This window comes from Marmota flaviventris, chromosome 2 (genome assembly GCF_047511675.1).
Source record: "Marmota flaviventris isolate mMarFla1 chromosome 2, mMarFla1.hap1, whole genome shotgun sequence".
NCBI lineage: Eukaryota > Metazoa > Chordata > Mammalia > Rodentia > Sciuridae > Marmota > Marmota flaviventris.
The window spans coordinates 119,414,650-119,648,714 of NC_092499.1; the positions used below are offsets into that span (position 1 = coordinate 119,414,650).

General features: G+C 42.6%; 4 protein-coding genes and 2 pseudogenes across 18 annotated transcripts; 1 reads left to right on the forward strand and 5 right to left on the reverse strand.

Moving 5' to 3' along the window:
- Positions 1 to 3,279: 3,279 nt before the first annotated feature.
- Ubl7 (ubiquitin like 7) lies at positions 3,280 to 17,240 on the reverse strand. Of its 5 annotated transcripts, none has more exons than XM_027925949.2 (11): positions 17,185 to 17,240; positions 15,637 to 15,849; positions 14,520 to 14,639; positions 10,455 to 10,537; positions 9,595 to 9,679; positions 8,975 to 9,032; positions 8,153 to 8,286; positions 7,849 to 7,898; positions 7,421 to 7,588; positions 6,734 to 6,814; positions 3,280 to 3,531 (listed from the first exon to the last, which is right to left on the reverse strand). In XM_027925949.2, exons 1-11 carry the CDS (start codon positions 17,222 to 17,224, stop codon positions 3,394 to 3,396), a joined length of 1,170 nt encoding a protein of 389 aa, XP_027781750.2. In that variant the 5' UTR covers positions 17,225 to 17,240; the 3' UTR covers positions 3,280 to 3,393. The 5 variants fall into 5 exon arrangements, with proteins under 5 accessions (XP_027781750.2, XP_027781749.2, XP_027781751.1 ...); XM_027925948.2 differs by having other exon boundaries at positions 6,734 to 6,856; positions 17,185 to 17,235; XM_027925950.2 differs by having other exon boundaries at positions 6,734 to 6,856; positions 17,135 to 17,218.
- A 12,256-nt stretch (positions 17,241 to 29,496) lies between these two features.
- LOC114081978 (schwannomin-interacting protein 1-like) lies at positions 29,497 to 30,643 on the reverse strand (annotated as a pseudogene).
- Positions 30,644 to 78,153: 47,510 nt separating this feature from the next.
- Clk3 (CDC like kinase 3) lies at positions 78,154 to 156,238 on the forward strand. 5 transcript variants are annotated; one of them, XM_027923640.2, is made up of 21 exons: positions 78,154 to 78,244; positions 81,017 to 81,644; positions 103,982 to 104,053; positions 104,247 to 104,319; positions 119,068 to 119,251; positions 120,850 to 121,139; positions 121,267 to 121,521; positions 123,070 to 123,168; positions 137,542 to 137,627; positions 145,342 to 145,493; positions 146,171 to 146,387; positions 148,490 to 148,586; positions 148,864 to 148,930; positions 151,320 to 151,436; positions 152,165 to 152,331; positions 153,489 to 153,583; positions 153,673 to 153,802; positions 154,037 to 154,119; positions 154,642 to 154,721; positions 155,026 to 155,116; positions 155,744 to 156,238. In XM_027923640.2, exons 2-21 carry the CDS (start codon positions 81,093 to 81,095, stop codon positions 155,918 to 155,920), a joined length of 3,084 nt encoding a protein of 1,027 aa, XP_027779441.2. In that variant the 5' UTR covers positions 78,154 to 78,244; positions 81,017 to 81,092; the 3' UTR covers positions 155,921 to 156,238. The 5 variants fall into 5 exon arrangements, with proteins under 5 accessions (XP_027779441.2, XP_071464564.1, XP_027779447.2 ...); XM_071608463.1 differs by having other exon boundaries at positions 123,073 to 123,168; XM_027923666.2 differs by lacking the exons at positions 78,154 to 78,244; positions 81,017 to 81,644; positions 103,982 to 104,053; ... (4 more) ...; positions 123,070 to 123,168; positions 137,542 to 137,627 and adding an exon at positions 141,720 to 141,817.
- Positions 156,239 to 156,518: 280 nt separating this feature from the next.
- Edc3 (enhancer of mRNA decapping 3) lies at positions 156,519 to 206,702 on the reverse strand. Of its 5 annotated transcripts, none has more exons than XM_071608469.1 (8): positions 206,467 to 206,702; positions 196,369 to 196,446; positions 195,227 to 195,408; positions 194,129 to 194,448; positions 178,639 to 178,974; positions 163,083 to 163,236; positions 161,060 to 161,277; positions 156,519 to 158,777 (listed from the first exon to the last, which is right to left on the reverse strand). In XM_071608469.1, the coding sequence occupies exons 3-8, from the start codon at positions 195,388 to 195,390 to the stop codon at positions 158,443 to 158,445; spliced, it is 1,527 nt and encodes a 508-aa protein (XP_071464570.1). In that variant the 5' UTR covers positions 195,391 to 195,408; positions 196,369 to 196,446; positions 206,467 to 206,702; the 3' UTR covers positions 156,519 to 158,442. The 5 variants fall into 5 exon arrangements, with proteins under 5 accessions (XP_071464570.1, XP_071464572.1, XP_071464571.1 ...); XM_071608471.1 differs by lacking the exon at positions 206,467 to 206,702 and adding an exon at positions 206,359 to 206,375; XM_071608470.1 differs by lacking the exon at positions 196,369 to 196,446 and having other exon boundaries at positions 206,474 to 206,702.
- A 7,114-nt stretch (positions 206,703 to 213,816) lies between these two features.
- Positions 213,817 to 214,899, reverse strand: LOC114081946 (ADP-ribosylation factor-like protein 3 pseudogene; annotated as a pseudogene).
- Positions 214,900 to 216,602: 1,703 nt separating this feature from the next.
- Positions 216,603 to 222,556, reverse strand: Cyp1a1 (cytochrome P450 family 1 subfamily A member 1). Of its 3 annotated transcripts, none has more exons than XM_071608467.1 (7): positions 222,471 to 222,556; positions 219,011 to 219,870; positions 218,389 to 218,515; positions 218,215 to 218,304; positions 217,998 to 218,121; positions 217,771 to 217,857; positions 216,603 to 217,622 (listed from the first exon to the last, which is right to left on the reverse strand). In XM_071608467.1, the coding sequence occupies exons 2-7, from the start codon at positions 219,842 to 219,844 to the stop codon at positions 217,313 to 217,315; spliced, it is 1,572 nt and encodes a 523-aa protein (XP_071464568.1). In that variant the 5' UTR covers positions 219,845 to 219,870; positions 222,471 to 222,556; the 3' UTR covers positions 216,603 to 217,312. The 3 variants fall into 3 exon arrangements, with proteins under 3 accessions (XP_071464568.1, XP_071464567.1, XP_071464569.1); XM_071608466.1 differs by having other exon boundaries at positions 219,011 to 219,873; XM_071608468.1 differs by lacking the exon at positions 217,771 to 217,857 and having other exon boundaries at positions 219,011 to 219,873.
- Positions 222,557 to 234,065: the final 11,509 nt, after the last annotated feature.

Sequence of the window (234,065 nt, forward strand, 5' to 3'; positions counted from 1 at the left end):
CTTTGTCCAGTTCCTTCAACTTCCTCTGCTTTGGTGAGTCCTGCTCTAGCCTTCCCAGAAGTAGCAGATCCCAACTCCCTTCCAGGTTTCTTACCAACCACTTATCATTTCCTATAAAGTCAAGCTTCTTAGCAGCTATTCTTTGTCCTCCACCTTTCCCTAAAAAGTTGAATTACCTTCTCACATGATGAAAATCCAGTCTTGAACTTAAAACCTCCTGATCACTCTTTAAGGCCAGGTACATCCAACTGTCTACTGGATATCTCTGCCTGGTTGGTACTTTAAGCTCAACATGTCCAAAACTGGTCCTGCATTCTAAATCCTAACCCCCAATTTCTTATTCCTGCTGTACCACCACCTACTCACTCGCATTCTGCCTCCTCCCTCTTTCTCACCCTCAAATCTAGTCTGTCCTTCACACTTCATATCCCTCCACCCAGCTCCCCTGCTGTAAGCTTAAGTGAAGGCCTCCACCATGTCCCATCTGGAGACAGCAAACATCCTAGCTGGACACCCACCCCCATTCTCACTTCCCACAAATGCACCCTCCATGCAGCTGTCAGACTATCTTACATACAAATCTGATCCCCAATTGTCCTACCCAAAGCCATTCCAGGGGTGCTCTTTACTCTTCTCTGGATAAAGCCAGAGCTCCCCAGGCTGATCTAAGCCCTTATCATGTAGTCCTCCCTACTTTGGTCAATAGTTAGCCATAATTGCACACTTTCTAACCATGAGATCATGGACAGATGATCTTCCCATCTGATTTTGGTATCCCCATCTGTTCTATGGAGATGACAATAGGTTATATTCACCTCTTCCAAAGACTGATATCAATTCTAACCCCTCAGGCCTGTTTCACCCTTCTCCTTCATTGCACGCTGCTAGGCCAGCCCTCAGTTCTAAGCAGATCACTGCCTCATCTTCCTTGCTGGGCTCCCTCTCTCCAACCTGTCTCCATCCCCCCCCCCCCCCTTTTACCTCCCGCAGCCAGACTGACCTTTCTAAAAACCAAATCTGACTCTCATGATTAAAATTCTAACTCTACACTGTCCTCAGGGTAAGCCAAAACTCCTTACATGACCCATCTTCATATCCACCCTGACAGGGATTGAAGAGCCATATTCTCTCCCAACTACCAGGCTGTTAAGCACATACACTTCCCTGCCCAATTCCTCCACACCCTTCAGATCTCATCTTGGATTATACTTTTCTAACCAGCTTCACTCATTCTCACACACAAATAAGTGAGCTCCCTTTCCCAGAAACTTCCACAGGCCTTGGACTTGCCTGGTCCAGTTCTTATCAGGCTGTAGTGTAAACGTGTTGTCTGTCTTACCAATGACACAGCTCTATGAGAGCAAGGACACCATGTTTACCTGGCACAGAAGCTTAATGTTTGTTGAAAGGTTGAAAGAGACAATGGTGAGGAAGGAGTCTTTGGCTCTGGAAAGCCCCAGGCTCAGTGGGGGCACTTATCAGACCCAACATATATTACTTAAAACTTGGCCACAGGAAGTGAACCCAACCTGCCAAGGCCCTGGAGGAAAGAGCTGACAAAGAAGGGAAAGGGAAACAGTGGGTTCAGTTCAATTCTGGGAAGCTGTGTAACTGGTACTGGGTGGTTCCGGCAATTGGGCAGGCTTACCCAAATACTCCACAGCATAAGGGGGTTGGGAAGCTAAGGAGCCCCAATATCTTTGAAGGGCATTAGAGTCAGGGTGAGAGTTGCCACAAAATGGAAACCAGATCTAGAGCAAGCTGTATCATGGGAACAGGAAGGGCTATGTCAGCCCCATTCGACTACCACAAGAGAATAGAACCAGACTGTTTCCACCACAAATAAGCAAGAGACCTTGGGTTCAAAGACAAAGCTTCCTGGTCTTTGCTCTCAACCATGAGACAGTTGGGTTTCAGGCAGACCACTGAGGCCCAGAGAGGCCTGGCAGTAGAGGCCCAGAAATCGAGTCTTTATGCCAATGCAAACACTTTTCAACATTAATCCTAGGGTTGTGAAGGAATGCGGAAAGACTTTTCAAAATGTCTGTAGGAGACAAAGAACAATGGGCTGTTTGGGACATATATGGAATAGTGGGTTCTTCTGAGTGCTTCCTGTAAGAATAACTGATGAACTGGAGGACACCCAGAGAAAAGATCAGGGGACCAAAACAAGGACAGGTCAAAGGGATAAGTGTTACACTCTTTAAGTAACTAAAATTCTGCTAATGCAAAGAGGGAACAGTTCTACATGGTTCCTTAGGGCAGAAAGGGGCCTTGGGGTAAATTCTCTGGGGAACATTAAAGAATGAATAGGCTATCCTTAAAAATTTAAGACTTTTGTCCCAGGAAGAAACAAGAAGAGGCCAAACAGCCATGACTGGGGATGGTGAAGATTGTACACCTGCCAAGGTCTGGGGCAGGAACAGAGCTCTGAGCATTTTTCCACCCAGATGAGCTCTCAAATGAACTCAAATGCCAATGAAGGCAAAGGATTTTTTTGCTAACAAAGTACCTGAAGCATATAAAACCCACTTTCTCAACCTGAACACCTCTGACGCTATAGGAAGCAGGGAATGCAGTGCCAAGGGAACCAGAGGACCTGCAGATGGAGCAGCAGCTGGGGGGGTTGGTGCCCTCTCTTTAATATTAAAATTTAGCCCTGTTAGTGTTGGTCTTGTTATTTAGTATCCTTATTCAACTGCTCTTGTACTTATACCTTTAGGACAGAGGAGAGAACCCTGAATTCTGGCTCAGCTTTGAGGCCTGGATTCTGGCATCATTAAAAGAAAAAAAAAAAGAAAATGCATCAGAAAATGTTTGGTAAGGCAAGACCAAGGCAGAGACAAGGAATTTTTTGAAAGGCTTTGGGAGAAGCAGTAATGTGGAAGGCAAGCCACCCACTTGCTCCCTCTGAAAACCCACTGGCTACTCCCTAGACTGTGGATATCTCAGAAGCATGAGCCTCTTCTGGCTATAACTGTCACATAACAATCACCTGAATACTGGCATAGCCCTGCTCCAGCCTTGGGTACAACCTAAGGCTGTCATACCCCAAAGCACCAAAGAGTCTGGGGGCTACTGCTACCAATCCCAAAGGTGAACAAAGGTATTACACAGCATTCCATGATGTGGATCTAAAATCCTCTATTTGGGGCCCAGAACCAGGGGCCAACCCTGCTCCCTGATGCCACAGCACCAAGACCGCACACTCTGCTTGCCCCCCTGCCTCTACCAGCTCAGATCAGCCAGAAAGGCCAAACACTGGACAAAGCAGGAGAGTTGATGACCATCAGGTATATTGGGGAGAAGAGAAATGGAGACATCTTCACAAGTGTCTCCCATCATCATCAGCAGCCTCTGTAACTTGCTGGGGGTTCAGAAGGAGCAGGGAGTTCATGGGGCTCCTCCAGCAAAGATGAGTTCCAGGGCTGCTTGGATGTCCCCACCAGTAGCCTGAAGGGCCCGCAGGCTCAGCTCGTCATCCTGGATGCCCATGTCACGCAGCTGCTGCAACTGGGGCTGCCACTGACTCTGTGGAAAGGCAGGGTAGACAGAAGCTGTTAACTGGGACCCTAATGAAGATGCAATTAGGTCTATACTTTCAGGGAAAAGAAAAAAAGATGGGACTCCTAGGGCAAAGGTGGTATACTAAGTTCCATGGAATGGGGACTTCAGGAACATTAAAAGGCTTGAGGGTTAAGAACACAAATTCAAAGTTTTACAGTAAGAAAGGGTCAAAAGAGAAAATGCAAATTACTGTCTCAATTCTTTCTCTTGTGTGCATGTGTGCATACACACACACAAATAAATGGGAGAGGAATAAAACTAGTTTTGTTTTTTAGCATAATAGTGTAGTGAAAAGTCTTACTCTTATCTAGTCCAACTCTTACCCCAAGTAACCTATTTTATTTCTTTCAAGGAATATAAATGTATATTCCTAGGCAAGCACTCTACCATTGAGCTACATCCCCAGCCCTTTTAAAAAAAAATAATCTTTGAAACAGGATCTCACTAAATAACCTGAGCTGGCTTTTAATGTAATTAATCTGTCCTGGAGATGTTTCCATATTGGTACATAAAAGAACTTTTTAATACTCACACAATATTCTAACACATGTGTGTCCTTAAAACACAAAAAATGGACTGTTTCCAATCTTTTGCTATCACAAAAGCTGCAGTGACTGACTCTACAACTGTCATTTTCTACAGGCACATAAACCTCCAGAACAAATTCTGAGAAAAGGGGTTGCTGGAATTATTATATGGGTTTAATAGCTATCTGTACTTCCTTTCCAGTGAATAGTCTGTTCATATTCTTTGCCACCACTTTGTGAAGCTGGGGATCAAACCCAGGACCTGTGCATGCTAGGCAAATACTCTACCACTGAGTTACATCAGTCCCTTTGCCTATTTTTCTATGGAGTTATTTGTCTTAATTTCTAGAACCTCTATACATCAGGAAGATTTCATCCTCTGTGTGATACGTTAGACTTTCCCCCTCAGTTTAGTTAGCCTTTGTTTAGTTTTTATTGTTATTTGGGTTTGATTTGCAGGCAGAACTCAAATTTTGAGTTATAAACTCAAAATTTATAACTCTTTTTTTTTGGGGGGGGGCGGTACTGGGGATTGAACCCAAGGGCACTTAACCACTGAACAACATACCAAGGCCTTTTTATTTTTTATTTTGAGATAGAATTTCACTAAGTTGCTTAGGGCCTTGCTAAATTGCTGAGGCTGGCCTCAAACTTGGAATCTTCCTGCCTCAGCCTTCCAAGCTGTTAGGATTACAGGCATGCACCACCATGCCTGGCTTATAACTCTTATTTAATGGCTCCTGGATTCTTAGTTTCAGCCATGAAAGGACCTTATCTACTATAAGGATTTAAAGAAATACACTCACATTTTATTCTAGTATTTTCATAGTGTCATCAATATCCCTACTTCATGATAGGAAGAAGTATGCAATGTAGGGAAAACTGTGTGTACACATGCAGGAAGAAGGCAGTGGGGAAGAAAGGCAAATGCAAAGAGCCAGGCAGGGGTGAGACTGTGAAGCACACATCAACTCAGGGGACTGATGCAGGAGGAGTCTAAGTTCAAGGTCAGCCTTAGCAACTCAGCAAGGACCTAAGCAACTTAGTGAGACCCTATATCAAAAAATAAAAAGGGCAGGGAGATGTGGCTCAGTGGTTAAGTGCCCCTAGGTTCAATACTCAGTACCAAAAAAAAAAAAAAAAGCCCACATCAACATGGAGGCATTTGATAGGTCAGATGGAACCAAGGCAAGTGCAGAGCTGCAGAGCCAAGTGAACAGGCATCTAACAGGGGAAGATGAAAGCATGGAGAAGTTGTCCTCATGTCCTGTGCCTATTACCCTCATTGTCCCTAAGGGCCAGTGGGGTAGTGAAAACCACATGGGTCTGAACTCTGTCTTTACCATTTCATGGCTTTGGGATCTAGACAAGTTCTAGGAATGATACTCCCTGAAGAGGCTTACTGTAAGGAATAAAGGAAGCAGACGTAAAGCTAACAGCTCACGTGTGGAGGCATGTGATAAAATGCTGAGGCCTTGGGTTTTCCACTTAGCTGCCAGGGTGACCCTTCCTCTTCTTCAAACCTGCCAAGTCTCCCTCCTTAAGTTGGCATTTAAGGGCCCTCACACCCAGCATACCCAGGCTCCCTTTCTCAGCTCCATCTCAGAACTTTTTACACTGGGATGCTGCACTGTACCTTGAAGTTTTGTTTGTGGGTTTTTGGGTTTTTTTTAATATTTTTTAGTTGTAGTTGACACAATAACTTTTATTTATTTTTATGTGGTGCTGAGGATCGAACTCAGGGCCTCGTATATGCTAGGTGAGCACTCTACCACTGAGCCACAACCCTAGCCCCTGGAGCCTTGTAGTTTTAAGTATATAATATATGCCTCCACACATTTGCTCAAACAGGGAGTTGCCTCCACCTGGAAACTATTCCTTTCCTACCACAAACATCTCTTTTCCCTATTTGGTTAACTGCTAATTCTTGCTGGCTGTGGTGGTGCATGTCTATAATCCCAGCAGCTTGGGAGACAGGAGAATCTCAAGTTCAAAGGTAGGCTCAGCAATTTATTGGAGCCCTAAGCAACTCAGTGAGACCCTGTCTCCATAGAAAATATGAAAAAAGGCTGGGGATGTGGCTCAGTTGTTAAGTGCCCCTGGGTTTAATCCCCAGTACCCTCCCCCCGCAAAAAACAAAACAAAAAATAAAACCTGTTAATTCTTTGACAATCAGCTTAAATACCCCTTCCTAAGAAAAACTTTGCCTAACTAAGCCCTCACTTCAAGAAGCTGGGTTTCTCACCTTATTGCTCCCTAGTTCCAAACCTGCCTGGTGCCCCATTATGGCAGGGATGAGAACCAGTTTTCCCAATGCCCCTGCATCTGGAGCCAGACCTCATATTACATATGCTCAATGATCAGCTCATGCTCACTGAATGAATGAATGACTTCCTGACTAAAACTGACATGATTATACAAGCCAGGCAGTCAGGGGAGTCAGGTCATGGTCACTGGGAGCAGGAGTAGAAGCCACAGGGACAACTGTTCTTGGTAAGAACACTCCTCACCTGTCACACGCCATGCCCATACCTAGAACGAAGCATGCCAAATGAGAAGGACTCCACAGCACAGAAAAAGGATTGGCTTCTAAAGCAACAAGAGGGTCACATGGAAGTCAGGAAATGGGGAAGACTGACCTGAAGGCTGGGCTGCCCAGAGGCCTGCAGGGCATGCTGGAGGGCTTGACTGAAGAGATCATTGGTGATGGGCGTTCCTGACTGGACACCAGAAGACATTGGTGAGGTCCCTGATGAATGGCCCTAGAGACAAATCAATCAGAGTCACCTCAAGAACTATCTCAACTCGCTACAGATATCTACAATTATCATATCACCCCATATGCTTCTTGGGTACCCAACTACTACCTTCCAACAGGGATCTGCTACGAGATAACCACATGAAGCTATTTATGTGGGCAAAAAAAGTTCCATTTTCTTCCACTCCATGAAAACGGACTTTAAGCCCACAAGCCAGTCTAAGACTCCAGTTCTGAGAGAAGGCCTTGGAAGCTGGAGTAACTCATCACCAGGAATGCTTAAGTTGGTGATACCTAGTCCCAGTCAGGGATGAGGAAGGGCATATTACATGAGGGGAGATTCTTCTGAATACTAGGAGGAATCAGCCAGGCCTATGTCAAACCTCTTAGCCCTAAGGCAAATGAGGGGAAAGTCACCTGAACTGTACCAAGAAATCCCACCAGGGGCTTCAGGGTATAGCTCAAACCAGATCTAGCACCAGGGTCAGCAAAGGCAAATCCTATTCTATCACTGGGGAGCTTCTCCCTTGGGGGCACGGCCTTGATATTCCAAGTCCTCTCTCCATACCTGGGTGCCAGGAGTTGGTGTGTGAGAGCTGCTTTCTGGCGTGCTGGCCAGGGCCAGGGCAGTGGCCAGTTCACTCTGGGTGATGGGACGGGGTCCAGCAGCTCCACTGTATCCCAGGGAGGCTGGTCGAGAGCTGGATGTGCTGCTAGAGGGTGTAGATCGGGTGCTCTGGAGAAGGGAGGATCCAGAATCAGGAAAGACACTGAAATCCCCAAAGGAACCTCTCTCCACTCCAGAAACAGTTCCTGGGAAGACTGCCTAAGCTCCCAGATCCCAAAAAGAATACAGAAAAGGAACAGTATGACAAAGTCTTGGCCCCACAAAGGGCCTACCTATGACCACTTCTCAGCCTTGGGAGTGCCAAGTCCCAAGGAGGGGCTTATTCCTAGCACCATCTCCCCTAAGCAGCAGGCAGTCGGGCCACTTACTGGGTGAAAGTCATCCTCATCATCTGAGAGCCCTTCAAACAGGAAGCCACCTGGAAGAGAGTGAACAGATTTCAGGAGGAAGAACAGAAAGGCACAGGCGTATCTCCAGATCTCAGCTCAAGTTACTCCAAATTCATATTTCATCTCCCCTTGGAAAATTACAGGACAGATGCACTTCCTGACTCAAACTGAGAGTTCCCAAGGAACGCCCTCTGCCAACACTATACATAGCTGCTGAGGAAAGCAAATCCTTGGGCCATTACCGGCTCCTGAAGGGCCTACAGTACTCTCTTCTGGAGCTTACCTGGCATATCTCTGTACGAGCTGGAGGGCATGCTTCGGGAAGAGGAGTCAGCTCCTGGCATTGGGGTACTACCTGCTACTGAGTGCAGAACCAGGATGATGGCATTGACCAGGGCTGGGTGAGCAGGTACCAATCTAAGACGGGACAAGAAAAACCCAAGGGTGACCAAGAAGGAAAAAGACATCCTCAACCATGACAGTTCTGGGTACCCCCTCACTATGACAGAGATGCCTTTCCTGCCCTGCCTTCAGCATCTTATGCTAAGAAGCTGATCCGCCCTCAGCAATGAAGCAAGGCCTTCAGTTTCTGGAATCTATTGCAAATCCATCACTTTCATCTCAGACAAAGCATGATGGGAAATACATAGGCTGGTGGGCTCAGGTTCTGGTCCTAGACAACATTCTTACTATACTGGGCACCTTTGACAGCTTCCTTCTCGGTCTCTGGGTAGGGTTGTTTCCACTGGCAAAACAAGGGGATGTGGCCTTTTCTGTCCCTTCTAGCTCTAATATTTTAGAGAGAGCTTAAATCCTTCAGGGACTCTCTAACATCTACCAAACAAAATCTAAACTGACCCAGGCACACAAAGCCCTGTCCCACATAATTTTGCTTCATCCTGACACTCCTCACATGTCCCTGACTTTAAGCTTTACCATTCCCAAACAGCCTTTGCTCCTTCTCACCTCCTAACATATTCAGAAGGTGGATCCAGTGACAGGCTGAGGATGGGCTCCAAGAGCACAATCCAGGGCAACAATTAGGTTTCTGGCCTAACCACATGAGAACAGACATGATTCCCTCTAATACAATGATTACACTTACGTATCCAGCATGTTAGGATCAGCAAAAACAGAAAAGAGGTCCTTGTCCTGGAGAACTCCTAAAAGAGAACACAACCCCCTTCAGAGAATGGAAATCTGGTCAGATCCAGGATGGTGAAGAGGCACTAGTCTCAGAACAATTAGTTCAACAGGAACATAGGACCTGCCCTAATGAGAAGAGGAGGAAACACCCCAAGCAACACAATCCAAGTACACTCCTTCCTCTTCCAGTGGGGATGTTCCCCTGCCCTGAACCTCCCCACTGTGCTTCAAACACTGAGCATTAACACACCAGTCTTCCTCCTCTGTATCTTTGGGTTCCCTCATCCATCAAGTTGTATAGGAAGTCTTCCCTTCAGTGATTGAAGTGATTCAGGCTAAATGTAGCCCTCATTTGGCATGCTCACACCCTCATTTATTATGCTATTTAGACCATTATCACTCTGGAGGACTGAGAACTCTTAGGGGATAAGTACGTAAAACACATCTTGATCACTTTCCTCTTCCCGCAAGACCAGTGATTCTTTAGAAAATGGTGAGAATCACTTTAGGGTTATGGCCTTCTCCTGGTTTTTCCTTTTCCAACAACTCTTATTTCCTCAAATCCTTTCCTGAACTTACCCAAAGCAATGGGGTCACTGCTGAGGCCTGGGGTGGCCACAATGATTTGATCCAAAGACTCTTTGTTGCTGAGCATCTTAAAGACCTGCAGGAGAAACAGGGAGGACTAAGCATTTCAACTAGTTTCAAACATTCATCAAATGCCCACACTCTGCTCAAAGACTTCCTCCCTCTACATGTTTGCACATACACCATCACAACGAAACAATACCCCCGGAAATAAATGAGCCTCGTTTTGCTCTGAGATTGTGGCTTACTGGAAAAGAAACAAAGAATTGAAAAAAAAAAAAAAAAGGCAAGTATACCTCAATCTCTGTGGTTCTTTTCCCCACCATAGTTCTAACACTTGCAAAATGAAAGGTCTCATTACAAGCCCAATAACAAAGGTTTCTCTAGATCCCAAAAGCCTTTTAAAATCTCCATACAATTACTATTTCATATTCATATATACTGGGAAGTTCACAGCTGTATTAATTTTCCTGTCAACTTTCCTACAGAAAAGCATCAGCCCATTCCCCAGTGAGGAAACCAATGTTAAGGGGTGGTAGGCACGCAGTTCAGCCAAAGACAAAGAATGAGGCCCAGCAAAAACTGTGTAGATACTTTGGCTACTGCCATACTCATTCCATGAGGCCAGTATGAGAGAGGTTATATCATTATCATTAGATGGAATCAACACCAACTAACACCTAGCTAAGACAGGCTCTCTGGGAAAAGATAGGGCTCTACTGAGGCCCACAGACAAGGCAAAACTCCCAGAGGAACTCTTGGTTGCTGTGGCAACGGGACTCCCAGCTCCCACTCTCCACCATCAACACCAGCATTCACACCCTCTTCCTGCAGCCCCAGCTCACACTCACCGCCTCCCTGTAGGAGGAGCTGCTGTGCAAAGCAGTGTGCAGAACCCGGAACTCCCTCAAGGCAGCCACTTTGTCCACAGGTTCTGGGGAACAAGACACAGTTAACCTTGTTATGTCCTTGCCACAGACATAATAACATCATTTCAGCAAATGGCCATTTGCAACCTGGTCCACACATTCCCTCCCCTCATCACTCTGTAAGAATGTGACAATCCACTCAGACCCATTTGTGCCACAGATGTGAAAACTGCACTCTCCTTTAAGTAGTTTTAGTAGATAAAACAAACAAATTCAAGTTCAGGCCAAGGGAATCTTACCACATGAAAGGGTGTTCTGATCAACAACTAACTATAGGAATTCTAGACTTCTTACATTTGACAAGGAGGAAGGTAAAATCAACTCAGTAGACTTTTATGCAAGGATTTAAATAAGTGCTCTGCAAACCATCTTAACAATACAGTGCTATTCTAACACAGTATATTAACAGAAAGAAATAGAACACAGAGTTGTATATGTACTTTCTAGTAAAACTATGTAAAAAGTGTCAGTGTGTCTGTGGTCCAAAGCTGGAGGGGACAAGAGGATAAGAGCACTTAGATAAGTAACAGGTCCAAGGGGTAACTATTTTCTCCTTAGTATTCTTTCATGTTTCTGTAATATTATTTTCAATCTAAAAAAAAAAAATCTAAATCTAAATCTAAAAAAAAAAAAAAAGAAGAAGGACCAAGAAAACACACTGTGCTCCCAAGGCTCTTAAAAACTTTCCATAACATGCCCAACAGCAAGGCCCCAAACTCCTCTTTGATCTTTAGACACTAATTCATACATAAGGGAAAGTTTAGTAATAACCTCAGCTACTTGTGGTTACTTTACCATAAAAGACCTCAGTCCATTTCAAAGAAATATGGGTAACAGCAAGGAGACCAGGTAGGTAGGAAGTTCATCCTGGGTCACACTTTTTAAAGTGTGGTAATCCTCACCAAGGGACTGCTACTTGTGTTTATATGTTTGTATAGATTGTATCATCTGACTTCAGGGGCATACTACCAAGGAAAATGAACTGTACTCCTGGATACAGTGTAGCAGTCATGTCCTATAGCCCTAATAACAAGGGCTAACTCTCAAAAAATACTCAACTTTACCTAACTTACTCATTTAACAAACACATACTGAGCATGTACCCTGTGCCTGGCTTTGGGCAAGTCACAGGAAGCAAAAAATAAGAATCTTTACAAACAAAGGAATTCTTGGGGCAGTAGGAGAAATGAGATTAGATCAAACACACAATTATAAAATACCACACTGATGGCCTCAGCAGATATGTGAATGCAAGCAAGGGCACTGGCCATCTCTGAGAGACAGGACCAGGATCCACAGCCACCTCCCAGGGAAGATCTGAGAGGGGCACTTAAGGTAGAGCAGATGTTTACTTAGGGAAGAAGCTCTTCCAAGCCTAAGTGAGAACATGTGCAAAGATATGGAAGAAAAAGAATGTGGTGTTCGGAAGGAACAGCAAGTCATTTTTTATGTCTGGAGCTCAGGGTACACATCCCTGCTCAAATAGCAGGCTAAAGTAAAATCTTGAGAATTTATAACACACCATAGAGAAACACCAAAGGGATCCAGGTGGGAAGGGAGAGACGGGCCAGTTTTCATCCTATAAGCTCTCATCTAGTGGGAGAAGAATGTACTTCCTTTGGAAGAAGAGTGCCAGAGGAGAAACTATATTTAAAGTATTGCCACAAAGCCATTTCTTTTCAGATTGAAAAGCTTCTTTTCGCCTCCCAATAAAACGTCCATTTGCTTAAAAAATAAATCTCCAGGCAGAAGTTAGGAGGAAATGGATTCTAAGTATTCTAAGCTAGCAATGAGCTAATAATAATGGGCATCTCTGTACCCTTTGAAGGGTGGGAGGTAGCTAGCCTATTGGAAAGCACTTTGTCTCTTGAACCTCTAAAACCTAGGTCCCTATCAGCTCTTGCATTATGCTTTTTGTTTTATTTTTTGGTACTGGGGATTGAGCCCAGAGGTGCTTTACCACTGAGCTACATCCCCAGTCCTTTTTATTTTTTGAAATAAATGGTCTTACTAAGTTGTTGAGACTAGCCTCAAGTGTGCAATCCTTCTACCTTAGCTTCTCAAATAGCTGGGATACAGGCATGTGTCACTGCATCTGACTCTTGCATTCATTTCTAAGTAAGTAACCTTTCCAACCCCTTTCCTTCATCTATAAAATGCTAATTAATGTTACCTACCCTGCAGGGCCACTGTCATGATTAAGTGAGATATCAAAGGGGAAAAAAACCTAGCTCACAGAAGCTATAAATATTCCTTTCTTTTGTTAATGCCCTCTAGCAAAAGAACAGCACCCAAACACAGGAGAACACCTGCATTTGAACAAGATGGGTTTATTGCTCACTACACAAAGGAGAATGCAAACCAAAGGGAACTATAAGGTGTCTCAACAAGATGATATTAGAAAGGACATAGAGGATTTAAGCTTTGAAGCCAGGTGCAATGGCACACACTTGTAACCCCAGCTACTTGGGAGGCTGAGACAAGACTACAGGTTGAGGCCAGCCTTGGCAGCTTAGTAAGACCCTGTCTTACAATAAAAAATCAAAAGGGCTGGGATGAAGCTCAGTGACAAAGCACCTCTAGGTTCAACCCCAGTACAGGAGGAGGAAAAACGATTTAAGCTTTGGCTGGGTAAGTTTGGGAAAAGTAGGATTTTGCTCTGAATTTGAAGCCATCGGGAAGTGGGGACAATTTCATGATTGGGTTTATTTTTTGTTGTTGTTTTTAGGTTTTTTTAATACCAGGACTGAACCCCGAAGTGTTTAACCACTGAGCCATATCTCTAGCCCTTTTCATATCTTATTTAGAGACAAGGTCTCACTGAGTTGCTTAGAGCCTTGCTAAATTGCTAAGGCTGGCTTTAAACTTGTGATCCTCCTACCTCAGCCTCCTGAGGCGCTGGTATTACAGGCGTGCGCCACCATACCTGGCATGATTGGATGTTTTAATAATCCTTCTTAAGAAGGAAGGAAAAAATACAGCAGTTACTGGTAAAGAAGCAACAGTCATTCTCATTAGCCAGAATAGAAGGATATGTGATCACTTTTGCAGTTTGGACAATGTACAGATTTTGGTCTCTGCTCAGAAATGATAAAGATCTTATTTTTGTCTTGATCCACGATGACCTCAGAATGTCCTTGTCTAAAGTTGGTGACTTGTGCATTTGTTCATGTTCCATGAAAGGACTCCAAGGTCTACTTTTGAGTACCAGGTCAACCCTTGGATGTCAAGGGATTCTTTTTTCTTTCTCACTTCCCATTAGAATACAAAAGAAGATGTTTTTTGACCTTTATGTTTAGAACTGAAAAGAGGGTAAATTTTCAAGCTGACAACAATCATGAACATTATAAAAATATGTCAAATTGACAATTTTTATATAGCTTGCCTTTATCTAGATGAAACTTTTAAAACACAAATATAAAACTTAAATTATGAATTCCAAGTAGCACCTTCTATTAATAAATCAGAAAGGCTTTAAAGGCTTTGTATATTTTCTCCAAGAGTGACTTTAATGTTGTTGGAACATTTTCTGGAAAATAAACTACCAGTACATCAGGAGTTGTAAGCTGATTGAACAAATCATTGCCTGATGCAGTTGGCAGGATGATTTGCTCACAAGAAAACAAACTACAGCATTAGAGAAGTGCAAGAAGTTTCCAGCTTTTTCCTAATGACAACAGCAACAATAATAAAAGGAAACAAAGTTCATTCAGAAATAAGCTATTAATCTAAAGACTTTAAATGGAAACACATTCTCTGTCCATTAGAAAACATCAGGTAAAGAACTTAGAAAGTAGAGAAATAAATCTCCTACCATTAGTGGCAACTTACTGTTTATCAATGTGATACAATCAAGTAATAAAGTCATTTCCTATTGACATTGTCTCTTTGTTCCACCCAGGCCCATGCCTGAAGAAAACACAATCCCTTCCCTTGAAGAAATTATAGAAACTCTGCTGGTCTGACTAAGGGCCAACGCTCACTCACCTGGTTTCTGATCAGGCTCAGGCCAGGATTTGCGCAGAACATGAACCGTGGACCCGGGCTGAATGCCATAGAAATCAAGGGTCTGATCATCTTTTAGCTTCCGGCCACAGTAGATAAGATCTAAAAAAAAAACAACAAAAAAACCTGTCCATTTATTTTGTTCCTCAAAACAATTTAGATGATTTTTGTCCCCTGAGAACCTTATTTTGGTTGGGCAGAAAGCTGGAGAATGATACATACTTTAAAACATACTCTTATTTAAGAAATACATTTTAGCCAAGTGTGGTGGCCCACACCTGTAATTCCAGAGACTCCAAAGGCTAAGGTAGGAGGATTGCCAAGTTTGAGGCCAGCCTTATCAAATTAGTAAGATCCTGTCTCAAAACTTGAAAATAAGTAAAAAGTATCTCAGTGGTAGAACACCCCTGGTTCAATCTCTAGTCCAAAAACAAAAGAAAGAAATTTAAACAACAATTGTTAGCAAGTACAAACCCACAAGATGGAGCTATACAGAATCCAACCATAAAAGAACTCTAGAATTTAACATTGTAGAAATTGCTCCATTTAAAAGTGGGAAAATGTAAAAACAAAAAAGGATGAATCCAATCTGGTGAGGCAGAAAATACCTACTCACCAGTTAAAACCCTTAGCTATTATACATTTACAGCATAATTTAATTATATTATACTTAAACTCCTCCTTCCTCCACTTGAAATGCCCTTGTCTTCATTTCCTTATTTTTCCATCTTCCCTCTAATCAACCAGCCAAACAACAATTTTTCTAATCATTTCTTAAGATTTAAGGGATACACTGAGGAGCCTCCCCAGATCAACAACTCATTCCTTGACCTGCCCCAAATTTTTATCCTTTTAGAGAAAAAACTCAATAATATAATAGTTTAGGAATTGTGATGAAGCAGTTCCATGTAATACATGACTGAAATGGCAAGCAAGAGTTCTATTATGATTTGTGACTCGCCTAACACTCACTTCTCTGAAGTGTTAACATTATGAGGCAACAAATCCCAAGCCTTTAATTCACTCTGGTAATTCTGTAAGTATCCTCCCCACATAAGAGATCAGAGCAGCAGTTCAAGCCCAGTCCACAGAGACTCACCAATCAGCTCAGGGTCTGGAACAGACTCCTGGAGTTTGCCAGCAATAAGCTGCTTCAGAAATGAAATACTATAGCCCCCTAGTGAGTATTCTCCAAGTTCTGTCTCTGGCAACCGAAGAATAGACTTTGGGGCAAGTGGCTGGTCAGCCAGCTTCACTGCCAGATGCCAGTCTGAGAGAGACATCCTCTCTCTTTCGCGCTCTCTCTTTCTCCCTGTAAAAGAATAAAGCCTCAGTAGTTGAAGGACAGATCACCATCCTAATCCACTCCCACCCACCAAAGGGTTAAATAACAGACAATTCAGTGTGACACTGTTAGAGAAGCATTAGATGCAACATCAGGAGGCCAGAACTAGAATATGTGGCCCTCCCTTTATTCAGCTCTTTAGGCCTCAGTTTCTTCATCTTTAAAGTGGGCATAAATACCATCCAATTTAATAGGAATGTTGTGAGGTTCAAGTGAGATTATCCAATCCTCTCCCTCCTATGCATTCCTTGTTTCTGATTTATTTTCTTCACTTCTTGGTGGTTTAGTTACAACAGCTTATATCAAGTACCCTGTTTTGTTTTTTTTTTTCCCCTTGGTCTTTCTCTGTGAAAGATTTATGCTGCCACCCAACTCATGATTTTGAAATATAGAACTGATCAAGTCATTCCCCTGCTTAGAGCACCTCAATTGGCTTCAAACCACCTCTATGAATAAACTGAAACGTCACAAAATCATTCCTTTTGCCTCCTGCCATCTTTCCTTTCTAACAGAGCCTTGCCCTGTGCCACTCCCCCAACAGGTTAAGTACACCTCACTATGTCTCCATTCAAAATAAAGCTCTCACCTTTGCTAATTTCCTGACTTTTCAAGTCTTCCTTTTTTGGTCTCTTAGCAGACTCCTACCAGGCCAACACAAACACAATCTCCTCTAAACTCTTCTTTTTCCTGTTGTTCTCACTGGGCAAAACAGCTATTTACTTTCCACCAGCACACACACACCAACTCTTGAATACAAACATTAGAATTTTTTGTATTCCTTGAATACAAACATTAGAATTTTTTGCCTATGTTGTCCACATGCCTGGCACATATGGATGCCTAGAAGTCAAAAGTTCTGAGGATGGAAAAGTCTCTCAAAGCAAAGCAAGTCCTTGTTTTAGTCATCATTATTGCTTCCAAAGAGGTCTCTGAAAGGGTATTGGAAAAGAAAAGGCTGCCCATCCCATCTTAAAACATCCATACTCAAGGTACCATCCGCCTCCAGGTTTAAAACAAGATTTGTACACCAATCTCACTTAATCCTCACTGTTCCCCGGGGCAGGCATTATTGTCCACATTTTACAGGTGATGGACTCAAGATTCAGAAAGGTGAAGTCACCTGGGCCAAGGTCACAGATAGCTAGCAGTGAGGTAGGAACACTGTCTGGTGGCTAGCCCACCTCTCCGGTGGGACCAGTTATCTAGCCGACCCACGTCGAGCCCGCGAGACCAGGGGCCCCTGCGCCCTCACCCGTCCCGCGGAAGGAACCCGGCCGCAGAGCCGCCGGTGTAAACACTCACTCTGGCCCTCTCGCCGGAAACCGGAAGCTCCGCGCTGCATTCCGGGAGTTGCAGTTTCCGCTGCAGCCCCGCCCCTTATAAATAGTCGACCAGCAAGGGGCGCTAGTTGTCATGCTTCCGGTTCCGGGGAGGCGTGGCTCTGGATCCGTTTGAAATCCCCGGCGGGAGGGCTTTCGCGGGAGGTGATACTGTTTCCTGTCAGATTAACCGGCGATGTATTGAATTAGGGAGGGCTGGTGTGGCTTTTTCCAAAGAGGCAAACAGACCCTGGATTCCCGCGCTCTCCTGAGAAGCCTATGAAGACCAGCGGTTCTGCCGGGCTGAGGAAACGCCCATTGCTGGGCCGTCGGTGGGATGGCTGACCCCTGGTCCCCTCCCGCCAGGTTCCTGCCCTCCCGAAGGGCCTTTTCCCAGGCGGCCTCTTCAACACGCCCCACCGATTCCCCGCAGACCTCACGGCGAAGATGGCTGTACTCGGGTGAAGTCAGCCTCTTGTGCTCCTCGCCGCTGAATTTTTACAGGGGTCTTACCAATGGGATGTACAGGGACCCTTCAAAAATTGGGTCCTTGAGAGGAGTTACAAAGTCGGGTTCCTGGCACACCCTGAACATTCAGCGTTGAGGTTCATATAACATTCGTAGAGTCAGTGTGGGGAGGGGACTTTCCACTGAACTCTCAGAGAAACTGCATATTTTAGTTGATTGAAAAAGTTTCACATGGTTAAAATTAGATTGTGCTTGCACAACAGTTAGAATTATCTAAAATCAAAAAGGGGCTATGATTGGAGTCAAGGAATTAGTTAAAGAACTAAGAAAAGCAATAACAACAAAAGGAGGCTATAAGAAATGGGCTGAGTTTGTGGCTCAGAGGTAGAGCGCTCGCCTAGCATGCGTGGGGCACTGGGTTTGAAAGATATTGTGTCCACCTATAACTAAAAATTAATATTTAAGAAAAGAAGAAAATGAGAGCCCTGTGTGGTGTTGCATGACTCTAATCACAGTGGCTTCGGAGGCTGAGGCTGGTGGATCCCAGGTTCGAAGCCAGCCTCAGCAACTTAGAGAATCTATAGGCAACCTACACGCCTTTGGTTTCAATCCCTGGTACCAAAAAAGAAACAGAAAATGAAGTTGATCATAATAGATAGAGATTGATCCTGCATGCACAGATGTAAAAGCTGAATTCTTGAACATTCCTCTATAGAGCCTGGGACTAGGGCAGTATTTGAGCAGGATAATTTCAGGAGTGCAGACAAACTGCATGTTTGGGAGGAGGCTAATTATGGAGTTCTGTCCTCAGTACCACAGGAAAATAAATAAAATAAAGGTATTGTGTACAACTAAAAAATATATATATTTTAAAATCACATATCTGTGATTACAGGAAAGACAGGAAATCCTCAGGTACTAGACATGAAGAAGGAACTGAAAACATGACAGAGTTTGAGAGGAGGCTAATCATGGAGGTCCCCAAAGTCCTTTCCCCGTCCTTCCCATCTTTAGATATACCCCCTCTTTCATGAAAAATTTTTTTTAAAAAAACTGGGGATTGAACCCAGGGCACTTTACCACTGAGCTACATTCCTAGTCCTTTTTATTTTATTTGGAAACACATCTCCCTAAGTTGCTGAGGCTGGCCTCTTGCTGTCCTCCTTTGTCAGGTTCTGGAGTCACTGGCATTACAGGTCCAGCTCAGAAACTCTTCCTCAGTGTACAAATCTCTTGAGCTCTGTCCTATCTACTGTGGTACTTGCATCTAAACCCCATATTTTATTGTTTAATTACTTTTTTTTTTAAGAGAGAATTTTAAAATATTTTTTAGTTCTCGGGGGACACAACATCTTTGTATGTGGTGCTGAGGATTGAACCCGGGCCGCAGACACACCAGGCAAGCGCGCTACCCCTTGAGCCACATCCCCAGCCTCTGTTTTATTAAACTTTAATATTGTGTCTTCACTGCCTCCAGGAGAAACCAGGAACCCTGTCTTTTTTTTTTTTTTTTCCAAAGTGGAGCTGAATATACTAGCTGCTCATAAATTTCTGTTTTGGTTGATTTCATCATAATCTGCATGAAGGAATGGACTATGACTATCTTGTCCCCTTTACCTTCAGCAGTTGACCAGGGCATGGCACATAGTAGGTTAGCAATAAATATGTATTGAATGAATAATTCAGGCCAAAGCTATTTACCAAATGTCATTCTCGTGGTATAGCCTTATGTTCCCAAGAGAAGGAGGAAGCTTCTCTGAGTTCTTCATCATACAGTATTCAGAAACACTGTAATGATAAATTATAAATGAGCAAATGAATAAAGGGATAACAAGTTAGCGAGTAGGTGCTGTGCTCCAAAATAAGAATCAGATCTTAGAGAAAATTAGAACCTGGACACAAGACAAAGGTGGAGCAGATATTTGTTGAGAAGAAAAGTGTCCAGGCCCAGTCCTTCAGCCAATTCACATTTAGAGGCTTGTTACCTCATTAGCTCTTTCTAGAAAGTGCTGGGCAGTTATTAAACATTCAAGGGATTATTTGACCTAGTCGGTCACTGTTGGAAAACATAACAATGGACATTTGTATATTTAAGATAAAATTTTTCAAGATTATAAAATTAATACCAGGTTTCTAAGTCTGGCAAGATAACAAACTAAAAGTATTTCTATTCCTACTACAAACACAAATGTGGTATAAAATAATGCACATTAAAAATCAGATGGAGGCTGGGGTTGTGGCTCAGCGGTAGAGCACTCACCTAGCACGTGTGAGGCTCTGGGTTCGATCCTCAGCACCACAGGAAAATAAATAAAATAAAGGTATTGTGTCCAACTACAACTAAAAATATATATTTTTAATCACATAGCTGTGATTACGGAAAGACAGGAAATCCTCAGGTACTAGACATGAAGGAGGAACTGAAAACATGACAGTGAATTTGAGAGCGAATGAGTACTTCTCCAGAAAGATCTGTGGTCCTAAAATCTTGCTTGGGGGTTTCTATTTTCACACTTAAGATTGGGCCCCTCAAAGGTTGAAACTACATAAAGTTGAAATCCTTAAAATATTTGCCCCTTAAGTGAAAAGGCAGGCAAGAAAGGAAGAGAGGGAAAAAATGGGGGGGGGGGAGTGTATTAGCACTGTAAGAAGACAAGAAAGTTCTCTCCGGCTCTAAGGGCAATAAAAGGGGAGAAGGTTGAAACTACATAAAGTTGAAATCCTTAAAATATTTGCACCCTAAGTGAAAAGGCAGGCAAGAAAGGAAGAGAGAAAAAAAAGGGAGGAAAATTGTATTAGCACTGTAAGAAGACAAAGTTCTTTCTGGCTCTAAGGGCAATGAAAGGGGAGTCTATGTGAAAAAAAAAATTGTTTTCCCTAAGAATATGAAACCTCAAGCATGTGCTTTATATATGTTTGAGGTCAAATCTTCCAAGGCTATCCAGGAACATCCAAAACTGGTCCTGGTGCATTTTCCATAGCCAATATAAATCCTCTTTGGAGTAACACTTATTTTCTGAATTCTTAATCAAACAATGTTCAAAAGCATTATAATGATAAATTATAAATGAGCAAGTGAATAAAAGGATAACCCAGAACCAACCAAACAGGGTCTTTGGAAACCAAGTTAGCAAATATGTGCTGTGCTCCAAAACAAGGGTCAGGCTTGGAGAAAAACTTATTTTTATGCTTAGACTTTGTATCAAACCCATACCATCTAACAGGTAAGAAGAAAAGCAAACTGAAAATGATTTCACACCAAGAATTAGCAAATATTCATGGAAGCAATTCATTGTTAAGAGAGTCAACAACACCAAAAATGTCAGATACTAGGAAGTCAGTAAGATAGGAAATAAAATTTACTAAAGACATAAAGATAACAAGTCTGTTAGACACAACACCAGCCAACCCACAAACAAGATTCCTCTCCACACTTGACTTCACAGAGAGCTGCAGATAAGGTCATTTCTGAAGAAGCACCTGATCATGTGGCAAGACCTGCTGGCACTCAAGAATGACACCACTGCTATGCAGCTTCACTTTGACTCTGGCAACAATGTCTTGGCCCAATGGTCCTTCCCCTTCTCTTGAAGGAGGCCCTTCATCAGAGATCCCCCAGAAGATGTAGCTGGAAGCCTCACAGCTGGAAGGGATTGCCTAAATGTGATGGTAGAGACAAATTACTATCTGCTGCTAGCTCTGCCCTGTGATCATGACCAAGAGGATGTGGTGAGCCAGACTTTCTCTTTAGGCTACCTTTATCACTTACCCGCAGGCCAAGCAGGTATAAGAGATCATCAGTGTCTCCAACCTTGGCTCTAATCAGCTTCTTTAGTGTGCTACAGATCTTCCCACTCTGTGAGTTCTCTGAGAGTCACCTGTCCAGCCTGGCCCCTGACTTCCTTGCCAGCATCTCCAAAATCTCTCCCCACCTTAGGATTTTCATTGTCTTTGTGTGACCTGCTGACTGGTCATCACCTGAGTGTATTTTCCTGACACTGCTGCAAAAAAAAAAAAAAAAAAAATGAACTCTGTACAACCCAGCCAGATGACTGAGAAGTTGCAAAGGGGACAAACTCTTACCACCAAACACTATCTTCCTGTACCATGCACCTGCCTAACTCCATGGAACAGACCTCAGGTGGTGGTGCTGCTCCTATCTTGTCTGTTTATAGGACCCTTTTGCCCAAGACAAACCACCAACTGATGGACTTGCAGATACCTTGGAGCTGTGGCTTCTCTTTTTGGAGAAAAGTAACAGGTCAGTGCAATTCTTTTTTCTTTTTTTTTTTTTAAGAAACAAACAACAATAACAAAAACAGAACCCCCTTTGCACTAAATTATCATCCTGGACTTTGGCACAATAAAGACAGACCATGACACCCTGGACATCTTGGTGTATGTGAACATACATCACAAACTCTCAAAAGGAACTTGGAACTTCTGCTGAAACCTTGGAGTCAAGAACATTTCATTTGGGCTGGAGATGTGGCTCAAGCGGTAGCGTGCTCGCCTGGCATGCGTGTGGCCCGGGTTCGATCCTCAGCACCACATACAAACAAAGATGTTGTGTCCGCCGAGAACTAAAAAATAAATATTAAAAATTCTCTCTCTCTCTCCTTAAAAAAAAAAAAAAAAGAACATTTCATTGGGTTTTTGTTTCTGTTTTGCCACATCCCCTCCCTTCCTCTGTTCATATAACTTGTCACCTTTCTAATTTTCTAGTTCCACCACTTTTAACTCACCAGGATGTACAGTTCACAATTGAACAAGAACAAACAGAAGGATTTTATTTCTTGGTGGGATGTGAAGAACTCAAATATGTGAATATATAAATATATAACATATTTTTATATAATAACTTTAAAAAGTCAAATTTCCCTGACACACACTTTTTAAATCTGCGCCACAAATTTGCTTTTAGAAAAAAATCTTATTTTCAAACTTAGACTTTGTACTGTCACTCATTAATAAATGTACATCCTTACAGCATGGGCCATGCTTCCTCAATATAAAAGTGCCACACAGCACCTGTATAAAAAGATGGTTTGTCCACTCCTCCTGTGACCTAGGCCTCTCTCCCAACTTCCTAACACTTATTAACTTAAGAAACTGTTTTATTAGCATGGTTTTGGGTGTTCAATGGATTATAAATTTTATTTAAAAATAAGACAATTATAAAACACATTTGAGAACAAAAAACTCTTAGGAATAAAAATTATTGTCACTAAAATTATTATTATTATTTTTTAATATTTACTTTTTTACTTTTTTTAGTTTTCAGCGGACTCAACATCTTTGTTTGTATGTGGTGCTGAGAATCGAACCCAGGCTGCACGCATGCCAGGCTACCGCTTGAGCCACATCCCCAGCCCCTTGTCACTAAAATTAAAAATCCAACATAAGTGCATCCTTATAAAAAAATGTATATTGCAAATATCTTCTCCCCATTTGTGGCTTGCTTTTTTCCTCTTAGTGATATTTCTAAAGAATTTTTTAATTTTAGTAAAGTTCAGTTCATGAAATTTTGTTTTGATGGTTAGTGTTCTTTGTGTCTTATTCTATAAATCTTTGCCTGCCCTAATCTAATTCTGAAGATAATTTCCTATTTTTTTTAAGTTGGTGGTTATTGTTTTCCAGTTTTGGGGATCAAACCCAGGGCCTCACTCCTGCTAGGCAAATGCTTTACCATTGAGCTACCCTACCCTGCCCACCACCCTTTCCACAGTTTTAATATTTTTCACATTAGATATATGATGGACTCCAAATTAATTTTTGTGTATGAGGTAGGCAGCAAGATTCTTATTTTCCATATGGTATTCAGTTGACTCAGCACTATTTTTAAAAAATCCTATTTCCACCAAATTTCAGTGGCAGCTTTGTCATTAATCAGATGACTGTGTATGAATGGGTCAGTTTTTGACTATTCTGTTTCATTGATTTAGTTTTCTATCATTGTAACAGAAACCTCACATCTTAATTTATTTTTTTAAAAGATAGAATATCACTGTGTTGCCCAGGCTGATTCATATTAATTAATTTCTGTACCTTCAGAGTAGGTCTTGATATCTAGTAGCATAAGCCTCCAAATTAATTTTACTTAAGATGGGCATAGCTGTAGATGACAATTGTTAACTTTTTATATGCTTCTAAAATTAAAATTTTGTTGAATTAAATAAATATGTATATATTCAACAAAATTTAAATCACACTGCACATTTGTTTAGTAATCTACATATTTCACTTAACTTGAATATTTCCCCATATGCTCAAATTGTCCTTGAGAGTGATATTTTTACTTTTCATTTTGAAATAATTTCAAGTTTACAGTAAAGTTGCAAAAATAGTACAAAGTAACTCCCTCCTGCCCTTCATCCAAAGTCCCAATTGTTAACATTTTATAACATAATGCCCATGATTCTTTCTGTGTATTTATGTGCTATTCTTTTTTTGCCCCCTTCCAGGCCATTTGAGAACAAGTTGCATACATGAAGTCCCATTAACCCTAAATATTTCAGTCTATATTTTCTGAAAATAAGGACATGCCCTACTATACAGCCATGGTATAATCCATCAGAATCTAGAAATTAAACAGTACTACCAGCTAATCCACAGATCTCATTCAAATTACATCAACTATCACCAGACATGGTAGTGCACACTAACCCCAGCTACTTGGGGGGCTGAGACAGCCTGAGCAATGTGGCAAGACCCTATTTTAAAAAAAAAAGAAAATTACATCAAGTATCCCAGTAGGGTTTAAGTTAATCAACTCACTACTCTTTTAATACTGAGTTCATTATACATATATAGAATACGTATATGAATTCATATCAATACCCCAAATTCCAATCCAACACCACAGTTTTTTTCTGGCCTTTCCTTTCTCTGTAATTTTCACCCATTTCCAACAGTAAGAAACTCAGCTTCAATTTTCCCATGTATTTACTTGTATTTGCTCATGTTCAAATCAATGGTACCATAGCAATGGAGACTCTTCAATTTGATTCCTGAATCCTTTTGACATAACTTTCAGTTTTTGATAGTGTTCTTGCTGTCTGCATGACAAGAGTTACAAGTTCACCTTGTTTATTTCCTTCCCCAGACACAAGAATTAGTCATTTCTTTAAGACATTCACACAGTTTTTAGTGGGAAATTGTATTTCAAGACCACAATCTGGGCAGTAGGAATGTTTTTGCTACTGAATTGGTCATTTCCAAACTGCTTTAGTGGGTGGGTCTAGAGAAAGATCTCTATCTATCTATCTATAAAATTAGAAATAGAGATCATTTATATTGCTACAAGGTTTTAATTTAACATTTTCTAAATTATGTCTTTATTTCCTTTCTTTGACATTGAGAATCCCAGTTCTCGAGAACATATAGGATTACATAATTTTAATATCCCATAATTACTGATTTATTTTATCCCACAATACATATTAAATCAACTCAAAATAACTAATACTATCATAACCAATATAACTATTGAGAAAAGTTTAAAATTTTTCTGCTTCTAAATATATGAATATATAACAAAGTCCATTAATATGTAAGATTATAATGCACCAATAATAAAAAAAATTCTTAAATTTCCATGAGATAAATATTTCTGCACATGTTCTTATTTTCCTTTTTTTCCATTTTAACAGATGTACTGTATCATCTGAATTTATACCTATCAAATATTTTACCTTCTTTTAACCTCTTAATTCTACAAAGAATTATATGTTTGATGCTCACTCCTGGTTTTTATGATTGAAACTCATTCTCTACTGGATTTCTCATAAAGGGCTGCAAAATTCCCTAATAATAATTATTTCCCAGGCTTTTGCATAATAGCAATTTGAAAATTAGTTTTCTAAATGCAAAATTCTTGGTTCACATTTTTTTTCCTGGAGACATTCTATTTTCTTCTGATACTGAAAATCTAATTTTATTTCCCTTAGAAGTTACTTTCTCTATTAACATAGTTGCCCAAATAATTTTTAAAAAAATTTTTCCTTTACGGTCAAGTAATTTTACCAATGTCTTTAATTTAAGGTCAATAGTCTCAGTCATGTGATATGCTCTTTCAAAATGTAGTTTCAAATGCTTTTTAAAATTTCAGTGAATTTTTTTGTGTTGCAAGTTTTAGAATAGTTCTGTTCTTTTATTTTGGTTTGCTTTGTAAGAGGACTCCTTTTTTCCATATCTTGGATCTTTGTCATTGCTCTTCAACGTTTATCATTTTTCTCAAATATTTTATATCTCTTCCATTGTTTCTTTTTTTGTTTTTAATATGTTCCTCCTTTCTACCTTTTATTTGTCCCAAACATATTATCTATTTTTTAGTTGTAGGTGGACATAATATATTTTTATTTATTCCTTCTCTGTTCCTTTTAGTGTTTTTGTTTGGGGTTTTGGTTTCGTTGTCCTGGGTGTCTTTTCATCTTCATATTGCATTGATTTCTTCATTTATTTATACATTTCTTTCCAGAGTTCTGTCACCTCATTTCTGAGTTTTCCTAGTTATAATAGATGTTGTAATTTTATTTATCATTTGCTTAATATTCTTGTTTATTTTGGAATAAGTGATTATGGTTTTTATCTATTTCCTGGTCAAGTCTTATTGTTATATTTTTATATGCATAGGAATGAAACTTGGCTCTTTTAATTTAGTATGAAATTTAGCTTTGCTTCTTTACTTTTGTTCATTTTTGTGTGAAATTATTTTTCCTGAGTTTTAAAAAGGAGATATGGCTCAAGGTAGCATTTCAAACTTGGAAGAGGTCCCTCCTCTACTGTTTTCATGTAGTTTTAAAATATATGGCAGCTTGCTTTATGAGATTTTTGCAATTCAACTACCCTTCCCAATTTTTATCCAGATATTCTCTTTCCTCCATTTTTATCTCTGTCCTGCTCAGTTTTGGTTCCATTACTCGCAGTTTCTCCTCAGTGTGAGGCCATATCCTGGAAAGTCAGCTTTAGCCTAGACTGCTCCTGTCCCTTCCAATCTTAAACAGGCCCCAAATTCCCAGTTTCAGCTACTGTTTCAAATTAGTTGAGTTTTCCAACAAATATCTGCTGGCTGTTTGAAGGAATTCCTAATCTCAGATCCATCAGATGTATTGTTTTCTTCCTCTGTTTCTTTCTGCACAGGGGCTGAGACCAGATGAGACTTCTGGCTGCCAGTAGTTTGTCCTCACCAACTTGTTTTTATGAGTTACTGGAGATACCTTGTTTTTTTGTTTGTTTGTTTTGTTTTTTGGTGGTGCTGGGAATTGAACCCAGGGCCTTCGTGCATGTCAGGCAAGCACTCTACTGACTGAGCTATATCCCCAGCCCCCCTGGGGATACCTTGTATCTACTGTATTAGTCTGTTCAGGCTACCATACAACATACCACTTAAAGGATGTCTTAAACAATGGTCACTTATTTTCTCACAGATCTGGAGGCTGGATCAAATTCCATCAGGGTTCAGTTTCTGATGAGGATTTTCTTCCCCTTGCAGATAGCCACCTTCTCGCTGTATTCTAACACAACCTTTCCCCAGTGTGTGCAATTGGAAAGGGAGAGACAGAGAAAGAAAAACCTCCTTCTCTCTTTATAAGGCTACCAATTCTATTGGATAAGGATCCTCCTCATGACCTCATTTAATCTTTTTTTAAGTTAGTGCTTTACAGTTATATATAATATTGGGCTTTGTTTTGACATAATTCTTTTAATTTCTAATACCTTTATTTTTATTACTTTATTTTTAAATTTTTTTTTTAGTTGTTGATAAACCTTTTTTGTGTTGTTGTTTATTTATATGCTGTGCTGAGAATCGAAGCCACTGCCTCACACATGCCAGGCAAGTGCGCTACTACTGAACCACAACCCCAGCTGTTTATTAATTTATTTTTATGGGGCACTGAGGATTGAACCCAGTGCCTCATACATGCTAGGCAAGTGCTCTACCACTGAGCTACAACCACAACCTCTCATGTAATCTTTCTTTTTTAAATATATTTTTTTAGTTGTAGGTGGACATGTTATATTTTTATTTATTTATTTTTATGTGCTGCTGAGGTTCAAACCCATCCCCTCACACTTGTGAGGCAAGCACTCTACCACTGAACTACTACCCTAGCCCTCATGTAATCCCAATTACCTCCTAAAAAATCCTATCTCCAGCTGGTCACTGGGGCACATGCCTATAATCCCAGTGGCTCAGGAGGCTGAAGCAAGAGTTCAGCCAGCCTCAGCAAAAGTGAGGTGCTAAGCAATTCAGTGATACCCTGTCTCTGAATAAAACACAAAATAGGGCCAGAGATGTGGCTCAGTGGCCGAGTGCCCCTTAGTTCATTCCCTGGTACCCCCTCAAAAAAATTCTATCTCCAAATCTCATTTAAAGTTACATTCAGGATTCAACAAATTAATTTTGGAGGGGGGCATACAATTCAGATCACAACACTTAGTTTTGTTACATTGTCCATTGTTGTTTTTTTTTTTAATGGAAAGGTATATGTGTGTGTGTGTGTGTGTGTGTGTGTGTCTCCAACTGAGCTATATCCCTAGCCCATGGGTTTTTGATTTTTGACAACTAGCTTCCCTTTTCCTAAAGGGAATGTAGGGAGATGAAAAATGTATGTCATTCAACATATTAGTGAAATAAATCAGTTACTAAAAGACAAATACTATATGTGTCCATTCATATGAGATAACTACAATAGTTAAAGTTATAAAGACAGAAAGTAAAATGGATGCTGCCCAGGCCTGGCAACAGAAGGTAATGGGAAGTTATTGTTTAATGGGACAGAGTTTTAGTTTGGGAAAATGAAAAAAACATTCTAGAGATGGATTATGGCAATAGTTGTACAACATTGTAAATGTGTTAATGCCACCAAATATTAGTTTTACATTATATATACCCATAATTTTGAAAAGAAACATATAAGAGACAATGAAAAAGTTTGAAGGATTCCATTCAACAATCACTACTCTGGAACTCCAACAATCCTTCACTTGATTGGGGTCTATTCTAAGAATGGAAATTATTGTAAAATACAAAGATATGTCTTGCTACATCCATGGGTCTCTTTCTTCTCCTGGAAGCAGAAATAAAAATGGATAAAGAAGAGATGACTACTTTTATGGATGAAATTTTATTTTACAAATGTTCAAATGCTTGTTCTATGCAAGGCCTTATGCTTAGAGCTGTGAGAAATGTGGAAATGAAGCAGATGCAAGAAATTCACAGTCCTGAAGGGGACAGGTCTATGCATGAGTTTTTCCATGCATAATTTTTAAAACAAAGTTTTAACTTTATTTTACATATTTATATGTAAAACTTTCAAGAAACTGTCTGAAGCCAACATAATGTTCGTAGCACATCTGAAAATGAACTTCAAGTGGTCAACATTCACAAAATGTTGAAAACTGATTCAGATACATATTAGGGAAAACTACGACTTCACAAGGAGGCAGGCATATATTTTGACTTGTGTAGCACTGTCATTTACAGATCTTTATAGTGAAGGATGAAGCAGTCAATGCAAAGTATTGCTCCAACTTAAAAACCTCTAAATAAGTAAAAATAAAGTTAAAACCACCCTCCAATCAACCATGGTTTATGATGGTATAAATACAGTACATTTTTATAACAACATTTTGTTAAAATACCTAATATTAAGTACACACATAAAAAAATAAATTAAAAAGCAAAGGCAGATCACTGAACATGAAGCTTCAGGCATCATCCATGACTGACACTGCAGTTTGTCTGCCTCTGAGCCACTTTCAACAACAGCACTTCAAAGCATAGAGGCAAAGTCAACTCCACTGGGCTCTGGCTGATGGTTCCTCACTTTGCAGACATCTTCTCTGCCATGAGCTTCTGCTGACTTTCAGCATGTCTGGTCAAGACTTTGATGTCCACCAGCATGGTATCTTACTCTGTATTCAGCTTGTCTTGGTTGAGGAGCAACTGCACCAACTCTTCATTCGAGCTTTTGATCTGGGAGTGGAGATCATTGACTTATCACCTGCAGCTGGCCAGGGTCATGCCACGAAGGTCCGGTGATCTTCAGGTTCCTCTTTATCAAGCACTCCCTGCTATGAGGCAGGTGAGGCAGGAGATTAGCCATGGGAAACTTCTTCCTGTTCTGTTTCTCCACCTCCACTTGCATTTTGTCCATGGGCAACTTCTTCCTGTTCTGTTTCTCCACCTCCACTTGCATTTTGTCCATGGGCTTGGCCAAGATGAGGGCCATCTTGGCTTCAGCCTGCAGTTTTTTCTGCCTTGTTAGGAAGTCCACATCATCCCAAGTCTCGGACTCTAGGAGTGTCTCTATGGGAATAGAAAGAGCTCTGTTTGCTCATAGGGGATGAGGACGTGTCCCATCTTGCTGTTGTTATCACTGTCATTGACAAGCAAATATGCAGGTTTGTCCCACTCTGGAGTCCAGAGAAGAGTTTGGGCTTGCCGCTCCTGCTGCAGCTGGTATAAATTCCCGGGCCATCATTGAAGCAGCTTGTCTGATAGACCCTGGATTTTCTCTGCCTGGTATGGGCATCCTAGTACGCAGACCCACGGTTGCTTAGCACAGCCCACAGCAGGTGTGGGGCCTCCATGAATAATTTTTCATATAAGCAAAAATATGGAGCTTTCCCTCTTCTGTACCCCTAAAGCATCCAGTGCTTCTTTATCTCAGTTATTGTATGTGTTCATTATCTTGTCACTATTCACTTCTCTTTCTCTAACATTGTGGTAGATTATGTTGATGGCCCAATTCATCACCTTCCTGCAGCGGAGGCCTTTATCACATAACCTGGCAGTTTCCCTCCCATTAAGAGTGGAACTGCCTGCACTGTGCCTAGCTTCTACCATGTAACCAACTTTGACAAATGGAATATTAGTAGATATGACAGAAGCAGAGGCTTGAAATGGACTTGAACATTGGAACTCCCCTTTTGCTCTTCTGCTATTACCATGGGAACAGGTCAGACATGTTGCAGAGCTCCGTCTCTTGAATTGCCCCTGTTAAGCCAGACTAAGCTAGCTATCTGCCAGACCACCTATAGACATAAGAGCAAGCCCAGCCATGGGAAGTGTACAAATTCTAATAGCACTACTTGATGGAGTTTCAGAGTGAACACATGTATATAATCACTGCCCACATTAAAAATAAAAACCTTAACAACACCTCTGAAGCCCCTCTCCTGCTGCTCCCAATCATAACCACTCTTCCCCCAAAGGTAAACGTTACCCTGACTTCTAACACCATAAATTAGTTTTGTCTGTTTTTAAACTTCTTCTAAATACCCTATACATATAATCTTTTGTGTCTGGCTTCTTTCATTAGAAATTATGTTAACGAGGTTCATGCAGGTTGCTGTGAATAACAGCAATTCCTTCACTTTCATTGCATTTTAGAACACCACAATATGGATATAACACAGTGTATTTTTAATGCTAGTGTTCATGCATATTTGGGTTATTTTCCATTTAAAGCTTCTAAGAATAATGAATATTTTTGCACATGTCTTTTGGTGAGCATGTGTACACATTACTGTTGTTAAATTTAGTACTTAGGAATGGAATTGCTGGGATATAGTATCAATGTAGGTTCAGTATTAGATTGCCAAACAGACTTCCCAGTAGCTATACTACACTCCCACCAGAATTATAAAAGAGTCTCAGTTTCTCCACATCCTTGCCAACATTTGGTATTATTAGTCTGATAAAGTAATTCCAACGATTATTAAGTAGCATCTCAGTTTGGTTTTCAATGACATATTCCTTATGACAAATGAGCATGAGTAAATTTTCATATGAACATTTGGACATCCTCTTTTATGGTTGAAATGTCTGTTAAAGTAAGATTCAAGCTTGCCTCATGGCTCTTCTACTCTAAGACCAGAGGGCAGCAAGTCATGTCATGAAGCTCACAGCAAGAGATGCTAAGATGAAAAGGAATTTTGCACCAGCTGAAACCCAGCCTTACCAAAACCAGGAATGACACACACAATGGGATTCCAGCATAAAACGCTGATCTCTCTGAGGCCTCATACTAATACCCAAGAAATAGGTGATGGGTTGGGCATGTGGCAATGTGGGGGTCTCCAAGAGAAATTCATCATCTGTTTCCTCACAGACTCACAAGTTGTCAGATATCTTGAAAACACCAGGACTTCTATGGTCCTCAGCCACACAGGCTTGGAAAAGAGTTTTTGCATATGCAGTGAATCAGAAATCAACATCAACACCAGAATGCTGATGTATTGATTCATGCTATCTACCACAGCTGCCAGGCATCACAGTCTCTGCTTAGGACACTCTATCCCTTTAGGAAAACAGCAATGGAAACCAAATATAATCAGCAGAATTCAATAGAGAGCCAAGCACCAGCACAGAAGAAAAGACAAGAAAGATAAGGAGTGTGCTTCCAAGACCCTCATGGTAAAGATGAACCTGCCACTGCAACTGGATAGGAATATGACCTTGGACCAGGGCTCCCCCTTCCCCAGCATGCCCAGATGAACACTGCCAATGTCACCTCAGAGACTGTCCTATTTTCTGTGTTTCCAGCAGTAACTAATCTACAGTCTCATGGACTCTTTCTTTAGCCATCCTAGAGAACATTTGCTGGTTGTCTTCTTATCATCATTTTCTCCATCTCACTATCAGGAGGTCACTGGTCTCTTTTCAACAGACAATATTTTCCTTTTGGGGATCAAGCCATGTAGCTCCTGGAATGATTTCTTCCTAGCTCTAAATTTGAAACTCACTACATGGGTGAATCCAGTCAGCATAGTCCCTCCTCTAAGGCCAGTGACGGGTTCAGCTTGTTAGCCACAAATGCTGGGATCCTGATCCTCTGTATTGTTTATTGGGCATGAATCCCTGCAAGCTATTGGTGAACTATTCAGAGACCCAGTCTCAGACTATTCTGATATCATGGAGTAAGATAGGGTGGATGGCTAGAGAAACCAGGATTACTGGTGATTTCAGTAAGTCCTGGATCAAGCTGGCACAATCTCTGGACTTTTCAGTGATTTAAGTCAAGAAATTTCTTTTCTTGACTGGGCACAGCCATGCATGCTTATAACCCTGGTGACTCAGGAGGCTGAAACAAGAGGATCACAAATTTAAGGCCAGCCCCACAACTTAGTGAGACCCCTCAGCAACTTAGAGAAACTCTATCTTAAAAAAAAAAAAAGATGGGCCATGTAGCTCAGTGGCAAAATGCCCCTGGGTTCAATCTCCAGTACCAAAGAAAAAAATTTTTTTTCTGTGTACCAGTTTGTATTTTCTGACAAACCTAGTTGACTATTCAACATCTGTTCTTTTCTTACTTATAGAAACCCCATTCTATTCATAGTTCAAAAATATTCATCTCCCCACACTCCCCTGGAGTTAAGGATGACATTGTGGTCAACAAGATGGAAGTGAAAGTTACTAGCTAGTGCTTCTGAAATAGCTATTGACTACCCATTTAAAAAATGTTAAAAAGAGAATAGACTCACCAGGCGCAGTGGTGCATGCCTGTGATCCCAGCAGCTTGGAGGCTGAGGCAGGAGGATTATGAGTTCAAAGCCAGCCTCAGCAACTTAGCGAGAACCTGAGCAACGTAAAGAGACCCTGTCCCAAAATAAAAATAGAGTGGGGGGTTGGGCAGGGGTTTTGGCTCATGGGTTAGGGTTGTGGCTCAGTGGTGGAACACTCGCCTAGCATGTGCAGGCCCTGGATTCGATCTTCAGCACCACATAAAAATAAATACAGTAAAGGTATTGTGTCCATCTACAACTAAAAAATAAATATTTATTAAAAAAAAGAGGGGGGGCAGAATCAACTTTCACATGGATTCTGCTTTTCTTCATCCCTTCTTTCTGCCTGCAGAGCAGACACCATGCCTGAAACAATGAGAATTATTTGTCATCATGAAGCCAAAAGACACACACTGAGGATGGCAGTAGGTAAAAAGATCCTGATTCCTTCAACTGCTGCTCCAGCCCCGGACTGCCTGTCCCAGACTCCTTATAATATATATATATATATATATATTTAAATATATATATATATATATATATATATATATATATATATATATATATATATATATATATATATATATTTTAAATAGAGTAAAGCCAAGAAATTGGTTAAGCCACTTTGATGGATTTCTGTTAAATGCCGCCAAATGCAACCCCATCAAATAGAGAACTTAGCACACTGAAGTGGAGGGCTCTATGTCATATCGCCTGAAATGTGAGTGGTAGAGATGGGACTTTGGGCAGTGAGAGCAAAGAGACTACAGGACTGGAATACTGATAACCTTATATGCAGGTGAAATATTTGATCAATCTGCTATTTTTATGAGAAATCGTCACATGTCAACCAAGTCTGTAATATTAGGGGAAATGACCGAAATAATGCAGAATGTTGGTATGTGCTGATGACTTTGTTCCATTTTGAATTAATTCCTGAAAGAGACCAATTGAACCAGAATTATCCAGGCTGAAGGAGAAAGGGAATGAAATACCACTTCATTAAAGACAGCACTCTCTGCCATGCCCTGCAAATCTACTTTGAGCATTTCATTGTTTGGAGATCCATTGCTACTGTGCTCCAAACATGAATGGTGGTTGCACTGTCAAGCTATACCTTGAAAGAAGATAAGACTGGCGTCTCAGGCCTTCCTAATCACGTTCCTTTAAAAATTCACTTCTCAACAGAGGAAATGGGCTCTGCAAAGTGATCTTCAACTAGAGTTTGTTCTTTCAAATTATCTCAAGTCAGTAAACATAAAGTCAAAGGTTAGAGGGATAGACAGAGCACAGAGACCAATAGGAAATAGAGGAGGATGTTCAGGCTTAAAAGACTATAACTGTGTAGGCTTTTTGGCTATGATTATTCACACACAGAAGCAACCAGAGGCAAATATACTAGGAGTCTATAATACTTTTGAGGGAATCATATTACCAAAAGTAAAAATTTTAAAACCTAGCTAGCAAAAGCTGTTAATTTTTCACACATCAGAAGGGGTATCCTCTCCCAAGTTTACCTCAGATATGGCTAAAGAGAATGATGAACCAAACAAGATAAGACTCAGGACACTGAGTACAAGAGGAAACAGAGTTCCTCATACAGAGTAGGTTGGCTGAGTAAGGAAATTAATCCCTGTCTGCAAGGGAGCATAGGTCACTCATGTCTAGCAGAATCTGACACTTGCTGTAGACTTGATATTTGCTAGAGATTTGAAGTGCTTTAAACAAGGATTTCTCCCTTCCTTCCCTTTCCCATAGAAGTTCTTTCTCCACTCTTGTCTGAGACATGTTGAGGGAAGATAACTTGCCTTTTAGTTTATAGATTATAGACTATGAGGATTGACATCAGGATTCAATGAAGAAAATGATGCATCAACTAGAGATTCTAGTTTTTGAGATGGATATAGTGTCTGGAGACTCTGGGTTCTGAGATGGATATAGTGTCTAGATGAGACTTCTGAACTATCTTTCTCAGAGAGTTCCATGCATGTACAGATGGAAGGCCAAAAGAATAAACTAGGCTGTCACAGCTTTCTTTCTATCCAATGATTCCTTCTCTTCTCCTCATTCTCCTTCTTCTTCCTCTTCTCTGGGGTTGGAACCTAACAGTGCTTAACCACTAAGACACATCCTCAGCTTTTATTTTTTATTTTGAGACAAGGCCTCACTAAATTGCTGAGGCTAGCTTTGAACTTGTGATCCTCCTGCCCCAGCCCCCTGAGACACTTGGATTACAGGTATATGGAGCACCCAGCTATTCTTTTCTTCTCCATTGCTAGAATCCTGAATTCATCAGTGTAAGAAAAGTACCCAGATAAAAAGATTGCAATCTCCCAAATCCCTTGCAACTGGGGTGACCATCAGTTTTCCATTCAATGAGAAACAAATGAAGCCATGCCTGGAATATCTCAAAAACTTCAGTTTCTGGCATAAGGGTCACTTACTCTCTCCTTTCTACTTCCTTTCCCACAAGAACCAGATGAAAACATGTATCTTCAGGAAATAATGGAGGACATCTGAAATGGTGAATATGTGAATACATATTAAAAACTACAGTAGTCCTCTCTTATCCATCAGGATCCATTCCAAGACCTCCATTGGATGCCTGGTACCATGTAGCACCCAACAATATATGTACACTGTATTTTTTCCCTGTACATACACACCCACCTAAGATAAAGTCTAATTTATCAAGTAGGCATAGTAAGAGATTAACAACAACAATAAAAAATAAGACAATTACAATAATATATTGAAATAAAAATTATGTGAATGTTCTCTCTCAAAACTTTTTTATTGTACTGTATTCACCCTTTTTTTTTTTTGTGATGATGTGAGAGAAAATGAGGTGAGTGATATAGGCACTGTGATGTAGCATTGAGCTACTGTGTAAGGTTTGCTTGAACATAAGCACTGGGATGCCAGGCCAGTGTCTGATAATCAAGACAGCTACTCAGTGACTAATGAGCTGGCAGTGTATACAGCATGGATGCTGGACAAAGGGGCATTCATGTACACATGAGGACGGAATAGGACATTGACAGATTTCATCATGCTACTCTGAATGGTGCATAATTTTAAACTTAGTGATTCCTTTTTTTAATATTTATTTTTTAGGTGTAGATGGACACAACACAATGCCTTTATTTTTATGTGGTGCTGAGGATCAAACCCGGGTCCCGCCCGTGCTAGACGAGCACTCTATCGCTGAGTCACAATCCCAGCCCCAAACTTAGTGATTTCTTATTCCTGGAATTTCCTGCTTAATATTTTCACATCACAGTTGACTGAGTAACTAAAACTGTGGAAAGCAAAAGGGGGTATTATGGTGTTTCCCCCCGCCTCTTACTTTCTTTAAAATGCATGAGATTTTTGTTTGTTTTCAATGGAGGGGAATCAGTGTTTCTTCTTTTTGGTTTGTTTTTGTTTTTGTTTGAGCTGAGAATTGAACCCAGAACCTTGCTTATGCTAAACATGTGCTCTACTACTGAGCTTTACCCCAGCCCTCATGTGGCTGTTTAAAAATAATGTGGGAGTTTTCTTTTCTAGGTTCTGGAACACTTTAAGTAGCTTCAAAGATTTGGTAGATATTCCAGTGAATCCTTGGAACTTCTTGAGGGCTAATTCTTTGTTTCAATTTTCTGTTTTCTGGGGCCAATTTTGGTAAACTTTTTCTAGGAAATTATTTATTCAATGTAGGTTTTCAGATATGTTTGTCCAGACTTATGAAAAGTAATGACTGAAAATTTTAATTTTTTCTTCTGTTTCAATAGTTATGTCCCTTGTCATTTCTTGTATATTTATGTCTTTTGCTTTTTGTTCTTGGTTAGGTTAGCTAATGGGTTGTCTACTTGATTGACTTTTTCCTCAGGAAGAGCAGTTGAATCAATTTGTTCTTTTTAGATTTTTTTTTCTGTTTTCTTTTTCATTTGTAAAATCAAGCCATTTTTTTTATCCCAACAGAATCATGTGTAACATCAAGATCATATATATATGTGGAACAAGACAGGGATGCCCTCTCTCACCACTTCTGTTCAACATAGTTCTCGAAACACTGGCCAGAGCAATTAGACAGACGAAAGAAATTAAAGGCATAAAAATAGGAAAAGAAGAACTTAAATTATCACTATTTGCAGATGACATGATTCTATACCTAGCAGACCCAAAAGGGTCTACAAAGAAACTATTAGAGCTAATAAATGAATTCAGCAAAGTGGCAGGATATAAAATCAACACGCATAAATCAAAGGCATTCCTGTATATCAGCGACAAATCCTCTGAAATGGAAATGAGGACAACCACTCCATTCACAATATCTTCAAAAAAAATAAAATACTTGGGAATCAACCTAACAAAAGAGGTGAAAGACTTATACAATGAAAACTACAGAACCCTAAAGAGAGAAATAGAAGAAGATCTTAGAAGATGGAAAAATATACCCTGTTCATGGATAGGCAGAACTAACATCATCAAAATGGTGATATTACCAAAAGTTCTCTATAGGTTTAATGCAATGCCAATCAAAATCCCAACGGCATTTCTTGTAGAAATAGAGAAAGCAATCATGAAATTCATATGGAAAAATAAACGACTCAGAATAGCAAAAACAATGCTAAGCAGGAAGTGTGAATCAGGCGGTATAGCGATACCAGGCTTCAAACTATACTACAGAGCAATAGTAACAAAAACAGCATGGTACTGGTACCAAAACAGGCGGGTGGACCAATGGTACAGAATAGAGGACACAGAAACCAATCCACAAAACTACAACTATCTTATATTTGATAAAGGGGCTAAAAGCATGCAATGGAGGAAGGATAGCATCTTCAACAAATGGTGCTGGGAATACTGGAAATCCATATGCAACAAAATGAAACTGAATCCCTTTCTCTCGCCATGCACAAAAGTTAATTCAAAATGGATCAAGGAGCTTGATATCAAATCAGAGACACGCTGTCTGATAGAAGAAAAAGTTGGCTACGATCTACATACTGTGGGGTCGGGCTCCAAATTCCTCAATAGGACACCCATAGCACAAAAGTTAATAACTAGAATCAACAAATGGGACTTACTCAAACTAAAAAGTTTTTTCTCAGCAAAAGAAACAATAAGAGAGGTAAATAGAGAGCCTACATCCTGGGAACAAATCTTTACTCCTCACACTTCAGATAGAGCCCTAATATCCAGAGTATACAAAGAACTCAAAAAATTAGACAATAAGAGAACAAACAACCCAATCAACAAGTGGGCCAAGGACCTGAACAGACACTTCTCAGAGGAGGACATACAATCAATCAACAAGTACATGAAAAAATGCTCACCATCTCTAGCAGTCAGAGAAATGCAAATCAAAACCACCCTAAGATACCATCTCACTCCAGTAAGATTGGCAGCCATTATGAAGTCAAACAACAACAAGTGCTGGCGAGGATGTGGGGAAAAGGGTACACTTGTACATTGCTGGTGGGACTGCAAATTGGTGCAGCCAATTTGGAAAACAGTATGGAGATTTCTTGGAAAGCTGGGAATGGAGCCACCATTTGACCCAGCTATTCCCCTTCTCGGTCTATTCCCTAAAGACCTAAAAAGAGCATGCTACAGGGACACTGCTACATCGATGTTCATAGCAGCACAATTCACAATAGCAAGACTGTGGAACCAACCTAGATGCCCTTCAATAGACGAATGGATAAAAAAAATGTGGCATTTATACACAATGGAGTATTACTCTGCATTAAAAAATGACAAAATCATAGAATTTACAGGGAAATGGATGGCATTAGAGCAGATTATGCTAAGTGAAGCTAGCCAATCCCTAAAAAACAAATGCCAAATGTCTTCTTTGATATAAGGAGAGTAACTAAGAACAGAGTAGGGTCGAAGAGCATGAGAAGAAGATTAACATTAAACAGGGATGAGAGGTGGGATGGAAAGGGAGAGAGAAGGGAAATTGCATGGAAATGGAAGGAAACCCTCAGAGTTATACAAAAGTACATACAAGAGGAAGTGAGGGGAAAGGGAAAAATAATACAAGGGGGACAAATGAATGACAGTAGAGGGGGCAGAGAGAGAAGAGGGGAGGGGAGGGGAGGGGGGATAGTAGAGGATAGGAAAGGCAGCAGAACACAACAGACACTAGTATGGCAATATGTAAATCAATGGATGTGTAACTGATGTGATTCTGCAATCAGTATATGGGGTAAAAATGGGAGCTCATAACCCACTTGAATCAAAGTGTGAAATATGATATATCAAGAACTATGTAATGTTTTGAACAACCAACAATAAAAAATTTAAAAAAAGATCATATATATGGCTTAGAAATTTCTGAGATGAATTTTGGACTCAGATGAATAGTTTATTATCAGCAGCCATTAAATAATATTTCTGGTCCAAAACCAGATAAACAGAAGGGATACAAGAAATATGTTTTAGACTTATTTTTCTAGTATATAGTAAATTATATTAAATAATATGTCCTTTATGAAATTATTCTGTAAATTAAACAAATTGCATATAAGGACAGCTGCCACACAACCCACCTTTCACCCTCTTGAATATTCTTATGGCTTTTATGTCTTCAAGTGAAGTTAACCTCTAGACTCATCCACTGTTGAGTTCACCTGATGAACCCTCATACCATTCCTTGCCCATCTCATCCTGCAAATAGAGATCTCACTTCTAAGGAAATAAGTTCCTTTTTTGATATTTATTTTTTAGTTTTAGTTGAACACAATATCTTTATTCTATTTATTTATTTATTTATATGTGGTGCTGAGGATTGAACCCATGGCCTTGCATGCACTAGGCAAGCACTCTACTGTTGAACCACAACCACAGCCCCGGGAATAAATTCCTTTTTTCCCAGTATTGTGGTTCAAGAATTGATACTATGATTTTAGAAGGCTTTCCAAGATTTGTGGATTCTCATCACAGAATCCTATAAAAGAAGAAAGCAAACTAAACTAGTTCTTTTTACCATGCCATTTATTTTTTATTCTTTAAGAGACGGGGTCTCTTTAAGAGACTGTTACCCAGGCTGACCCCAGACACCTAGGCTCAAGCAATTTTCCTGCCTCAACAACAAGCTTCTCACATTTAACCCCCTCTGAGTCAATGTACTGGCCTTTTAAAAACAAGGATAAGAGGGTGAAATAAGGACAGCTTTGGAGAATGAGCGTGGTATGTAGTCAGCTTTTTGTAGCTATGACCAAAATATCTGACAAGAACAACTGACAGGAGGAAAAGTTATCTTGGCTTACAGTTTCAGAAGTTCAGTCCACAGATTGCCAACTCCTTTGCTCTGGGCCCAAGGCGAGATGGAACCTCATGGCAGAATGGTGTGGTTGGACAATACTACTCCTCTCAAAGCAGCCAGGAAGCAGAGAGAAAGGGGAAGCGGCTGCAGGAAAGATGAACCCTTCCGGGGCATGCCCCCAGTGACCTACCTCCTCCAGCCACACCTCAGTCTGTCTATAGTTATCATCCAGTTAGTCCATTTTAACTAGGATGAACTGATTAGGTCATAGCTCTCATAACCCAATCATTTACCTTTGAACATTCCTGCATTAATGTAGGAGGTTTGGGGAATATCTCATATCAAAACCATAACACCTGGCATCTGAGACCAAGCACACATCTACCTGCAACTTACCCTTCCAGTCTTCTCCCCACCATTTCTGCAACCATCATAAACTTAGGTCTACAAACCACCCTCCAAATTTGGCTCAAGTTTCCCTTCCCATGCTGACATCATTTCCTTTCCTTCCTTTCAGCCCATTAAGTCTTTACTTAATTACATCTTAATTTTCTTTGGAAACTCAACAGAGGAGCTAAAGGAGTCCTCGGGTGGCCTTTCCTAGGTTTGGTGCCTCTAGGAAGTAAAGAGAACTCAATTCCATAGCACGGATAGCAGCAACCCCATGGCACTGAGGGCAAACACAAGGACATAGGGCCAACTTCACTCTGTTTCCCCTCATAGAATTAAAGATCAGTCCAGGATAGACATGTAAAGTTTTAAAAGATTTTAGCTATCATTTATTGAAAATATTCATCTGCTTCTGAGTAATATAAACAATTTTAATGCAAACATTTCAGAGGGCATAATTCCCATTGCCTCCAAGTTCATCTCTTTCTGCTGCCATAGGCACAGATGGCTGTGGGAAGCCACTCTGAATGACCCATGCCTTCCATCCTGAAGTGAGGCTCTGATGGATGGCTACATTTTGTAGTGACTTGGGCATTGTCCCGGTTCAGGAAGTTGAGGGTGTGCCTTCAGTAGGCAAGTCACCCATGGGGTTGAGCTACACTCACCTATTCCTTTGTAATACTATCCCTTTACCCTGTTTGGGATAGAATGTTCCATGGAAAGGCCTTTTGTGTGTCCCCTTCTCTTGCTCTACCTTTGGGTGTGGCCTGCTGACAGCAGACATCACAAAGCTGGACTCAACCCCCTGAAACCTGACCCCTTGCCTCATTTGAATGGCTTCTTCTCAATAAAAGGGTTCAGCACGTTCTCTCTGTCTCTCTGTCTCTCTGTCTCTCTCTCTCTCTGTCTCTCTGTCTCTCTCTCTCTCTCTCTCTCTCTCTCTCTCTTCCCCCACCTTAAGGTCAGAAGAGCCATCACAGGACCCAAAGAAAACTGTACCTCTGTCTCTTGTGTGATTATTTTGCGCAGCTCAGTTCACCTGAAGTGACCCTGAATGTTTTAGTCATGAGGGACTCGACAGATGGCTTCCTCCATTCTGTCTTTTCTGGCCCGTGACAGAATTCCAGAATCTTGGGTAGTTTTTTAAACGTTGAGAAGACAGTGGAACACCTTTCCCTGTCATAGTTTTTCTCATCTGTACACTTGGTAGGAGTATTAGATTCTGGCAAGCAAGGACTTACGTCAGAATCCCTCAGCTTCCACTTCATCTCGGGCATCCTAAGTTTTCTTATGGAAGGGCTGATGAGAGCAAATGGGGGATGTGGAGGGATGAGGGTCTGAGGCCTCATTGCCTTCCAGTGCTGCTGGTCAGTGTCTAATTGTGGACAGTGAGCAGAGGTAGACACACCTTGCTTCAGCCTCTGTCCAAGAGGACAAAGGTGAGGGAAACCCAGGAAAGTGGGGGTGGGGACAGGCAATTGCACTTCAAAGGCTGGAGTGAAGGAGGACAGAGTAATTGCAGTGGGTGTCCAGACAGGGCAGGAGGCATCTGTCCCACCCATGGCCCAAATAGCTTGTCCAGTAGTTAGGCCATCTTCAGGTTCAAATACAATTTTGTTTTTTAACTCTTTATTTCTTCTTATTATTATTATTTGTTTGTTTGTTTGTTTGTTTGTTTTATTGAACCAAGTAGAGCTTAACCAGTGAACCACATCCACAGCCCTTTTTTGTATTTTATTTAGAGACACGGTCTCATTGAGTTGCTTTAGGACCTTGATAACTTGCTAAGGCTGGCTTTGAACTTGCTATCCTCCTGCTTCAAGCCTCACAAGCCTCTAGGATTACGGGTGGGCAACACTGTGCATGGCTAATTTATTTTTATACAGGTATTAGTCCCTTCTTTCTCCTTTTTTTTTTTTTTTTTTGGTTTAGTTTTGTATGTCTCCTAGCTTTTTGGTTGACAGTTATTTTATTGATACAGGGCTGGGCTGTAGCTCAGTGGAAGAGCCTTGCACGTGTGAAGCACTGGGTTTGATCCTCAGCACCATATAAAAATAGATAAATAAAGATATTGTGTCCATCTACAACTAAAAACAATTTTAAAAATTTATTGATACAGTATTCATTATAATACATTTTCTTCTAACAACTGCTTCTGTAATGTCTCATAAATGCAGATAAGCTGTTTTCATTATTGCTATTTTATGACTTTCTGTAATTTTGGTTTATATTGCGCTTTTGGCCCAAGTGTTGCTTAATAGAAAGTTTTTTAAAAATTCTGAGTGGGGGGCTGGGATTGTGGCTCAGTGGTAGAGCTCTCGCCAAGCACGTGCAAGGCCCCGGGTTTGATCCTCAGCACCACATAAAAATAAATAAAACATAGATATCATGTCCAACTACAACTAAAAAAAATATATATATTTTTTTTAAAATTCTGAGTGGGAGGGCTTTGTGTTCTTAATTGTTTTAATTTATAATCATAACCAGGCATGGTGGCCCACACCTGTGATCCCAGCAGCTCAGGGATTGAGGCTGGAGAATCTCAAGTTCAAGGCTAACCTGGACAACTTAGTGAAACCCTGTGTCAAAATAAAAAAAGTAGAAAGGGCTGGGGGATGTAGCTCAGTAGAGTACACCTGGGTTCAATCCCTCTTATCCCCACAAAATCTATAATTGTATGCATTATGATCAGAATGTTGTTTTATACTATAGATATTTTTTAAAGTGACTGAGGTTTTCTTTATGTCCTGATCTATTATCAGTTTTCACAAATGTTCCTTTTGATCACCCAGTAGCCAGTAGTCTGATCCACAGATCTCAACATGTCCTCTCCATTTCCTCTTTCTGGATAGGATTTGCTCCTTCTGGGCACAATCTCTGCTAGTGCTATCAATTTTTTAGCCACCTCTAGGATCCAGCTGCTCTCTGCTCTCTCCCACCACTCCCTTGACTATTCCTGTGAGCCTTAGCTCAGCTGGTTTCAGATATTTATCTCCCATTTACATATAAATTGAAGTTTGAGATATTCTTTGTCTCAGAGAGATGCTGCAGGTGAGGGCTGGGGTGATTTAACTTGCTTTCATTGTCTGTATGGTTTTTGAAGGATTGTGAAGGGATTTAGGTGTCTGCCCCAATTATTCTATAGGAATCTGGAAGCTTCATGCTTTCTTTTCACCTTTTTTTCTTTGCTTTGCTGCTTTCCCATCACTCCTGTCTTCCATTGGTTTAATAAAATTTTCTTTTTTGCCCTTTCCTGCCCACAGATGTTGAAGTCACAGTTCTATTTCTGTCCTTTCAGTGGTAACCCTTAAAAGCACATTGTGCACATCTGGCTTAGCAAAATCTCAAGATAATCAAAGTCACTACTCTCCTTCCAAACCACATCTGTCATCTCCCTTTCATAGTATTATTCATTCAACCGACAATTTTGAATGTTTACCACATGCCAGGATGATACAGCAATGAACAAAAGAATGGGAAGAAGAGGGAATTCCTATTGTAATAATTTACATTTTAGTGAGAGACAAACAAGATGTAAAATTTTTAAATGTAAAATGTTGCATAGTGAAAAGTACTAAGGAGAAAAAAATAAGGCAGGGTAGGGGAATATGAAGAGGGGGACATGAATGGCCTCACTAAAAAGGGCAAATTTAGCATTAAGACCCAAAGGGAAGTATGAGAGTTAGTTATACAGATATCTTGGAGAAGAACATTCTAGAAAAGATCATAGCCAGTGTAAAAGCCCTATGGGACTTTTGGCATGTTTAAGGAGACCTATGTAGCTATGGCGAAAGGACTGAGAAGCTTGGAAGGACATGAGATCACTAAGCTAACATGGAGATCAAAGTGAACCTTGCTGTCCATAATAAAACTTTGGTTTTTCTTTTTCTTTTTGTAGTGCTGGGAATCCAACCCAGGCACTCCTGCCTATTAGGGAAATGCTGTACCATTGAGCTACACCTCCAGCCTCAGGAGATTAGTTTTTCTTCCAAAATGGGAAACTTTTGAAGGGTGCTGAATGACATGACCTGGCATATGTTGAACCAGGATCACTCAGGTTGCTATATTAAGAACAGATTGCTGCTGAATGCAGTGGCACATGCCTGTAATCCCAGTGACCCAGGAGGCTGAAGCAGGATGATCACAAGTTCAAGACCAATCTCAGAAATTTAGCAAGACCCTACTTCAAAATAAAAATGGTTGGGGATGTAGCTCTATGGTAGAGCACACCTGGGCTCAGTCAATCCCAAATATGGGGGTGGGGGTCGATTGCTGCTGGGATTGGTGGTACATACCTGTAATCTCAGCTACTTGGGCTGCTGAGGCAGGCAGATCACAAGTTAGAGGCCAGCCTGGGCAAATTAGTCAAACCCTGTATAATAATAAAAAAATAGAATAAAAAACAAAATGGCTAGAGGTATAGCTGAGTGGGAGATCACCCTGGGTTCCATCTATAGTACTGCGAAAAAGAAAAAAAGAACAGATGGCTGAGGGTGTAGCTGTAAGGAGGTTACTACAATGATTCATCTGAGAAATGATGGTGGCCAGCCCAAGATAAAGCAATGGAAAGTGTTGAGGAGGCCTGAATTCCAAGTGTTTGGAAAGTATGGCTGACACAATCTGCTGACTGCCCAGTGAAGTGTGAAGAAAAGTGAGGTCAAGGATGGCACCTAATATTCTGACCCAAACAACTAGAAGAATAAAGTCACCATTAACTTCCTATTAACTAGAACTTAATCACATGGCACAGAAGGCAGAATTCTGAGAATTCCCTCCCTGATCCTCCCTCAGGTATAGTAATTCCTTCCTTCTCCCTTGAGGATGAATTTTGTTCCTGGTAATTATGTTCTAAGGTAAAAGAGAATATTCAGGTGGGCCCACTCTAATCACAAGCCCTGTAGAAGCACATTTTTTTCAAGCTGGTGGACAAAAGGGAAAGTCAGAGAGATTCTAAGCAGGAGAAAGATGTGCCACCACTGCTTCTTTGAAGAGGAGGGGCCCAGGAGAAGGCGTTCAAATTGCCCTAGAAACAGCAGCCTGCAGCCCAGAGCCAGCAGGCAACCAGGATCTCAGATCCACAGCCCCAAAGGATGAGATTCTGCCAACTCAAATAAACTTAGAAACAGGTTCTTCCTCAGAACCTCCAGACAAGTCCCAGCCCAGTGGACGCCTTGATTTCAGCCTTGTGGGATCCTGAGAAGAGAACCCAGACAAACCCACACTTTGACTCTGAACTCTGAAATAATAAGTGGGTGTTGTTTTAAACTACTAAGTTTGGGGTCGCCTGTGACATGGCAATAGAAAACCAAGATGTGGCAGCACCCAACTTTTAGAAGGATGGGAAACGCAAACCTGTACTGGCCAGTTCAGTGGGTACCAGCCACAATTGGGTACTGAGTGCTGGAAATGTGGCCAATCCAAATGGAGTTATGCTGTGAGTGTAAAATACCCACCAGATTATGAAGACTTAATTTAAAAAGCAAATGTAAACTATCTAACTAAATATATTTTAAATTGGTTATATCTTAATATTTTGATATATTGGATTAAATAAAATTATGATTTAAATTAATTTCACCCATTTCTTTTTATATTTAAAAATTGGGTATGTATGTAATTTTAAATTTAAAGTTACATATGTGGTTTGTGTTATGGTTTTATTGGACAGTGCTGCTGTAAACTTTTTCAGACATCTCACATTTCTTTACCCTTTGCATTAGTTGAATTCTTTTCAATTGTAAATAAACACAATACCTTTATTTTCTTATTTTTATGTGGTGCTGAGGATCAAATCCAGTGCCGCATACATGCTAGGCAAGCGCTCTACCACTGAGCCTCAGCCCCAGCCCACTTCAGTTGAATTTTTAAAACATTATTTTTATTCAGTGTTATAGGTTTAAAAGGCAATGTTTCCTTAAGAAATAATGGCAGAGAGCACCCAGTCACTCTCAGCAAACCAGTCTTCTCAGACTACATTAAAACACTAGTTGATGCATGTAAATGGTCAGGAGGAGAGGGTAATGGAGAGATTAAGGAAGTCTTAAAAATGAAGGAAGGCAATGTCATTAGATGACCACTGTCGCAGAGTTGAAGGTGGTGCTCTTACCAACATGATTTCTCCTTTGAGGTTGGGCACACCACTGTCTGGAAGAGAATCTAAGTTCTAATAGCAAAATGGGGAGGGGAAGTTGTTACGTAGGTGGGAATCATAGCCTATCCTTATGCAAGGATGAGTAAAGGACCTGTGGTCACAACTAAACCTAATCTGGACACTTATGCAGTGCCCTCTGGTGGACTATGGGTGCACCTGAGCTAGGCCAATCAGAATCCATCACTTCTCACTACTTCTACCACCACCCTCTTCCACCAAAATTATGTTTTATAAACCTTCATCAGATGGTATTATCCTCTGCTGAAAACTCAGAATAATGTCCCTTATCACTCAGAGCCAAAATCCTCACTGTGGTCTCCAAGGCTGTATTCCATATGCCCTCTTCTCTCCCTCCAGCTACCTTTCTCTGTCCACCTCCTGTCGCTCCACCCCTGTCTCTCCACTCTAGCCATGCTGGGCTGCTTGCTCTTCCTCTGCCAGGATAACACACGGAGCTTGCTCCTGCCTCTGCATCGAGGAGTAATGTATGGATTGTTCCTTTATTTCCTTCACAGCTGTGCTCAAATATGACCACATCACCTTATCGCCCTAGATTAAATAACAACCCCCCTCCCAGCACTCTATATATCCCTTCAACTGGATTCATTATTTACCATGGCATTTAACAACATCTGCTATATTATGTATTTATTTACTTGTTATATACAGTTTTCCCTCAGTATCCATGGGGACCCACCCGCCCCCATTCAGGATACCAAAATCTGCAGTTGCTCAAGACCCTTACATAAAATGGCATATAAGCATATAACCTATACACAACTTCCTGTATACTTTAAATACTCTCTAGATTAATTAAAATACCCAATACAATGTATATGCCATGTAAGTTGTTGTTAGACTGCATTGTTTAGGGAACAATGACTTTAAAATTTCAAGAGAATTGTAATTTTTTTTCAAGTATTTTTGTTCTGTGGTTAGTTGAATCTGCAGATATGGAATCTATATTCAGAGTATATTGCTCATCTCTTCCTACCACAATGTAAGCTTCAGCATTTATGTATAAAACATACATTTTATGTATTTGTTTATTATCTTTCTCCCTCACCAGTAGAATGTAAACTTTAAAAAAAAGCAGGAACTTTAACTGTTTTGTTCACTGTTGTGTTCCCAGCATCTACAACAGTGCCTGGCATGTAGCAGCTGCTCAAAAATTATGTTGGATAAATAAATGGAACAATAACTGAACAACTAATAGGCATATGGCCTCCACTGTTCATTCTTGGATATCAAGACTTAATATATGTCACAAAAAGGTCAATTCACCACAGATTTATATAAAATTAGCAAAATTCCAATTATAATCCCAACATATTTTTTTAATTATCTTAAAATTCATTTGAAAGGTTCAATGTATCTACAAATAGTACCAGTATGACGTTGGTATAGGAATAGACATTAGTATAACATTGGTATAGGAAAAGACAAATAAACCAGTGAGACAGAATAGAAAGTCCAGGAATAGATATACTTATAAAAATATAATGTATGAACAATGAAAATTTAATTCAGTGAGAAAAGGTTGATTATACAACAAATGGTGCTGGTATCCCATTTTATACCATATACAAAAATAAGCTCCAAGTGGATTTAATGCTGAAACACTACTGGTATTTTTAAAACCCCAACATAAGTGCAGAATATTGTTAGTCTGGTCCTCAGGCCTATGTGAAGATGTATGACTGATTTCATCATAGTTGCAGTTTATAGCATGCATCCTTAATCTCTTAGCTTTAACGAGTCCCATTTTACCACTGGGTTCAGAGTGTCAAAGTCCAGGCAGAATGAGGAGGGAGACCATGGTGGGGAGAGTGGGAGTGGACAAGAGCAGGGTGTCAGATCCCAAATATGAGGAGGTTTCCACAGGGAAGTGGGAGTGGTGGTGGCAGCCACTTAGCTGGGAATATCGGAGTCCAAGACAAGGAGAGGGTTCATGGAAGAGTGGAAGAAAAAAAAAAGATCACATAAGTAAATATGGGGGCTGGGGTTGTAGCTCAGCAGTAGAGTACCTGCCTAGCACATGTGAAGCTCTGGATTCAATCCTCAGCACCACATAAAAATAAATGAATAAACAAATAAATAAATAAGAGTCTTGATTTAAAGAAAATAAGTAAATATGTTAAAGCTAATGGAAGCCAAATTTCTTGCAATTAAAAATGAAAGGACAGAGGCAGTAATGGAGAAACTAGAATGAACTTTGTGGTGTTAGTTTGGAATGGGAGGCTTTGGAGCAAATTCATGGTTTCCATTTGATATAAATAGATAAAATACATGTATAAGTGCATGTATTATACAGCGTGTATTTACTAGGAAGGACTGGAACAGCAATATCCTAAAGCAAGGAGCCTACTTAGCATCCATCTTAGATTCTGATTTTTTAAAAATATATTTTAGTTATCAATGGATCTTTTTATTTTATTTATGTGTGGTACTAGGGATTGCACTCAGGGCCTCACACATACCAGGCAAATTCTCTACCACTGAGCCACTACTCCAGCCCTTAGATTCTGATTTTTAAGAAGGCTAGAAAACACCATCTTAAGCAAATCAAGTTAACATCAGCAGTAACATAATAAACTGAAATTGTGCACCACCTGAGAGGATGCAGTGGGGAGAACAGAATCATTTCTGTGATATTTCTGCCAAAGATGCATAACTTGATTCTAGACTTGAGGTTACATCAAACAAACACAGATCAAGAGACAATCTAAAAATAACTGGCTTGTTATCTTCAAAAGTGGTCATGAAGGTCAAGGAAAGACTGAGGAACTACTCCAGACTAAAGAAGACTAAAGAGGGATGAAAACCCAAAGCAGTGTGTGATCTTAGGTTGGATTCTTTTGCAAGGATATTATTCTGGGTTAAGTGGTGAAATTCAAATGGCATCCCTGGGTTAGATTGTAGTAAAGTATCATCATCAATTATCCTGGTTTGGATAGACACACTGTATTTATGTAAGAAACTATTGCTATTTGCAGGAAATATACATTAAAGAATTCTCACGGGTGACAGCATATTGTTGGCGACATTCTATTGAATGGCTTAAGACAAAAAGTTTTTTACTTTAGAACTGAGATCTTTCTGTATGTATTAAATTATTTCAAAATAAAAAGAAAAGGGGGAAATCTTATTTTAACCACCAGTCCTGTGGGGCAAAAAAAGAAATACAAAACAAAATTATACACATAGAATTAGAACTTACAGTTATATGAACCTGTACATAATTCAATACAAAATTATTGTCAATTCTCAAAAGGAATGATTTGATGTGTTTCTAAAATGAAAGGCATATTGGGGCTGGTTGTAGCTCAGTGGTAGAGTGCTTTCCTGGCATGTGTGAGCCACTGGGTTCTATTCTCAGCACCACACATAAATAAATAAAATAAAGGTCCATCAACAAATTTTTAAAAAGAAGGAGTACTGGACATGAATAGCCGGTCTACAATCACCCATATCAGTAATCCATATTACCTATTGTTGTATAATTCCAAATACTTGTGGCAGAAGGGTCTATTAGTAAGGGTTTGAGAATATAGGGATACGCCTGAGCATCATTCCCCATATACTGACCCAATGGATATTCTGTATCCTAGAAGATGGCATCCCTATCTTTGTATTGTCTCTGCTTCAGTTTTGCCTTTAGCAGATGCCTCCACACTCTTATCAGATAAGCATCTTCTGGATGACATAACACTGGACATGAACTATACTAAATACCATAGCCATAGGTTCCTGGTCTGGAACAGTTATGTAGAACCTCATGCCAGTGGATCAAACACCCCATAAGCCCTGAGATAGTGGGGCTGGCTGAGACCCTAAGGCAGGAAAGGCAAACCCATGCCTGAAATATAGTCTGTTTCTGTGAGCATGAACTCTGGTGCTTCCAAGATGAGAAGAGTTCAATGTGGTTAAGATGGTCTCCTCAAGGAATGGTATATCCCAGTTTGTCTTTATTAATTGGGATGCTAAACTTTTGGCAGAGGAAGTAGGAATTAGATCAGCCTTGGTAAGTGGAAGTTCATGCCATTGGCCCCATGAGTAGCCTCCATCTCTGTCACTGTGGCCACCTTTTTCATGTGCCTTTAATGCCTACACAGGGCAGCTGACTACAAAGGCTGGCTTGGGTCAACTGGCTGAGTCATTTTTATCTTCTTGGTTATTTAAAGCTTTCTTAGGGGATGTTCCCTGGTGGGAATTAACATGTGATACAAAGATCTTCAAACTTGAAGTCCACTCCCATATACCTATCCACACAGCCCTACTCCAGATCTCTTTGCTTTCAATCTTCTAAGATTTTTCTTCCAGGACCCAGACAGTCAACCAAGACATTTGCCACTGCCTGAGTCTATGCATAGAGTTGTCCCTCTGTATCCGTGGGAAATTGGTTCCAGGACCACTGCCTTCCCTGCAGTGAATTAGATACCAAAACTCACAAATGCTCAAGTGCCTTATGTAAAATGACATAGTAACTGGGCTCAGTGGCACATGCCTATAATATCAGTGACTCTGTGACTGTCCTGAGACAGGAGGCCAATTTATATTATTTAACTTTATTTTTATGTTTTGGTACTGGGGTTTGAACCCAGGGGCTCTCTACAACTGAGTTACATTTCCAGTCCTTTTTATTTTATTTATTTATTTAAATACTTTTTCATTGTCGATGGATCTTTGTTTTATTTATCTATATGTGGTGCTGAGAATCAAACCCAGTGCCTCAGACATGCTAGGCAAGCACTCTACCACTGAGCTACAACCCCAGCCCTATTTTTTTTTTTTTTGAGACAGAGTTTCACTAAGCTATTGAGGTTGGCCTCAAAATTGAGATCCTTCTGTCTCAGTTTCCCACGTAGCTAGGATTACAAGCATAAGCAATCGCGTCTGGTCCCACCTCTAGATCACTTATAATACCTAATACAATGTAAATACTACATAAATAATTGTTATACTATGTTGTTTGGGGAATAATGAACAAGAAAAAAAGTCTGTATATATTCAATATTGATGTAGTTTTTTCCAAAATAGTTTTGATTTGTGGTTGATTGAATCCATGGTTGCAGAACCAGCAGATATGGAGGGCTGACCATATTCTAAATTAGGGTTATTTCTCTTTCTACACAAAGATCACTCAGTGTACTGTCTGAAATTCTGCTCCTAGTATGACTCCCCTTCAGCATTGTCTTTAATGTCTAAGTGATGCTGCTCGTTGTCCATGTGTCACTTATACCTGAAGACTAAGCTGACCCATCTGTAAACCAAGCACAGAGATTGGTCTCCTTCAGCTGGTCATCTAGGATTCCCTGAATAGTCGTAAATGCAAGTAGAGAGTCCCTGGTTCCACAGTTGTGGGGACTATGGGAGTCTAGCTATCTGCTTGTGCGAGTTTCTCGTGTCTATGGTCCTAATTGTGAGTGATACTAGACATCTCACTTCAATACTGTGATGGATTGTTGCTGGGTGCTCCTGAACTTATGAACTGGTGGTTCTGAGAGAATTCAAATCATGACGGGAAATTCCAGCTGCACAGTCATTTGGTGTCTCTTGGTCAGCCATTCTTTTTCTACCAAGGCCCAGTGGTGCACCAGAGCTGTTTTTCAAAAGGTGTTTAATTCTCTACTGCAGCTGGAATGATCTTGCTCCAGAGTCCCCAAGACACTTCTAGGGCTTGGTACAAGTCACACATAGTGTCTTCTCCCATCTCTGATGATCTCCAGCCCTCTTTGCACTGTAACAGGTACTTCTGGCAAAGCTCTATCATGCTCTGAGCCTGCTCCAGGCCTCACTCAAAGCTGTCAGCCTTTCATGATGCCTGGCATGTAGACTTGAGCGGTGCTGTGCTCCGAAACCTGAAGAGATACAGGTTTCTGTGGTAGAAGGTGCAAGGTGCAGAAATATGTCTTTGCCTTGGGAGGGGATATCCCACCAACACCCCTGATGACTGGATTTCTAAAACCTTTATGGGTATAGAAAGCCCCTGAATCTTCACAGTGCTCCCTCTGGAGTACACCTATCCTCACAAGGTCTCCAGTGTACTATCACCTCTTTTTCACCTGGCTCATTAACATAAGTCGTCAAGGTAATGGATCAATGTTGTACTCTGAAGTATGTGGAGACAGTTCAAATCACTTCAGACTAAATTATGACGTAGTGTAGGAGACAAAAACCCTGGAAAACTTCAAGTGTTTATTGTTCACTCTATGTAAATGAAAACATCTTTCTGTATTTTTTTATCTAATTGGGAGAGAAAAGAACACATTTTCCAAATCCATGGGTGCATAGTGTGATCTTAAAGTCAAAATGATCTCTTGTAGCAAACATGCCACATGGGGAATTCTCCAGCTGCAATTGGAGCTGTCGTATCTGGTTGAATTCATGGTACATGTCTACAGTCACCTGCAGGATTCACTTAGTTTTTGCAGAGTCTATAATGGTGAATTAAATAGAGATGTGCTAGAAACCATTTTCCCTGTAGCCTTTGTATCCTTAAGGAAGAAACTAATTTCTATAATCCCTATTCCTAGCACTTTTCTATGTTCCCCAAGAATAACTAATCCCAGTACATACTCAGGGCCTGAAAAACAACAATTGAGAGGACCAAGGACACATGGTAAACCAGGCACGAGACAAAATTCCACTTACACTGTGGCCCCCATGTGCCTCCCCAACTCTAACAGGGAGGAGCCATAATGACACAAGGTCTCCCATATTAATGTCAACACAGACCTTGCTTCCAACAGATCATGATGTAGCTAGGCATCTCCCTGCCCCAGTGTAGTTACCCCAGTAAACAGCCATAAGTCTCTTTGAGATAGAACTGAGGAATCATTATCACATATTCTTTCTATATTGTTAAGGGTCTTTCTTCTCAGGCCCCAGCCACCTCTTTAGCCATGAGATTTTAAATCAGAAAACTGGCTCAAGTCTGGACATGAGGAAAGAGATTATGAGTTTTTCTTGGGGATGTTGTCTTCAACCTTTCAGTCTGCTCTTCTTAATTTCTTCTGCTAGTACAAGGTGAGTAGTATAGTTGTCTATGTTGTCTCTAGGAACACTCTATCAATCACCTCCATAATTGTGGGCCAGGTCCCTAAGGCTGCCACTCTAACCTCATCATTATGATCACTGTCATTGCCTAGCTTTTACAAGTTAAGCACTGTCACCTGGCCTTTATTGTTTTAGAGTCCAATGACTCCCATGGCTATCAGTGAACCAAATTCTGCAATAGTGTCTTCTATTATCAGTCCTATCCTCTGGAAGACAGCCCCTACTTAACTTTTTATAGAGATTCTGATGGGCAAATCACCAGCAAATTCTTCAAGATATTGATAAATAATGTACCTTCCCATGGAGCATAATTATCTATCTGCCAGCTCTGTAACCACTGTCCTTCTTCTATCACCATAGACTCATATGTTTTTTATTTTAAATTTCTAATTACAGTAAAATACACATAACATAAAATTTACCATCTAAACAATTGTTAAGCACAGTGTAGTTCAGTAGTGTTGAGTACAGTAACATATAGTGCAACTAATATTCTTAACTCATTTTTTTTTGTACTAGGGATTGAATCCCAGGGCTTACACATGTTAGGTAAGTGCTCTACCACTGACCAACATCCTTTTCATTTTTTATTTTGAGACAGAGACTAAGTTAGTTGCCCAGGCTGGCCTTGAACTTGCAATCCTTCTGCCTCAGCTTCCTGAGTAGCTGCAATTAGAACTCCTTTCATCTCCTAAAACTGAAACTGTGAACCCATTAAACAACAACTCCCCACACCCTTCTCATCAGCCCCTGACAACCACCATTCTATTTTCTGACTCTATGAATTTGAATATTCTATGAATTTGAATATCCACTTAATATAAGTGGAATCAGACAGTGTTTGTCTTTTTTGTGACTGGCTTATTTCACTTAGCATAACATCTCCAAGGTTCACCCATGTTGTAGCATCTATCAGAATTTTCTGTCTTTTTTGAGGCCAAATAATACTTCATCATATGTCTGTACTATTATCCATTTATGCATTAAGAACAATTGGGTTGCCTCCACCACTCAGCTATTGTAAGTAATGTTGCAATGAATGAGGGTATACTTTTTTTTTACCTAGTTTTGAACTTTATGTAAATGAAATGGAACATTATATATATAGAAAGACATTCTCTTTTTGCATCTGCTTTCTTTCCCTCAACATTATGTTTGTGAAATTGATCCATCTTGTTGCAGGTAGTCTGATTTATTCTTTCTCATTGAAATATTGTATTCCATTGTATGATCACACCCATGTGTTTGTCTATTCTACCATTAATGGCTATCTAGGTTGTTTCTAGGTTTTATCTATTACAAAGAATGCTGTTATGAATATTCTTGTTTGTCTTTTAATAAACACATGTATACATTCCTTAGCCTATATGCCTAGGAGTTAAATTGCCAAGACTGTGTTTAGTTTTAGTAGACATTGCCAAATAGTTTCCCAGAGTAATTGTACTAATTTACTCTTTCAGAAACACTGAATGAGCATTCCAATTGTTTCATATCTGCAACAACACTTGATGTCATCAGTTATTTTAATTTTAGTCATTCTCGTTGGTATAGAGTGGTATCTCATTGTGGTTTCAATTTGTGTTTCCCTAATGACTAATGAGGTTGAAAAAGTTTTCATGTTTATCAGTCAATTCATGTTTATCAGTCTTTTGTGAAGTGCTTATTCATGGTTTTTGGCCTTAATTTAGTTGTCTGATTTTTTTTTATTGTTGTTTTTTTCTTTTTCTTTTTCTTATTGACTTTCAGTACTGTAGAATGTGTTTTCCAAAGGGTGACTCTCCACTGCAGATGACATGGCTTAGCTCCAGAACCACAAGGAATCCTCTAGGGCTTGCCACAAATTTCATACAATGTCTCCTCCTGTCTCCCACGCAAATTGTGTGTGTGCGCACATGTCTGTTCTTGATAAGGCTCACTTTTTTTTTTTTTTTTTTGAGATGGGGTCTTGTTCTATTATGTTGTCTAAACTGAACTTGAACTTGTGATCATCTTGCCTCCACCTCCCAAGTAGCCCAGTATGGCTTGCCTTTTTGCTCCTTTAATGAACAGAAGTTCTTCATTTTAATAAATTCAACTTATGAGTCTTTTTTTCTTTACGATTAGTGGCTTTTTGTGCTCTGATTACTACCTATCTTTAAAATACACTTAAAAATAAACATATACCTAACCAGGTGCAGTGGTGCATGCCTCTGATCCTAGGGACTCAGGAAGGTAAGGAAGGAGGATTACAAGTTTGAGGCCAACCTCAGCAATTTAACAAGATCTTAAGCAACTTACTGAGACTGTGTCTCAAAATAAAAAATACAAAGGACTTCTAGGTTCAATGCCCAGTACCAAAAGAAAAAACAAAAAGTAAGCATGCATTTATTGAAATAAAAATATTCTTCTGTGAACCACCTAAGATTTATTGTGTAGCACTAGTGGTCTCATTGGCATACTGAATGAAGCCTGAATTGCCTTTGGAAGTGCAAGATCATGCCCCTGCCAAGCTCTGATCCTCATCTCTGCTTTTTGCTTTTTGCTTCATCCTTCAACAGGCTGAGCAGCTCTCATGGTACCAGAGACAGCAGTGGTATGTCATGACAGCATGGGGTATCAGCCCCCATGGCAGATACCCATTTTCTTTCTCATCAGAGCCCTGATTTTCTTCAGATATCCACCTCCTCCAAGTTGCCTGTGCTTCACAGGAAGATGGCCCCAACCTGAGCTACTATAGGGATATCCTGATAGCTTAATCCAGTATAGCTCCACATTCTCCCTGCCATGGGCATGGGACCCAATTCTGGCTAACAAGATGTGAGAAACTCTTGAAAAAGTCATCCATGCTCCTGCCAAAGACAACAAGAAGAGAAGGCCCATATCTCACATAGATGTTTTCAGGCCTAAAGGAAAATCCCGTGTATGTACTGAAGACAGTGATACACAGAGACTTGTCTGAAAGAACCTTGGTCTTTGATGACTTGGAGTGCCAGTGTTCATACGAAGGCTTCAAATGATATTCTGCTGGCCTATATCTCCTTATGAGTGAAGCCATTTGAATCAAGTGTCTGTCCTTTCAACTGAAAGTGCCTCAGTAGCAAGACCTTAACTGACTCCAGGACAGTAACTGAATGTAGACATATTTGGTAGGTTGTGACATTTGGGACCTGCTTCCTGGGTGTGTAACCTGTGCCATCACTCAAGGCCTATTCTTAGTAGGGCCCTGTGCTTGGGTTAATGTTCTGCTGTTATGATTTTGAAATTCTTAATAATTTATAAAGAAGAAACCTGCATTTTTATTTTTCTCTGCACTCCCTGCCCTCAGTTATGTAGTTGGTCCTGGGATGTGACACTTGCTATCTTCTTGTTTTTCTATTCTCCTAGTGTTTGAATCCTCACAGCTTCATCCTGAAGACCCTAGTCCAGACGCCTCATCTGTAAAACCCACCAGCTTACCTGTAAAAAAAAAAAAAAAAAAAAAAAAAAGGAGGTTGAAGCATTCTATGGATACTTCCAGCTTTGATAAAAATAGAATCCTTGCTCAGCATTATATCTAGTGCAAAAGTTCATAAACCTAAACTTAACACGTATAGTTAATTAGTTGTCCCTTTTGAAATAATTTCAGACTTGAAAATGCTTTCAGGAAAGGTAAAAAACCTCTTTTTATTCAAATTCAAAAAAATGTTAACTTTCTTTTTCTTTTTTGCAGTTCTAATGATGGAACTAAGGGCCTTTTACGTGTCATCATTGTCTCTCTCCAAATGCAGACACACACAGACACACACACATGTATTGATAGATAATTATTTTTATAGAGCCATTTAAGAATAAATTGCAGGGCTGGGGATGTGGCTCAAGTGGTAGCGCGCTCGCCTGGCATGCGTGCGGCCCTGGTTCTATCTTCAGCACCACATACAAACAAAGATGTTGTGTCTGCCAATAACTAAAAAATAAATATTAAAAAAAATTCTCTCTCTCCTCTCTCTCTCTCTCTCTCTCTCTCTCTCTCTCTCTCACTCTCTCTTTAAAAAAAGAATAAATTGCAGACATAATGAATTTTTACTCCTAAATACTTGAATATGGGTTTGTTTCCTAAAATGAGAATATAGTATTCTCTTACATAACAGTAGCACAATTACCATGCCAAAAATAACATTGATAAATCTTACCTAACTTTGAGACCTTACTTGGGTGTCATTAATTGTCTCAATAATGTTCTGTACAGAAAAAAGAAAAAAATTCCTGTTGCAGGATCCAAGCCTGGAAAAAAAGGATCACACATTGCATTTACTTTCTTTCAATCTGGAATAATGCTTCAGTCTGCCTTTGCCTTCTATAACTCATCACTTGAAGAATATAGGCCAGATATTTTGTATGAAGTTATTCAATTTAGTTTTATCTGTTTATTTTCCTCATAATTAGAATCAGCTTATTATCTTTTGCAGATAGAATAAAAATATGCTATGTTCTTTTCAGATCATTAAATCAGAAGGTATATGATGTCTATTTATTACTGGTGATATTTTAACTTTGATTCCTAAACTAAGGTGTTATCTGCCGAATTTTCTTTCTTTCTTTTTTGGTTCTTGGATTGAAACCAGAGGAGCTTAATCACTGAGCCACATCCCCAGCCCTTTTTGTTTTTTTATTTTGAGACAGACACTATGTTGCTTAGGGCCTCACCAAGTTGCTGAGGCTGGCTTTGAACTTGCGATCCTCCTGTCTCAGCCTCCTCAGCATCTGGGATTACAGTCATGTACCACTGTGCCCGGATTATCTGCTGGATTTTCTACTGGAAAATTATTCTTTGCCTATTTGTAATTAAAAAGACTCTTGTGGTGAAACCTTTTGAGACTATATCCTTTTCATCATGAAATTCATCCATTATTTTTAGCATCCATTGGTGCTAAAAGAAAAATTATTTAATTGAAAAACTAGACAAAAGACAATGGTTTAAAAATCCTAAATAACTTAGTAAATAGTACTAAACAATTTTAGCAAGAGAAGAAAATCTCCTTCTGATATTATATCCTCAGACTCCCTCCTCCTATTACTGCTGTGTGTGTGTATGTGTGTGTGTATGTGTGTGTGGTTCTTGTAGCAGACACAATGCCACTTAGTATTGAATTCCATTTCATTTTCATTTTTCTGAGCATGAAGTATGACAGTATTTGCTTCCCTGATTTACACTCAGGGAAGTGGCTCAGGGTTATGAATAGAAGTATTCTGTGCACTCTCGGACCAAAGCATTTAGTGCCAGCATATGACTCTCTGACTCTTTCTTCCTTTACTAGAGCAATTGTGGAAGCCATTCATTTACATGGTGGAGACATGAAACAGAAGCAATTGGATCCCTGAGTCACCACATGGAGAACAGCATCCCTGAAGTGTTGCCCATCTTACACAGGATGTGTGCATACACAAAAAATTTGTGCACATATACCAAAAATATACTTCTTCATTCTGCTTAGGAACTAAGATTTCAAGTTTAATATGTTAGTTAATACAACATAATTTAGCCTATCTTAATAAATCTTTCCAGAAGTGTTCTTCACATATTCATAAATGTGCATTAATGCGTAGTTTCATTGCATATAAATAGGCACATTGTGAAATATTACACCTCCTTTTTATTACCTAATAAAATATCTTTGAGACTTTTCTACATCAAAATATTCTTTTTAACATTTTTTTAGTTGTAGATGGACAGAATCACTTTATTTTATTTATTTATTTTTTAAAATTTTAAAGTTATTGATATTTATTTATTTATTTATGGTGCTGAGGATCAAACCCAGTGCCTCATACATGTAATGCAAGTGCACAACCACTGAGCCACAACCCCAGACCTATATAACTCATTCTTTTTAAGATTTACAAAATACTCTACTGCATGAATGTACTTCAATATATATAAGAGAGAAATTTCCTTATAGAAAACCAGTTTTCATGCTTTCCTCATCATCCACCTCCATCTTCCCTAGAAAAGGTGTTAGAGAGCTGGTCCTGGTGGCGTTTGCCTTTAATCCCAGGTATTTGGGAGATTGAGGCAAGAGGATTGTAAGTTTAAAGCCGGTTTCAGCAGTTTAGCAAAACCCTAAGCAACTTAACAAGACCCTGTGTCAAACAAAAAATAAAAAGGGCTGAGGGGTGTGCTTCAGTGGTTAAGCATCCCTGGGTTCAATTCCCAGTATAAACAACAAAAAAAGTGTCAGGAAAAATTGAAGAAAATATAGGAGACGCAGTTTTTAGAGAAAGTTATAGGTGTGCTAAGTCATTACCATCACCCCTAATCTTATTCTTACTGGTGTATATGCCTTGCCTCATATAAGAATTAATTAATATAAGGAATTTTACTGAGATCGCCTAGTAGAGCATAGTATGTGTACCTTCCAACTTGAGAAAGGTGGTAGGTGGATGTCTGAGTCACACCTGAGACATGTAAAAGGTGAAGGACTGATCAGGCATCCTGCGGGGTAGAGATGAGGCTATGGTTTAGAAAGTAGCAGTGTTCCTAGTAATGGGTCAAACTAATATGTTAGTCCAAATATGATACAAACATGCAAGGGTTCTGGAAAAGGGTTTCTTGGATTCAGTTCAAGAAAGCTGCTTAAAGAAGTGAGTGGACTTCAGCAGAACTGAGATGAAATCTTAAAAGTAGTTAGATTTGCCTCAAGAAAAAATTATAGGCCGGGTGCATTGGCACACACCTATAATCCCAGCAGCTCAAGAGGCTGAGGCACGAGAATCGCCAGTTCAAAGCCAGCCTCAGCAATTTATCGAGGCCCTAAGCAACTCAGTGAGACCCTGTTTCTAAATAAAATACAAAACAGGGCTGAGGATGTAGCTCAGCAGTCGAGTGCCCCTGACTTCAATCCCCAGTTATCCCCCACAAAACAAAAGAATTACAAACAATTGTAAAAGTAATACATTCATCTATGCAAAAGAAACTGCCAAGATGAGCTCCCCAATGATAGGAGGAGGGAGGTTTAAAGAGCTCAGGAATAATATAAAGAACTCAAAAAAACTTAACACCAAAAAAACAAAAATTCCGATGAATAAATGGGCTAAGGAGCTGAACAGACACTTCACAGAAGAAGAAACACAATCAATCAACAAATATATGAAAAATGTTCACCATCTCTAGTAATTAGAGAAATGCAAATCTAATTACTCGAAGATTTCATCTCACTCTAGTCAGAATGGCAGTTATCAAGAATATAGACAACAATAAATGTTGGTGAGGATATGGGGGAAAAGGCACACTCATACACTGCTGGTGGGACTGCAAATTGGAAGCAATCTAGATGCCCTTCAATGGATGAATGGATAAAGAAACTGTGGTACATATATACTATGGAATATTACTCAGCATTAAAAAAGAATAAAATTATGGCATATGCAGGTAAATAGATGGAGTTGGAGACTATCATGCTAAGCAAAGTAAGCCAATCCCAAAAAACCAAAGGTGGAATGTTCTCTGATAAGTGAATGCTGATCCATAATGGGGGAGAGCATGAGAAAAATGGAAGAATTGTGATTGGGCAAAGAGGACGGAGGTAGAGAAGGGTGCGTGGGTGCAGGAAAGATGGTGGAATGAGATGGACATCATTACCCTAGGTACATGTATGACTGCACATATGGTGTGATGCTACATCATGTACAACAAGAGAAATGAAAAGTTGTGCTGCAACTCTGTACATTGAATCAAAATGCATTCTGCTGTCATATATACCTAATTAAAATAAATAAATTTGAAAAAAAAAAGAACTCAGGAATATAGTCAACCTCCTCCCCAAAAAAGTAAATCTTAAGGGCTGGGGATGTGGCTCAAATGGTAGCGTGCTCGCCTGGCATGCGTGCCGCCCGGGTTCGATCCTCAGGACCACATACAAACAAAGATGTTGTGTCTGCCAAAAACTAAAAAATAAATAATAAAATTCTCTCTCTCTCTCTCTCTCTCTCTCTCTCTCTCTCTCTCTCTTAAAAAAAAGTATCTGAACTGTTGATTATCAAATACATTTAAAAAAAATAAGTAAGTCTTAAACATCTGCCAACCCCAGAGAGTACAAGTGCCATTCATACATTCATGACAATACTAGTTGTACAAACTTTACTGCCTCCTCTATTACTTTCCCCTTATGTTCCAATCTTAACAGGCTGTTGTGATTCATTCACTGCTAAAGGCTACCTATCTGAAGGTACAATGGGGACTGAAGTCTGGTGTGAATTCCATTCTCCCAACCATATGTTCTGTGTCTACTTGGAAGAAAAGTTGCCTTTTTCTAATTCATTCAGAGGTATGGTTCTCTCACCATAGGATTACATGCACCCAGGAAAGGAACACTTTTATTGTCTAAACAGAGTCACCATATGAATTAGCAGCCACTCAGCTTGGAGGCCCATGAACAGTGGCTAGCAGGGTGAAAAAAAAAAAAAAAGAGTAAAAGCATTGAATTAGGAAGGAATAAAGTCAGTCAAATATTTTTAGTTGTAGATAGCACAATAACTTTATTTATTTATTTATTTATTAAGTGGTGCTGAGGAACAAGCCCAGTGCCTCACACGTGCTAGGCAAATGCTCTACCACTGAGCCACAACCCTAGCCCTCATACACTCCTTTTACATAGCAAGTCTGTGAATCTGCTCTTCATTGCTGTTACAAAATACCTGAGAAAATCAATTTAAAGGAATAAATATTTATTTTGGCTCACCATTTAGGCATAGTTTCTTGCACAAGAAACTGTTTTGAAACAAATAGATTCAAAAAGTTTCTGAGGGAATTATATTGTCAAAAATATATAAATTTCATCTGAATCAATAAGTAAAGCCATGAAACAACACTTGGATATCCAAACTTGCATCATCAGAAAGCAGCCTGTCAAAACTATGTACATCTCAAGGAGGGGATGCTTCCTACTCCACAGAAGGCCAAGGAGGACAGTGGCCAGGAAGAATAAGTAGAGGACAGAATCAAGGTTTAAGGAGAACAGTGACAAGAGAATTTTCCCTAAAGAGCAAAATCTGGTCTAATCTAGGAACTTTCCCCACTGCCAGGAAAGGGCATCTATCTTCATGATACATATTTAGCAGGATTCCATAATTGCTTTGGACACTGTGGCTCTATGTTTCTCATTCTCCTTTTTCCAAATAGGGGTTTTTATTGCCGTTTACCTGTCGCGGTTCCATCACTGCATATTGGGTGGGAAGGTTTATTGGAATGGTAATGAAACAACAACTTGGCTCTTAGTTCATAAGTTGCTGAGCTATGAGGAAATTCATCCAGACCAATTAGAAATTAATGCATTCCAGATTTTGATATAAGTGCCATAATTGGATAGGATTTTTTTTTTTGGTCATCTTCCTTGGGGGAAGGGTAAATAGTATATGGGTGGTCAGAGAGGTTAACTGTAACAAGAGTCATTTGGTTATCTATCAAAGCCCTCTCTCTCTCTCTCTCTCTCTCTCTCATACTGAGGATTTAAAAGATACCGCTTTGGGCTGGGGATGTGGCTCGGCTCAAGCAGAAGCACGCTCACCTGGCATGCGCTGGGTGGTGGGGTCAATCCTCAGCACCACATAGAAATAAGATAAAGATGTTGTGTCCACCGAAAACTAAAAAAATAAATATTAAAAAAAAATAGCGCTTTACCTTTGAGCTACATCCCCCATCTTTTTTATTTTTTATTTTGAGGATCTCACTAAGTTTCTGAGGCTGGCTTGAACTTGCTATCCTCCTGTCTCAGCCTCTGAGCCACTGGAATTATAGGTGTGTGCTGTTGCGCTTGACTCCACTATTCTTTTTAGGCACACAAATACACTGTTTCCCATACTCTCTTTCAATTTGAGGGTAACCATGGGACAAAGTTTTCTCCAATGTAATGTGAGCTGAAGCAATGTAGCCTCTCTCTCTCTCTCTCTCTCTCTCTCTCTCTCTCTCTCTCTCTCTCTCTCGTGTGTATTTTAGAGACAGGGTCTCCTTGAGTTGCTTAGGGACTTGCTAAACTGCTGAGGCTGACTTTGAACTATGGATCTTCCTCCCTCAGCTTCCTGAGCCTCTGGGATTACAGGCGTGCGCCATCCCACCAGCAATGTAGCCACTTTCTGACGAAGGTCACAAGATGGAAGGAGCCTGAGGCTCCTAATGAAAACAGTGGAGGAGAGCCACCTCACTGACTTGAATATCTGCACAGGAATGTTGTGCAAGCAAGAAATTAAGTATTTTTCTGAGTCATATTTTAGATTATTTGTTGCCTACAGTAACTGATACACACCCCATGAGTCATGCTTGTTCAACATAATGATTATGTACATATGAGTCCCTTTTAAAAATAATTATTAATAATAACATAATAAACACTGTGTAATGAACCTGGTGATTTTAAATTGTTAATAATAATAATAATTATAATTATTTAAATTGGAGATTGAACCCACAGCCTCATATATGCTAAATATCTGTTCTATCACTAAGCTACACCCCAGACACTATTTTTGCTTTTTGAATAGCTTGAGTAACACTTTTATTTAACCAGTTCCCTGGTGATGAATGTTTAGGCTGTTAGGTTTGGGTTTGTTTTTTTGGTTTTTTTAGTTGTAGATGAGCACAATATCTTTATTTTATTTATTTATATAGTGCTGAGGATCAAACCCAGTGCCTCACACATGCGAAACAAGTGCTATACCACTGAGCCTCAACCCCAGCCTTGTTAGGTTTCCTGCATTTGTTTGTTTGTTTATTTTGCTATTGCCCTATGTTCAATTCTTTCATGTTCTTTCAACTGGTATTCTGCAAATACAAGAGGTAGGTCAGCTTCACATCCAACACTGTCTAGTTCTACTCACTAACTTAAGACTTCTTTAGTTTTTAACCAAATTGCAAAGCTAATACACACTCCTATTGATTCTCTGTGGTAAACTATGATAAAGTATATATTGAAAAATAAACTCAAGAGGTTACAAGTCAAATATTTACATTGGCAGGAGGACCATAGCAAAGTGGCCTAATAACATGAATTACAGTAAAACCTACCAGGTTCACCCCAGTTCTATTACCTGTAACATGTGATTGAACCTCAGGTAATTTACTGAACTCCTCTAAGCATTAGTTTTCTCACTTGTAAAGTAAAGTTTATTGGGGGAATTAAATGATAATGAAGTGTTCAGCACATGATAATATTTCATGAACAAGTACTATACTGTAGATTTTTCCTTTATAATTTTTTAAGTATCAAAGAAAGCAAAAATTAACCTTTAGTCTAAAGGTAGAACATGTACCATAACTGCCTTTACTGTTTTGATGAAAATTTGTTTTTCAGCCAGGTGCTGTGGCGCATGCTTCGGGAGGCTAAAGCAGGAAGATCATGAATTCAAAGCCAGCCTTAGCAATTTAATGAAGCCCTAAGCAACTTAGGGAGATCCTGTCTCTGAACAAAATATAAAAAAGAGCTGGGGATGTGGCTTAATGGTTAAGTGCCTCTGGGTTCCAACCCCGGTACCCCCCCCCCCAAAAAAAAAATTGTTTTTCAAAAGATTAAATCATATTAAATATCTCCCTTTTCAACATGATTTTATTTTACATACTTCCACCTTGCTGTTTGTTTTTTTTTTTTAATTATGCTAACATCTTGACATCTTCACATGCCAACAGAAGTATTGGCTTTTAACTACTTTTTTTGATAATCATTTTTAATAAGGAAAGATTTCTCAAGTTCTATGACTATTCATTTGAATTTTGTAATCAAACTACTAGGGTTAGACTGTTATCAGGGCTGATCCTGTAGAGTATGTTCAGGAAATTCAGTCATTACTGATGCCATAATTAATGTTAAAGGAAACAACACAGAGGCTTCACAGCTTTGGGGAATGAGAAGGGAAGGAGTTGTAGAAACATACACAAATGTAAATACCATTCTTCTAGCACTTGAATTCCAGAAGTGAAACTGGAGGGCTGAACTGCCCATATTAGGAAATGATTCGTTGCTTGAGGACTACAGTGCTAAGCTAAGTAATTTGCTCCTTTTTTCTGGGGGTAGGGTGGTACAGAAAGGAGTTGGTCAGGAGGATTTTAGATTAGTTAACTTTATAACTGCTCTATTCTCTTCCAATATAATCTCAGTGCTATTATAAGTATTATAAAATCAAACTTCTCCTTTAATTGGAGAAACTAAAGTTCAGTTTTCAAAGGTGATATTTCTGAATCAGGTTTCCCAGTGAGGTTATAAATTTTTCCCTGAAATTGCAGCAGGACTAAAAATCTATGTTGAGATTGATTTGTATCAATCTAGTTATTCAACATGTGCTCTTTCCATAAAGCCGTGAGTAAAGGCCTAGAGTGAAGACAACTTTTCAATCTCTCTGATGTTGAATGTATTTCACCTTAATAAAATGTCAGTATACTATACTATATTTAGCTTCCTTTAGCTAAGAATTCGGGATAAAATTGTATTCAACTTGCAACACAAACGTAAGCATGTGGTATGTGCTGTGTCTGATGATGAAGATATGATATAGCAGGAGTCCAAACATCTCAAACCTAACAAAAGCAAGTACTTCTCACCCTGGATTTAGCAAACTCCTTTTCTACCAAACTTTCTCCAGAATGCCTTGTATCTTCCGAGTTCATGTTTCTAAAATACCTGCCTAGTGTTGTCCCTAACTTTTCTGTAGTTTCTTAAGCTGAAATTGATTGTGTGTGTGTGGGTGTGCCAGAAAAAAGGAATCCCAATCAACGTTAACAATAAAAAATGTTTGTTACTGTCATTCAGTATCAAGAGTTTAGAAATAAAAGATTTTTGATGTATGTAAATTCCCCAGGCTTGGGTAGGGGTCTGTGGACACATTTGCAGCAACTGGTTGGCCGCACAATTCTCCCAGTCAGCCAACTACACTGCCAGGCTAACTTTGGCTTGGGCTCCCTGTCCTTCTCCAACACTTTACAGAGTCTGACTTATCACAGCTCTGTCAGATCAGGGGCCAGATGGCTCCCAAAGAGCCCCGACCAGAGGCACAGGTCTGTGACCAGATGTCTTGTTTAAGGACAGATGGCTTGAATTGCCTCTTGCTCCCTTTTGCTCTGGCAATCTGTGGGACTGCTGAGTGCTGGGGCCACCAAAGAAATCTGGATGGAGCTTTGCAAAGACAGCTTTCAATTAAGTATCACTGAGAGCAATACAATACAATGTTTTCAAAGATTAATCACTTTGGGATCAGCCCTTTTGCTTGTCCTCCAGGTCTAACCTCTTCTATTCCCAAGTGAGAAAAACAATAATAAAGTCAAGTCAGCTCATCAGAATGTTGGCAAGTCATGGATATGGGTTTGGAAAGGACCTTTGCTATGAGAGCAGGTTGAAAGGGAATGTGGTAAAAGAGCAGCTACCTCCAGGAGAATTTACTCCCAGGACTCATCACTTTAAAAAGTTCTTAAAGTTTATCTAGGGCCTCAGGAACTAGGTGCTGGCATTTCCTCAATGTTAAGTGGCTAGTGGAAGCTGCCTTATCAAACAACCAGGTCATCAGACCCAAATATCAATTGCTGACTTAAAGTACAAACAGTTCTATGAAGAGGAGACTCAGAAGGCCGACTGATGGGCATATGCCCTTCTCTACCCTTCCCATAGGACCACACTCAGAAGCCAATCAGGCTGCACGTGACTTACTGGTTCATCTACCCCCACAACTAGCTGGGTCCCCTCAGGAATGTGTCTATCCCATACACCTCCTTTCAGGGACCCCTCCTGTCACATTCTTTCAATATACACATTTACTATTTATACCATTTCCTCAGCAGAGGCTTCACACATGCTAATAGAGGTTCCTAAGGGTATCCCTTGATCTAAGGACAATAAGAACCTTTCCTCATCTGGTTACATTTTAATTTTCAGTGACAACAAAAGGTACAGTCACCTCAGGACAGTCCTTTCCTGCCTTACTAGGGCAATTAATCCCGAAAAACCTTTGTGGAGCGGATTCAAGTTGAAAATGCAATCATAAATTATTTTAGAGGCAAAACATTTTGTATCTTCTTTTGAGTCTAAGTTTCATTAAGACAGATACAATTACATCAGCAATTAACACTGGCTATCAGAAAAACAAACTAAAGGAATTTTTTCCTCATTAGTTATGACTAACTACATTAGTACTTGCTAATATAGTTATTTATCTCCTGCTTCTCAGTTTCTATGCGCTGTACATTTAAGACTAAAATTATAATGAAACATACATAAAAAAATAATGCCTGGGGCTGAGGGTGTAGTTCAGTGGTAGAGTGTTTGCTTACCATGGGCAAGGCCCTGGGCCAGGCCCCAGCACCAACAATACAAAACAAAAAAACAGAAAGAGAGAAAATGAAGAAAGGAAGGAAGGAAGGGAGAAAGGAAGGAGGGAGTGAGGAAGAAGGGAGAGAAAGAAGAAAGGGGAAAGGAGGGAAATTAATACACAATATTTATATAATTCAACTTGTTGAAAATATTTGTTGCTGGGCTTGGTGGTGCATGCCTGTAATCACAGCAGCTTGGGAGACTGAGGCAGGAGGATCACAAGTTCAAATTCAGCTGCAGCAACTTAGCAAGGCCCTAAGCAACTCAGTGAAACCCTGGAGGCGGGGGTGGGGGTGGGGTGGCTGGCAATGTGGCTCAGTGGTTAAGTGGTTAAATGCTCCTGATTTCAATCCCTGGTACTAAAAAAAAAAAAAAAAAATTGCTGAAATATATTAAAAATGCAGTGACACTCTCTCTCTCTCTCTCTCTCTCTCTCTCTCTATATATATATATATATATATATATATTGAACATTGTTTCAAAATCAACAAGGACATTGAAACACCACCACAATTTATAGCTAATTCGTGTAATTTTCTGTAAATAGATTTTGAGGTTCTTGGTTTCAGTTAGTGTCCTTAGAAAATGATGTGCTTGCTTTTTTCCTTCATCACTTTGTCTTTTTTTTTTTAAAGATTTTTTTTTTTAGTTGTAGATAAACACAATACCTTTATTTTACTTGTTTATTTTATGTGGTGCTGAGGATCAAACCCAGTGCCTCACACACACTAGGCAAGTGCTCTACCACTGAGCCAGAACCCAGGCCTCTCATAACTTTATCTTAAACAGAGAGCTATAGAGAAAGTAGTGGGTGAATCCTGGAAAACCGGGATATCCCCATTTTTCTCTATGCAAAGGTGTTAAGCCTTCCAAGTTTGCCTAGTGACTGCAGACTGCAGTTGAGAAAGGCCTGTCTTTTAGCCCCAGAATTTGCTACCCAAGGCATGTCAAGTGCTTGATTTTAATTTCTAACTGTGAATTGGTGCCTAGATTTGTCTTTAGAATGATATAAAGCAAGCCAAATAATTTGAAGATAGCCTGCCCATCTGTACTTTCTTTCTTTCACTCTTGGCAGAGGTTTTGAATACACAGGGCAAAAAAAAGTTTGGCATTTTTTTTTTTTGGAATGGTACAATAGTCCCCCTTATCCACAGGAGATACATTCCAAGACCCCCAATGGATGCCTGGAACCTTGGGTACTATAAAACCATGTGTGTGTGTGTGTGTGTGTGTGTGTGTGTGTATAAAATCGTTTGTCTATACAAACATATCTATGATAGGTTTAACTTATAAACAGTAAGAAATTAACCATAGCTAATAAAATCAAACAAATATAACAATGTATTATAATAAAAGTCATGTAAATGTGGTCTCACTTTCTGTCAAAATAACATTATACTTTTATTTTTCACTCAAGGAAGACCTATATGGATTCTTCTTGGGGTTTCCAAATTTCCAGCATCATTCTCTTATGCTATGGAACCATTATTAAGTAAAATTATGTTAATTTGAACATAAGGACAGTGATATTGCAACAACCAAACTAAGAACTGATTGGCTACTAAGCAACTAACAGGCAGGTAGCGTATACAGTGTGGATATGCTAGATAAAGGGATGATTCACATCCTGGGGGGCAGGAAGGAGAGGGATGGTGTGAGATTTTATCATGCTACTCAGGACAGCAATTTAAAACTCATGCATTGTTTATTTCTGGAATTTCCCTTTAATCATTTTGGACCAAGATTGACCATGGGTAACTAAAACCACAAAAATGGGAACTGCAGATGAGAGGGGACAACTATAATAAAATCAATTAAAACCATGCAAATGATATTATCTTTACTAAACAAGTTAAATTTAAAAATATATATATATATAAGATGTAAATTATCCCTTACATGTATTCCTTGCACATTTTTTTTTGCTATAAATGGGCAAAATGATAAGAAACTTGATGAGAGAACTTAATTTAAGTTAACATATAAAGATGAAGTATGGTGGGTCTCTTCTTCACATGCTCAGCAGTTCCAAGCAGTTCCAAACCAAATCCATCCTGGCTGATATAAAGAAACATCTTAAGTATCAGTTATAATTTGTTGCAAATAATCTCAGAATTTATTGATTTAACTTTTAAAACAATAAATATTTATTATTTTTCATTTGTCTATGGGTTGTTGGGGAGTTCTAATCTTGGTTAGTATAGAATGGCCTGGCTCACATGTTCGGTGGTTGGCAGGCAAGTTGGTCTAAAGTTTCACACTTATATGTCTGGCACTTGGTTAGATGTCAGATGGGGTAATAACCATGTATCTGCTATCATCCATCAGGTTAACCCAGTTATTCACATGATGGTGGAAGAATTCCCAGCAGAGAGATAACTAGGCCCAATTGTAATCACTTTTATAAGACTCTCTTGCATCATGTTTGCTAATGCCCATGGGCCACAGCATGACATATGACCAAGCCTACCTTCAGAAAATGGAATAATAGACTCTACCTCTTGATGGGAGGAGCTCAAACCATTGGCTATTCTGTTCAATCTACCACACCTTGAAAGCTAAAATAAAGATTCTATTACATTCTTTGTAAAATGAATGGGTATATATCTCAGGATTTAACCATATTTCTGTGATGGAGAGAGAAGCACTTTCTGGTTTCAGCTACTGGGTCCTGAGGCAAAGAGATAAAACCAAAGAGGTAGGTAAGAAGCTAGATCTTCCTAATGCCTGTAGGCCCTGTGAAGGAATTTAGGCCTTGCCCTCGAGAGCAATGGGAAGCCATAAAGCTGTCTAAGAAGAAAAAAGATTGGAGCACTTGGGCTGCAGTGAGAACAATATCGCTGGATACTGACTGGAAGGGGAATAGTGAATGGAACAGTCATGGAATGCTCTCTCTCTCTCTCTCTCTCTTTTGTAAAAGATACCCAGTTTGAATGCATCCCCCAAAGTTCATATGCTGGAATGCATAGTTATAGTTATAGTTTGAATCCATCCCCCAAAGTTCATATGCTGGAAACTTAATCCTCAATGCAACAGTGTTGGGTTGCGGGGGGGGGGGGGGGCCTAATATGAGGTGATAAGGTCATGGGGACTCTACCTTCATGAAAGAAATGATATTTTTTTCTTTTTTAAAAATTTGTTCTAATTAGCTATACATGGGAGCAGAATGCACTTATTTATATATCATACATAGATAGAGTATAATTTCTCATTCTTCTGGTTATACATGATGTAGAATCCAACCAGTTGAATAGTTATATATGTACATACGGTAATAATGTGTGATTCATTCTACTATCCTTCTTACTCCCATACCCCCCTCCCTTCACTCCCCTCTACCTAATCTAAAGTAACTCTATTCTTCCCTAGCCATTCCCCTGCCTTATTGTGAATTAGCATCCACATATCAGAGAAAACATTCTGCCTTTGGTTTTTTGGGATTGGCTTATTTCTCTTAGCATGATATTATCCAACTCCACCCATTTACCGGAAAATGCCATAATTTTATTTCTTTTTATGGCTGAGTAATATTCCATTGTGTATATATACCACATTTTCTTTATTAATTCATCTGTTGAAGGGCATCTAGGTTGGTTCTATAGTTTAGCTATCATGAGTTGAGCTGCAATAAACATTGATATGGCTGTGTCACTGTAATACACTGATTTTAAAGTCCTTTGGGTATAGACCGAGGAGTGGGATAACTGGGTCAAAAGGTAGATCCATTCCAGTTTTTCTGGATCTCCATACCACTTTCCAGATTGGTTGCATCAATTTGCAGTCTCACCATCAATGTATGAGTGTGCCTTTTTCCCCACATCCTCACCAACATTTATTGTTGCTTGTATTTTTGATAATTGCCATTCTGACTAGAGTGAGATGAAATCTTAAGAGTAGTTTTGATTTGCGTTTCTCTAATTGCTAGAGATGTTGAACACTTTTTCGTATATTTGCTGATTGATTGTGTTTCTTCTGTGAAGTGTCTGTTCAGTTCCTTAGCCTATTTATTGATTGGGTTAGTTGTTGTTGTTGTTGTGTTTTTGTTTGTTTGGTTGGTTGGTTTTTGGTGTTAAGTTTTTTTGAGTTCTTTATGTATCCTAGAAATTAATTCTGTACCTGAGGTGCAGGTGACAAAGATTCTCTCCCATTCTGTAGGCTCTCTCTTCACATTATTGTTTCCTTTGCTGAGAAGAAGCTTTTTAGTTTGAATCCATCCTATTTATTGAGTCTCGATTTTACTTCTCATGCTTTAGGAGTTTTGTTAAGGAAGTCAGATCCTAAACCAACATGGTGAAATTTGGGCCTTCTTTCTCTTCTATTAGGAACAGGGTCTCTGTTCTAGTGCCTAAGTGTTTGATCCACTTTGAGTTGAATTTCGCACAGGATGAGAGATAGGGGTTTAATTTCATTTTGTTATGTTTGGCTTTCCAATTTTCCCAGCACCAAAGAATTAATATTATTGCAGGAGTGGAAGTTATCTCAAGAGAGGCTTGTTATAAAAGTTAAGTTTGGTCCTCTCTTACCCTCCAGCTTTCCACTGAGATGACACAGCAATCAAGGTTCTCTTCAAATGGGACACCTCAATATTGGACTTCCTAGCCTCCAGAACTAATTTTTAAAAGAAATTATTCAGCCTCAGGCTTTGTTATAGCATTACAAAACAGATTAAAACAATGAGTGAAACAAGTTTGCTTGAAATTTATGGGAGGATCCAAATTGCAAGAGACTAAAGGGAGATCCCAGAGAATTGGAAAGGGAAATGATCATGTGTGAAAGGTTGGCTTTTAAGAAAAAACACTTCATACAATAAAATTAACTTTATTTTTCTTATATATAATCCTATGGATTTTAATACATGTATAGAGTCATGTAACTACCACCACAATCAGCATTCAGAAAAGTTCCATGATCGCCAAACCCTCCTTTTTACTATCCCTTTAAAAGCACCCCTCCATCCCCTTCTAGCTGCTGAGAATCACTTGACTTATGCCCCATTAATGCTTTCAAGAATAACTGGGCTGGGTGCTGCGGCCCAGTCCAGCATACTACAGTGATGCAGCCACATCAATGTTTATAGCAGCACAATTCACAATAGCTAAACTGTGGAACCAACCTAGATGCCTTCAATAGATGAATGCATAAAGAAACTGTGGTATATATACACAATGGAATATTACTTATCTAAGAGAGACCCTGTCACTAAATAAAATACAAAATGGGGCTGGGGATGTGGCTCAATGATTGAGTGCTCCTGGGTCCAATCCCCAGCACGGAAAAAGAAAATGTAGCTGAGTGTGGTGGTGCATGCCTATAAGCCCAGTGTCTTGGGAGGCTGAGGCAGGAAGATTGCAAGTTTCAGGTCAGCCTCAACAATTTAGCAAGGCACTTAGAGACTTATTATTATCTTGTCTCAAATTAAAAAGGGCTGGGAATACAGCTCAGTGGTAAAGTGCCCCCTGGGTTCAATTCCCAGTACCAAAAGAAAAAAAAATTTCAAGAATGTCATTTTTTAGACTGACTTATTTCATTCAGCAAAGTGTATGTTATGTATTTGTGTATTTATTTGCAGGGCTGGGGATTGAACCTTGTGCATGCTATGCAAGTGCTCTACCACTGATCTACATTTCCAGCCCTTTAGTTATTTAGAAACAGGGTCCAAATCACTGAGGCTGGTCTTGAATTTTCAATCCTCTTGTCTCAGCCTCCTAAGTCACTAGGATTGCAGGTATGTGCCACTGTGCCCAGCTCAAAATATCTTTACCATGATGCTTTAATCAATTCTGCATTCCTCTTTATTGCCAAGAAATAGTTAACTGATTGGTTTCTAATAGTATCCCCCTGGTCAGTGACACCAATATTCTACCAGTTACTTGGGCCAAAAACCTTGATATCTTCCTTGATTCTTTCTTCTAACCTATACAACCAGTCCATCAGCAACTCTTGGTAGCTCCACTTTCAAAGTGCACCTAGAATCTGACCACCTTTCACCACCTCCACTGCCATCATCTAGTTTAGGCCACCACCATCTTCTGTCAGGATTAATGCTTCTACTTTGACCCCTCTATCCTCATAGTCTGTTATACCCTGAGCTACAATGATCCTTTTAGACACTTAAATCTGATTAAATCATTCTTCTGCTTGAAAATCTCCAGTGGTTTCCGTGGTGACAGGCAAAGTTGTTGCCATGTCCTACAAAGCCCTGCATGATTGGCTCTGGCTATCTCTCTGATCTTATTTCCTACCACTCTACCCCTCACTCACTCAGCATCAAACATAGGGGTCTATTTCTATAGCATATTAAGCATGTTTCTGCCTCAGAGTATTTAAATTTGCTGTCTCCTATACTGGGATACTTTTTCTCTAGATATACACATAGTTCCCCTCTATCAAGTCAATTCCAGTTTCTGCTTAAGTCATCTTTATCAGTATGTTCTTTTCTACCATTTAAAATAGAGGCTACCTGACACTACTATCTAATACCTTCCCTGCTTTGTTCTTTTTTATAACATATTCTTGATAAAACTTATTTTTAATTAATTAATTTGTTTTAATTAGTTATATATGACAGCAGAATGCATTTTGATTCCTTATACACAAATGGAGCACAATTCTTCATTTCTCTGGTTGTACACAAAGTAGACTCACACCATTCAAGTCATCATACATGTACCTAGGGTAATAACATCCATCTTATTCCACCATCTTTCCTACCCCATGCCCCCTCCCTTCCCCTCCCTACCCTTTGCCCTATCCAAAGTTCCTCCATTCCTCCCTTGCTCACCTTCATTATGCATCCACTTATCAGAGAAAACATTTTTCCTTTGGTTCTTTGGGATTGGCTTACTTTGCTTAGCATGATAGTCTCCAACTCCATCCACTTATCCATAAATGCCATTTTATTCTTTTTTAGTGCTGAGTAATATTTCATTGTGTATATGTGCTATAGTTTCTTTATCCATTTGAAGGGCATCTAGGTTGCTTCCAACTTTAGCTATTGTGAATTGTGCTGCTACAAACATTGATATGGCTGCATCACTGCAGTATGCTGGTTTTAAGTCCTTTGGGTATAGACCCAGGAATGGGATAGCTGGATCAAATGATGGTTCCATTTCAAGTTTTCTAAGCAATCTCCATACTACTTTCCAGATTGGTTGCACCAATTTGCAGTCCTACTAGCAATGTAAAGAGTGTGCTTTTTCCTCCACATCCTTGCCAACACTTATTATAGCCTGTATTCTTGATAACTGACATTCTGACTGGAGTGAGATGAAATCTTAGTTTTGATTTGCATTTCTTTAATTACTAGAGAATTCGAACATTTTTTCATATATTTGTTGATTTTCTTCTTCTGTTAAGTGTTTGTTCAGTTCCTTAGCCCATTTATTGATTGGGTTATTTGTTTTTTTTTTTTTGTTTGTTTCTTATTTTTTTGCCGGGGGGGGGGGTGTACCAGGGATTGAACTCAGGGGCACTCCACCACTGAGCCACATCCCCACCCTATTTTGTATTTTATTTAGAGACAGGGTCTCACTGAGTTGCTTAACACCTCGCCATTGCTGAGGTTGGCTTTGAACTTGCAATGCTCCTGCCTCAAGTCTCCCGATCTGCTGGGATTACAGGCATGCATCACTGCACCCGGTGGGTTGTTTTTTTTTGTGTGTGTGTGTGTGTGTGTGTTAAGGTTTTTTTTAGTTCTTTTTTTTTTTTTTAAAGAGAGAGAGAGAATTTTTTAAATATTTACTTTTTAGTTTTCGGAGGACACAACATCTTTGTTTGTATGTGGTGCTGAGGATAGAACCCCCCGGCTGCACACATGCCAGGCGAGGGCGCTACCGCTTGAGCCACATCCCCAGCCTTTTTTTAGTTCTTTATATAACTTGGGATTAATGCTCTATCTGATGTGCAAGTGGTAAAATTTGCTCCCATTCTGTAGGCTCTCTCTTTACGTTATTGTTTCTTTTGCTGAGAATAAGCTTTTTAGTTTGAATCCATCCCACTTTATTGATTCTTGATTTTATTTCTTATACTTTAGAAGTCTTGTTAAGGAAGCTGGGGCTTAATCTGACATGATGAAGAATTGGACCTACTTTTTCTTCTATTAGGCACAGGGTCTCTGGTCTAATTCCTAGGTCCTTGATCCACTTTGAGATTTGTGCATGGTAAGGGTGGCTTAATTTCATTTTGCTGCATATGGATTTCCAGTTTTCCCAGCACCATTTGTTGAAGAGGCTGTCTTTTCTCTAGTATATATTTTTGGCACTTCTGTCTAGATAACTGTATTTATGTAAGTTTGCGAGACTATGTTTTTGTTTTTCTATATCTCTGACTTAGTAAAGATTCTGGAGGACAAGAAATTTGCTTTGTCCAGTGCTCAATAAGCACTGAGATGATTCCGAGGTGGCATATACTAAGAGTTCAATTAATATTGCTAATTGTATAGGAGGGAAAGACAGAATCATAACAAAATTTCAGGGCATTCTACATTTTATTACTTTATGGTAAAGTAATCAGGGGAAGTGGTAGGGAAGTGTAGCGTTAGAGATTTTCAGAGATAGTAGACAGCAAGTTGACTAGATGAATATAACGAAGTTTCCAGTCAGTTCAGAATGATGAAAGAGTATAATTAATTTAGTTATGTCAATCTATGAAACAGGACAATTTTCCACGACAAAGTACAAGCATGGAGAAGTACGTAGACCCATTCAGGATGGAGATCTTGGAATATTGGGAGTGTTAGACCAGGACTGAGAGTAAGAGCAGTATTGTAATTACTTATCATTGAATCTATGGTTAAGGAGGAAAGTGAAGACTGGAGGGAGTTAATGGCTAAGAGATAAAGTAGAGGCTTTCATCAGATTAGAGGTTCTGATAAGCTGAAAGAACAGTTATCTAAAATTCTTGAGCAGTTGAGAGGGTAACAGGCTGTGGTTGGGTAATGGTATGTTCAAATTACTAATTCATGACGACACCGTGTTTCTTGTGACAAGATTTAGGATTAGGAGCTGATGTGTTGCTAGAGATAAGGCTAGATGTTGAATGGGTTGTCCACCTAGACTCTGAAACGATCAAGGAAGATGATCATAGAAGAAAAAATAATATAGGGAGCTCCATGCGCAAAACGACAAATATTCACTACAGAGGTGGGTAAAGGAACAGCAATTCTTAAGAAGCAGCATCGGAGAAGCAAGGGTTTTGACACGGAGTGACGGTATTCGGCACACAGCCTCCACTTTTGAAATCTGGCGAGAATACTAATCCATGTGAGAGGGTTCCAGGGGATGTAGCATTTTCAGGAGACAGTCAGGTCTCAGACCAAGGAAATAAGTTCAGAGAAAAGTCGATCAAAGAGCGGAAATGACTAAGAACCACCAATTTGAGGATAGGAGATTAGGAGGGGACCTAAGCAAAAGAAAACTCCGAAGCCTCTTTGTTTTTACTAGACTTTCTCTCAACCTATCGCTCGCACCATACCAACCTCCGCAACCAGAAAACACCCAAAAAACACTAGGTGAAGCCCGGCACTTTTCAACTCCCCGCGGAAGTCTCCCACCGGAACTCTTCTATTCAGTGCTTTCCTATTGGCTGAAGCTTCCGCCCGCTTCAACTTGCTTCCCCTCACAACACAGGCGGGCCCAGCTGTCCCTAGAGTCACTTCCGCCTCGCCCCATACCCCCTCCTCGTTCCCTTTTTAGCCGCTTCCGGCCTCAAGCCCCGCCCCAGCCCGTGGGCCCCACCCTTCCCCGCCCCTCCCCCGCCCCCCGGCCGGCTGCCCCGGCCCCGCGGCGCCGCTTCCGGTGCGGGCCCCGCCCCGGCTGTGGCCCCCGGCTGCGGAGAGTAGGAGACGCAGCTGCCGCGCTGGGCTTTGAGCGGCTCCTTTGCCGCGGCGGACCGGGAGCGCCCCGCACAGGTACGCTGAGCGGGTCCTAGTTCTTTCAGCCGCCGCGGGCATGGGGGCTGTGGCAGGTGGAGGTGACCGAGGTGGGAGGGGAGGCAGGTGTGTAGGGGAGACACGAAGGCGCGGGCCGTCGGAGCGCGGGGACCACTGAGGAAAAGTGAGAGCCCTGGGGAGGAGCCCCGGGGCGTCCTGTGCCCATAGGCGTGATTTAAGATAAAGGGAAAGAAAAGGGTAAGGGGGCCCCTGGGAACCGAGAGGGCAAAGATAGGTGGGGTCGGAGCGATCCGAGAAGAACCAATGAATTGGCTGAGAGAGCTTAGTAGAGGTAAAAGTGATAGGGCTGGGTGGGGTGGGGGGACAAAGAATGGGAGGGGGGCCATTGGAGTGACCTGGGAGGGGAGATTGGAGGGGCCCGGGGCCAGTGGGTCTGGCAGCGAAGGTAAAGGAATGGTCAGCAAGGCCAGACTCAAAGGCGCAAGCTGTCGGTTTTGCCTGGCTTAGTGGTCCCTGAACTTTAGGGGAAATAGGGGAGGACCTGTGTGAGGGGATGGAGTGGTTTAGATTTCTGAGACTAAGTTCTCCAAATGTAGGCAGGTGGTATTGTTTGGATCACTGGCTACTTAGGGGCTGGGGGAAGATGGGCTCTTGGCGGGGAGAATGTGTATATTGAGTTGTAGAACTGAGTCATCTCAGACTTACTGAAGTAGCTGTGGGACATCTCCCCCTCTGCTGGGGACAGCATAGAGAACATGGTGCCACAAGACAAGAAGCAGTTGTTCAGTGACTGACAGGACTTGGTTGAAAAATTATTTCGATTGTGACTGATTGTAATGATTACAGGACATGTTTTAATGACTACCAAATCATTTACTTTATTCTTTAATTTTCTTTGACCCAAGTTTTTTTTTTTTTTTTTTTTTTTTTTTAACTTTAAATGAACATTTTTGGGCTAGGGATGTAGCTCAGTGTCTAGTGTGTGCAAGGTCCTAGGTTCAATGCCCAGTACAGGAAAAAATAAATAAATAAATAAACAAACATTTTGCCAATTGGATTTATTGTGGGTTTAAATTTTTTCATTCCTTTTGATACTCTAAGAAGAGCTAAAGCGGAATGAAAGTATTGCTTTGGACATATCTCAAACTCACACTTTCTAAAAGTGCCAGGAGAGGAAGTAGAGACAGTGAGGGGCAAATTGGAATTTGAATCTTACAGACTACAAAAAGTACAACCTGTGCTTCTAAGATGCAGAGAAAATGAGAATTTTTAATCTCTGTTTTTTTGCCTAGGTTTAAAGTTTGTACTTTTTTTACTCTAACCTATTTAAAAAACTTAATCCAAACCATTTTTATTGCTAGGGATGCAGTTACTTCCCTGTGAATCTTTAAATATGCTAAAGACATTTACTTTTCTTTCTTTTTTTTTTTTTGTCTTTCAAACCCAATCCCCAAACACTGAAACAATGCATGCATCAAGTCCCAACCTGTACAGTGCAACTTCTTTCATGTGATGACAAAATTGTACACCATGCTGCAAGTCCTGTTCACCCTAAAATTTGCTCCTGCATAGTAATTCAGTTATAGAGACTTGCTGAGAAAACAACTCAAGTGAGGAGTCTGGAGAGGAGGGTGGGGGTAGAGGTGGAAAGGGTGTGAAAGGGGTATGTGTTTGGAGACTGGTAAGAATGCAGATAAACCTGCCCCCACAATGCTTTTGTCCTGAGAGCCTTTTCTTTTTGTATTCGTTGTAGAATAAATATCATAATACAAATTAACCATAAAGAAAGGGGATGTGAGGAGATTTACTTGGCCATTTATAAAAAAGAAGCCGCATTACCTTGTTTAGATAATATTGATACCTGTTTCAAATTAATTAACTTTAAAATCTCCAGAGGAATTCTCCCTGTTTGTTTTTGAGCAAGGATTGCAATTTGAGACTCTTGCCTCCTTGCGTGTTTCTTTCTTTCATGTTGTTGAAATTGGATTCTTTCTGAGGCTATAATGTCCAGTTTGCCTGCCTCAGTACACTCGGCAAGCAGGCTGGCAATTTGATCTGGGAAATTTGCAAAGTTTAAAACCCAAGAGCAGTTTGCTTGGTTTTGCTTCTTCTGTTAAGAGGATGCATTCTGTCTGTCTGTGTCAACTTGAATGGTAATATCTTTCTTCAGTGGGCCTGGGAATATAAGCAATAGTCTCTCTTTTGCTAGCAGGCCTTCTTTTTTCCCCCCTCTATTATTGTGGTTTTCATATTCCTGTTTAGTACAAACCCATTTACCTTTTCAGTAATAAACAGATCAATGTTTGAGAATGTAGAGGGAGAGAGATCAGAACACAGATGCTAGCAGCTTAAATATCTGAATTGCTTCTTTTAAAACCCTCAGTAAGATCTGGGGCTATAGCTCAATGGTAGAGCATTTGCCTATCATGCATGAGGCACTAGGTTCTATCCTCAGCACCACATAAAAATAAACAATAGAAATAAAGGCATTTTGTCCATCTACAACTACAAAAACATTTTTTAAATAAAAATAAAACCCTCAGTAGTGTACCACTATTGAAATTCACCCCATTTCCCCTCTTAGATCCTGTTCCTCTTCACAACTTTCCCTACCCACCCCTCAAAACCCAAATACTCATTGAAAATCAGGTTTAGAAGCACTAAGTTTATGTTTAGTGTTGAGAACTTATGGCTCTTTATTGGAGAAAAGAAAGCCTTTTATATCTGTTTTACATAGGTTTTTTTTTTTTCCCCCCCTCCTCCTCTGTGGTTTTGGTTAATCACATAAAGTATAAACCCAGTGTGCCTGCTGGGCTATGCTTGGGTTTAGAGCCATGCCAATCTGTGGTCGAAGCTTGAAGCAGTAATGGAGCCACTGCAGCAGCAGCAGCAGCAGCAGCAGCAGCAGCAGAAGCAGCCACATCTAGCTCCTTTGCAAATGGATGCCAGAGAGAAACAGGGACAGCAGATGAGAGAAGCCCAGTTCCTGTATGCGCAAAAACTAGTTACACAGCCAACTCATCTTTCTGCCACACCTGGGAGACCTTCTGGCAGCCCTGCTCTGGGTCCCTTAGCCAGAGTTCCACCAGCCACACCAGTGGCCCGAGTTTTTGAACGGAGCAACGTGAACTCAGAGCCTGAGGAAGAAGAAGGTGGTTTAGAAGATGAGGATGAGGATGAGGATGTTGCAGAGGTGGCTGAAAAGGGGGCCCAGGCTGCTTCCAAATATTTTCATGTGCAGAAGGCAACTCGCCAAGACCCCAGAATAGCACCCATGTCCAGTCTGCTTCCAGCACCAGGGCTCCCACCACACGGACAACAAGCTAAAGAAGACCATACCAAAGATGCTTCCAAGGCCCCACCTTCTGTCTCCACAACTGGACAGCCAAGCTGGAATCTGGATGAGCAGCTTAAGCAGGTCAGTCTTTCCACTATAGGAGGCCATTTATTCTTCCTAAAGGCTAGCTAGAAAGAGTATTGGATGGTCTGGTGCTATGCCGATCTGGGTCTGCTCACCCCACTTCACTGATCCACACCATAAACAGACTTTGAACTATTTTTTTTCACTTAATATTTGTTTTCTTGGGCTTGGGGTATAGCTTAGTGGTAATGTATTTAGTATGCCTGAGGCGTCAGGTTTAATCACCAACACCACCACCACCCACCCTACACACAGAAATTAACATTTGCTTTCTTGATTAAACCAATAGAATGTATCAGTAACTCGATGTAGATTGTTCCAAGTTTGACCCGAAAGAATATCAGTATAATCTTTTCTTTTTTTTTTTTAAAGGAAGAATGAGATTGCAACTGTGTTGAGGTGTTGAGGATGCATCTAAAAATGTGAGATGCATGACACTGGAGTTTTTCCAATAATAACGTAAAAGAACAATCTTGCCCAAGAACTTCTTATTTCCAGGCTAACCAGGATCATAGGGAGATTTGTTGTCTTATAGCTGAACAGAGCCGACAAGAAGCTCTTGTACTGTGTATGTTTCCTAGTAAAGAGGCTTATAGATATGATTTCATTTCACCCTTATAACATCTGCTTAGAAAGAGAGAAGGGTGGACCTCAAAATTCCCTTTATAGCCAAGGAAAACTTCTAAACATGGCTGAAATGACTTCTAAATGTCAGAGTTGGTTGGGAAACTTTTTAAAAAGACAGACTGGAGTCCTAATAAATTATCTTGGAGAGTGGAGCCTACGGAATTTGTATTCTTATTCCAAGTCTTTTAATTTTAATTTTTTTTCTTTATGATGTACAATGTAGTATATTCTCACTCAAACAATGAGATGGTTTAGGTTGGGAGTTCATGATAAAGCCATTAGTACCTGGATACTCAGAATATAGAATGTGCACATGCTCTTCATGTGTTCCAAATGGTGCTGTTTAGAAATTATTTGTGAAGAGCCATGGGTTAACACAGGACAGCTGAGAAATGTAAGAAAGGTCCTTTGGAACCTGAAAAATCAAGCTTCTTTGGATCAAGGAGCCCTGTGCAGCTGACGTAAGTTTTACAACAACAGTGTGCAGTAGATTCTAGAATGAGAAATAGGCTCAAATCCTATTTTTTTTTTTTTTTTTCTGTATCTTCCTCTGTGGTCTTTTGGTAGCACATTTGAATTGCTCTAAGCCTGTGTCTTATCATCTGTGGAATAAAAGTAATGAAGGTGCCTCGCAAGGATACTTTGAGGATTAATGAGCTAGTCCATGTGAATATCTGTGCAGTGCCAAGCACATGGTGGCTAGTAATGCTCCAGAAGCTGTCTTATGCAAACAGTGCCATCTTCTTCCTGCATCTACACTGACAGGCCTCTGAACCAGAGAAAGTACTGAGATGTACAAAGGGTTTCCCTCACATGACCCAGGGAGATAGCAGTAGAACTAGGACTAGAATCAGAATCCCAACTTCTACGACAGCAGCAACCTGGCTGCCAGCCCAGACCCGCCTCCTGGCTGATTGCTTTGCTTTAGCAAAACATCTGTGAGTTGCCGGCAGCCCCGCACTGCTGTACGGTTGGCAGAGTTCCATGCTGGCCGCTGAGTCAGCTCATAGGATCCCGCCCTGACAGCGCTGGGAAAGTTCAGGCTCCAGGCGGCTGGGCTGCCCCCGCCTTGGCAGCTGGCCAGCCTCTGCGTGTGTGCGGTCGTTCCTAGAAAGTGCAGCCGCGTGCGAGGAACAAGTGGAGCTCCAGAGCCTGTCTGTCTTCAGGAAATGCAGCAGGTGTTGAGGTCAAGCCATTAGAGCTTTGAAAAAAGCGACTCTTCAGAACTGGCTTGTGTGAGTGCACACGTGTGTGCCATGGCAAGGCAGCCTGCCTCAAGTCCTGGACGGCAGCCACTGCGCAGCTATAGAACTCAGCACTCTTGGGGGCTGGCTGTTGGCATTTGAAACCCTTTGAGTTCATTTAGGTGTCTGAAGCACACTCACTAATTATAGACTGCCTGGCAGAGCACCTGCCAAAATGTTTTTATAAATGTTGGAGTAGCTGAGGCCTAATCCCTGCCCCCTGAACTTGAAAATCAGGAACTGGGTCAGGGGGGCATTGAGTGGACAGTGACTTAAAATCTTAGACGAGCATCTCCTATTCCTCTTATGGATTGTATTTTTTTCAAAATGGGTTTGGTTTGTATTCTTTGTCTAAAACTTGTTTTAATATATGTGTGTGTGTGTGTTTTATTTATTTACTTACTTTTTAGAAGTAGTTGGACACAATATTGGTTTATTTATTTTTATGTGGTGTTGAGGATCGAACCCAGGGCCTTGTACATACTAGATGAGCGCTCTACCACTGAGCCACAATCCCAGCCCTAAACTTGCTTTTAAAGAAGTAATATGCTTGGGGATTAAGATTTTTTTTTTGTTGTGTTTTATAAGGAAGACTAAAAATCTATCCTTGAGTAGGTCCTATAGAAACTGTGGAAACCATGAGACCAGCTGTTTATTGTTTAGTATTTTTTTTTTAATGTAATTAACTTCTAGAGAGCATAAATAGGGCTGCCCTTGCTCCAGCAACTGAAAGGCTTTATGTGTTACAGTGTCCATTTTGTTCTTTTAAACAACAAACTTGTACAGAAGGCTTCTTTGTGCCAGGGCTGTGCTCCTTGAGGTAAGTCATGTCTTTCCAGGGAGCTGGTGTGATGGTACTGGGAAACCTCAAGGTGGATTGGAGTAAATTACTTTGTCCAGGATCAGCTAAAGCTATGGTGTAGATATTTCTAATAGATAGATGTTTATTTGTTGCAGTACAGGGGATTGACCTCAGAGGCGCTTTACCTTTAAGCTACATTCTCCAGCCCTTTTTATTTTGAGACAGGGTCTTGCTTAGTTGCCTAGGCTGGACTCTTAACTTGAGGTTCTTTTGCCTCGGCCTTCAGAATCATAGGGATTTCAGGCATGCATGACCACGTCCGGCTATGATGTAGGTATTAGTTTTGTTTCACTCACTAAAGTAAAAAAGTTAAGTGTTGTTCCCCCCCCCCCCCCTTAAATTAACATCATAGCATAGCTTGGCAAATCAACAAGATTACTCTATTTTGGAAGCTTTGGTGAATGTGGGTGTGGGTGTGGGTGTGGGAAGGGGGTGTTGAGAGTAGGAGAGGTACCTGCCAAGCAAAGAGCAAAACTAGAAAACTTAAGGGTGCCATAGATTATCCATTGTTTCTGAAATCCCTTTCTAAGAATATGTAAAGTCAAAACTATTTTATGAATTCTCTTTGAATTGAATAAACTCTTAGAAAATGTTTGTTTCTAAAGATCTAGATCATTATGAATATAGTATTCTGGCAGAAGAGCGATGTGGAAAATGAATAATACCACCTAGCCCAGCATCCTAAAACCAGTCAGATTTCTATGGGCAGAGTAAATAATTGTAAAACAAGACAGCAAAGAACTGAGTGTTTCTTCTCTCAGAGGAAATCACATAGCCAATGGAGAGAGGGCTGTTGGCCTTTTAGGGGTGGTCTTCTGCTGTCCTGGATAGAAGTCGTTCAGGCAATACAGTCTTTGTCTGTCTTGAGCCTGTTAGTAGAGCTAGGTTTCCAGAAAAGCATAGACTCCTTTCCACAAAATAGGAAGATGAGCGATGACTTGATGGCCTGTGGGAGCCAGAGTATATATGTCTGGATTTCTGCATACTTTGGCAGTCACTTCGGTTATTGTGTGTGACTTTGCATAACTCAGTGCAAAACACTACAAGTCATCACTCAATAATGTAGGCCCTCTAATTGGATATTTTACAAGGTTTTGCCTCAGTTGCCTTCTAGGATCAAGAGTCTAATTTCAGAAAACTTGCAATTAAAGAATTCCTAACACTTCCTAAAGCTTGCTAATCACATGCATTAATGAGGAAAAGGTATTGCCAATTCTGAACACGTGGAAGTTGTTTGGCGCACTCTCCACTCATGACAGCTGTGTAGGCTTTCTTTGAATTCATTGGAGCAGCATCTCTGCAGGACTGAAGCAGAGGAAGCTTCATGGCAGACTCAAAGAACCATGTTAGATGGGAACTGGGAGACAGGGAAAATGACAAGGAAATTTTGTCTGTTTTTCCCCAAAATAATTGATTTTCCCTAAAAATAAAAATTTTATTAACTACTTCAAAATCAGTCTTGTTTTACTGTGAGAAATGACTTCCTGCTGAGCAGTTAGTGGACAAAGATGTGTCTGCCTTTTTCTCCTAAATGTTGTGACTGTCTGGTTTTCCAGAATCTATTCCTGTAAGTAAAATGTGGGTCTTTGGGCCAGGCCTCCTTTTCTTGGTACATACTGCATGACTAGAACATTTGGGACTTTTTGTAAAAATTGTGTAAAATATTGCCTTTAAAAAAAAATTGTAGACATTCCTCACTCTTTGTAAGGCTGTCTTACATGCCCTTGGCTTCTATAATCACAGTAGAGTCTGTCTAGATCAGTAGTTCTCATTTGGAGGTGGCCCTCCCTTTCTTCCCCCAGGATACATTTGGCAATGTCAGGAGACATTTTTGGTTTCTGTGACAGGGGTGTTGGCAGATGTGCTACTAGCATCTAGTGGATAGAGGCCAGAGATACAGCACACAGGACAGTTCCCCACAACAAAGAAAAGAATTACCCAGTACAAAACATCTAGGTTGAGAAATTCTTGTCTGTATTGTGTCACTGGAAAGAAAATCATATGCTATGCTTTTCATAGACAATGCTCTAGACTTAGCTCCTTTGTGCTTCAGTCTTAGTAACTGAGGGCTTTAGCATCCTTGATTTTTTTTTTTTTTTTTCTATTTTTCAATGTATGTGTTGAGTTAGGTGTCTCCTGAAGTCATCTGAGTGAACAGACTGCCACCTGGGAGAGGCCTAGGACCTAGAACTTGAGATATCTTACTTGACTCTAAGCAGGGTTCTTCCAGCCCAGCATTCCATGACTGTGGTGATTTGTGAGAGAGCTTGGTTGCCCTTCTAGTCATTAACCCCAAAAAGATTAAGGCACAGTTACTTGGCAAACTTGTTACTTAGTAACAGATTTAATAATTGACTCAAAATTGGTTTGAGAGACACAGAAGGTAGATTTAGATATTAGCTTTACCACTTGATTGCTGGACAAGTACTTTGGACAAAGATCCTAACCTTCTAACCTTCCTCTTTCAATCTGTGCATCCATTTATTCCAGAGGATGATAATTCTCTCCTACCATCCTCAGGAATCTATTTTAAGATATTACAAACATGGAAGAAAAATGGTTTGAAATATTTTTGTAAAATGTATACACTATACAATAAAGATCAGGTTGAATTGTCATTAATGTGTAAATACTTTTTAAAGCTATGTTTTTTTAGTCTTTATAACCTTTGTAGATAAGATGCTCCACAAATCCTAGACAGTGCTCTAAAACAACTCCTTCTTTTAAGTTTTCTGGAGTTGTGGCCAAACTCAAGTGTTCTAGAGTTCTATGAAACCTTTCAGGATTGCACTTTTGAAGATGCTGCTTTCCATATTAGAATAGGGATACGTGGGCTGGGGTTTGTGGCTCAGCGGTAGAGCGCGCCCCTCGCACGTTCAAAACCCTGGGTTCAATCCTTAGCACCACATACAAAAAAAAAAATAAACAAGTGAAATAAAGGGGTTGTCCAACTACAAACTAAAAAGTAAATTTTAAAAAAAGTTAAAAAATAGGGATACGTGCATATTTTTTCTTTAGGTAGAAGTAAGCTTTATAGATATTAAATCCTTATAAGTACATGATCACTGACTAAAACTCAGTTCTTCTCCCTCTTTCCAGAGACTAATCCCTCCGTGCATGTCCTAGAGCTCATCCTCTCGTAGATTTTCAGGGACTTGTTCATCAGTGAACCTCTCCATTTCCTGACCTTTGGACTCATGCTCTTCTGACGCCTTCTCCACATTAACAATTATCTAGCTCCCAAACTAAAAAAAAAAAAATTCTTCTTTAGTCTTAAAATCTCCCTCATTCAGTTACTATAAAGGAAATGAGAGATCAAGTTTAAAGAATTTTTCTTCTACTACACCTCTCCCTCAGGTTTTTCTATATTGCTACCTCCCCCTTCCCCACATCAAAGCTTCTCCAAAGAATTGTTTGTATTCCACAGTTCTATTTTGTCACCTCCTGCTCACTCCTCGGCCTACTCAATCTGGACCCTGTCCCTTAAATTGTTCGGGTTTCTAATGACCATCATGTTGCTTAGCCAAGACTGCCCATATTCTTTTGATTTCTCAGCATGTTGAGTACAGTAGACCACTTCCTCTTTGAAACATTGGCTTCTTTCTGCTTATTGTACTTATCTCTTATGCTTTCTCTTCTATCTGGCCTCTAAAACTTAAGTTCCCCAGAGTTCAAGACTAAGTACTCTTCTCTGTATGCCCTGAATCTTTTACTTATGTGGCTTTAAATACTGTCTACAAGTCAGTGACTCCAATATATAATTTTTGCTCACATTTCTAGTCTCAGCTCAGTGCATATATTCCCAGCTACCTGCTTGGCATTTCCATTTAGATATTTTACTTACATCTTAAGTTTAATGCTTGTAAAACTAAACTCTTGATTTCTAACCTCCTCCACATTATTTCCTTCTTTATTTTCCTTCTCAGTAAATGGCATTTTTATTCATTTAGTCAAGTATACCAAAAACCTTGGAGTTGACTCTTTCTTATCTCCTACTTTGTCACTCCTTGTGTTTGGTCATCACCATCAATTATCTGGATATCTAGAATCTTGCTACTTCTTTTCTTCTCCAGAATAACCTACCCAATCCAAGCCACTTTCCTACTGTTGCAGCTCTCAGCAGGTTTCTGTGTCCCCTGATTCTAATCCATTCTGTACACAATAGCTAGAGTGATCTAAAAAACAAATCAAAAAATGTCTCTCCTTTAATGCCCTCCAAGTATGATGTCCCACACTGTAATTTTAAAATCCCAAATCTTTATGATCTGGCCCTCCCTACTTCTTTAGCCTTACCTTTGACAATCTTCTGACCTATCACTGTGTTTCAACCACCCTCACTTTTGCATGTGCTAGAATATCTTTATTGGTCACTTCCTCAGAGGCATTGTCATCACTCTCAGTGTAGATCAGGTTCTCCCTTTATATGCTATCATTGAATGTTATTGTTTTACATTGGTGTGGTTGGTTGGTTAGTTCCTAAACTACATGGTAAGCTGCAAGAGAACAATGACACCATTTGATTTGCTTATTATTGTATAGTAATGTTACATTGTAAGCATTCAATAAATATTTATTTCTTCCATTTTCATTTACTGTCCTTTTTCATGTGAATTGCTTCATTCATATTTTTAAAAAAACAAGACTTTATTTTTTTAGGTTCATAGCAAAATTGAGCAGAAGGTACAGTGGTTTCCCATATACCGCCCTCCTCCACACATGCACACCTTCAAATGCCGTGCCAGAGGGTACATTTGTTACAATTGATAAGCCTATATTGATCCATTATTATCATTCAGAGTCCATAGTTTACAGTAAGGTGCACTCTTATTGTACAATCTGTGGATTTTGACAAGTGTGTGAAGATTTGTATCCACCATTATGGTGTCATACCGAGTAGCCTTACTTCTCTAAAAATCTTTTGTGCTCTACCTATTTATCCCTCTCTTCCCACTAATCCCTGACAACCACTGATCCTTCTACTGTCTTCATGGTTTTGTTCTTTCCAGAATGTCGTATGGTTGGAATCAATTAATATGTAGCCTTTTCAGATTTGTTTTTTTCATTTAGTAATATGCATTTAACATTCTTCCATGTCTTTTTATGGCTTGATAGCTGATTTCAGCATTGAATAATATTCCATTGTCTGGATGTACCATAGTTTATTTATCCACTCACCTATTGAAGGATGTCTTGCTTGCTTCCAAATTTTGGCAATTTATAAATAAAGCTGATATTAATGTTCATATGCATATTTCTCTGTGGTCATAGGTTTCAGTTTGAGTAAATTCTAAAAAATGCAATTGCTGGATAGTACAGTAAGGATATTTTCAGCTTTGTAAGAAACAGCCACACTCTCAAAGTGGCTGTATAATTTTGCATTCCCACCAGCAGTAAATATACCAGTACCCACTTTTCCCATTTCCTCACCAGCCTTAAATGGTGTTATTTTTTTGGATTTTGACCACATTCTTTTTTTCTTTAGTTGAAATTTTATTGAAGCCGGGCACGGTGGTACATGCCTGTAATCCCAGCAACTTGGGAGGCTGAGACAAGAGAATCAAGAGTTCAAAGCTAGCCTCAGCAATGGTGAGGTGCTGAGCAACTCAGTGAGACCCTGCCTCTAAATAAAATACAAAATAGGACTGGGGATGTGGCTCAGTGGTTGAGTGCCCCTGAGTTCAATCCCTGGTATCAAAAAAATAAATAAATAAATGAAATTTTATTGAAATAATTGTAGAGTCACATGGAGTTGTAAGAAATAATACAAAAATGATCATTTTTATACATTTTGTCTTTTTTTTCCCCCATGGTAACATTGTATAAAACTGTATAGTGTGCCAGTATAACCTGGATGTTGATTTTGATATGATCCATTGATATTGAGATTTCTTTCTATTTTTAAGCCATCTGAGTTGGATGTTTAGTACATTTTCTGAAATTCTTGTAAATGGGTTTTACAAGGCTCTGGGTTTTTCCTCTGGATCTCGCTTGGTATCTCACAAGTTTTCATGTGTAATGCTTTCATTGTTGCTTATTATTAAATGCTTTATAATTTCAATTGTGATTGCTTCTTTAAGCCTTGGGTTGGTTGTTTAGAAGTGGTTTTGGTTTCCAATACTTTTTTTTTTCTTTTTTCTAATATTAACTTATAGCACACTTACATTGTTAAAGAACTGGCATGCTTCTGATTCTCTGGAATTTAAGATAATCTTTTGTGTTGGCCTTGTGTATGATTAGTTCAATAAATGATCCGTATGTACTTGGAAAGAATGCATATTTGCTATTTGTTAGAGGCAGTGTTTTGTATGTCTAATGGATCAAGTGTATTGATTTCTGTTTGAAATCTTCTTTACTCTTCTTTGTGTGATCATTTTCAAAAAAAGCTGAATTAAAATATTCCAATGTAAGACTTGCTTTCTTTTGACTAGTATTTATTAGGTTAATTTAATTTATTTGGTTATTAGGATTGATGGTACATTTGGATGATCTATTTCTGTCCTCTTATTTTGGATTTCGATTTATTCATACTTTTTCTTTTCTTCTTTTCTGCCTTATATTGATTTGACTAAGAGGTTTACTTAATATCTCTTCTACTGTTTTGGATGTTATACTTTCTGATTTTGTTCTTTAACTGGAGGAGGGGGTTATTTTGTTTTTGTTTGGGGACCGGGGATTAAACACTAGAGGTGCTTAACGACTGAGCCAAATCCCCAACCCTTTTTATTTTTTATTTTGAGACAAGAGTCTCACTAAGTTGCTTAGGGCTTCCTAGTTGCTGAGATTGGCCTGGAACTTGCAATCCTCCTGCTTCATATTCCCGAATTGCTGGGATTACAGGTATGCACCACCACACCTCTGTGTTTTGTTTTGTGATAGGGTCTTACTATGTTGCCTAACTGGTCTCCCACTCCTGGTCTTAAGCAATAACAGTCTTCCTGCCTCAGCCTCCCAATTAGCTCAGGCTACATGTGTTGATTACTCTTTTTTGCCCAGGGAAGTGGGGTGCTGGATATTAAACCCAGAGACATTTTGCCATTGAGCTTCATCTGCAGCTTTATTTACTTACGTTTTTGAGATGGGGTCTCACTAAATTGCTTAGGGCCCCACTAAGTTGCTGATGCTGGCCTCAAACATGCCATCTTCCTTCCTCGCCCTCTGAGTCTCTAGGATTACAGTCATGTCACCATGCCCTGCTTGACTGCTGTTTTGTACCTTCCTGAATGTATTCTAGATTTGGACTTTATTTATTCCACTTGGGGCTTTTTTTTTTTTTTCTTTTTTCTACCAACATTTTCTTTTACTTGTGTCTTTGTGTGCTCTTTCAACCTTATTTGTGTGTTGTCATAGTGTTCCCTCTCTATCCCCCACTTGGCCATTATTTTTTTAATTTTTTGGACCAATGTTCTAATAGGAGTAGTGGAAACTTCTCATGAAGTCTTCTAGACATCTTTTTTTTTTTTACTAACTTTGTCTTTTATGGCATTCTGCATTTACATTCAGTTTTCCAATTTCTAATTCCCTCTTCAGTTCTATCTGCTCTATTTTACTAGTCTTTAAATTTTTATCTCAATTATTGTGTTTATTTATAAACATTTTTTGGTATTTAAAATTTTGTCTGTTCTTACCTTGTGATTTCTATTCTTTGGCTCTTCGGGCATTTTTAACTTTTTAAACTTTATGTTGTGAAATTTGCTAAAATTTTTTATTGTGAAAATTTTAAATACACAAAAGGCAACAAAGTATGTGTCCTTGACCCTGCCTTCTTTCATCAAGGATCAGTGTTTGACCATTCTTGTAAACATGACTGTTTGAAAGATGCTTTTAGATTAGTCTATTATTTTTTCTTAATTCTTGGGGTGCAGATTCTCCCTTTATCATATTAGTCTCCTGTATAATGGTTTATTTTATCTTGTGGTAGTTTATTTTTCTCATTTTGAGTGGGGATTTGTTTCTGTGGAAGTACTTGTAAGGGGAATTTTTCCTTTCTTCTGGGGCTCAGATATAGCTTAGCTAGTTGCATTGGTTTGGCTGATGTGAATTTGAAGTCCACATCTATGCCTAATGAAAGCATAAGTTTCTATGGACACTTTTTTCCCATAAATCCCCTAGTAGATGGCAAAGTTCCTTAATGCTTCTCTGGGCTAGTGGGCAGTTTTTCTGAGGTGATAATGGAGTTAAGTCTTTCAAGTCCTCTGACTTTAATATAGTTATTTCAGTTCTGGTTCCTGACATGCAGGAACCTGGACTCCTCTTCTGAGATGGGAGTGTTTATGTGATACCAACTCCGGCTGAGGAGTGCAATTCTTCCTTGAGCCCTTCAGCTTTGGTGCTTGCTCACTGATTTCTTCCTTTTTGTTTCTGACACTATGGACCTTGTTTTCATGTTTAGGAATAAGTGTAAGAGGTGGAGACTCTTAAATTTTATCTAGTGTTTTTTTTTTTTTTGAAACACAGGGATTGAACCCAGGGCCTCAAACATGCTAAAAAGAACTGTACCACTGAACTACATTTCCAGCCCTTATTTGAATTTTTATAATTATCTCAAAATTACAGTAGTAATATGAGTAGGCATTCATGAAAAGCCAAAACAATATAGAAAAATTCAGAGTACAAATATATAGTTTAAAAAAATTTTTCAGCATTACATTGCCTATATGTGTCTTCCTATCCCATCTTCTCCAGAGGTGCGCAAAATTAGGAGCGAGTCACTTATAGGGCTGTTTCTGTGTGTTTACCTAAGTGTGTAGTCACAGAATGTGTGAGCATGAGTGTACTTGTGCTTTGTGTGTATTTAGCATGAATACAGATTTTTTGTATATACTGTGTAATTCTACGCATTGGTATATGCATTTCTACAGTGGGATAGGTTATTTTGGGGGTTGAATTAGGAGTGTTAGGTATGTATACATATTAACTTTTTAGTATATACAATATTTACTGCTAGATCACCCTCAAAATATATTGATTTGTTTTGCTACAATTAGTAATATGTTTCCCCAAACCCTTGACAATGGTAGTTGCTATCAATTTTTTTGTTTTGTTTTGTTTTTTTCCTTTTTCTTTAGGCGATACTGGGGATTGAACCCAGGGCCTCACTAAGTCACACAGGCTGGCTTGGAACTTTGAATCTTCCTCCTTTAACTAATAGCTAGGATTACAGGCCTGTGCCACCATATCCAGCCAGTTCTTCTGTTTTTACTGTCTTTTCATATGTTTATATGTCTTTTTTTAATATCTGTTTTATAAATTGCATGCTTTCAGCTTTTGACCATTTCTTATTCTTGCAAAGGCTGTTGTCTTTGTGTTTTTGAATATTTTCTTTGTCTTTTAATTTGATCTGTAGTTATATAGGGATTAGATTTTTAAAAAAACAAACAATGCTATTTTGGGGGTCTGGAGTTGTAGCTCAGTGGTAGAGCGCTTGCCTAGCGTGTGTGAGGCACTGGGTTCGATTCTCAGCACTGCATATAAATAAATAAATAAATAAATATTCACTGACAACTTCAAAATAAATGCTATTTTTAATGGTTGCATAACATTCTATTATATATTAGTGCCTATGTGTGTTGCCTGTTCTCTTAACATCAGACGTTTAGGCTTTTTTTTTATATCTTTGCCCTTATAAATAAAATTCTAATAAATTTATACTTATTTCCTTAGAATAGAATTACAAGATCAGGAGGAGACTGAAAAAGTGAGGCAGTTACAATCAGGAATTTAAACTGCACTGCAGTTGATTGTAAACTATACCATTTGGTCACTTTAACCTTCTTCACGTCATTCAACTTCCTGGTTTTTTGTTTGTTTTCTTTTTCTTTTTAGTACTGGGAATTTAACAAGGGGTGCTTTACCACAGAACTACATCCCCAGCCCTTTTTATTTTTTGGAAGGTACTAGGGATTGAACTCGGGCACTGAACCACTAAGCCACATCCCAAGCTACATCCTAAGACAGGGTCTCACTGAGTTGCTTAGCACCTCACCATTGCTGAGGCTGGCTTTGAACTCGTGATCCTCCTGTCTTAGCCTCCTGAGCAGCTAGGATTACGGATGTGTGCCACCACACCCATTCCTGTTCATTTTTTTTGAGACTGGGTTATGCTAAGTTGTTTAAGGCCTCTCTTAATTGTTGAGGCTGGCCTTGAACTTGCTATTCTCCTGCCTCAGCCTCCCAAGTTACTGGGATTACAGGTGTGCCCACCATGCTCTATCATTCAACTTCCTTTTGCCTTGGCTTTCTCATCTCAAAAATGGGAATGGTATGTTCATGTACATAAAACACCAGAATGGCGCCTATCACTCTTGGAAGCTTTGCTAATTTTATGTTATATGAATGATCAGCCTCTTTTTAAGGCCACCTAGGCCTTAAAATTAAAACTCTCTTTAGGGGAGCTGGACATGGTGACACAAGCCTGTAATCCCAGCAACTCGGGAGGCTGAGGCAGGAGGATTACAAATTCTAAACCAGCCTCAGCAACTTAGTGAAGCCCTAGACAACTTAGCAAGACCTGTCTCAAAATAAAAAATAGAAAATGGCTGAGGATGTGGCTCAGTGGTAGAGCACCCCTGGGTTCAGTCCTCAGTACCCAAAAAAATCTCTTTAGGAAATGAATTATATTGCTTTCTAAGTTCCTGTAATTTAGGACTTGAAGTCCATCTTCTTTTAAATGTGTTCTGATTCCTCCCTCCCACGATTCATCACTTAGCTTATATTGATTTCTCCTAAGTTTATTACTGTTACCTTGTTCTTTGGGTAACAATACTTATTTGAGCCCACCATCTGTCAGGCTTGTGCTGGGTACATGAGCTTCATAGGTGAGTCAGTGACTGTTTCTGTGTGAAAGAATCAGCCTGGAAAAGTGGCAGGCAGCACAGGGACAGCCACTATCAAAACAGGAATGCTTATACCATAATAACCTGGGAGGGAAGTGTAGGCTGAGTACGTACCCAAGAGGAAGTTCTGAAAGTTTGTATATGGTCCAGGCATGGTGGCACACACCTAGAGTACCAGTGACTTGGGAACCTGAGGCAGGCATATTGCAGGTTTGAGGCCAGCCTCAGCAACTTTGTAAGGCCCTAAGCAACTAACAAGACCCTGTCTCAAAATAAAAAATGGCTGGAATGTAGCTCAGTGGTAAAGCACCTCTGGGTTCAGTTCTCCAATAAAAATTTAAAAATTTCCTATACATTTAAATTGTATAACTTGAAAAATAGTTTTGTATTTGTGGAGCAGTGATTTGGCCCAGTTTCTCTAACCTCTTCAGATCTGTTTTCCTGCTGTGACACCTAGATGAGGGGCTCTCTTACTAGGCACAGAGAAAAGGAGGTAGGACTCTGTGGTTCTCAGATTTGAACTTGGTCTGGCCATTTCACCCCTTAGTATCAGGGTATCCTCTTCACCAGTGTTGCATTTTAATTTTTCTCCCTCCTTTTGTAAAAACACCTCATTTCAGCAGTCTGATTGCCTAGTGGAGTGATTCTGTGCCTAAATGGAAGGTAACTCCCCATTCCCCAACCCTACCCCCTTTCTCATACTTCATCAGTAAAGTGTCCCTTAGCTCTTTTTCCAAGCCACCGAATTTGAATTGATCTCTGTTGCTAGTAGGAGGTAGGCAGGCTCTTTCTGGTTTCTCCTAAAGTTACCTGACAGCGGAAGGTGTGCATCTGATAATTATAACTCCAGTGCTTCCAAGGCCTGAGTGATTTAGTTAAGAGCAGTAATCCTGATCTTATCAGGAAGGTTTTGTAGTCCAACAATGTTGCTTATAACAGTATCTGTTTTACTTCCTGGGGCTCTCCTCTCCTTTAGGATTCTTCTGTAATCCTGCCCATTACCCTCATGTCTCATTACCTCCTGGAATCAGTTGAAACTAGTGAGAGGGCAAAGAATGTTTTTTCTTTTCTTCATACCAAATCTAGAATTGGACTATTATTATTACAATGTCACCAACCAGGTCACCAACCAAAGTAGTCACAAATGTAGTACATATATTATGTTTACAGAGCTACAGATCTAGCAAAAGATAAGGTAGTTTATTTATTTATTTATTTTTAATCCCTTACAACCACCTCCACATTCAGCCCAAACACTTTATTACAGTCTGTATTTCAGAGCAATAAATTGATATCTGGGAGCCTGTGATCAGCCACTTGGAAGTCTATGTGATTTTGCTAATGAATACTTTGACGTTCAGTTCCTAGAAATTTACCTAAATCTTTGGCTTTGGGCTTCATATCTATCAGATTATAGAGAGTACAAAGAAGGGAAACACATTATCACTCTGTGTCTTCAGAGAACACTCAAGAATCTCCATTTTAAGTTATCAGTGTGCTCAGTGGTGTTTAAGGATAGGATTATTTCTTAGAGGTTTCAGAGTGTGGGGAACCCAAGTGAAGCTTAGCCCTGTACTTAACCCTAAGGAAAGGGTTAACTTTAGCCTTGGGGAGGAGTGAGGAATGGGAACTAAAATTGCTTTGGACATCTGAGCTGTGCCTTTAATAAGATATTCCAGGTGGTCAAGGAGTAATCCTAAAATAGCCTAGATACTTAATTGCTTTTAAAGTCAGGCTCCTGTCTCTGGGGAGGTACAGCTCTAAGGAATGCAGTGCTGGCTCCTGAGATCTTAAGGCCTGGTCTGGTTGGATCTCTTCCTCCCCTGGGTCCCCTCCACCCCTCAGTCTCAGTAAAAAGAAAGGCCCAAGGTAGCTGCCTTGGACCAGAAGAATTTGCATTCTCTACAACAGAAGGTTGGCAATAAGTCTTTTGCTTCTGCTGCTACTAGCTACCTTAACCTGGTTTTCTCCTGGCTTGAATTTTGTTACCCCATCCCCTAGGCAGTGGTCTGTTTTCATTAGTGCTCTGAGGCTTCCTGCTTGATCCCTTGCCCAGCTTCTGTTTGCATAGGAATATGTTTTGTTCACTGTAGGAATTCAGAGTCACCCTTCTCTCTCTTTTTCATCCCTTTAACCCAAATCCAATTGATTCCCTGACTTGGCTGCCTCTTATGACAGTCATTTGTTCTTGGTTCTCTCTCAAAACCCAAATTCTCAGTGTGGGCACAGCCACCCAGTTCAGCGCTGGCTTTTTCTCAAGTCTTCAGTGCTGTTTATAAAAGCAATACATTGACATTGTAAATCACTGCAGAGGGATTAAAACACATTTTAGTAAATGAAGAAACAGACTAGTCTCTTATCTGAGACTAAGTATTGTGAAGGAGTTATTTCTATAATTATTCCATCCTTTCTTTCAGTGACATTCAAATGCAAATCTTTGTTGAAGACTGGGGAGAAAAATTGGTAGGTTTTAACAGAGGAGTCAAAGTCAAATCTAAAAAAATATAACAAATTTTTAAAAAATAGCACAAACATAATTTTTGTTTTGTTGGGTTTTGTGATACACTGTGTTGTGTATGTGTGTGTGAGTGTGTGTGTGTTTGTGTGTTTTGTTTTGTGATGCTGGGAGTAAACCCAGGACCTTGTGCAAGTTCTAAGCAGCTGTCCTACTACTGAGTTTTATACCCCCAACTGCCATAATTTATTTATTTATTTTTGTGTGGGGGGGTACTGGGGATTGAACTCAGGGGCACTGGACCACTGAGTCACATCCCCAGCCCTACTTTGTATTTTATTTAGAGATAGGATCTCACTGAGTGAGTTGCTTAGTGTCTTGCTTTTGGTGAGGTTGGCTTTGAACTTGTGATCCTCCTGTCTCAGCCTCCCAAGCTACATAATTGGTTTTTTAATAGTCTCCCCCCACCCCCGCATTAGACTATAAGCTCCATGAAGTCAGAGGCTCTGATCTGTCTTGTTTTATTCCCCTCAGAACCTTTCACAGTATCTAATATATCCTAAGTGATCAAATGTTTATACATGACTGGACACAGTGGCACATGCCTGTAATCCTAGTGATTTGTGAGGCTGAGGCAGGGGATTGCAAGTTCAAGAACAGCCTCAACAACTTAGCAGGGCCCTAATTAACTTAGCAAGAACTTGTCTCAAAATAAAAAATAAGGGGCAACGGTTGTGGCTCAGTGGTAGAGCGCTCGTCTCACTTGTGTGAGGCACTAAGTTTGATCCTCAGCACCACATAAAAATAAATAAATAAAATAAAAGTATTGTGTCCATCTATAACTAAAAAAAAATGTTAAAATTAAAAAATACAGACTGGGGTCGTGGCTCAGTGGTAGAGCGTTTGCCTCACGTGTGTGAGGCACTGGGTTCAATTCTCAGCACTGCATATAAATAAATGAATAAAATAAAGGTCCATTAACAACTAAAAAAGTATTTTAAAAAATAATAAAAAGGGGTGGTCATGTGGCTCAGTGGTTAAAGGCCCCTGAGTTCAATCCCTAATTCCCCTAACACTCCCCCCAAAAAAAGTTTGTACATGAATGAATCAGTGAAAAAAGTGAAAGACCCACAATTCCAGTCAACTAGGTATCTGTGTGCATTTGTGTGTGTGTTTTATATTTATTTCAACATTAAGGAGTTGTTAAAAACATCCAGAACATTAATTTTAATCATTTGCTTTTGTGTTCAGAAAACATCCTCTGCCTTCCCACTGGTTCACAGTTCAGAGTTTAAATTTCCTCCTGGTATTCAAGGCATTTCACAGACTATTTCCACCTTAACTATTCAGACTTGCTGTCCTTACATCCTCCCTGCCAAAACATGCCTCGATTATCTCCTACTCCATACTCATTTAAACTATAAACCTCCCCTCAGCCCATTCTTCAAGGCCAGCTTAACCTCCACCTCTAAGCATCCAGCATTTTCTTCCACCACTCAGGCACTTTTTGTTTTGATACTTTTGTTGCTTTGTATTATTAAATGCTATAGATGTGCTTGTTTTTCTAACTCATGGTAAAACTTCCAGTGGTGGGACCTATATTTTTGAGGATGGGGTACTCTCCTCAGCAGCTTGCACAGTGCTATTCCTAGGTGGGTTCTCAGGAAATCTGTGTTGAATAAATTTGTCATCAGATCTTTGCTTCTCAGGGCAGAAAGGGCCCCTAGAGATCATCTTACCCAACCCCGTTACGTGTTGGATTCCACACTGTGACATCCCAGACAGATGATCATCTAGAGACAGGAAGCTGCTCACCTCCTGAGAAGGTTCACTCCATTACTGGGCAGTTCTAATTGTTAAGAAGAGGCCTTCACCTGTAGGCTTTTGCCCAGTCGCCCTCGTTTTGCTTTAGGGGATAGGAGGTGGGGGAGCAGATTCTCTTCCACAGGCAACTTTTAGATTTTTCAAATGTAGTGAATCTCTTCATTTTCTTCTAAGATTGAGATGTTAGACTAGAAGCACTGTTTTATTTTGAGTAGCAGTTAGATTAGTTAGATTTAGGGTTTGTTGTTTTTAAAACCTTATATGTACTTGATAGGATGCTGGGTGCCATTTTTCTCTGGTTCCCTCAGAAGTGTAATCTCCTTGTCTGCCTATCAGTTTCTTTGTCTCCATCCCTTTCCCTCTCTCACCCCTTCTCTGCCCTCCCCTCTGTCTCTTATTCCCTGAGGGAATATAGGAGCTCATCCTACACTGGATAGATGGATTATTTTGGAGGTAGGGGTAAATTTTTATTTCACTTCCCCTAGATAATTCTCAGAGCACATGTTGTGTTATTTCATTTGGTTGAAATACCCAAAAGACACTAATGAGATGAATCAAGGATTAAAAGAACCTCTCATTGATGAGAGCCACCCAAGGCTGTGACTTGGGCATTCTGTGGACAGAGGATTTTATTTCCACATTTTTCCTCTTTTTTTCTCCCTTCTTGATCTCTCCAACCAGACTGTGTTCCAATACTCTTTCAACCCATGAGGCTGCAGAATGTTACGAAGTGAGACCTAGGTGTGAATCCTGTTGCTGCTACTTGGAAATTCTGAGGCTTTGGGCTAGTTGCTTGAACGCATTGAGCCAATTTTTCCCCAACTCTTAAATAATCCCCTATACATTGTAGAATTAAGTAAGAAAAAGCTTCTCAGGCTCCTGGTCCAGCCCTTAAAACACAAAAAGCACACAAATACTATCTTCCTTTTCCTTCCTCCCCCTGCTCACTACCATTTTGGAGGGATTTACAGGCAAAACACTCTGACTTCCTTGGGGAAAATAGGCCATTGTGGGTGTAGAAGCCAAATCTGGTGTTGGATGGGTATTTGAGAGCAAACTGTCAGTTTCCTGTGAGCTCCTGGTGAGATCAAAGATGTTTAAAGAGTTCTAAAGTAGAAGAGGTTGTAAATGGCAATAAGTGACCACTCTGGCTACTGCTGACTTCCCACACACATTTCTGGGCTATTTAATACTGTGGTCTGCTGCTGATGGGGTAACAGAACCTGTTCCTCAGCAGGGTATACTTCCATGCAGCAGCCCTTCATCTGAAATGCTCTCTCTGTGGATCCCTTGTGAACCCGAAAGGGTTGAGCTCTTTTTGTCTTCACACTTCTCCTGCTTCCACCGTTTCCTGTTTTCTTCCACCTCTGTAGCCTCTGTCAGCCAATACTCAGCATCCTAGAAAAATTATTTTGGTGTTGGTAACTTTCTCGTTTGTTACACCCATAGCTCATTGATAGTCTAGGAAACTTCTTGTACATAAACTTGAATTGCATAAGTAAGCCATGTTTTTATGGCAGTTGATCAGAGAACCAAGAGAATTACTGGTTAAGCTTATAATCTTGCCATTGGGAAGGGAGGGACGAGTGGAGACAGAGGAGTTATGAGGTTGATGGTCCTAGGAGAGCCCATGTCTGTCTTTTAGCATTTATGTCACTGCTTTTTGTGTGCTGGAGACAGGAGATACCCATAGATGCTTTAAGAGAGAAGACCTAGGGGTACAAATAACCAGAACTTGAGCTGAAAAGCGTTGAATCTGCCTGGTGGACAGGGTTCAGGAATTACTCTCACCTCAGCCAGAAAAATCCTGTGAAGCAGGATCAAAGTTTAACTACCTCAAGACAGAGGCATCACTGAACATTAGACATTTCTCCATCAGCCCCAACTGAATATTTTAAATTAACGGGCCATCATTGATTTGGAGTTAGACTAAAGAAAACATGCCCACATTGAGTCATCTGTTTTCCTTGCATTTTCTTTCAGTAGTAACTGACAGTTCCTTTCTATGGAACAGCTTAAATAGTGGCATTACTCAAAGAGTTTGGTGTCTCATTTTTGTCCTCTTCTGGTCAGTGTTTCTGTCCTCTAGTCACTGAGTTGAAAGCCTTTTAGGCTAAAATTCTTTTACAAAGCAGATTTCTCAGCTGTATCTGATGCTCAGATTCCTTTCCAGTTTGGGCAGAGCTGGAATGGAGGCCTGGCGGGGCCCCAGCCCCCACTGTACCAAAACATTCTTCTCTGTCTCTGGAGCTGAGCTCACACTTGGGTGTTTATTTTCACACGTAGTTCCATAGTGCTCACACTGGCATGCTTGTTCTCACACTCCTGTCCTGCTGAGAGAGCCCTGTCTGAGATTTCTAGCTTGTGGATTCTGTCCTCACCATCCAACTGAGTGTTAAATAGTTTCTGAATGAGCCTTCAGCATGTCTGCAAGTTACAGTAATTAGCAAAAAAACTGGAGTTTTCATCTCTTAGTGACCTATAGAGAAAGAATTCTCTTATGAACAACGTAGGCCTCAAATCTCTGGCTATAGAGGGTTGGGAATTGAGCTGCCACCGTAAACAGCTGACATAACAGAAGCAGCAATGATCCCCCCATTAAATGTCTTTCAGCCAATGGGGGCTCCTGGGATAATTGACTTTCCAGCAGGAATTACTGGCTCAAACAAAATCACTGGGCATTAGAGCGACCTACTGCATCCTTTGAAAGCGGGAATGTAACTGTCTGGTTTTGCTGACCTGACAGGCATAATTCATCTTGATTATTCATTGTACTAGTTACCACCAGATGACACTATATTTCTGGTGGCTGTAATTACAATGTGGAATTGAGGTTTAAAAAAAAAAAAATCAAGCTAGTGTTTCTCCAGCTTGGTTATTGGGTTCTCTGAGCTGAAGTTGTTGTAGGAACAATTCTAACAATGTCTACTTCAGGATCTGATGAGCGCCTGGTATGATAGCATTTACCAAGCACTTCCTTACACACATCTTTTAATAGATAAGCAGGGAAACAATTTGGCGTAGCCTGTTTCATTTCAACTGACAGGGTGTCGCTTCTTTGTTAGATTTACTTTACCCTGTGCTGAATTGTTGCTATTGGGAAATGGCTTTGCATCTCAGAGCCCCCTTTGAGTAGAAAAAAAAACAAGTATGGCCTCCAGATATAACTGATTGATGCCTCCTGCTTTCAGGCTAGCTTGATTAAAGGGAGAGCAGGGGTAAACTGAAATCTAGTCAGGCTCTCATTTTTTGACAGAACTAGATCCCCATGCAGTCCAAAGAATGTGCTCCCAAGAAACTTCTGTTCTAAGCCCCTCCTCTACCACAAACATACCCCAGCTAGGTGGGTGATGTTTTTGCATGTGTCTGTGGAACTAGGAGACAAAGGAGAGCATGTAACAGGGTCAGGGCATCCAGTCACACCCATTGGACCCTCCATTGTCCCATGGGTCAAGAGTAAGTAGCAAAATTATACAGATTTCATACTCGCCACCAGCACAAAGACATTGTGACTGTACCATATGGAATGTGCATTTATATATTTTTTGAAGAGGCATTTAGTTGGCTCAAATAACCAGTTAATTATGTGCCAGACAATGTGATGTGTGCTGGGGTACAAAGATAAATAAGATGCCTTTGCTCTCAAGGAGCTTTCCTTCTGGTGGGGATGACAGATAATTCCAAAGTACTGTTAAATTCTAAACTAGCAATAGACAGAGACTGCTCCTAGGGTCCTTAGTGCAGCTGGGGATAAAGGGAGGCACTCTTGCAGAAGAGGTGCCTGATTCTAGGAGAAAGAGTTACCCGGCTGATTTAAAGGTAAGAAGCAAATTTAAAGAGCATAAACAAAGGCGTGTTTACTCTCTCTTCTGTTCAGTTGAATGGTGTTGGTTTAACCTAATCAAGTAATTAAGCTTAGGTTTTTCATTATTTTCCTAATGAAAATGAACTGTGCCCAGGAGTCACCAGTCTGTACTTTGGGAACAGCCTCAGGCTATGGTGACCCTCATATCACTAAGGCATTTTTATCACTAGGCTTAGGACTTCCAATGTGAGGCTTGATGGAGAGACCACAACTTCTAGGTCTTTACCCTGCTCCCTTTAGCCCTTTATCTCCACTGGGAGCATTGTGTAGGAAACTAGTATGAGTATCTTCACACCTGTAGCTCAGCAGATTTTAGGGTGATGGCTTCTGGAAGATCAACTGGGGAATGAAAGGTTTTTTAGAACAGTGGGCCTTTGGGTCCCCTTTTTACAGCTTTATCAACTATAAGTGATACCCACTCTTCTCCAACAGTGGAGAAGGAAAAGAAAAAAAAAAAAGATATTCTTGTAAGAGTATTAGAGGTGGTGGTCACTTAGCAGTCATTTCTAGTCTGAGCCAAGCATCATCTGAAGGGCATCATCTTCCCCCAAAATGATTACCTTGCCCTCATACTCTTTCTCTTCCTATTCCCTTCTCAACATTGTTATGTTTTGTTCCCCTCTAGAATGGTGGTTTGGCCTGGAGTGATGATGCCGATGGAGGTCGGGGAAGAGAGATCTCTCGAGATTTTGCCAAGGTCTGTAATATGTCCTGTGTGATAAAGATGAGGGCAGTTCTGCAATGGGTTGTGTCTGTTCCCTAAGAATGAGGGTGTGAGTGGTTAGTCAGTCGCACTGTAGTTGTTTGGGTGATTGTAGTGTCTCTACTATAAGATTTCTTACAGTGAAGTGAAATGTTTCATTGTTTTTCTCTTGGGGTTGGGATTGCAGCTGTATGAACTGGACAGTGATCCTGAAAGGAAAGAATTCCTGGATGACCTCTTCATCTTTATGCAGAAGAGGGGTGAGTGTGCAGTCTCTTTGGTATTCCAATTCAGTGCTTATTTATTGAGAGCTTTCTGTGTGCTAGTCACTGTTACACATCCTTCCTTACCCATCCTTGTCCAGAAAGATGAGCAGCATTTACTGCTCAGGTAAATGGTTTAGGATTTGTCTGAAAATTGACAACCACATTGAAGAAGATAGAGATGACTGGCAGAAAATGGATGGAGTGATCATCCTTGGCACTGCCTTATTTCTGTCTCTCTTCTAATTAACTGGTCTCTGGAGTCATTTCAAATTCAAATATGCTTTATTCTTAGCCTTATAGCTGCCCTGGGCTTCACTTAGACTAGCATGTGGGGCTTCTTGATGATGTATCTAATATCATAGAGACTGAGAATGGTAAGTAGAACAATTTTTTAGAGAAACTGAAATGATCCACAGAGAAAAAGTCAACATTTTCTTCTTATCCATTGGCTCTTTGATATTTGCATCCAGTGGTTTGGTCAGAATATTTCTGCAGTTTAACCGTAGGGTATGTGTACATCTGCATTGAAATGCACCCCACTCAATTCTCTCCTCCTTTCCTTTCCTTTCCTGCCCTTCTCACCAACCCCAATAGCCATCGCACTGTAGACCATGATGTGACTGAGTCTTGAGCCCAGTGACTCAACTTCCTAGTTTAATATCATATCATAGCAATGGGTCCACCAGCTGGGTCAGTCCTCAGGAAGCATGGCCAGAAACCAGATTCTCTAGGAGAATGCCCTCAGCAAACTGTGTGACTCCGGTTTTATCACCCTGAGGATACAGCCATAGGAGAGCGCTGCTTCTAGGACCCTGCTGATATCTGATCACGCATCCTTGGAGGTCTGTGTCAGCAACTTTATTGAGACTTGGGAATGAAATTCTCCTTATTATTCTAGGCTGAGCTTCTCTCTCTCTCTCTCTCTCATTTTCTCTCCCCCACCCTCCTCCTTTCTTCCCTCCTTTCCTCCTCCCCTCCCTCTCTTTCTCCTCCCTTTTTCACCTTCCAAAGCCTTATTGCCTTCTTGGTAGCAGGGCTATTGCTGCTGGTTTACTTAAAAGGGCAATCGAAAGTTTTAAATCTCGTTCCCTGCAATCTCCAAGCCTATAAAAGCAGTTTAAGCGGCCCTAATTAGTTTACTTCTCCAACGGTTATCTGGAGCTGCATGTGTTAGTAAAAAACAAGAATATAATCCCGAAAGATAATGTGACTGGCAGCAATGAAACTCCCTGGTTGCCCTGAGAGAGAGAAATCCACTTAATACTTTGGTCTCCCTTTCCAATTACCTTTTAATTATTTACAAGCTTCACAAGCCCAGCTGGTGCAAACCCAGGAGCTGATCCTGTCTCAGAGGGGCTGCCATAGCAATATAGATTTTAATCAGCACTGTAGCTCCACTGCTTTATTTTCTACTTTATTGTTTTTCCCCTTCCCAGAAGGATTTTTAAGGGGAAATGGAAGTTAGATCAGCCTAGCCAAGAGCAAATGTCAGTAATTGTTTACTGCTACATGTCTCCACTAGAGTAGGAGCTCCTCGAGGACAGCTACTTTGTCATACATCTGTGCCCACAATGTTAGCACAGGTCTAGGCAGAGAGGTACTGGCATGTTTGCTGTCTGAATAGTCTTCTTGTTGTCATAACTCAGTTTGCCATGCAGGGCAGCTGAGCTCCCTTGAGATTTTGGGTGCCTCTTCTTCCTTTCTACAGCTGCCCTGATTGGAGGTCAGTAGAGAGCACTCTTTGCTATCTATCTGCTATTCTGGGGCTGCCAGATAGTCATTTAGTGTATTTCTGAGTGAACCCAAAGTAGAAGTATTTGCCTTTGGTCAATTTATGGTTATTTTGGGTCCTGAGTAAATCTTTGTCCTCTACTCAGCACTTGTGTCAGATATTTCACTATTTGCTATCACCACCAATAAGAGGGAACAGTTCAGCCGGCTGCTTGTTAGTTACTCTAATACAGGATTTCTTGGCCACAGCACTATTTGCTTTGGGAACTGGATTATCCTGTGCACTGGAGGACATCAGCAGTATCTGGACCTCATCTCACTAGGTATTAACCACCACCACCCACAAGTCATGACAACCAGAAATGCCTCTGGGTATTTTAAGTGACACCTAGGAGGTCAAAATTGCCTCCTAGTAAGAACCACTGCCATAGAAGGATGGGGAAGAGTGTAAAGATAAAAATTCTTTTCTGCAGAATCCAGGCACAGTGTCACACATTTGTAATCCCAGCTACATGGGAGGTTGAGGCAGGAGGATCTCAAGTTTGAGATCAGTCTCAGCAAATTAGCCCTGTCTCAAAAAAAATAAAAAGGGCTGTGGATATAGCTCAGTGATAGAGTATCCCTGGGTTCAATTCCCATTTACCACCCCACCTCCCCAAAAAAATCATCTGTAAGAAAAAAATTTCATTATGGAAATCACCTTAACCTCTTTTCAGTACCTGAGGGTGGGCCTGTGTCAGGTGGTATCTTGAGCTTCCCCCCCCCCGCCCCCCCCCCCAACACACACTGATTGCCAGAGGGTACTGGGAGCCCACACCATGGGCTGGAGTGCAGAAAAAGCCTCTCAGAGGGGCTGTGGCTCCAGTGTATGAAAGACCTAGAGTCTCCTTCCTGTAATGCTCTTATCTGATAAATTAGAGTGATAGTTCAAAAGAGCTAGGAGCAGATTGTACTTTGAATCATGTGAAACTTGCTGTCTTTGCTCTTCCCAGAATCGGCAGGCCAAGAGCCCCTAGACATGTATGACTTATTTGTTTTTCCCAAAGTGGAGTGTCTAGGACACTTGAGCCAGATCTTGTTAACTGAGACCAAGGAAAAAATCTCAGACCTTGGCAGAAGATCAGCAACTCAGCTTCTGGAGCTAATGTAAGGATAAGTAGTAGATTGTGCAGGAGTGATGAGTACAGCCTGAATTTGAAAGGCCTGTGATGTCCACCTGCACTGTGAGCAAGATCGGGCAGCTTTGACACAGCAGGCTACCACCAAGGAAGTAGACTGGGCTGCAAAAGAGGCAGCACTCAGCAGGCTGCTCCGAATGACTGCAGCTGCAGGTGATAAAACGACAGTCCAGTGGGAGAAGGGCACAGACTTTAACTGCTGCTTTGTGCTGTCTCTCGGCTATTAACACATTTGGTTGAATTGACCGCAACAGATGGTCCTTTCAGCTGTCAGCCGTTGGTGTCTAGGCCTGTCTAGGGACTTGCACCCTGGTAAGCACCCAGTTGAACAGCAAAGGAGCCTGAGAATAGTAGAGTGAGCTGAGGCAGTGCCCCACTCATGCTGTCTCCTGCTGGCCTTGGAATGGCACTGCTGCAATCATGTCAGGAGACCCATGGAGAGGGAAAGAGCTCTGGACTAATGAGTGCAAATCCAGGGCTAACAACCACCCCTCTTCATGATCTTGAGCAAACCCTTCCCTTCTGGTGGCCATGCTTTCCTTATCTGTAAAATGAGAAGGTTATCTTAGAGTCAGCTTGTAAGTTTTTGTGCTCTGTATTATGGTATCCATGATTTTCTATTGAACTCCCCACAGACAATGAACTACCCTTGATGAACAAAAAAAAAGAAAGAAGAAAATAATTATGTGAAAACTATACCAACAATCTCTCAGACCAAATGTTTTTTTGCTTTCTTTGCTAAATAATGTATTTCCTCTTTTGCTGACTGAAGCCAAATTGAATAAAACAAGTTGCTCTGTATCCCCAGGCCCTGCCAAGAATATTGCTCTAAGAAAGATGAGTTAGATTTCAGAACTCTAATGTCCTTTTGCTTACTTTTGCTGTTGGCGCACATATACTTGCAGGTGCATCAGGCATGTGTATGTGTATGTTTCTTTGCAAAAAAGTCAAAAACCTCTAAAAAGGGGCCAAGGGTTGTGGTTCAATGGCAGAGCGCTTGCCCCTCACGTGTGAGGCACTGGGTTCAATTTTCAGCACCACATAAAAATTTTAAAAAGATTGGGAATTGGTAAGTAAAGTTTCTTAAAAAAAAAAAAAAAAAAAAACTTCTAAAAAAAATTGACCAGTTTAACACACTGTGGGTGGTTTCTGAGCTACTATTCCCTGAGAGATTTTCCATTTAGTTTTCCAGTGCCCAAGGGGAGGGACTGATTTATAAGTCTGATAAGCAAAGGCTGTGTATAAACAATTCTATTTTTCATCAGTGAGGAAGAAAAACTTGTTTCCTGGCAGGTGAAACAAAAGTATAGTCTCATTAAAGAGCCATGATGATGATGATGATGCAGGTGAAACAAAAGTATAGTCTCATTAAAGAGCCATGATGATGATGGTGATGGTGGTGGTGGTGATGAAAATTATGTTGGCAATTTTGTAGTTATTTTTTTATTATTAACCCATACACTTTACAGAACTCTTTTGGCCCATTATCTGCTGCCCACAGCTATAGCTCAATGGGATAGAGAAAGCAAAGATTATCACCTGCAGCCATGATGAATCAGCCCCAAGATTCCGGGACTTACCTATGGCCAGAGAGCAGACCTTAGCCTTTAATATTCTAACTTTCAGAACAATGTTCTTTTCTTCTCTTCCTCCTCCTCCTCCCCCTCCTCCCCCTCCTCCCCCTCCTCCCCCTCCTCCCCCTCCTCCTCCTCCTCCTCCTCCTCCTTTCTTCTTCTTCTTTTAGTTATAAATGGACAAGAATACCTTTATTTCTTTCATTCATTTGTTTATTTATTTATTTTTATGTGGTGCTGAGGATCAAATCCAATGCCTCACACATGTGAGGCAAGAGCTCTGCCATTGAGCTACAACCCTAGCCCCTGCTCTTGCTTTTGGGAAATGTGTTCCCTAACACTGGCAACCCCATTACTTCCCTTTGGACTACCCAATAAGCCTGTCTCTCCTTCAGCATTCTGAGCCCCACAGAGTGCTGGCTACCTCCATGGGCTGTGGCGCAGCAGAAGGTCCCATAGTATTTAGCTGATTAGCTCAGGGTAAAAAAACGCTGTGTGCAAGAGGAATCTGCATCCCAGGATTATCACTCCTGTCTCTTGAAAAAGCAGGTATGACAACTCATAAGGGTAAGGAAACTGCCATCTCTCAAGGCAGGATGGGATAGAATCAGAGGAAACACACCCATAATGCCCTCAAACAGGGCTGTCCCTTCCTGCTCTCCCCACCCCCCAACTCCCACCCCCCCACCCCACCCCCACCCCCCGCTAAGGAACTGCCTGCCTGTTCACATGGAAGACAAGTTTTGTCAAGACCTCACTAATAGAGAAGCCCTACCACCCCCACTAGTTCTGGTCAAGGCTGCCTACTGACCTTGGTTTTCCCCAATGGATTGTTGGATCTGTTTTTGATGTGTACATACAAAGAATTTACTGTGGGAAAAGGGCTTGGTCTGCCTCAAAGTGCAATTTGAGTGTTTTTCCTTCTGTTGTGTGCTTATCTATCCATCTCAGGCAAGGAAATGTTCATGACATATATTGCTTTTGCCATTTGGTAAAGGCGATTTCTTCTGTATTCTTTGTATCTTATAGTAAATATTCTGTGCCCTGGACACCCTTCCTGATAGAATAAAATATGTTGTCTTTGTCAGATTAAATAAGTTGGTGGTCTTCACTTTCTAACTTTATCTCCAGATGAAAGTCTAAAATGCATATTTTTGACTCTTAGGATAAGCCCTTTGTCAGAGGCCAGGTCCTTTTCTTGCTCCAGGTGATCCAGCTGCTATGATAAACATGGTGTTTCTCCTTCACCTCTTATAATAATCATTTAATACTCCATAAGTACTCAGTTATCCACAATGAATGGGAAGGGAGCCTGGAATTTTTTTTTTTTTTTTTTTTAATACCAGGGATTGAAAACTCAAGGGCTATTAACCACTGTGCCATATGCCCAGCTCTTTTTGTTTTATTTATTTATTTGTTTGTTTGTTTGTTTTTGGATGCACGATCTCACTAAGTTGCTTAGGGCCTTGCTAAGTTGCTGAGGTTGGCTTTGAACTTGCAATCATCCTGTCTCACCCTCCTGAGCCCTTGAGATTACAGGCATGCAATTAATGGCGCAGTTTGTCATTAAATTCAACATCTTTCCTTTCAAAGTCTTTTCGGTGGGCTGGAGATGTGGCTTAGATGTAGAGTGCTTGCCTAGCATGCATAAGGCCTCAATTTTAATCCCCAGCACTACAAAAATAAAATTAAAATCTTTTGTTGGTTTTTCTAGCACGTGGATGGTAAAATTGAGTTGTTTCATAGTGTTTGCCTATTGTGTTCCAATTGAGCCAATATTCACTAATTATCCAAGGGCTGATCTAAGGAAAGGTTGAAGTGAGAGTTTGACCCACTTATGCCTTGAGGATATTGCAAGGCCTAAGAGTCTAGTGGCAAGATTGGCAGTAGAAGATCAGATAATGGTGCATATCCAGGCACTTGAGGTGTACCCCTCCCAGCTAGCTAAGGTATGGTAATCCAGCAGCAGGCAGACCAGAGAGGGTCTGACAGTCCACTCTTGCCAACTTCTCTTCTGTTCACTTGGAAGACAAGTTTTATCAAGATCTCACTAGTAGAGCAGCCCTGCAGTTTTTAAGGAAAGAGATGGCATGACCATAATCATCATTTATTATTAACCATAGCAGAATACAACATTATGTCATTATTGAATTTCACCCAAGCAATTAGTAGTACAAGTTGGAGTATCCAAAACAGTGATTTAGCTGGGCATGGTGGTACCTGCCTGTAATCCTAGCTTTGGGGGAGGCTGAAGCTGGGGGATTACAAATTCAAGGCCAGCTCCAGCAACTTAGCCAGGCTTGACTCAAATAAAAATTATAAAGGGCTGGAGATGTAGCTCAGTGGCAGAGTACCCTTGAGTTCAATTACCAGTAGGGAATATGGGGCCGGTGCGGTGGGGGGGGCCAGGGGGCGGTAAAATTAGCCTCCCAGATTGTAGAGCAGCTAAAATTCCCATACATTGCTGATGGGAGTATAAATGGGTACAACCACTTTGGAAATCTGTTTTGTGGCTAACATGCTGAGCCTGTTACCCAGCAGTTCTACTTCTGGGTGTATACCCAACAGAAACAAGTGCTGTTCTTCATGAAAGACACATGCAAAGATATTGATAGCATCACTATTCATGATAGTTAGAAACAAAAAATAACTCAAATGCCCATCAGTAGTAGAATGGACTAATAAGTTGTGGCACAGACATAATGCAGTACAGTAAAAAAATGAACTGCTGCTGTATACCTGAAATGACTCTCACAGTCCTAATGTTGAGCAAAAGCCAAACACAAAAGATTATTTTTATTTATTTTTTAATATTTTTAGTTGTATATAGACATAATACCTTTATTTTATTTATTTGTTTTTATGTGGCACTGAGGATCAAACCCAGTGACTCACACATGCTAAGGCAAGCTCTCTACCTCTGAGCCACAAACCCAGCCCAAAAGATTACATTTTAAAAAAAGGTTATGGGGCTGGGGTTGTGGCTCAGTGACAGAGCACTTGCCTAGCATGTGTAAGGCACTGGGTTCGATCCTCAGTGCCACATAAAAAAATAAATAAAAGTCACAGTGGTGGCGCTTGCCTATAATCCCAGGGCTAAGGGAGGAGGATCAGGAGTTTAAAGCCAGCCTCAGCAACAGCGAGGCACTAAACAACTCAGTGAAACCCTGTCTCTAAATAAAATTCAAAATAGGGCTAGGGATGAGGCTTAATGATCAAGTGCCCCTGAGTTCAATCCCTGGTACCTAAATAAATAAATTAAAGTTTTGGTGGTGGTGGTGGTGGTGGTTGTTTTTAAGTGACTTTAAAAAAAAAAAAAAGTATGAGATTTTTTTTTAAAAAAAAGCTTATATACTATATTCTTCCATTTATATAAAGTTCAGGAAAATGCATTTCAGGATAGTGGTTAGTTACCTCCAGGCTGGTGGGATCAGAGGATGGATATTGATTGAGAATGGCTGTGGTGGAGTTTTCTGGGACTCTGGAAACATTCTGTATTTTGTCTTGAAGGATGGTTACATGGGTGCATATGGAAGTACAGATCCATTGTATACTTAGGTTAGTGCACCATACCATATGTAAGTCAGACCCACTCAGTGTGCAATTGGAGGCAGCAGATTTAAGTATACCTGTCAGCCCAGTAATAGGATACTAGCGGGTTGGGGATGTGGCTCAAGTGGTAGCGCGCTCGCCTGGCATGCTTGTGGCCCGGGTTCAATCCTCAGCACCACATACAAAGATGTTGTGTCCGCCGAAAACTAAAAAATAAATATTAAAAAATTCTCTCTCTCTCTCTCTCTCTCTCTCTCTCTCTCTCTCTCGCTCTCTTTCAAAAAAATTATGGGATCTGGGTCTGGGCTCGCTGTGTCACAAGGACGATCCAGAGCTCTGAACTCAGCCACCAGGCCTCCCTTTAAAAAAAAAAAAAAATAGGATACTAGCATGTCCTTGCCTCTGCCCTCCCTCTGGAACAGTCAGGCTACAGACTGCTGGACACTGCCACCCAGTCTCCCCATGGGGAGGTATTTTCTACATAAACAAGTTGGGGAAAAATCACCAGTCATTTCCCTGAGCAGCACAAGAATGCTATAGAGGAATGGTTCGGAAGCTGGCCTGCCTGCCTGTGCACATTCCCTGCTTAACATGAGTTTTTCTAAACTCATCTAGGCTCCCTGGTCGGCTCTCTTGACAGGCTATGGAAATGATTAATGATCTCTTTCAAAGCCAGGAAAAAGCAGCAAGGGTCCCTAGTAGAGCCACACCCTGGGTCCTGGGCCCTCACCCCTGACCAGTAGGCAGGAAAGCAGCCATGTGAGTCTGTCTGGGGACCCTGCTCCTTATTGCTTCTGGTCTTCACTTGAACATGCCCATATTCTGTTATGAAGAGGAAGTGGCTTTCCTTTCAGCACTCTGCCATCTTCCATCTTTGTCTCTAGAGCCAGAGGTGGCCATTTCCTTTCTTGCCCTCACCTCTACCCTAGCTACTTCTGTATTGTCTGATAGAAAGAAAGGTAAAGTGCCAGGGAACATTTTTTGTTGGCCATATCTGTACTGGAAGAGCCCGATGCAACTCTGGCCTGATAGTGCCAGTGCCCAGCAGCATTCCCACCAACAAGGGTTAAAGCCCCAGGAGTCCCACAGGGAGGCTTCACTGGGTCCTCATAAAAGCCTTTTACATCCATCTCTGGGGCTGCCTCAGGCTCCCTGGCTGAAATCTGATAAGGAGCCTCTTTGTTGCAACTGTCAGTCTCCTTTATTGAGGAGGGAACTGGAGACCAGCGGTATTTCTTGGGGTACAGATAAGGCCCTGGATTCCTGTCAGAGGGAGCATGATTAATTACCCTCAATCCTAGCTCCTGCTTTGATAGCAGTGACTGACAGTCTGCAGGCTTCTCCATCAGGTGCTCTGCACCCACCCCTCCGCCCCCATCACCCTGCATGTTGGAAGCTGAAGATTTGGTTTTCTGCAGGACCAACACCAGTGACCCTCAGAGAGCTCAATTCAGATGTGTGATTGCCTCCTTGATGGTACACAGCAAGCTGCTTTTGTGCTTATTGTGGTAACAGGTTTACCTCTCAGGTAAACAGCTTCCTTAGAGGAGGATATTAAAGAGAGTCAGAAACCCTGTCCCCTTCTCCTGAAGAAAGGGGTAAGAACCATTACTTGTGGACTTGAACTTCATGGACCTAGTCTTAAACCCCATAGAAGGTCCTTCACAGGAAAAGATCCCAAATCATGCATTTCAAAGTCACTTGGCAACATTATTCCCTAAAAGTGAGTTATCCTCTCTCTGGTAGTCACAATTATCAATTTATGTTTTGGTTTTTTATTCTGAAAGTCATAAGACTTTAGAACTGAAAGTCAGTTCTAAAATTCCTCATTTCATAGATGGGGAAACTGAATCTGTGGAATCTGTTGAGTCCCTGAGTCCCACTCCCCAGGAGTATGTATTAGCTAAAAGACTCTCCCTCTTTCTTCATAGAAGAATCTTCTTTGACAAGGTGAACTGTTGAGACAGACCAACCTGAGGATTCCAGTTGAATCTTGGTCATCAGAAGAATTAAAGCCAGGGCAGATTTTTTGTATCTGGATTGTCTAGATAATATGCAAAAATCATATTGTCATCTAGAGTTACCCAGTGGGTGGCCTCGGCTGTGTTTCTGACAGTGCTCAGGGGCCAACCTGCCCCGGGAGCTGCTTTAACCCTTTAACAGAGGAGACAGACTGATTCCCTTATTGACTTGATCTCTGGAACCAGAGTGCCTAACCAGAGGGGTCCGTGTGCAGTGAGGTGGGGTGAGGGAAAGCAGGATCCCAGTATACCCAGGGTGGGACTGGCTGCAGGGGCCACTACCAGGGTGTCCCTGCATTAGCTGCAGTCCTCTGGTATGAGGAGATGATTCCCAGGAATGGCTGCTCTCCCTTTGCAGGTTCTGGGAGAAGCCATTTTATAGTCTGGACTTCAAACACCACTTGGACCCTTCTTGTCTTCTCAGATTCTGCATTTACCATTTCCCTTCCCTAAGCAGTTCTCATTCTAATACAGTCACACTCTGGGTGGTTATAGAGAGGCTAATTTTTAACAAAATTTCTACATCTATAACAGTGTTACTCTTCAAAGAAGCTGTCTCAAATGGCTGAACATTTAGTCCATTGACTATTCAGAATGAACATGTCATTCCTCTCTGGGGAATTGCCCTTAGAGACAGTTTGAGCCACACTGGAAAGTCTGTCTTAGATGTCCACATCTCCTCTTCAGTCAAAAAACAGTATAGCTGGGGTTGGGGCTCAGCGGTAGAGCTCTCTCCTAGCATGTACAAGGCCTTGGGTTCGATCCTCAGCACCACATAAAAATAAATAAATAAAATAAAGGTAAAAAATAGTATAAATATCCTTTCAGGATGAAGGGATCCTGATCCCTTCATCCTGTTCACTTGGCTTGCTTCCAAATGAATGATGACCATTTCTAAAAGTATAATGTATTCTCTACATTTGACAATTACCACTGCAAAGAGATCCCGAAGAAAATAATGCAAAGTCTGAAAGCTGTTAATACATGGAGTTCTAAAATTGTATGGTATGTCTCTCCAAGGTGGTCTAATAAATGGCACTCCCTCAGCTGGGCAAACCCTGCTGTGCTGTAAACCCTCAGCCACAACTGCTCTGTGTACTCACAAATCCAGCCACATATTCTCTTAACATCTTTCCTTTTTTTTTTTTTTACCCCATTGTATTGGAATCTCAAACTGGGATCTCAAAATCCCCTACTCTCCATCCATTCTTTACCTGTGACTAGTCTTGTACTGTGGGACCTGGCAGCACAGCGCTTAAGCCCTCTGAGCCCTCAATCCTAGCTCCTGCTTTGATAGCAGTGACTGACAGTCTGCAGGCTTCCCCATCAGGTGTTCTGCACCCACCTTTCCACTCCCCTCACCTTCCATGTTGGGGATGGAGATTTGGTTTTCTGCAGGACCAACACCAGTGACCCTCAGAGAGCTCTCTTCAGTTGGGTGATTGCCTCCAGTTCCCCCAGCTATTTAATAATGGTTTAATGATGGTTTAACCCATGTTTCTGGGTGTGGTTGCACATGCCAGTAACCACAACCAGTCAGGAGGCTGAGGCAGGAGAATCACAAGTTCAAGGCCAGCCTCAGCCACTTAATGAAGCCATAGGCAACTTAGCAAGACCCTGTGTCAAAATAAAAAGAGGGGCTGGAGTTGCAGCTCAGGGGTAGAACATTGCCTGGCACGTGTGAGGCACTGGGTTTGATCCTCAGCACCACATAAAAATAAAGTGAAGGCATTGTGTCCATATACAGTTAAAAATAAATAAATAAAATAAAAAGGGCTGAGGATGTGGCTCAGTGCCTCTGGGTCCAATCCCTAGTACCAAAAAATGAATGAATGAATGAGACCTTTTTAAGACTGAAAGGGGAAGGTGACCTCTGTTGGGGCTATCAGCATTTGACACTCAAAACTGAATCTCAGCCGTCCTCCCACAAGCACGAGCATGTGTTTTAAGGTTCCTAATTGAGTTGTCACAGAGCTGAATACCTTGAGAAGCATTTTCCCTTAATCTGCATGATAGGCTTATTTATTAGCCACAGTAATATTCAAGGTATGGTAAAGGAAAGACTGTCCCTGCTTCACAAAGCCAACAGTCCTCTTGAGATACCACATAGCATACGAGAAACTTATTTATAGAATAATGGCCAAATTTGGAAGGGTATCACAGAAATTCCTGAGGGAAGGAATCCATGTGAACTAGGGTAGTTGGACAGTTCTCTCTAGAGGGAGTGGACAGTGTTGAGGGTTGAGTGGAGGCAGGTCATTTCAGGGCTGAGGAGGGACAGTGCCGGAGAAGCAGAAGTCATTGTGGCCTAAGGAGCATGGTGAGAAATCCCAGCTGACTGGAATGAAAGGAGTTGTCAGGATGTGCTCAAATACCATATTTCACCCCATAATTGTGGTAGATTTTATGTCTTTTTTTTTTTTTTACCATTATGTGAAGCTTTTTTTTAAAGTGAAATTGTGCCAGTATTACTTAAAATCATTTATTACTAAACTGTTTTGGTGCAAGATTTGGATGCACAGAATACTCATGTTGGCAGCAGTGAAATGTGGTACTTTATTATAGATGATCTGTAACTGGGTATTGGGAACATGGGTGGTGTGCTGCTAGCCAGAAAGAAATATGTCTATGAAAGGAACTTCAAAAGGTGAATCAGTGGAGCCTCCTAACAACCTAAAAGTGGGTAATAAGGAGAAAAGAGGAGTTAGTGCTGACTTTGAGGTTCCTGCCTAACCTATAAGAACAGTGGTTTTGGGCTGGGGTTGTGGCTCAGCAGTAGAGCACTCGCCTGGCATGTGCGAGACCCTGGGTTCAATCCTCAGCACCACATAAAAATAAATTAGTGAAATAAAGGTACTGTGTCCAACTACAACTAAAAAATAAATTAAAAAAAAAAAAAAGAACAGTGAAGGTTAGGGGTGGGACAGAAGAAGTGATGGGGAAAGGAATTAGTTTAGAGAGATAAAGGTGAATTCATACACACATTCTGACTTGGAAGTGAATAGGTCACATGTGAGGATGCCCTGGAAGCTTCTGGAAATGTGAGCTTAGGAGGCGCCTCCTATGTGAAGGAACCTTGGGAGTGGTCCTCCCAGACTTTCAGGAAATGCCATGGAAGCTGTGTATTTATCAAAGCCATAAGTATATTTGGGCATACAGGCCTCCAGAAGGAAGTAGTGTTAGCCCTGTCCTGCTAGGAGATCAATTCTGCCACATCAGGCTTTTGTCTTTGTGGTAGGAGTGAGGTTCACTGTCCACAACAGCATGGGGAGATGTTAACCACTTTGTTAACTGTTGTGTCTGAGTATATCAGTAATCCGCTGATATTTTACCTATGAATATTTTCAGTCTAACTCCATGATCCCTTTGTCCTTGACTCTCGAAAGACCACTGGTCAAGACAAAGGTCTTTAAGATTGGTCACTCCTTCCCACACTTAGGAAAGAGGTGTGATCCTGCCATAGCATTACCACATGCTCCCTCTTCAGAAATGTGGGACCCTTGACTCCATTCTCTGGCTTTTGATGCTTAGGACTGAGAAGAAAACTGGCCTGCCTTTAGGGGAGAGAGTGGGAGAAGCAGAGCAGCAAATAGCGCACCCCCACCCCACCCCCACCCGCGCCCTGTCTGCTCAAGCTGTTGTGACACCACCAGAGAGCTCAGTGTGTCCTCAGTGAGATGGGGGCAGGCAGGGGAGGTACGCGAAAAGCAGCAGCAGCCTGTGTACAGTAAAAGGAGTTTGCCATCAAAAGGCAACAAGTCTTGTACTCTGCCCTGGACGGTGACCCTTCCCTGTGGAATTCTCCCCTCTGACCTATAGATCATTAATCCCGAGGCTGCCAAATGACAGTCATCCATCACGCCTCCTGACGAGCATCCCAGCCGGCTGTGAAGGGACCCCAGTACCGCCCTCCCTTCCATCCCCTGGTGCTCATTAGTAGCCCTTCCTGCCCGGTGCCAGGTTTCCTAATCAAGTCCCTGGCTCCTCTCACTTCCCCTCGGGGCTATTGGGCGGAAGCTGTTCTGACCCTCCCTCTTTCAGAGGCCAGAGAGGGGGTGGGGTGATTAGTGGAAAGAGAATTGTTGAGTGGCTTTTCATTCCCCTGGAGATCTGTTTGTCCAGCAGCTCCTTTGACATGGTGAGGCACACAGGAAAGAAAGAAACCATGTCTCCATCCTGTAGCAGGAGGGGAGAAGTAGGCAGGCAGTATGCAAACTGTTAACAAACTGCTACCAGGGAGTAACAGGGATCTAGCCAGGTGTATGATCAGGAAGGGCCTCTCCTTCCAGGGAGTCAGGATAAGGCCTGCCAGAGGAAGCAGCCCCTGAGTAGAGTCCAGATGCTCCAGAGGAGTATAAATTGCCAAATCATTAGGAAATAATCTGGAATTGTATTGCAAACAGACAACCCCACTGAATTCATCTAGTCCTGCCCTCTTATTTACAGATGGGAAAACAGATCCAGAGAAGCTAAGTGTCTTGCCTAAGGCCACTTACCCTGGGAGTTGGACCTGTCCTTCTCATCCTAAAGAGAATCAACAGCTAGTCTGACAGCTTTCAGGTTTGGGGAGTTTGAGTTAAATCACACTTCTAAGCAGATTCATGAACAGTGTTTCCATCTCAGCTAAGTGTGAGCATACGTAGGCATCTTTCTCAGCCCTGTCTTTCTCTTATTATATGATCACAGGGACCCCCATCAACCGGATCCCCATCATGGCCAAGCAGATCCTGGATCTATACATGCTGTATAAGCTGGTGACAGAGAAGGGGGGCCTGGTGGAGATCATTAACAAGAAGATCTGGAGGGAGATCACCAAAGGCCTGAACCTGCCCACGTCTATCACCAGCGCCGCCTTTACCCTCAGGACCCAGTGAGTGACCAGGGCTGGGGAAGGAGGTGGAAGCTAGAGAAAGGGGATGTTTTAGCCCAGAGCTGGAGGAGGAAGGAAGGACATTCCATTACACAGTTAACAGGAGGAATGGAATTCCTGAAACAGTGAGGAGCTTTAGAGATGAATCTCACACTAGACCAGGTAACAGTGAGAGTCACCCTAACCCAGGGTCTTCTGTGTACTGGTACTTTACCATTCTCTTTATTTAAACCTTTGTCTTGTGAAGTATACATTTCCCTAATTTCTATATTATAAAAACTAAGTCTTTGAGGTTGAATGATTTGGTCAAGACTATACCAGCCAATAAGTGGTAGAGTTGAGATTCAGGCCTGGGTGTCTGTCTATCTCTAAAATCCACACTCTTTCCAGAGTATCGCCTCCCAAACAGCACTTGCGCCACAAGTGGCTCTTCTTACCTGACACTCAGCTTGCAGTCAGGCTTCATGGTATCACTGACCTATTTTTGTCACTATTTGAGTTAGTTTCAAAAGTCACAGAAGCAGTAGAACCACGAGTAGCACTAGAGAATGAAGGCCAGAGAGAAATCTGTTCTTTGGGAACACTCTGGAAGTTGCTATGTAAAGAATAGGGAATGAACAGCTGACACATCAGTTTGGTAGTATGTCATGGTCTTGTTGAAAGGTAGAAGCATCTTATCTGTTGGAACTATTCCAGTAGAAGTTGGGAACAGAGCAATGGCCAGAATAGCAAGGTTTGTAGGGAGAGAATTACTTCTTGGGGCACTTGACACAAAGAAGGACATTACTTCTAGGTCCCAAGCACAGCGGAAGAAGTGTTTCTATCTATCAAAATGTTAAGATCAAGGAGTCAGGCCTGGGTGTCTATCTCTAAAATCCACACTCTTTCCAGAATATTGCCTCCCAAACAGCACTTGCACCACAAGGGACCTCATTTCTCTCAGGGCCCTGAAAAGGCACCAAAACAAATGTGAAAATGTTAGTTAAGATGTTGCTGATTTCCCTTAATGACCAGTGCTTCAGATTTGAGCAATGTTTAGAATTAAGTAGCAGTTAAAGGGGCCTTAAATCAGCCTGTCCAGTGATCCCAAACTTTTCTCTTCCACTAAGTACACCAACGTGCCCTAGAGCTTGCCTAACAGAGGCTGCTTCCAGAAACGTAACAGCTTCGCCTGGGCAGTCTCTGATGCTGTGTTCTGGGGTTTGTTTGGGTTTTGTTTGTTTGTTTGTTTTGTTTTGTTTTGGTACTGGGGTTGAACCCAGGAGCTCTTAACTACTGAGCCACATCCCCAGCCCTTTTTATTTATTTATTTGTATGTTTAATTGTTTACTTATTTTTTGTGGTGCTGGAAATTGAACCCAGGGCCTTGTGCATGTGAGGCAAGCATTCTACCAACTGAGCTATATCCCCAGACCCCTTTTTTATATTTTATTAGAGACAGGGTTTCACTGAATTGCTTAGTGCATCACTAAGTTGCTCAGGCTGGCTTTGAACTCATGATCCTCCTGCCTCAGCCTGCTAAGCCACTGGGATTACAGGCGTGCCCCACATGTCGGGCTGTTCTGGGTTATTCTTTTTGCTTGCTTCCTTCCCCACAGGTATATGAAGTATCTCTATGCCTATGAGTGTGAGAAGAAAGCCTTGAGCTCCCCAGCTGAGCTCCAGGCAGCCATTGATGGCAACCGGAGAGAGGGCCGTCGGCCCAGCTACAGCTCCTCTCTCTTTGGCTACTCACCTGCTGCTGCTGCTGCTGCTACTGCTGCCGCTACTGGGGCTCCAGCCCTTCTCTCACCACCCAAGATTCGCTTCCCCATCCTTGGGCTTGGCTCCAGCAGTGGCACCAATACCAGTAGCCCTCGGATATCCCCAGCATCCACTCTCAGGAAAGGTCAGCAGGGCCCTTGGGGGAAGAGGGAAGGGAAGAAAGAAGGGAGCCCAGTTTCTCTGTGTCCCAAGATGGGGTTGTTGGGTGGGAAGGGTGATCGTGTATTGGTCTAGTTCCACTTCCTTCGCAGGTGATGGAGTCCCAGTGACTACAGTGCCTGTGCCAAATCGCCTGGCTGTGCCCATGACTTTGGCAAGCCAGCAGGCCAGTACCCGGACTGCCACACTAGAGCAGCTGCGAGAGCGACTGGAGTCAGGAGAGCCTCCTGAGAAGAAGGCTTCAAGGCTATCAGAGGAGGAGCAGCGCCTGGTGCAGCAGGCCTTCCAGCGCAACTTCTTCAGCATGGCACGGCAGCTCCCCATGAAGATTAAGATCAATGGCAGGGGTGAGTGCCAGACTCAGGGCTCAGTCTTCCCTTCCTGATGCGTGCCAAACCCAACTCCATTAGAGTTTCATTCACATCTCCTGGGACTGGGCAGGCAATGAGGTAAAGTACATAATCCTGACCTAGAAGGGTCCCCTTCAGATCTGCCTTCCAGGTCCCAAAAGAGAACCACATGGAGTTTCTTTGGCAACTAATATCTATGTTCATCAAGCTGAGGTTTTCTAGGGAACCAGAAGTTGCTTCAGGCAGTGCCCTGGGAAGTCAAAGACAGCTGCTGTCTCTTTCCCACCCACCTTTTGATCTGTCTAAATTAAAGGGCTTGGCCTACCCCCCTGTACCTCATAGGATATAGGCCAGAGCAGGGTACTGTGGTCTGGCCTTCTGGTCTGGGAGGAAAATACACTTGTTGTTCCTAAGGCTCAACAAAGGGTCAGCAGGGAAACATCAGAGTGCTGGAGGCCATCAGGAATAAGAAGTAGGAAATACAAGTTTGGCGATATAAGTGACATCTTTCCCCTTCCCCTCTACATCTTTCTAGTGGCCCACCTTCTCTTTTTCCAAAAAACTATCTCCATTTTCCTTATTCCTCTTTCTCCCCTTTCACCTCACACTCCTGTTCTTTGCCATTCTTGCTGTGACTCTGTCTCACAGCAGACATGCATAAGCATGTCCTGGAAGGAGTCAGGTGTGAAGAGAGCTAGTGCAGATTCCAGCGCAGCCAATCCCTACCCACTGTTCCTGGGTGAGGAGCAGAAGGAAGCTAGATGGTAACAGCCATTTCAGGGGCCTGCCGCCCTGTTCCTGTACAAAGCCAGAGGCAAACAGAAAGGCAGCTCACTTGGAAGAATTCTTGGTGCTCTGTGTGTTGTAGAGACAGAGTCCCTATGTGCTAGCTGACCAGGTATTGAGAACATACACATCTAACCCTGATGATTTACAATCAAGGGGCAAGGGACAGGGTAAGTCCTCAAGAATCAAGGCTGAGTTTTGTTGGTCTCTGATTTCCTACACCCAGTGTCTAATGGGTACTCATAGTTTGCCAAATCACCCCAAGAGTATTAGTGCACAACTGTAGAACTGGCCAGCCTGCCTGCTGACTGTGATCCCTTCTCTCCAAGAACAGAGGGGAAAAGAACTGGTTCACTGAGTAACTGGGTGCAGTGGCACATGCCTGTTCTCCCAGTGACCTGGGAGGCTGAGGGAGAAGGATCACAAGTTTAAAGCCAGCCTCAGTAACCTATCAAGACCCTGTCTGAATAAAATGACTATATGAGTATGGCTTAGTGGTTTAGTGCCCCTGGGTTCAATTCTGGTACCAAAAAAAAAAAAAAGAAAGAAAGAAAGAAAGAACTGGTTCACTGGAGAAAGTCAGTAGTGGGAAGCTGACTGAGCCTGGTTCCCTCTCACACTGTGTGTTCAGGAGGTGGTTATGTAGGTGCTTTCTAATGGTGTGAGGCCTTGAGTCAGGGGTTGCCAAGAAGCACCAGAGAGAACAGTAGGAGCATAATAGGAGGCTTGACCAGACTTGCTTCTCCCTTTCACCACCAGAAGACAGAGCAGATGCCTCGACTGCAGCCCTGAACCTGACCACAAGCAGCATTGGGAGCATTAACATGTCTGTGGACATCGATGGCACTACCTATGCAGGTAGGCCCTAGAGTCCTGGAAGATGCCCACACAGTGGCAGCCAGCAGCAGTTCAGTTCCCTGACTGGCCCTGCTTCCTTTCACATTGTCTCAGTTCCAAAGGTAAAGGGGTTCTTCTGGACTACAGAAGAATAAAGGATGCTGAAGGATGCCACCCCCCACATTGACAGACACCCTTCATCTAACTCTTTTTTGGTTGATGGTTGATTAATTGAAGAAATCATTTATGTGAGGATTCATAATCAATACTACATTAGTGCCTTTAAACATTGTAGTAACTTACAAGTTAAGTTAGTGCCCACCAAGAATGTGTCTTGCAATACATGCATCTTCTTTCTCTGACCGTAACACACACTCATATTACATTATGTGTCATTCCCTTTCTTTAAAATGGACCACGGGTTGAGACCCTGGCAAAGAAGTCTAACTGCAGCACGATCAATCTACATTTTTATGAATTCTTCCCCAGTCTTTTTCAGTTGTTGCTAAACCTAATTTACCAACAGTTTTTTGTTTGTTGGTTGGTTTTGTACCTTTACTGAGCCTCTTTAAAGTGTTCAGCTTCATATTCATAGAAACAGCAGTTCTTTTCCACTGCCATTCCAGTGGTTTAGGGACCACCTTGGGAACAAGTCCAGCTGAGTGTTGGTAAGTACAACTATCATTAGGGGCCACAAGGCCTGGGCTAGGTGTCACTTGCCTGTTTTACCCAGGATGTAAAAGAGTGTCAGCCAGCCTGGAGAGGCATCCAGTACAGAGGCTTTAAAGCCCTACAGCTGCACCTTCTATCAAAACTGGCGGTGTAGCTGGTTGTGATGGTGCATACCTGTAATCTTAGTGACACCCTGTCTGAGAAAATAAAAAGGGCAGGGGATGAAGCTCTGTGCTAAAGCACCCCTGGATTAAATCTCCACTTCCAAAAACAACAACAAACAACTGGAGGTGCTTTCCCAGGGCTTTGCCTGTTTGAATGCTTCTGTTCTGGAGCTACACCCACCATACACACTGCACCACCATGCAGGCCCCATGGGCCCCTCATGCTGTAGGTCTCTGGTGGGCTACCTACCACCAGCATCGGGGACAGGGCCTTTCCCCACCCTTCTAGTGCTTTTCTCTTCCCCAGCTCCTCCCCTGTTCTTGCTGGCACCACTAAAGTAGAGTCCCTGGAGGCCTCCTCTCCTCTCTCACCCAGGTTCCTCTCACTCCCCAAAGAATACTCTGATATCCCTCTCCTGCCCAAAATTTTCAAGGCCTCCATGGCCCTTGCAAACCACACCACCTTGCCTGCGCATCTCTCCAACCCCATCTGCTATAGCCCTGGCCATCACTACCCCTTGGTTGTCCCACACACTTCAACCAGCCCTTGTCAGTTTGCACCTCTCCCTGCTATGTCTGTGTCTCAGATTCTCTGGCCATGCTTTTCTTCACTTGGCCACTTTTCCCTCTTCCAGTAGCCCAGGCTCACTCTCCTGCTGGATCCTTTCACATCCTACCCTCCCTTGCCCTCCAAACCCTCTCCAGTGTTCCCACAACACTGGCTACACTGGTCTCAGAGCATTTGTAATGTTCTAGCGAAGTTACTGTTTCTTCTCTGTCCCCTAAGCAGTGTGTGAGCACAGGAAGGCAGGACAGTGTGTGGGCTTCTGTTGGCACCTTGCATTGTATGGAGAGCAGAGCATACTTAGGGTTAGACCTGCAGTCAGTCAGTCCTTGTTGAACTGAGTCCGCTGTCTCTTCAGCCCACACTGCTTCTCCTCCCCACCTTAGGTGTGCTGTTTGCCCAGAAACCAGTGGTCCACCTCATTGCAGGCTCTGCTCCCCAGAGCATCGGCAGCAGTGCCAGCAGCAGCAGCAGCAGCTCTCACTGCTCACCAAGTCCTACCTCATCACGGGGCACCCCCAGTGCAGAGCCCTCCACCAGCTGGTCCCTCTGACGGGCAGCACCCAGCTACCCACTCCCTACTCCTGCCGAGAGTGAAGGAAGTTGATGCACAGAAGTTACCTCATCTCACGGAGCCCACATCAAACACCATTTGGCCAGACGTTGAGAGTTTGGACATGACCGTCTGTCCAGGCTCCTTTCAGGTCCTGCTGTTCTCTGGGGACAGGGAGAGGCTAGAGGGTGGGACAGGTCAGCGTTGTCCAATCAGGGATTGACCTGGAGAACTGGGCAGAGGTCTGGGTGTCCAGCTTTCTCTAGGGTTCCCCGGCCACCTCCCATCCCGGGGCACAGTGTATCGACAATCTGAAAGCCGACACAGGGCTGGAGGCCCTCCATATCCCTTCCCCTTTAATTTATTTCCTTTTCCCTGCCTTCTACCATCACCCCAACTCCACTGCTCTCTTCCTTGACCCAGTCCCCCAGTTTTAAAATCCCTTGTGGTGCTGCTAGGAGCCAAGAGCGTGCCTTCCTGGCTCTTGTCTGCAGAGCATGGGATGGGGCCCTCCCAGCCCACCTAGCCTACTGTTTGGTTCCTGGAGGGTGGGTCCCTCAAATCCAAGTTTTTTTTTTGAATCAGTACTCAGGATCCTATATCCCCTTTTAAAGGGCCTGAGAAAGAGCATGTGAGAACAGACTTCAGTCCCAGGGCCTCCAGGCAGCTGCTGAAGAGAAGCAGAGCTTAGGCTGCCTAGGCCCTGGCACCCACTTCACACGGATCCTCTTCTGACCCTCCCAAACCTCAGGCTCCCCACTTGCCCTTGTTGGCCAGCACTCCCAAGACAACCCATTTGTCCCTGGCTCCTGTCATCGTCTCTTGGGGCCATCTCAGCCCCACTAGCCCCAGACGTGCTGATGTCAGGTTCACTGAAATACCTCAGATTTGTAATTGTTGATGTTTGATTCTTCAGGAAGTATTTGCATCTCTGAAATCTTTTTTATATGTGTTTTTCTGACTTTTTGTTTTTTATTTTTAAATTGTTATTGTTGTTGCTGTTGTTGTAGCACCAAAGAAATGAGAGCGGATCACCCCAGCCAGATGAGGCTCAGTAGCCAGCCCTGGCTCAGTAGCCAGCCCCTCCAGCCCTGCCCAGGCCCCAGCCCACAGGCCAGGCGGGAGCAGGTGGGATGACTCAGGGATCACTGTGGTGGGAGGGAGGGGCAGATGGAGAGGCCCACTCTTGCTGGCTGCTTCTGAAGAGGGCCTTGACTCCTATGTTCTGCCGCCCTCTGCTCCAGCTGACAGGGTAGGGCAGGACATCTCTCCTCACTCAGCATTCCCACCTCAGGACATGAAGTGGCTGTGGGCCCTGCTGGTGGCCAAGCTACCAGGGAACGAGGAAATGCTAAGAGAGCTCCTTCTCTTCTCTTGGCTCCCGCTGCTCCTGTGTGGTAAAGAAGGCGTGATGCTTGCACAAGGCTCGCCTCTCGGCCAGAAGAGTTCACTGGAACACCACCCACAAGAACTCCCTGGGTGGTGGCAGTGGAGACCACAGCATGGCCTATACTTGGTCCTATCTAGGGAAAGAAAGGGAAATCAAAAGCTTGCACGCAAGACATACCTCAACCTGGTAAGCAGCCGCTCTGCTGACCTGCATCTCCTCTTCCCTCCCCCGGCCTTCCACACATCTGCACATGTGTGCACACACACGTGTTCACACATGTACACGCACGCATTCTCACATTTACACACATTCGCATATTTTCACACACACTTACATGCACACATTTACTCATACACATGGGCACAGCCCATCCCCTGGGGGCTGCCCCTCTGGCCTCAGAAGCCTCTCCCGCCAGGCACATGCCAGGTGTGGGCAGAGAAGGGCATCTGGAATCTGGTGCCAGTGAGAAACCCAGGTGGCTGATTCTGGACCCACTTGAGAGAGTCTCAGACATTTGGCCAATGTATCTTTCTCAGGGTTTGGTCACAAAAGAATGGACTCTTCCCACCCAGAAGATGCAGGGTCAGTGTACTGGGTTTTTCTAGCATTGAACCCTTTCCCTTTCCTCAGGCATCATGCTGACCTGTCCCTCCGAGTGCCCTCACTCTTTCCTAAGGCCAGCAGCAGGGGCTCAGCCAGAAAGTGTGAGAGTAGAGGCACTAGCTGGTGCCCCAGCATCCACGCTCTGAGCCAAGCAGAGCTTTCCCTGGAGGTTCAGTCCTTGAAGGCCACATGGGAGGCAGTTGGCCAGAGCAACTCTGTCCCCTCCCCTTTCCCATCTTATATGTATTTTAACCAGGAAAAATGTGATAGCACATGGGTAGCCTAGGCAGTGAATAAATACCTCAGACATCCTCTTGCAGCAAGTGTCTATATGTTGTGGTTATTTTCTATCTTACATGTTCTTGAATGTTTATATTTCAATAAAACTCTACCTCTTCACAAGCAGGTCTCTCTCTTGCTTTGAGTGACTCTTGCACGGGGTGAAGTCCTTCAGTGTGAAAAGGGAGCAAGGGAGCTGCTCCTCTGGTCCCCTGGCTTCTCTGAACCTTCTCCCCTGCACTGCTCACCTATCATCCCCAGAGCATCTACTCTCAGGTTATCAGCTGTTTTAGCAGTGTACTCTATCATTGTGTAGTCACCAAAGCTGATTCCATTAGGGTTACCTCATTGTCCTGACAGGCATAGGGCCAGGGGATCACCTCTTTAACTTAGCATGCTCCTGCTGAACTGCTAGATGAGATGCCAAGGGAAAAGACATGGCATCTAGACAAAGACTTGTTCTTTGGCATGTGGTATAACACAGACTCTATATGAACAGTCGACAGTGGACAGGTGGAAGCTGGAGCAACTCACCTGGGAATCTCTGGAGGTCTTCCCAGGAAGTGCCATTATATGTGGAAGAACCAGCTGGAGATGTTTAGGAAGAGCCTTTCCAGCAGGGAACTGATGGGTATGGAAATGCAGTGGCATCAGAGAATCTGGTGTTGGACTAGCCAGTGCCAAGGGTCAGAGGAGTGGGAGTGGTGGGGGATTGGGAAAAGATAGACTCCAGGCTAAAGGATTTGGTACCATCTTCTGAGAATCAGAGGCTGTGTTTTAGCCAGAGTTCAGGTTTAGAAAGGCTCTTCTAAGCCAGGTGAAGTAACATATCTATAATCCTAGCAACTCGGGTGCTGTGGCAGGAGAATCCCAAGCTTGAGGCTAGCCTGGGCAACTTAGCGAAGACCTCATCTCAAAAGGGCTGGGGGTATAGTTCCATGGTAGAGCACTTGCCTAGCACATTCAAGGCCCTGGGTTTGATCACCAGCGCCACATACAAAAAAAGTGCTTGAAGCATCTCCCCATAAACTCTGCCTGATGTGCTTCCTTTCGGGGAGAAGAAGGGGCCAGCCAGCATGCTAACCAGACAGAGGAAGAGCACCCAGGACTTTTTGTCCCCTGGTCTCCACTGTGCCATGCTGCCCCCAGCCAGAGGTCACTGGGTGGCAGCTCCAAGAAAAGCTTTCCCAACTACCCTCATCGGGCCACACCATCACCTGTCTACCAGGATTAGACCACACGCCCTGGGAGCTGAGGGCTGAGGGCACAGTGGTGAAGCCTAGGAATGACTAGCCTAATTGCCATGACAGAAAAGGGGAAACCCCCTAAGGCTACCCCTCTGCCTGCAGGAAAAGAAGGCTACCAGGTCTCTGAAATGGGAGTGGAGGTCATTGCCATGAAGGAAAGGAGAAATGGTGTCTGAGGGGCTTATGAAAGGAGCTTTGGGATCACTGCTGGGAAGAGGAAACAAAGGAGTAGCCAGAACAGGAAGAGCAGGGAGAGGGTACCCAGCTGGTGGTTGGCCCTCCACAGGAGTTAGGGATCCAAGCAAGATACACAAGGCCAAGAGGGGATGAGCGCTGTGGCACACAGGAGTAGTCCCAGTACTCGGGAAGCTGAGGCTGGAGCATCTTTTGAACCCAGGAGTTTACAGTCAGCCCAAGGAACATAATGAAGCCCCATCTATATATATATATATATATATATATATATATATATATATATATATATATATATATATATATATATATATATCCAAAGGGATAGAAGGGTAGGTGATCTTTGACAAGCCCCTGGCCTTCCCTTCATTGGGGGTGGGTCCTCTGTGTGTCAGGGAGACATACAGGAGTTGGGGCTATATGAGGCCAGAGGACTGAAGGGGGAGGCAGGAGGCTAGTTGGGAGCAGCACTGGGGATGTCTGTCTTCTCCATGCATGAGACCCCCTTGGATGAACTATAATTTCTCCATCCCAATTCCACTTTCTCCATTTACTGTCACTGAAATCCAGCTCTTTCCACATGGTGAAAATCAGGACAACTGATAGGTCCCAAGTTTTATGTGTCTGGTCTTCAGCCCATGAGGGACTAGCCCTGCTCCAATCAGTGATCCAGGCAGGGGCCCACATGGCCAGTTGGGCTCGATACCCAGCCTTGGAGCAATCATGTGAAGCTGGGTTGGCATCTTGGAAACCCCAGAAGAGAAGGACAGGGTGACATGAAGCCTCATCCTCACAATGCTGCTTCAGTCTAGAGTAGATGGAAGGAGGGTTCTGGGTATGGAGCCTGGCTGACAAGAGTTCTATAGGGGAGGAAGTGCAAAGCAGAATGGGAGAGGAGTTCATGTGAAGAAGAGTATCCAGATGACCTTGAAGGAGAGACACAGCCTAAGCCAAACTTGCCTGTGGCTATTGAGGACAGTCGTGCTATCAAGCTCAGAATATGAAGTATGATAGACGAAAACGCCTTTCTGGGACAGGTTAGGGGGCTAGGGGCTTGGCTGTTGTTTTGCCATGTGACCTAGGGCAAGTCACTGCCCATCTCTCCCTGTCTGTGAAATGGTAATTGTGATGTGATCTGAGGCATAAGTGAATAACTCACTGAAATGTCTGAAGCCCAGTGCCCAAGGCCTTCAGCTGTAAGACCAAGGGGGTGCTGGTGGGCACATTGATGGCACTGTACCAATGATGCCCTATAAGGACGCTAGTACCCCCAATGGCCACTCCCCTCCCAGCTCTACTCCTAGCCACAGAATGCCCTGGGAAAGGGCCAGGTGGCCTTATTTGAAAGTCAGAAATCTTAACATTGTGCCAATATGGACATTTCAGTCCCATAGGTAGGCAGGGGACAGGGAGAGGTTTCTGATAGGGAGACCTCTGACTGCAGTTGCCTAGCACAAACCCTGACAGACATAAACACAGGAGCCTGCTCCTCCCTGAGGAATCCCTGCGCACTCTTGGCTCTTCGAGATCTCTCAATTCAGTCCCTCCATGCCAGGACTACCCCGCTTGCTGGCAGTGGGCCAGGGACTGACCTCAATCTCTTGAGCTGCACTACGAGGCTGTGAATCTGTACCCTGGTGCACCTGGCCATGGTCTCCATGTTGCCTGGGCATGTCCCCTGGCTCCCAGCTGTTCTCAGGTGCTCCTCTTCTCTGGCTCAGAGGCTGGAGCTGGAATCTGAGACAGATGAGCAGAGGCAGACTCCACGTGGTACTAAGAGGCTGCAGCTTCTAGGCATGGGGTAGCTCTGGCTCTGCCAGGAAGAGGGAAGCCAGCCAAGCTCCTTCTGGAAGGACCCTCCCAGCCTTCTATTTTCCCTCGAAGTTGTCAATGAGGAGACCAAGGCACAAAGGAACTAGACCTGGGTCCCACAAGGAGGGGTCACTCTTGCCCCTTTGGAGGGCTATAAATGCAACCTGCAGGGATTTTTAATTGGCTGGAGCCTTCCAGTGCCCTTCAGTGGCCCTGACTCTTTTCCTAAGGTACCTGAAGAGGAGCTGGATCAGAGACAGGAGCCCTGCCCCATGGAGCTCCTCCCCACAGTCCTCAAAGCTGAAGACCTCATAGCGGAATAGCTTCCAAGCACAAGCAAACACTGCCTCCACTCAGTGGCTGTGTCACATTGGTGATCCTGAGCAGCTGATCACAGCAATGTCCTGTTTCTGAGTTTAGTAAGAAGGCAAATGAAGGCTTGATTATTGCACACTAGGCAAAAGGGACTTCGTAACTCAAACTTATGGGTCATAGGTATGTGTGCACAGCTCTATGGCTTTAGTTCCAGCTCAACCCACCTGGACCCCAGGTAGAGGGGAAATAGGGAACCAGGAAAACAAGCCCTGAACCAGGCACAAACATACTATCCCATGCAATCCTCATATAAATCCTATATGCAGGGACTGTCGTTGTTCCCATTTTAGAGATGAGGAAGCAGACTTAGCAAAGGCAGGACTTGCTTTCACTCCCCAAGCAGGTAAGCAACACACAGTGCAGCATGGGATTGTGCAGTGGTCTGAAGACCACCCTCCTCCAGCTAACACCCAGGCCCAGGAACCTAGACGTCCTGACTCCCTGCACCCCCAGAACCCACCTGCCTGCCCTCTAGCTTCTTCCCTGTATCCCTCATCAGGGAGAAAGAAGACATGTGAGGAGAGACGTGGGGCCCAGGTCCAGGAGCACACCCCCACACCTGCTGCCCTAGCCCCACCCTTCCTCCTGAGGGCATGAGAAGACTTGTGTCTCCAATCCTGTAAGGGATTATAAGGCCTGCCAAATGCTCCCTGAGGGAAAGCAGTGTCCCACACCCCTGCCCTGTGACCTCATTTTTCCAGAGGCCCCAGCTGCTCAGGGAGCCAACTGGAGCTGGGAGAGAGGTAGTGAGCCCACTCTCAGGGTCTTGGCAGGATCTTGACTGACCCAGTGTGGGGAAGGGAAGGTGATGGCTAGCTGGGCACCAAAGATTGGACCTGGGGAAGCCGGTAGGACTCTGCAGGCCTGGGCCATGCAGAATTGGAGTATTGCTGTTGAGTACCTGGCCCTGAGCAGCTTCTGGCACCCACTGTTGAGCCTCCAGCTAGGAGTCTCCAGCTTCTAGCATATCCTAGACCTTGTGGAGCTCAGTCTACATCTGAGCCAGCTCCATGCCCACCGCTTGCAGGAAGTCTGGGCCAGAGAGCAGCAGGGTTGGCTCTCATTTTAATTTGGTCCTTCCCCAAGGATATAGCCACATCCTGGATCTACAGCCCCATTCTCTTAAGACTATGCCTTTCCCCAAAGAAGGGGCCATAATAGGAGCATCAGGTACAGAGCTGATGGAACAGTACTGGGAGAGAGAGCAAAATGACTAATTTCCAAATTGTACAGGTAACTAAAGATCTAGAGTGCTTGCCCCAAACCCTCTGTGCTTCACTTAATTAACTCTTTCCTTTTACCTCTGAGTCCCAAAGTATCCAGTCCTTCAATATTCCCTGTGTACCTAGTGCTGCCCAGAGCCCAGGTTTCCAGGTAGTCCTCTATTTCTAGGTCCTGCCCTGTCTCCCTCTAGCCCCCTCCCAGGGTCACCTCTGAGAAAGTGTGAAGCCATGGCAGCCTGTGTTTCTGGGCCAAGGATGAGTCTAGGCTCAACCCTTGGCCCTTAATGGAGACATCTCTATGCTGACTCCTGGGTCCCACAAGACAGTTACTCCACCCTATCCCCTTCCTTTTGGACCCAGGCCCTACCTTCCCTCCTCCAGGTAGTCTTGAGCTCAGCTCTTTCAGATTCCTGGAAACAGGGGCCCAATGTGTCTTTAAGAGGGCAAAGAGAGACCAAAGCTGCATCCTCTGCAGAGGAGATCCCACCCTCAGCCCTTGTTGCCAGCTGGACCTTTGGGAAGGCAACTTCCTTCCTTCTTTCCTTCCTTGTTTCTCCTCCCTTTATTTTGTAGTACTGGGGATTGAACCCGGGATGTCCTACCTCTGAGCAACATCCCTTCCCTTTTTACAAATTTTTATTTTGAGCAGGGTCTTGCTAAATTTCTGAGGCTGGCCTTAAGCTTGTAATCCTTCTGCCTCACCCTCCTGAGTAGCTGGGATTATGGGGTGTGCCACCATCCCAGGCACCACCACCCCGTTCTAAATATCGTTAGTCCAACCAAAGTCAGTAGATTGATGTGTGGAGGCACAAGCCCAGTTCTCTGGAGCTGGGGAGACTGTAACCCTGGGACAGTAACCCAGTGAGTACATTGAATAGGGCAATAGGGTCTCTGAATGTTAAAACTGCTTGGAGTCCCTTCAGTGCAGCTCCCAATGTATAGATGGGATCCTAAGCCTTGGAGACAAGGGGCTTAGGCACAGCCACTGGGCCAGTCTGACAGAACTGAGACAGGAACCTCCATCGGTGTTGGTAGAAACCCTACTTCATGATGGGCCCAGGAAAAGTTCCACCACACGCACTCACACTCGCAGCCTGAGTGGGCTCAGCCAGCACTCACTCAGGGGAAATGCCAGTGTGGTCCCCAGAGAGAAGCCAAGCTGTGCCCAGGCTTCCACCGGAGGTTGGGTGGGGCCCACTTTCCACTTCCACTCGCAGACTCCTGGAGTTGGCCTGGGGCCTCTACTGGGGCCTGTCCCTGTGGGAAAAGGACAGATGGTGAGGACTTGAGAGCATCTGGACTGCTTCAGGAGTGACTTCCCTTCCTTCTGATTGGCTGGATTATTCAGATTCTCAGGTCCCTGTACCTTGGGTGTGGTCAGGATCAGGCCAGGATGACCTGGGGACATCCAATACTTGACCCTAGCAGTTGATATTAAATTTCAGTGCCAGCAGCAGCTGAAATGCTGCTCCTGCCCACAGCATCGGTTACAGCCTGGGGTCCATTTGTGAGGAGATGAGCTACTGCACCCCAAAGGCCCTACACTGCTGGACCTAAACTCCAGGCACTATAGAGATCAGTGTAGGGACCCATTATACAGATGAGGAAGCTAAGGCCCCAGGAGGAGAAGGGTCTGGTGACTATGGCAGAGCCTGGGCCTCCCATTGTTTTGCACTAGACCCCTGATTTCAGATTTGGGAAGGGGCTTTAGTGTCCTCAGGAAGTGTTCACTGGGGGCCCTGATCCCACATGAGTTCTTCCTCACCCCATCTCACACTTCTCAATCCCAGCAGCCATCTGGTCATTCTCCTTCTCCGGAGTCTGTGTCCTACTTCTGTGGCTGGCCAGGTAGGAGCCGTGAGGGGACAGATTGTGTCCCCATCTGACAGGACCCCCTTTCCTCTCATACCCACAGGCACTCCCATAGAGTCTTGGATTTGGCAGGGTCCAACCTGGCCCCTGCCTGCCTCAACTTCAGCCAGTATTTGGAGGAGGTGCTGGGGGCTTCCTGAGCATTGCCCCACCCGCTGCTCATGAATCTTCCTCCTAAACACATTCTGGACTCTCTGCTGCTGTGTGAAAGTCCTGGGGTCACAGGAGGAGCAAAATAATATGAGAGCAGCTGGGTCCCAAGTCATACCCAAGATGCCCAACAGGAAAGTAGCAGGAAGCAAGTTAGGAGATGTTGTGGGCTGAATTGTGTCCACCTGCACCCCCTGCAAAAAAAAAAAAAAAGATGTGGAAGTCCCCGAGGCTTCTGAATATGAACTTATTTGAAGATAGAATCTTTACACAGGTAAACAGGCTAAAATGAGGTCATGAGACTAGGACTTAATTCAGTGTGACTGGGGTCCTTATAAAAAGGGAACGTGATCAAAGACTCACACTTGGAGAATGCCATGCAGAGATGAAGGCAGAGACCAGGATGAGTCACATACAACCTCAGGAATATCAACCATTCCCAGGAACCACCAGGAGCTAGGGGAGGGGCCTGGAACAGATCCTTCTCACAGTCCTCAAGAGGAGCTAGCCCTGCCCTGTGACACTTTGATGTGAATTTGTAGCTTTCAGAACTGGGAGATAATCCATCTGCCAGGGCTACTCTGTCTCTGGAGTCTCTGCAGTTCTTCCTCTTTAAATTTCAGGGCAACTGCCACGTGTACCAGCAAGCCTTCCAATACTCAGCCACCTCCTCACGAAGCCCAGGACATGATTCTTGCTTCTCAAGTTCTTTCCCGAAGAAAACTAGCACCTCCAGGACCTGGAGTGTGCTGAGAGAAATGGAGCAGTCTGGGTATAGCATGGACTTCAGATCACCCTACTCCATTGTTTTTCAGTGATTTCTCTGCAAGTTAGATGTCCTCACCATGTCTTGTTGGGAAGAGGGGTGGGGCAGAAAGGCCTTTTTCAGGGCTCCCTGCCCACCCTAAACCCAAAAGAGCCAGACTGGGACAATAAAGAGCACTCATACACAGAGAAGAGAGTTGAGCTCTGGCTGTGTGATTTCAGGTTTGGGGCTCTGGACCCTTCCCCGATCCAAACCATAACAGAGAGTGGCCCAGCTCCTGCCAACAGTCATTTCACCCAATGTAAGACCAGGGCACCCATCTTGGCCTAGCTTAAACCCAGGGATGGGCCTAAGCAGCCACCTACCAGGCCTCCTGGCCTAGTGCTATCAACCCACAGAGCTGCTAGCAGCACGAACATCTCCCCAAGTAGCCAGGCATGTCTGTCTCTAAGGCCTGCATATGGCCCCCAACACCTTCTACTCCCCCTGCAGCTGCTCCAGCTGCTCTGAGAAAGTCCCTAGTCATTAGTGGCTCCAGCTCAGATCTTCTGAGAATCTCTTGGTTACCTGAAAGACCCTGCCTAACCAGAGTGGTGGCTCAGCCTCTGTCAGGATGGACTCAGCCTTGACCCAGACCTTTACCTATAGAGTCCCTCCCTTCTAGACTACCTTTGATCCTCTTCTGGAACCCTTCCAGAAGTCCTCCTATGACCACCCAACCTTCAGAGGCATCTCCACACACCAAGTGTTGACTATGGACTCGTGCCAGGCTGCACACCAGCCATGTGTGCCAGCTATGCGGACTTCCCCGGTGCACTGCGCTCCAAGTTGCGCTGTGTGGAAGCCCTACCCCAGTCTGTCTTTCTAGTCATTCTTTTTTTCTACCATGTCCCTAGAACTCATTGCTCAACCTCAGAGTCCCCCAGCAACAGGGCCAGCCTCCCTTGTCTCTGTCAACCACATGGGGCTGCTCCTGCCCACTGTAGTGACCTGAATGAGCATTAGCACCTGCTCTTGCAGGAGGGCTATATCTTGAGCTTGATCAGGGGTCTCAGCAGCCCCCAGGGAGATTCTAAACCCTGAAGCACCTGGTCCTCATCCCAGCTCTGCTCCTGGATCTGCAGGCCTGGCCCCAGTGACTCCAGTAAACACTCAGTATAGGATTCTGGTACCTCCTCCCAGCCTCAACACACTAGGTGGTCTTGGTAGACCCCTGGTGCCTCCAAGAGACATGTTGTGGCAGGGGCCTCACTCCAACTCAAGTTATGGCCCCAAACAAGCTCTTCCCTACCCGCTGGTCTCAGATTCTCCATCTAGCCAGATGGTCTTGGGGTCTTCTCAAGTGCTGGGGGGATCCCTGTCAGGCTGGACAGAAGCCCTCACATTGCCCTCCTTCTCCACCTACTGCTCCAAGAATGAAGATCAGAGAGTAAAGTATAGGGCAGGGTTGAAAGTACAGTAGGGTAATTGTTCCATGCACCCACTTGGAGTGGCTCTGCTATTATCTCGACCCCAGAGGTCCCTAGGCTGGGCTCTGCAACAAGGAGCACATATGGTCCAAATTCGGCTAAGCCTTTTCCACCTCTGTCTGCAATAGTAAGATCCTGGGGTCAGAAGGGCATGTCTGCCTTTCTTCTGACACTCTATTCCTGCCCACATGACTCTCCATCCCTCACTTGTCTTCTATGACCTGGTCTGGCTTTTTCCACTCCTCCTGTCCTTGGGATCCCCACAACTGGTGCCTCTTCTGCTCCAGGTGGCCCAGGAAGCATTCCACCTTCTGGGGGGGGGGGATGCTAAAGGCAGCATGGAACCCCTGGGGAGGGCTGGTCCAGCCTCCCTATCCCCACCAGTCAGGGTAGAGTCTGCAGCCTCTGATAAAGCAGACAGACTCCAACCAAGGGCCCTGCTGCCAGCCAGAATGAGTCTGAACACTGGCTTAAATATAAGGAACTTGTGGCCCAACGCTCTGGGGACCTACTCAGCTCTTATCTTATTACTACAGGCTCTAGATGTGCTGGCATGAGACATACTACCTTTCCTCCCCAGCTGCTGATGACTTCAGAGCTTAAAGCAGTAAGAGAACTGGGGAAGCAGCTGTGGAATGCTAGAGAGTAGGAAGGCACGAGAGGATGGGTTGTCAACTGGGTCCTGAGGGTCATCCAGGCCTTTAGGAAGCAGTGGATCCAGGAGGTTAGCTATCGGCTGAGAAACTGGGTCACTAAAGGCTTGAGTATCTAACCTGGGCTGTACCCTCACACAGCGCAGGGATGACCTCCCCAAGAAGCCTCATCTTGCACAGCTCCCTGTCCTTCTCTGGGAACTGCCACTTTCATCAGGAGACTGAACTTCTAAGGAAGCTCTCCTATCACTGAGCACAGGGACCCTGGCCCTTCTTCTGCTTCCAGCTGGTACCCAGCCACACCTAGCACATGCCTCTCCGACACACCGCACACCTCCAGGAGTGCTACCCAGAGATGACTCTGCTCAACATCCCTGTTGGTGACTCCATTCTCCTCTTTCTCCTTCAGATGCCCCAGGCCCTGGCAAACCTTCTCTTGAGAATATGATACCAGATGTGGGCACCAGCCCTGAGCATTCCAGAGATTTTGGCCTGGTAAGGAGAACTTGTTAGTTCAGATCTCCTTGGGGCTGCAGAAAGGCAAAAAGGACATGGGGGAGAGCATGGGAACCTCACTTTCTGCTTCAGAACAGCAGCTCACACTGAGCCTAACTGAGTCCCAGCCTGCATTCCTGCCTCTGCAGCACCTGGGCTTGCTCCAAGGGATTCCAGTGCTGTCTGAAAGTGGCTGACCAGCTAAGCCCACTGCCACCTGCTCTCTGCAAGCTGCACTTGCAGCTCCCTCTTTATCCATATCCAGTCCCACTCTGGAGCTCTTTCTGAGCACCTGCCACCGAGAGAGGAACCAGGCTTCAGAATAGGCCCTGCCATGGTGGGGTGCCGTGACTAATTCTCCATATGCACCTGCACCCTTCAGTGGGGTTCAGTGGATGGACATAGTCTAGTGGCCAGAGGTGTCAGCTGAAGACATGTGACAGGGCTAAGCATCAGGTCTATGGGCTCTGTCACAGTGAGCTCTGCAAGCAGGGCTTAATCCTGACCCCTGGCCCCAGAGTCCCTCTGTTGATTTGGACTTTGAATAAACACTAGCCTCAAATTCACTAACCAGTTCTCAAATCCAAGTTTCTGTGAATTGTGGTGCTCACTACAGGCAGCCATATGGTCAATAAGCATGATCTTGTTTAATCCGCACTGGCAGCCAGTGTGTGTATGTGGGGGAAACAGAAGCTCTGAGGGGAGGTCAAATGGCCCAGATCATGTGGGAGTCCAGGGGACCTGGAATTCCCAGGGACCTGGAATTCCCACCAATGCAGCATCCTGGCATCAGAACCTACCCTCTCCCACCCCTGCTGCTCCACAGTGCTCCTCCTCCCAGCATGGGAGTCTGGAAATGGCAGCCATTAGGGGAACATTTGGGGGCCTCTACAATTTAGCTTTAGAGATTTTGGCCTGGTAAGAACTCGTTAGTTCAGATCTCCTTGGGGCTGCAGAAAGGCAAAAAGGACATGGGGGAGAGCATGGGAACCTCACTTTCTGCTTCAGAACAGCAGCTCACACTGAGCCTGGCTGAGTCCCAGCCTGCATTCCTGCCTCTGCAGCACCTGGGCTTGCTCCAAGGGGATCAGAAGCCTTCACATCAGGTCACTACTCTGGCACCTTTCTCGATTCCATAGCTTCAGGGGGCCTGATCCCCATGCTCATCACTTGGTGAGGGAACTCATGGGGTAGACAAGAGCAATTGGCTGGCTTTACCACCCCCTACTCTTCAACACCACCTTCTTCACCTTCAGGGTCTGGGCCCAATCCTGCCACTGCCCTCCCACTCCCAGGCACCAGGCATTCTGCTCCAGCTCTGCAAGGGCCAAAGGAAGTGTGTCTCCATCTGAGCAGGGGGGACCCTGGTCACCTCTGACATCCCTGCATCAATCCCAGACTTGTCACACCTCCCATTCCCACTTGGGGCCCAGATTCCTGCAGCCCTTCTTGATCCAGTTGTCTCCCTATGTGTCACCACCTCCCAAGACCTCAATGAAGGCTGGCACCTGGTCTCACCTCCCACACCCTGGCACAGCACCTACAACTCCATCCTACCTAGGTATTCCTTCCCAGGTAGCGGTGAGGAGCTTTCCATGGCAGCCTGTGCCCTGACTCAATCTGAGCTGAGCTTCACTTAGTTTCAGAGGGGCTCACAGTGGGTAGAACTGGGGGGTGGGTATTGGCCATATTTTGGGGGCATGTTGAGCCAAGACAGGGTGGCACCCCATGCTGTAAGAGAAGCCTGACTCAAAGGAAGTCAGGGAGGAGCCTGACTTCCTTTTCAGGATTCCAGGAGGGCTTTCCAGGGAGTGACCTTGGGGCTGAGACTCAAAGGAGAATCAGCTGTGCTCAGGGAAGGCAGAGATGAATGTGGCAGACAAGAAGAGCACCAGTACAGCAGGACTAGGGTTCAGAGTCCAGGAACCTGGGGATAAAAGGGAGACCAAGAGGTGCAAGAGGAGCTGTGGGATTTGCATGAAAACAGGGCAGGAGCATCTCTCTGGTGCCTTGGATCCCGCTGCAGACTTCAACCACGCAGAAAGGACTTGATGACTACAGGGCTGGAGACTGGAGAAAGCATGGGTTGGAGGGGCAGGAGTTGTGGAGCAGCTTCCTCTGGGGGTGGCCCCAACCTGGAGCTCCCCTCTCAGCAAGGAGCACTGGAGGGGTGGAGGAGTAGGACTGGAGTAGTTACCAAAAATTCACATGGGGTTGTCGCTCTGAAAGGTGTGAGTTCTTTTAGGAAGAAATAAACAAGGAATGAAACTCTACTGGTAAACTCTCAAGCAGGAAGACCTCCAGACTGCAATGTTCCAGGGTGGAATGGGGCTGGGAGATGACTCCTGTCCCACCTCAGGGAAAGAGTGCTTCTTTGTTGCTGGGAGGCAGGGACTCCTGGATTCCACAAGGTAGGAGGACTGGTGAGAAGACTGCCTAACTCACCCCATCAGAGCCTGGCGCCTGGGGCAGGGTGAGGGACAGAATCCTCTCTGAAGACTTCTGTCCTAGCGCAGATGCAGATATGGTTTGGTGTCCTGCAGCCATGGAAACTGCAAGCAACACTGAGCGGTGTGGGAAGAGTCTTCCCGCCTCTTCTGATGGGAAGCAATACTGCTGTTGTGGACCAGGCCTCTAGATCCCTGAGGGGCGGGATCTAGAGGCCGGCACAGTTGGGCTCTGGGTTACCGAAGTACACACTGAAGTGACTCCTAAATGTCTATATTGTGAGGGTCGGGAGTGGCGGTGGTTGGGTGCATTTGATTGGAAGGGTACTCGGGGGGTCGGTCTTGATGCTGCACTAAGCTTTTAATTTCTGTTGTTTACTTCAGGTGGGCGTGGTGCAGCATGGCGGAGGTTTTTACCCAAGGGGTTATCACTCAAGTAATAATCCTCCAAACCCCAACTTCGGGAAGAGTAAGAAGCCGCGACTGCGGCTCCGGAGGATGGGTATACTGCCACAGAGCCTACGGGGCCGCTCATCCCCAGTCCTCAGTGGAAAGGGAACCGGCGGACCCGCGCCCTGGCGGTGCTGGGGAAACCCCAGCTGTACCCGTGGAGCCGGCCCGAGGAGGGGCGGGGCCTGGAGGTACACTACACCGGGGCACTCCACTCCGAGCCTGCAGTCTGGCGCCCCTGGCCCTCGCGTAGCGTGGGGCAATTAGGCGCCCCGCCCGCCCGCTTGGCTGAGCGACGCCGGGGGCGGGGACGCCACTGCGGGAGCGGGCGGGGCGCGCACGCTCACAAAGTGAGGTTTCCCAAAAGACCCCAACCTGTTTTCGCCTCTGGAAATGTGCCTAGTACTCCCCTTGGCCCTGATCTAGCGCGGGCCAGCAGGTGGACGGGGTTTAGTTGGCCCCACACTCAAGGCCACTGTCAAAGGGGGTCTTCGAGTTACTCGTTGAAGAAGCGGCAGGGCATGGGGCTTGGGTTCGGCAGGAGTTTAAGTAAGAATCAGTGCTCATGGCAGTAAGACGCCCCAATGGAGTTCAAATAAAAGGGGGACGTCCTCTTCCCCAGACCACTGCCCCGCCAAGGGACCCCGCCGTCTTGGCTCGCTCATGGGTGTCCTCCCAGAATCTGCTCTGCAAGCACGAGCGATCTTGGGCGTGCCGCCACGGCTTTCAAAAAACCCGCACAAACCGAGAGAATGTGGTTTGATTCTTTCACTTAAGCGGAGTCGCGTCCCACTTCTCGGAACCCCGACGCAAGAGCCTCTGTCGTGTGCTCTCCAGGTCGCAGGGAAACAATGCCAGTCCTCTCCGCGCGCAGGCGGACACGGCGGGGCAGCGACAGCGGAGAGGGCAGAGCCTGGTAGTCGACCGGGCTCCACCTTTTGGCTCCAAGCGCCCTGTCAGCCGGGGACGCGCACCTATCCGGCTTTTAGGGACTACGTGCGTCGAGACACGGCGTGGAGGGCCGGGCCGCTGCCCGGAATGTCCCTTCGGCCCTCCCGGAACTAGTCTTCACAGCTGCAGCACCGGCCGGAGCAGAGGAGGCTGGTCCCCCAGAGCCTCCGAGTTGGGTGCTAGAGCGGCCAGGCCTCTGGGCCAGGTCGAGCCCGGGACGACTACGGCTGCGTCACGCGGGATTGGGGGGCGGGGCCGCCACGGGCGGAGGCCGGAGCCGGAAGCGGAAGAGGCGCTCGGAGCGGGCAGTGGGGCCTAGCCGCAGCCCGAGCCTGGGAGACGGTGAGTGTGGGCCGGGGCCGGCGGCGGCGGCGGCGGCGGCGGCGGCTGGGGTGCGTCGGCTGGGCGGGCAGGCTGGTGTGGGTACCCGTGCTGTCGGTTCAGTCTCGGTCTACACCGTTTCTTTCTCCTCATCGGCTCACCTCAGGCCGCGGCCCCGACCTCTCACCCCTGACCCGCCGCTTCTCTCCCGGAGGGCGGCCACTGCAGACCCCAACTTCTGGATCCCGCGGTGTTGGAGGCGGAGCCCAAGCGGCCTCTGAGGCCCCTGCGAGGATCTGGTTTCTGCCCTACGTCTGCCCGTCGGATGAGTTCGGGGTCCGACCTAGCATAGCCTGAAAGGGCTTCGGGACCGCTTCCCTACTCCCGACTCGAGGCTTAGTCCGCAGGCTCTTCTTCCCCGCGCCGCCTGGAGTTTGATTCTAGCCCAGGCTGGCCGCCTCAGCCCGCCGGGTCTTCCTTCCGTACCACTAGTGGCGGTTACCCGGGACCGGGCGAAGGAAGGGATGTGATCGAGGGCCTCGGGTCCCATCGTGTTTTGTTGTTATGATGGAGCCGCTTCAGCCCAGGAAGCAGGCCAGGCCAACTTGACTGTACAAATGCCCAGGCTACTCCTCGGTCCGGCCGGGAGTCTATGCTCCAGTTCCGGGTGCGGGTGCCCTGATGTGGAGCCGGGGTGGGAATTGCTTGAGCCAGGCCCCTGTCAAGGCGGAGTTGGCGGCCTTCCAGCTTCCCTCCTCCGTGCCCTTGAAAAGGAGGAGCGTTTCACCCGGCGGCGGCCGCGGCTTCCGAGGTGGCAGGTTTGAGGTTGCAGTGGTGGGGCAGTGCCAGCCAAAAATAACCATGGGGCACTGGGGTGGCGTGAATCCGGGAGGGCAGCCGCTGACCTGGCTGGCTGTTCTTGTCAGCCCAGTTCTTTGGCCAGGAAAAGCAAAGGAGAAGCCGACTAGGCCTGTGCTCAGAGAAAAGCTGGCATCCTTGTCTTGGTTTCCTTCTCATTGCTTTTTCATTGTGCAGAGCCTCCCGATGCACAGTTGTGTCCCTTAGCTTCTTGAAACTACCTGCTTGCTGAGGTCTCAGACAATCAGTGACAGTTGGTGAGAAAAGGGATCTGCTAAAGCCCTGGCTGAGAGGATGAGGAGAAGCACCTGGTGTTTCTGTATTTCACCTGCCTCCAATGTTATAGGAGAGATTGTCTTCTCTATTATTGCTTTATGTGTGGTACTTTATGGCTCTCATACTTGCACTTCCTTTGCCAGGCTGGTAGGTGTTGTCTTATTTTCCAGGCATAAAAGTGTGTTATCTTTATTTTCCCAGGCCTAAAGTGACTTGTCTAAGGTCACAAGGCCAGTAAGTAAGTGGCAGCACTGGGATTTAGTCAGGGTTTTCTGCCAGAGGTCTCTTCTCTCAGATCCCTTGAAGAAGAGGCTTATAAAATGTCCTTAAGACATTTAATAGGGCTGGGGCTGTAGCTCAGTGGCAAAGCACTTGCCTAGCATGTGTGAGGCATTGGGTTCGATCCTCAGCACCACATAAAAATTAACAAATAAAAGCATTCTGTCCATCTACAATACAAAAAAAAAAAAATTAAAAAAAAGACATTTAATAGCACTGAAGGGTTATATGGAACCTTTTTAGTGTTAATGAAAAGTGCCTTTAGTACCTCTTGTGGGCCCAAGGTATTTGACTTATAAGAAAGACTTATTTAAGAGATTACTGTTTCTTTGTTGTAAGAGGAAGCTAAAGATCAGGTAGTTTTAACAACTTACCCAAAGGCAAACAGCTGGCAGTGGCATTGTCACAATTCAGACTGACATCTGACTCCCCCTCTACGACTTTCCATTCATGTAAACATGTGTGGACATAAGAAACTTTTAGGTCCTGGAATGAAGGGATGTGGATTAGACCATATCCACATCCAGATTTGGTGCTTTGTCTGCTCAGTGAGGTTGGACAGGATTACACTTGCCTTGTGGGAAGGAGTGTGCCCTGACCAGTGGAGCGTCTTCTGGGTTAATTAGTGGAGTGAAATAAGGCTTTCAGTCCATAGCTTGGGCACCTGACCCAGGGTAATTGCAGAAAAACAGTGAGACATTAGTCAGATCATCATCAGAACAACAAATATAAGTTCTGTCACTGAGTTTACATAGTGTTTATCTCCAAGGATTGCTAGAGACCAGGCTTTCAGGTGTGTTGAAGGGGGTGTTGCTACTGGGGAGACTGAGGGCATTGCCTTTCTTAGGACCATGGAAAAGCTTCCAGGGGCAGTGGCAGGTATGCCACATCATCCTGCTTATCCTCGGGGAACTGTTTCATCCTGATAGACTGCACTGGAGAGATGTGGTAGCCTTGGTGGATTTGTCCAAAATGTGCTTGGTTGGGCAAGCCCAGGACTGCCCAGGATGGGAGACTGGCTATGGCCAAGTAGATGCTTGGAAAGAGGCTGTCCAAATTTCTTGCCTAGCCGTCCTGTGGAAGTAACGTCAGAAGCTGGGATGCAGGTGGAACAGGGAGCTGGCCTCACATATCCACCTTTCTCAGCTGATGGCTGATCCAGCTTGACAGTTTCCTTTGGTGGATATAAGTTGCCACTGGACAGGAATATTGAGGTGGGGCCCAGCCTATCTGTGTAGACAGGCTTGCCAGCCAGCTAGTCCTTTAGCTACTCCTGAGATGGGCATAGAAGAGGTTGCTGGAGCAGGCAAGATAGAAGAGGGGATGGTACCTGTATTGTTAGGGAAACATAAGGCACCTTGGCATGGCACTGCAGGTGGTCTGGGGGTGGTAAATGGACCCCAGGCAAGCAACTTAGGCACTCTGGGATCCTGACATCCTGCTGCTGCTGAGACCTAGTGTGGGCCAAAAAGGGTTGAACAGGTCCACGTCCACATCCACATCCACTTGGCTAGACCCTCGTATAAGCTAGGGAGTGCCGGTGAGCCACTGTGTGCCTCTTTTTCCAAGGGCTTGTTTTCTCATTTCTGCTGTGGCTCCTGGTGCTGACTTGTTTTACTGCCTTGAATGAGTCCAGTTTAGGGCCTCAGCCAGGTAACTTTGAGCCTCTCAAACCAGGCTTTGGCTCTTTGCTCTGTGTGTTGGCTCTATGCCAGCTGCCCTTTGGCCTCAGGCTTTCCAAAGCATTCAAGTCATGGAACCTCACAGGCAGAAGGGAATTGAGTACAGGAGTCTCCCTTTTTTCCCCCTACCTTGGCATCCCTGTGGTAGTGCTCACCATCTTTACCCTGTATTCCCACCTTGGCCCACCCATTTCCCTGAGTGCTTGGGCCTCAGGCCATGCCAGGGAGGCAGCTGTTTATTTGTTCACTGTCAGAGAAGGGAGTTACCCATTGTCTGCTGTTTGGCCAGTGTGACCTCAGAGTTCTTCTTCACTTCATAAACCCCTGGGAGGGGCTGCCCCCAAACATAACAATGGGCCTCTTCTTCAGGAGCATCTGGTGTGCCCCACGCCACCCTGTGGCTGGAGGCAGCAGGCTGTGTGTTGAGCAGGGCTCTTTCTCACTGCCTAGATGCATCACTGTAAGCGATACCGCTCCCCTGAGCCAGACCCATACCTGAGCTACCGCTGGAAGAGGAGGCGGTCTTACAGTCGGGAACATGAAGGGAGACTACGTTACCCAGCCCGAAGGGAACCTCCACCCCGAAGATCTCGATCCAGAAGGTGAGTGGGAGCTGGGTAGGAAAGAGGGACTCCTTTTAGCTGGGCAAGGAAGATTGTCTGGAGGCTTTGGCAGCCCCAGTCTCTCCGAGATGACTCTACTTCTGCCCAGCTCTCCTTCCCCCCATCCCTGCCCTAACCCCTCTGGGCTCCTTGTCTAATCTCAACCGGCATTTTCTGGCCTTAAGTAGCAGCCTTCCTTGCCACCCTTTCTTTGTCCTGGAGTGTCTCTTTCTCTTCTCCCTGTACATTCTTCATTTTCTAAGCCAGTGTCTCCCCTGCCAACCTCCTGAGCCTTCCTCATTAGGAATTAGGAACATAGTCTCAGTCTAGGAAAGATTGGTCCCTGATCCTGTCTCAGGCCCCAGACCAAAATTATAGTCATAGCAAGCTATAGGTAACTTCAGAGTGTTTTGCCCTCCACATGTTCACCTTCCCCTGTCCTCTGCCTTCTGTGGCACTGGAGGGATGCTGTCATTAGCCATGGTTCTGGGGGGTGAGCTTGGTATTTTCACACCTTCCCCTCCCCTGCTCACTTCCCCTCAGTCTGTATGCCTCTCCAACAAGCTTTCCCTGACAGCTCTTTTTAGGGACCCACAGGCCTCTTACCTGCTAACAGGGACCTGGCTAGTGGGAGCAAGCGCCACACTTGACTGGTATCCCCATCCCCCTCTTGTCAGCCACGACCGCCTGCCCTACCAGAGGAGATACCGGGAGCGCCGAGACAGCGATACATACCGGTGTGAAGAGCGGAGCCCATCCTTTGGGGAGGACTGCTATGGATCTTCACGTTCTCGCCATCGTCGGCGGTCACGGGACAGGGGGCCATACCGGACCCGAAAGCATGCCCATCACTGCCACAAACGCCGCACCAGGTCTTGTAGCAGCGCCTCCTCGGTGAGTGGTGGCCAGAGTGTGCTGGCTGGGGCCAAAGGCCTCATCTCTTTTTAGCCTCTCTCAGGCTGGCTGGTCTGGGTGAGTACTGCCAGCCCTGCGCGCTGCTGTGCGTGCATGTGTGTGTGTATGTGTTGTCTGGTCCAGGTGCAGGGCTGAGTAGGGACCTTGGCCCTCTGTCTTCTGGCCCATTGCCAGGGGCAGCTATAGGGCTTTGGCTCCAGCTCTGGCTGGTCCCAGCCTGTCTGTGTCTACACACTACTCCAGACCTAGGCCACATGGTGCAAGTGGCCAGGGACACTTCTCAGGGACCCCAGTAGGTTGTCAATATGTGACCTTGGGCTACATGACCTGGTCCTTCCTACCAGAGATCACCCTCGATGTAGCTGAGTGCTCTGACATGTGGACTGCACCCACCTCTGCAGTCTCATTTCCACACTCCTCCCCAGAGGCCCTGAGGCCACAGTGCCCCCATGGAGAGGATGTCAATCAGCTCTGACTTTTTTCTTTCTTATGGTGCTACTGGGACTTGAACCCAGGGCCTCACACACGCTGTACAAGTGCTCTACCACTGAACTACATCTCCATCCCACCCATCCACCTTTTTTTTTTTTTTTTGGTATGGTAATTACTGTGTTGCCTAGGCTGGTCTTTGAACTCCTGAGCTCAAGCCATCCTCCCGCCTCAGCTGTGACTACAGGTGTGCGTCACCATATATGGTCAGACAGCTCAGATTGGGAGCTTCCCTTTTGACTTCAGCCAGGCCCTCTTCAGCCTCACTTCTTTGCAGGAGGAACAGTCACAGGAGGGACAGCTGTCTGTATGATGGGACTTTGGAAGAAATGGCAAAGAGGTCCACAGCCCAGGCAGCTCAAGGCCTTACCCTGTTGCAGGCCAAATACTAAGAACAGGGCTGGCCAGTGTTCTGATGTGGAGGGTGGTACAGATCTCGGCTGAGACCAGGAGCCCATACTCCACTCAGTCCCCTGGGAAGAAAGCCAGTGTTTGTTCTGAGGTTATGTGCTGTTTTCTCTTCTCCACATCCCTCTTCCCTGCCTCCCTTCTGCCGTCCATAAGGCTCCTGAGGATCAGTGGAGGGGCCAGGCATCTTCTCTGCCCAGCTCTCTCTGTGACTTCTTTGAGCGGCCATGGGTTGATGGTTGACTCTGCGTGCAAATCCGTCGTGGCCATGTGGCCTCTGTACAGTGCCACATGCTGCCACAGAATGGCAGTGCAAGTCTGTGGCTCTGCTTCTTCTCTTTTGGTGCCCTCTGTGGTTGTAAGGCTTGGGATGGGCCTGGCCTGTGAGCAGCACAGGTGCCAAGGCCAGGGCAGGAGCTGACTTGGGGCCTGTGTAGGCCAATCGTTGTAGGAGGACTGGAGGTCAGCCATCCCAGAAGATCCCAGGTTCCTTTCCTGCTTGAGACTGGTGGCAGGAGGACTGCTAATGGAAGGCTGTCTCTGGTAGTGTGGTTACTTCTGGCCAAGGGTGCCGTCTGGGGGCAGGTAGCAGCTTGGCTCTGTGTGGCAGCTGTCAGGCATGTGCAAAGAAGGCTGTGTGGGTGAAGGAGGCAGGCAAGGACAGGCTGGACATTCTGCAGCTGAAGCCAGGGTAGCCCTCCCACCAGTCCAGTTGGTCAGACCCAGGCTGGGCCAGCTGCCTTCTTGTGCTGTTTCTCACTGTGTCTTTAGCTCTGGCTAAAGGCACCATGGGAGGGCCAGGGAGGGGGAAGACTCTGAAGAAGAGGGAGTCAGGGCTGAGGCTGTCCTTAGGGCCCGGCCCCTTGGCGGCAGAGGCTGGACATCTTTCTGAGCGTTTGTGGCGCTCCTCTTATAGATAATGTCCGAGTTTCTTTACATACCTGTAGCTGTTTTTACTTTTCTGTTTTTGAAGTCAGTTTGTGTCTTGACGTGTCCCTTGCAATATCCCTATCGTTATATATGCTGTGTGCCTTATGAAATGCTGGGATCTGGAAAATCCAACCAACCAACCCACCGGCTCCTCACCGTCTCCACCTCTGCCTTTGACTGACACTTCAATCTGTCAATCGGAACCGCCTACCATGCGATTGGTCGGATGGCGTTTCGGGGGGCGGTGCATGCAGAGAAGCCAACAGAGCAGTAAGCGCAGCAGCCGGAGTGTGGAAGATGACAAGGAGGGCCACCTGGTGTGCCGGATCGGCGATTGGCTCCAAGAGCGATGTACAGCCACCTTTCGTAAAACTTTACCTCTCTACTTTCTACCCCCCTTGTTAGACGAGACCTCTCCTGCCTGGAGGGGCCTCTAGTGCGCGTGGCGCCTTAGTGGGGCCACAGTAATTGCCTGAATGACACAGACACTAGACAACTTCCGTTTTTAAGAGAGTAGCAGTGAGAAAGAAACCTCTTTTGTTTTTGAGAATTTGAATGCTGTGAACTTGCAGGAGCCGCCGACCTCCTGCCCTTCGGACTCTCATGCCCCACTTCTTTTCTCTTGTAGATGAGATCGTGGGGAACCTAGGTGAAGGCACCTTTGGCAAGGTGGTGGAGTGCTTGGACCATGCCAGGTGAGTGAGCTGGGGCAGCACAGCTGGCTCCAGATGTCATCCTAGGAAGAGTTAGCTTGAGGCTCTCAGGAGTGATGGCTCTCAGAGTTTTGAGAATACTCTTTGGTGGGATTCTGATCTGTACATGTTGGAGTTTTGCTGACCTCCTGAAATAAGGGAGAAATCTTGAGGTTCAGCAGGCATGTGATGTCCCTGCCCAAGAACTGCTCGATAAATGGCTTTGCCCCAGTTCTTCAGGGCTATGATGGTAGATATCAGAGCAGAGCTGAGGTTCTGGCTCCTCTGAGGCCTGGAGCTGCTTCCTGTGAACTCATTCAGGTTCTTGACCTGGCAGGGGTTTGGGAATATTGCTAAGTCCAGCCCAGAATTGACAGCCGCCTACCCTAGTCTGTTTGAAAGGCTGTGCAAATCCTGGTTGAGAGAAATAAGACTCTGGACTTTTACCAAGCAGGTCACTGCCTTTCCCAGTGTGGCTAGAGTCTCATAGAGTCCTGCTGAGTGTCAAGGAGAGTGGGATGGGTATACTTATATATATTGTGCTGCTGGGAGGACTCTGCTCCCTCCCAGGCCTAAGAGTGTAACACCTTTGTCCTCTACCATTCCTCAAGACTAGAGGAGTAGTTTCCTGTGTAGCTCTGGGTTGGGGAGGCTACCCCCTGGAAACCCGTTGCCTCCCTGCCTTACTAGGTCTCTGAACAGTAACCTTAGCCATGAACTGCTGGTGCCTCATTTGAACTATGAGCCATGTCAGTCACTCTTTTAAAGAATGCTGCACAGGGTTGCATATCTCAGCTATTAAGGCAGATCTGGGAACCCTGTGCTTCCACATTAAAAGGGTTGCTCAGCTGCGTACAATGGTGCATGCCTGTAATCCCAGCAGCTTGGGAGGCTGAGGCGGGAGGATCGTGAATTCAGAGAAAGCCTCAGCAACAATGAGGCACTAAGCAATTCAGTGAGACCCTGTCTCTACATAAAATACAAAATTAGGCTGGGGATGTTGCTCAGTGGTCAAGTGCCCCTGAGTTCAATCCCTGGTACACCACCCCACCCTGCCCCGAAAAAAAGGGCTGCTCAGTGCTGGGGTGTAGCTTAGTGTTTGAGCACTTGACTAGCTTGTGCGAGGTCCAGCACTGAAAAAAAAATAAATCTCTAGCACTGAAAATAAAAGAGGACTGCTTACAAAGGATAGTTAGACCCAGGAAGCAGCCATTTCTATGGGCATGAGGTAAAGCAGTGATATGACTGAGAGGAAACTTCCTTTTTCTCCCAGTTCCCATTTAAACATGCATGAATCCAGTGTGACCCAAGAGGTTAGGGTGGGGATCAGTGAGTGTAAGGATAGGACAGATTCAAGAATTGTGACACATAAGGGCAGCTGAGCTCTCTGGGCTGTGCCACTCTGAGGGAAAATGAGCCTCTGAAGTCGTTAAGGAGAAGACATAGGACCCAGAGATCCTTCAGGGGACCTTAAAGGGAGGCAAGCCTGGCAAAGTGATTTTGTGGACGCTCAATGAGAGGAAAGCCTCATCCTCAGAGCCAGTAGGCCTGGTGGGGGCTTCTCTAAAAGCCTTATACTCCCTTTGTTCAGGATTGAAGTGCCATGGCAGGATCTTGTGCTGGGAGGCTGGGGTAGTTGCCTTTGTTCTGAGGTCCTGAAGGTCTGAGGAGAACAAAGTAGGGTATTCTCTAAAAGGTGCCTTTGCCTTTGGGCCTGTGGACCTATCTATACCTAGGCACCAGGAAGTCAAGAACATTGATGGAGGCCTCAGAAGATACCCTTGTGGGTCAGGGCCAATTCATTGTCAAGTCACCACTGGGCATCTGAACATTAGCTGTCCTTGACAGGTCCTCAAGAGGTTTTCTTCTCTCTTCGCATCTGCAAATGGCATACTGAGGTGGGCAGAGCAAGGATTGTTTAGATCCTTCTTGGACACCTAATAAGAGTTCCTGGTACTCTTCAGTTATTGGTAAATGCTGTGGCTAATAGGCAGGCAGGGAGGAGGGCCTGGGAAGGTATGTACCCTGGCCTCCTGGAACCCTTGCCCCCAGAGGCTCTTTGGCTTGTAGATGTGCTTAGGTCAAGAGGTATAGTAGGGAGGGCTCTGAGTGGGACAGCCTGGCCTGCAGCTTATTTCACTGTCTGGGCTCTGAGAACCTAAAAGCCTGAGATCAGCATGGAGCCTGATAGATCTAACTCAGATGTTAGGCAAAGTTGCTATTAGGTGACAGATCTGGTAATGCATCGTGCAGGCTGGGCCTCAAGTGTCTATTCTCTTCAGGCAAGCTATTCATGGAGCCTGTTTGTTGGGAGTTGCTAGGTTAGGGTGGAGGGTGAAAGAGGGGCTGGGCAGCCACTGATGAGAACTTATGCTTCCTTCCTGTGTGCCAGAGGGAAGTCTCAGGTTGCCTTGAAGATCATCCGCAACGTGGGCAAGTACCGGGAGGCTGCCCGGCTAGAAATCAATGTTCTCAAGAAAATCAAGGAGAAGGACAAAGAGAACAAGTTGTGAGTGTCTGCAGTATTTGGGAGGGAAGCCTTCAGGGGACAGAGTTTGCTCCAGCCCCAACTGCTTGGGGTTTCACTGTGTCTTGTCACCTCTTTGGCACTGTGCCTTGTCAGCACACTCCAGAGTGAGTCTTACCTAAACAGCTGTTGGACTTTAGTCCAGGCTTCACACCAGCCAGCTTTGTGTTCTGAGGCAAGCCCCAGCCTTGCATTTGTGAATTGGAGACTTTGCTGGTTGCAAAACTGGGGACCTCACATAGTAGGAGATCTCCAGAGGAGAGCCTTCCTTTAGCAGATAGACACTCACTGAGCACATATGTCCTCCCCCCCCTAGCATGGTGCCTAGCCAAGCTTGGACAGAGGGCCAAGTCCACACAGGCCCTCAGGAAGCTCAGTAGCAAGGGGGTGTCCTTTGGTATATGGTAGGCTGCCACTACTACACCTCACCCTCAGCAACTCTGAGGCAGGGCTTCTCTCATCCTGTAAGTGAATGAGCTCAGACCAGAGCCCTGGCCCTCTGTGCAGCAGGAAGTTCAGTCTTGCCCAGAGTTCATCTGGGTGATGGATGGCCAGTGGGGAGATGTGCTCTGGCTCTGCTCTCTTCACATGTATCTGCATTGTGGTGTACAACCCAGTGGCCTACAAGTGGGTGGGGGCTGTCTTCATCTGAGGAGCAGTGAGGCAGCCCCCAGCACAGAGCCTGAGCCCCACCCATCCTTCTCCCCCAGCCTGTGCGTCTTGATGTCTGACTGGTTCAACTTCCACGGTCACATGTGCATCGCCTTTGAGCTCCTGGGCAAGAACACCTTTGAGTTCCTGAAGGAGAATAATTTCCAGCCTTACCCCTTACCACATGTCCGACACATGGCCTACCAGCTCTGCCACGCCCTTAGATGTAAGTGTCCACCCTCAGATGGAGCATGGGATGGCTACACTCCTGCAGCAAAGTCACCTGGTTATTCTTGACTGCCCCCATTCACTCCAGAGCATTGCTAATCATTGTGTTGGGCCTAAGAGACCCCCAGGGGCCCTAGTGAAAGGTCTTCTATCTTTAGGTAGGAACCTTAGTGTTAGGGTGGAAAGGCTAGTCTCTCCCCCTCCTCCAGGGACCTCTTGGGCTAGGCTCTGCCCCCAGGTGCTCAGGAAGAAAACAGGGAAGGGCTGCTTTAGATTTGGCCCAGGAGCCAATCCTGCCACCCATGTTCATGCATAGGAGAAAAGGTAGAAACTAGACCTGATAGACTCCTCTACCTCTGTCTAACCATCTGCCTGCCAGCTTTGAAGAACATATTTGGTGGTGCAAGTGTTCAGCACCATCAGATTTGTGACAGTTATAGTAGAACATAAAGGACTCTTACATAAAGCAATAAGATATAGATCGAGGATGTGTGGGGTCTGGATGGGTAGCAGGAAGAGGGACAATCAAGCACAAGGGGAACAGCTCAGCAGAGGCCTAGTGCAGCATGCTTGAGACTCACTCCAGTGGAGAGAGGGCTTATATTGGGAAATGGTGGGTCACAGAGTTGTGAGGGTCTTATATGCCAGATGTGATTGAGTGTGAAGCCACTGTTGGTGGGCTGAAGGCAAAAGGCTTCCCTGCTTAGGGCTGGCTTCATGTGTGAGTGATCCTGTGGTCAGTTACACTTCAGTTTTGAGCAAGGGGCCTGTGTTTTCATTTCACAACAGACCCTGCAAATTACACAGGGAGTGTTGGGGAGGGGAAGCCACCTGAGGCTGTTTGCTGTGCCTTTGGTGAAAGACTGGAAAGGAGGCCTGGTCTTTGCAAAGGAGAGGAGGAAGGAGGTTTGGGGGATGGAAAACCTGCCCTTCCCTGTCCTCCTTCTAAAGGCAAACCCTCAGAGTCTCAGGTAGAGCTCTTGAGAGGGATGCCAGTGGGGAGATAAGATCAGGTCCAGCTCTCTGCTGAGGATGGGTATGCACAGCTCTGGCAGTTGCTGGCTTTGGAGGAGTCTAGGCTAGAGCTGGTGGGAGAGCCAGAGGGGAAGACAAGGGCCTCAGGGTTTGCTTCTCCCTCTTCCCCTGCTTCTCTAGTTCTACATGAGAACCAGCTGACCCACACAGACTTGAAGCCAGAGAACATCCTGTTTGTGAATTCTGAGTTTGAAACCCTCTACAATGAGCACAAGGTAAAAGCATTGTTGGGGCATGGGTGTGGCACTCTGGGGCTGGTTTACCACCTGGTAGACTGACCTGGCTGGCCTACCTTGTCTTTCAGAGCTGTGAGGAAAAGTCAGTGAAGAACACCAGCATTCGAGTGGCTGACTTTGGCAGTGCCACCTTTGACCATGAGCATCACACAACCATTGTGGCCACCCGTCACTATCGCCCGCCTGAGGTGATTCTTGGTGAGTCAGCCTTGTTACACCTGGCAGTTAACCCTGGGTGGGCATAGAGGTGGTGGCATGCCTGTTAGTCTGCCACCAGGGTTGGCAGTGTCACAAGACAGGTTGACTTGGCCTTGTAGGAATAGCCTTAGAGTGGGCCTTGTACATTTGGACAAGAGTCCCTTCAGCCAGAGTGGCAGTAACCCATGACCTCTAGGCTAAGTCTCACAGCTTCTTACTCATTTTGGCTTGCAGAGCTGGGCTGGGCACAGCCCTGTGATGTTTGGAGCATCGGCTGCATTCTCTTCGAGTACTACCGGGGCTTCACACTCTTCCAGGTACACTATTTGAGCTGAGTGCTGCAGGGCCCTGGGGTGGGAAGCCCTGAGTGGCTGAGGGGGACAGGTGTCTTCCACCCCCCCACCAGTCATGTGAGATCCAGACTGTTCAGAATTGTGGATGCTCAGGAAAAGGCAGAGATTGGCACACAGTTGGAACACTCAGGAAAGAGCTTTCTGCTAGGACAGAAGACATGGGTGGGTGGGAGAAGCGAGTTGTAGGCAAGGGGGCACAGCATGAGTGCAGGCTTGAGAATGGATCGGGATTGGGCACCCAAACTGAGGAGAGTGAAAAACCAGAGTGTTGTGTAGTCAAGGCCTAGTGCAGCATGCTGAGACTTACTCCAGTGGACAAGTTCACCTGCAGAGCTGCCTCCACATCAGAGGTTGGGAGGTTCCATTGGTAGATGTGCATTTCCTGGGCAGGGAGGCTACTTGCCCATCTCTGCTCACTCTTTGTACTCCCTGAAGGGGCTGAGGCTGGGACTGACCCCTACTTGCTCTGTCCCTGGCCTTCTCTAGACCCATGAAAACCGAGAGCATTTGGTGATGATGGAGAAAATCCTAGGGCCCATCCCATCACACATGATCCACCGTACCAGGTAAGGAGCCCTGGTGGTTCTCTCAGGGCAGTGGAGGGCCTTTTCCTGGCTGTGAGTTAGCAGGGCACTTGAGATATGTACAGTCTTTTTTGGACATTACATGGCCCTCCAGGCTCCTAACAGTGTTCCTCATGTGTCCCTCCAACTGAATTGGCACAACTGCAGCCCAGACTTTCCTGCCCTGCTGGGTCAGGACTGTTGGGTCCTGCCCTGCTGACCCAGACTGCTTCTACCTTGGGTTCAGCCAGGAGCTGCCATTCCCCATCTCCCACCACTCTTAAATTCCCTCTCCCTTAATTTTTAGAAAGCAGAAATATTTCTACAAAGGGGGCCTGGTTTGGGATGAGAACAGCTCTGATGGCCGGTATGTGAAGGAGAACTGCAAACCTTTGAAGGTCAGTTTCTGGCTTCCCCCAGCTCAACTCATGCCAAGGAGACCCCAGGCACCAGACAAACAGCAGAGACAGAACGGGCAGCTAAAGGCTGCCTCCTCGTTCCGGCTCTGTGGGAGACAGCACCCAAGACTGCTGGGTGTTGGCAGTGAGGCTTCCTGCAAGCTGCCCCAGAGGGGCCCTTAGCCCTCCCCCTTCCCCACAGGGTGGCTATGAATATAATTGGGGAACACCAGAAGAGCCAGATGTCAGAGACCCTGCTGCTTCCTGACCCTCCCTCTCATCTCAATTTTGGGAAGAACTAGGCAGGACTGAGGCAAGGGGGAGGGAAGATGTAAACATGGCCAGGAAGTCTGTCAACTGCATCTGGTGCCTGGACAAGTGAATTTTGCAGAGGTGATTTCTACCCACCTGTCAGGACTTTGCATGTGGGGTAGAGGCACCAACCCAGCAAGACACCCAGTAGCCTAAGTTCTGAGCAAAAACCTTAGAACTTGGGCATGAAAGGCAAGGAGCTGCTGTTGTCTGTCCCAGAGGGCGGAAGTAGAGTCCTCCAAGGAGGCATCCCAGAGGCAAGGGGACTGCTGTGGACCCTGCCGTGACACTGAGGCACCTTGTGTCCTTGAGCAGAGTTATATGCTCCAAGATTCCCTGGAGCATGTGCAGCTGTTTGACCTGATGAGGAGGATGTTAGAATTTGATCCTGCCCAGCGCATCACACTGGCGGAGGCCCTGTTGCATCCCTTCTTTGCTGGCCTAACCCCTGAGGAGCGGTCCTTCCACACCAGCCGCAACCCCAGCAGATGACAGGAGCAGGCCCATGCTCAAGGAGACGGAGAATGGGACTGGGCTGCCAGCCCCTTTTCTCCAGCCTCTTCCACCGGGCCTCGGCCAGAGCCACTCGATGAACAGTGCAATGTGAAGGAAGGCAGGAGCCTGCAGGGGAGGAGACTTGGTGCCCAGCTGCCAGAAAGCACAGATTTGACTCATGCTATTTATATGTTGTAAAGTTATAATAAAGTGTTTCTTACTGTTTGTAATCCCTGGTACCAGTGTGTCCATCTCCAGGCTCCTTGTCTTCTCCCTTCCCCTGACCTTATTAATAAAGTCTTTCTTAGCAGCTCAGCTTGTGGAGAGCTAAGTGTGAACTGGGCCAGGCACAGAGGGGTGAGCCAATGAACAGACTAGACAAAAAGGCTGGGCCCAGGAGCAAAGCAGTTCTAGCCCAAGATGGGATTGAGGTGGCAGGCAATAAGACCCAGAAGGCTCCTGTACCCCTAAGCCCTGTCACTGGTTGGGACAAGCTATACATACCCAAAGACTGGTCTATTGAGGGTATAAGATGATCCAGGTGGGCTCCTAGATTGGGGAAGGCAGCTTGCAGAGCAGTTCATACAGCACAGGACTCGGTCATTCAGCTTTATTGTAGTGCTGGTTTTTGGTTCCCAAAAGCTGCATTAGTGATAGATTTGACCACCTGACTGAGGCTCTTGGGACTGGCCACTGGGCAGGATGCCTCCCAAGAGGGCTGAAGGTAGAGGAATTGCATCCATCTTTAATACCTATGGGGATGTACAGGCTGAGGGCAAGGAGAAGATCTAGTGCCACTTGCAGAAGCAGGGAGAGGTTTGGGCACAAACTCCCAGTGGCCCCTCAACAAGGCCATCACCCCAGAGACAAATTATTGGCATTAACAGTCTTTAGGACCAGAATTTAGCTAATTCTCCACTACACCCAGTCAGGGGGCCTGTATTTCCAGATAACCAGAACCTGTAACTACTGCTAAAATGCCTGTCATACAGACTGCTCCCCAGACTGGCCTTGCTTCTACAGAAAGAGGGTCTCATCTTGGGAGCTTGTCCCTGAGACTGAGCAGAGGGCTCAGGAAGGATACACAGCACAAGGGTCCCAGTCCCTGGCCTCTTCACACCACTGGAGACAACACTGGAGGGTTAATGAGAGGAAAGGAGGGACCAGCCCTCTGCCCTATTTGGAAAGAAAAGTGATAAGCAGCCTGAAAACCTACAACACCAGGGCCTATACTGTGTCCACAATCCTTGGCAAGCCAGCCCATGCACTCTTCAACAAGTGATGCATACAGAACAAAACCAAAGGCTTTAAAGCTTTTTGTAAGGGACCTGGCCAGCTCTCCAGATATGGATCTTGTCCTGCCAGCCTCCAGGGACCAGGCATGTACTGGGGCTTGGTTTCTTAAGATCTGAGTAGTAGGTGCTCCCATGGCCACGCCCCACCACCAGCTCATACAGAACCAGCCTCATTTGAGTATCTGAGATGGGCCACTGGCCCCAAGTCTGTATCTAGAGTAGACGACCTGAAAGGATTCAAAGCCCAGAAGTAAGGGCAAGGGTGGAGTCCAGGCAGGAGAGGGACCCTGCTCTGGGACAACAGCTGCAGAGGACCATTTCAGGAAATGGGCACATGGAAGTACAGGCAAGGAGGCAGCAAGTGGTGGCCTAGGACTGAAGCACCAGGGAGCCTCCTATGGCTCAGCACCAGGCTCCCCCAGGGCCTTCCGAATCCTGGACGTTAAAGCTGCACACTGAGGAGTCAACCCTCAGCTAGGGGGTGGGCACTGCTGGCAAGATGGGCACTATGGTAACATGTGACCTTGTACTGAAGACAACAGAAAACCAGCTTAAAAATCCCAACAGTTAACACCATCCAGATGCATCCCTTTCCCTGCCTCTCAAAATGAAGTGGAAAGACCCAAAGAAAAATCCCAGTGTAAAGTTTGGATCCGCTCAAGAGAAAGGTCAAAATCTGTGGTAGGGCAGAGGGAAGGCCTAAGCTGCCACAGCCCTCAAAACGGATGGAGAGCACAGGCCTACCCTCTGGCAGTCAGCTGCATGCAGCCTGGTCTACATGATTAGAAGGGCTGCTTGGTGGGAGGAAGCAGAGGAGACAGTATGCCATAAGCTATAAAATAAAGCAGGTGTAGGCCCCCTCCAGAACCTGGCCCAACCCCCAAGGCGCTCATGCAGGCCCAAGGGCTGTAAACCTGAAACACAGTCTCAGAGCTGCCTATGTCTGTAAACAAAACCCCACCTGGCACTCTGGGCCAGCTAGGTGCAGAGACACCTGGAGCTGGGGTGCTCAGCCTGACCCCGCCCCACACCCAGTGGGAAAGCCTTCCTTCCCTAGCCACGGGCAAGTGACAGGTCAGGTTTAAGTATGTTCTGTTCTTTTACAGAAGAAACAAAGAAAAACTTAACAATAAGGTCCATGAAGCTTCACATCCTTAAGGCGTTCATCGTCAGGTTTGGTGGCAGGAGCAAGGGACTGCAGAGTCCAGTCTGCCCAGGGCCCCTCTAGGCAGAATGTAGAGGGATGACAAACTTGCAGCCAAAGGGTGAATGGTAGTTGATGCCCACCTCCTGGAAGACTTGCTGGGGAATGCCAATGTCACACAAATAGACACGGCCTGCGTGCTCCCCCAGTGGCAGAGGCAGGCCCAGTGCCAGTGACCATTTGGCATCGATGCCCTGTTCGACTTCATGCACAGGAGGGTCTATGCTGAGTACTGGTGCCCGGTTCTGGTTGGCCCAGGCCACGGCCGCTTTGTACCAGGGCTGATCCCGCAGAAAGGCATTCTCTGGGCAATCCAGGCAGTTGATGACCAGGTCAACAGGGCTAGTGGGCAGATCTGCAGGTGGAAAGAAAACTGTCTGAGTACCTAGAGCACACAGCAGCCAGGTTGTGCTGAGAGCGTTAAGTGGACCCAAGAGGGTCTTGCTTACCAGACATCCATCCAAAAGGCCCCGGGAGTTCCAAAGCCTGGATGGACTGGGTGCCAGAGGCTGAGAGTATGTCATCTGAAGAACCACTTCCCTCATGGGGTTTTGAGGCTGAAGTACTAACCTGACAAGAGTACAGAGCTTCTCAAGGCACAAGGCCCTCACCACCTCTGCCTTGCAGACAGGCCTCTGTACGCCCACTAATCTGGGACATTCTAAGCTCTGGGAAGGTAGTAGAGTCCACTGTGGAGTCAGCCCTCACAGGGAAACCCTGATGGGGTCCAGGAGAAACAGGAGCTGATGACCAGCGAGCAGGTGAGAGCATGAGTGCCTACTCATTCTACTCTGGTTAGCCTGCCTACTATGAAGCCCAAGTTTAAGAATGGGAAGAAATAATCACTGCTCTCCCAGCATTTATAAAGGCGCCTCTGCTTGATTGAACAAGGCCCCTGGGACAGTATAAGAACAGGATATCTCAACAAGTACACATATCTTAGACTAGCTTAAGAAGTTAAACCTGAGAACAGCTGAAGACCAAATTCAAAGGTTGTTTCCTGAGTCACATCTCCTACAGTAGCTGGATTATGAAACCTTTTGGGCCTCCAGAGAAAAAAACTGTCTGAAGAAGGCATCACGTTGGAGATTTCAACTCACACCAGTCCCCAATCCCAGCTCTCAGCCCACAGTAATGACATTTCTCATGGCTTCCCTCTTATAACACATCAGTATGTGGAGTCCTTGTTGGTCTTGAGACACTAAAGAGTGGTGCCCACAGACTGTTTTAGTCCAGGCTCCACCCTGACTTGCTTCTGCACTCTGGCAAGGCCCTCTCTCTGGATATTTGCTCCAATTTTTCTCCCTCCATTCTCACTTAAACCCTGGTTCAATTAGACTCTGTCCCCACCACTGCACATGAGACTGCTAAATCTAATGGTTAATTCTCAACTTTCCTGTAAACTTAACCTAGAATGGATCATGGACACATCTGACTACGTTCCTTTTCTCACCTGGCGCTTGGATGCCACACTCTCCTGCTCTTCGTTCTCTCTCCCTGGCCATTCCTTCTCGTCTCCTTGGCTAGATTCTTAGCTCCCTGACTCTGAAATAAAGAGCTTACTCCTCTGACCCTCTTTCTACTCTCTTCAGCTAAACACTTGGGACTCAAAGCTAGACCCCTTCTTTTCACTCCAGGTTCATAAACTTCCCACTGAATAACTGACAGTCATCTCAAACAGAGCCTCTGCTCTTCATCCCTACACCCTCTCCTCTACCAAGTCCCACCTCAGTGACAGGCCCTCAGTTACTCAAGCCAAGAACCCAAATCATTCTTAGCTCTCCTCTCATTCCCTACACCCAACGTGTTGACTCTATTTTCAGAACTGATTCAGAAACTAACCACTTCCCACCCTTCTACTGCCACGCTCAGCCACCATCAGCTCTTGCTCCAAGTCTCAACAATAGCATCTCAGCACCCCTATGTACTCTGATCATGAACTCTAAGCACCAGACTGCTCATCTGAAACCTGAGTCCAATTAGACCATTCCTTTGCCAATTCTTTCAGTAACTCTCCAGCCCACCCTGAGTAAAAGCCCAAACCCCTCATTCAGGGTGATCTGTGGAGCCCTTCATGGCTGACCCTGAAATGCGTGTCTCCTACTCCCCATCTAACCTCCCAATATTCCTTTTCCCCCTTCCCTGCTATTTCACTCCATAACACTTACTATCATATGACCTAGTGTGTTAATTATCTGTGCATTTACCTCTCCTAACCAGAATGTGAACTCTATGGAAGAATGGATTAAAAAAAAAAAATCTGTCCCATATTCCCAGTACCAGGAACAGTGCCTTTTCTGTAAGTATTTGTGAAATGAATACGTTGGTCTCCAGAGTTCTCTGTATGGGTAGTGAGAGAGGGCAAAGGGAGACAGGATAGAAAATAGGCCACCCACCAGGTTTCTTCCCATAGGCAGCTCCAAGACTCCTTACAGGCAGAATACTGTCTTGTATGCATGTGGAACCTTTCTTCAAGTTGCCACTAGGTGGCACCACCAGACCATCAAACTACCAAGGAGGTAGGCGCTCTTCTGCCCCCTCCTCCATTAGAGTGGGTTTGTTTGCTGTGCCTGGAACCCTAGCCCTCACACAGACAAGGTGAGCACTCTACCACTGTTCCCCAGCCCTAGGGCTCACCTTTGAGGCTAGAAACTTGCTGACCCTGGGTCTTGCTGAAAAGAGACAGCTCGTTGGTGATGGACTCTAGCATCTTGACAAAATTGGGCAAGAAAAGGATGACCTGCACATCATGGTTGGCTAGGTGCCTTCCGCAACTAATACCCTGAGCCCCCTTCACATGGGGCCCACACAGCAAAGCCACTGTGGGCCTCTGGTGAACATTCTTAGGATTCAACCTGGAACAGAAAAAAAAAAAAAAAAGCAGTTAACAATTACTCTTACATCCCAATAACAGACAAAAAGGCACTTGCTGCTATCAGGGCTCTCTCCCCTGCTCACCAAGTACCAGGCTCCAAAGGGGCCAAACGCCATAGCAGGCCAGGCCTATAGGGTGTTGTTCCCACAGTCCCACACCCTGTCACTTCATTGCTGGGTCTTCCGATCAAGGAGTTCACCCAGATCTCATTGCATACACTACCACTTTCTGACTCAACACTGCTTAATGATTCTTCCCTGTCTGACCTGTCAGGTCCAAGCTCTGCCTGGCAAAGGTCTTTCTATCCCTGTAGCTTCCACTGGCCTTCATTCCTAAAACATTGCTCCACTCAAGCAAGGCTGGTCTCCCTCTCTCCAGCACCTGTAAGGCTCTTTTTCTGCTTATATGCAAACCATGTCCCCTGCCCAGAAAGCCCTTTACTTTTCAAACTCCTACCTACCTTTTGAGTTCTGACTCAAGGTTTACTACTTCTGGGATTACTCTAGCTTGCACTAATTTTTCTCCTTTTCTCAACTCCTAATAAACTCACAGCAAGTACCAATATAGGGTAGTTCTAAATTGTCCTCAATCCACTGCCAATCCAAGTTTTCTTTTCCAAGCTGCCAGTAAGCTAAAAAGGATGATGCCATAGTTATTACTAGTTTTTTAGTACCTACTTCACTGGACACTATGTGGACTAATGGATGCGTAGCACTTAGAAGTGCCAGACGAGTTAAGAAAGTACTTGACTATGTAGACCATGGAGGAAGCAGCTGCCTTAGATAAAGCAGTCACTGTTCAAAGCTGAGATGCCTCTTGTCTCAGAGAAACCATTAGAGTAAGGAGGTGTGGAAGATGGAACTTCCAAAGCCCTGGATCTATGCCCAACTATAGGCAGCACGGCTGGCTCACAAGGCAGGAAGGTGTGATGGACTACAAAGCTATAAGTCCCTGCTTAGGGGCAGAACAATGACAACCATCTCCCGAAGGGAGGAAGATGTTGTCAAACCAAAGAGGAGCTTTATAACCACCTCGCTTTCCAAATAAGTTTTGGGGGAATTGAGCAATGCATTCTACATAGATGCCAAACCATTCATTAACCCCACTCTGTGCATCTGGATGAAGTATGATGAATGCCTCTGCCTGCAGAGAGATGCTGCAGAGTGCTGCTGGAACCTGATTTGCTGTGTCTGTTCCCCAAATGGGTTCTCCCTCTCACCCACCACCCTAAAGAATAAAAGTAGAACACGGCACCCACAGGAGGGAGAGAACAAACACTGGAAATCAACTTGTTCTTGGTGTCCCTAGTGTTGAGGACATGGTTATCAGTATATGAATACAAGGGCAGGTGGGAAGATGCCACATCTCAAATTGCCCTACCCAGCAGTCAGAGTGGTTCTACAAGTTTTCAGGTATGGAGCTCAAGACTGAGTTGTATTCCCAAACACTGAAAGTGACTGGTGAATGTCAAAGGAGTTTCAAAGCCAGACAGTTGCTGTCATGAAGGAAAGGAAGAATGAAAGAAGAGTGAGGACTTCCAAGAGACAAGTGAGAGGAGGAACAAAGAACCCTGTTGCATCACATTAAAAGAGAACATGCTTTTCCAAAACTGAGGGAAAAGCCATCGTAGGCAGTGGGTTTTTTTCAAGTGACTAGAGAGGCTCACAAGACAGCCTAACTAGCTAACTCTAGCTAACTCTCCTGCACACATGAAAGGCACTGTGGGGGTGACTAGGCAGGCTTTATCACCCCACATTCACCCTTCCCAGTTCTAGAGGTACTTACCTATTAGGTCCTCCAAGAAGGGTAAGCGCCATCTGACTGGCACATACACCTGTCATCTCCAGTCTCCGCTCCAAGGTCAGCCCATGCTTCTCAGCTACAGATAATAGCTTTTTATGCAGTTCATAGGAAACACTTGGGACCACCAGGCCAGAGTCTATGGTTCAATAGGAGGCAAAGAGATAATGGGAAAGTGACTATGGGAAACCAGATCCAAAAGAGGTACACTGTATTCTGAATTCTGCACATCCAATATTTTAAGACTAATCCTCTGCTGGCTTATCATCTTCCTATTCCTCTTCTGGGACTGAGGCATACCCTGCAGTCTCCAGAACTTAAGTAGAAAATGATGAACAAACTTGTTTCATATCAAACTCATCTTCCCTTAGGAGTTTAGCTTTAGACCATGAAGGACAAACCCACCATGTGTTTTGGGTACTACCAAAACTAGTTTTAGGTCCTGTGTTCTCAGCTATATTGGATTGTAAACTCTTCAAAGTAGGAAAATATGTCTTTTACTTCTTTGGCCCTCACCTCCCCAATTTGTTCCAGCCACACTTATCAACATAGATTGAGTTTTCATCAGGTGCTCAAACATAAAAATGATGGAAGCCTTGTGCTATTTTGGAACTCACCTAACTTTTAAGGTTTAAATTTTCAGCAAATTTATTACCATCTCATTGACCCAGAGTCCTGTATAAAAAACTTGGCCTCTTCATTGGTCATTTCAGAATAAATTTTAAGTTCTCCCAGATATCCAGTCCCATCTACAGAGATTCTGAGCACCACGGTGAGGCTATGGCTGCACATTTTAGCAATAGGAAGCCAAGCACAAAGATTGATCCTATAGCATCCAGGTCTGTATCCTCTTAAGACAGCAGAATGAAAACAATTTAAGGTAATTATAATAATATAAAATGCCTAATATATTAAAGACTATTCTACTAATGCTTTCCTCTACCTGCCTAAGTGCTATTTCTGTTTAGAGCAGAGGCAACAAACAGTGCCATTAGGTTGGAGTGCAGAGTCTCTCCTATCACCTTTCTGAAATGTCACACACTGGTGTCCTAGCTGCCAATGCTGGAGGCAGCAACCTGTCTTTGTGTGTCAACAGCTGATTAAAAGAGCCATTTTTATGACCCACTTCAGACATGCAAACGTTATCAGAACTCATTAGGAACCCTTGATCACAGTGTGAAAAAGTTGGCTAAATTCTCAAGAGTCTTAAGCCACTAACAATCTCAAACTTGTCAGACAAGTCATGCACCTTACCTACTTCAAACACACTCTTTATGTACAAACTTACACAAGGTAGAACATTCATCCAAGACACTGCATTCCTCTATCCATTCATCAGAACTTTCTCTGATGAATCTGAATAGGTGAGGGCAGAGTTCTTGGGCTGCTACCCAACAAATCAAGCTCCCTTCTGGGTCTGGCTCCTACTGCTAGGTTGTTCTCTCGCTTCCAACATCTCTGTGGATAAGCAGAGCCATTGCTGCTACCTACCCCACCTTGGCTGGCTAGATGTACAGCTGGACATTGAGCTTCTTACCATCTCCCCACCAGTCTATGTTGGGGTGGGGTGGGTGGAGGCACTGCTGATGAACTGACATATTTTTATAACCTAGACTGCTCACAGTCTGGCAGTAATGGGGTTTAGAACTCCACTATCCCTTACTCTGATTGCTTCTCTGAAAGCAATGTGCAGCACCAATTTCTTATTTTAAACATTTACACACTAGTCCAACTAGTAAAACTGGCTTATCAGAAACAGGCAGAGGGAATAAAATAAACTCCAAAGGAAAGGAACCAAGAACATAGCGTGTAAAATGCAAACAATAACACTGTCAAAGCCTGAACATGTGCCAAGTCTAATTATGTTTGGGTTGGAAGGTGGATCTTTATTGTTTAGGAATCAAGGCAATAAAATCAGTTGAGGTTGCTCTGAATATTAATATGTATTTTACAGCTCTAGATGAAACAATAAAGGGAGCTATAATTACAACCAGTTCGTGACATGCAGAGCACTCCTTAGGATCTGATTAACCTTAGGGCATCAAAGCAAATGACTCAAGCACAAGCAGGTCAGGCCAGGAAAGAAGATTCTCCCTGCACAAACCCATTCCACAGCATGGCTACCTCCTGAGGCCACAGATCCAGCAGCCTAGTCCAATATTGCATGTGCCTGACTCTTGCCATGTGTTCACTTCTATTCTGCTCATTACAGTACCACTGAGGCCTTTCCCTCCCCATGGATATGTGTGCACATTCTCATACCTTCCATGGCACCTCTCCTCCCTCAGACACCTTGTTGCACCATATCCAAGCTCTTTCTTCCCAACTTCCCCAGCCTTTCTGCTGTGTAACAGACTCCCACAACCAATTGCTCTCTCAGATCTAACTCAATTCTCATCTGGACATGGCCCTCTAGTTGGAAAGGCTGTGTGAGTCCCAAGTCTCATCAACAAGAAAGAGCAGAACTCATTAATGAGCATGGCAGTTCTCTAGATCTGTGAATTCTAATTCCATTCTGCAGTAGTCACAAAATGGGGCAGTGATATCACACACTTTTGGGATACAAAACCACTGGCAAATTGGTGCCATAAAGACAGCCCAGCAACATAAAGGCAGTTCCTGGAGCTTTACATTATAGCTATCATAAAATACAATTTGTTGTCAAATGTATCTCATAAAGAAGGATTCACCGTAAAGACTCTATAGTCAACTACTTTTTTGGCCCATAAGACATTCCATAATTTGGCCACATCTTTCACATAACCTTGACCTTGTACCCAACCCCCACCAAACCCCAGACACCTTGGCTGCCTTCTGGTGCCTAAATACTCCAAGTTCCTTTTGGCTTCCCTCCCCTGACACTCTCTTCTTTTCTGATGCTACCCACATAGTGCTGGGTTTTCACTCTTGGCTGAATATCCCTTCATCTCAGCATGTTAACTTATTTCCTTCATTGTATTTAATACATCTGTAAGTAATTTTTTAAAAACTTTTTAATTCACCTTGCTATACTGCAAGCTCCACAGAGGTGGTAACTCAGCCTTGTTCATTGCTGTAACCCTTATTCCTCACTTTGCCCTTAATAGCACAGTGTTTGGAGAACAGTTTTCTAGAAAAAAGTTACAAAAGTATGTTAAATTACTGGAAAAATGGGGAGGGAAACCTGTACAACAGATCTGAGGTCAGCCTCAGGGCATTCCATTCTTCAGTTGGATAAGGACCCAGCTGTAATCAAAGACACTGGAGTGCAAGATGTTTCTGACTCTTACTCCACTCCTTCTCTTTCCCAGTTATAACTGCACCAACTTTCTTATTCATATTGGGCCTCATTCTTCCAGACCAAAGCTCCCCAACTATTCTCAATAAGATAACTTACTAATTATGAGAATGAAAATTATCTTTACAATGAAAAAAATCTGGAGGAATTTTGGCAGCTTATCAAGTGATCAAATGTCCCAATGATGAGACAATATGATATGGGGTGATGGTGATGCTTCAGAAACATATATAGAGAGCACCACTCCAATCCTGGACAACATGTTTAACATGAATCAAAACAAAAGGAAACAAAGAATTAAAACTAAAGGATATTCTACAAATCAACTGCTTTAAAAAATACAGCTATAAAAGACATTATTGGGACAATTGGGAAGTATTGCATATAGAGTATTGTAAAAATATTACATAATATTTTTGTGCAGAATGAACAGATAAGGGTACAGAAAAAGTATAGAAGGATCAAACAGAACTAATTTCAGGGGACAGAGGGAATCTATGGGGTAGCATGACAAACTAACAGATTATGAAAATTTCAAGAAAAATTATGAAGGAAACAGCAAACCTGGAGCCAGAATATAATTCAAGGTTATATCCTTGAATATAACCAAGGATAAAGAGAAATTTTCTGCTTCAAAAGGAATCCACACTGTCTACCATTCAATCAGAAAAAAGAAAAAAAAAAAATGGTCTCCTTTCTTTCTTTCTTTTTTTTTTTTTAGATGGGGATGGTCTTGCTAATTTGCCCAGGCTGGCCTCAAACTTGTAATTTTCCTGTCTCAGTCTCTCAAATAGCTGGGTTTATGGGTATACATCACTGTGTCTGACTCCAGATTTGAATATTTATGAGAAGGAAAAGGAAAAAGTGGCCCAAAATTTAATGATGGACATCTGAAGAACAGTGAGTATGAGGATATAAATGGGAATGCCAAGGAATCAGGGTACTAGCGGGCATGAACAACTCAGCTTTGGTGTGCTGAATTTGAGGAAGATGGTGGATATTTGCAATCAAACTCCTTTCTTACTCTGGCTAGACCCCTGTGGTTCTGAGGACACATATTAGCAAAGTAGCCACATGAGTAGAGATCAATGCAGTTCTGGTATGAACAATCGGGAGGCATCATCAAAAACTCAGGTTGTGGCTGAGGATGTGGCTCAGGAGTAGAGCACCTGCCTAGTATGCATGAGGGCCCTGGATTCAATCACCAGCACCATCAAAAAACAAAAACAGGGACTGAGATTGTGGCTCAGCGGTAGAACACTCGCCTCACACATGAAGGACCCTGGGTTCGATGCTCAGCACCACATAAAAATAAATAAATAAAATAAAGGTACAAAAAAATTTATAAAAAATAAACAATAATAACAAAAATAAAACTCCATACCCCCACCATCACCAGGCCCCAAACCCACAAAATACAAAATAACCCGCAGGTTATCAGACTATACTGTGCTAGGCTTCCGATCCTCTAGTTTGCAATTAAAACTCTTAAAATTCTGGCCATAGCTGCTATGAAGTCTTTTCCAGTGGAAATCTGTGAGAAGTACAAGGTTCATTACTGGGGTCATATTCCAGCCAAAACACCTATCTTAACTGTGCAGGCCTTCGTAAGACCTCATGTGATTGCCAATAAACACAAGCAAGCTCTACCATCTGCCTGATTACATAGGCCCAGAAGCTCTGAAGGTTTTTAAGAGAGAAATGGGAGTAATTACTACCTGCATTCCCTGGCACTAGAGGATCTGCTAGAACATGCTGTTCCCCAAATCAATCACAACAGTCTGTTTGCAGAGAGACAATTTCAGAAACTAGGCTCATTAGCTCTGCTAAATGAAAAGTTGTGCCACTTGGTATAGATGTACAAGGTCATTCCTCCAGGCATCCTAGTCCAGAACACCTCTATAATTTATTATCCCCTACTGTCTCCTATTTATAATTGTTCCTCAGAATGCCCTCTGTGCAACACCTGATCTAACCTCTGAACATAGGATGGAGGAATGAGGTAGGGCTGATGGTCATGGGGAGACTCTGCTAGGAAGCTACATGGATCAGAGTCTGCGGACCCTGATGGTTTGAGGAGGCAATAAGATGACAACTCAACACCACTGCAGCAGCTGCATGATTCTGAGTGAGCAGGAGCCTGGTCAGGAACACAACAGCTGCAGAAGGATGCATTCCTATCCTTAAGGTAAAATTCTTCAGTGGCTACTTCTAAAATCTAAATTTATTTCTTCATGAATTAAATCACTCCCAAACATATGTGCATACGCATGCATGCGTGCATGCACCCACACACTTCCTAACTACCTGTTTTGAGGAGATAAAAACACTGCTGGTCTTAGAAGCATCAGAAGGCTTCTTCAGGGAATCTTAGTGACAAGAAACAGAATAAAGAGGTCAAGGCTCAGAGGCAGAACGGAATGCCAACTGTAGAAGACAACTGCCAGAATGGAAATGTGACTGGTCTCAAAAGCAAGAGACATCCCCATCAAGGCTCAACAACTTGGCTAGCCAAGGTGGGAAGAGTACAACCATAAAGCAGTAGGGATAAACCAACAGTGGCTTCACCAGCTACCTCCCTTTGGAGCACAGACCAAGAGAAATCAATCTAGGTAAGTGCTGCTAGAGCATAAACCAGAGTGCTTCACTCAAAACTCTGTCTGGATTCTTTGCAAACTCTAGTTCAGGTATTGCTGCTCCCTAAATCCCAGCAGACATAGTATTGAGATAGAGAATCATTCTTCAAGCAAAGCTGATGGAACACTGCAGAGATGCAAAGCCTGCACCAACAGTATCCTACTGCTTTCCATCTGCGTTTCTACATACTTGAGGACAGAAGAGGCTACAGAGTGCAGAACAGATGGTGGAGGCTTAATAAAAGTCCACCTCAAAGGAAAAGCTCATGAGTAAAATTTTATTATAACCCAGAAAACAAAGAATTCAAGTGACTATTTTTTCCCCTGGTACTGGGGATTCAACCCACAGGGGGGCATTAACAACTGAACCATACCCCCAGTCCTTTTTTTAAAAATTGTATACTTATTTATTTGTTTTTATGTGGTGCTGAAAATCGAACTCAATGCCTCACAACATGCCAGGCAAGCACTCTACCACTGAGCTACAACCCCAGCTCCCCCAGTCCTCTTTTTCATTTTAGGACTAGGTCTCACTAAGCTGCTGAGGCTAGCTTTGAACTTGTGATCCTCCTGCCTCTGACTCCTGTGTTTCTGGGATCACAGTCGTATGCCACTGCATCTGGCTCAAGGGACTTTTAAGTCACTTCTAATCAAAGGTTTACTGGAACACTTAGCTCCAGCTCCAGCAAAATGGAATAGATAACACAGAACAATACAACCTCATAGAGATGCCATGGAAATTAAGTGAAGTGAGCACATGAAGTGTTTTAGAAAAATGAGCATTACCTGTTATGTTGTTGATTATAATGCTGCTGCTTCTCCTAAACTAGGTCCTTATGCTCCCCATTCTGCTACTGCTAAGAGCTATATCCACTTTCTTTTGGTGCTGGAGATTGAATCTAGGGGTATATAACCACTGAGCCATACCCCTAGCCAACCAACCTCGATTTGGAAACAGGATATCACTAAGTTGCTTAGGGCCTCCCTAAGTTGGGGAGGCGGACCTCAAACTTGCAATCCTTCTGTCTTAGCCTCCTGAGTTGCTGGAATTACCACTAACGCCTGGCTAAGCCATATCCACTTCTACTACTTCTGTATTTATACATTTGACTGCCCTATACTCTAAAATCCCTGACTTAGAGACACAGCCATGACTTTCACAGAGTATCCAATGTGTGGCACATGGTTGGTTTCTATGAATGTTGATGGTTTGAAGTAACCTTACAAGACCATTTGCAATTCACATTTGAAATTTGAGGGGTGGTGGTCTTGTTATATTGTTAGTCTAAAATTCACGAGCTCAAGTGATTCTCCCACCTCAGCCTCCTGTGTCATTGGGACTATAGAATTGTGCCACTGCACCCCCTTTGAAGTCAAATACTCATTAACAATTACAAGCTGGGAATTGTGCTAGCTGCTTTTCTATAGTCTCATTTACCTGACAAGTAATATCCCACTTATCAATAAGGGAACAGGCTCAGTAATCTCTCTCTGATCTCAAAATTCAAGTCTAACTTTACAGAAACCTCCTCACTGAAGCTCTTAAAACCTACCCCTCACCTCTCTATCCCTCAGTGTAGCAATTTTAATTACTATTTGCTTCCTCTGATCTCGGTCACAAAGCATGGGAGGAGGAGGAAAAAAAAAAACACACACAAGATAATGCAGGTCACTGTCATTCTTCCTTCCTGACTCCCCTTGCTCATTCAACTGTTGCCCACACTCTACCAACTGAGCCATGTTACCAGTCCTTTTTATTTTATTTAGAATCAGGGTCTCATTAAGTTGCTGAGACTGACCTCGAACTTATGATTCTCTTGTCTCAGCAACTCTGAGTCACTGAGATTGCAGGCATGTGCCATCATGCCCAGCTGTCCACCTGTTTTCAATCATCATATTCTATCAAATTCCTTTTTGTCACTTCTCCCACATCTCTGTGTGTGTGTGTGTGTGTGTGTGTGTGTGTGTGGTTTTTGTTTTTTGGTACTAGGGACTGAACCAAGGATGGTTTACCACTGGCCTCCAGTTTCACCCCTTTTTATTTTGATTTTGAGACAAGTTCTTGCTAAACTGCTGAGGCTGGCCTCAAACTTGTAATCCTCCTGCCTTAGCCTCCGGAGTCACCCGGATTCCAGGCATGTGCCACTCCACCTAGCCCTTTGTGTTCCTTTCTATTCAACAGTTCAAACCCTTGGCATATTAATTGTTTAATGGGCATAAATGGTCCTGCTCTTGTCTCCTCCTCCCTGTTCTACCCTGAATTCTACTGAGACCAGTATTTCTAAGGGAGATTGGAATCATATAATGTTCCCAATTCAAAATCCTTCAAACATTCCCCATGGTTGTAGAACAAAGATACCACTGGCTCACAAGGCCCCCGTGCTTTGGTGCAAAGCTACTTTTAATGTCTTTTACTCACCCAAATTCTGCTGTGTGACCAGTTTCACATAAGGCCCTTTACTCCCACTATCCACCAGCACCAGCCTAGCCTACCACAAACAACTTCCTCTTTCACTCTAGCTGATGAAATCCTGCCCATGCTCCAAAGCTGCCATTCCCACTCCTTTACTGAAGCATTCCCTGATCCAGCCTCCAGGAGCCCTCCTGCCTCTCAATACCTGGTACACTAATATCCATACCCTCACTGGACTCTGGGCATATAGAGTATCTTTGCATCTCCATCACATTTTAATAAACTGGAGGCAAGGATTGTCTTATGAATGACTTACACATAATAAACACAGCGTTTTGACTGACCCAAATTGTCCTTTAGAATGTTAGGAGTGTTAAGCGAAGATTTGTCTCTGAAGTCTTACCACTCTCCAAAGCAGTGTTCTTTGGGAACATCTCACTACCACAGAGTACTCATATGATCTAGCATTTTATATTTAAACTTAATATTCATCAATAAATAGATGAAAAAAAATGTTCAACATCTCTAGTAATCAGAGAAATGTAAATCAAAACTACTTGAAGATTTCATCTCATGCCAGTCAGATTAGCAGTTATCAAGAATACAGACAACCATAAATGTTGATGAGGATGTGGGGGGGAAAGGTACACTCACACATTGCTGGTGGGACTGCAAATTGGTGCAACTAATCTGGAAAGCAATATGGAGATTCCTCAGAAAACTTGGAATGGAACCACCACTTGACCCAGCTATCCCACTCCTCGGTCTATACTCAAAGGACTTAAAACCAGCATACTCTAGTGACAGCAGCCATATCAATGTTTGTAGCAGCTCAATTCACAATAGCTAAACTGTGGAAGCAACCTAGATGCCCTTCAATAGATGAATGGATAAAGAAACTGTGGTATATATACACAATAGAATATTACTCAGCATTAGAAGAGAATAAAATGTGGCATTTGCAGGTAAATGGAGGGAGTTTACTTCATGCTAAACAAAGTTAGCCAATCCCCAAAAATCAAAGGCCAAATATTCTCTCTGATAAGTGGATGCTGGGAGGGGAGAGGCATGGGAAAAATGGAGGAACTTTGATTGGGCAAAGGGGAGTGAGGAGGGTAGGGAGGGTGCATGGGGGCAGGAAAGATGGTGGAATGAGATAGATATCATTACCCTAGGTATATGTGGTGTGACACTAAATTGTGTACAACCACAGAAATGTAGTGCTGCAATTGTGGACAATGAATCAAAATGCATTCTGCTGTCATATATACCTAAATAAAATCAATAAATTAAAAAAAAAAAAAAAAACCTTAGGGGCTGGGGTATAGCTCAGTTGGTAGAGTGCTTTCTTTGCATGCACAAGGCCCTGGGTTTAATATCCAGCACCACCAAAAAAAAAAAAAAAAAAAGGCCTTAATATTCATGTGGGTGTACACACACACACACACACACACGCGCGCACACACACACACACACACACACACGCGCACACACCACACGCACACACACACAGAATATGTCTCCCAAAATTTCAAATTACAAGCTTGGAGCCAGAAAGATTCTAATCAATTCAGGGGATGAACAATGGACACCATTATTTTGCCAGGTAGGCCCAAGTTAGAAGAATGCCTGACAGTCTGTGATTGTTGGAGACAGCAACCCTGCCAAAGGACATAAAAGGACTTTCCAGGGAGAAAAGATTTGGATGAAACAAAGTGCTAAATTTATTTGCTTCCTGAATGTTTTCTCAATCAAAAGACAGATTATAACATGCCCCCTCCCACACACAGTTGGCAAAGAGTATTGCCAAAAGGAATATGAGCAATTAGCAAATAATGGCTTGTACACTGTTGACACCACTTAGCATGAAGTCAATATGTAGGATACCAGCAGCAAGCTGTCAGAATCCCAAAACCCAAACCATCACCAAATGGGTAATAAACATGTTGTTCTTTTTTGCTACTCTGGGAATTAGTAGAAAATATTTAGTATTCTAGGACATGAAGGTCAAAAGGCCAGACTGGAGCACTATCCAGGAAACTGCTGATCTTAACTGGACTGTATCTGTGAGACTATTAAAAAGGATGTATGGGCTGGGGATGTGGCTCAAGCGGTAGCAAGCTCGCCTGGCATGCGCAGGATGCTGGGTTCGATCCTCAGCACCACATAAAAATAAAACAGAGATGTTGTGTCCACCGAAAACTAAAATATATATATATATATATATATTATATATTTTAAAAATTCTCTCTCTCTTTAAAAAAAAAAGGATGTAGCCTATTTTGCTATTAAACTAGCCTTCTCATACTACATCCTTTCCTCTTTAACTTATCCACATTCAGATGAGAAAAAGAGATGTGATGGGTAAGTTAAGAGCTTTTGCCTCTCTGAGCCTCTTGTCTTCATCTGTAAGATAAGAAAATTACACTAGATAACCAAGTAACACTATATTTTATGGCACTAAATTGTTCCTTCAAATATTCTAAATATTCTAAATACTTTGCCTTATTCTGATCCTAACACTTAGATAATAATTTCAACTGAAAAAGTGTCCTCAGCTCTGCACTATCTGAATACTGCTTGGTAAAAATGTGCTCGAGGTGAATACACCTTGAAGCTGAAGCAGAGATGAAAGCCAGTCACAAAAGCTACTCAGCAAGATAACTGCTGCTTGCTCTATTTCCAGCAAAACGAAGGGGCTTTTATTTCTACCCCTTATCACTGTTAAGAACAAAAAGATGGCCTGATATAGGATACCAGCAGCAAGCTGTCAGAATCCCAAAACACAAACCATCACTGGATAAGAAGTTGCTGGGCTTCTTGTCCCCTCACTGTTATGCACAATGTAGAATGTCACTGGTCACTACAAACCACAAGATGCCGTACCCAGGTTCTTGGCCTACCACCAGCATTTGTGGTTTATACTGTTTGCTGATGGCAATTTTAGGAAAATAGTTTCTTGAGAGGAGACAACTTGATATCTCTTGTCATTTAAAACAAAATCAAGTAAAAATCAAGTTGGGGAGGTGAATGCAAAATAGGAAAGATGTCCACCTCTTCTTTTATCTACTTTAGTTAAGTGTTTTCTCAGGCTCTTTTAAATCTGAGAAACTTTGCTACTTCACGCTGTTATTATCACCCTTTTAGTCATTTGACTCCAAGGCAGAACCATAATCTTCCCCAACTCAGGAATTCCTGCAGTGTAAATAAATTTCAGGATATCACATATTGTATAATCCAACAACATTAGCAGCACCACCCAGGTAGATAAAGAGGGCTACCAGCAGGAGCAGCTTCCTTTACAACTGAGGAACCAGTCAGAGGTGGACAGTTGGTGAACATGGGAATAGTGATTAATGGATAACTAAATGCCTTTGAAAAACAAAACCTTGTAAATTAATTAAGTCTGATTCTGAGCAAGGTCATTTATCTTTATACAGATGGTAAAAATCAAAGGAGTTCAGCAGTCACACTCCCAACTGCCATGTCAGGGAATTTCCTTGGTAAAGAGGTATATGCCTACCATAATCTGCTGGTGACGAACAAATAATTTTTACCTTTTTTTTTTTTTTTTTTTTTGAGAGAGAGAGAGAGAGAATTTTTTAATATTTATTTTTTAGTTTTCAGCGGACACAACATCTTTATTTGTATGTGGTGCTGAGGATCAAACCCAGGTCGCACGCACGCCAGGCGATCGTGCTACCGCTTGAGCCACATCCCCAGCCCTTTTTACCCTTTCTTAATCTGGCAGTCTGCTTATTTTTCACATTGAAAGCACATGCAACATAAAAACATATTTAAAAAACAGTGCACCTCAATCAAGGGGGGGTTCATCCCAGGGACGCAAGTTGGTTCAACATATGGAAATCAATAAATGTAACACATCATATCAATAGACTTTTTAAAGACAAGAATCATATGATTATCTTAACAGATGCAGAAAAAGCATTTGACAAAATTTGGCATCTATTCATGTTCAAAACACTAGAAAAACTAGGGATAGAAGGAATACACCTCAACATTATAAAAGCTATATATATGCTAAATCCAAGGCCAACATCATTCTAACTGGAGGAAAACTGAAAGCATCTTTCTAAAAATTGGAACAAGACAGGGATGCCATCTTTCATCACTTCTATTCAATTTAGTCCTGGAGACTATAGCCAGAGCAATTAGAAGAAAGAAATTAAAGGGATACAAATAGGAAAATAAGAACTCAAACTATCCTTATTTGCTGACTACAAGATTCTATATTTAAAAGACCTAAAAACTCTACCAGAAAACTTCTAGAACTCATAAATGAGTTCAGCAAAGTAGCAGGATACAAAATTAACACCCATAAATCAATTATGGTCCTACACATCAGTGATGAACCAACTGAGAGAAATTTAGAAAATAACCCATTCACAATAGCCTCAAAGAAAAGAAAATATCTGGGACTCAATCTAACAAAAGAGGTGAAAGACTTCTACAATGAAAACTACAGAACACTAAAGAGAGAAATTGAAGAAGATCTTAGAAGATAGAAAGATCTCTCATGTTCTTGGATAGGCAGACTTAATACCATCAAAATGGCCATACTATCAAAAGCACTATACAGATTTAATGCAATTCTTATTAAGGTTCCGATGACATTCTTCATAGAAATAGAAGAGGCAGTCATGAAATTCATTTGGAAAATCAAGAGGCCTAGAATAACCAAAGCAATCCTTAGCAAGAAAAGTGAAGCAGGAGGCCCCACAATACCAAACCTTAAATTATACTTCAGAGCTATAGTAACAAAAATGGCATGGTATTGGTACCAAAACAGACATGAAGACCAATGGTACAGGATAGAAGACACAGAGCAAAACCCACATAAATACAAACTAGACAAAGGTGCCATAACATGCATTGAAGAAAAGATAGCCTCTTCAACAAATGGTGCTGGGAAAACAGGAAATCCACAATAACAAAATGAAATTAGACTCCTATCTCTCATCCTGCACAAAAATCAACTCAAAATGAATCAAGGACCTAGGCATTAGACCAGAGAACTTGTACCTACTAGAAGAAAAAGCCCAAAGCTCCATCATGTCATCTTAGGAACCAAATTCCTCAACGAGACTCCTAAAGCACAAGAAGCAAAATCAAGAATAAATAAAAGGGATGGTATCAAACTATAAAGCTTCTTTACAGCAAAGGAAACAATAAATAATGTGAAGAGAGAGCCTATAAAATGGGAGAATATATTTGCCACTTGCACTTCAGATACAGCATTAATCTCCAGGATATATAAAAAACTCGAAACACAATCAATCAATGAATGTATGAAAAAATGTTCAACATCTCTAGCAATTAAAGAAATGCAAATCAAAACTTTACTGAGAGACAGGGGTTGTGGCTTAGTGGTGGAGCCCTTGCCTGGCATGTGTGAGGCAGTGGGTTCGATTCTTGGCACCGCATATAAATAAATAAATAAATTAAATAAAGGTACGTTGACAACTAAAAAATATTAAAAAAAAAAAAAAAACCTATACTGAGATTCTATCTCACCCAAGTCAGAATGGTAATTATCAAGAATACAAGCAATAATAAATTAATAAATGTTGGCAAGGATAAGGGGGATAAGGTACACTCATACATTGGTGGTGGGACTGCAAATTGGTGCAACCAATCTGGAAAGCAGTATAAAGAGTCCTCAGAAAACTTTGACCCAGTTATCCCTTTTCTCAGCATATATCCAAAGGATTTGAAATCAGTGTAGTATAGTGATGCAGCCACATCAATGTTCATAGCAGCTCAATTCACAACAGCTAGGCTATGGAACCAACTAGGTGCCCTTCAATAATGTGGTACACATACACAATGGAATATAACTCAGCCAAAAAAAGAATATTTGCCAATACTTGGATGGAACTGGAGACTATCACGATAAGTGAAAATAAGCCAATCCCAAAGAACCAAAGGCCAAATATTCTCTCTGATATGTGGATACTGACTCACAATAAGTGGAAGGAAGGGAGGAGTGGAGGTTCACTGGATTGGGAAAGGAGGTAATGGGGGAAAGAAGGAGGATGGGAATGGGAAAGATAGTAAATGAATCAGATATACCTTTCCTATGTTATGAACATATATGAGTACATGACCAGTGTAACTCCACATCAAGTACAACCACAAGTATGGGAAGTTATACTCCATGTATGTATGATACATCAAAATACATTCTACTGTCACATATAACTAAAAAGAACAAATTTTAGAAAAAAGAAAACACATGCAAGCAAGGTCTATATTACCAAATACAAAAGAGCTCTACTGTTGTCTACAAAAAAAGTCATGTGTGCTTTTCCTCCAAATACAACTAAATTGCCTCCACAATTTTCCGTGTTAACAACTATAAGCATTTAAGATTTATATTTCCTACGTTCCAAACTTCAAACCAAAATGAAAATATTGTACTTGGTTCCATCTCTACTTCTTAAATGATAATGATTTTCTATTCAGCTCTTAGGATCACTCAACAACGATGGTTTGCAAACCATATTTCAAGAAACTCTGTTAATAACATGGCTTTCGGGAAGGGGTTGGGCCAGAAATGAGGTGACCCACTCCTCCCATAGGTGCTTATACCTGCTTCACAGGCCATAAAGAAAAGGATCTAACAACACATACACACACACACACAAAAAGGAACAAAAAAAAACCAGTGAGGTAAAAGACCTAACTATCATCTATAGTGACCTACATTAACTACCAAGGCACTACTTTGTTACACGAAAATTATACTAGCCAAATTCTAGAACAAGGACAAACTAATTTATTGAGAGACTAATTTTAGCCAGTGGTTTCAATTACCCATCTTCAACTGTTTTTTATACCACAAGTAACCAGTAAAACAAAATTAACTATACAGGCAATCTCAGAGAAGCCAGAGTGACAAAAGATGTGACTATCCAAATCTAGATGTCCCTAAGCTTTGTTAATCATAACTTACTTAACAGCAGATTGGATACAGGATATACATGGACAGATAGAGGAATTCCTGCTTCTCAGTGGTAGGGTGCTGAATTGGCCACAAACCCCAAGTAACAATAATACTAGGCCAATCACTGAGCCCCTTAAGTCACTTCCCAGTATAAGATTCTAACTCAAAAAGCTGTTTTTCTTCTGTTTCAAGCATAATAGAAATCAAAGAACAGTCTGTGGGATGTGACACCTGGTAGTGCAACTCACCTGTGCAGAATTCCTTGCTCACATTGTGGGGTACTGTGATCCGTCGGTAAACAATGGGCTCTGATTCCAGGATGTTCTCGTCATGGCGGTACCGAGTAGGCCTTTCATTTGGGATGCCCCGGGGACGGGTACCACTTCTCCTCTCATAGGTATCAATCTCCTCAAACACAGCTGCCTTGTCAAAAAGGGCCAGGTTCCCTTCAAAATCAAAATCTGTGTCTGGGATCTCCTCAATATCATCCCCGAAGCACTCGTCATCTTTATTCTTCATTTGGCCATTCTTCAAACCACTCTTCTTTGGAGTTGCCTGATTTGGGTGCCTGCTACTAGATGACCCTGGAGAAAATATAGGGACTAAAGTCAGTGTGCTCACAAATTGCTCAGTGGAAATAGAAAATACAGTACATTAGTCATTTGTGGAGAATATGATGGGAATCAAAGGAAAAGGTAAATTATTTCTAAATCATAGTAAGTAGCACAAACTACCACAAATCTCATGTGGAATAACAGATTTCAAATATTACCCACCTGACTAGCTGATGAATACAATAAGCAGTACTATTGAAAGTCTTCACCACGTTCTGTCCTTCTTAAAGAATGACTGACACTTTCACAACTGAGTGTCAGAAAAGTGGGAAGGCAAGAGCAGTAGGTAGCTTCAGTTTGAATGTCTTTCAATCATATAAGAGCATAATACTTCTACAGTAAAAGAAGGTCAAGCCCTCATAACATGAAACTCACAGGGAGATAGTATTCAACTGGCTCTTATTCTGTGCTTTCCCAGGAAGCAACTAAGGCTAGATCCCAATAGGAGGGAATACTTGCTTTAGAAAACAGATTGCAGATCTTGGGCCAGGCATACTCCTACCACTATAAACTGGTATTCTGACTTTTAAGGCTGTCTTTAGACCTTTTCTTTAAATTCTTTCTTCAGCATTTTTTCTCTTCAAGTAAGCAGTTTCTGAACCTTCAAATAATGACAAGGTCCATATTAGGCTGATCCTGTAGAGACCCACCAAGATACACATCAACATCAGAACACCCAACCACCCTCCATTGCTGAGACCCTATTTGGCTACCACACATCAGTCATCAGTCAACTACTAATCTACCAGCCAAGGCAGAAAGTTCCACAAAATTCTCCAAACCACCCATCCCAGAGAATCCTGAATTAAATTTATACTCTTATCCCCACCTGACTACCCTGAAAGGGTGAACTAAGGGACTGCTAAGCACACTGGACCTCTGTCTTAATCTAAATAAATGTAATGTACTTTCTTTTGAGAGACGGAGTTCTTCAATTACTGAAAACCCTTGAGTAGCAATTGGAACGAGGAGGAGCAAACCCCCCTCACAAATTTCATCCCAGCTACACTGCTCTAACTCTCCTCACAGCACTCCCCATCAAAGGACCAAGTGTGAGAAGCCCTATCAATCAGTTACAGTTCTATCATTAAAATGCTATATAATCTATATTCATCATTCAACTTCTTAGGGTCTCAATTTCCTTGTATGTAAAATGTTCACTGTGGTGTCCCCCCAGCAGAATGTCTAGGTAATCAGCAAAATTTGTTTGACAAATTAATCAACATGAGCAAAACCAATTATAATGATTACTCTAAAAGGTATGCACTATTCAAATATACTCATGTTGAAATTTTCCTAATGCCAAATATTGGTATGGAAAAGTTATATGCTAAAGATACGATTTAAGTTTCCAGAAAAAAAAAAATGACAACCAAGATTATGAAGGGGAGGAAGAGTGGCAGAGATACCACAAACAGTTTTGATTATGAACCACTATAAGAGAAGCCAAAGTTTGGGTTAAGTTCCATTTTCAATGTGTCAAAGTATTTACTGAGAACATGCAGTGTGACAGAGCTAGGGTGTGGTAACAGTATATAACCAAGACATGCTGCTCAACAGCAAAGGAGGAGAAATATGTATGCAAATAGTGATAGGCAATGTGATTCAAGTCATGAAAGAAGTTTATATATAGAGTGCCACAGAAACATAGATGAGAATACATCTATACAGAATATAGATTAGGAGTGGGAGAACAGGTATGAAAATACAGTCAAGATAAGATACCATTAGCAACATGTCAGTAAGGGAAGAACAGTCCAGCTTTCAGGATTATCAATATACTGACTCAATTTTTTTTTTTTTTTTTTTGTAGTGGGCATTGAACCCAGAGGTGCTTTACCACTGATCTACACCTCCAAGTCCTTTTTATTTTTTTATTTTGAGATAGGGTCTCACTAAGTTGTTTAGGGCTTCACTTAGTTGCTAAGGTTGGCCTTAAACTTGCAATCCTCCTGATTCACAACCTCCTAAATTGCTGGGATGAACCACCACAACCAGCTATTCTGCCTCAGTAGTAAATCAAACTACCTATCAGGAAATAGGTGTCTCCCTCTAATGTATGTTCTCATCCCCCGGGGGTATAGAATGATCCACTGGGATACAGAAAGATACTGAATATTCTAATATTTTTATTTTATCTAAAAATAGTAAGAAATTTAACATCATTAATTTAATGTACTGATGAAAACAGGCACCCTTATGAGGTTTCATGCTAGCAAATCACTGAGTACTTGAGATATCTGAGGAAATGCAACATTCCATAACAAAAGCCTATCAAAGTGGATTTACATCAACTTTTTTTTTTTTTAAATTGTGAGTTATGAGTCAATGATGGGGACACTCCTAGGAAATGTGTTAGGCAATTTCATCATAGTTTGGACATCATAAAGTATACTCATACAAATTAAGACTGCTATGTCACTAAGTAATATAATCTTTTTTTTTTAAGAGAGAGAGAAGGGGGGGATTTTTTAATATTTATTTTTTAGTTGTCAGTGGACACAACATCTTTGTATGTGGTGCTGAGGATCGAACCCAGGCCGCGCGCATGCCAGGCGAGCACGCTACCGCTTGAGCCACATCCCCAGCCTTAAGTAATATAATCTTACGAGACCACTATTGTGTATGTGGTTTGCTGGTGACCAAAACGCCATTATGTGGCACATGACTATACACACAAAATTTACTATTTTAACCTTTTCTTGTTGTTGGCTGTTTGTTTTTTGTAGTGCTGAAGATTAAACCCAAGGCTTTGCATACATTAGGCAAGTGTTCCACCACTGAGCTACAACCCCAATCCCTTAACCATTTTGAAAGGGTATATACAGTTCAGTGGCATTCAGTATTTCAACACTGTACAACCCTATCAATTTTTAACTAAAGCATAGGAAAATGAATACCTGGCTTAAAAGAATCCACTGAAGAAACTGTAGTAGGGCTAGTGGTACTTGTAGCACTTGCCTAAGCATGCCTTAAGTCCTAGATTTTATCTCCAATATGAGAGGGGGAAAAAAAAGAAAGAAACTGTGTATCAAAGGTAATAAAAATGCCCATCATATGTGAACAGAAGAACTGTAGAACTAACACTTTTCCTATTCCTCTTTTTTTTTTTGTACCAGGAATTGAACCCACGGGTGTTTAACCACTGAACCACTTCTCCAGCCCTTTTTAAATATTTTATTTAGAGCCAGGGCCTTGCTAAATTGCTGAGGCTGACCTTGAACTCACAATCCTCCTGTCTCAACCTCCCAAGCCACTAGGATTACAGGCATGTGCCACTCTACCTGGCCCCTATTCCTCTTTATAGGTCTTTTTGGGACAGAATGAGGCCCTTAAAAATTAATATAATCAGATCTATAAAGATGCCTTCCCGAATTAAAAAGTATCAGCTGGGTTCAATCCCTAGTCCTTAAAAAAATAATAATTATCAAGCTTATTCCAACTATTGAATTCACACTATCACTAATTAATATAACCCCAAGCTTATATTCTACACTGAGAGTCGGCAAACTATAGCCTATGGGCCAAATCCAACCCACCACCTGTGTTAAAGTTAAATTAAGGCTATTTTTGTGCCACAAAAGCAAAGTTAAAATATTTGGAACAGAGACACTGTGGCCTGTAAAGCCTAAAATATTTGCCATCTCACTCTTTATAGAAAAAAATCTGCTGACCCTGCTCTACATCATGCCTCTCAAGAGTATTCTTTCCAGCTATGACTGCCATTAAAAAGCAAATAAAACAAAATTCACTGAACTTTAGACCAATTCTTTGAATGTTTCATTCAAAATGTTAAGTACAGGGGCTGGGGATGTGGCTCAAGCGGTAGCGCCCTCTCCTGGCATGCGTGCCGCCCGGGTTCGATCCTCAGCACCACATATAAAAATGTTGTGTCCGCCGATAACTAAAAAATAAATATTAAAATTCTTTCTCTCTCTCTTTAAAAAAAATATTAAGTATATCACTTATTAATCCACTGTCTTTTAAGTCCACAGTCTGATGTCAGGGATATAACTCAAGAAACTGAATTTCTCATTTGTGAGCTGGTTTCCTATTACATTCCACCACCAGTAGTGGGTACTGGAAGAAACTAAAAGGAAGAAGAAAGAGGGAAAAGAGCAATCACCAGTGTTGCCCTGGCAGTTATTTCCAGTCTCCAGCTTTTATTTCTTGCATGAATAGACAGAACGAGAACTAGCTCACTGCACCCCCTCATAAGTAGGAGCACTAGCTCTATGAAGCCTCTTCTCTGAAATTCAAGGTTCTGATTGCTATTTTCCTTAGTGGCATACCAACATTTGAAAAATCAATAAAAAGTGAGCACAGTGGTGCATGCCTGCACTTCCAGCTACTTGTGAGGCTGAGGTGTAAGGAACACCTAAGCTCAAGAGTTTAATTAGCCTAGGTAACACAGAGACACCCAGACTAAAAAAAAAAAAAAATTAAATAAATAAATAAATTTTAAAAAATCAATGACTCACAGTTAATCACTCTGCCCTATGTCTTAATAAAAAAAATTTTGAATCATTAATATTACTGCAAAAATAGATCCCTTCATATTTATTCCTTTTAAATTTTGTACTTTTCTGTCTAATATCTAATGTATAATATGTAGTTATAATAGAAGTTAATAAATTAGTGAGCCAATCAAGGGTTCATACTAATATTACAGAAATGTCTCGATCCAAAGGAGGAAATTTAATGAAATTATATCAATATTATGAGTCAATATTTAATTTTTATATTAAGGCACTATTCAGGCCAAAGCATAACTCCTTTGAAGCCGGATACAGTTTATTTGTAAGAAAAGAATGGGAGTGGTCTTTACGAGTCTCTTCATTTCAGCCAATCTCATCTATAATCACACTGATTGCTCACTAAATGCAAAATACCATTTCGTTCATGAGAGTACTCTGATCAGCAATTTTTTAAATTAATTCATTCACTCAAATATTCATTAAACATCTTTTATGTGCTGGGACCTGTGTCAGGTGCTAGAGATTCAATGGTGAATAATATAACCAGAAGCTCAGTCCTAATCTAATCATCATTTCGAATTATCATCCTATCATCATTCCAAATTATTTCTGCATACCTAGTAGTGAAATTACCTATATCTTTCCAACACAGTATTTTCAAAAGGCTCTTGCCATAGGTAAGCAATTTTAGAGTGAAATTTTTTCCCTGTAGAAGATCTTATTGTTGCCTATCCAACATCCAGACCCCCTTTACCATCAAAACAAAATCCCACTTTTTTCCCCCCCAGATACTTTTCCTCTCAGATAAGATTAATTTCTAAATCAGTCATGGTGGTACTCATGCAAATAACTGATTTAAGCATGGGCATGTGAAACAATAGGCCAAGAAAACATGATAGAGCAGGAGTTGAAGAAGGTAGTAGTATATTCTGATTAAAAAAACAAAAACCTCCTCATTCCTAAACTGCTGAATCAGAGTCTGATAATTTTGCCTCCCAGTTGGAAGGATTTTTGTTGTTGTTGTTGTTGTTTAGTACTCGGTATTGAATCTAGAGGTGCTCCAACACAGAGCTTTTTAGAAATTTTGATAGGATCTCCTTGGGTTGCCAAGGCTGGCCTTGAACTCCTCCTACATGATCCTCCCGAGTAGCTGGGATTAACAGGCATATGTCTGGCTCCAAAAGGAAAGCTGACAATACGGGAAAATATCTTTGGTTGTTACAATTGATGGTGGTGAAGGTGCTGCTGGCATCTAGTATACAGAGGCCAGGAATGCTGCTTAATATCCTAAAATACACAGGACAGTGGTTCCTGCAACAAAAAATTATATGGCCCCAAATGCCAACAGCACTGAGGTTGAGAAACCCTGCTAAAGATGATAGATTAGAAGAGAAGACCTCTTTTTTCAATTGTGTCTGGATGAGACACCCAAGATCTGCTAAAGCCAGCAATTATCAATTTGAGACAAAACCAATACACAAGGAGAGCTTGGAGAAATAAGATTAAAGACCTGACTGTACTACGCCTGGAAATGACACCCCTGGACTTAACTGTGATAAAATTTCTTTATTCCCTAAGTCGTTGAGCAGGGTTTTCTATTACTCACACCCAGAACATACTAATATAATCAATCTGGCATTTTAACATTTACCTGAGCTTTTTTTTTTTTTTTTTTTTTAGCTTTATTTATTTATTTTTATGTGGTGCTGAGGATCGAACCCAGGGCCTCACATGTGCTACGCGAGTGCTTTACCACTGAGCCACAACCTCAGCCCTTACCTGAGCTTTTTCACAAAATTATTTTAGTTCTTATAATATTTCAAAGTATTAGGAAGCAGAAAAATGTTGTTATTGTCTATAGTCATCTACTAGCTTAAAGGAAGAAAGACACTAAAAACTTCCATTACTTGTCATCCTGGTGAACCTATGTTGTTGACACAATCTTATTAGGCTTTGATATACATGTTATCTGTTTGTTTCTATACACCTGGTTAAAATTGCCAGTCTATAAATGAAGAAACTAAGGGGGAGAGGCTAAGTACTCTATTCCAAATTTACACAGCTAATAAATGTTTCAATTAGGATACGAACTTTATCAGATTCCAAATTCTATACTATTTCCACATATACAGGAGTAGGAAAACCATGTAGCTCAGACAGATCTAAGCAAAGTTAAAAGAACCAGGACAGAGGAACAAGTTTAGAAATTCAGCACACAAGGCAAAAGCAAAACATTCAGTACAGAACATGTAGCTCAGTGGCAGAGTGCTTGCCTGGCATTTGAGGCACCCTGGGTTCAATCCCCAATACTGCCAAAAAAAAAGCTTCAGTACAGCACAACTGTAAGATTCAAAGGCAAAGTTTTGCATCCTGCTTTTTTTTTTTTTTTGCTTAGGAGCATCTTCTTCCTATCTCATAAAATAATTCTTCAAATCTTATGACTACATAAATTACATATTATACTATATTATTATTGAGTATATAGATCATCTCTACTCATGATCTTTTAAGCTGTTTCTTATTTTTACTGTATTGACTCAACCAAAGTACACCATCTTTGATTACTCCTGCTGGAAAAATCACTCCCACCTGAGTACTCATGACCCAGCACTTACTCTATATATAACTTTCTTTGTTTTGAAATTGATCTGTAATCTTGCTCTAACTCACTAAGGAGTTTATAAACCAACAAAAGGGCAGGAACCATGTCATTCATACCTGTCACCCAACACTATATCTGGTCTACCATTAAGTAAACAAATCTCTACTGAATTTAAGAAATCAAAACATCTATATTAAATAAAATAAACATCAACCAAACAAAAGTTCAGAGTTTAAAAAGAGGTTACAAATTAAATCAAAACAGCTATATCAAACAAATATCAGCCAAACAAACAAAAGTTCAAATCCTAAAGTGAAGTTATAAAAGAAAGGCAACTTGAGATTAACTATGGAGAAAGAGTGAGCCACCAAAAATTATGCCAAGTTTGTTGCGTGACTGAAAAAGACAGCAAGATGAAGTTGTTGACAGTCTGATGCAAGGGCTTCAGAGAAAGAAAGTTCAGTCATGTCCAACATGAACAGATAATAAACTATCCTGAACCATCACAATGACAGATGAAGATAAGCAATTGATCAATGAGGGCAAAGATAAGGTAGAATAAAACTTAGAGGGAAAAAGATACAGATATTGCTTAAAAAAAAAGAGCCAGTTGTAGGAGAAAACAGAAAAGAACAAAGTCTTCAAAGAGCAAAAAACTGCAGACAGTTCAGACTTCACAAATGACCTTAGCAAAAGGCCAGTTATTTGAGTGTTAAAGTCGATTTAAACAACATTATCAGTTGTTTCTCTTAACCACTAGTCCAGTGTTTAGGGCTAATAAACATTAAACTAATATCAATATTAGTATTCAGAAGTACTCGAAGAGACGAGTACAGTGTGGAAACAACACATTTTGCTCACTTGAAAAAAAATGAGTTTATAAACCAACAAAAGGGCAGGAACCATGTCATTCATACCTGTCACTCAACACTATGTCTGGTCTGCCATTAAGTAAATAAATCTCGACTGAATTTAAGAAATCAAACATCTATATTAAATAAAATAAATAGTATCTACTAAATGGTATCTACTTCATATCATGCCACATGATGCAAAGAAAAGCATAAAAAGGCAAAGAAAACAACCATGGCTGGCTGTAAAGCACTTCTCAGCATGTTGACAAAGTGCCCCACTCTAAAGACCAACAGGATTTATAATGGGTGATGCCTTAAATTGGCCCTAATGATCCTGGGCACTAGGCACTATTTCTGGCTGTGCTGTAGTACTCTACAAATATAACTTGTACTAAACCCGGGGCTGTGAATTTAGAAGGTCTCAGGTTTGTCGTTGTTGTTTTTCTGTGTGTGCTCTTCTGAATGTAGAATTTTCCATTCCTTCGAAATCTATATACTAAGGACCAGCTATGTTTTAAATACTGCCAGAAAAGCAGAGTGAAAACATTTCCAAGAGGATGTATAAGTTAGCAAAGAAAGATAATACAACATAAAATAAGTAAAAATCAAGCTAAAACATTCAGTTGTTTTGTTCTTCCCTTTCTTCATATGTTACTACAAAATTAGGAAGTCCTGGGTGAATAAGCTATTTCAGTATTTAGCTTCCTCAGCCCAAAGTGCCTGGCTTTGTATTAAACAAGGTGGCCTTTGGCCACTGGCAAAGTGAAACACTTCCTTTGGAAAAGATGAACAGTGCTTCCCACACTACCTTTTGATAACAAGGACCAAGCATATGTTAAGACTGGAGGCTGGCCACCTTCCTGTGCCATTTTTCTGCCAGCTTTTGGCAAAGAGACCTTTTGGGCAGGACATCTTGTAACAAACCCATTGTTGTGTAACCCTCAGTGCCACTAATTTATTGGTTTTTGTCACACACACATATTGTAAAGGGAAACTTTGTCCTGCACTTAGCATGCTAAAGGGTACCTGATTGTCAAACTGCAAGTTTTAGTGCCAGACTCAACAGACTTTATGAAAAGATGACTGATAATATCTGGGACTTCTGATTATCTCCAAAATTCCAGGTCCTGCATTTTAGTCTGTTTGATATATGAAGAATCAAGGAGATAAGTCAAGAGGACTTCAGTAGGACCATAAAAACTCAAATTACAGGGGCTGGGGATGTGGCTCAAGCGGTAGCACGCTCGCCTGGCATGCGTGCAGCCCAGGTTCAATCCTCAGCACCACATACAAACAAAGATGTTGTGTCCACCAAAAACTAAAAAAAATAAATAAATATTTAAAAAAAAAAAAAAAACCTCAAATTACAGCTTCTGACCTCAGATGGTGGGATGACTGTTACCCTGAACAGACTATTGTAGGCCAACCACACTGCAACAAGATAATATACTACATCTTTCAATTTAAAATGTTTTAATTCCAGTTCTTAAATTCTCTATACCCGGAAGGGGTAAAAGAAAGGGAAATGTAACTATCTCTTCCTATGTGCAAATGAGCTAAAGGCTAAGCTATCTACTTTCATATTCTTCAGGCCTAAGAGCCTTAACTCAGCCATTAAATTTTTATACAACTGCACATAGCCAACGACAATTTCACAAACTGAAATTTCAGAAAGGGTTGTCTTTCATCTGCCATTAATGGTTATCATTTTTAGCTATGAGATGGAATTCGACAAACATGATTTGCATCCACACACAGACCTAAATCCTCAAGCCTTAAGTAGTTTCTATCCACTGATATTCCATCCCTCCATTTTTTTTTGGCGGGGGGGAGTTGTGGGGGTACCAAGGATTAAATTCAGGGGCATTCAACCACTGAGCCACATCCCTAGCCCTATTTTGTATTTTATTAGAGAGAAGGTCTCACTGAGTTGCCTAGTGCCTCGATAAATTGCTGAGGCTGGCTTTGAACTCCCAATCCTCCTGCCTCTGCCTTCTGAGCCTCTGGGATTATATGCGTACACCACTGCACCTGGCCCTCCATCCCTTCATTTGATAAGTATTCTGTTCACAGAAATTGGGTTCATAGAAATTATTCACCCCCACCACCAACCTGAGGAAAGAGATTAAAGTCTGCTTGTGCTAAGTTTCTCATCAGTGAATTCTGCGTGGAATTAGGTAACTAGAACAAATTCCTCAACAACTCAATGCTAACCTTTAAAAAACACTTAAAAAGTCAGAATTGAAGAGATTACATTCCTATAGTTTCATCAAACTACTACTCTCAACATCAATATATACTGAAGAAAATCCTAAGACAGATTTTCTACTCATAGGCTCAAGGAATGGATAAAAAGGGGTTGGGGTCATAGCTCAGTGGTAGAACAATTGCCTAGCACATGTGAGGCACTAGGTTCAATCCTCAGAACCACATAAAAATAAAAAATTAAGGATTTTTAAAACTTATTTTCTATAACAATAACAAAAAGGAATGGAACTTTATTTTCTACCAGAAACCAATTCTGAGCCACCTCTCATCATTAACGTCCAAGATCAGACATTTTCTATACTAATCTAGATTCTAATAAAGTTCCCTGAAAGAGAGTAACATTTACTGCCTCATGATCTCCTTACCTTAGTAGGTGCAGTTAATCTAGAAAAAAAGAATTGACTAAACAGCAAAAACAGAATAAGCATCACCTACAGTATGCTCTTCAGAGTGACCCCACTTATTTATGTAACAAAGGGACTTGTTAAAGGTCAAATAAATTACTGTTTTGAAGCTAAATGCATTCTTTCAAGTGAGTTGGTACAAACGTTAGTAATGCGGGGGGGCGGGGGCGGTCAAGCAAAAATTCTTATTATAAATCAGTTATTGCTCTCCTAGGTATTTAATTATACTGAAATGAAATCTATGTCACAAAAACTTGCATACAAATGTTTACAGCAGCTTTATTCACAACCATCAAAAGCCTGAAGCAATCAAGAAGTCCTTCAATATAGTTGGATAAACAAATGTTGACATATCCATACAGTGCAATATTATTCAATAATAAAAACAAATGAGCTATCAAGCCACAAAAGATATGAATGACATTTAAATGCATATTGCTAAGTTTGAAGCCAGTCTGAAAAGGTATATATATATATATATATATAGATAGATAGATAGATATATAGTATGGTTTTAATTATGTGCCACTGTAGAAAACAAAAACTGTAGAGATGGTAAAAAGATCAATAGTTGCCAGGGTTAAGTCGGGTGAAAAGACCCAGAGAACTGAATAGGTAAAGCACAGGAGACTGTTCTAGTGTAACTATTCTGTATGATATTTTAATGACAGATACATGACTGTATATTTGTCAAAACCCACAGAACTTCATAGCATACAACCCATAGAACTTCTTCTCATTCTCGAGACTTAATATATGCAAATTTAAGAATTAATTCAGGAGGATGGAGAAATCCCAGGCTGGAAAGCAGAATGTGATAATCTAACTGTATTATGAAAACAGAGAAAAAAAATCAATGAATTGGGTAAGAAACCTAAGTAACTCTATAAATAAACAGTCTAAGATGAAAGGCAAAGAGACTCTAAAAAAAACACTGTATTTGACAGTTTCCCACATAGGTAAGAGGTAAAGTTAACAATTCTGATACAGGGTTGAGTACCCTTATTTGAAATGCACGGGAACAGAAGTCTTGGATTTCAGGAATTTTGAAATATCTGAATATACATAATAAAATATCTTGGAGATAGGACCCAATTCTAAACATGAAATTCATTTATGCTTTATATACACCTTACAAACATAGTCTATAGTATTTTCAGTGCTTTTGCATTGTCAGAACGGGTATGCAATTTTCCAATGAGACATCATGTCAGTTGCTCAAGTTTCAGATTCTGGAGTACTTTGGATTTTGGATTTTCATATTAGGGATACTCAATGTGTACCACTATACATATATACTGAAATTGAATAAATGAATGACAGATGGTAGGAGACAAGTTTCTCACTTTTGCAGTGGGAGGTTACAGCAAAAAGAGGTTAGAATGATCAATGTGATAATGGATTAAAGTTGAAGACATAGTATGGACTCACTTAGCACAATATAGTATATATAGTTATAAACAGAAATATTTATATATCATAAATATATATACTAGCTAAACATACATATGTATATTTCCTTGCCATAAGCTATAAGGACAACACTCAGTAGCAGTGAGAACATCTATGCCTAGATATTGGTAGCTAATACCATTCTACATTAAAAGGAGACAGGACTCCTTGTTGACATGACTGATTTCAGGGATAGGACAGGAAATATAAGATAAGCCTTGCTGGGCTGGATGGCACACGCCTGTGATACCAGTGGCTTGGGAGGCTGAGACAGGAGGATCACAAGTTCAAAGCCAGCCTCAGCAAAAGCGAGGCATTAAGCAACTCAGTTAGACCCAGTCTAAAAAAAAAATACAAAATAGGGCTAGGGATGTGGCTCAGTGGTAGTGTATCCCTGAGTTCAGTCCCCAGTATTCAAGGAAAAAAAAAAAAAAAAAAACAAGCCTCAAGCATCCTATTGTGCCAGAAAGCAAAGATGTACTAGGGGCCAGGGGAAAGCTACAATGATGCTAGGAGATGTCAAAAGAACATGAAAGGGCTGGGGATGTGGCTCCATGGTAGAGCACCTGCCTGGTATGCATGAAACCCTGGTTCAATTACAGTATCACAGGAAAACACAATAAAAAGACACACACCAGAATAATTAAAGAAACTGAAAATGGGCTTTATAGTTAAAAAAAAAAAAAAAAAAAAAAAGAATACGAGAGTCAACTGAAAAAGATCCCAATGGTTAAAGGTGAAATAATTTGAACACCAAAATAAACTGAATTATAAACCAAAGTATAAATATATACCTGAGCCCATAGCATACTGATAACAACTCACTTTAATCATGAGAAAACATAAGACAAATACTAACTGACGGACATTCTACAAAACACCTGACTAGTATTCATCAAAACTGTGTGGGTCATCAAAACTAAAGTCTGTCCCAGGTGTGGTGGTACACACCTGTAATTCCAGCGGCTCAGGAGGCTGAGACAGGAGGATCACAAGTTCAAAGCCAGCCTCAGCAACTTAGTGAGGCCCTAAGCAACTCAGCAAGACCCTGTCTCTAAATAAAATTTTAAAAAGGGCTAGGGATGTGATTCAGAGGTTGAGCACCTCTGGGTTCAACCCCCAACACCAAATAAATAAAGTTAAGTCTTAGAAACTATCACAGCCCAGAGAAGTTGTGACTACTAAATGTGAAGTGGTATGCTAGATGGGATTCAGGTATAAGGACATCAGATACAAACTAAGGCAATCTAATAAAATACGAACTTTACTTAATAATAATGTATCAATATTGATTCATTAATTATAACAAATATACCACACTTACTCTAAGATATTAAATAAGTATGCAAGAAAAATAAATGCACAGGGAAAAATTATAAATTGTTAGAATATTTGAACTATTAACAAATCAATATTTTTGGTTAAAAAAAATTTTTTTAAAAAGAGGTTTTTTTTCAGAAGAGGCTAAAATCTTTGTGGAATGGGTCATTTCCTATCCAAGCATTCAGAAGAAGTAACAATTGAATTTCAATCATCAATTCAGATAGTTGTTTCCCAGGCACTTAAAGAAGTCACTTTGACAGGAGGATTGCAAGTTTGAGGCCAGCTTAGGTGACTGAGTGAGACCTCTTCTCAAAATTAAAAAAAAGGACTGAAAATGTAGCTCAGTGGTAGAGTGCCCCTAGGTTTAGTCCCCAGCACTGGCTGGGGAGGAAGAGCATACATGGGTGGTGGTAGGGTGGGGGGTTGGGGAGGTGATATGATATGAAATGAGCTTGAGGGGGGAAAAAAAGGAAATGACTAGTATTTACATAGCACACTAAGACCTGGGGACCACAGTTCAGGAGCAATAAAAGCAACAAGAAGCATCTAGAACAACTTCTTACATGTGGGTTCCAGAGAGACCTAGCTCACTTTAAACTATCTTTTAGAAGGTATTGCCAAGGTATGACTCTAGCTTGTAACTTTATATGAATTAGGTAATACTCATTTAAAATTCCTAGTATATCTTGCCACTATTTCTGAGTATAAAACTAATAAGTAATATTTAGAATATTTTGTAATCTAGAAATAATCTTTTTAAAATTTTTTTAAATTTTTTTTTAGCTGTAGTTGGACATAATACCTTTATTTTTATTTATTTATTTTTATGTGGTACTGAGGATCAAAATCAAGGCCTTACACGTTAGGCGAGCGATCCACCACTGAGCCACAACCTCAGGCCCAAGAAATAATCTTTTAAAAGAACATAATATTCATTTAAGGACCTAGCAGATACAAGTGAATCTGTTATGATTCACTGTTACCACATTACTCTAGTGAATATAATAAAAAGCATAGCAGCTTCTAGGGAATTAACTCTCATTCTAAAACCAACAAATGGCATTCAATAATCCATTATTACCAAACAAAATTGGGAAGTAATATGCACAAGTGCATGTTCTCCTTGATGTTCTAGGAAGGAGAGTAAATACAACAAACCTAAGTCAGAAAATGAAAGATCAGAGAGGTCTACACCAATTCCCACCTCTCCTTTAATTGAGGATCGGAGCCAAGAAACAAGAAGAAAAAGCCACTCAAGAATCCCCTAGAACAGCCCAAGTGCAGGTTCAATTCAGATGTCACTTACCATCATCAGGTGTCATATTTAAAACAACATCACAGTCTAAATGAACTCTGAATAGATCCCTGACTTTCCCTGAAGGATGGGAGTGGGTAGGAAGCTTGAATGCATCTGTAACAGCTCACTTCCTTGCCCTTGACATTTTGAGGAATCAGACCCAAAATGAGAGACCCATGTTATATATTTATTAAGCTCTATCACATCCTTTTTTAAAAAATATTTATTTTTTAGTTGTAGTTGGATACCTTTATTTTATTTATTTATTTTTATGTGGCGCTGAGGATTGAACCCAGGGCCTCGCACATTCGAGGTGAGTGCTCTACCACTGAGCCATCCTTTTTTTATTAGAGTAATAAAGGACTTATTTAAAAAGCAGCAGTAGATAAGAGCTTACAGTCTTGAAATATTAAGTTAAAAAGAAATAGCAACATGACCCTACTTACAGGAGTTGTGCCGCCGACGGAAACTTTTGGACTGACTCAGGGATTCCATGTGCCTATCCACATAGCTCCTTGAGCACTGCTGCTGCTGGGGAGAAATGGTCACATCTTGGCTCTTCACATCTGTCCTCTTAGGGATGTTCTGAGGGGCACTGCTGGAAGAGACTGGCTTCTTGACCAACTTGCCCATGCCATTGTGATTGATACCCACTTGGCAGCCAATACCAGAGGGACCTAATTCTGTCTGATGAAGGTCTCCAAAATGCTGGTTATCTCCAGGACCTGGTATCTCCAGAATTTTTAATTCTGTTATATCACCTGCCCTGAAATACATAAAAGAGTCCTAGTTTTAAAATTATAATAGTGATAACATGAATGAAAATGAAATCAACAACAAATAGCTACCCCTTACAAGTCTGCATTTTTAGTGTGGATGTAAGCATTAAGAATGGATATAGCCATAGAAAAAGGTTATATGTGAGTATGTGTAGAGAGAGAATTAAGGAACTATTCAGAAAATCAAGGAAGGAACTCTTGCCTGACGGCCTTCAACTTTTTATTTTTATTTATTTATTTTTTTTGGTACAAGAATGGGAAGTGTTACCAACTGGTGAAAAGATGTACATGAAGACACAATGAACCTGAGACTTGTTGGCAAATAACAGAAAAGGACTTTTCTGAAACTAAGGACTTTAGCTACTGCTTCTGGGGATAAATTATAATACAAATTTACAAAAAGAAACATTTATGTAGGAGAAAAATTAATCAGGACCCTCAACATGAGAAAGCATAAATAATACAAAATTGAGAAAGGAAACCTGAAACCATAAAAGAAAAAAAAAGTTATGCTGAATTTAAATAATATAAAGATTGTGTGCTTGACAGAGATAAGAAATAAGATTCATAAACCCTGAATTATTATCTGAAAGCTAATTACAACACAAAGGCTCTGCTGAGAACAGCAGCTAGACTGTAAGACCTAAGACTGCAAAATCTCACACCTGACAAGACTCTACTCAAAAGCAGTCCCATCCAAAAGAACACTGGCAATCAAGCACCATGCATCACCAGGCTGGATTTGGAAGAAGTCAAGATCCTCACCTGAAGGTGACTTCTGGCACAAGACACTTCACTCCATTGTGGAAAGGCCGGGTGAGAGAAATGGTCTGGCTGACCTGATCCACTGCTGATACTCTTCCCTGATAGACACCCAAGCTATCTCCACAATTGATGGACACAATACTGCCCAGCCAATCCGTAGCCATGTTTTAGATGTGATACCACTGTAAAGAGAAGAAACCATTCAGTACACCCTGAAGAATAGACATTTTCAATTAAATTCAACAATTATTAAGACATATTCTGTCACATCCTTAACTGAGATAATAAAACAAAAAAATTTTCAAAATTTTTCCAGGAATATGCATATTAATAAACAGTATTAATGTATACAAAGATATAATTGCTTTAAAGTGCATACATTAGATAGTGACCAGACATCAAATCATACAAATTACTTTATTGTTTACATTATGTTTTATAGACTTATATATCATTTAATTATATTCTAACAAATCTTTCATCAAAATGATTTCAAAGAGAATATGTTGTCTGGAAATAATTCTAGTTATAAATTCTGAACTCCAGAAAAACCCAACTGAAGGCACCATAGAACACTACATCTAACAACTACAAAATATACTTTTTTTTTTTTTTTTGGTACCAGGGATTTGAATCCAGGAGTGCTTAACCACTGAGTCACATCCCCGGCCCTTTTTGAGAGAGGGTTTCACTAAGTTGCTGATGCTGGCTTTGAACTTAGGATCCTCCTGCCTCAGCCTCCTGAGTCACTGGGAACATAGGTGTGGACCATTGCGCCTGGCAGAATATATATACTGTCTTATAGTCCACAAGTTCATCAACAAATGGTGGGCCTTCAACAAGTACCAATAAATTTCAAAGGATTGAAACCACAGAGTGTATTCTGTCCACAACAAAATTAAATTTGAAATTCATAATAACAAAATATTTAGAATATGCCCAAATATTTAGAAATTAGGTAAGATGTTCCTAAATAAACTATAAGTCAAGAAAGAAATTAAAAGTTAGAAAATAGTTTGAACTCAATGATAACAAAAACACAACATACCAACATTTGTGAAATGTGCTTAAAAGGAGAATTTATAGTTTTAAATGTTTCTTTTAGAAAAGAAAGATTCTGAGCCAGGTGCAATGGCACACACCTGTAATCCCAGAGACTCAGGAGAGGTTGAAGCAGAAGGATCACCAATTGGAGGCCAGTCTCAGCAATTTAGCAAGACCTGTCTCAAAATTAAAAATAAAAAGGACTGGGGATGTTGCTTGGTGATAAAGCACCAGGGTTCAAGCCCTATTACCCCTCCCCCCAAAAAGGAAAGATTTTGAATATTTTCACCATAAAGAAATTACAAATGTTTAAGAAGATAGATATGTTTATCCAAACATTACTTGGTACTCCATATAAATATGTAAAATTATATTTTTTTGTGGTCCTGGGAATTCATGCATGCCAGGCAAATGTTCTACCACCAAGTTATACCCCATCCCTTTTTAAATTTGATTTTGAGATAGGGTCTCGCTAAGTTGCCCAGGCTAGCCTCAAACTTATGAACCTTCTGCCTCAGCCTCCCTAGAAACTAGGATTATAGTCAGACACCACCATGCCTGGTGATATGTATAATTTTTATGCTTTTACATATCAGTTAAAAGTTTTAATTAAAGAAAATAAATTTAAAGTCAATGATCTAAGCTTCCATCTTAAGAAGTTTAGGGGAAAAAAATTACACATCAACCCAAAATTAATAGAAAGGAAATAAAGAAGATTCAGTGAAACAAGAAACAATATTAACTCTTTGAAAGTTATAACAAAAGTTTTTAATCAAGAAAAAAGGTAATATGACCAATATCAGGAATGAACAAAGGTACAGCAAGAAATTTTAAAAGGTACCAATAATTTAACAACTTAGATAAAATGGGATGTTGCTTGGTGATAATGTCTCTGAAAGACATTATGTTATCAAAATTGACACAGAATTAGAACCTTTGGATAGCTCTGTATCTGTTTTAGAAACTGAATTGGCCAAGAGAATATGACAAGCCACAGGCTGAGACAAAGCATTTGAGAAAGAAATATCTGATAAAGAACTGTTATCTAGAGCTGGGGTTATAGCTCAGCAGTAAAGCACTCGCCTAGCATGTGCAAGGCCCTGGGTTCAAGCCTGAGCACCACATTAAAACAAACAAACAAACAAATAAATAAATATCTTGAGTCCAACTACAACTAAAAAATAAAGATTTTTTAAAAAACAACTATTATCTAAAATATACCAAGAACCCAATTTAAAAATGGGCAAAAGTTGGCCATGGTAGAACACAACTGTAATCTTAGTGACTGGGGAGGCTGACATAGGAGGACTGCAAGTTCAAGACCAGCTTCAGCAACTTAGTAGGCCCTAAGCAACTTAGTGAGACCTGTCTCAAAATAAAACATTAAAAAAGGGGTTGGGGTTGTGGCTCAGAGGTAGAGCGCTTGCCTCACACATGTGAGGCACTGGGTTCAATCCTCAGTACCATATAAAAATAAACAAACAAAATAAAGGTATTGTGTCTATCTAGAACTAAAAAAAATTAAAATTAAAAAATAAAACATAAAAAAAGACAGGGAATGTGGCTCAGTGGTTAAGCACCGGTGGGTTCAATCCCTGGTACCCCCACCTCCCAAAAAAAGGCAAAAGAACTTGTCACCTCATTAAAGATATACAACACGGCAAACAAGCACATGAAGAGACACTTGATATCGTATCATTACAGAAATCAATTTTTAAAAATGAGTCACCAAAATCCAAAAGATTGACACTTTAAATGCTGCCAAGGATATGAAGGAATGAGAACCCTCATTCACCACTAATGAGAATGCAAAATAGCACAACCACCTAAAAAAGTCTGACAGTTTTTTACAAAACAAAATGTATTGGCTGAGCATATAGTGGAGGCTTGGTGGGAGAGGCAGGGGATGTACATAAGCTCTGTGCTTTCTGTTCAATTTTGTTCCAAACCTAAAACTGCTCTAAAAAAACTGGATGTTCTAAAAGAAAAACAAACAAAAATGTCTATTTAAAAGAAAGAAACTTATATAAATTCAAATCTTCACATGATGAAAATGCTAAACCTAGATGGCATTACAGGTTAATTTTATCAAACATTTAAGGAAGAAATACTGCCAATCTTACACAAACTTTCAGAAAAGGAGCCTGTATAGTGACATGTACTATTGTTCCTGCAACTTGGGAGGCTGAGACAGGAAAATCACTTGAGCCCAGGAGTTTAAGACCAGCCTGGGCAACACAGTGAGACCCCATTTCAAAAATAAAAACCAAAAAACTTCCAAAAATATAGAGAATGAAATATTTCCCAGCTTGTTCAAGGCCAGTATAACCCTGATGTGAAAACTTCCCCACAAAAGCATTAGAAGAAAAAATAAAAACCCATACCCCACACAAATACAGACAAGATATCCTCAACAAAATATTAACAAATCAAATCCAGCAATAATTATGAATCATTAAATACCATGATTATTTTGATATTTACTCCTGAAATGCAAGGTTGGTTTAATGTTTAAATCATTTAACAGAATGACTTAAGTAAAAATAACTTAAGTAAAAACAGAAAAATTATTCTGATACCAAAACCAAAGAGTACAAAAACTCAAAACCTACAAAATAATACCCCTCATGAACAGACACAAAATTCCTCATCAAAATACCAGACAATGGAATTCAACAATAAAAAGAATTCTACAGCAAGATCAGGTGGACATTATTTCAAAAATGCAATGTTAGCTCAAAATTAGAAAACTAATGAACATAATCTACTGTATTAACAGGCTAAAGAAGAAAAGTCCTGTGATTGTAGCAGAAAAGTCATGACAAAATTCATCACCCAAGAATTAAAATTTTAAAAAAACTCCCAGAAAAAGGGAATAGAGGAAAATTCCTTCAATTTGATAAATTATCTAAAAAATCCTATAGCTAATATTCTACTTAGTGGTGAAAAACTGGATGCTTTCCCTCTAAGAAGGTTCACTCTCACAACTTTTATTTATCACAGCACTGGAAGATCTTGCAATAATTCAATTTTATTTCAATATACTAGTAATGAACACATGGACACTGAAAGTAAAAACATATTATTTACAATTGCTCAAAAACTGAAATACTAAGTAAATCTAGCAAAACATGTACAGGAGATTTGCATGCTGAAAACTATACAACAATGACAAAAAAAAAAAAAAACCAAAGTGTTATTAAATAAACTGACAGATGTACCACATTAATGGAATGAAAGATTCAACACAGGGATGGGGCTGGGGCTCAGGCTCAGTGGTAACGCACTTGCCTGGCATATGTGCGGCCTGAGTTCGATTCTCAGCACCACATATAAATAAATAAAATAAAGGTCCATCAACAACTAAAAAAAAAAAGATTCAACACATATCCATTTTCCCAAAATTGTTATACAGGATTGATGCAATTCCTACCAAAATCCTAGCACAATTTATTGTAGATATAGACAAGATTATTCTAAAATTTATATGGAAAGGAACAAAAATAAATCGATTTAGTCAAGAAAGTGTAAACAATCATTGCACCTGATTCTAAAACTTGGTTATCAAAATTATATGGCATTTGAGGAGGAAAAGACATATAAATCAATGAAATGGAATAAAGAACCCAGAAATAGATTCACACAAATGTGCCCAACTGAGTTTTGACAAATATAGAAATAATCCAATGGGGCAACAGAGCTTTTACAATACCGGAATGAATGGACACCTATCAATGCAAAAAAAAAAAAAAAAAAGGAATCTCAGCCTAAGTCTCATGTTTTATACAAAAATTTACTCAAAATGGATTAAAGACTTGAATGTAAAACACCAACATCTGAAACTATTAGGAAAAAAAAAATGTAAGAGAAAACTTCAGAATCCAACGCAACAAGGAACAAAGAGTTCCTCAGACTTGATACCAAAAACTCAATTCACAAAACAAAAAACTAACCAACTGAACTTATTGAAAATTAAAAACTTTTGTTCTGCTAAATATTTGTTATAAAGATAAGACAGGCTAAGAGAAAATGTTTGCAAATCACATATCTGACAAAAACAAAGTACTGGTATCTAGAATACACACAGGACTTCAAAATCAATCTAATTGGGAAACGAGCAAGACATTTCACCAGAAAGGATATACAGATGGCCAATAAGCACATGAAAGGATGTTCAACATCATTAATTAGGAAAACGCAATTAAAACCATAGTGAGATACTCACTATACTCTTTTCAAAATGGCTAAAATAAAAAATAGTGACAATATTAAATGCTAATAAGTTGTAGAAAAACTGAAGCACTTATAAATTGTAGGGGAGATATTAAGTTTGGTGCAGCCAGTCTGGAAAACAATTGGTCAGTTTATAAGAAATTTAAGCATTATCTAAGAGAAAGAAAAACAAGGGGCTGGGGCTCGACAGTAGCGCACTTGCCTGGCATGTGTGAGGCACTGGGTTCAATTCTCAGCTCCACATATAAACATATAAATAAAATAAGGTCTATCAACAACTTTAAAAAAAGAAAGGAAAAACAAGTTCACACAAAAACCTGTGCAAAAAAAAAAAAAAACTGTGCACAAATGTTTACTCATAATAGCCATAAACTAGAAACAACCCAGATGACATTCAACAAGTTAATAAACAAACTGGTATAGCCATACCATGGGAGGGAAAGTAAAAAAGCCAACTTCCAAAGGTTACATTTGTATGATTATGTTTAAATAACAGACTTGAAAAGACTAAGTAATGGAAATGAAGAACAGATTAATGGTTCCAAAGGTTAAGGGAGGCATAGGGTGGAAGGAACAGAACTTCTGCATCTTGACAGTATCAATGAAAGTGTTCTAATAGTGATATTGTACTATGGTTCTGGCAAAATGTTAACAATGGGGGAAACTGAGTAGGGTACATAGAAATTCTTGGCATTATTTCTTAGTACTGCATGGGAATGTAGCTCAGTGACAGAGTGCTACTGGGTTTAGTCTATATGGGAGAATTAACATTCAAGTTCTTCAACCTCTAAATGATAATCCTCTCTCCATTTAAATCTTTTAATTTCTCTGAGCAATCTTTCATAGTTTTCATTATAGAGCTCCTGCAAACTTGTTATTAATTTATTAGTATTTTATGCTTTTAATGCTATTATAAATGGTATTTTAAACTTCATTTTTATTATTATTTGGTACTGGGGACCAAATCCTAGGGTGCTTAATCACTGAGCCACATTCCCAGCCCATGTGGATCCACGGATCAAATATAAGTATTAATCAAAACCCAAGTTAAGGTGTTGGAGGTTTCAGTCAGTGATAGGGTGCATGTCTAGCATGCAGGAGACCCTGAGATCAATACCCAAAACCCATAAATGGGGAATTTATGGGTGGGGAATTACTACCTTTTTGGAGAAATTGAAAAGCTGATTCTAAAATACATATGAAAATACAAAATACTAAGAATAGCCAAAACAAGATGAGAGAAAAATAGAGATGTTTTACACTATCATATTTCAAGATTTTTCTAGAAGGCTAGAAAAACCAAGACTCTCCCTTTTCCCTGTTCTCCAGACACAAAGCCCTTCTTAATACTCCTCAAATACATCAGGCTGTTTTCCTCTAGAACTTTGCACCAGGTAGTATTTCCAGAATACTCTTTTCCCAGCTCTATGAATAGCTAGTTCAACCTTGTCTTTCTTTTACCTGCTAAAATGTTACCACCCCAAAGAAATCTTCCCTGGCTACCCAGTCTAACATGGCTATTCATCAGCACTCTCCAAACTTCACCTTCTGTAATTACTTTGAAATGAAATCACCATCTATATTTCCTTGTTTGTTGATATTGTGTGTCACTCCACAAAAATAGGGCAAAGAATATCTGTCTTCTTTAGCCAACAAGACAGCCTGGAATGGAAGAGGAATTCAATAAATAAATATTTACTATTTGGATTGGATTTCTGATTTAAAATATTAAATGAATTATACATAATAAATGTGTCTTAATCACTCAAAAGCTAATTTTAGACATATACTTAAAAAAATATAGAATCCAAAAGAAGGAAAAAGGGGCAGAGGAAGGAATATAAAGGAGCAATTTTTTTAAAAAAACACTCCTATAATAAAAAGAGTATGTCTTGTCAGAAACACAGAGCATGAAAGAGCCAGCTCTAAGATTAATCAAACTCATAATTGTCTAGTGATCTAACTAAGCAAGTATCAAAAAACTATATTAACAGGGGCCGGAGTTGTGGCTCAGTGGTAGAGTGTTTGCCAACATAAAATATAAATAAAATAAAGTTATATTAAAAAAAATATGTTAACACAATAGAAAATAAAAGCAAATGAACCACTAGGCTCATCCATATTTTTAACATATTATAGAAAATTTCAAACGTACATAAATGCAGAGAGAACAGCATAATGAGCCTCATATACTCATCACAGGGTTGCAGCAATTATCAACACATGAAAGAATTTAAGGGGCTGGGGATGTGGCTCAAGCGGTAGCACACTCGCCTGGCATGTGCGGGGCGCTGGGTTCGATCCTCAGCACCACATAAAAATACAATAAAGATGTTGTGTCCACCGGAAAAACTAAAAAATAAATATTTAAAAAAAAGAATTTAAGAAATCAGGTGAATTTCGAATGCTATGTAACTGCCACAATGATATTGATTTAAAAAAAAAGAAAAGGCACAAACACTTGAGGTTATTTCCTCTTCCTGATCAGCCTTTGCCTATTTAATGTCACAAAAGTACCTATTTTCTTCCCTATTATACTCCATCACAATGCTTATCTAAGATTGATGTAGAATAATACAATATATATAATACAATATTTAAAAACACCAGAAATTATCCAGATAGGAAAAAGTTTTTACTTCTCCATTCAACATGTATCTTTAATATCTTGATGTTCTACATCCAGGTTTATACTATACTAATAATGAAATTTAAAAAAGAAAAAAAATCTTTTTCTTCTTTTTGGGAACAGAGGATTGAACCAAGGGACACTTTATCACTGAGATACACTCCCAGTCCTTTAGGGCCTCACTATGTTGCTGAGGCTGGCCTCTGAACTTATGAACCTACTGCCTCAGCCTCCCAAGTCACTGAGATTACAAGTGTGCACCACCAGGCCCAACTATAAATCAAATTTTAAATATTCTGAAAATGTGGATGTTAGTTGACAAGTGCAGTTTTTCTATTTAGTTCTATATTAATTGAAACTTTTTAAAAAGTAATTGCTAGAGCTAGGGCTGTAGCTCAGTGGTAGAGCACTTGCCTAGCATGTGTGAGGCACTTGGTTCAATCCTAAGCATCACATGAAAATAAACCAATAGAGGGCTGGGGATGTGGCTCAAGCGGTAGCGCGCTCGACTGGCATGCGTGCGGCCCGGGTTCGATCCTCAGCACCACATACAAATGAAGATGTTGTGTCTGCCAATAACTAAACAATAAATATATATAAAAAAAGAAAATAAACCAATAGAGCTGGGGATATAGTTCAGTTGGTAGAGTGCTTGCTTCGCATGGGTTCAAGGCCCTGGGTTCTCATCCCCAGCACCATGTTAAAAAAAAAAAAAAATCTGCCCTTGGGGTAGACTCAGCAACACATTGAAGGCAATAAATAAAAGGAAAATAAATAAACTAAAGGTCCATCTACAACTACAAAAAATAAAAATTAAAGAAACATACTAAATGTGTAACAATCTGCCCCTTCCTTTTATGGGAAGTTCCTCTGTAAAACACATTAATGCTTTATTCAAAACTCATCAGATGTTTTTTTCCTATAAAGAAAATTCCTAACAGAAGGGAGACCAGTAGGTTTAGAGAAAGGGGTTTTTTTTGGTGGGGGGTGATAAGGGGACAGAATGGAGAGGAACTAAGGAATGAAACTGAGCAAAGTATGTGCATGTATAAACATGCCACAATAAGGGCTGGGGATGTGGCTCAGGCGGTAGCGTGCTCGCCTGGCATGCGTGCGGCCTGGGTTCGATCCTCAGCACCACATACAAACAAAGATGTTATGTCCCCCGAAAACTGAAAAATAAATAAAAAAAAAAATTCTTTCTCTCTCTCTCTTTAAAAAAAAAAAAACAAAAACATGCCACAATAAATCCACTGTTCTGTATAATTATTATGCACTAATTAAATTCCTTTTTCTACACAAAACTCTAAACCTAAATTAAATAAGAGTGCCAACAACTGGGTTCAACAGATTAAGACACTAAGGAAGAGCGCTTCATCCATTAAGGGATGAATAATTCTATGTCAAAAGAGTCCATAGCTGAAACCGGAAACATAGGAGCTACAAAGGAACTATCTTTGATGCTTTTTGTTTTCTATGTTTCTGTCAAGTTATGATATATATAGCATGTTCACATGTTTTAAGTGAACAGCTCCATGAATTCTTACACATTAATTCACCCATGTAACCACCATCCAAATACCCCTGAAGGCTCTATTGTACCCCACTAAAGGTAGCCATTATTCTGACATAATGAAAACCCAGTTTGGCCTATTTTTGAATTCCATATAAATGGAAGCATAAAGACTCTCTTTAAAGTATTTGACTTCCTTTGCACATACCAAAAGTTAATTTTTTTTTTTTTTGCCTGTGCCACATACTGTAAATAAGCAAATAATCCACTCTAGTGTTGATACAGTAGGGTTATTTCCAGTTCCAAGTTAGTATAAATAATTCATATTCAGATATATGTTTTCATGGTTGGCAAATGTACTCATTTCTTTTCCTTTTTTTAAAATTTATTTTTTCACACAAATGAAGCACAACTTTTCATTTCTCTGGTTATACATGATGTAAAATGTACTCATTTCTGCTGTGCATATTACACAGGAAATCAGAATAGACACAGTATTTGGCTTTACTAGAAATTGCTGGTTTTATTTATTTATTTATTTTTTAATGAAATAGAGGATGTCAGAGAGCATCATTTGTAGAAAGGATAGATAAACTTTCTATTGTTGTGTGTGCACACCAGCAGGGAGTGACAAGGTAAAATACATGAAACATAGGCCAAAAAGTTTGAGAGACTTTTCTAGTCTACAGCCCTAACCCCACAAGGAAGTTCCACCAAAAAATTTTTGGCAATTAATAACTCATGCTCTTTGCAAATCTTCACATCACACAGAGATAACAAGCCCCTCAAAGTGGCCCACACCTGTCATCCTGGCTAACTGGGAGGCCAAGGAAGAAGGATTACAAATTTCAGGGCAGCCTTGGCAATAGCAAGACCCTCTCTCAAAATAAAGTAAAACAAAAACCCTAGAAACTGACAAGAATTTTGTACCAAGCACAACTAACATACCATTCATTCACTTGAAAAGAAGGACCAAAGTAAACTTCTTTTCTCATAAGTTAAAATAAAAAAGATGACATTCATCTGAGGTTTCCAGTTGAAATACAAAACTGCTCAGAAACATTTATATTGTCGGAATTAAGACCCATATGTGACAGATGGCAGAATTAAATAGTTTAGTCTGTGGCTAGGAAGAAGAAACATTCTTGAGTTCCGAGTTCCTCCCCTGTACCCACAGAAGGGGATTAAGACGACTCCAAGCTCCGCCAAGTGGGAGACTGAATATCAACTGGTCAAGCCAACAAGGGCCATTCCTTCCACACACCAAAACACCTGAACCACCCAACAAGTCAATTATTGATAAATAGAATCGACGTCACACAAAGAGTACTGATAATAAGAACGGCAGACTTACAAAGGTCAAGAATGAATCAAGGGAAAGTCAGTGGGGTGCCCTGTCAGGTATCAATTTCTCAGTCACCCTCTCCTCCCACATCCCGTTCACCTCTGTCCTCAAGCTATCAGTCATGGATGTGGTGCTCACGCTCGTGCCTGCCACTTGTCTCACTGTCCAGACAGAAACGGAGGCACGAAGCAGTGAGCGGCGACAGCCACGAACAAGGAGAACCCAGAGCCCAGGCCTCTAGTACCTCACACAATCCCCACACTATTCGGAATCTCTCTGTTCTCGGCCTGCCACTTCTAACCAAAATTCTGGGGCCACCCCTAGTAATGTGGACCGCTGCGAACTCGAAGGGACCCCCTCCCCCCTACCTCGCGCCAGTCTCTATTAAGGTTTACAAGACCGGAAACCCTACAGTCTAAAAGCAAACCCCGCTGGCAACACCGGAAGCCCCCTCCCACGAGCACCCACAAACCGACCGCCTACTCTCGCTCCCAGCTCCGCGCCGTCTGGTCTGGGCCTCCTCCACACACCACACCAAGCCGACCCCGCACCGCGAAAAGACCCACAGAGGGGGCTTCTCCACCCACCCCCACAACCACGATTGCCGTGCCGGAAGCGACCCCGCGTCTTCACGCCGCCGTCGTGAGGTCACTTCCGGCGCGACTCCCTGGAAAACTGAAGGGCCGGCAATTGAGGCGCGGGGCGCCTGGGAAATTTGAAAGGTTGGGACTACGCGGTGAGGGCAGGCCTTGCGACCCCCCCCCCCGCAGAAATGTGCAAAACTTTCCGTTCTACACGCCCCACCTGCTTATATTCCATGGGATCTGGCCTGGAATCGGGGGGGTTCGGCACCCTCACTCCTTGGTGCAGGTTTCGGGGGACCAGCCACCTTGCAAATCTCCACCACAAGCTCCTGCTTGGCGTCCTGTCTGTTCTCCGCCAGCGCCAATCGCGCAGATAAAGTGGAGTACTTTTAGATTGCCGCGTTCACGTGGGACCCTCTCCTTGCTAAATTGCAGCTATGGTTTGCAATGAATAGACCACCTCTCGCCCGAACGGATTAAAGGAAATAAATGTCGACCCAGAGTTGATCTTCAAAGTTTATTAGCTTCAGCCCATTTAAAGCTTATAATAAGTTAGTCGGTGCCTAACTCCCCCCCCGCGCCCCAGCGTTCTGTACACGGGCTGATGCGTTTCTCCGCCCCTTGGAATTGTAGGGTGTAGGTAACCTTGATTTTGAAAAAAAAGTTTACCCGTTGGGCAGAGACCATACTTGAAGTCTTTCACGTGGGCAGGCATCTTAGAATAGGGTAGTACTGTAGTTCCAGACAAGGCTCTGCTACAAAATCAGGAACTTTTAAAATTCTCTAGGGCTCAGGAGGCTAAGGCAGGAGGATTGCAAGTTAAAAGCCTGCCTCAGCAACTTAGAGGCCCTTAGCAACTTAGTAAGACCCTGTCGCAAAATAAAAAAAAAATGGGCTGGGGATGTGACATGCACAGTGGTTGAATGTACCTGCGTTCAATCCCTGGTACCAAAAATATCCTGAGGAACTGCTTCACCACCCTCCCCATCCCTTGTCCCAAACACATAACAATCACCTTACTATTACTAGAAATTCCCTAAGTCTGGAAAGGCCGTGGCTGGCTGGCTGGCTTTGTTTTGGTTTGGTTTTCCTCCTTCCAAACTTTAATTTTAGAGCATTTTTAGTTTCAGGGCAAAATTGAGCAGAAAGTACAAAGAATTCCTACGTATCTTCCTTACACAAAAACAATTCCCCATGGACATCCTGTGCCACAGGTAGTATATTTGTTAACAATTGATGAACCTACATTGATAGATAATTGTCACCCAGAGTCCATAGTTTACATTAAGGTTCATAATTGATATTGTACATTCTATGGATTTTGACAAACCTACAGTGACGTTCATCCACCATTGTAGTGTCATACAGAATATTTTCTCTGCCTTAAAAATCCTCCGGGCTTGGGCTGGGTTATAGCTCAGTGGTAGAACGCTTTCCTAGCACATGCGAGGCACTGGGTTCAATCTTCAGCGTCACATAAAAATAAATTAAATAAAGGTACTGTGTCCCAAGTCTCTGGGCTCTATCTAGTCACCCCTCGCTCCTCAACCTCTAATAACCACTGATCCTTTTACTGTCTCCATAGTTTTGCCTTTTCCAGAATATCATTTAGTTGGAATTGGCCTTTTTCATTTAGTAATATGTATTTAGTATTCCTCTGTGTCTTTTCACGTCTTGATAGTTTATTTTTAGTACTGAATTAATATACTGTTATCTGGGTGCACAACAATTTATCCACTCGCCTACAACAGGACATTTTGGTTGTTTCTAAGTTTTGGCAATTATGGATAAAACTGCTGTAAACATCCATGTCAGGATTTGGGGTGGACATAGTTTTCATTTCCTTTGTGTGACTACCAAGGAGTGTGACTGCTAGTTCATATGCTGTCAAACTCTTTCAAAGTGAATACACCATTTGGCAGTCCCACTAGCTGTGAAGAAAGGTTTCTCTTGATTCAAATCCTTAACAGCATTTGGTAGTATCAGTGTTTTGGGTTTTGGCCATTATAATAGATAAATTTGCAATTTCCTAATTACACGTTTCTAAACATCTTTTCACATACTTGTATGCCATGTGTATCTTTTTTGGTAAAGTCTGATCAGGTCTTTTGCCCATTTAAAAATGCCCAATTAAAATTGGATTATTTTCTTATTGTTGAGTTTTAAGATTTCTTGTGTTATTTTGAAGACTAGGCCTTTATTAGGTGTGTCTTTTGCAAATATTTTCTCTCAGTCTATGGCTTGTCTTATTCTCCTGACATTGTCTTTCAAAGAGTGATGTTTTTTATTTTACTGAAGTCAGCCTATCAATTATTTATTTCACAGATCATACTGTGTGTTGTACATAAAAAGTCATTATTACCCCATGGTCAATTAGGTTTTTTCCTATGCTATCCTCTAAGAATTTTGCAGTCTTGTATTTTACATTTAGTTAATCCATTCTTTTAAATACCTTTATTTTATTTATTTTTATGTGGTGCTGAGGATCAAACCCAGTGAATCACACATGCTAGGCAAGTGCTCTACCACTGAGCTACAGCCCCAGCTCTTGGTTAATCCATTTTGAGTTAATATTTCTTTACATTACATTATTTCCTTTTTTCAACCTTTATTTTATTTATTTACTTTTATGTGGTGCTGAGGTTTGAACCCATTGCCTCACATGTTCTAGGCAAGCGCTCTACCACTGAGCCACACCCACAGCCCCATTTTGAGTTTTTTTTTTTTTAAAGAGAGAGAGAGAGAATTTTTTAATATATATTTTTGTTTGTTTGTTTGTTTTCGGCGGACATAACATCTTTATTTGTATGTGGTGCCGAGGATCAAACCCGGGCCACACGCATGCCAGGCGAGCGGGCTACTTGAGCCACATCTCCAGCCCGAGTTAATTTTTTTGAAAGGTAATTATCCAGATGATTTTTTTTTTTTTTTTGCATGTGTAGGTCCATTTGTTTTGGCAATGTTTCTTGAAAAAAAAAGATGTTTGCTCCATTGTATTGCCTTGCTCTTTTTAAAAAATCAGTTAATTATTTATGTGCTGTCTATTCTGTTCAATTGATCTATTTATTCTTTCACTAATACCACACTGTTTTAGTTACTATATGTGTAACTCTTGAAGTCAAGTAGTGTCAGTTCTCTAATTTTGATTTTCTCCTTCAACATTAAGTTGGCTCTTCTGGGTCTTCGGTCTCTCCATATATATTTTAGAATCAGTTTGTCAATACCCACAAAATAATGTGCTGGGGTTTTGATTGGAATTGACATTGAGTCTATAGATCAGATTAGGAAGATCTGACATTTTGACAATATTGAGTTTTTCTATCCAGGAACATGAAATATCTCTCATTGTATTTGTTCTTTGATATCTTTGATTAGAGTTTTGTGGTTTTCCTCATATAGTTTTTTTACATGTTTTGTTAGATTCATACCTAAATATTTTATTTCGGGAGTGCGAAAGTCAATTTAATGCTTTAATTTCAAACTCTACTTGTTCATCACTGATATATAGGAAAGCAAATTAAGTGTGTGTGTTAACCTTGTATCCTATAGCCTTACTGTGTTGGCTTTAAAGATATTGTATCCATCTACAACTAAACAAACAAACAAACTTTGAAACTTGAAATAATTTTTTTTAAAAGTACTTGACAAGAACAATTTAGAAGAGGAAAAGTTTATTTTGGCTCCCAGTTTCAGAGGTTTGGTTGGCTGACTGTATTGCTCTGGGCGGAAGGTGAGGCAGAAGGGCATGGCAAAGGAAAGCTGCTCAGCTTGCAACCGCCAGAAAGCAGAAAGAGGGAGCAAGGATCAAGGGTCAAAATATAATCCCAGAAGCCTTGCCCCTAGTAACCTACTTCCTCCAGCCACACCTTACCAGCTATAGTTACCACCCAGTACAGTAGCCTTTTCAAATTATTAATCAAATGGATTAATCCACTGATTAGGTTACATCTCTCGTGATCTAATCATTTTGCCTCTGAACATTTCTGCCGAACCATAATACTTACTATAATCACTTATTAATTCCAGAAGACTTTTGTCACTTCTTTCAGATTTTCTATTTAGATGAACATGTTAACTGTAAACAAAGACAATTTGATTTCTCCCTTCTAATCTGTACACTTTTATTTCCTCCCTCTTTGCCAGTCTCTGTCAATCACTAGTCTGCCTTTCGTCTCTATGGATTTGCTGACTCCAGATGTTTCATATAAATACAATGAATCGTACAATATGTGGCCTTTGTGTCTGGCTTCTTTCACTCAATGTAATATTTTCAAGGCTTATCCGTGTTGTAGTACGTATCAGTACTTCATTCCTTTTTTTTTTTGTACAAAGTGTGTTAGTTTACTACACTTTTGTTATACATTGGCAACCTCTTTAATATCTAGAGGCTATATATTATAAAATTAAGACTCCTTTGTCCAGTATATACACAATATATATATGAAAGCAAAGTTAAATAAAATGCACATTGCAAGGCAATGGGTAAGCTGAAATTGTCCAGCACGCTTAACAAAACCTTTTGCAACTTCCCTCCTGCCTCCCTCAACCCAGTGAACAAGTACAGACAGTGTTCTGTTCAGAGGTGGTTTAACAATTCCAGACACAGTATTTCCCATCAATTTTTAAAAGCTATTTATAAAAAGTTTTATTCTACTACTTCTAAGTTCATCAAGCACTTCTAAATATATAGAAGGACTAGATATTCCACATAAGAACTGTCCACTATGCACACAGATTACCATGGTTGTAATCAGAAGTATCTTCTAATATTTTGTCCTTGAACCTTTCAGTCCTCGTTTCCTTTCTCTACTTTCAATCCAGTGAACAAGTAGAAACATATGAATGCTTAGAGCGAATTCACACCCAAAAGTTGTTGATAGAGGAAAGCTTTCCTATGGATTTCAACAGAAAAATGTACAAAATGTGCTAATTTTTCTAACTACTTGGTCATACACTCTTTAACATCTAGAGATTAGATGTTACAAAACCTGGGCTCGTTTGTCCACCTATATACTAGATACACAACAAAACAAAATGCACAAAACATATAGAAAACTCATGTCTGAACATGTTTTACTTTGCTCTGTATGTAGTGTATATAAAGGACAAATGAGTCCTAATCTAGTCCTTTCTAGATGTTAAAGAAGTTGCCAGTGTATGACAAAAGTAGAATTAATAAACAAATTGTGTTTATTTTGTGTTAAAATACCTAGGAAAGATTGTCTTCTGAAAATTTCAGCATTATAACCCACTGGGTCAGTGAAGAACCAGAATATTCACATTTTGAAGACATTTTCAAAATAGAACTATTTATTCAAGACTATCCTGTACACAGTGAACAAACTGAGTTCTTACTTGAAACTCCTAGTCTGTCTGAAAGACCCACCGATTCCCTGTCCAAGAAAGACGCACGAGGCACTGGCTGCAAACGCAAGAGGCGATTTATTGATACACAGGCGCCTGCGGGTGCTCAGTGAAACCTCAGCTGGAGCTTCGGTGAACTGGCACACCGGGCTTTGGGGTACAGATCTTTTATAGGGTACAGTGGTCAGTTTCCCTCCTAGCACAGTAACAGGTATCTCATTGGCTCTTTTGAATCCAGCATATAGGTCACTTAAAGGGTAAACTTGTTTTTCACTATAGGTTCCTGGAAAAACCATATAAAAACCATTTGTTATTCATTGTATGGTTTTTCATTGTATGATCCCGTTTGCCCAACCGTGCCGGTTCCTTTCCCAACCATCCTGTCCTTTCTTAATCGGTTACACTTAACTGATTTTCTGAAAAATACATCTGACGTCTGTGCAGGTGCGGAAGCAAGCCCTGGTGATTTATTACTGGGCCTAAAGTTATTGGGCTGGGGTCTTTCATGTCTAGATGTTTAGAAGTGTCCATTGTATGTTAAATATAGAGGTAGTAAAATATCACTTTGCTAAAATTCACATAAAAAAAATATTGTCTTTTGGTAATGGAACTCTGAAACCACCTCTGTGAGCAGTACAATACTGTCTGTATTTGTTGAGTGATGTAGACGAGGGCAGGAACAATTGCAAAGAGTAATATGGTCATGTGTTCATACTTAGACATGTTCAGACTTCACTCCTTCTTATGACTAAATAACAACCCACTGTATGGATATACCACATTTTGTTTGTCTATTTAGCAGGTGATGAACATTTGGGTTATTTCCATTCTTTTGGCTGTTGCAAATAATACAGTCATAAACATTCCTATATGAGTCTTTGTTTGAACACCTGTTGTCAATTCTTTTGAATTGACCTAGAAGTGAAATTGTTGGCCTAACTTTTTTTAAAAAAAAATAATAATCTGGGTGTTAGGGAATTAGGCTACTCATTCTTGAATTGGTCATTTCCCCTAACACTTAGGAAGATAGATAGGATGAGTTCATTAAACTTAACCATTTCTATGTTTCATCTGTATCTCTTCTTTTCCATAACAAAAATTCTGGTTCCCCAGGACAAAAGAGATGATTAAGTAGACTATCTTCATTAATTACCTATTTGTTTAATCCTGAATCATGCCGCAGTCTGGCTGGGCACAAAATCACGAGCCACTCAAGCAGGAACAAAGTTTATTTTTTGAAACTGCCACCAATGTCCGGTACCGCCCGGGAAGATTTTTTCCACCCACGCGGCCTCCTTTGGGAACCGCAGAGAGCTCCTCCCCCGGAACTCCCTCCTACTGTACTTCCCCAACCAATGGGAACTCTCCAGGAGTCCCGTAGCCGGCCTAGGTGAACAGCAGGAGTCCAATATCCATATGAATGCAAATCTTAACATAATCATATCATCTCAATGGCTAGCTGGCCTCACCTTTCGACCAAAAATGCCATGCATCATATACTTGGCTCTTAGCAGAATCACACTACAATCTTTTTTGTAAAGGAAAAATATAATTTCTTTATTTGAAAAATGATACTTAGGGTTTGGGGTTGTGACTCAGTGGTAGAGTGCTTGCCTAGCATGTGTGAGGCACTGTGGTTCAATCCTCAGTACTGCACATAACTAAATGAGTAAAATAAAAGTCCATCAACAACTAAAATTTTTTTAAAATGATACTGAACCTTTGAGGTCAGTTAAATTTACTGCTGTAATGAGGATTCTTTTTAAACTGTGTTGTTCCCTCTCTTAAACAGCTGGAGCTGTACACAGATGGAAAAACATTTGGTCAGTGTTTTTCAGGACCCAATGCAGTCCCCACAGCTCTGCATTTGTCTAGATTTTATTTCTTCTTTGCATTGACATTTTTTCAGACCCAATTTATGCCATTCTGACTCTCTCTCCTGTGCTGAGCAAGACTGGATCATGGATGGTGTGCAGACTCAGTCCTTCCTCAGTTTCAGAGGCAGGGGCCACTATGAGAAAATCCTGCTTATTAGCAAAGATAAGCACTGACATGCAACTCAGCTTTTCTTCCTCTAGTAATTCAGCTAGTTCCTGACCAGTCTCTTCAAATCTTTTTCTGTCTGTACTGTTAATTAAATATATAAGGATATCAGTATTTTCAAAATAAGTCCTCCAGAATGATCTGATTTTCCTCTGTCCACTAGTGTTCCATACATTCAGTTTAAAACCCTGTGATTTGTGATTGTACACTTCTGATGTTAAAACCCTGTGTAGAGGTGATATGGCTGATGTCTTCAGACATAAGCTGCTTCAGCAGAGTAGTCTTGCCAGCATCATCCAAGCCCAGGAGAAGGATTCTCACCTCCTGGTCTGGTGCACTTTTCAACTTGTGCAAAATGAAGAGTAAGCCTATCCTCCCACTGAGTCCCTCTTCCTCCTCCTCCTGTCTCCCTAACTACCACATCACACTATAATATTAAAAGAATAATACTTTTTTTTTTTTGGTACTGAGGATTGAACCCTGAGGGGCTTTATCACTAAGCTAAATCCCCAGCCCTTTTTTTAATTTTTTATTTTGAGACAGGATCTCGCTAAGTTGCCTAGGGCCTCACTAAATTGCTGAGGCTGGCCTCAAACTTGCAATCCTCCTGCCTTAGCCTCCAGAGTTGCTGGGATTACAGGCCCACACCACCGTGCCCAACTCAAAAGAGCAGTATTAATATTACCCTTACCAATGTGATTACTGAAAATAGGTTTAATAAATTGTTTTGTGTGTGCTATTTCCATTCCTCCTTCCCCATCTTTTTTAAAGTGAATCTTTTTTTCTACCATTTTAACCTGCATAACCCATTGGTTTTTAGTATATTCATGAGGTACAACCATCACCACTATCTGATTCTAGAATACCTCTATCACCCCCAAAAGAAACCCTGCACCTCTCATTTCCCTTACTTCCCATTCCCTTGCAAACGCTAATCTGCTTTCTATTTCTACAAATTTGCATTTTCTGATGTTTCATGTAAATAGAATCATGCAACATGTCCCCTTTTTTCTCTAGCTTCTTTCACTTAGCATGTTTTCAAGGTTTATCTATGTTATATGTTATTTTAAAAAAATTGGGGGGTTATCAGGGATTGAATTCAGGGACACTCAACCACTAAGCCACATTCCCACCCTATACTATATTTTAGAGACAGGATCTCACTGAGTTGCTTAGTGCATCACTTTTGCTGAGTCTGGCTTTTACCTTGAAATCCTCCTGTCTCAGCCTCCCAAGCCACTGGGATTACAGGTGTGTGCCACTGCACCTGGCAACATATGTTATTTAAAATATATATATATATATATATATATATATATATTTAGTTGTAGATGAACACAAGGTATCTTTATTTATTTTTATGTGGTGCTGAGGATCAAACCCAGGGCCTCATGCATATGAGGAAGCTACAGCCCTAGCCCCCAACATATGTTATTTTTTAAGTGAAAAAAAAAATCAAATCAATATAAGGGTGATGGGTACCAAAAGCTCATCTCCACACACAAAGAGTTTGCTCCCGCTGATTTCAATTTGTTCCTTATGGTGACCTGAAACCTTTGGTGAGTGGGAGCCATGTACATATGCCAGATAGCATGAATGGCAACTGCTACCCAATGTTCAGGAGGCAGGATGGGCTGGGATAGGGCTGGGAGAAGGTCAAATCCCAAGATGTGTCTCCCCTTAGCCTCTTAGTCAGAATGGCTCCTGGTGATGTGGGTCTAATTTCCACCTCTACAGGATACTGCAACTCTGCTCTTCCAAATGGATGGGGATTTTCAGCATTGAAATGTGGGCTAATGAGAACACCACAGTCAAAGACCTTGTTCTCCACCTGATTAGCTTTGGGGTATATTATGTCTGCAGAATCAGAGCATGAATACAGGGGAGCAAGTTACAATCTCTGAGCTGAGAGCCCTTCTAGTGTGATTGCTTCCTGTCCTTCATGAAAGGCTTAGCTGAGATATCCCCAAGACTTGGGAAGTCTCTCAGCATCCCCTTTCCCAGCCAGCCCCACCAAAAAATAACATATTGCCACCAGAGCTCTGGACCCTCCCCTCCTATGTGCATGTCAGGTAGAGCTCTGATCACCATAAATTGAGTCAGTCTCCTCAACCAGTCTGGGAGACTCTTGAAAGCAGAGATGGTTGTTTTAGTTTTCTTTTTTTTTCCCCCCTTCGGTACTGGGGGTTGCAACCAGGTACGCTTTACCACTGAGTCACATCCCCAGCCCTTTTTATTTTGAGAGAGGGTCTCAATAAATTGCTGAGGCTGGTCTCAAATTTGCAGTCCTCCTGCCTCAGCCTCCCAGAATAGCTGGGATTACAGGCCTTTGCCACAGTGCCCTGGCCAGAGACTGCTTTATTCATCTTGTACTACCAGTGTCTGCTTCAGAGAGAACTCTCCATCAAAGTGTGATAAGTTAGAGAAGGAGGAAGTCAGTGAAATGACAGTCTTGTCCCCTACACAGTCTGCCTGAGAGCAGTGACTTCACCTGTCCACTGCCAGCTTCCCTTCGTCCCCCCAATAGGAAAACCTAGCACAAGACTGGGTGGGAGGTGACATGCACCGAACTGATGGCTTCATCCAAACTCAGAAAAACACTCATCCATGGGACTTGTGGGTAACATTTTTTATTCAGTTCAATTAAATATTTCCTGCACATTTCTGGATGCTTGGGTTAGAATTTTATCTATTGCAACAAATAAATTGTTCTTAAGCTCTTATATATGACAAATGCACACATTTAAATACAATGTAAGCTAGAATAAAAAGGTCATTGTATACAAACTTTTTTGTTTAAAGTTGTAGATGGACACAATACCTTCATTTATTTTTATGTGGTGCTGAGGATCAAACCCAGTGCCTCATACATGCCAGGAAGGTGCTCTACCACTAAGTCACAACCCTAGCCCCAACATTTTGTTTTTTTAGTTGTAGTTGGACACAATACCTTTATTTTATTTCTTTATTCGTATGTGGTCTGAGGATTGAACCCAGGGCCTCACATGTGCTAGGTGAGTGCTCTACCACTGAGCTACAACCCCAGCCCCTGTATACAAACGTTTTTAAAATAATATTTTATTCTGACATAGAGAAAGGAGACAAGGAGAAGGTGATTGAAACACCACTCCTCTCTCTAGTCCTGGTCCTAGTGTCAAGACAGTCCACATAGTTTCTCTGCTTTCTGCTCCTCTTAGACAGAAGTATTGGCCCTTCCTGAACAGAAACTGGAGTCTGACAAACTATAGACCCTGTTTGCTCCTGTCTGGAGATAAGGCAAACAAAGGCGACTATCCCCAGGCATGGTATCTCAGACCCCTGCAGTCAGAGTCTAGGCCTCAGGGCTCTCAGGTCCACAAGAGCGCACCTGTGCCTGAAAGTGCTCACAGCGGGGATGCTTTACTGTCAGCCCATAGATGGGGGTCATGTCCACCTTCATGCCCGGTGACACACTGAATTCCAGCTGCTGCATAAGAACGGCCATGAAGAGAAAGATCTCTAAGCGGGCAATGGTCTCTCCGATGCATTTGCGCTTGCCCAAGCCAAAGAGAATGACCTTCTCACTCAGTGTCTTGTCCACAGTGCCACTAGAAGTGATAAACCGTTCAGGCCGGAACACAGATGGGTCACCCCACAGCTTCCTGTAACCAGACAGAGGCAGCTGAGGTGGCATCTCAGGAAGTATCAAGTAGGTTGAGCCCCAAAGGACAGGGAATGGGCAAGTGGCCCATAAATAGGAAGATCCGAAGCTCAGCCCACCCTGGAGTTTGGCCATCCCTCTCAACTTACTGGTCATGGTTGATCTGCCACTGGTTCACAAAGACACAACGCCCCTTGGGGATATAAAAGCCATTCAGATTTGTGTCTCTTATAGTGCTGGGGAAGGAGGAAGTTCAGTCAGGCTCAGGGTCTCATGGGAATCCCCCTGTCTCCCATGCCATATCCCTTCCTCCTGATTGGGTGTAGAAACTAGAATAAGGCCAGAATCAGATGACAACTGGCCTATGAGGCTTCACCTGTGGGGAATGGTGAAGGGGACGAAGGAGGAATGTCGGAAGAGCTCCAGGATAAAGGCCTCCATATAGGGCAGCTGGAGTCTGTCAGAGAGCCGGGGCCGCCGTTCCCTGCCAATCACTGTGTCTGCAAAACACAAAGGTCTGGATGTACTAAGGGGCTTCCCAGACCTTGACAGTGTCCCCTGCCTGGAGCCTCTTCAACTAAGTCACCACCTACCTAGTTCCTCCTGGATCTTTCTCTGAATCCTAGGGTTTGTCACCAGGTACATTAAGCCCCAGGAGATGGCAGTTGTGACCGTGTCAAACCCTGGAGAGGGTAGAATAGAGAAGTTAGGCAGGTGGCAGATCAGGGTACATGGACATAGCAATAGCACAATGGGGTAATTCTTACCAGCTCCAAAGATGTCCAAAACGACATTAATGATCTTCTCATCTGACAGTTGAATATTGGCATTCTCATCCAGCCTCCTGTCCTGACAGTGCTCAATCAGGCTGTCTGTGATGTCCCGGATGTAACCCTGGGTAGGAAGGACACACAGGAGAGCAAGATTCTAGGACCAGACTTACTATTGCTATCACTAGCACCTTTGTTCAAAGGTGACACTCCCTGCAGCTGCTATCCCCACTTCTCTCTGCCTCTCCAAGGCCCTTTCCTACTTTAGAATACTGGTAGCCCCAACCCAAGGGACCCCTGATGCAGAGTCTGGTACTGTCATCATCTGCATGTGCTTTATAAATTTCTTCTATTGTGAGGCCAGGAGACTAACTCTTCCTGATTCCTGCAGCAACTGGCCCAGCATCCTGAATGGGGTGGTTATTCAGTGGCTCTTGCTCTCTGATGGAAGCATAGAAGGGCTAATCAAGAAAAGTTCTATTTTCCTGCCAAAGAAGGAGTCCATTCCACTAACAGATTCTAATCCCTAGGATGAAGCCTCCCTGAGAACCTGCCAAACCCCATGCTGTTCCTCTTATCTCTGCTTCCCATCACCTACTTGCCTCTCTCTAGGCTTTACCTTCTCAAATTTTCTGTAGTGCTCCTTGACCAGCTTCCCAATGAAGTGTTCAAACTTCTTATTCAGGTCCTTGAAGCCATCCAGGGTAGGGTTGGGCAGGTAGCGGAGGATAGGGATGAAGTCAGCTGGGTATCCAGAGGCAGCCACCTCCCCAAACTCATTATTCAGGTTGACTAGATCAAGCAGCTCTTGGTTGTTATGATCATAGCGCTGGCCAAAGCAAATGGCGCAGATGACATTGGCAACTGACACCACCACATATCTGTAGGGGTCAAAGTGCCCAACATCTGCCATCAGCTCCTGGAACTTGCTGATTAAGCACTCAGCCTCCTTGCTCACGTGCTCCTCCAAGTAGCAGGAGGATGCAGAAGTGGGGTCCGAGGCTATGGAGAAACTCTTCAAGGCACTCTGGGCCAGGCGCTTGCGGGCAGCCCACACTGGTCCAGAGTCTGGGCTGAAGGTCATGCTCTGGCCATTAGTAACAAAGGTGAAGGTGTAGAAGTCTGGCCGGCCCTTGAAGTCATCACCCTTCCTCACTAGCGCCTGCTGGATGGTGTCCAGGCCACTCAGCACCACCACAGGTGTGGTCCCAATGCGGATCTGCAGCACGTCCCCATATTTCTGGCTGAGCTTTGCCAGAGCCACGTGAGGGTTCTTCCCTAGGGTCAGCATGTGCCCTATCAATGGCCAGCCCCAGGGCCCTGGTGGACTCTTTAGGCCTTTGGGGACCCGAGGCCTTGAGACTCTGACCACCCAGAATACCAGGCAGAAGATGGCAGCAGCCAGGAGCAGCTCTGCGGCTGAGATAGAGAGCGGGAGTCCACCAGAAAGCATGATCTGTGGAGGGATCTTCCAGGTGGCTGCTGATAGGAAAGGAAAAAAAAATCAAGCCATCAGATGGAGGATGGGAGAAGCCAATATCCTAAAATGTCAATATGCTGGTCAAAGAAAGGAAAAAACTTCTCAGTCAGAACTGCTCACTGGGCACGAAGAAGAGAAGGGAGTTGGCAGAAATTGTTAAGTGTATCAAGAATTTCAGTAATTTGTCCTTCAGTCTTGGCCATAAGCTACAAGGGAGACTGCAGTGAGACAAAGAGAGGTTAAGTAATTTGTTCAACGTCACACAGGAAGTGTTAGATATAGACTCCCCACCTGCTTTCAGAACACTTTCTTGGTACTGGGCATGGAACTCAGGCCCTTGCACATGCTAGGCAAGCACTCTACCACTGAGCTACACCCCCAGTCTATTTTAAGTTTTATTTTGAAATAGATAGGCTAACCTTGAATTTGCCATCTTCCTGCCTCAGCCTTCCAAGAAGCTGTGATTATAACTCTCACAACACCTTCTATTAACTGCTGTACCAATTTAAAACAGCATCTTCTAATATTTCTCTGTGGTTTTCATATAGTACCAGTACTATCATTTGCTTCCCATTAATTCTCCCCACAAACAATATTCAAATAAACATATAACAATATGGGTCACCTCAAGACCCTTTGTGTCCTTACACCTGGGAAAACCATGCTCTCTCAGGAATTAGGGATCATCTGCTCCTTTGGCTTCATTTCACATTTGGGGAAATTGACCTATAGAGGGGACACTGACTTGCCCATCATCACCCAGAAATCAGTAAGAGTCAGGACTCAGAACTCTCAGGGAAAGCTTCCTGGAGTATCCACCTGCTGTCACAGGAACCTCCTTTGAAGATCAATGAGAGAATGAGAGAATGTCCCCCAGAACCCTGTTCTCTACTGCTCAGGACCTAAGGAATCCTGCCAAATCCTGGAGCATAGTAGGGAGGGGACAGGAGACAGAAAGGCTACTGCCCAAGCCACACTGTTTTCAGTCCCAGCTCTCTGAGTTCAATTGTTCCACAGTTTAAAAGTAGTTGAAAAACAGTCAGATTGAGTCCCCAGTAACAGAAATCCAGAACAGATTTTTGTTGCACTCAATTCTTAATGAATAGGTTGTCTAGGCTACACACACACACACACACACACACACACCTTTGCAAGTCACCAAAAGGACAAAGAATAAATGGACAGTTCCCACCAGGTCAGGGCTGTAAGAAAACTGCAAATTGGAGTAAGGGAAATCAGGAATGGATCTGAATTTAACAGAAGCTGAGAAAAGACCTTCTAGGCTTGTCCTAGAAAGAATGTACAAATTTACAAACCACTCTCTCCCAAGCATCAGGCTTTGCCTGTGGCATTTGCTAGAGAACTAGACTAGAGGTCAAGAGAGCCAGTGTCTAGTCCAAATGGCCTTGGATTGGTTGTTTTACCTTTCTGGGTTCCAATTACATAACCTGCAAAAGAGGGTAAGACAATATTTCCCAATTCAGAGTGCCCAGCTGCTTTCTAGGAAAGAGAAGACCCCTATCTGCCCTGGGTAACCTCACAGTCTTGCCTGCAAGGTTTCCTTAAAAGAGAACCACACAAGACAAGATGTAGGCTCCTCCCTCAAGCACTACAGCTGCCTCAGGGGTGGGGAGGCTTCCTGGAGGAGCTGAATCCCCAAAGACTATAGATCCCTGATTCCCTTAGTGAAATGGGGATATTGCCAGCCTTGGTGTGCCATGGTATGCCCTTCCACACAATAAATGCCCCAAGGACCTCCAGACTTTGAAAAATAGTAAAAGGCCAAGGGGGATATGACTGGTGAGTTTTCAGGGACTGGTATTTCTAGCTCCTTGCATCAAACTGATGGTCTCACAACAAAGGACAAAAGGAGACAGTTGACAGAGTAGAAAAGGCTCCTGGACTCCTGGTCAGATTAACCTCCCCACCCCCTACCGGGGATTGAACCTAGGGGCACTCTGTCACTGAGCTATATCTCTAGCCCTAAGTTTTCCAGGCTGAGCTTGGACTTGCAATCCTCCTGCTTTGGTCTCCTGAGTAAGTGTGCTTCTGTGTGCCTGGCTTGTGATCAGCCCCTCTTGACCGGGCCAGGGCATCTCAGCTCTGATAAGCCACCCTTGGAGGGTAGAGGCCATCAGGGCTAGCAGAGTACAGCAAGTAAGAACCCATCCCATGCCCTCATTCACCCCTACCCACCCAGGGAGAAGGTCTACCCCCAACGTCACACACTCTGAGGGAGGGATTACACATACTCCCAGCTTCCCTCAGCTGTGTGTCCTCTTCCAGGATCCCAGATAGCCCCAGAGTTGTCAGGGAGTCAATGGAGATGGAGAGGAAGCATAGTTCCTGGAATCCTGAAAGGAGGGTGTCTATATCTAAAGATTTGTTGCTAACCATGGGACCCTGGGCAAGTTCTTTTCTTCTCTGGCCTCAGTTTCCCCACTAAGGGACCAGACTATCTAGTCACTACAGTTGCTCTTAGCCTCCTTTTTTGGTGGTGCTAGACTAGCTGCTACCTAGAAAGACTTGGAGTCACCAATTTTTTTTTTTTTTTTTTAGTGGGAGGGAAGGAGCAAGACAGAAGCTGCCCATCACTCACCTGCTGCTGCCTCCGAGGAGGTGCTGAGCTAAGTACAGTGGTCTGTGGGGCAGAGACCCCAAAGAGGTTCAGGGAAGGCTCCAGGGAACTGCCACCTTCAAGTTGAGGGTGCAGACACCACTACCTTTATAGGAGGCTATGCGTGCGGCCACACCTCCTTCTCTGAAGCTCCGGGACAGGACAGAGGGAGGGGCAGGGAGGGGGATGGTCGCTTCAGGAAGGAGAAGTGGGTAGGGGTATAGATGAGAACCCACTACGGGAACCTCATCTAGGTTCTGGCACGGAAGAGGGTGAGGACTGGGGACACTTGAGACCCCCCACTTTCATGGACAGCCCCAGAACCCAGCCAAGGGAGGGGTTTGATGGAGAAGTCCCAGAAAACCTGAAGAGAGGGTATGGGGGCTCCATCCTGGAGCACCTGTACTCATCTCCATCATTTTTACGCCCACCAGAACACAGGGTGGACAAGTGCTTTTCTACCCACTATAAGCCAATGGGTGGCAGGCAGACAGGGGCAGGGTCGCTGGATGGTGACCACCTTCCCCGGGGCTAGTGAGTCCCAGCTTGCATGAGAAGCTCAGCGACCCTAGCCCCAAGGTCACCGGGCCCAAAAGGCCACAAGCGCCCTGCTCTCCCAGAGCCTGGACAGCCAGTAGAAGTTCGCGCTCCTTGATGGAGGGGCGGGAATACATGGTACGGCTGAGCGCTAACGGCTCGCTGCCACCTCCTAGGGGCACCTTAGGTTGCAACGCAGGGACACCTCCACCCGGGACCCACCCGCCCTCGAGCTTCCCTCTTGATTCCCAGGACTGCTACAGCTTTGATTGGCGATACAGAGAAACTAGGCGGCGAGTGGGGCTTCGTGCGGGTGGCCGACCAGAGGGTTAGGAGTCCCGGGGCGAGGGTGGGAGCCCAGGAACCAGGAGGGGGCGCCTGGCGCGCAGCTTCCCAAGCTAGCTCGCGTGCGCCTGCTACATCCCTCCAGGGGGCAGAGGTCGGGGCGCCCATCCCGGCCCCACCTGGCCCGGGGCGCGGTGCCCTGGAGTTGCGTGAGAAGAGCCCGGAGGTTTGCACAGCCACCCAGACGCCCAACTCTCCGGCTTGGCGCGGGTCTCAGCACAGTCACGCGAGGCGGGGGAGGGGTATCGGGGGCGTGGCTCTTAAAGTGCCAGTCTCTGCAGGGCGTAGGGCTGGGGGGTGGAGGTAGAGAGAAGAAAGCGTCGCGAGTGCGCGATTGGATGGAGCGGGACCGCGGTGCAAAGGGCCAGGGTTTGCGTGCGCAGTAGGCTTCTGCATGCCAGGAAGGTCTACATGTGTCCACATTTTTGGTCCACGCCTGCGGCAGAACACGCAGTCCCTGTGCTGCCCTGCACGCCTGGCTTTCTGCCTTGGAGGAAGGGTCAGGACCCCTACGGAGCTCTCTTCATGTGATATATCCAGGGAGAAAAGTTTTATTCGCGTGTCTAGCTGAGCCTGTCCCCAATTAACATCACTGTCCTTCTCTGACTAGCTCTGGAACTCAGCACTGTCATGTATCCTGTAACCCAGGCCAGAAAACAGCCTCATTAGCCCCTTCACGTCCCACTCCAGTCAGATACCACCACATGCAATGCGCAAATATTTACCAAGCGCCATGTGCCTGGCACTATTCTGAGCCGGTGATTGATATAGAGGTGAACAAAAGTGATGAAGCTCCAGCTCTGATGGGCCTTACATTCTGATGGGGGAAACAGCTAATAGACGAGCAAATACAGAGAATAGCAGCAGGTGAAAAGTGCTATAGGGAAAAATAAATGAGCATAGAAGGGGTAAAAATGACAAAAAGATGTGCAATTCCACATAGGGTGGTTGGCAAACGACTCGCTGAGATGACACTGAACAGAAGCAGAAGTTTGCAATCAAGAATCTAGGTGCACAGGTATCTGGACGAAGAGTGCACCAGCAAAAGGAACAGAAATATGATATGTCAAGAGCTATGTAATGTTTTGAACAACTAATAATAAAAATAAATAAATAAATAATAAAAAAGAAGAAGGAGACAGAAAAAAAAAAAGAAGAAGAAGCCTTGCACATTTGCTTCTAGAGAGGGGTGGCAATACCAGAGACCAACGGAAATGTGTGGGGGTCGTGGGAATTCTCTTGCCATCTAGTTCCCTGAGGGGAAGGAATGAGATGCCAGGGGGGACCCTGACACCTGTGCAGGGAGCACACCATTAAGAAACATGAGACTTCCTCAATGTGAGATGGAAATTTTACTGGGGTCTGAGCTGAGCAATCACTCTGGCTCCTGTGCCCAGAATATACTAAAGAGGCAAGGACACTTCATTTTGAAGACTGTTCAGCTCCACTGCCACACCCTCATCTAGACCTTCATCATTACCCCTAAAGTACTTAGCCTTCAAACTGGGTTCCCATTAACCTTTTGATCTTTCCAAATCTTTTTTCCCCAAGGAGCCCTTTTCAGAAATGCAAAACCTCTTGGGGCTGGGGCTGGGGCTCAGTGGTAGAGCTCTTGCCTAGCAAGTGTGAGGCACTGGGTTTTATCCTCAGCATTACATAAAAATAAATAAATAGAATAAAGACATTGTGTCCATCTACAACTAAAAAATATTTTTTAAAAATGCAAAACCTCTTTCTGTCACCACCCTTTTAAAACAGATTTACTCCTAAGTCCCCCCTACTCTGAGCCTCAGATAAAACATCACTTCTTCCAAAATGCCTTCCTGAATTTTCTCCACAGCAGATTAGATTTCTCCTGGTCTCCAGTTCTAACACCTTTCTCCAAAATAATTCTCAGTATATTTGACATATACTATGAACCAGACCCAAACTTGCTACTTCTTTTTGGTTTTACAGAAAATCAACCTGTGGGAAATTGATTTGATGTGCCAAGTTCAGGTAAGGCATGAATGTCTGGTAAAGGAATTGGACACAGCAGTATTATAGATGGTGTACACCGCAAGAGTGAGGTGGAACCCAAAGTGCTAATGCTATCATGGTGGTACTAATGCTCTAATGGTGGTGCTTGGGCAACAGAATAGGCAGGAAATAAGGGAGCTGGGCTATTTCAGAATTCTTCTAGTAATTCCACTCCATACATCCTGACTCCACCTGAGAAGAAGTCTGGCCTTCTGTTTTAGTTGGAACTAGAGCTATAGAGAGTAGAATGAGCCCATGTGGAAGCCATGGAAAAGAAGTGAGAAGCAAAGCAGTCCCAGACTTCCAAGCCTGTTCTGCAGCCTACAAACCTTTCCCTCAATTTCCCTGAGTCTCCACCAAAGCCCCAGCTTGAGAGACTCATGGCAGCCCACTCAGCAGGGCCTAAAGACTATCTAGTGCTGGGGCTCCTGGCCAGGGACCCAGGAAATCCTTGTTCTTGGTGCTTTGCGTTACTCATGTTCTCTTGACTCCAAACAAATTCATTAACAAAGTTAACAAAGCCAATTCCTTCTCAGGTGGAGACCCTAATGTCAGGAAGGAAAAAGTCCAGTGACATGTGGCAAATCAACTAAGAACTCTGATTTCTTGCTTCCAGGCCAAGGCACTTCCTGCTGTGATTTTCTGTCCAAGGTTAGAAGCAAAACCATAGGGGGCCAAAGAGGATAAGATCAGGGCCTGGGCCAGGGCTTCCATTTCCCCAGACCCTGGAACAGGAGGAGTCAGGTGCCCAGGGGTTGCAGGAGGCCTTGCACTTCGCTTTAGGCAGCCCTGTCTGAACTAATAGCACAAAGTCAGGAGGGAGCCCTTACTGAGCCCTGGACAGAAAAGAAGGTTGAGTGGCAGGAGGTTTGAGGACCTTGACCTGGAGCTGAACACCCAATCCTGGGTCAAAGTTTGCATGCCTTTGCGTGAGAAGGTTTTTGGCTAGAATTCCCTGCTGATTGATACCAGGAACTTAGGGGAAGAGGGCAGTGAGGAGGAGAGAGGACTCTCTGGGCTGGAGGAATACAGACAGCTGAGGGTCTTAGCCTAGCAAATCTATTGTGCCTAGAGTCTTCAGTTGGCACTGCTGAGGTCTATGTGGCAGGGGGATGGGAGACAGACAAGACCCATAACAAAGTCCTACCCTATGGTGGAAACAGGAGCCACACCCCACACAGAGCCTGTGCTAAGCGTGGAGATGCTATGGAAGCCAAGAAGGCTGGGAGAGTGGCAGAGGCATTTAAGGGACCTGGAGAGGGAGGAGCTGGAGAAGAGTCTCAGAGTGCAATGAACGTGCTTGCACCTGGTAAGGCACGGGCAGCATGCATGGCATGAAGAGAAGCATGGGAGACCAGACAGGGAGTATTGTTTTGGGAAGAGTGGAGTTTGGGTGGATGCCCAGAGCTGGGACTGTCTCCCAGTATATCCCTCACCCCACTCAGTGACCCTCTACCACAGCTGAGATCTGAGCCCTGAGTACCTTCCCCTCCTCTCCTTCCTGTTCCCAGGGAGCCATAGAGATTTAAGTTGCAGGTCTGGGGGTCAAATGAGGCAACCCTTGGCTCCTTGACTCTTGGCTGCTATAGTTAAGGTGACAACACTCACGTGGGACAGTCTTGGTCTGAGCCTGTTGTCTTGGCATAATTATTAAAAGTGCCCTCTTTCATTCTGAAAAGATATCTGATAATAAGTTATATGATTACCCCAGTGATAATCGGCATCTGAGGGGTTTGTGGGACCCAGCATCCATTCTCCCTTCTTCTGGTAATACCAAGTCATTTGTCCTTAGGTGAACATTCAAACCATTATTCTCAGTCATTAGGTTTTGTACAGCTGATCCCACCCCCGGCCAAGACAATGAGAATTCTGTGTTTTAAAGAAGTCACTGGAAAAAGGAGGTTCTCCTGCCAGAAGTGGCTATGCTGGTTGGAAAATAAGTCTGAAGTCTGGAGTTTTCAGTGGGAATTTTTAAATAAAATCACTGAGGAGAGGGAGAAAGGGAAAGTCTGGAGGATACTATGCACCTAGATCCAGTTATTCCTGAAACCATTGAAATTTACCACCGAACGTCCCTGTTATATGAACTAAATCACCATCACTTCTCCTGTCTCCTCCTATCCCTTTTTTCCCCTTCTTTCTCCTTTTCTTCCTTTCCGCCTTTTCCTGTTATAGTATGAGTTGGGTTTTGAGAATGTGCAACTACAAGAATCATAACCCAAACCTGCCACCCTCGGAGTTGTACCCAGCAGAGCTCTCTGGTGGCTGAATCTTGGCATGTGCATGCCCCTAGAAGACCTACCCAGGTTGGACAGAGTCCTAAGAAGTTACTCCTGTCTAACAGCAGTGTCCCCACACTCACTTTAGCCTCAGTCACTCCCTGGGTTCCTCTGGATGGTGAAATTCCAAATGTGCCTTCTGTCACAGTGGCCCCTGATTTTGTTCTTTCCTCTGCCCCATATTCATAGCTGTTCTTTCTCTACACTGACACTGGGCAAATTACTTAGCATCTCTAGACCTCCTTTGATCAACTGGAAAATGAGGCTATAGCAGTACCCATCTTATAGGCTTCTGTGAAGCTAAAACAGATGGGCCATGTTAACTATGCAGCACAGAGTTTGGGGCATAGTAATTGCTCAATAAACTTTGAGTGTTATTACTTGCAATTCCTGTAAGACCAGTGCAGGAAATGCACTATGAAGAGTTTTTATAAGCTCTTGTGCAGGTTCACACTCTTGCTTTTTTAAAAATATTTTTTAGTGTTGGCAGACCTTTATTTTATTCATTTATTTATATGCGGTGCTGAGAATTGAACCCAGTGCTTCACACATGTGAGGCAAGCACTCTACCACTGAGCCACAACCCCAGCCCCCACACACTCTTGCTTTTGAACACTAATTGACTCAACAGATCTCTAAGTGCCAGTCCCAGTGCTAGAGACTAGAAATACAGAGAAGCAGAGATTGCCTTGAGCTCTGTATTAGTCAACTTTCCATCACTTTTTACAAATACCCGAGTTAATCAACTTAAAAGGATAAAGGGTTTATTTGGGTTCACAGTTTTAGAGGTTTCAGTCCATGAGCAGTTGGCCTTGTTGCTTTGGGTCGTGGGGCCATATCATGGCAGGAAACATGTGGCAGAGCAAAATGGAGCACCTCATGGCAGGAAAGTGACAAGAAAAGAGAAAGAGGAAGGGACCAGGGTTCCACAATCCCCTTCAAGGGCATGTCCCAGTGACTCAAAGACCTCCAACTAGCACTCCATTTCTATTTTATTTTTGTATTGGGGATTGAACCCAAGGATGCTTAACCACTGAGCCAATCCCAGCCCTATTTTGTATTTTATTTAGAGACAGGGTCTCACTGAGTTGCTTAGGCCCTTGTTGCTGAGGCTGGCTTTGAACTCGCAATCCTCCTGCCTCAGCCTCCTGAGCTGCTGGGATTACAGGTGTGCACTACCATGCCCAGACCCTCATTTCTTAAAGTTTTTACCACCTCCCAGTAGCATCAAGCTGGGGACCAAGCCTCTAATGCAATGGCCTTTGGAGGACACTCATAGCAACCTCCAAGGAATTCACGGTCCGGAGAGGAGACTGTGACGGGCGCTGCTGAGGAGGGCGGTATGGCAGCTGTGGGAACTCAGAGGAGAGGTGGGGACCTGGCCATTGTGGTGACAGCTGAGTAGGGTTTAAAGTGAAGAGCAGGAGTTGGCAGGAAAGCAGGATGGGGAGTGAGTTTCAACAAAGGGCTGAGCTTATGGAGAAGGACAAGAGGGATTGAGTGAGGGCAATATGGCGGCCAGCAGAGCCAGAAGGGTGAACAGGGTCTTTGGGTGCTAAGGCAGGGTCTGGTTTTCCTCCTGAAACCACCAGGAACATTAAAAAAACCTTAAAAAGGAAAGTAGTCAACATGTCCTCCAGAGTTACTTAAATGAAGAAAGAATTAAAATATCCAGTGGCTGAGGATGAAACACACCAGGAACTCTCCTCCACAGCCAGTGGGAGTATACGTTGGTTTATGTACTTTGCAAAATTGCTTGGTAGAATCCACCAAAGTTGGAGATTCTTCTACCTTATGACCCAGCAGTGCCAGTCCTAGGTCTCCATGCAGCAGACATGCATTCATGTGTGCAAGGATGCTCATGGCAGAAGGGCTCTTCATAGTCCACCACAGACAGCAACCCAATGCCCAGCAATGGTCAAAGGGATGAATGAATGGTGGACTATTACATATCATGATGGAATACCACACAGCCATGAGAATGAATTACAACTGCAGTCAATGCTGCAGATGAGTGGCAGAAAAAAAATGTTAAAAAGAGAAACTACTGGGCTGTGACTGTGGCTCAGTGGTAGAACACTTGCTTGGCATGTATGAGGCACTGGGTCTGAGCCTCAGCACCACATAAAAATAAAACGAAGGTATTGTGTCCACCTACAACTAAAATTATTTTAAAAATAAAATAATAATCAAAATTTTTAAAAAAACAGAAACTACATGCAAGGCCTCTGAATTACACATATTAAGTTAAAATGGTTAAAATGGGCCAGGACCCATGGCACATGCCTGTAATCCCAGCAACTTGGGAGGCTGAGACAGGAGGATCACAAGTTCAAAGCCAGCCTCAGCAACAGTGAGGTGCCAAGCAGCTTAGTAAAACTCTGTCTCTAAATAAAATACAAAATAGGGCTGGGGAAGTGCCTCAGTGGTTGAGTGCCCCTGAGTTCAATCCCCAGTATCCAAAACAAAAGCAAACAAAAAAAAAAGGATTATTTATTACTGATAATGTTGACCTTGATCAGCTGATGAAAGTGTTGGGTTTCTCCACTGTGAAGTTATCCCTTTCTCCCTCTTTCCACACTGTTATGTTTGGAAGGAAGTTACTATGGTCAGCCCACACTTTAAAAATGGGCAATTGGGCTGGAGTTGTGGCTCAGTTTTAGAGTGCTCGCCTAGCATGAGCGAGGAACTTGGTTTGATCCTCAGCGCCACATAAAAATAAATAAATAAAATAAAGGTATTGTGTCCAACTACAACTAAAAAATAAATAATTTAAAGAAATGGGCAATTATCTCTATAAGTATTAGGACATTTGTCTATGAGAGACTTTTTTCCTTTTTCTTTTTGTAATGTTTTCTTCAACATTAAAAACATTGTTAATAACATGAAAAGAAACAATATAGAAAAGGGAATTTATCATGTATAGCTCAATGAATTTTTACAACTTGACAAAACTGTGTATCAACAGTGCCCTGGGCTGGGGATGTGGCTCAAGCGGGTAGTGCATTCGCCTGGCATGCGTGGGGCACTGGGTTCAATCCTCAGTACCACATAAAAATAAAACAAAAATGTTGTGTCCACTGAAAACTAAAAAATAAATATTAAAAATTCTCTCTTCATCTCTCTCTCTCTTTAAAAAACAAACAAACAACAACAACAACAAAAAAAAACAAAAACAAAAAAACAGTGCCCTGGAAGCCCCCTGTGTTCCCTCTCTGAATAATCATGGTACCAACTTCTCTTCCTCCTCCTTTTCCTCCTCCTCTTCCCCACCTCTTTTTTTTTTTTATGGTACTGGTGATTGAACCAAAGGGCACTTCTTTATATTCCCATTTCTTTTTATTTATTTTTTTATTTTTGAGACAGAGCCTTGCTAAGTTGCCCAGGCTGGCCTCAAACTTGGGATCCTCCAGCCTCAGCCTCCTGAATGGCTATGATTACATGCTGTACCACCACAGCCAGCCCATTTTAAACTTCTTCTTTTTTTTTTTTTTTTTTTTGTACCAGGGATTGAACCCAGGGAATTTTAACCACCGAGTCACATCTCCAGCCCTTTTTAATATTTTATTTAGAGACAGGACCTCACTGAGTTGCTTAGCACCTTGCTAAGTTGCTAAGGCTGGCTTTGTTTTACTTTATTTTTGTTTTTTGCAGTACTGGGGATTGAACCGAGAGCTACATCCCTGACCATTTTTATTTTTTATTTTGAGATAGAATCTTGCCAAGTTGTCTACACTGGCCTCAAACCTGCAATCCTCCTGCATCCGTTGCTGTAATTACAGGCGTGTGCTACCTTGTCTATCAGTAAATAATGTTGATGGTGTGGCCTTGAGATGGTATGAAGAAAATGGCACATTACCCCTGGGGTCTTCCTGCTACTCACCCATAACCTCAGGCTTACCAGGAGAGAAACATCCAACTCTAACAGTGGAACATTCTACACATTACCTGACCAGGACTCCTGAAAACATCAGTCATCAAGAATGATGACAGAATAAGAAATTGTCACTACCAAGAATTGTCCAAAGAGACCTACCTAATGGGTAACTTTCATGTGGCATCCTAGACAGATCCTGGAACAAAAAAGGGACATAAGGGGCTGGGGTTGTGGCTCAGCGGTAGAGTGTTCCCTTAGCATGTGCAAGGCCCTGGGTTTAATCCTCAGCACCACATAAAAATAAATAAATAAGGGCTGGGGTTGTGGCTCAGTGGTAGAGCACTTGCCTTCTGTGCGTGGGGCAATGGGTTCAATCCTCAGCACCACATAAATAAATAAAATAAAGGTATTGTGTCCAACTACAACTAAAAAATAAATATTAAAAAAAAGAAATAGGACATTAAATGAACTAAGGCTATCTAAATAAACTGTGGACTTTAGTTAATTAATGAGAGAAAGAGTCAATTTTTTATGAAACTTTACCTGACTTTACTGAGTGAGCCAAATCTGGGGGAGACACCGACAGAAAACAGCTTTTCTCATCCATGCTTTTCAAACCTGCTCTGTTGTTTCTCAGAGTCCCCATCCTTGCCCCTTGACATCTTCACTGTGATTTCATGACTTTCTCATTTTCAGGAATAAAGAGCCCAAATTAATCTAAATCACAATTTATTTCTCATATTCAATATAAGACTTTGTCCCAATCCTCCTCTTAGACATGACTGAAACCTGAGTCTATAAAGTCTCCTTTTATACAATGAACACTTCTGTTATCGTCATCTTGGTTCACTGAGAGCTGACATTTCTCATTTGTACTTCTGATCAATAGATAGATAGATAGATAGATAGATAGATAGATTTTTTTTTTTTTTGAGACAGGGTCTCACTATGTGGTCCAGGCTATTCCTGAACTCTTCGGCTCAAGTGATCCCTGTGCCTCAGTCTCCTGAGTAGCTGTGATTACAGACATATGCCAACCTAGCCAGCTGAAATCTACATTTGGGGGAGAGGGTCCCAGGGATTGAACTCAGGGGCACTCAACCACTGAGCCATATCTCCAGCCCTATTTGGTATTTTATTTAGAGACAGTATCTCACTGAGTTGCTTAGCACCTTGCTTTTGCTGAGGCTGGCTTTGAACTTGTGATCCTCCTGGCCGCAGCCAATGTTAGAGTCTGTAAACAAGTCAAAAATAACACCTGGCATTTTGCCAGGGGAATGTTAGAGTTAGTAAACAAGTCTGGATGGTGCCTGGCAAAATGCCAGGTGTTATTTTTGACTTGTTTACAGACTCTAACACTCCTGCCTCTGCCTCTTGAGCCACTAGGATTACAGGTATGCACTACTGCGCCTGGCTAAAATCTACATTTTTAACAGAACCATCTAAAAGGAGGTCACAGGCATCATGAAACTTCTCCTTTAAATAACAATGCATTAGTCTCCTAAGAAAAAGGATAAGTGCTGGGATTGTAGCTCAGTGGTGGAGTGCTTACCTCACATGTATGAGGCACTGGGTCCAATCCTCAGCACCACATAAAAACAAATAAAGAAACAAAATAAAGTTACTGTGTTCATCTACAACTAAAAATGTTTTTTAAAAAAGAATAAGGATAAAATCCCATATAATCATGATACTGTGTTTATATCTAAGAAAATTAATATTCACTCCAGAATATCATTTAATCTGCAGTTTATATTCACATGCCCTCAGTTTTCTCAAAAATGTCTTTCATGCCTTTAAATACTTTATTGTTGTTAGATCCAGGATCCAATCAAGTCCACGTATTGCATTTGGTTCTTATCTCTTTAGTCTCTTGGTTCTAGAACAGGCCTGTTTTAGTCAGTTTTTGTGTTGCTATGATGAAAATACCTGACAAGAACAACCTGGAGGAAGAAAAGTTTATTTGGAGCTCACAGTTTTACAGCTCTCAGTCCATAGATGGCTAACTGCATTGCTCTGGGCCCAGGATGAGGCAGGACACCATGGGGGAAGGGCCCAGCAGAGGAGAACTGCTCAGCTCATATCAGAGTCAGGAAGCAGGGGCAAAGGGCAGGGGGCAGATGAACCCTTCCAGGGCATGCCCCCAGTGATCCATCTCCTCTAGCCATGCCCCACCTACCTATTGTACCACCCAGTCCATTCAAAGTAGATGGACTGATTAGGTCACAGCTCTCACAATCTAACCATTTTACCTCTGAATATTCCTGCATTAACAGGAGCTTTTGGGGGGTACTTCATATTCAAACCATAACAAGGCTCTAGTCCTTTTTATTGTTTTCTCCCATAATGATGTTGATCATTTTGTGGACTGAACACAGTGGTAATCCACTACTTAACTACACTTCCCAAGCCCTTTAAAATTTTTTTCTTTTGTTTGTTTTATTATTGTGAGGCAGAGTCTTGCTAAGTTTCCCAGGCTGGCCTAAAACTTGAGATCCTCCTGCCTCAGCCTCCCAAGTC

Bases quoted from the DNA above. Each gene is read 5' to 3' on its own strand.
- Ubl7 (XM_027925948.2), bottom strand. From the start codon at position 17,224: ATGCAGCGCGGAGCTTCCGGTTTCCGGCGAGAGGGCCAGA. The intron at 15,850-17,184 runs GTGAGTGTTTAC...ATTCTTTTACAG, and splicing joins TTTCCGGCGAGAGGGCCAGA to GGAGAAAGAGAGAGCGCGAA. The intron at 3,532-6,733 runs GTCAGTCTTCCC...GCCTTTCCACAG, and splicing joins CTGGGCAGCCCAGCCTTCAG to AGTCAGTGGCAGCCCCAGTT.
- Cyp1a1 (XM_071608467.1), bottom strand. From the start codon at position 219,844: ATGCTTTCTGGTGGACTCCCGCTCTCTATCTCAGCCGCAGAGCTGCTC. The intron at 218,305-218,388 runs GTAAGAATTACC...TACCCTCTCCAG, and splicing joins TTTGGACATCTTTGGAGCTG to GGTTTGACACGGTCACAACT. The intron at 217,858-217,997 runs GTGAAGCCTCAT...CTCCTTCCCCAG, and splicing joins CCCTTCACCATTCCCCACAG to CACTATAAGAGACACAAATC.
- Edc3 (XM_071608470.1), bottom strand. From the start codon at position 195,390: ATGGCTACGGATTGGCTGGGCAGTATTGTGTCCATCAATTGTGGAGAT. The intron at 178,975-194,128 runs GTAAGTAGGGTC...TATTTTCTCCAG, and splicing joins CCGTCGGCGGCACAACTCCT to GGTCATCTAGTAGCAGGCAC. The intron at 161,278-163,082 runs GTAAGTACCTCT...TTTCTGTTCCAG, and splicing joins CTTCTTGGAGGACCTAATAG to GTTGAATCCTAAGAATGTTC.
- Clk3 (XM_027923640.2), top strand. From the start codon at position 81,093: ATGGAGCCACTGCAGCAGCAGCAGCAGCAGCAGCAGCAGCAGCAGAAG. The intron at 153,584-153,672 runs GTAAAAGCATTG...CTTGTCTTTCAG, and splicing joins CCCTCTACAATGAGCACAAG to AGCTGTGAGGAAAAGTCAGT. The intron at 153,803-154,036 runs GTGAGTCAGCCT...TTTGGCTTGCAG, and splicing joins CCCGCCTGAGGTGATTCTTG to AGCTGGGCTGGGCACAGCCC.